Source organism: Larus michahellis, chromosome 1 (assembly GCF_964199755.1).
Source record: "Larus michahellis chromosome 1, bLarMic1.1, whole genome shotgun sequence".
NCBI lineage: Eukaryota > Metazoa > Chordata > Aves > Charadriiformes > Laridae > Larus > Larus michahellis.
This window is the reverse complement of record NC_133896.1, coordinates 4,853,750-5,122,914: the sequence shown is the minus strand read 5'-3', so window position 1 is coordinate 5,122,914 and position 269,165 is coordinate 4,853,750. Positions and strand designations below refer to the sequence as shown.

At 44.4% G+C, this 269,165-nt stretch overlaps 1 protein-coding gene across 1 annotated transcript; it reads left to right on the top strand.

The window, feature by feature from the left end:
- The first annotated feature begins 25,573 nt into the window (after positions 1-25,573).
- SFMBT2 (Scm like with four mbt domains 2) lies at positions 25,574-148,443 on the top strand. The gene is made up of 21 exons (XM_074573219.1): positions 25,574-25,731; positions 40,212-40,381; positions 46,734-46,828; positions 50,141-50,381; positions 81,629-81,717; positions 85,200-85,446; positions 91,465-91,562; positions 103,415-103,516; positions 104,174-104,321; positions 109,405-109,487; positions 112,985-113,111; positions 119,598-119,711; positions 121,017-121,059; positions 121,593-121,663; positions 122,777-122,916; positions 130,630-130,739; positions 139,211-139,386; positions 140,954-141,123; positions 142,924-143,172; positions 143,328-143,456; positions 145,517-148,443. The coding sequence occupies exons 2-21, from the start codon at positions 40,276-40,278 to the stop codon at positions 145,655-145,657; spliced, it is 2,679 nt and encodes an 892-aa protein (XP_074429320.1). The 5' UTR covers positions 25,574-25,731; positions 40,212-40,275; the 3' UTR covers positions 145,658-148,443.
- Positions 148,444-269,165: the final 120,722 nt, after the last annotated feature.

Here is a 269,165-nt window from a genome sequence, read left to right as displayed (position 1 = left end):
TTCTCATCTGATGGAGAAATTGCTTCTGAAAACAAAGTCTCTTGAGAAAACTTCTTTTAACTGATACTTGGAACAGACTTTATTCATGCTGCCAGCAGCAATGATCCCTGCTGATTAAATAGTAGATAGACCTTATTCTTGCTGAATTACCCATTTTTACAAGGCCTGGCATATTTAAGAATCAGTGCTAGGTTATATTCATAAGCAAGAGGCCAACAACAATTTTTATATCAGCCAAGACTTTGTATTACAGGATACTCCAAGGAGTAATTGTCGAGATAATTCTTTTGTATTTTCAATAAATGCTTTAGCTGCGTTATGATGAGAAGTTCAATGTTTTGCTCTGAATAAAAGGGAACAATTTCACGCCTTAGAGGGCCTGTGGTATCATTGGCATGCTGTGTTTGGCTTGGAGCTGAGTCTCTCAAACGTTGTTTGCCCAGCTCACCCCTGGCCATGTAAGCGAGAGGGACAGGTGACAGTGGCTTTCAGGTCTGTGCCAAGCTGTGTTGATATGCAGAAAGAGGCAGGTCTCAGCCTCCCTTTTTCTCTCCTCAGCTGTGCAAATCAGCCCTTTGAGCACATCCCATTCACCCTGCATAGTCATCCCTATGGTAGCAGGCAAAAGTGGAGGCTCCTACACCACTGCAAAGGAACCTCCTGCAGGTCCCACCATCCCTATGGGGATGATGGTCCTGCATCAGGGTTAACCCTCACAGGGTCATATTATCACCCTACATCCCTACAGATATGACGGTCCTACACCACCTCAGCAGCTACAGACTTCATTTTTACTGGTGCTAGGAACTAGAGGCCAGACTCCACTCCTCAGTCCTGCACAGAGCTCTCAACAGCTGAGAAATCATCTTTCTGCCTTGCTGGTCCCCTGGAGTGCAGAGCCCATCTTAGACTGACTGGTTCATGTACCATTGGTAAGACTCCAGGTTAATGGAAAGTGGACTGAAACTCCAGTTTCAGTGGCTGGCTTTGCTGCAGTACTTGTACACTACCATGAGCCAGTTAATAAATCATTCTGCAATTTCCTCTTCCTCTGAATAAACTGGAGGACAACTACAATTCTTCCAATTCTTCACATTTTGAGGACACCTTATAGGCCATGGATCCCAATTAGACCATTACAGTAGCAAGTGAGATGAACTTATTTGAACCACCAGAGCAGATGGTTTGCTTGGCCTTATTTTATTCTGTAATGCAGTAGCTTGGACCTAGCACAGAAGGGGCAGCAGCCCTGCAAGTAATTACCAATGTGATTTGGTGCAACTTTCACTCAGATCACTCTGCTGATCTTGGGTGTAGGGAAACTTCTAAAAAGTTTAACCTGGGCCGACTGATGAGAGTGGTAAACTGCAGAGCTGGGGCAAGAGGCAGGGATTTCTTAAATCAACTTTGCCACTGACATCATAGAATCATAGAATGGTTAGAGCTGCAAGGAACCTTAAAGATCATCTCGTTCCACCCCCCTGCCATGGGCAGGGACACCCCCCACTAGACCAGGCTGCTCAAAGCCCTGTCCAACCTGGCCTTGAACACCTCCAGGGATGGGGCAGCCACAGCTTCTCTGGGCAACCTGGGCCAGTGTCTCACCACCCTCAGAGTAAAGAATTTCTTCCTAGTATCTCATCTAAATATCCCCTCTTTCAGTTTAAAACCATTACCCCTCGAAGTGGAGGTATCCTCTATACCTGTGTCATAACAGATGACAGGAGAAAGCCAAATGGAGTGCCTAACTGAAGTACGAGTGCCCACCTGAGCATAACCAGAGGCAGCTCTAAATTTCCTGAGCCGTTTCATTTTGTCAGGACATTTAATTATTATTTGTCATACTGCAATGCCAGGAAACACCACCCGAGATCAGACTTCCCTCAAGGGTGCTGTGCAAGTGCATGGGGGACAGTCATCACAGCAGAATTTTAGACCTGCAGCGGGGTGTTTGTGGTGGTAAGATGATCCCTTGGTTTGTGACTATTCAGATAAGAACTGCTTGAAAAGCTCAAAATTTGCTTTTCAGATCAATTTCTTTCTTGAAAATTAAACTTTCTTCTCAAACCATAAAAGAAAAATTACAGTACAATTTCAGATTGGTCTCTGTATCTCCTGGCATGGGGCTGAACTTTGGCTGCATGCTACATTCAGGTTCATGGCTCAGGCTCATCTTTCGTAAGAATGGGATGGCCAGATACACGTTCCTTCAAGCCTGAGATGATGTTTGAATTTATGGCTGTTGTGGTCCAGGCAGAGCACCCTAGATCTGAACCGCAACAGAGTGTATTTAGGTTGGCATCAGGACACCTTTTTCAGGGGTAAGGCTAGTTAAGAGATGCAATAAGTTGTTGGGGGAAGAGGGAGGAACTCTGCCACTGGAGGGTTTTAAGAACATCCATCTTTGTATAGAATCATAGAATCGTTTAGGTTGGAAGGGACCTTTAAGATCATCGAGTCCAACTGTTAATGTAACACTGCTAAAACCACCACTAAACCATGTCCCTCCGCACCATATCTACCCATCTTTTAAATACCTCCAGGGATGGTGATTCCATCACCTCCCTGGGCAACCTGTTCCAATGCTTGATAACCCTTTTGGTGAAGAAATTTTTCCCCATATCCAATCTAAACCTCCCCTGGTGCAACTTGAGCCTGTTTCCTCTTGTCCTATCACCTGTTCCTTGGGAGCAGAGACTGACCCCCTCCTCGCTACACCCTCCTTTCAGGTAGCTGTAGAGAGCAATAAGGTCTCCCCTCAGCCTCCTTTTCTCCAGGCTGAACACCCCCAGCTCCTTCAGCCGCTCCTCACAAGACTTGTGCTCCAGACCCCTCACCAGCTCCGTTGTCCTTCTCTGGACACGCTTCACAGTAGCCTTCTCTCGGGGACGGCTAGGTAATTTCTGCTTAGGGTTTGAGGATGGATGAGTTGATCTCCTAAGTTCCCCATTAACTCCATTTTCTGGGCTGCCATGCTTTTTTTATCCAGCCTGTATCTCCAGCCTCTCGCTGTGATGCATCGTTATTTATTGGAAAGACAGGTAGTGTCCTAATCCTATGCTTTTGGAGATCTGTCTCCTAATCCTACTTGGAGGCACTACTGACAACATTTCAGCTTGTCAGTCAATCTCTGGTGGTCATTGAGACATGTGGTTACACCACTATCCTGTCACCCCCCTCTGAGGGCAGACCCCCGGGCTAATTTCAGGCAAGGGTCACATTGAGACAGCAGCACTTGCCCATCTGCCTGTCTCACACCTTTCCACTTCAGGGGGATCAGACTTCTCCTCAGGCAAAAAAAAAAAAAAAAAAGGGCAAAGAGAAAGAAAAATCAAATCAAATACGTTTTTGTTCTTCACAGCTCTTCTCTCTTTCCAGCAGACCCGAGGTTTCCCCAGGGAAAAGGAAGCCTTTTGCTCTGCATGGTCATGAGTTTGGATGAGTCCTTTCAGATCTTTTTGTGGATGTGGGAATCTGAGCGCCTGGGTAACTATTTATGCGAAAAGATCAGTTAGGAAATGGAGACCTACCCAATTGGCGAAATGTTAAATATTCACAAAATTCATGTAGCATGAACCAGAGAGGACCTTGATTATTTTCCCCTGAGTTCTATCACTCATCGTGAGTCTTGAAATAAAATGCTAATTTGCCAAATCCTGGTGAATATTCACCGCTCCCAAGCCTTTCTTCCATTAGCACTTGAAAATCACAGGTTCCCTCACAAGCCATCCTTGATGTTTTATAAATGTTATAGCTAAGGCATCATTTCTGCTTCCTTTGATGCATTTTTTACAGCTGCAGTAGAGATATTATTTCAATTCAGGCTGCAGACTGTCATCCTGAAAGAGACCTCAGTTACCTCTCCTGGGATGTTCCCAAAACTGCAAACGCTACCTGACTTTAAGCTAATAACCTGCTTGAGGACTCTGTTTCACATTTACAGTGCAATATCTCAGCTGGAGAACTACGGGTTAGGAGCACGATATAACCTCACAGGTACAGAAAAGCTTTCAGAAGAGGGCTTGATCCTCTGACGAAGTTTCACTCTTTGGATTAATGGGGATGTTTCCTTCCAGAAAAACACTTGGGTGTGCAGAAAAAGGGGTGTTAATGGTGTTGGGATTAGAAATGATGCAACAAATATTGCAGCGAATAAGCCTCTTTAGGATTTAGGAAGAAGCCTGACTTCAGCCTGGAAACCTCTGTAAAACTGGCCCCTGTGCTAGTCTACAGTGTTTCTTCCCAGGTATTGCTAAAAAATATCAACTGTCTTAAAACTGAGTCTGTTACTCACTCAGCTGGTCTCTGATGAGAGACACGCACAACCTTTCTTCAGGATAAAAGTCAAGCCAAGAGAGAACTGCCAAGTTCTTGGTAGCCTTATGAGAAGCACAAGAGAGTCCATAATGATCGTACTGGAAATTAAATGGGAGGGAGGAATGAAAGCAGTGAGACTTTATTTTTCTTAGGATCCTTAGGATCCTACCCAGGAAACCAGACAGTGTGAGGCACATCCCAGTACATCGACCAACATGCCAACATTGGTTTTTGTGCTGTAGAAGGCAAACGTTGCAAAAAGCAAAATAACTGATTATCCTGAGCCAGTTCTTCCTGGAGGACTGAGTGCTGGGATCTTGATTTTGGGTTAAATTCCCTGCTCAGTGACCTCCTCTGTTTAAGCAAGAAACAAAAAGTCACAAAGGAAATATCAAGAAGGGAATTTCTCATTTCTCCTATGACAGGTAACCCGAAATCTGATGGTGGGTAGTAAAGCAAGTTGCTCTAAAATATGCACTTTATTGAAAATAATAACTTTACTGTTATTATTTTCAATTCATTATGATATCCAGTGTCTTTCTAAAGCAAGGAACACAGTGATGAGGTTACTTAGGTTAGTCCTGTGTTTTTTGAATTCACGGGGAATCTTTTTCCTGGCTCCAGTTGTCGTTTGATCAGATCTGTAAATCACACCCTTAGATAAGATCTCGTACAAAGCAGTCTCACTTACTGAAGATGTGTTTTGACATTTTAGTTCCCAAACACTGGCCCCATGCCACAAACAGTCAACATACAACTTCTCTTAGTGCAGAAATATTATAGCGTAAGTATGTACGTGTGCTGAGCTCACTCTCTCCTTCAGTTCTGGAGGGGAGGCTGTGGCTGCAGGCCATTGGGTATATTTTTTAACAGCTTAAGGTTGTTGACATGTACACATGCAGTCAAAGCTGGCTTTCTAGGCTTTCTCAAATTGTGTCTCCTCATCCCGTGTCTGAATTCAGCGTCTGGAGTGGACAAAAGGATCCTTGAAGCCGTTTACAGGGGAGCCCCCATGCCCAGCCGGCTGAGCACGGCTTGCAGACCAGGCTGTATTTCTTTCTCTGATTCCCGAGCTCTGCAGCGTGCGGATGCAAAGCTATCCGAAATGCCTGGCAGCTGCCCAAAGAAGCTGTATCCCACAGGACTGAAGGTTTCTTACTGCATTTCCATCTTTAGCAGAACAGAAAAATATTTGAAGGAGCAGGACAGTGGCCGCTGCAGATGATGGTACAAATCTATCCCACCCTACAGTCCTGCTCTTGCTTTCCATAACTGCCTGAAATACTTTCCAGAGTTAGATACATATTTGATTATATTTTAAGGCCTTGTTTTCTTTTATTATGTATGATTATTTTTTTTTTTTAACAGTGTCTGTGAGGACCTTTCCTGCAAAGGTTTCCCGGAACAAACAAGACCAAGCTTGTTCCCTCATTGGGAAGGCAAAGACAGAAGGTACATTCATGACAATCTTGAACCTTAGTCAATGGTTCAGGCTGTAAAAATTGAAAACATAAACAGTGTCTTGATTAAAGCTAGGGCTTGGTTTACTTCTGAGCACTGTCCCACAGCAGTGGACAAGACACTCACAGTGACCCATCATTGGCCGTTTAAAAGTTGAATCTAATCCAAACTAATCCTTATCTAATCCAAGCAACTCACTTGATCTCCCTCCAGTCAATGGGAGGCCTCTTTGGGCAGCGGTTCATCACCCCTCTGCCCTCAGGGAAAGCCTGGGTGAATGTCTTAGGCAAGATGCCTCACCTGCGGATGGTATCATGTGCATGGCTGCTGGAGGTGACGTTGGTCCCAGAGCCATCACCACCAGGCAGCGAGAGCTATGAGAAATGCTAGTGTGAGTGGGATTGGCTTGCAAAGCCTTGGTGGTTGCAGCCAGGATGATCACTCAGAAAATCTAAGGATTTTCTCTTGGGAGCACAGCTGGGTCGCAACACTGCCTGCTTTTTACTCGCAACATATACAAACGTGGACCCGGACTGAGCTCATGGTGAAAAAACACAACACGGAGAGCAGAAATAAATTCAAAGATTGTTCTTTGCCCCAGGGAAAGCATCTTTGTGATGGAGCTGTACAAACTCATGTGTTTCTGTGAATGTTTTTTGAGGTGGTTGCTTATGGGTGCAGTGCCTACTCCCGAACTGCAGCTCTGTTACAGGCATCACAATGTTCATGGCAGCCTTTTGCATTTGGCCTTGCTGCTCAAGATTTTAAATGGAAGAGGCTCTTTCACATGCCGGGGCCAAATTTCAAACTGTGCTGCAGGGTTTGGCGCTTCTACAAGGAACGAAGTTTTGGAAAGTTGTCACATGCATCAGTGAATACTGAACCAGGGAGAAGGTTTAAGAAATGTGTGAAGAAAATGTGTTTTCCAAGTTAAAGGTGCAATTTCCGGGGACTTATGGAATCCCTCACTTGAGACGTAGCCATGAAGGAGAATGATCTCTCCAAAAAAACCCAGTCACTCTTGGAAGGATCTTATGAAAATACTTTGATTTAAACTTAGAAAAAATGATCAGAATTTTCTAGGCTGCAGAACACAGCTAGGGAAGACCACAGGTTTTGGATGGAAAACAACATAACTGTAGCTTAAGACCAAAAACTAGCACCGCTGAGGAGATGAGGAAGCAGGGGAGGTGGAAGCCCTGCAGGTAGTAGGATACCCATATTTGGGTCAACAATACACAGATATCAGAGGTAGGATCCATCTCACCTCACCTTACCTGTGGACAACCAGCTTAGAATTGCAAGGGGAGAAAGGAGCTCTCTCATCGTGCAGTCCACCTACCCTGGAGCAGAGGTGAGCTGAAGTCCCCTCTGTAAGTGTCCACCTCTCTCCACTGACTACTGAGGAAGCCTGGATGCCAGCCTTAAATTAGAGACATAATCCTTGCGTAGCTGAGTATGATCAACTGAATCCTACCTGAATTGATGGAGTTGAAACAACATATGGGCATCCCTGGAGGGATGCAGGTAACATCTACACAGAGAAAGTTAAACTTGAAGTATGGAAATAGCTGAAGAAAGATGAATTTCCCTGTGAAAAGAGGATTATCACTGAGAATACATCATGATTAAAAAATGTTAATTCTGCTGAAAAATTTGGTGGCAAAGCAAAGCTGAAAAAATGCAATTAAGAAAAAGGAGAGCTACAGTGGCGTCAGCTGTAACAGAGAAGGATGATGGTTATAAGCTCAGCACATTCACTTGTTGCCCCTAAGGAGGCTGCAGCACCTTCGGTCTGTTTATTTTATTTTTTTTTTTTTTTTTTGATGTCCAAGACCCTTAAGAACTGTTCTCTCATCCAGACCCCAGTATCAGTGGGGTGGGATTCGTCTCAGTCGATTTTAACTGTCCAAAGTTAGACCATTAGTCCAAGTTAGCTGTCTGAGCTCCCTCCAGAGCCCGCGGAGGGAAACAGATTTCTCTAAAGAAGATTCATCTCCTCTTAATAATGCTGTCTGAAACAGTGAGATGAATTGCTCTCAGTGTGATCTCCCTCCGCTGGATCTAGACGTCTTACTCCTGAACAGCTGCATTTAGTTGAGAAGAACCACAACCTTTGCCCTGATTTGTTTTTGGCTAGAAATCCCAATCTGTCCCCTTCCAGCAGCTGCCTATCCGATTGCATCGCAGACCCCGCCCCCCCGTCACCTTCCCCGCGATGTATTTTGCCAGGTTTGACCCGCTGCAAAACAAGAATTAAACTGCTTTGCAACTTCAGCTTGTATTGTTGCTCCAGCTCATATATCTGCATGTCTCATCTGCTTCCTCTTCCTTCAGCAGCTTTTCATTCTCTGCTACAATGAGGTGCCTAATATTAGATGGCCGTGATCTCTCCCGGTGTGGGAAAAAGCGGTGCTCCCAGGGCAAGGGTGGTGACCGCCTCGATGCTTTGGAGGGAGCCTTGGTCCATGTGGCTGGAGCTGTACATGTGTTGTGGTTTGAGAAACTCACAACAATTTATTGTCGTTTAGACAGTTATTCTCTCACCCGATGACCCCTCCCCACCTGGAATTGGGAAAAAACAAGGAAACCTGAGGGTTGAGATATAAACAGATTTAATAGAATAAGACTATATAATTAACATTAATAACACTGAAGAACCAATATTGATCCCAGTACCAATATAAAATACACAAGGATTACACTCAGCCCGTTCTATCCGCAGGAAGCCGTGCACTCCCCTCAGGGGACAGCAAATGTGGGACACTGCGAGCGCTATGGCTTTGGGAGGAAGGGAAGGGCTCAGGGCTCCGGCACCGGGGCAAGAAGTTCTCTGGACCACCACCATCAAAGGAGAGAGAGCACTTCTCAGCAAACTTTCTAATTTATATTGAATGTGACGTTCATGGTATGAAAAAACCCTTTTGTCCAGTTTGGGTCAAGTGCCCATGTCTCGCTCCTCCTCATCCCTGCACCTGGCAAGCTGGAAAACACTGAGACCTTGAATCCCGCATAGCATAGCTGGCTATAAAGTAAATATTTTCATGAATTCAGACACTAGAGTCTTCTAAAAGTGCAGTTTTCCCAATCATTAGAAGCGAAATTAGTCTTGTATCACTGAAACCATGACAATATGTCTTCTAGGAAAAGCTGAATTGTCCAAGGCCAGAAGAGATGGGTAAAACCCCGAGGCAGAGGGTTGTCTTTCCCGTCATTGTGAAAGGACAAAAATGAAGCCTCCCTCTAACAGAACGGAAACACTTATTTTATAAAGTGACACGACGTTTGTAATGGGAATTTCTTTTATTTGTTTATTTGCTTGTTATTTGGACAAGGCAGATGCAGTATTGTCTTCTTAATGTCCTATCTAAGCCACCCGGGACCTCTGCTTGAAGACAGCCGTGCGATAGGTAAGCGGTTCTGTACCCACACTCGCAGCCCCCCAGCAAGCGCTTCTGGGCTCTGCCAATTGGTGACAAATAGACATTGATTTTCCGATCCAGCGTTTGCTCCCTGGGGAAGCTGAGCAAAGGTTATTCTGTTTAGGGACTGATTTGACACAGGGCTCTTGGAAGCTGAAAAGTGTCTGTAGGTAAATCAGGGTTTACTGCCAGAGCGGTTCATTCAGGAAAGAAATTAGGTGAGCACGCACATGCAGACCCACCGAAAGATGCCCGTAGGTTTTTCGTAAACTACACCAGTAGCTTTCACAGGGTGGTTTTTCCTATAGTTGGTTCAGAAGGAAAAGCCCGAATATGCTTTTCAGAGCATAACATAGCAAAAAGTTCTTTTTATAACAAAAAGTGATAGCAAACTGATGTTTGTCAGAGTAATTTACAAACCCCCAGGCACTGTTTGTGTCTGAGACCAGGTCTGTTCCTCAAAAGTTTTTCTCATGGTGTTTCATCAGTGAAGGGGTGAAGTTTTACAACCGTTTTCCTGTGGTATGTGCAGTTGAAAACTAGGCTTTAACTGACCTCAATTTTACTCATTGCACCAGAATAGTAACTCTACAGGCTGGAAACCTAATTGTTTTTTTTTTTTTTTTTTTTTTTTTGCAAGGACATCTGTGCCTAGTGACTTTTGCCACCTGTTCAGACATGACCTCTGCTGAGATCTTAGCTTTGGGATCAAGGTGCTCCCAAAACTCAGATTTTTCCTCTTGGCTTGGGAGGAGTAGGTCTGTTATTATATACTATTCGATAAGTATTTATTCTTGAATTCAATGCTTATTTCAGACGCACCCTAAATGGTGTTTCTGGTTCTGTTTCCACTGCTTCTTCTACTTTTGTCCTTGCCCTAATAGAAGACTGCTGTTGCAGCAGGCGACCTGTTAGCTTAATGCTGACGTAGGATTTATGTTGTTGTCCTTCCGCCTCTTCACTTCTGGATGTTACAACTAAAACACAAACTTCCGAATGCCCAGGGATTTCCAAAGGGCAGAAAACATCTGCTTGCCATCCCAGATGTCTGCAAGTTAACACAGGGGAGGAATAATGTCGGCCAGTGAGATTCAGAACTGACTCGAATTCCTGAGATCAGACATAAAACTATGCTTTGATGAAGAACTAAACAGGGATGAAAGAACTGGAACATCGTCAACAGTAAGAAGAGGAATGTGTTCATCATGACGGAGCAGAAATAATGTTAGCTTTTCTTCTCCTGACCCAGCCATTTTGGCAACCTTGGGCTCACAGATACACCACGAAGGATTACAGCATGGGGATGGTGGGCTTGAGTCCGCCCCAAGACAAAACCCCACCATACATGTACTGCAAGGACACTGGGAGGCTCTCAATAAGAGTTAGCCAGGAGAATCTGGGCATCTAGCTTAAGCTTGTTCCGTAGACAGCTCTTCCAGGCAAAGACATACATACCTCCAGCATGTAATTCCTCCCCTGTGGGACAACTATCTAGAAGTGCATGGGATCCCTCTCTGGATGTTCCTGTTTATCCATAATGGCCATCTGGGCAGCCTAGATCAGGCATTTATATAGTAGTGGAAGGCTGCAGCAGTGAATTTAGGATGCAAGCTTGCTTGTGAAATGGTCCTAAATAATCAGGGAGTCTTTACATCACAGAGTGTCATTTCAGAAGACAACGGTTGCCAAAAATATCTCCGCCACCCAGCCTAGGGTGAAGACACCCAAGCTAGCTTGGTTACAGGAACCGGTCTTGGTGTAGCAGGAAGAAATGCCCGTGTGTGCTCATTTTACTCTATTTTCAACAGGGAATGTATTACAGCAGCTTTATGGTTTCTGGATAGGTGTGTCTTCATCAGGGTACAGCACGGATGCAAGCATGAATTGGGAACCTGTTCCAAACCTCACATGAAATGGAGAGTGGTGGCTCAGGGATGCAGTGCATGAAAAAGGAAGATGTGGCAGCAGAGACGAGTCCCAAAGGGACATCTGCCGAGTGGCACAAGTGTCACCTTTCCTGGGGAAGCCGGCACGACCACCTTCAAGAAACATGCAAAGTGAGTTTGTCTCTCCAATACAGTTGGCATTTTCTCTCTCCGTAAATAAAGAGCATGCTGGTCCCTTGCTGTGTCTATACTGAACTCCGCAAGAAAACATCCTGTTTTTTTCAGCAGGATCCTGTCGGCTAAAGCAAAAATCATTCCAAAAATCATTTATTTCTTTAGAAAGCGTGGGAGTGCTTGTCCCTGTTGCTGTCAGTTCTCATTCATCCCTTTTATTGGGCGATATCAACGCACATTCTTCCAGCACGGACTGCTCAACGGCACACAATAAAATTGATTCATTACTCGTTTTCTTCTTATTATCTTTCAATTGCTCCAGCTCTTGATACCACTTAAAGTGGACATTAGCTCTTCGTAACCAGTGTGTGCCGCTAATGCGATAACACTCCTAGGAGGGAATGCTTTTCCTCCAAGCTTTCATTACACATATTTTAATTTAGTCTCGTTACACCATGTGCCTTTCTCATGAACTTCTTAGAATGCCTTTGTACAAGTTTGCCTTACCTGGGGGTAGGCCACAGTGGTAAGGAGCGAGAACACAAGTGCGTTTCCTGGAAAAGCTGGCCCGGGGGCTCTGTGGGTGTAAATGAGAAGGATTTAGTGCTGGGAAGTGTTTTTTTTTTACAGGAGCTGGCTGTCCAGAAGGGAAAAGGCTGAAACCACTAAGAGTGAAACTCAGCTTTTGTGCTCCACTTCGGCATGAAAGCAAAACTGTTTAAATTCCACAAGAAGCAAGACTTTTTGTTTATAATCAGCCTTGCAAAATGGAGATGGGAGTTGATAGCTTTGTTTCGGGATAGGAGTGAGGATGGTTTGAACTTGTGTATGCTTCGGGAAGGATAACAGCGACAGGGAATTTAAAGTAGTTGTGCAGGCTCTAGTTTGTCTTCTGGGAGGAAAAGTCCTCCCAGTTATGTCACTCCTTTAGGGTTTGATTCAAAGAGGTTCAAAGCCATGTAGATCCAGGGCAGCAAAACTCAGAAGTCCATGCATAATGTTGTCATATGACTAGTGACCCCATGGGGAATCTCTGCTCCCTACTGGAGTCTGTGGGACCGGGACTTCTTCTTGGCTTTGGGTTGAATTTGGGACTCTTTTCACCTGAAGGTCCAGACCAAGGTGCCCCACAGACTGCTTTGGCCCCAGGGACCAGTTTTCCTTGCACTGAGACAGGGCATGACCAGAGTGAATCCTCAAACGTGGGAGTTAGGAAGTCTCAAGCATAGATAAAATATTTGGAATTAACCCTAGAGTGATATGAGTTTCCTATCCATGTCCCTACAGTGATTTTCTCCACCAATTACAAAGGGGATTAATACTTCAGATGCAGTTATCTCAATATATCCTAGTTCAGACAGATGAATACAACCTTAAACATTTTATGGGATCAGATTTCTTTTTAATTAAAGAAGCCTGCTGTTTCACAGTACCTTTAAAAGTCTTATTTATCATTACATTCTTTAGGAGTCTTTTAGGAAAATAATTCCCTGCCACTGTTTTTACTCAGCCTTTGGATCTCCCATCTCTTGTCACCTGTAACAAAGTGCTGTAGGAGGAAGCGCTGCTGTATTGCTTTCATGTTCTCCATCAGCTCTGATACGGAGGGTTGTTATAAAGCTTCATACATAATATATGCCGTGTCTTAAAGCAGCCCTGTAAACAACTGTACAACTGTAAAGGTTTCTTAACTCAACTAGCCTCCAGCTACCAGCTATAAAAAGGCATTTAAGCAGATTAGCATTAGAACTACCAGGTGAGATGAAAAATGGGGAGGCAGAATGGCCTAATGAGGGATCGTTGGGCTGTGACCAGTCATGTGGGAAAGCCATCTTTCTCTGCCTCCAGTCTGCAAGTGCTGGCGCTAACCTTTTTTTTTTTTTTTTTGGAAATTGTTCTGTAGGTGCGTGGTTTGCCCTCACAAGGGCCACCTTCCTGAGCACACGCAGGGAGGATTTTCCAGGTAGTTCAAAGTAAATGTTGCCCCTCTCCCATTGGGTCTGAATTTGCTCTGGCTTCTTTGAAAGTTCTGCCGATGCTGTGCAAACACCTTTGAATGACTTTACATGCTGCCTTTCCTGCCTTTTTTTGCTGTAGCAGAGCGCTCTGAAACAGCTGGAGAAATACCTTCGGAGCCTGTTCTGCCAGAAGGTGAGGTCCCATCCATGCCTGGGAAGCTATTTTTAGCGGCTCAATTTTTTGAAAATTTGAGCTGAAAATCAAGTCCATTTTAAAGCTTGGCATGAGGAAAATCAAATTCCTTCCCTGCTTTGGATCCCACTGTGACTCAGCAGAGGAGCAAAGTGAATTCTCTGCCCTATTCTGTCACATTGATCAGATGAGGATCTCTCTCTGTGGACACATCTCACCAGTCACAACCTATCCCTGGGTTGGACACAAGTAATTTTATAAGAATAGAAGAACATAAGGAGACCAAGACTGAAGGCCCCAGATACTTCAGCTTCCTGATTTTCCACAATGCTCACAATAAATTGCAACAATTATACATTGACATTTACCAGAACAGAATTCCATTTCCTGCTTCTGGGCTTCAGTCTAGGGTACCCCAGAAGCTCTCAGAGGTGTTATTGAAGTGTGTAATGGGTAAGATTAATCTGAAGAATCAACTTGAGATGTCTTCCTATGATCTGGATGCTTGAGTTCCCATTATACTTGGTAGATACCCAGTCAATGCAGCCAGTCAAGTCTAGAAAGCAGTTCAGCTCACCCCTAAGTCTGGTATCTGCATTTACTCAGCATTGCTGTTCTGCAGATTCCACTGACCAACTGGCTGCTGGATCTCCATTGACTTTGATCATGGATACGTGGTGTAGGTTTTGGTGACCTGAACTTTCTAGCAGATGTGGCAGAAAACACGTCAGAGATCCAACCTTTTCAGAGCAGGAGTTGGAGACTGGTTGGGACACCCTGAGACAAGTCAAACAGCTCTGGACATCTCCACTGAGGCATTTGAATCCATCTCCTGACCCACATGGAGATGCCTGCATTGGTGACACCTAGATTTAGGTGTGCTAATCCCAGGAAAGTGGTCAGACTAATTGTCTGTAGCCAGTCAATGGAGGTAGACAGGTAATGCGGAACAACCTCCTCCCAGCCAATATCACCCCCCTCCCTCACTGCCTGCTCTCCCTTGCTCTCCAGAAGGCTTTCCTAGGCCAATTGGAGCCAGTCATGGTAAGAGAAAAAACCTTCTTCCCCAGTTATAAATATGTGAAGCTTGTTTGCTGCTTATCACAGAATTGTGCTTGGAGAAACCTTGTTAAAAGGCATCATTACAAACACTGTCAGGGTTTATAGATACGTTTCTTGTAAAGCCAAATGGGGGTCAAAAGCGCTGGCTGTGAAGCCTGCGTTGTACTGATGGAGGGAGGTGCAACACACCAAATAAACCTTTCAAGCACATCCACTGACACATACTAATTCTGCAATGGTGACATTACACTTGCCAGTTTAAGAAGAGATTGTCACATGAGCTTTCACCCTTGACATTTCTAACAGCTTGCTTTTCAAACAGAAAACACTCACCCTGGCCCTGTCTTGGCATCTCTTCTGAAGTCCCCCTTTGCCATGGCTTGTGCTTTGCACTCTTTGTTTATGCTAATGTAATGAGCTGCCTTTTGTGGATCCTGGGTAAATAGGGTATTTCATGGACAGTAACCTAATCAATTAATAAAAGACTGTGAGCATGATTTGTTTACCTAAACACTACTTTAAACCCAATGCTTTTCAGCAAGCACTTCCTCTTGACAGCACTGGGCAACATCCTTTTGTTTGTAAGAAGGCAAATTAAAGGACATTGAGACAAGCACTAAGAAGATTTGTCAGGGTAAAACCTTCTCTCATTTTACAATGTGAAATTGTAGATGTGAACAAGAAAACAGAAGTTGTTTGCATTGAGCAAAGAAAAATGTGATTCCCCCTGTGTAGAGAGATGTGTTCCTTTAGATAAAAACTTTTCAGAGTACTAAAACCTATTATTTTCTCGAAATACCGTACCAAAAAGGTTTTACATTTATATAGCACCTTTATAACGTGAGATGGTCAAAATGTTGGGAGGGAAGAGAAATTTTTCATGTTAAAACATCATAGTTGTTGATCGCACACATTCCCCAATGAAGATCCCCAAAAATTTGTCCAGTGCCAGTGAAATATTAGCTGCATCTACCCTGCTTGTGTCGTTTGCTGTAAGGGGAGATCTCCCGCCTCCGGGCCAGGTCACGTCCATCCAACTCATGGCTGGCCTCTTCCCAAGGCCACTGACCGTGTTCACCTTGCATTGGCACTTGGCCATGGTCTCCTTTGGGGTTTACATGGCATCTCTCTGGTCCTAAGTAAGAGTTAATTTTCAGTGCAAAATGCCTGAAAATGCAGCCCACCGGAGTGTCATTTTTATGGCTCATCCCTCCCATGGGATCCTGGCAGACTGTCCTGAGGGTACTTGAGGTTGAGTCTTGCCAGGATAGTGTTGGAGAACCGTGTAGGACAGAGGGAGGAAAATTTGTCATGGGTCATACTGTCTACAGAAGAAAATCCTTCAAGCAACCCCTGAATGCACCCAGGTTTCATCTCACAGGGAACTGGTTGGTTCCATCCAAAAGAAAAACTGGGAGAGAATGAATATTTATGGTGTGTAGCTGGTCAATATTTGTGGTGTAAGAGCGGCAGGACCAAGCTGGGAAAGTAGCTTTTTTCACAGCACAGCTGAGCCCGTGGAAAAACAGGGCTAGCGTGAATGTCAGAAGCTGCTCCTTGGCTACGAAGCAGGGTTTAGGAGATGGACAGATGTGCACAATGGCCAACTGGAAAACAGCTGGACAAACAGCACTGTCCAGAGAACCTGCTGTTGTTCCTGGCTTCCAGCCATGCCAGTTAACGAAATCAAAAGGGAAGTTGCAATACTGTTGAACTGCGCAAAATCTACGTCTTATTAAATGTCACTTATTCTCACTGACTACATCCCGTGCTGTGTTTTAGAGTATTAGTGCCACTGTATAAATCAGAGTGGCTGACTCAGATGGAACGTCTGGGTGGCTGCTGGCATCTTCTTCTGCTGGCACCACGGGCTCTGGGTGAGGATGTTTGCACACAGCCAAAATCCAGCTTTCTTTTCATGGTCCTTCCAGGGTCTATGGGTGGGTTACGGAAGAGCACAGCCCAGTGAGGTCCAGCAAAACCCAAGCCACTTGTTACTGAGGGGTACACGGGAGGGAGTCCTGTGTTTGGGGGTGAAGAAGTGTCTCTAACAGCGGTTGTCCAGGGTGTGAGGTTGGTGTTCATCTCCTTTACAGGTATTTTTGGGCAGTGAAAATGTCGTAGACTTTCACTCCGCTCTGGATGCATGACTCTACACGTGGCAGCAGCTACAATTTTTTTTTTCAAGCTTTAATTTTTTGGGTTTGCCTGCAACTTTGTGCCAAGTGTAAGAGCTGAGTCTCTCTGCATGATTTCAGAGAGAATGCGAATTTCAAATAGACCAGATGCTGCTATCAAACCACATCTTACTAAGGCTCCATACAAGCCTGGATGTGCTTGAACGTAACCACATATGTCGTGGTTGGGCTTCTTCAGAGTCCAAGAGTGGAGAACAGGCTACCAATGTCATAATAAAAGTAGGGACTTTGAGGAACTGCCTCGAGCAAAGGTGCTTGCCTAGAAGGTGAAATCCTGAGGATTTTCACAGCTGGTTACAGCCTTTTGTGTTTCTTAAAAATGTTCCTACGTTCTTAAAACCTATTGTTTACAAAAGAAAATCAAAGAAAGGTTAAAATTCTTAAATACCTCTATGGACCTGTCTTTTAATTCACCTAGATTTCATCCTCCAACCTGTACAGTGCTTCCTTTCTAAAGGCAAGATTTTGGGGGAAGCAAGGATTATTCCTTCGTTTGGGTCCAAGCAGCACCGGAGCAGAATCGGGCTCTTGCTGCAAGTGTCTTTTCCTGTATTTGTCATTGGAACTAAATCTGTGTGGTCTGATTCCCTAACAGTCCCTAGGGAGCTGCAGGGCACAATGAAAGGGAAGGCCCAAACTGTGTAGGGACCTGCGATGGATGCCACCCATTCTGCTCTGTATCCTCTAGCTTCAAATGAGAATGAGAAAAGATCTCATTTAACAGGGATGTACTTCATCTCCTGTCAAAAAAATATCCATCTATGGGGCTGAAAGTTGATGTGGGTCATCATAACTGCTACCTTCCTCATCCTCACTGACCTCCCCAGCACTGCACACCTCAACGAACTGGCCAGTAGCAAGCCTTCGCCAAGAGTGAGGAAGAGGAAAAGGAGGAGAGCAGAAATCATAGGATCATAGGACTGGTTTGGGTTGGAAGGGACCTTTAAGAGCCATCTAATCCAACCCCCCTGCCATGAGCAGGGACATCTTCAACTAGACCAGGCTGCTCAGAGCCCCGTCCAACCTGACCTGGAATGTTTCCAGGGATGGGACATCTCCTACCTCTCCGGATAACCTGTTTCAGTGTTTCACCACCCTTAGCATAAAAAATTTCCTCCTTATATCTAGTCTAAATCTCCCCTCTTTTAGCTTAAAGCCATTACCCCTTGTCGTATCGCAACAGGCCCTGCGAAAAATTTTGTCGCCAAAATATAGTTTTTATAATATTTTTTTTTCTCTGACAAGAGTTTATTAGTGGATTCATCTTCACCTGCAAACCAAAGCAAAATCACTGCGCTGCAGCTGAGGCTTAGCTGCGCATGCAAGTTGGCCAGGAATATCAACTTTTAAAACCTTTCTTTTCAAAAAGCTGTATTTTTAAGGCTTGTGGGTTGTCAGAGGTGCAGGTAAGACATATGAGCACATGGTGTTTTTTAAAAAAGATGTGGCTTTAGGAATATTTCAGAGATTTTGCATAATCTCAGGAGGGAGTGGATCCTGCATAGCTGCATCTCTGGAGAGTGAAGAGAGATGTGACAGGAGAGGGACCACAAGATTTGCTTCAGAGTAAGAGGCTCACTGGGTTGGCACGACTCAATTATAAGGTACAGGACGCTGGCATTTTACGTCAGAGAGTTCTTCAAGCCGTTTACAAAGCCAGGGCATTGTTCCTCTCTCCATTTCAGAGATGGGGAAACCGAGGCACAGAGGCCATCACTTGTCAGAGGTCAGCCAGGGTCTGGTATCAGTCTAGAGTAAAACCAAGGTCACCTGTAGGGAGGACATGAGCTAAAGGCATATGGTGTGAAATGAGATCAAAAAACCTACTTCATGAGAAAAAGCTCCATTTCCTTCTTTATTTATTAACCCACAGCCGTGTCTTGCTCAACAGAGTCCTAGTAAGGAAAGTATTTATACACCTCCCCTCCTGATCCCTGGACTGAGATGCTCAGTCCCAACCTCATTATGACCCTAAATATGTTACCTATTACCTTTAATGGCATATCGTAGACTTCTCCACTCATACACACTCTTATTAAATGTGCTTAGCAACCTGGCAGGGAAGAAATAGAAGTGTCAGCTTCTTCAAATTAAAATAAAAAATCAATTATGCTCTTAGGGGCAGATGGAGATTAAGCTGAATACAATGTACATTTACACTATTGTGGAAGCTGAGGCCTTTATGTGCAATTACTGGCATTTCATTCTTAGTCTTCCTCCTTAATAGAGAAGGAGCCCTTAAAAGAGAAAAAGCCATCCACAAACCCGCTTCATAGTCGGCTTCAGAGAGACGCTTCCAAATGCAAAATGTTCACCTTTTTTTTTTTTTTGTCAATCCAAAAATTTACTTATATACCCCTTTAATTCTTCGCTGTTATTTTGGGGGTGTTGGTGAACGGAGGGCTGGAAGGAGGGAGGAGAAGGTGGAGATTAGTTTTCGTTGCAAGGGGAAATGTTGGCCAGAGCAGCTTGAGCACAAAACATGTCATGGATGGGCTTTCGGGCTGTCCTGGGAAAGTGCCAGGGCATTTCTGCCCACAACTGACCAGCTCATAAATCTGATTCGGTACCAAAACCATGGAAGCGCTTTGCCTGGCTTTTGTGTCCGCCGTGCAAGCAGGGCACATGGAGAGCCGGAACCGCTCAGTATTTTGCATCCTATGATACAGAATTCACTCAACGCGCAGCATCTGCTCTGATCCCCCGTCAGGGTGCTGCAGCGATGATGAGAAATGCAGACGTGAGGCACAATTTACATTCTTTAATAAGACGTGAGCTCCTGGTCATCCTTGTCAGTCGGAGGTTTTGGTCTTGTTCTACCGTTAGGGAGAGTCCTGTACGAAAGGGAAGGGAAATGGAGAAATGAGTTCTTTAGCATCACAGAGTTGGGCAGAAAAACTCCTGAAAGCTACAACTGTGCTGCTTCACATTTGAGGTCTACGTCCATTTCCCTACCACAGCCTTTCCCTGGGACTGCATGTCTGTGTGTGAGAGCTCAGCTCTTCCTGCCTCAGTTTCCCCAGCCTCCCTTCCCAACACCAGCTCGTAGGGGCTAAACAAACCAGGAGGTGTTTTCCTGCTGAGGAAAAGCCTGCAAATAATCAAAATAAATAAGGAAGCTGTTAATAAATGGTAAAAATGAGCTAGTTCTTGATATTGGAGTGGACCTCTTCCATAGTGCAGGCGTGATCAATAAGGCTCATAGCTATGAGCCTCAGTATTGAACCCCAGCGCTGTGATTTATTGGATATAACGTGTGCTTCCTTTTCATTTACTGCTAAGGTGGAGGAGCTATTGTTTAGCACTGAGACCACGCTTTCCAGGCATCCTTGAGCTGCAGCCGTGATGCATTGGCTCCAGTTAATGTTAAAGCCAGTCATTGCCCCTCTGCTGAGTAATCACAACTACGTAGCAATTTCTAGTCAACAGATAACAAAATTAAAATTTATTAAGTGAGCTGCAACGAAGGCTGTTTTTGCTTTGGGCCACTGAGTTGATGTGTAGATCCCCAGGTGCTGTGTGTGCCCCGGGCAGGGGTCTGGAGCTGCGGAGGCTGCAGGGATGCCTGGTCCTGAGACCTCCCACCTGAGAGGTGCTGATCCCTTTGCCATGGTACCCCTTGAGCTGCTGCAGGAGAAGGGGTACAGCAAGGGACCGGCTTTTCATAGAATCGTAGAATGGCTTAGGTTGGAAGGGACCTCAAAGATCATCTAGTTCCATCCCCCCTGCCCTGGGCAGGGACACCTCCCACTAGACCAGGCTGCTCAAAGCCCCATCCAGCCTGTCCTTGAACACCTCCAGAGATGGGGCAGCCACAGCTTCTCTGGGCAACCTGGGCCGGTGCCTCACCACCCTCAGAGGAAAGAATTTCTTCCTGATATCTAGTCTAAATCTCCCCTCTTCCAGTTTGAAGCCATTACTCCTTGTCCTATCACCTATTTTAACCTCTACAACCAGTGCACTCAGGGCTGCTGGTGTCAAGTAAGAGGCGCAAAGCGGTGCGAGACTATAACCTGGTGAAGGTTTTATGAATCCCAAACCAGTAATCTCACTGCTGTTCCCAGAGGAAAGTTTAAGAAGGTTGTTTAAGAAGCAAGACTTTTACTGCGAAGCGTAACGAGGGAGTTTAAATTTTGGATTAACTTCACTTACGCTAAGCTCTTCTTTAGATCATGCCTTAAACACCTGCCTTCGAAGTGGCTGGCACTCCATGGTAAATCGGATGAAAAAAGGTATCTGCAAAATGCAGCCTAAATGTGATATCCCTCTCCAGGAGATGGCACTGTGAAACTAGTCTTTCAGCTTCCAGGGAGCAACTTCTTTCTGAATTAGGGCTGACTAATAAAAAGAAGACAAAGGTATGAGTAAGTGATAGCCCTGGCCCACAGGAACATCAGCTGGCATGAAAGAAGGGCCTTACGGTGTCTTTTCCACTTGTGAAGACTGAGTATAAGGTGGGCTGAATACTGTAAGACTTGGAAGATGAAGGTTCGCTGCACGGAGGAGAGAAAATGCCGAGTGGCTTCACTATGAACCCAGGAGCAGTCCCACAGAGAGGAGATGTCTGTGGCAGAGGAACAATTCAAAGGAGCTGCACTTGGCAACAGAGATGGCCCCAGGTGATGTCTCATGGGTCTCCTCTCTGGCACCGAGCTCCTGTCAAACAGTTTCCCTTCTTCAGCTCACGCAGGTTGGATACCTCTATCCATCCCCAAATAAGTCCCCAGTGTCAGCTGCACAGCCGTGCCCCTTCTTGCAGTGAGTGCGGCTTGATGGCAGCATCCCAAAGCAGGCAAGTATCTCCCCAAAGTGGAGCTCCTAAGGATGTAAACCTGGCTGCTACCAAATAACTTCTGCCCGGTATGAGAGTGTTTATCACAGAGGGACCTTCAGAGCCTGATTTTGCCCTTTGACCTATAGAAAGGTTGTCTGAGATCCTACCATTTGCACTACCTGCAAGGCTAATGCCATTTACTCGTGTTTATGAACACGTCTAGACACTGTGTGCAGCTACAGACCTCATCTCGGGGCCGTGTCAAGCTGGTGGGATCCTCTGAGCCCTTTGGGCACCTGCCTAAATTGGGACCAGAGATGGATACCGAAATGCACATCCATCTACTAATCCTATAACGTCCCCCAGGGCATTTACCTTCCTGAGTCAGGAGAAAAAAGAGAAATTAGGAGTGTTAATGCTGTAACATTTTTGTGTGCGTACATGCCTGTGGCGCTTTGTGTAGGGGATCTTCTTACATCCCCACCTCTCCTCCGAAGACCTGAACCTGCTGAAGATGACAGCCTGGAAAATGGAAGAGGGTTTGTGTATTGATAATCTACTCCAGAGATCAGAAACTCCTGATATCTGATCTAAAGTAATGGGGCTGGCTGAATTTCACTGGGTTGGACACGTTTCTCTTGTTCATCTGTGAAAACCTGGGCTGGGAACAGTTACATCCTTTGGGGGTGATCACCCGAGGCAAGGGCAGATGGACGATCATTGCGACTTGGGTCTAAAGCTAAAACAACAACAACAAAAAACCCCCCAAAATTTCAAAGGTGAAACTTCTAATCCCAACACGAAATACAAGTTCAGATGTCACGCAGCTACCAGCAGATGTGGCATTAAACAGTATGGATAGCGGTGAAATTAATGGAGCCAAGTTGCTTTTGATCTGTTGAAGATCCATCCCTGAGAACACAGTGGCACCAAGGCTAAAACTGGAGCTAACCTCGGCGTGGCTTTTTCGCCAGGGACTAAATCCATTTATATCTTGGGATACTACGCTGGGAAAATTCAGTGTTTCTCAAAGCACTTTCTTTTTTACAGTGATGCTGTAAAAGGTAGCATTAAAAAGAAAATCTCTCTTTAAAATGAAATTATGTCCACTAAAATGTCCACTAAACTTGTTTGTATTCTCTGCTGTGAGCAAGATCCAAAGTCTTTGCTGCCAGCAGGAGCCATCATAGTCGTCTTCAGATCAGACCTAATATAAATCTGCACCTTTTCATTCATATCTGAAAGCCTTATTGTAGCAGCCACTTAGAAAAAATTCCGAGGGGATTTTCTTCCTCAGCCTTGTTTTTTTTTTTTTTTTTTTTTTTTTTTCTTTTTAATCCACCTCTTTGGACACTTTCCACAGAGCTAATTTAGATGACAGACTCTTTGGACGAGGATAATGCTTTCTTCTATATCTCTATGTCCAGGGCTAAATGCACTGTCAGTGCTTCAGAAATACTCTCTAAATAAAAATAAAAGAGGGCAGGGCAGAGAAAACCATGGCCAAGAGGGAAGAAGAAGCTCCAGAGAGGTCAGTGGAACCAAAGCTCCTGCAGAGAGCACTTAAGTTTGAATGGGAATAAAGCACAAAGGCATCTGGTGTTAATGGACAGGAGATGGAGAAACATCTGAAATGCTGGGAGAGCTGCTCTGGCTGCATCCCTGAGCTGGATGATGGGATGGTGGTGTCACCTGCCACCAGCTCTAGATAGAAATCCGCTGCCGTGAGAGGTATCTCGGTGTGACCTAATTTAGAGCAGGTTAAAAGGAGCGAGAACACAGACATTGTGTTTGCAGAGCATCTTCCTTTCAAAAGTGCGTTGAAAGTCTGAAATGTCACCGTGCTGAAAATGTCAACCCCTTCCACGATCATCTGGAGAAATGGGACTTCAACACTTTCCTGGCAGCTGTTGGGTTTTTGGTCTTATTTTGAAGTTCTGACAGTGTTCCCTTGCTGTTTTGAAATCCCATCCATCCTCAAGCCTGGAAAATATGAACTGCTCGATTTGTATGTTTTACAGGAACTCTGCTGGAACAGGAGGGGCTGAAACCATCTCCGTGACCTTTCAGAGATTGACCGTGAATGGCAAGAAAGTGGATTGTGGTGAAGAAATGCATCATCTGCGATATATTCTGAGCAACCTGATCTAGTGGGAGATGTCCCTGCCCATGGCAGGGGGGTTGGAACTAGATGATCTTTGAGGTCCCTTCCAACCCTAACAATTCTATGATTCTGTATTTGCTCTTTTCTCCAGCCTTCGTTATCTTGTCCACAAATGTATCCCAGAAAAAAAAATATTTAAAAAACCACACTTTTCTTCATCTCTGTTGCATTCCTCACTTGTCTTCTGGCACAAAACCCCTGTGGTGAGGTGATATGTCCAGGAGGCGCTGATGGAAAAGAAAGGGCAGGGGGAGAGTGGAAGAGAATGGGGATGGAGAGGCTCAGCGGTGAATCCCCAGCAAGAACCAGTGCAAAGGATGCTGGTGATTGCAATGGGACAGAGGAGAGCTGGGGCCACACGTGGGAAATCGGTGTCCCTGCAGCATTCCCCTGCTCCTGGGAGAAAGGATGCTCGCAAAATCATCTGGAAACTTCAAATCTTGGTTCAACAATGAGCAGAGAAAAGCAAGTGGAGACAAGCGATCGCATCTGAGCCTATGGGGTGAGATGCAAACTTGACAGCCCAGGTGTTGGGGGGACACATACCAGTGCTTAGGGTAAATTTCACGGGTGGAAAGGACAAAGCCCGGGACTGGTTGCTGCCCTGCGGCAACGATGCCCCTTCCCTCCGCTCTCCTCCAGACCTGTTGAATATGTGTGTGCTGTGCCAGCCCCTATCCCTGAGGATGCTCCAAAAGCATACACTTGCACCCTCAGCCCTGTCAGGGATGCGGCCCCCGCCTGCCTACAAGAAGAAGGGATTTGGGGCTCCAAAAATCCCCAGCGAGGAGCATTATGCAGCCCCTGCAAAGAGAGGAAGGGAAATTCCTGCAAAATACACCTACAGCCCCGCGGCTGAGCAAATCCCGGGAAGGGAAAGCTCCGGAGTCGGCCGGGTACCACCGGTCGGAGCATCCCGAGTAACCCCTGCTGCAGGGGGGGCTTTTATCCCCAATCCCGCCCCTGGGGATGTTTCTGGCACCGCTGGGAGCGGGAATAGTCGGCGTCGCGGGACACGGGCGATGGTGCCGGTCTTTCCAGCCCTGCATAAGGGACGGTTTTCTCGAAAGGAAAAATGAAAAAAATAACAAAAAAAAAGAACAAAAACCCCAGAAAAATCCCGCAGTGTGGCTGTACGTGCAAACACACCCCCCTCAACAAAGCACAGCCGCACACACCGCCGTTCAGCGCAATTCTGCCGTGAATCCCCTGCAACCGCTAAATAAAGAAAGAACCAAAGAAGGAAAAAAAAAAAAAAAAAAGGGCAAAAAAACCCCCACAACCCAAACCAACGAGCAAACGCCAGAAAGTTGTGCGGCTGCCTGCGCGGAGGGGTGCGCACCAGTTGATTTTGCACCTTGCCTCGTGCCTTCGTCTGCTTTCATTTTTATTTTTAATTTATTTTCTGCGAGAGGGAACAAACAGGTAACGCAGGAGCCTGGCGGTGCCGGGGGGGGGGACGCGGCGTATTTTTTTCTTTCCTTTCTTTCCCCATCTCCTTCCCTCGCCAAGTTTCTTCCCGAGACGAAATTAGGGGAAAAAAACGAAATAAAAGGTTGCGGGGAGCTGTGGGGAGGAGAAGATGGGGAGGCAGAGTCGGCGTTGTAAACTGCTTTTATGCTTATTTTAGCGCATTTTACGCGAGGCCGGCGAGACCCCGCTATCGCTGCGCGCTGCCCCGCACCGCGGAATCTCATTTCACGAGTGAATTTCAACCCTCCGCGCTGTTCTTTAGTCCCGTTTCCCCGGCTCGGGGCGCGGAGGCACCGCGGGCGCGCAGCGCGGCGGAGCCGGGGCGGTGGTGGTTGGGATGTGTATGAGATTTTTTTTTCTTTCTCTTTTTTTTTTTTTTTTTTTGAAACTGCTGAAAAAGGTCACTGAAGGAGTTGGCTGCTAAATCAGTAAAAAAAAAAAAAAAAAAAAGCCCTAAAAAGAGAGGCAGGCATGCGCACTGCGCGGATGCCATATTGGAATGAGTCTGCCGCGAGTGCGGGCGGAGGGACGGGTCGGCTCCGCGCCGCGCAGCTCCGCGCACCGCGGGGAGCTCGCCGCTGAGGCGCGGGGGAAAAAAAAAAAAAAAGGGAAAAACAGCCAGAAAAAAAAAAAAGCCAAACTTGCCCAGGTAAGGTACCGCACCCGGCAGCCTCCCCCCTAAACCCTCCCTGGCATTTCCCTTTATTTTATGTATTGGGTTTTGCACCGCTTGGGTGGAGAGAGTCGCTTTCCCCCTTCCAAGATATATTAAAAATATTTTTTAATTTTTTTTTTTTTTTTAAGTGGAGGAAGCTGGGTGTGCAATTTTTTTATTTTTTTTAATTTTTTTTCTTCCCCCCCCACCCCACCCCATTCCAAAGGGGGAAAGCCGCGGTGGAGTTGTTGGGAAGTGTTTGCGGGAGGGTGGCGGGGCAGATGCCGGTACCTGGGATGCTCCGTGGGTGCCCGGTGGGCTGGGCACGGCGGAGTTCCCACGGGCAGGGTGCGCGGTGCCCGGGCAATTAATCGCAGTATCGCATTTTAGATGTTCTCATTTCTTTCTTTCCTTTTTTTTCCCTTTTTTTTTTCTTTTTAAAGTAATGCCTATCGCTTTAGTGCTTTCCTGATAACCGCTTGTGCGAGCTCCTTTCAAATTTACTGATGCACATCTTGGAAAGAGTTATTTTGGGGCTGCGGGTGGGTTTCTTCTTTTTTTCTTCGGTGGGGGGGGGGGAAGCCGCTGCTAAAGGCGGGGAGGAAGAAAAGAAAAGAAAGCAATCAGCTGTGCCAAAATGTGCAGCCCTGATCTATACATATTTTCCCGTAGCGCTCCCGAACTGCGGTAAATGAATATTTATAAAGCTTGTCAGTTCAACATGGCGGGTTAAGGTGTCTTTAAAAACTGAAAATAAACATTTTTTTGAGAGGAGAAAAAGAGGAGAGCCGAGGTGGCACACGTTCGGTTCAACTCTCTTTTTGTTGCTCGGAGAGGTGCGCTGGTGAATTAAAGGCGAAGGGAAGGGGATGGGATCCGGTGTCCGTCCCCCCCCCCCGCCCCTCTCCTGCAGGACTCACTGGTAGGAAAAGTATGGGGCGTTTGTGTGTGCTGGGGGGAAACCAGGAGAAGGGGCATGCAGACTTCGGAGCCCGGCCGGTTTGCCTTTGAATGCTAAAATTACAGCCATGCCACGAGGAAAAAAAAAAAAAAAGAATAAAATAAAATGCCGAGAGACACAGCGGTGATTTATTTTGCATTAACAGTAGACGTGTCGTGGGATGAGATGTCCTGTTGGAGCTGTCAAGCCTTCCCTGCTCGCCTCGGCGCGGTCAGCTGGGGCTGTGGGTTGGTTGGGTGGTGTTGGGTTTTTTTTTTTTCTGTCGTTTAGCAAAAACGCTCTGAAATTGCTACGCACGGAAATTTGGGCTGCCAGACAAGCGACTTTGCGTGCCCCAAGGAGCGTCTCTTTTTGCAGAGAGACCCTAAAAAGCCCACGAGGAGGGAGGCGAATGGCAGCTTTTGCCCAGCAAGGGGACGAGAGTTTGCGAGGAGTTTGCAGGGAGCTGTTTGTGCCCTTCCCGGCTGCTTTTTTTTTGCAGATGTGTTTTCCAGGGTAGCGGAGGAGCGAGGCAGCCTCGGAGGCAGGCAAAACTTCCTTCTTCCCGTGCGGAGAGCGCTTCGTCGCTGCTGTTTCTGGGATTGTTTCGTTGTGGTTACAAGATGTTAACTTCGGAGCATCTGTGTTTCGTAGCCGTGGGAGGCGATGGGAAGCTCCGGCATCGCAGGCTGTCAGTGTCCCGGTGGGGACGGAGGAGCCAGGGAGCATCCTGGGGGGGGGGGGGGGGGGGGGGTTGGGGGGCGAGGGGGGGGGTCGGAAAGAGCTGGTCTGCCCTTGCCTGTTTCCCTGCACCTCTTGGAGATGCTCTCCACAAACCCACCGTGCTTTTATTCAGCAGGAGCGGTTGGAGATGCTGTTTGCACACCTTGTCACGCAGGCTGAGGTTTCCCCTTCCCAAAGGGCTCTGCTCCATCTTCCCACCCCATTTCCCACCCCCCCTCCTCCAGCCCCCAGACCCTGCCAGGACCAGGCTTTGCTGCTCAGGGGTGCAGCAAACTTCCATCCCAGGATACAGTGGTGCGGAGGGGGGCAGAGGCAGAGGAGAAGATGGGGGGACGGGGGGGTGGGGAGGATTGTGATCTCTCATCAAAACAGCAGAAAACAGCGGTAATTACAAGCAGAGCAGCTTGGAAGGCGGCTGATGAGCAATGGTGGGACTTGAGTGGCAAAATCCAAGAGCCGCAGTGGAGCGGTCTCAGCCTGTGGGGTTTTTTTTTTTTTTTTGTGGGGCGGGAAGGGATGGAGCCATTGCGAAATGGGAAGCTACCTCCCCCTTCCGCCCCCCTGAAGTTTGCTGCCTCTCAGACAGGGCAGTTTTTAAAATCTGATAGTGCCCCTGGTGCCCTGGGGAAGAAAATGTTGTAGCAGAGTGACCTGGTGCCTGAGCAGAGAAGCAGCTTTGGCTGGTTTTGTGCTGTGGATGTGAGGATGGAGGGGGGCTGCGAAGGTCTGTGCTGATCCTTCTGCATCTGGGCTCTCGCCCCTCTTCCCTTGCTTCACTTTATTTTTTTTTTTATTTTTTTTTTTCCCCCTTGGCCTTGGCAGGCATCCGCTTAAAAATGGGAAAAGCAGCCTAAAATGTCTCTTTCCTTGCAAACTGTGCTCTCTGATGGGGACACCTTGCTTTGTGTTGCCTGTTTTGGGCTCTGCAACGGACACCCCACCCAAGATGGGATGACACCCTGCCACCCCCCATCCACCCGAGGCCCTTTGCCCCCTCAGCCAAAAGGGGCTGTATTTATGGGACCACTTTGCTCACCCCCACCCCATCTTTGCTGCCGTTTCCCTCAGCGGGAGCCCGGAGCCCGCGCGTACCCCTCCATCGGCGCAGGTGAGGTTGCGTCAGGGTTAGCTTTGGTGGCACCAGCAAAACCTCCTCCGAGGACTTTTTTTTTTTTTCCTGCCGTGTCAGGATTTACTGCAATTTGCTTTTCCTCCCAAGAAGCCTCTAGGTACCAAAAAATTGTGATTTCCTTTGCTGGGGGCGAAGGGGGAGCAGGTGAGGCAGGTTTTCTCCCCGGGGTTGGGAGTGTTGCCTGGGTGAGCGGGGATGGAAGTGGCTTTTTTTATTCTTCTTTTCCCTCCCCAACAGATTATTTACGGAAGGGAAGAAAATACTCTCACAAGGCTAATAACTTTAGTGCTTATAAGGGATTAGGTCCTAATAACTCCTCTGATAAGATGGAGGCTCGGTGTAATCTGTTACTAAGTGAAAATCTAAAAGCCATTTAAATAGATACAGCAAAGAGCTATCAAGAGACTAGTGCATTGTAAACAACAAGGAGATACCTTTTTACTGATTTAAGGGGGTTACGTGGGGGTGGTGGGACAGTAGATGCATTATAAGCGAGACAGTATTTCATTTATGTATTAAGAAAGCATTTACAAATATTCAACAGATGTTATAAGGACGTTGCAGAGGTGAAGAGTGTTTTCGCACAGATGTAAGAACATCTGTAGAAGAGAGCATGTAGTTATATAGCTGTGATTATGAGTGATAATTGACTGGACAGACAGTTGACGCTTTAATGAAGCATTTGTTAAAAGTTTATGGTAGTGTTACTAGAAATAGTATAAACACTGCAACCGTCAACTCTTCAGACTGGGGTTCTTTTCCCCCCACCCTTGGCTTGTTCTGTGCTGAACGTGCCGCTGGCCTATGAAATAAGTACGTGTATTTTGAGTCGTCGTTTCTGGCCTTTTGCAGCCACGGGGATGTTGGCCTGATACAACGAGAGGATGGGACATTACCTTGCTGAAGGACAGGACGTGGTAGAGAAGGTGCTGGCTTGTTTCTTTAGGGACTTCTTGCTAATTCCTGTTGGTGTGGGGTAAAGAGAGGTACAGAGAGCGTCTGAGGAGGTTCTCAAGGGTGGTGGTGGTTGAAGGAGGCGGCTGGTCCCTGACCCTGTCCAAGTGACAGAGGAGTTGTGGAAAGCTCCAAAACCTGGGACAAGTAGCCAAAACTTGAAGCAGAGGAGCCAGAGGCATGTTTCTGAAGGTGCACAGAGGAAATTAATGTGGTGACCGCAGGGGCCATGTTTTAGATGACCTGAAGGCAATAGAGGTGTCAGAGGTCTTCTATTGCTAGTCAATATGGACACACACAGAGATGATCAGCTGGTGCAACAGGGTCCTCAGTGCCGAGAATGAAATGCTGCCGCTGTTGTTAATAGTGATGCTATTTGCAAATATTGGGTTTATTCTATCATTGTAATGTGCCGCTCTCAAGGAGCGTGTTTTTTTTAGGATTAGAGCAGCCAATGGTACCTTGTAAATATTTAAATCTCATCGTTTGAAAGTGTCGATCTTTGCACGGTAGTCATCTCTGATGAAACCAGTCAAATCCATCCATAGGTTTCTGCCAGAAGATTTCTCTTTACTGTGTGTTCTGTGTCTCGGGTATGACTCCTACAGTGATTAAAAATGTTTGGGTTGCAGAACAGGAGAATGCAGAAATATCAGCAAAGACTCATACACAGACACTGACATTTAAAAAAAAAAAACAAAACTTCTGAAAAAGTTTATTTTGAGATTGGCCTTTTGCAAGACCTAAACAAAGCATTCTGGAGAGGGGCGGTTTGGAAAATGTGTTCACAGTTATTCCGTTCTTATGAATCAGAAGCATTCGCTCTAAAATTAAATAGTAATAAAAAGAAAGGGGGGAAAAAAGAAACAACAACCCAAGCAGTTCTTGACAGCTGACCGAGAGATCATTTCTGAGTAGGTGTGAGGCTTAAAAAGGGGATGTGCAGAATCTGTGCTATTTTTACTCTCACTCACGATTCTCGCTTTCATGATTAATGCTGTTAACATCGCTGGGCGGTGTGTGCAAGGGAGTCCTGTTTTCTTGGGTATAGTCCTGAGACACAGTTTGAATGTAAGTTATTGGAAAGTTTTGCCTCTATTTGTTTGGCAAGGAAAATTACTTGCCGCCTCTAAAATCCAGGAGGTGACATTATCCTTGCCCCTGCAGTGTAGGACATCAGGCAAGATGACCGTGGGCTAAGGATCCTTAAAGTCTAAGGAACCATGAGTCCCTTGCCAGGACTTTTGGGTAGAAGGCAATAGCTTTCCTGGATGCATTAAAAATATCCCTTTAAGGAAAGGACAAGAAAAAATAGTATTTAACTGTTTGTTGGAAGGCGTTTTGAGCAAGGTGCAGGTGTAAGACCAGACTCAACGATGCACCATTGCGTGGGTGATAGTGGGGCTGGTTAAACCTGGATGTCGTGGAGCAGCTCACGTGTTCATCATGGCATCTCTTAGAGGCCACTTTGGAACAAAATGGAATCTAATTTGTCTTTTCTTAGGGAAGCGGGGTGGAATTGACACCACAAATATGACTTGCAGGACTCTGAATTAAAATGTCGTCTGGAATTTGGTTCTGGATGGACCTTGGCAGGAGTCTGCTGGCTGCCCTCACGTGCCCGTGGTGAAGGGAAGGGTCCTCCTCTTCCTGCTGTTGTACCAAGGGGTGGCAGGAGATGGCTGTGAGGGCTGGATTTTTTTTTGTTTTTGGCAGATCCTGCCAGTTGGTGAAGCTGCTTCTGGATGTAAAGTGCTGAGAGGGATGTACGTGTGTGTAGGACTGAGCCCAAATGCTGATCAGCTGTGCTGCTTAAATGAACCAAACGGTGCCAAGACCTAAAATGTCATTTTTCCTAAAAAGTGTTGGAATCAGATGGCAGATGTTTCCTGGATTCCGGTTTGCATCTTTTATTTTTTTTTTTTTTTTTTTTCTGGAAAACAGCTCCGACTGCTGCAAAGCACCACACCATAGAAGGCAGAACTGATTGCCCCAGGCGATGGGAGTTTTGGCTGATGAGGGACTTCTGAATTGGGCCTCAAATTAAGTCCATGAAAACAGTGTTTTGTGTTTGCCGCTGGGTGACTTCTATCTTGGCTGATCAGTCCCATTCAGGGGGTCTGACGGATTTTTTTTTTTTTGATCCACGTGGCTGGTGTTTGGCGATGATAAGCATCAACTGAGATGTTTCAGGATGATAAGCAGCTGTGCGTGTTCAAGTTATGCATCGAAAAGGCTTCCTCAGTTCGTCTCTGTTTCAAACACAGAGGCGGGAGAAGACAGGGCATTGCAGATGGTGGATATTGCTCCTGCGCTTCTTCCCTGCAGCTCTTTTGCCTGTTGCAAAGGGCATTGGGGATATTGATTCGTTCTTCTTCATGGCCCTGATTCAGATCAGAGCTTTAGAAGATGCCTAATGTTGAATGTGATGCATTCCCAAAGTAGTTGGTGTATGTTTGGTCCTTAGCATGGGCAGAAGCAAGGGCTACGAAGGTGATGAAGGGACTGGAGCATCTCTTGTACGAGGAAAGACTGAGAGTCCTGGGTCTGTTTAGCCAGGAGAAGAGAAGACTGAGAGGGGGATCTTATCAAATGCTGATCAGTATCTAAAGGGCAGGTGTGAAGAGGATGGGGCCACATTCTTTTCAGTGATGCCCAGTGACAGGACAAGGGGCAATGGGCACAAATTGGAACACAGGAAATTTTGTCTCAGCATGAGGAAGAACTTTCCTTTGAGGGTGGCAGAGCCCTGGCACAGGCTGCCCAGAGAGGTGGTGGAGTCTCCTTCTCTGGAGATCTTCCAAACCTGGTTGGATGCATTCTGGTCCAACCTGCTCTGGGTGACCCTGCTTTGGCAGGGGGTTGGACGGGATGGTCTCTGAAGGTCCCTTCCAGTCCCTGACGTTCTGTGAAGTGCTTTACCGAAGTGGGGCTACATCATGGAAGTTGCCTGTTGAGTCAGGGAGAAGGCGACAGACACCTAGTAGGTGACGGAACAGCTGGAAACGAGAAAGATTAGTACATGGAGACCTCCATCTCCCTGGCCTGGCACCTTGGGCTGACATTTATATCTACAGAAAGAGGATGTAAAATGTCAGTGCTGTGGCGGGGGGGGGGGGGGGCATTTTACAGCTGCTTGGAGTGAGCATCAGTAATGCCAATGCAGGGCAGGGGAGAGGCAGCTGCTCACCTTGCCTGGCTCTTCGTGGGGCCAGATCCTGCTGTTGGCGTCCAAATTTGGGAGCCTTCCCCGCCAGCTGACGTGGGAACCAGGGACAGGATCGTGCCATGCACATGTGCTGTGTGGGATGCTGAAGGCGTCCAGGGTTGGCAGGGACGGTGGCAGGGGTACAGGTGTGGCAGCAAAGCCGTATAACCCTTGGTTATGGAACATCCAGCTCATTTGGGAGAAGGGGAATTTAATGAAAAAGTGCTTTCAATTTTAGAGGTTTCATCTAGTCCTCAGTGAAGTCTGTGGCAGGCTTTTGCTTTAAGTCCAGCTCTGGGTCCTTATGCTATATTTACGCATAGGGCAGCTAAAAGTGGAATGTGTACCTCAGTCAGACATCTGTGTGCTTGCCTGTCATCTGTCTCTCTTTTTTTTTTTTTTTTTTTTTTTTCTTTTTCCTGCCTAATACTGCAGGGCTTTTCACTGTAAACAAGTTAGTTTCTCTAATTAGGTTTGTTTTACTTTCTGTTATCTTATCTTACTGCTATTTATCTCTGTGCGTATCCTGGACTCCGTGGTGTGCCAGGTAGGGAGGATGAGAAAATTGCTTTGCGAAACAGGTTTGTCTCTGTCCACATAAAAAGCGTGAGGCGTTAGGCACCAGTGCTAGAAGAGAGGAGAGCAAGGACCTGCTGAGTTACAGAGGACTGTCACCACCTCATATAATCCCTTCTCCACCATGTGTCTTCAGAGAAGTTTGGTTCCTGTCCTTCTTCCCTTTCAGGGTGGACAACTGGGACACTCCCCGCTCTGATGGTCCTTCTAATTTTCCATTTTTGCGTGGCTTCCCTTCAGGCTTAGTCATTTATTTTCTGTGCTGCTGCACAAAAGATACTGATGCTTGACCTCAAGAGCACAACAATCAGCCCTATTGAGCGGCTGGAGCAGGAGCGCTGGAAGGGACCTCCATGGCTTGTATAGACCATCTCTTACCCCAGGGCAGGATTAACTGTACCAAGATCTGTCTCTGTACAGATCAGCCATCCCAACCCCTCTAAAAGCTGAGTCTCTGTGCCTTTCCCACAGTCTGATCCACTTCAACAGATCCAGTATGTATTTCCTATTTTCTTTCTTGTGCCCAAATCAAGTGCCTCCTCCTGCAGTTTAAACCCAAGACTTCCCCTTCAATCCACCAAGAACATGGAAAACAGATTATACGCTTTCTCCATTCAGCTTTTTTTAATGTATTTGAATATTGTGAACATTCCTGCTTCTCCAGATTAGATGGGATTTGTTTCTTCCACCCCAGAGTACATCTGAAGTAATACAGCGCTGTTCAAAACAGTAATTTGCCCCTAATAAAATCCTGTGGGGCATTCGATATGAAGGAGAAATTGTCACTTGATATAAGTGAAAACATTTGGTGAGGGAAGCTCTCAAATAAATAATTAAAAAAAAAAAAAAAAAAAAGACAGGAATTTGGAGGAAGCGATCCTTAAAAGGTTTCCAACTGGTACTTTGTCTGAGAAGAGAGACAGGCTCTTTCTCTAGGAGGTGAAAGCTGTTCCTTGATGTGTTCAATAGCCCTTCCAAATGAGCCTCCATTTGCATTGTGTGGATGCTCAGGGGGTGTAAATATTGTGGCAGGCTGCCACTAGCAATCCTGCGTGAAGTATGGTTTTATTTAGGGACCTCTGCCTGGAGGAGCAGATTCCTTTCTCAGCCCCAGTGTTAGTCCTGTGCATCCTCCTGCTAAACGCAATGGGACGATTTGCAGCATTGGCCGTGAAGTAGCTTTTTGGGGAGCTGGAGACTGCATTTATTGCCTCGCATTGCCTGCACGCTCTTGGAGCTGGTCTCTGCGCGTTGAAAAAAGCTCACCTGCATTGCTCAAAACAAGGGATGGAGATCCAGACTTTTTGACTCGGAAGGGAACGCTGTTGACTTGGCTTGAGCTGTAAAATGGTTGTGTGTGTTGCGATTTGCAGCGTGACCGTTGAGAAGACTGTTTTCAGTGTTTACTGGGGCTGGGATCCACTGGGACATGGGTATCTCCAGGTTAGCAGGCAGTGGGGGCAACCAGAAGGGCCGCAGGAGCGCAGTGTTGGGTCAGACCCTCCTGATGAAGGTCAGAGTCCCAAAGTGGAAAGGAGATGCCATAGAGAAGAGTACTTGAAGGTGGGCAGGATATCAACTTGGTATTTTTTTTCCCCTGATTTTTGGGTGATGCCTGTTCTCGTATTGTGTCCCGTGGGTGAGAAGATGCCTTGGTGGGTCACCTGAGGAGGGGAGAGCATGATTCAAGATCAGTCTTGTGGTGGCCAACTCGTATGCTTCCTAGACCTAGTCCTAGGGGGCTGAATCCCCCTTTGCCCTGCTCCACATACGGGGCTAGTGTCGTATAGCATCCGAGAAACTCACTTCTGTTTGTTTTCTGGCAAACTTGGATGTCTAAAATCTTAAATGTAAAATCTTCACAGGTGCTGCACCAGGACAGCTACCCCCTAAGGTTTGTTCATCTCATCCGAGTTTTGGGTGTTTGACTTAAACCACACAAATCTCCCTTTGGAGATGGTTTCTCTCAGCTGCAAATTATTGACTAGGTGAGACATCCCACCTGAGACGGGCAGGATTGGTGGGCATCGTTTCTTGTAGTGCTATTTCATGGGGAGGTGCTGGAAAAACCCCAAGGTGAAGTCAACAATAGTGTCAGGACCTGGTCCTGTATCACTTGTGTCCTACCTAGGCTTTTGCTCCATCTGCTCAGGCCTAGGTGCCCTCATTTTACCTGGTGAGTATTAGGTGTCGGCTATATAATGTCCCCCACCCTTACCATTTGGCCAGGTGGGGGACATTAGCGGGGACATAAAAAAATAATGTGTTCTAGAAGTAGGATGGGAGAGGAGGTAACTGGGGTGACCATCTCATCTCTGGGATTGGGTTGAGGCAGGGCAGGTCTCAGCACAGTCCTGTCCTGCTTCCTGAGACCCTCAGCACTCATTGCTGCAGTTTCCTAATTGCTCAGGCAGGTGGATCTGGTCTCATTTTTTTCAAAATGGTTTCCTTGATCGCTTTGCAGTGGCTTTTTCACTCATGGTTCTTCAGAAGGCTTGAAGATCGTAAAGTCTACATGAGATTGGGGAAATCGGCTGAGGGGGGACCTTATCAACACTTATAAATACTTAAAGGGTGGATGTCAGGAGGATGGGGCCAGGCTCTTTTCAGTGGTGCCTGGGGACAGGACAAGAGGTAATGGGCACAAACTTGAACGTAGGAAGTTCCACCTAAACATGAGGAGGAACTTCTTTACTTTAAGGGTGGCAGAGCCCTGGCACAGGCTGCCCAGAGAGGTGGTGGAGTCTCCGTCTCTGGACACATTCCAAACCCACCTGGACGCGTTCCTGTGCAACCTGCTCTGGGTGACCCTGCTCTGGCAGGGGGTTGGACTAGATGATCTCCAGAGGTCCCTTCCAACCCTATGATTCTATGAAATCGCACGTGGTGGTGCCTGGCTTTGAGGAGACTGGGTGAAATCAGCAGATGCATTCACCAGGAAAGTCCGCTGGCAGCCCTTACTGCAGCCCTGCTGCACTCATCAAGCGGCTCCTTATTGAGAGGTGAGACCATCTCAAGTCAATGAATGTCACTGGATATTGGAGGCAGGGGCTGGATCTTTGGGAAAGCAGTGGGATTTGCACTTCTCCACCACCCAGGACTCAGCAATACATTGTCACAACTGATGCACTCTCCAAGCGGGAGGTTTCAAGGATTTAAGATCTTTTTTGCATCCTCTGTTCCAGCAGCCTGCCTTTTTTATGTCAATCCCAATTAAGAAAGCATGTATTGGAGGGAGAACGTAAGTTTTTCAGGGCTAACTCTGGGAGAGAGCCGTAGGGTGCTGGGTTTGTGTGTGTGGGTAGGGGACCTCTCCCTACAGGAGCTTGCTCCAGAGGGAGGAAAAACAGGGTGGAGTCGACAGGAGATGAGAAATACGAAATGGTGCGGGGAAGCCAAGGCCAGCGCTTCTACGAAGAGCCAATATTGATAGAGATGACAAGGCAGTGTGTTTGAGATAATTGTGTGGCTGAGACTGACAGCCGTGGGAAGAAGGAAATAAAAGAGACTTTTTTAATATTGGCTTTTTTTTTTTTCTTTTTTCTTTTTTTTTTTTTTCCTGCCTGTGAATTAAGAGTCCGGATCTGAATTAAATACCAGGGGAATGGGAGCTGCATGGGGGAAGAATCAGATCAGTCTGAACCACCGCTGTGCAGAAACAATGAACGAGGGATCTGAAACCAGGGAATATCCCCCCCCACCCCCCGCCCCGCTCTTTCAGATGCATTTTGTAATATTTGTGTCCCTGCCTGGTGTAGTGTCACCTTGAGCCACTTCTGCTGTTGTTTCCCATCCCCTGGTTTGCAGGCTGGCGATGTGGCTTGTGGTCCTTAATTTGGTTCCCAGTGGACACACATCTCTTCAGATTTACAGAGAAATGGGAATACAGCGGTGTGTGCTGCTTGTGTGATGTTGGTGATTGCAGGCCAGTCAGCATGCTACTGTTAACAGTATGGCTGGGGACTCTGTTTGAAGTGTTAATTAACAGCAATTAATAAGAAGTGAAAAATTAATACCCGATGTTAGCTTTCTTTGCTAGTTAGTTATATCAACACCAAGGCTCGGAGCTATCTGGAAGCTTATGTTTGCTTAAGAGTTTGGTCTTGTTGTCACATAGTATTGGGAAAACACTTAAATGTTCTCCTACCGTAAATGGTAAACTAGTTACTCCCAAAATAAGAAGATAATCTATAGCCTCTGACAGATCCAGTTTTCTCGGGATATGGATGCTTTTGACGTGACATTTCAAAACCAAGAAGTTGTCCGTAGCTTAAGCAAAAAAAAGACTTCCATTAAAATAGAATTAAATAAGCAAAAGTGTTGATGACATTGGTGAATCTGGCTAAGAGATTCTGCGTTGTCCCCTTTTAATTGAAGTGGGCTCAAGCCCAGCCCCAGATGTGGCCACCGGGGATGGATCCGAGCCACATGGCAAACACCTCAGGCGGATTCCTGCTGTTTTTCCCATCCGTTTTCCATTTCTGATGGGAAATTCCCCGACCCAGGGGAACGGGCCTTTCTCCTGGGTCTGGTGGCAGATTTGGGGCTTGACTGCATAAGAACCAGCAAATACCGTTGTCGTCTGATTGGACACCTTCAGGTTTTTATCAGCTCATAACTGTGTCTTATCAGCATCATAGGAGCATCACAAGATTTAACTACCAAGGAGCTTATCTTTCTTCTTGGTATTATATCGTTACCCCTGAGTTCTGTTTAAGATGATTGATTTGTCTCTGTTTCTCTCTGTTCTTTGCATTATTATTATTTTTTTTTAATAGACCAAGATTAGCTTCCATCATTGTCTGATCCTAAGCAAAAATGAAACCAGCTGAATCCACCCAAGGTTTAGCTTCTGCTGACACCTCCCGTCCTCTCACGTTTAATGAGCCTGATGTGAAAACCTGATACTTAACCAATTTATTATTAATGATATTTACGGAAGTATTCTCTACCAAAGGAGAAGTGTTTTTTTTTACTTTCAGTAGACTGATTGCTTCTAGTTTCATAGTTAATTGAAACTTAATATACACTGGGGATGAGTGATATATATGTTCTGAGGTTAGCTGCACTCAAATTACTCATAGTATATAATACACTTAATTCATTAGCAAGTCTCATGTCAACAAAGAATAAAGATGAAGTGCTGTAGTGTCCATCACGGTGGGGAAGTGATCGTTGTTATTTATGTAGTGCTCAAAGTATACTAAGCACTTTGCAAAGAGATCAACATGAATATTGCTCTGAATTCTTTTATAGTGTCCTTTTTTAAAAAAAAATATTTTTTTTTCCTTTTGTTAGCATGTCCCTTTGGGGTGGAGAACACAAATTGCTGATGAGGGTCTAACTTTGCCCAAACGACCTTCAGCTGGGAGTTGTATCACCTGCCTTGGTAATCTGCTTGTACCAGTGATGCTTTGTGAAACACCCATGGTTTTAGCATGGTTTAATTGCAGTTGCCACCATGGTTCAGTTCATGGGTATCACGCTTGCGCTTGACATGCTCCTCATCTTTTTCAGTTCCTGCTATAACTGCTCATGCACGGCCATTTCTTCCTCGCAATTTTCACTGGAACGAAAAATCTATGACAGAGCACTCTATCTCTTTCTATTTTATAACCACCATATCTGGTCTTCCTGAGTAGTAAAACTTTAACAATCTTATTACCTCCTGTTTTGACTGGCCTCTGGCAGTAAACTTTCTTCCTACTTTTAGTCATGCTTCTTGCATTTGGCGTCGGTGCTGCCAGTATAGTCCCCTCTGTCATGCAGGTCATGGAAGCATCCACTAATAAGCGGGACCAGTCCTCCACATCGTATATTCTAGACACGCGCCTTCCCTACTATCTGTCCTTGCTTCAGCATATCTTGTGTGAATAGCTGGTTCCCTCTGTGCCCGTAACCCAAGCTTAGGTTTCTCTTTTTCAGTCCTCCTTTGACACCTCATAATTCATCACCATCTCGGAGAGTTTTACGGAAAAGCTCACTTTGGAGCTCTTTTTAATCTACTCCTAATGGTGTATCTCTGGGTGTTGCTTGTCTGGTGGCTTACTGTAGCTAGAAATATAGTTCTCATTTAGTCTGGTGTCTGATTCAAGATCTACTCAGTCTCTATTCCCTTTCTCATATCACTTTTCATCTCTGCGTGTTTTTATTCCACTATGTGTTTACTATGGTCATTCCTTCTAGAAGAATCTCCTCTGCCAACATAACCCAATCTACACCTGAGTTGATGTTTGCTGCCTTGCATGGTACTAAGTGGTGCAGCTCCCTTTGGTCAGTCTTCATTGAAAAAAAATTAATATGATTGCAGCCACCACTATCTCATTAGGGTATTAATATGATTGCAGCCACCACTGTCTCATTAGGGTACCTGCATTTTGTAGGCTGAACTTTAATCTCTAGAGTTATTCCAGCCTCTCCCAAGTATTCTTCTTTCAGTGTTTCCTCTGTTTCTTTATCACAAATCTCCCCCTTTGGAAGTTTGAATATTTATGAATGAGAGATAGCTCATGCAGGGTTAGCCATTGATAAGTTGGATGTCAAGGGCTGGACTTGTTGGAGAAGGATTGAGTTGGCTGTAATTTTTTTTTTTTTTCAGGGGTTATGTTGCCTTATGGCAGCTGGACTGAACTTTTAGAGGTGCATCCTTTGTGTTGAATACTGTGGATGCTGTTGATTACCTCCTTATCTTGTCTGTTGTTATTATTGTTGTTATTACTATTTATGATATTATTGCCACTAAGGGGGAGATGTCCTTCATTGTGGTTCCTCATCCAACTCTAGCTTCACCTTGGAGGAGAGAGCAGAACTGAAGGGTTACGATCAACATGGGATAACTTGAAACCCATTAGGAAAATGGGGATGGGTTCCACCTATAGGTGTAACGAATCACTTATTGTTTCTTTTTATTTTTCGTTTAGTTTGTCCTCTAGGCGGTCCCTGCTGCAGGATGAATTAGGAAGGCAAGGACTCTTCCTCTGAGCCATGGAGACAAGGGCGTCTTTTATTACCACCATGCAAGAGACCCAGCATCTCTCCCCAGAGAAGGGTCAGAGCCCGGCCAACGGCAATGTGGAGCAGTTTGATTCAGGTGAGCTCTCCTTCACCCCCATGGGTTGTCTTCACTGGTACAGCCTTCTAGCTGATCACCGGTAGAGGTGGGGACAGCTGTGTTGCCAGGGGAGCATTGGGGATGGTTGTGCAGCTTGAAGGCCGTGTTTGAGTCTTGTGGATTGGACATGTCCCATATCATGGAGTACTGAAGTGGATCCCTAGTTGATGGGCTGGGAAGTTGGAGCTTTTTCTTTTCTGTATCTCTTCTACAGTATGTAGCAGCTCTTCAAAATTTATACAAAAAGCAATGGAAAACCTTTCCCAGGACATCGTATTGTGTTCTTTCTTTTAATTCGTCCCAAACCACGACACCCATCCTTTCTTATTTTGTTGGAGTTTCGTGGTCAAAAGAGGAAATGAACATTCAGAAATTACAGCATTCCTCCCTTGTTCTGACCCTTCACCTTCGTTTCCTTTAGAACATTTTTGAGTGCTTCAGGTGAGAGAGCCTCACAAACATTAGGCCAGCCAGCGGAGAGGTGGTTGCATGTTGTCCTTGTGCTCATGGGTATGACTGGATGCTCTGTAGTGTTCTGGGATGGGCACCTAAAGGTGAGGATTCACTTTACTAAATTTGGGCACTGTCATTGTAGATACAGAAAAATAAGTGCTAGCTTCTGGTGATTTCTGCTGAAATTAGGTGCTTTAACTTCCCATATCTAGCCTTAACAGGAGGAGACTGTACCTTAAGGTGAAGATGCATATTATGACTAGACCAAATATACTTTCTGATGCCAAAATGGGAGACCCCTCTTTATACCATCTCTTCTCTTGCACCACCTCTGCTGCCCATCACACCCTGGGCTGAGTAAATCAACTCACTAACCTGGCAGAAAGGTAATCCAGAAAAAAAGAAGTCAATAATTTTCTGCCAGCTGTGTGATTTGAACTGTGTGGAGGAAGAGGAGAGCACAAGAGCACGTGCTGGTGGGAATGGGACCTCTCCCAGTGGCACTGAGTTGTTAATTTGGCTCAGCTGTAACGTGCAACTTCATCCTTGCTCTGTGTTTGCGTGGGAGAGCTCAACTGATGAACTTGTGGAGAGCAACGCAAGGGTTCGTTCTTGCATTGTGGTACTTGTGTTGGTGCTCATGTGCTTGAATGCTTTTCCCAGACTCGCTTGCGTTTGCGTAAGAGCTATTTTTGACAAAAGGATCCTAAGATGTAAAGGGCAGATGAAAGTCTGGGGTTGCAGGTGGGTCTCCTAAAGGGATGCCTTAAATCTACTGCGGTGGAAATAGGTGTCCTTACCAGTGGTGAATCACTGATTCAACGCTCCTCAAGCGCAACAGTAGCAGCCTTGGGGTGACTGCTTTAAAGCTCTGCATGCTTTGCCTTCAGGGTCTTTTACATCTTTTCTCTCGGGTGGTGCTATCTGTGCTTCATTGGTCGGTGCTGTGCTGAAGTCGTTTGCAACGTTGTGTCTTTGGTCTGCTTTTCACCGCTTCTCCCTCAGCACTTCAGAAATTTGGCCACCCAGCCTTTAATTTCTTCACTTCTTGTAGTGACTCCGTGATTTTCTCTGATGCCACCAATTGGAAAGTTGTGATTGGTCTTTGAATCTTGGCCATGTTCACTAATGAGTTGGTTGGGGGGAAGACTCACAGCAATGTGAGACCTTCCCAGTTAAACTATGAGCCGTGGTCCTTGTCGTGACTTGGTAAGCCCAAAAAGCTTAACAGGTGAGGATGGGCTGTCTCGCACAGCCCCTTGTGCAACCATCTTCTGCAACATTTACCATGAAAATAATAAACAAGGGCACCACATTTGGCCTGCAGGTTGCCAGTGGCCACCTGGGCAACACTTAGCAAGCAAGTGCATTATGCTTGTGCAATTGAGATGGAAGTGAAGGTGGTCTTTCAAGAGGTCAGCAGGGCTAGAGAAAAGTGAGAAAGATGTCCTTTAAAAAATGCAAACTGGCTGTGTTGCACTGAAAATGTGTTTGAGATGTGGGGTAGTACCATTTGTCTTGCTGTTATGCTTATGGATTCCGCTGGGCTCTTAAACTCCGCATGTTAGGTGGGACACGGAGAGATGGAAACTTTTCTGTGCTGTGGGTTTGCTAGACCACACAAAGTTTTTGGTTTTTTTTCCATGGCGTATGCAGTGGTTCTGGTTATTTCAGGTGGCTTCAAAGGGAAATTGGACACAATTATGGAAGAAAGATGCATCGTACTGATTGCTTAGAAGCCATGTTTGTTGAAAGAAAACCGCTGAATCAGAAATAGTTGGATGACAGGAATTTACCTGGGGAGAGGGTCATACAAGGTTGTCTTCTTCTAACGGATGTCTGTTCATCCAGGAGGAGGCAAGGGATGTGCAGCCTGATCTAGTCCCCATTGGATCCATTTATATCCATGGGAGAGAGGTGCCTCGAGGATGAGATTCATTTGGCCAATGGTAGACATTGGTTTTGGAATGAGAAGAATTGGCCTGTGGTGCCTAAATTTCTTTGGGGATGTGGATCTCGGTGACTCTCCCAAGGCCATGCTGGAGCTTTGTTGTTGATCAGGTTCCCCCACTTTCCTCTCTTGGTGGTTAACTGCTAAAGCATTTCAGTTCTCTATTCACTCAAAAAGTCATGAATCTATCTATATGCTATAAACAAGATAGCTAAGCAATTTCCCACAAATACGTTCTCCTTCAGTGAAGCCTGGAAAAAATCTGTGTTTCTGGAACCACAGGTTTTGGGTCTTTTATCCCCTTTATATCCCATAGCCAAACATCCCAGGAGGCTGTTAACAACTGGAACAGTTGCATTTTTATAGTGTCAATGCATGAGAACTGTAAAGCCATTGGGAGGCTCACAGATAATGACTTGTTGATTTTATTTTCCATCCTGGGCTTGTTTATACGTCATCGTATTGTAGACTAGCCAGCCTTGACTCTTTCATTAAGAAAGAGCACTGGGGCTAAGTACCAGTAATTGGAAAGGGAGATGATATGTAAAATAGGCCTAATGCCGAATTTGTCGTCTTGCAGGGTGCTCTGTGAAATGCTGGCACCTGAGGTTTTGCGGCTCTCCAGGACTTTGTTCTTGGAGCATTGGACTTGAGGAGTGACGAACAGATCGGCTTTGTGATAACCACTTTTCAAGTGGGCACAATCTTTGTTGTCGTATATTAAGAGAGACTTTGCATTTATCTATCTGTGTTTCAATCGGGGGATCTCCAGGCAACTGAGAGAGACTGGGAAGAGGTGTCCCCTTTTCCTCGGCTGTAGGGCTTTTCTGATGGATGAGGAGATTTGTGTAGAGCCCTGTTACTGGCACGGATGGGGTTGGGTCCCTTGGGCTGGTCTCCTCCCTGGGCCATGCTGTCTCTGCTCTGGATGCCCCCCCACCGGATTTCTAGAAAGGAACAAAGTCCATTAAAAAAAAACACAACACTTTTGGAAACTTACAGTCCCTTCAAAATCCTTTGAGATAAATTGAAGCAAAATAAAACACTGATACTGTGGTAAATGAGTATACCCTGACATTATTTTTACAGACCTTGTAAAAGTAATTTCCTGATAAAGTCTGCAGATAAAACATGTTGGAGGAGTCAGACTTGTGATGTGGCGGAGGAAAATGAATTGGCAGGCTGCAGCTCTCACACTGCCTTCCCCCAGGGTCTTGAAGCCTCTCTATTTGGGTTTAGAAAGGAGAGATCCGGGTGATATTTCTTTAAACAGGTGCTGTTGTGAGTTTTGTTGGACTGCACGTGAACAAACCTGCTGGTGGGGCTGTGGGAGCAGGGGGGCCAGTGAGTCTCTCTGTGTTGGCACGTGGCAGAACAGATCATGGGGAGTAAGATTATGAAGTGCGGGAGGACTTCTTGCATCCATAACGAGGAGCTGTAATGCTGACACAATTAACGTGCTGTTGGCAAATTCTGGAGAAGATTTTGTCACCTTGGAGACGTTGCCCCCTGCAAGGGCTGGAGGTTGTGTGCTGAACTGCCTAAAAATCCCTGCTTCCACAGCTCTGTGGAGTGACTACTTCCCATAGGACTACTGAGGAAGGCTGGAGAAAGGGAGATGCTTGTCTGGACTCACCCAGCAGGTTAGAGCAAAAAGCAGTACTAAAATCTGAGAACGTACAGGGAGTGTCATGGGCTGAGGGAGATGCCTTGTGCTCTGAAGTAGAAGTATCTGAGCAGAAGAGAAGAGAACCCAGGGCTGACCTGGAAATGTCCTGTCCGTGTCAGATATCCTGAGGTGAAGATGTCCTTGGGGTTGTTGAGCAGCTCATCCCAACACCACAAATGCGGTCGGATGCAGAAGTGGGGAGCAACCAGGCAGAGGGATGCACTCCTAGCTTTTCGCCTTTTGCTTTTCATATCAGATGCTGCTGACTTTTAGTGGGTGGTTTTGCTCAGGGTAGAAAGTTGCTTAAGAATCGGAGTAATTTTAAGCCTGGGATGGATAACCGTGTCTGCCTATCTACTCATGGACTAACGTACTTTATTTTAGAGGCTCAGCTTTGAAATCTCTGGACCTGGCTCTTCTCTAAAACATTAACTCCACAGGGTTGTAGACATTAAGGCTAACAAATTTCCCTGATGATCAAAGTTGCCTGCCTGCATGATATAGATGAAGGAAACTCGTAGCAATTTTTGCACCAAGCGCTTACCTTGTGGTTAAGCTGTGACTTACCTTTTAGTCAAGAATGAGCAAACCCCTCATTTTGGGTCAAATATCTCAAACGGGGTCAGCTTCTCTGCCTGGAGCTCTTTGCAATGATTGCAAGCAAGACAACAAGGCCCGTCCCCTATTCTACATTGAATTTGTCTATTTTCAGGTTGTAATCGTGGAGGTGTGTTATTTCTTGTCTTGCTGAGTTGAAAAGTCATCCGGTAGCCACTTTGTCACGGGAGTAAATGTTGATTTACGTCTTCGTATTTAAGCAGGTTAATTGAGTTTAAGGCAAGGAGTGAGACCTTAGACTTGATGCAGCAATGTGCAAAGCATGTAACAGCGATGACAGCTCAGTGCTCCTCTCTGAACTCCCAGACAGATCTTTACCCTCCACCAGCTCTGTCTCAAAAACCCTCTTCTGATCCACTTTTTTCCCCTCACCTATGTATGTCTGGCTCCATAGGCAGCAAATAAAACCTGTATCTTCCCCTTTTAATAATGAGAGATTCCCATTGCACAACATAATTTTCTGGTCCTGAAAAGTGGAGACCTGTAGCAATGATTGCAATAAATTAACCCTGCCGTTTTCTTCATAAAACTGTCTGGGGAGGTTTCTTAATTCAGTTTGTCATGAGTCACTTTAATTACATCATGACCACGCTGATGAATGTTTGGGCAGGTAAGGGTCTTGCAGAGTTTGCCTGATAAATGCTTATTGCAAAGAGCTCATTGCTAGACTGTAAATATTTTTGCTCTGGGGATGAAACTGGGTTTGTGAGATTGCTTGGGAACAAAATGAAAACAATCAGATTTGGCTGATTTTCTGTAAGTGAAAGAAGATTTATTTTTAATTATTGCTGTGTGTGTTTCGGCGATGGTTTGAGGCCTCAGCTCTGCTCTACTGAGCGCAGTTATAAAGAAAAAAAAAAAAAAAGTAAAAACATCAAGTCCTTCACCGTGGGGAAGGATCGTGTGGGGCAGTGGTGCGGATGGGGGAGGTGTGATGCAGAGCCTGCACCTGAAATGGGTCAAGGACAAGCGCAGGGAAGAAGTTGTTAATAGTGGTCTGGTGAGGGGTGGTGGGGGGTTTGGGCAAAAGCAGCTGTAGTTTTGGGGGAAGAGGGAAGCGCGGGGGCATTGGCTGCGACTTCTGGGTGGAGGGATGCTGAGGAAGGAGGAGAAGGGTGGCAGGACTGAACCCGGGGCTCCCCAGCCCCAAGGGTTGGGGTGTTTGCTATACACTCTGCTCAGCCGACAGAAGCAATGTCTAGTATTATGGCCACTGCTGTAATTAACAGCGCTGGGTGACCCAATTTTGGGGCACGAGCAAGGCCATCGAACCCTTGTGATAGCGGGCAGGCAGCCACCTTCCTTGCAGCAAGAGAGTCATCAAATACAAAATAAAAGAGCACAAAGTGCCTGTTGCGGTATGACTGGTTTGTTCCCCCGCTGCTGTGAAAGCAGAGTCATTTCTGGTCTCCAGGTCTCAGCTGATGAAATCCCAAAGTCTGCTGAAAGCGTAATGAGAGTCGGTCAAACTAGATAAGCACAGATCTTTAAAACAAGCTTTCTGTTTTCCCTTGTGTTGGTGTTTATACTGGTTGCTATTCTCACCCTGAACTCTTCAACACAACTTTTGCCTTCTTTGGCTGTGTTTTAGGCTGCCTTTTTTTTTTTTTTTTTTTTTTTTTCTTTTCTCCTTTGACCAGATGAGGGCTCCAGCATTGAGGACGCAGACTTCAACTGGGATGAGTTCCTGGAGGAAACAGGAGCCAGCGCTGCTCCCCACACCTCCTTCAAACACGTACGTGCTTTGTCTGAGCTTTGCTGGTGTTGTGCGCGTTTCCTCTTCTGGTTTTCAGGGGGTCCCTGGAGAACTGAGGTGGGGTCTGACCATTTTGGGGAGAAATTGTCCCTCTGTGCATGCAGCAACCTGCGTAGGACTGGGCCCTAGCTGGCGTTAGGTGTTAGCTCAGAGCGCTGTGTCTATGCCACTGCCTTATCCTCTGCCTTGGGTTCAAATTTTCCATTTTTGAGGGCTTTTGCTCTCTTTTTGCTTATAATGCACTTTTTTTTTCTCTTCATCTGTTTTTTCTTCTCTGTTCATTGCTGTCCATCCCAACCTGTGGAGATTCATCTCACAAGAGTGCTGTGTTTCTCCAAAGCTGTGCTCTTAATGCAAGGTTTACTGATTAGCAGGGTCACTCAACACTATTGTCCATCATGGCCCATAGGAACCCATCTCTCAGCCTCCTGCTTGGAGATGCTGTCTCAGGAGCGTGAGAACCGAGTACTTGGCTAGGTGATGCTTTTCCTGGGTAAAAACGTGGCTCATATAGACATCCGCGGTAGTTACAGCATGGTCCGTGGTTCTGGTCCATGTTAGCACAAGTAGCATTCGAAGTCTCTGAAATTTTGACTGATGAAGAAGATCAGAGCATGCTTTGAAGAAAGGACTCTGTCTTCAGAGCCCATCACAGTCAAGGATATTGTTGTTTGGGACCAGTTTCTCCATCCACTACCATTTGTTTAACCTCTTCCATTCAGCTCCATGTGTGTGATGTCACATGGGGACATCGGACAGAAATTAAGGCGATCTTTGTCACAGTCAAGGGTGTGCATGTGTGGCCACGTTTGTAGATTTTTCCAGGACATCTTTGTCATTCAGCCACAAGGCTGTGCCATGAGAGATGTTGAGGCCTAGTGAGAAGGTGGTGTGGTGCCTTCATCTGAGTAAAGCCACGATAAGTCATGGTGGTTCTCTGTCCTCAACTGCAAATCCCATGAGGTGCTGCTCATCCTCCTACCTGACCCATTGGATGTGGATAGCAGCCAGTTCTCCTACCGGTGCTCGTCAGTTGTGCTGGCTCTTTTCCCAGCTTCACTTGGCTGGTCTGCACACTCTGGAGGATGCAGACATCTTCAGCGGGAAGAGAGTGGTTTTAGCTATGATGCTCTATGTTGCCTTACACCGAGTCTGTTTGCTGGCAGAGATGCCCTTTGGGAACAGTGCGGTTGTGCTGCAGCGAGAGTGAAGCTTCTCAAAGAACCTGTTGCTACTGTAACAGAAGTCTCTATTTGGATGACTGCATTCATGCTGTTAAACCTCCTTGGTCTCCAGGTGGTTCCTTGGCTTGTTTTGAAGGGGTAAGGAGAAGCAGCGATGGAAAGCCTCTCTGCCGTCTACATCTGAACAAATAATACGATCCTTCATCCCCTATTTTGCTTCCATTTTAAAAACAGTTGAGTATTGCAGGACAAAGGACCATAAGGAGAATTACAGGGCAATGCCACAGGTTTATTGTAGAGTTTATCCTTGGTCCAGCAGCTGTCTGGTGAGGGCATTTTGTTCCAGGTTTCTGCTTGGGGCCCTAACCCAAATACCAGATCCAAGTAAAAGTTTTATGCTTCCTGAAGCCCTTAAGGATGTCTTTAGGTGCATGGAGATGCCCACCTCACCCTGCTGTTCGTGCTCATTGTGGTGTCTTGCAGCACCTCAATCCTGGTGCTGGGAACAGGCCTTATTGACTATGCTTCACGATCTGAAACTTGATCCTCAGAAAACCCTGGGTTGGCCAGGAACCTGAAAGCCATCAGAGAAGATTATATTACCTGTTTCCCCTCTTTGTGTGATTTCCAGTTGCAAGTCCCTTGCCTCCAGAATGCCACTTTGGTCTTACGGTGAGCGCAAGGAGAAAAACTGCAAATGAACGTGTATCCTGGATTACTTATGAAGACGCTTGGCATCACAAGAGCTAGGATCCTATTTTTTGACTAAGTAATACATGTCACAGACCTTCAATCTTAGACGATCTCCAAAGGTCCCTTCCAACTTCAACTATTCTGTGGCTCCAGACATTGATGCTGATGGCAGTGCCCACACAAGTAAAGGCACATGGATTGTTGTTGAATGCAAGTAATAAATGGCTTTGTCTGGGCAGCACTTGTGTCATAAGCTGGAGTGAGATGATTGAGGGAGTACTGCTGACATCCCAGAGGAGTGCAGTGTTTTCTCTACGACTTGGCATCCTCAAGTCTGAGAAGCCCTTAGGTGGCCAAGTAGACCATATTATATTTATCTTTGTGACTAAAAGAGGCATTTTAACCTCTCATTTAAATGAGAAGTTATTCAGAGACAGTCTTAAACCAGACTTTATAATCTCTCTGGTTTCAGTAGGAGATAAGGTACTAAGAAACCTGTAAGAACTTGTCTTTAAGCATCTTGTAAGGAGTAACGGGCTACATTTTGGGTGATCTTCTGAAGACAAGGCTGTCATCGGAACTAGTGGACTGACACCAACATCCACCTCTTATTTATCAACAGCAGCTAGGGGCATCCCACTGGCCCTTGGAAGATAAGTTATGGTGTGCCTACAGCAGGCCCTAGTGTTTAACAGCAGTCCCTGCAGTGTCCTAGAAGAGATGCACTGGCATCTCCAGTGCCCTAAGGCAAGTGTCATTTCCACTTATCACTGGTGAGATAAATCACTAGATGATCTCTAGAGATCCCTTCCAACTCTGAAGTTTCTGTGAAATGGAAATGACTTCTCCATCAGATGGCAAGACAATGACCCAAACTGTTTGCGTCTTTCAGCCATGGGTCATACCTTATTTACCAGAGAACGAATTGAGGCTTGATCTGCTGGGGATATATTTAGTGGAAATGCTCTTCTTGAACTGCCTGCTACAGCATTCAGCCCTTGATGCTCGTCAAGCCTCAAGAGGTGCTTCAGTGTTGCTATATGACTAATTATACTTGGGTTTAACTCCTTGAGGTGTTTAGTACCTGCATTTCTAGCACGCATGTGTCCTGTGATTTGCCTGATGGAGCTGTGCAGTGGGAAACGCAACTTCAGTTACACCACCTTTCTCGCAGGCATTAGTGAGATTTATGATGGGACCATGTGGGACGATTGGCATGATGGGATATATGCCAATGAAGTAGGAATGGTCCTGCCTGGACAGAGTGTGGGGGAGGTGGTTGGATTAAGGAGCACAATCAACTCATGTTCTATCCCAGAGATGCTCTTTAAGGGCAGCATTATATTGCTTAGCTGGGGAGGGGGTCTCCCTGCAAAGAAGAAAAGGTAACACCATGCCTTTCTCATTTTGTAAGGTTGAAATCAGCCTTCAAAGCAGTTTCCAACCAGGGATGAAATTAGAAGTGGCCAACAAGAGCAATCCGGACACATATTGGGTGGCTACAATCATTACAACATGTGGACAACTCTTACTGCTTCGTTACTGTGGCTATGGAGATGACCGCAGGGCGGATTTCTGGTGTGACGTGATGACAGCAGATCTTCACCCCGTTGGCTGGTGTACACAGAATAACAAGGTCCTGATGCCTCCAGATGGTAAGTTCTGTGTGTTTTGTTAAGGTCATGCTCTAGTGTTGGGCTGGTGGTTAAACTCCAGACTTGCAGTCAATCTGGAATGGGTGCTCCAGATCCTCAACTGGTGTTGGGTGATGCAGTCAGGGTCAGGTCCCCACCGGTCAATGGGTGATTCAGTTTGCCAGTCGGTCTCTAGCAAAGGTGCTTTCGCTCTAGTTGGTAACAACAGAAGGCGTTTCTATAGGAAGCTGTCTCAACAAGAAAACTTACTGCTAAATTGCAAAGCTGTGATTTTCAGTCTGGGGAGAAAATTGTCCTGTTCTTACAGGAAGGAGGGATGAAATTCAGAGTGAGAATAAACTAAAATAAGCAAGATCAGTTTGGGTGTAACCAAAACCAGAAGGTGGCTGTGCACTCAAGTGTTTTTCCCTGAAAGTTTGAACCTTCCATTGACAGATTCTTGAAGCTTTTAATGCCATTGGTAGATACACACCATTAAAGGTAGCTAAATTGGGTGATCATAGGTTATGCCACGTTCTGATTATCAGCTCTTAAGTGCACAAAAGCTGAATGCAAGAACTGTAGGTTACTGAGTGGTTTGTTAATAGTACAGTTTTATCCCCAATGTTAAGAAAAACATGGTATTTTTTTGGCTGCGTACAGCAGAGGAACAGCCGTTCGTCTTTACCACTACATAGCTCCAAGCAGAGGCGTACTTGTCACTGCTACTCATACGTATTCCCGCCATATATCCCATTTGTTCTGGATCAGGGGAAGAAGAGATGAATATTTAGCCCCCAGCTTGTGTGTGTACTTAAGCAAAGTCCCATTTAGAGATTATACTGCTGAAGTTATTCTTTTACTTTCTGTTGCATGTGACCATTGAAAAAGTATGTGTAGCATGTGTGATTTCTCCTGGTGTAGGTGTCGCCTGACCTCCCACTGAAGTGAGCTGTAGGCACGGTCTTTGAATCAGAGCTGAAATGGGCTCATTCCTGCCTTTCGTGTGCTGAACTCTGAACTAAACTTGCCTTTTTGTTCCGGTCTGTGTCTTTGGAATAAATAGAAGGTTGAAGTCTTGAAGACAGGCATGGCTGCGAAATCTGTTGGCTTAGCGCTAGTAAATCAAACTGATGTGAGAAGGGTTAGATATTTTATTTTATTGGACTCTTAAACTACCTTGTATTACATGGATTATAATCAATGTTACCAGAAAGGTATACAGTGCCGTAAACTAAATCTCAAAATGCCAGGGTCAAGGGGTAAGAGATCTTATCGACTGTTGTAATAGAAAATAACGATTGTTTTATAACCGGAGGCAGCTGCTTTTCATGGAAATGTTGGAATCTGCTCTTTGGGTTGTCGCTACTTTTGTGTGAATTGTCTTGCTTGAATGACCGCAAACGTGCAGTGCGTCATACGCCCTCTCTCCTCTGGCTGGGTGATGTAACTGTATACCAGGGTCTTAAATTTGGGCAGATGCCCTGTTTTGTTCTACCCCCCTCACCCCGCTTCCCATTCTCAGTGAATTATCTCTATTGATTACGTCTCAGTATGGTTTTCAGAAAGAATAAATTAAATACGTAGGTTGTAATTTCAGAAGAGATTTAAGCGCTTAAGAGCTTGAGTCGTATTTTGGAATGTGGCATCGAAAAATGCCCAGGAGGATTTGAGCCTTCAGGACTTTTCTCCCTTGGAAAAGATGTGCTCATAAATGGCAGAGCTCCTCTGGGTGTTTGCCTGCAGGGATCAAAGGTGGGTTTTCAAAAGATCGTAGCTCCCGTTGGGACAGCACAGGGAAGAAGCCGAATTTTCAAGAGTGCCCCTTGCCTTTCCTAGGGAGAACTGAGCTCTGACCAGCTTTTAAAAGTAGCTTGTGAGCACTAAACTTACCGTATGCAGATGTCTGGAGTTTGTCCTGTGCGTAATTGCTTTGCTGATCAGTGAATATCTCTTACCGAGCCAAATTTCATTGCAGTTCTGAGAGTTTTACCTGGTGAAGCCTGCAGGATCAGACTTTGCATTGGTTATAGAGAAAGTGATGTTCTCTATGAGCTCCCGTGGAGGTTTTTTTTGCCTTTTTAGCATTGCACGCTATTTTGTGGCCAAACCTTTGGAAGAAACGAAAGCCAGCTTCAAATTGCATGGACTGTTTTCTAAGGGCCTGATTCTGCAGATTTTGATTACAATTGAGGATATCTGTTGGCGAGACCATGCAAACAATGTGGCCGGTTACCTGTCCTTTGGGTTTGATTTTAATCAGGAGCTGAAAGCTTTGGTTAAAAAGCAGATCTGCTAAGAAGGACTTGTTTAACGGGATAAATACCGGCACTGGGACAATGCTATGGTTCTGCTTACTGATCAGATCGGAACTGATCTGCGCTCGTCTTATAAATGTGATGCCAGACAAGAACGGTACTGAGCGATAGGACGAAGAATTTCATTAGGTGGGAGAAAGATGCGAAAAAATGGGCTGGTTCTGTTTAGCAAATCAATAGAGCTTGATTTAACGTTCAGCGCACACAGAGCTTTTAAGGGGCAGCTGCCAAATAATTGTTGTTTATGATCCCAATAGAAGGAAGTCATTTAATTTACAGACTGTTACATGATTATTTATTGGGTGACGTTAGTATTGCATCATGGTGCCTGCGAGTATAATGTCAAGTCATGTTATGTCCTCCCATGACATTATGGTGCAGTGGATCAGAATAGAACTGCTCGAGCCAAATACTTGAGTTTGCAATAAAATGTATTGGCTTATGAAAGGATGGTGTGAGCGCGCGCGTGCCTGCGAGCTTTGCCCTCTGCCCCCTCCTTCCCTGCAGGAAATCAAAGGAGTAAAATTGTAGTTACTTCAAGCTTTGCCATTAATTATATTTTTCTCATTACAAATCGGTGTGTAATTTGAATTGCAAACTCAACTATCCTGGCAGAATAGATCTGTTTACCATTCAAAGCAAAATGAAAATTATTTAAATTAGTTAATATAGAACTCATTTGAATGAATTGGATGTTTATTCATGAACTAGCTGAGGCAAGTGTGAAGCTGTCCTTATGGTCTGTAGCTTTGGCACTGATCAGCTGTAAAGTCACGTCCTGGGACAGAGATTTCTTTTTTTTTATTATTTTTTTTATTTTATTGCATATTAACTGTGGTGTAGACCAGTGGGTAGCTACTGCCTGATGTAGCTGAGTGCGAAATTTTCATCCTTTCTGACAAGGCCCCTCAGCAATTTTAATACATATGAGGAAGGACAACCTGCTTCAGAGTTTCTTGACAGTGGCAAGGCTGCGGTGGTATAATAGGCTTTGTTTTCTGGACTATAGGGGTGGGATGTAACATAGACTTTCCATCGGTTAGTTAAAATTTCCCCATTATCTTAGCCTACATGGAAACAGGGACAGAATTTATCCCCTCCTGTGTCTTACCCAAACACTGTTCTTGTCCTCAGCGCAGAGCTGATACGGTTGGTTTTCAACATCTTCCATCCCTTGGGATGTTTTACCCATTGAGCATTAAAAATTTAAGTCTAACTAAACTTTCCCTTACTAGCAATTTCTTTAACTGTGAAAGGAAAAGAGTTGTCTTTCCTCCTTTAGCCTGTTACTTCCATGTGCTGTTTTCCTTTGTTGATGACAGTTGGGTTGGTGAACGCATTTACCATCGGGTAGAAGAGCAGCGTGGAGAACCTGACAAGTGTAGTAGTTAAATTATGCATTGTGAACCACGCGGAGAGCAGGAACGTCTTTTGATTGACACTTGGGTGTTTTTGTGCAGATTGCAGATTTACAGCTGAGCCAACAGAGCTGAGTCTCTCCTGGCACTATCTTAATGCATTCTGGGATGCGCTAAAGACACTGGACGACAAGATTATTGTGTACACTTGTAATTGCCACGGTGGTTCTGCTTTAATGTTATTGACAGATGGAAATTCAAATAGGGCATTTCTGTGTGCAGATCCACGCGGTAAGCTTCAGTCTGCTCGCCGTGTAAACCAGGAGACGGGAGTTGTAAAGAAATACAGCAGGGAGAGAACCAGGTCTGTATTTTGACCAGTTCATTTTTACAATGAACTGGTGCAGATGAGAAAACCTCTGAACACCATCTAACCTTGGATTTGGTGATCAAGGTGGTCAGTCGTACTGCGACTATGTGTAGGGAAGCAGCCTTTACTTCTCTGTTACACCACTATAAGGAGGATTAAAGCTGAAAAGCCTGATCCTGGCATGAAGTGAGTCCCTCTCAAATGGTGCTGAGCTTCATCAAGTGAAATAAGGGCAATAAAGAGATGCACAGGCAGTGGAAGCAGGGACAGGTATCCTGGGAAGGCTATAGGGATACTGCCTGGTTGAGTAGGGATGGGGTTAGGAAGGCCAAGGCACAGCTGGAGCTGAATTTGTCAAGGGACGCAAAGAATAATAAGAAGGGCTTCTACAGGTATGTCGGCCAGAAAAGGAAAGTCAAAGAAAGTATACGTCCCCTGATGAGCAAGACTGGCAAACTGGTAACAACGGACGAGGAGAAGGCTGAGGGACTCCATGACTCTTCTGCTGCAGTCTTCACTGGCAGCCTCTCTCCCCCCACCTCTCGAGTGGATGGACCGCAAGGCAGGGGCGGGGGGAGAAAAGTCCTTCCCACTGTAAGAGAAGTTTAGGTTTGTGACCTCCGGAGGAACTTGAACATACAGAAGTCTTTGGGACCTGATGAGATGCATCCCAGAGTCCTGAGGGATTTGTCTGATGTAGTTGCCAAGCCACTCTCGATGATACTTGAAAAGTCATGGCAGTCAGGTGAAAGTCCCTCGTGACTGGAAAAAGGGAAACATTGCACCTATTTGTAAAAAGGGTAGAAAGGAGGACCCTGGGAACTACTGACCTGTCAGCATCACCTCTGTGCCTGAGAAGATCATGGAACAGATCCTCCTAGAAGCTATGCTAAAGGCACATGGAGGACAGGGAGGTGATTTGAGACAGCCAGCATGGCTTCACTGAGGACAAGTCTGCCTGACCAACCTAGTGGACTTGTATAATGGAGTGACTACATCAGTGGACAAGGGAAGAGCTACAAATGTCACCTATCTGGACTTCTGTAAGGCCTTTGGCATGGTCCACCACAGCATCCCTCTCTCTAAATTGGGGAGGTATGGATTTGATGGGTGGACTGTGTGGTGCATGAGAACTGGTTGGATGGTTGCATCCTGAGGGTAGTGCTCAATTGCTCAATGTCCAGAAGGAGATCAGTGACAAGTGGTGTCCCTCAGGGGTCTGAATTGGGACCAGTACTGTTTAATATCCTCATCAATGACATAGACAATGAGATTGAGGGCACCCTCAGTAAGTTTGTGGAGGACACCGAGCTGAGTGGTGCAGTTCACATGCCTGAGTTTACATGCCATCCAGAAGGACCTGGACAGGCTAGAGAAGTGAGCCCATGTGAACCTCATAAGGTTCAACAAGGCCAAGTGCAGGGTTCTGCACCTGGGTTGGGGCAATCCCTGGTATCAAGAAAGGCTGGGGAATGAAGGGATTGAGAGGAGCCCTGAGGAGAAGGACTTGGGGGTACTGGTGGATGAAAAGCTGGCCATGAACTGGCAATGTGCACTCACAACCCTGAAATCCTGGGTTGCCTCAAAAGCAGCGTGGCCAGCAGGGTAAGGGAGGTGACTCTGCCCCTCTACTCCACTCTGATGAGACCTCACCTGGAGTACTGCGTCCAGGTGTTGGGCCCTCAGTACAGGAAAGACATGGACATGTTGGAGCAGGTCCAGAGGAGGCCACGAAGATGATCAGAGGGCTGGAGCCCCTCTGCTGTGAGGACAGGCTGAGAGAGTTGGGGTTGTTCAGCCTGGAGAAGGGAAGGCTCTGGGGAGACCTTATAGCAGCATTCCAGTACCTAAAGGGGGCCTACAGGAAAGACAGGGACAAACGTTTTAGTAGGACCTGTTGCAACTGGACAAGGGGTAATGGCTTTAAACTAAAAGAGGGAAGATTTAGACTAGACAGAAGGAAGAAACTTTTTACAGTAAGGGTCATGCAACCCTGGCCCAGGTTGCCCAGAGAGGTGGTAGATGCCCCATCCCTGGAGGTGTTCATGGCCAGGTTGGATGGGGCTCTGAGCAACCGGATCTAGTTGAAGATGTCCCAGCTGATTGCATGTGGGTTGGACTAGATGACCCTTAAAGGTCCCTTCCAACCCAAACCATTCTATGAAATACGTCATTAAGAGGGGTGGACATAAAGCATTTTGCTTGCCCAGACTTTCTGTGAAGGTGAACATTATAATTTGGTCACTATTTGAAATAGTTTTTTGTGTTTCATTCAGGTCAGGTTAACTTTTAGCCTAGATCCAGGCCAAATTAGGGGAATTTCACTCAGATTCAAAGTGCTGGATCTGATTCTGGGCAGGGTATGGATAAAAGAGGAGGTAAAACTTGTTTTAAACCACAGCAAACCAGGTTGCCTTCAAATTAAAACTTGCTTTCTGCTTTTTTCTTTTAAACTATTGTCTGAATCTCTCCCTGAGTTTGAGGGAAGGGAGAAGTGGATCTAATTGGCCATGTCAAAACTTATGTTGTGAGGACTCACCGGATTCTGCGTAGTCAAAAGGTGGTTGGCTGTGTTGCTCAGCTGATTTGTGTGCAAGATATCAGATAGATTAATAGATAGATGGAAGAAATAAGTTAACTTTGAGCCAGGTTTTCCATTTCGTTAGTGCTCAAGTGAAATCATCGATGGATGTAGTGGTTATAACAGATGGTGGGGTTGGACTATAGCAGAAACTAGTGGGATTGAGAGAAAATGGGGCACACGGGTTGGGAACAGGAGCAGTATTGGGAGATGGTGAGACAGGAGCAAAGAGAAGACTGGGCCTTGAGCAGTCTCTTTCTGCTCGGCGTGTGGATTTGGTGACATTCAAGACTCCCTAGGTGCACAGGAAGCATTTTTGAGGGGCACAGCTTGGGGTGGTGGTGGTGATGTGGCCCATACACTTGCCTTTCAGCGTCATTCTTGGAAATCACTTGTGTCTGCAAAGCTTGTCCACAAGTTCTTCAGAAGGTGACACAGAGATAATGCTTCTGAAAATAGATGAGAGCCTCCAGAGCTTCTCTCTCAGAAAATGAGATCATGGATGTTGGTGGTTTTCTTTAACTGAAGCCAACTTTCCCCTGGTAATCTCATCCCAGAGGAAATAAAACTTAAAACTATGCCTGCAGGTTCTGTGATAATAGCGCAGGTAGAGGGATCAGATGGGCAGGGTGGGCTTCTCCTTTTATCTTTGTGAGGAGCTGGCTCGCCTCCACCGACTTATCTGAGGTGAGTTTGCTTTTCTACTGGTATAATTGAGAGCAGATCTGGCCCCAGTTTAGTTCTTTCACTGAAGGCTCACCTGAAATATTACTTCCTAAGAGCTTGAGGCTGGAGAAAATCAGTAGGCATTCACTGAGCTTACGCTGTTTTACATCAGCTAAGAGCTGGGCCCTCGAGCCAAGTAAAATGAAACTCAGAAATCTTCTTTGGCAGGTTGTACTGTCAAAGGCTGTGGATGTTTCTAAAGTAGTATGTAGATTTTTTTTTTTTTGTATCTTCTTTGCCCGATCCTTATCCTCTTATTCAGTCAAAGTTTAGACTAACCTGATGTAAATAGATTGCAGGATTTCTTTATTTTAGATACTGCAAATGGCTCCCAGTACAGTGTTTCATGTGTGCTTTTCAAGTCGACATTAGCAGACTATTAATTATGCAGGGGTGACGTTAGCATAAATAACTAGTCAGCAAATAAATGTCAATTAAATAGTCTATTAGCATAGTAGGCAGCTTTATGCATTGGCGTAGAACATTTAGCAGATTATACTTAACGAGCATATAAAAAATAGCGTTTTTTTTTCTCTTTGCTCTCCTAATGATGGCAGAGGGGAAGAGACGAAGGGAGGTAAAAATAATGCCAGCTTTGGCTCTAGAGCCGGGGGTGTTTGGGCTAAAATTTGCCCTGCAGCAGCCATGCCAGTTGACTCTGATGTCTCTTGGGAGCTGGCAGCAGCTGGAAATCGCTGGAGCATATTGTGGCTTGGCATCTCCCCGCCGGCCCCACGTAGCCCCTCGCAGACTTACTCCCAAGAAGTAAATATTTCCGTTAGAGCACCCATGGGAGTTTTTCCTTCCCTTCCTTGACGTGACTCAGTCATGGGATGTGAAAATGGGAGCCATGTGACGGCTCAGTCTGGGACGTGAAAATTCAAGAGTTAGCCCATTTCTCGTGCAGCATCAGGATAATGTTGCCTGAACGAGGAAAATGGTCTTCTCACTGCTGTGTGAAACTGCAAATCTTTTGGATTTACTGCTGGCTTTAGTTACTTTCAAAAGACTTAATATTGCCAAGTGAGGCCCTTTTGGGGTAAACTGAGTGTAACAGGCCCCCGCGTGTCTTTTGGGAATGTGAGTAATTGTTTGAGCGATTGTGTAAATGTGGCACAGCCTGGGCAGCGGGACAGGCTTCGCAAAAAGTTTGGGTTGTAGACTTTATCAAATGCAGAGTTTTCGAGCATCTCCAGGTCTGCTGGGCTGGAGGTCAACCTGTTCCATTTTGTTTTTCCTTTTAATATAATTTTTCAGGTCTGCAGGCACAGTTGCAGAGAACCTCATGGGGATGAGATGCTGGCAGGTTGTTAGGTGGACTCGGGAGTAAAAGATTTATCCTGGTGTTTCTGTTGGGGAAACTCAGACAAAGAAACACTGTGAGTGGGAAATGCGAGGTGTGCGCTGCTCTGGCTTTAGCCAGGACCGCCATGAGTGATGGAGGCTATCGAAGGGAAAAATCAATCCTTGGTTAAACAAAGGTCCTTTTGTTTCAAGTTTTTCGGGGAGTGCGGTGGAGGTGATCCTCAGAGAACGTACCTACCATGAGCTGCCCAGCCTCGGCTCTGCATTGACTTGGTGGTTTAGGTATGTGGCCATGGGCTCTCTGCTAAGGGGAAGATTTCCCCTGGGATGAAGCCTCATCAGTTGGGGTCACCTTTTGTGCTTCTCTGAGTTTTTGGTGGAACTGACTTAGAAAAGGTGTTTTTCCCCTTCACAAACCCCATAAATGTGAAGCCTATGCTTTGTTCTCATCAATATTTTCCTTTGGAAAAAAGTTGTTGTTTTTCCCCTCAAAAATGTCATGACAGTTGTTTCTGGGATTAAGTACCCAAAATGTTGTCTTGAGCTGCAGCAGTGCCTTATGGGATTCATACATGGGTGCAGATCCCTCCTTGCCCTTTAGCCTGGGTTAGACTTTCTCTGACGAGGGTCGGGTCTCTTCTTGTGGAGTCATCCTGAGATGTCTTCTCCTCGATGCCCCATGAGGTGCTGGCGAAGCCCTTGCTGAGGATCAGGCGTTTGAAAAACCAAAGCCATGCAAGATGGTTTAGGTTTACAGTAAAAAAAACAAAGCCAAACAATCCAAAGCTTGCACATGAAGTAGACTCTGTTTATTAAAAGCAAGAAAAGAACACACTTTAATCAAAACCTAATTTTCCAGTGAGAAGCCGTTTCAGCAGAAACATACCCACCAAACCTAGTTTCCAGGGACAACGACATCTGCTTATGCTGTATTTATATTTATTTATTCTCACAAACAAATGGAGAAAGGGAAACAGGAGCAGGCCTGACCAGACAGCTCGTGGTCCAGCGAGGCAGGATGCACATGGTGACTGTGGCCACCAAAACTGTGTGGGACCCTGGAGTGCACCTAAAGTACCTGCTCAGCATCCCTTTTGGGGTACTTTTTTATTGTTCAGGATTATTTGGGGAAATTAGATTTGGCCTGCACCCAGATTAGCTGTCAGTGCAACTTCTCAGAGAGTGGCAGTTTCACTAATGCAATTGTCCCTGCACGGTCTTAATGCAAACCCTGGATATTTTTGCACGCTTATGGGTGGAAAGTACTTTAATTTATCAGTGAAACCTATCCTCATTCCTGTGCTGGACTGAGCTATACAGTCAGTAAACCGAGTAAAACAATATTACATAGTTTTACAGCTAACACTGAGGAGAATATAGCACTGTTTACGCTAGTGTGTTATTAACTTGGAGCATGGGTTTAATCTGTAGGCTGGCTGACAGCCAAGGAAGGGTTCAAGAAGGGGTTTCACCGATGGAATGAGGTTTGATAATGAATGACTCGGACGTATGGATACTGAAATAAATGCATGTTCTGAGTGCTTTTCCCTTACTTGGGGATTGTTTGTCCTGACTTTTATTTCCATGGGTTGCTACCGGTGCATGGTGCCTTCCTCTGTAAATGAGTGATGTTGCCGTTCCCGTGGCAGGAACACGGTAAAGCAGCAGTGTGGTTTGCAGCACTGTAGGGGTCCCTTTTGGGTGGTAGGGGGAAGGCTGAACTATTTTAACTTCAACTAGCCTGTTATGATTAAGGAAGCAACACCTTGTGTACAAGCAACAGTGGAGCTGAGGATCAGGCTTATTGCAGTGAAAACTGAAAGCCTAATCCTTTTATAAACAGTCTGGAGGGGGATGGAGGTGGGGGAACGAAAAGCAGTGATTTTCGTGGACTTTGACAAGTTATAAATATATCCTGAGAGAAGCCAATAGTTTGGAGCTTTATGAAAGATTTAATGAATAAATATTTCATGCCCACATGGTGCTTCTTCAGTAACGTGCGCTGTCGGTAAAAAGCAATAAACAAAGAACCTCCTTCAGGGTTTGTTTGGGCTTTTAAATTAAACTAATTTAATCAACTTTTTCAGTCAAGCTTGATATTAGTTCATTTCTGTACACAGCACTGTACGTGGATCTGCTTGTTTTCTCCTGATACCTGTTCTCCTGTTTGGAAGATGCTTGAATATCAAAGAATGAGTCATTTCATCCTGCCCCTGTGGTGTGTATCTGGGTTTTCAAGGCAGAGAGCAGAGTCGGACTTTCTCCTTATCATAGAATTGTTCAGGTTGGAAGGGACCTTAAAGCTCACCTAGTTCCAACCCCCCTTCCCTGGGCAGGGACACCTCCCACCAGCCCAGGTTGCTCCAAGCCCCATCCAGCCTGGCCTTGAACACCTCCAGGGATGGGGCAGCCACGGCTTCTCTGGGCAGGCTGTTCCAGTGTCTCACCACCCTCACAGTAAAGAATTTCTTCCTAATATCCAATCTAAATCTCCCCTCTTTCAGTTTTATCCTACAGCTGGAGGAGCCATCCATCCTCTACCATCCCAGCTGTAGGTGTTATGGGTCCCCAGCTGAGGTTTTCATTATCCATCAGGGATTTTGCTTGAGAGCATTGGACATTCCTGAATGTAAGCAGGCAGGCATCTTTTGAGTTTTGGAGTTCTTCAGCACCCAGTTTCCTCCTGTGTAAAGGACCGGAACTGGCCAAAAGTGCTCTGGAGTCTGGCCCTAGGTGGGCAGTGAGGCTTGCGGGCTTCTGCACTGGTTTGCTGCACAAATTTGTGATGGGAGATTGAAATGCTCCTCTGGCTCAGGCTGTTGGCAAAGCTGTGGCTCGGATGTGCTAGTATCATTGCCTTATGGTTCACTGTCACAACAAATGGCCAGGAAGAGATCAGGATATGTATTAGCTCTGTGCTCTGTGGCTTTGTGATAGTTTAAAAAAAAAAAAAAAACAAAACAACAAACAACTCCTCAGAGACATGATTTTTCCTTGGGAACAGCAGGAGTGTAGCCAATTGATTCTTTCACAGCTGGACCATGCAAGTGAAGAGCAAATAAGACACAGTAGGGAGGTAAAAGCGAGGGTGACAGGAGGGGTAGAGCTACCTTTGGAAAGGGATGCTCAGTGAGTTGAGGATCTGCTCAAACTGGGGCACTGATTGCACCTTTGGACACAGGTGCATGGAATGGGGCATTTCTCAACTTCTTTTGCTGTGAAAAGTTCTTTTTCCACCCCCCCCCCCCCTTTTTTCTTCCCCCCCCCCCCAACCACTGATCTAAAAGCACTTATTTTTGTAGTGGCCAGCTTTGGGAACTGAAATTTATTCCTCTTGGCTGGATGGTGTGCGTCCCTATGATGTTTGTGCCACACTATGGGCAGTGACAAAAAAGAGGGGTTGTATTAGAAACTGAGTAAGCTTTGCTTGTCCAAACTCATATAAAGCTATATTTAATTTATTTCTTAGTGTTATTAGGCAACGTGTGAGATTGTGTCTGTACAGATCAAAACCCAAGCCCTTTGCCCAGCAAAAGGGTTCATCCTCGTCAAAGATTGATGGAGCAAAACTCCTTGCAGTAGTGCTGAGCTCCAATAGTTGCCTGACCCAGCCTGACGCATTGGCAGAACCTATTTCTGCTGCGGCTCCTGACCTCCTGCAAGGAAAGCACGTTTTGCTGGGACTCAAGCTCTGTTCAGGGTGCTCGAAGGGCTTAAGATGAGCAGTTGAGACCCCACGGCTTCGCCTTCTGCTGCTCGTAATTCTGGTCACAGTCGGCAGGGTAACACTGCAGCCGCTGCTGTGACTAAACCATTGGTTTTGGAGTTGACATTTAGTACAAGTTGTGCTGGAGGAACAAAGATACGGGAGGAAAGGAGTAATTGCAGCGCGAGGCAAAGACTGTGAATGAGAAGCTGCATTTCCAAGGAAACATTGCAGGAAAAGGCTGTGGGCAGGCATCAGGATTTTCTGTGAGTAGAAGTTTCCTGAGATTTCCTTGTTCTTTAGCAGCAGATGAAATGGGGTGGATTTTTGGAAGGTGCATTTGAGACCGTTTTAGGTAAAATCTTGCTTTGATGACTGTTGCAAAAACCCCTTCCTTCCATTACACAAACCAGAAAAATCCTCCTCTCAAGGCATTTAGGTGCCAAGGGATGGAAGGATGTAAATTATTTTACAGTTAAAGACCCTAGGAGGGTCCTAATAAAAATTTGGTTGAGAAGACAGTAAGTTTTAGAAGTATTGTCCCTGGGGCTCTGTGTTGAGCCACCATTTAACATCATCCAACTATTTGGTGCAAACCATGTGAATACAGAACAAAATGTATAATGGTTGAGATCTGTGGCTTGGTGAGTTGTCATTGAGGAGCAATGTCCTTGTTCAAGCAAAGACCCCTGAGCTGTGGGCCTCAGTCATGACTGTGGAGATCTCCACGCCTTGAATATCCGGCAGTGCCTGTTTTGAGTTCTTCTTCCACACTCTCACACCTTCTGGGGCACGTGCTCTGATGCTGTGGAGCTAGAAAGCCCAGAAACCATAGAAAAATGAGAAGATTGACCCTGAAAGCCTAGTAGTGGATGCAAACTGCTCTTTTTTTTTGACGTGGTCAACTTGACTGATGTCCAGCTGAGTGCGTTTTTTATAAAATGTTCTTTAAAAATAATAATCAAGAGATTGTAAGTAGCCATTGTTGGTAATTGCCTATAATTTCCCTTCCCCAGTCTCCTGTGATTTCCTCCAGAGGAGTTTTGGAATGGAAATGCTGTCTCAAGTGTAAGACTAGGCCTAGGTAGTTAATATGGTGATATAATAAGTAGAACATAATCAGACGTAAATAATCGCTATTGGAGACGTCTGTGGAGACTTAAAAAAAACCCTACTGTTCATACAGTTTTGGGTCTTTATGTCAGAGGAGGAGGTGACTTTTTGTGCGTTGCTGTAGGAGCAGGGAAGGGTCAATAGCACAGTGGACTTGATCCAGAGCATGCTGAATGCCGTACATGATGTACATGTTTCTTCAGTGGACCTTTTTTGATCAGGTTGAAGATTAAATTATGCCTATTAGAGCTGAGCAGACATGAGAGGCTTTTCTGTGCTCTTTTAGGCCAAGGACAAGCCAACGTGTCTAGTGTCATGTTTTCAGCGGAGCATTCCTTTAGATGCACCTAGGGGCACCTCAGATTTTGCTCAGGAGGAGCATGCATATAGGGAACTTGGGAAGCTGCTTGTGGCAGATGCAGGCGCCAGCATGATCCCGAGCCAGCTGTGACTTACACTTGATTTTTCCCTCATTACGCATGTTAATGTGGGCTCCCAGTCACCGTTGAAGGGGCTTGCTTCCTGAAGCAGACCATATGCTCCTGGAGCCCGTGGAGGTAGCTGTTACGCAGTGCAGAGATTTAAGTGATGCTCCTATAAAGCATTTTCCTTGTCACAATTAAAAATCAATTCCTCTCACCCATATTCCAAATTCTGGGTCAATTCTGGACTTTTTGCACGACATTGGAAAGCTCTTGCTCTGAATTCCCAAATGGTTTGTTTCTGTGTCTGGGTGCGTGTGCTCTTATTCCTATTTGATTTTGGTCACAAAAGAAAAACAAACAAACAAGCAAATAAGCTTAAGGACGTGCTGAAACCCTTCCTGATTGATGGTTCATTTTGCGTTGTGAGGCAGAGCATGTACCTCCTGCGTCTGTAGCAAGAAAAGCTTTTTCCCCACACTGTCATTGTTGGGAACAGATGAAGAAATGAGGGGAAAGTCAGCATTTTCAGGTCCTGGTGTAAAAATGCAGCTACTTCCTAAAGTGCTGGAGTTGATCTAGAAGGCGTATCCAGGGAAAACTTTGCCAAGCTCAGGAAACCATCCTGCTACATATTGTACTAAGTTTTACTGAAGAGGCCGTGCCACGATGAGTATAGAGCCTAAAGAGACAAGAAGTAAATCCTGTAATTTTCCCATATTAAGTAACTCTGGGAAGGTCACTAATGAGTCCCTGGCCATGTAAGGGATCTACACCCTGGGTATTTGACTACTGAAGCCAACTGTTCCATAGGGTCTTGCTTTGCTTTGAGCCATTCTGCTATTGTCCTTGGACTTGTCATCCTGGACATCAGGAGGTGGCTCCTATTTGGAAGCTCTTTTCCCTGTAGAACATCTACAAAATTTATTTAGAAACAAAGAAGCCAAAAAAACTTGGAGGAAACGTTGTGTGCTGAAGATGAGATTAAGAGCTCAGAAACCAGCTGAATGAACCATGGCTCTGCACTAAGATGTGGGAGCCTTCGATTTAGCATTTGGGTTCATCAGAGCATCATCACCTCCATTCAGCGCCTCCCAGAGTGATGGAGAAGTTGAAGTTTTAGAATTCAAATAAGGTTTGGAGCACTGTGGAAAAGCTGCTGGCATTTCAAATCCTGCAACACGTCGTTATTCTCATTTCAGATGATGCCTTGCATAATGTTCCACGTTGATCTCTGATTCAGATCTAAACTCTTCAAAGTTTGGGGGATGTTTTTGATCCTGGGATTTATAGTTCAAGCCCTTTTCTAGTTTCAAGTAGGAAAACACATGTTTAGCAAGCGCAAAATGAGCCTTGATGGAGTATTTCTTTGATGGTGTTGCGATGATGATTATGAATTTACATCTTGTGCATAGGATGTTAAGCACCTCATGGGGCCTGGCTGTGCTTAGACTGTACCATTAATTTTGGGAAGGATGCATGATGAATGCTCATAAGGCCCCCCCCTAGGTTCTGATTTGTGGCGCTTACGTCACGCAGCCGAGAGGCTCCGAAATGATTAAATGGGGTTCGATCATTAGAAGCTGGCAGTGCAATTCTGATTAATTACAGAACGCGCTGCAAAGTGCAAAATGAGTTTTTGCTTTTTTTATTATTTAAAAAAAAACCCCACATATGTTTCTGCTTCGTGGGGTGTCAGAAGGTGAAGTCATGGTAAATGAGGCTTGTTGGCTGTTTCCGTGATAATTTGACAGCGTGCTGGCTCGCTTGTGGGTCATGGGGATGGTTAGATTTCCAGTATCGTCTCATACTCTGGGCACGAGGAATGAGATTTGGGGAGAACCATGGGCAAATCCTTAAATTACAGGTAGTGTGTCCTGCTTTGCCACTTGTACTACACAGCACTGTTCCTCACCAACCCGAGCATTGTGGCACCAGCCTCCCACCTGAGTTCTGTCGGGGTTTTCCCCCAAGGTATCACTCTGCTTCTCATCTCTGAGATGCACCTTTGCCCTTGGGCTGGGGGTCCAGGCTGAAACTAGTGGTGGCTTGCTTTTTCTTTCAAATTGTTGCTCCTCTCTTCAAAATAAGACATGGTTTGAAACCGCAAGTCTGCGGCCATCCAGCCAGGGACGTATTTCACCTGCCTGTAGCCATAACACCTAATAATCTCAGATAAAGTGAGACTAGACGCTTAAATTTTAGATAGGTTGTGTAGGGTGAAGTGAATCTTGTAGTGTCTGTCTAAAGGCAGAAAAAGTAAAAAAAATGTGCTTTTGGCTGTTTTCTGAGGCTCATGCGTATGTGGTGAATTTGGTAACAGCAGAAAACCCTTTAACCATTAACCAAAACTTGCATCCTCTTTTTTTTTTTTAATTGATGTGTCCCACCAGAGCTAAGAAAGAGTTGTCTTAATGATTCTTCTGTAGTGTATTAAACAATACAGTGCATGCAATGAACTGCAAGCATCATCCCTACTAATTCTCATTTTTCTGTAGAAGATGGAAAATGAAAAAAAAAAAAAAAACAAAACCGAAACCCAGAATGGATTTCTTGGACATCAGGTTCCTTTATTTGTCTTCTATGTTTTGGTGCTTTTGTTCATAGTGGATATTTGCTGTAGACTGTTGGCATTGCCAGGGAAAAAAGGTAATTGTGCAGTGAACTGGTTTATGCTTTATGTAAGAACATTGTTCTGCTGCAAATTTGCTGCATTTTACAGAGCTGTCTCCAAAGAATAGCCTTCAGAAAGCGACCCCAGGATTTAGAAGTGCAAAAAGGCACTTAGTATGTGAGATAATGGGATAGGGTTTGGAGGCGTGAGGTCAGAGCCTTGGGCACAATGTTTATACTGCCATGACATCCCCTTACAGAATAGCCCATAACTTTTAGATGTTGCTATGCCACAGACTCCGTTTGGGGCTAGCCTGTGAGATCTCAAAGAGACAGGGCATAAAAGTGCCTCTGATGCCCGTTTGCAGAGGTGAGCCAAGGGGAGAGCGTTTGGCGTTTGGATCAGGATCAGGTAACCTCCAGACCTCCTTTCCTCCCCTTGCTCCACATTCTGGCATCAGAGAGATCTGGTGCAATGCAGTATTATGTGAAAGACCCCCAGACTAATTGATAACAACTATTGGCATGGTCCAGTGTGTGCCCAACGGTGGTCAGGGATACCAAGTCAGAGTACGAACTAAGCTGATGGCTACATTGCAATAGTTCTGGCTGTGTTTATTGGTGCTAAGTTGGATGGGGATTTATCCAGGAATTCCTGCATTGTGCTTTGCAGACATACCTTTTTCCTCTTTCTACGTTTCTCTTCTGGAACTAGTACACAGGGAGCATACGAAGTGCTATGCACAGGATTTACTAGGGCGATGATGGGCAAGCAGGGCACATACATCCTGTGCCCGCAAAGATGACTAAATGCTTTCTTGGTTTTCACCCAGAGGGGTTATAGTTTGGAAGCAAATAGCTGTGCAGGTACCTGCTAAGTCCAGTTTTGTGCAGGGAATCTGGTGTACGTACCTGCGTCTCATATAGGTGCGTGCATAACCCATCTCCTGCAGTCCCACCCTGAGGTCTGTAATCTGGGCTGCTTCTGAGCACTTTGGTTAAGGTGCTGATTTTGCCTGGAAGAAACAGCTCTTACAAGATCCTGTACCTGGGTCATGGCAATCCCAGGCACAAATACAGGTTGGGCAGAGAATGGCTTGAGAGCAGCCCTGAGGAGAAGGACTTTGGGGATGCTGGTGGATGAGAAGCTCGACACGAGCAGGCAATGCGCGCTTGCAGCCCAGAAAGCCAACCACATCCTGGGCTTCATCAAAGAAGTATGGCCAGCAGGTTGAGGGAGGTGATTCTGCCCCTCTACTCCACTCTGGTGAAACCTCACCTGGAGTACTGAGTCCAGCTCTGGAGCCCTCAGCAGAAGAAGGACATGGACCTGTTGGAGTGGGTCCAGCAGAGGGCCACAAAGATAATCAGAGGGCCAGAGCCCCTCTGCTATGAGGACAGGCTGAGGGAGACAGTTGGAGTTGTTCAGCCTGGAGAACAGAAGGCTCCGAGGAGACCTTATAGCAGCCGTCCAGTACCTGAAGGGGGCCTACAGGAAGGATGGGGAGGGACTCTTTATCAGGGAGTGTAATGATAGGATGAGGGGTAACAGTTTCAAACTGAAGGAGGGTAGATTTAGATTGGATATTAGAAAGAAATTCTTTACTGTGAGGGTGGTGAGGCACTGGAACAGGTTGCCCAGAGAAGCTGTGGCTGCCCCATCCCTGGAGGTGTTCAAGGCCAGGCTGGATGGGGCTTTGAGCAACCTGGTCTAGTGGGAGGTGTCCCTGCCCAGGACAGGGGGTTGGAACTAGGTGAGCTTTAAGGTCCCTTCCAACCTGAACCATTCTATGATTATTTTCTATTATCTCTATGGGATAAAAATGGATTTAGAAATTACAATCAAAATACCAGGTTCCCCCACCCCCACCTTCCCTGAATGCTCCCAAATTGCTGATTTGAACAAGGTGTTCATTAAGACTCTTGGGTCTGAAGATTGGGAGTTTGAGCTCTCATCACACATGATGCCTCTCTCCTGCTCACTGAACATGGCGCTTAATGCAGGCGGAGGAAAAAAATAATCAAGGAACGTACGTGGAGGCTCAGGGTTAAGTGGCGAGAACCGTGGAGTTTGGATGCTCATTTTCACAGTGAGCCGCCACCCTAATGGACATTGATACTAATGATGGAGGAACCCCTGTGGTTATATGGTTTGTTCAGAGCTTTCAAACGCTGGGCATTGCCTGGCTTTCTGAAATACCTTCCAGGAAATCTCTACCTGCGTGGGTACACGTCTGAGGCCATTTAAGGCAGACATTCGTGCTTCATTTCTAATACTGTTGTTGATAACAATGAGATTTAGTTACCTCGTACCCAGAATTGAATTGGGCAGGGAGCAATGCTATTGCTACATGTAAAGAGTGTGCAGGCTTACAGTCATACGGTCTTAGGTAAGAAATTTTGGAGAAGTAGAAATTTTCGCTTGCTCTCGGTGAGACACCGTGACCTTTGTAGTGATGCATCACGTTTCCTCCTAATTTATCGCATAGGTAGCCAAGAATAAAGTCATCCCTTTTTTACACTTTTTACAGTCATCCCATTCTTTGCATTGGATGCTATAGCAAAATCAGAATAATCAGCTTTCATTCACGCCTGCAGATAGAAGAGAACAGATAACTGACCCACGTGAAAATGTTTGTGTCTGGAGGATCCTTGGCGTTCCCGAGTAAGCTGCCAGGTGGCTGCTTGTCCCGGTTTGGGTCAGGGTAATGGGGTGTTTCTGTTGTTTGGTGACTAGTCTGGATGGCAAGATTTCAGAATTGTGCTCCAGGTGAAATTAACGTTAAAAAAAAAAAAAAAAGTAGGGTTATGCATGGTAAATGCTTTGAAAAGTTGAATGCGTCATCCTTGAATGCCACTCTGTCGAGGGTGGATGGCTGCAGGTGGCTTGCAGCTCTGTTGAGAGACGAGGCGAATGAATTGGTTGCACCCCCCCATGAGGCCGAGGGTTGGGACGAGATGAGCTTCCCTCACATCTCACCATCTCCCACTTGTGTCTTGCTATCCCTCCTCCCCAGTTCCACTGCTCCTGAGGGAAAGTGGTGCCGCATCTCGGTGGTCCCTGGCCGTGCTTGCGTGAAGTCTTTGTACAGCGAAGGGACGTGACAAGTGCAAATAGAGCTGATAAATTTGCTGCTGTTCTTTATCTACGTAATCTGATTGCAATTGATAGATAATGCCACCAAGATAGAGCAGAGCTGCTTCCCATTATCAACACACTTCTCCTTTTTATCCCTTTTTTTTTTTTTAAATTTTAAATAATCCAGTGCAAGTAGAATATTGACTTTAACTGAAGGGAAGTAATTAATCACAGTACTTATGAGTAGATCATTTACTGCAGCTTGCACACAGGATAGGTACCTGAGGCCGTTGTACTCAGTCAATCAAGGCAGGCTGATACGGGTTAATGGCGCACAGGTCACCATGCTGTTGGGATTAATTAGGCAAATTTCTCTTCTGGTCTTGGGCAGTTTAACTTGTAAGCAGAAAGCCATAGCAGTGGGCTCTCAGGAGGAGTGTGTTTGTGTCCATAGTGTTGTGTTTGGGGTGAAGACAGCTGAACCTACTGCATGGAGGTGCCCCAACAGTTGCTGGTGGTGACCCTCCTGCCATTTATTTCTTGCTTGGCGAAGTGTCTTGCCAGGCTTCCTGAGCTGCAGTGAGTTAATGGAGAGGATCGCTGCAGGATCTTGAATTGTACAAAAAGGGAACTTCTTTGTAATAAAACCATAGAATGGTTTCGATTGGAAGGGATCTTAAAGATCATGTCATTCCAACCCCCCTGCCCTGGGCAGGGACACCTCCCACCAGACCAGGTTGCTCAAAGCCCCGTTCAACCTGGCCTTGAACACCTCCAGGGATGGGGCAGCCACAGCTTCTCTGGGCAACCTGGGTCAGGGGATCACCACCCTCAGAGTGAAAAATTTCTTCCTAACATCTAATCTAAATCTCCCCTCTTCCAGTTTAAAACCGTTAGCCCTCGTCCTATCACGGTAGCATCCACTCCGCCTGGCTGCACGCACACACACGCTTTTCTCCCATAGCATCTCACATCCACATCCTTTCCTTCTTCCACATGTAGTTCCCACAGCTGGGTTGGAGACAGAGCACAGGCCAGAGCAAGCTTCAAGAAATGAAAAGCAACTCCCAAACCACCCGCTGCTTTTTTATTGTTAAAAAGATAACAGTTAATTAAGGACTAGAGAAACCCGGGGGGAATAGCGTGTGTGTCTGTGAAGGACTCGAAGGCTGTTGGGAAGTAAAGTCTCCTGTGGACAATGAGACAATTTTTTGCATGTGAACTTGCTCGTTTTGACTGAGGGGAATAGAAGTCGATCATTTCTAGAAACGCTGAATGGCAGCAGGCAGGGTAACAGTCACATTATACTGAAATTCAGTTTAATTGCATAGAAGAAACTGTAAGGGAATTCTTCAGGTGAAAACCTAAAGCATGTGTTCATGCCTTTCTTCGGTTTTACTTCTCTTTACTTTTTCGAATCAAGGGGTGCTCTCCCATGCAAAATTGAGTGTGCAAGGATCGAAGTTCACGCATCGGCCCTTTCTTGGGTCAAGACCATAAAAAGTGCAAAATGGGTAGTCTTCTTTCAGGAATGGGATCAGGATGTTTTGGATAGCCTGGAAAACCAGAGCTCATGAAGTATTTTAAAGACAATTAAAAAAATCATGCAGAGTATTCTTATTATATGAAGTAGCTCATGTGGGCTAAGCAAGTAAGATTAATTCAAAGTTTACACATTTTCAGTTTTATTTATTAAAAATTATTAGATAATTAACAGTTATAAGAGGTAGTAGATCAATCAGTAGTTCAAAGCAGCATCTTCTGACAGTATGCAAGAGCTACTCATTCTCCTACAGATATCACTCTTCCTTCTAACATCTGTTTTATTCGCCTGTTGTGAATTCGTATGAATGGGACCGCAGTGTGCTGCTGACCCCAGGAATGTTATTGAGCACATGTATTCTTTGATGGACAGTTGCTTATAACTTCTAGTTTCCATGAAAAACCCCTACATATAATTTTTTCTTTGAAGACTTTCCATATTTAAGACAGGTGTATAGGAGGTGATGCCTGAGCTCTGAAGTTGCTATCTTGTGATATTTGTGGCTGCATCATCAGGAAATCAGATCAACAGCTTTTGATGCACTTTTTTTTTTTTTCCTTTTTTGCACTGCATTTTCATTACTTTGTGATCCAGTTCAAGTCACAGAGCTCTGCTGGTGTGAGAACAGAAGATTGTTTGAAGTTTTAAGAAAGTAAGTTGTTTGAAGATTTCTCCAGCCCCATTTGGCTTTTTCCAGGCAGCCTACAAAAGAATCCAAAATGAGCAGTCATTTTTATAGTAAATGCCATTAAATCACTAAGTAGCTTTTTAAAAAAATATTTTTTTTATTTATTTTGTTTTGGAAGTTCCTAAATAATCCTGGGGGATCTTTGTAGGGTAAGCAAAGTTCCCTGCCCTGAAGGACTTGGGGATGGTTCCAAAGCGTTGTAGATGCAGCCTGAGCCCTTTGCTTCGGGGCAGAGAGGGGGATCCTGGAGCAGGGGCAGCACTCACTCCCCCATCCCATTGCCACATCCAGTCTGGTTAAGGACAGACATAGTTCAGCAAGCCAAGTGAGAATGTTTGGATTCAGTCATTTGCTGTCAAAATGCCGTTTGATCAAAATGGAAATATTTTGTGAGAACATGTCGCTTTTGACAAATTGTTTTGATGGGTGAAGTCTAAACAAATTTTTGTAGCGTTCTATGTTATTTTGATATAAAGACATCTCATTTTGACTCTATCATTTAGACCTCTATGACATAGTTATAAAATTTATAGGTTAAGACTTTCATATCATATAAATACTGCATCAAATGTGCAACAACTTTAAAAGGAAGGAAATATCAATTTTATAAGGTTTCTATATTTTCGCAACATGCTACTTACCTTTTCAAAAACTGCATATCTTAAATATATATAATTTCTGTATGTAAACTTTTGAACATTCTGAATTCATTGTTTAGAAAATATCCTGATATGTTAGTTTATTTCATAATGGCGTGACAAGAATTGCCCAGGTTCTGTCCAGCTATAATTCCTCTTCGTGAACAGTTTTTGTTCATTCCAATCCTAGGAAGGGGTTAAATTATTGATAATTAGAATATTTACCACAATGAGAGTGTTGTGACTTAGCAGCCTTATCCCAAAGATTTTAAACCATTTTATAAAGCTGTTTAAGATGCTGTTCTGCACTTCACATATGAGAAAATCGAACCTCTGTTGTTTAGAGGTTGATGGGGTCCAGTGGGGATTCTCTAGTAGAGGTGTCGACAGGTTGCTGGTGATCCTGGGTTATTAAAAAAAACCCAAACAACATGAAAACATTTTTTTTCTAACGATTTTTTTTTTCTAAAGTAAGGACAAAGATGAACATCAGTTGATGTTATTACTTGTCTTGGACCCTGTTACTGGTGGCAGCAGCTCACATCCTCTCAGGTGGGCTAGTGTTGTCCCCATGTCTTCAAGCTTGTGCTTCATGTGCTCAAATGCTAGCTATGTAGGTGGGCATGGATATTCAATCATGCATTATGTGTTGTTTTGTATTATCGTTATTGCTGACACCAAGCTGAGTGGTGCGGTTGACCCACCTGAGGGACAGGATGGCGTCCAGAGGGACCTGGACAGGTTTGAGAATTGCATCTGTGTGAACCTCATGAGGTTGAACAAGGCTAAGTGCAGGGTCCTGCACCTGGGTCGGGGCAATCCCTGATATCAATACAGGCTAGGGGATGAAGGGATTGAGAGGAGCCCTGAGGAGAAGGACTTGGGGGTGCTGGTGGGTGAAAAGCTGGACATGATGAGCTGGCAATGAGCGCTCGCAGCCCTGAAAGCCAACTGTATCCTGGGCCGCATCAAAAGAAGCGTGGCCAGCAGGGCAAGGGAGGGGATTCTGCCCCTCTGCTCTGCTCCGGTGATACCCCACCTGGAGCACTGAGTCCAGCTCTGGAGCGCTCAGCACAGGAAAGACATGGACCTGTTGGAGTGGGTCCAGTGGAGGGCCATGAAAGATGATCAAGGGGCTGGAGCCCCTCTGCTGTGAGGACAGGCTGAGAGAGTTGGGGCTGTTCAGCCTGAAGAGAAGGCTCCAGGGAGACCTTATAGTGGCCTTCAGTACCTAAGGGGGGCCTACAGGAAAGGTAGGGACAAACTTTTTAGCAGGGCCTGTTGCAATAGGACGAGGGTAATGGTTTTACACTAAAGAAGGAACTTTTCTATGGTGGAGGTGATGAAACACTGGCCCAGGCTGCCCCAAAACGTGGTGGATGCCCTGTCCAGGGAAAGATCCCAGGTCAGGTTGGATGGGGCTCTGAGCAACCTCATCTAGTTGAAGATGTCCCTGCTTATTGCAGGGGGGTTGGACTAGATGGCCTTTGAAAGCCCCTTCCAACCCAAACCATTACATGATTCTGTGATCACGCTTTATGTATTATTTTGAAGTAATGGCATGCTACTTGCTCCCTGGTCCCTGGTGGCTGGAAGCATGGTCTTGGGCTGCTCAGCTTCTGTTTGTGCTTCTTATGCCTTCCCTTGTCTCTGGGAAGGGCAAGTGTATCCCAGGGTATGTAAAGGTGTTTCTGAGGTGTAGCTTATTTAGGTGCTGTAACCCTTGTCAGTTGAGGGAGCGCTTTGGGAGAAAAATAAATCATAGAAAGGCAAAAAAAAGTGCATGTTCTTTCCATTGTCTTCTCAGTCTTTCAGATTTCTAGGTTTTTCCTGTGCTTTGCAGTGTACTGTTTGTGGGGAAAAAAAACCCAACAAAACAAACCAAAAAACAAACGAACAAACAAAATAAGGATTTTTGTATGAACTCATGACCCTGGGAGAAGTGGCTTTAAGAAAAAAAGCAACTACTAGGAGTCTAGATAAAATCCCAAGAGTTGGTAATGTGATAATAGTGTCTCATATTCACTGAATGAGCCTGTGACTCAGTGCTTTCATGGGACTGTAAATGTTCTTTTAATCTCTTATTTCTCTAGAGAGGCAGATAAATCTGAACCCATTATTCGCTGTGGCTGAGGCAGGGCTCAGAGATTTACAGGATCGTGGGGGCAGCCAGTTGTGCACCGGGAACGAAGCTGCCATCCTGGCCATCCACGGGGATTACAGGGATGCGGTGATGGAGGGGTTACAGTGCCCTGACCTTTTTCGACCATTATTTGCGTGGCTTTCATGGTCACAGCTTAAGGGGAAAGGGCTGGTTTTGGGCAGCTGATGGTGAAAACCTGGTGCGCGGTGGGGGGTGCTAATGGTACTCTGCACTTCAACCACTGGCCAGGCTGAAGCAGCCCCTGGTCTTCAGCTGCTGTTGTGGTGCCCAGGTTTGGAACAGTCAGCTCCAGCTAGAGCCGGAGTCTTTCGCTTGGGAAAATGAGAGGAATGAGGAAAAGTGGGAAAACGGCAGGGATTCGAAAGGAGAGAGGAATGGGAGTCAGAGAGGTTGGGGGCAGGGTGAATCAAGTAGAGAGAGAAGTGGGAAGAATTAGTATTATTTGGAGGGCTATTGAGTGTGACCCGTTTTTTGATGAGTTTCAGCCCTGTGGAAGGGGAGCTCAGTTTTATAACCTGTACCGTCACTTCTGTGGAAATAAATAGAGTCTTAATTTGGAGGAGTCCTTTTCCTTTCTAATTAAAGAATCTGCTGTAATGTCTGCTAAACTAGAAGCTGCTCTCTGAAATGAGTATTTTTCATTGAAGGAGGCAGGAGAGCTTTACGTTTTCCTGCAGGAGACGCAAAGGTAGTGTGCCGCAAAGACTGCAGCGAAGCAGGGATACTTGGTTTTCACTTTTGTGGGTGTGGATAATTTCACCCAGGTCAGTTAGGAGGAGGCAAAGCCTGGGCTCAACCAGCCCAGCCCAGCCCAGTGGTGAGTCTGGGAAGTGGTGCACCACCACAGCTGCTCTTCAGGAACTGGGGAGGGAGAAGTGGGATCTTTCTCAGGTTTTTCTGTAGTGGTCTAGATCCAGATGGATTTTCCTCTCGGAGCAGTTAGTCCCGCATGAGTGCAATCTGGAGCAGAGCTATTGGTACCACTGCGGATACACCTTGGCTCAGCAATGTGCGGATCTGGTCTCTCTTTTGGGCTGCTTTGCTCCAAGGCAGGTGGTTCTGTGGCATTTTTATGGTAGGAAGATTCTTTAAAGCCTTTGGCCTTGGAGCTGCAGGGATGTGAAAACAACCAACCCGTGCCAGCTCCAAGATGAACTGAACCCGATCCAAAGGAAACCGGCACATCTGCCTACACAAGCTCCAGCTCCGCACGGGGCTGTGGTGTCGCCTGCTAAACCTGGAAAGAAAAGTAGTTACAAAAGCACTGGAATTTCAGGAGCATCACTTTGTGATGCATGCCTTGCGTTTGGGCTGTACTGTGTCTAACATGGTGCAAGCTCTGACCGATGCTTTTTCCATGGTGAGAGTGTCGCTAATACCTGTCTCTCCTCTCTGGATTATCTCGTGTTTAATCGTTCGGTTCAGCTCGTGCTCTGGCTTTTGCCTCAGTGGGATCACTGAACTGAGTCTTCTTTTTCTGCTACCGTGTCTCTACTTCTCTTGAATAATTTCAGGATGGGGCCAGACTCTTTTCAGTGGTGCCCAGCGACAGGACAAGAGGTAATGGGCACAAACTTGAGCATAGGAAGTTCCATCCCAACGTGAGGAGGAACTTCTTTACTTTGAGGGTGGCAGAGCCCTGGCACAGGCTGCCCAGAGAGGTGGTGGAGTCTCCATCTCTGGAGACATTCCAAACCCACCTGGACGCGTTCCTGTGCCACCTGCTCTGGGTGACCCTGCTCTGGCAGGGGGTTGGACTGGATGATCTCCAGAGGTCCCTTCCAACCTCTATCATTCTGTGATTCTGTAATTTCGACACGCTATGATAAATTTGACGGCAGCTGGCCCCCGGGGTCTCAGACCATTGCACAATCTCATATTGGTCACTTCTCTGCACAGCAGACCCCATGCAGGGCCACGGGACTGGCACTAAGATGGGTCTGTTACTCACAGCAATAGTGGGATTCTCGGCCAAGCTGGGCCCTCGTAGAACACCAAAGCCTTATGCTCTAGAGGACTAAACGGTGTGATTATGTTACTGTTGTCTTGGTCAGGCAAGCTGTTGCTGCTTCAGATATGATTTCCAAAGTAGCTTCAATGTAACTAGAATATCTCAAATGCGTTCTTGGTGTTAGGCCTATTTGGAGCCCCATTGTGGGGTGGGTGACAGTCCCTTTACAAGGTGCCATCTTTGCAGATGAGCTGTGCCTGGTGAGGGAAGGGTGGGCATGCAAAGGGACGGGGAGCTCTCCGTGCTTACCCCTGCTTGGAGAGAATTTGTGGATTGCTAAAAGTCTTCCTCCTGGTTTTGTCAGCTCCCTGGATTGTGAAGAAGGAGGGATGTTTCCTCCTATGCCATCCAGGCAGAAGAACCAGGAACTTTCTTACTATGAAGATTTCTTACCACCTTTGAGTCTGTGCAACTCAGTAAAAGCTAGGGTGGCATGAATTAGGGTCACATTAATCGTGTGCTCTTAAATTACTGCTTGTGCCCATCACACTTCATGGTTGGAGGGGGCTTGTCAGAGTATTTCCATTTGAAGGTTTGAAGGACACGTTTTGTCCTCTGTGGCTTTTGGCTTTTGTACAAGGACCTACTTCCCTGCACAAAATGATTCTCTGAAAAAGATTAATGAGATTTCTTTTGTTTTATTTCTTGTGTGCATGTCTCCCCTGGCTCCCACAGCACCTCAGGTGTTTGCTGAGATCCTGGAGGTGCATTCAGCTTGACAAGTTCTGGGTGGGGGAGGTTCACAGAGGTCTTCTGGGAAGATGGATCCATTGAGAAGTAGAGAAAACATGGGTATCTGAACCCCATGGACCACTCCTGACTCACTGAAGTTATTTAAAGGAGGAAAAATTGTTTTGAAAGTAGCAATATTAGTGGAGCTTAGGTCCCCATGGAACAGAATCCTTTGTCCTGTCCACCTTCCTGTCCCATCGGTTGGCCAGCCGGCTGCAGATGGGCTCTAAAAGCAAAGTTCTTCCAGCCCGTCTGCAGTAGGAGAGGTTTAGTTGGGTCTTTTGCTGTAGCAAACAAGCAAAAATGTGAATTAGCCACTGAAATGTAGTGCTTTGGTTCGCAGGTGCTGAGCCTGATACACCAGAGAAGCACCAGGGTTGCTGGAGATGGATGCTGAGGTTGGGCACCCATGCATTACACTGCCAGCTATTCGCATTTACCCAGCGGATTTTCCTTTGTTTGAATATTCTTGTTTAACATTTTGCTTGGTCCTCGAAGGCTTTTGCAGATATCGTGGTGATTCAGATTCACTTCATTACTACTAAAAATTAATATTTGTGTTGTAATGACTTGAACTGTAGTACCGAGAAGGATGATTGCCCTCTATAGGCACAGGAAAAAGTGCAAATACCTGTTCCTAAAACTTCCAGTGCAATCTATTCTCTCTCAGACGTTTTCAGAGTCCTTTCATCTACACCACAATAGAAGAATAAAATGAAGTGAAACACCAGATATTAGATTTGTTTGTGGAGGATGGCTCTGAAACCACTCAGAAATGGCGAGTAGCTTGTTTTTTCAGCTCAGTCTGTTTAGTCTGAAAACAAATGTTACTTTGGCGCTACTGGACTTTGGAAGCCCGTAATCTGGATTTGAACGTGGAGAGGGGCCCCGTCTTATTTAGGTGTCAAAAAGCCGTGAGGTGCAAGTCTTTTAAAAAGGACAAGGGATTTTTTTTTTTTTTGAGAGGCATTAGAAGGAGAACTGACTGACAGCAAGATCTGTGAATCGGGCACCGTTGAGACATCTCAAATCAGGCATCTGGAAATGGAGGCCCCTGAAATCTGTTGTCAACTTTGAAAAAACTATTCCCCCCCTCGCCCCTCCCCCCCCCCACCTCCTGCCAGCTTTGAAAGTTCCAACCGTGTTCTTTTTATCACATTTGTCATTCCTTAGTAATGAAGCTCTGGCATTCAAAATCTGGCTGACAACTTTGTGGGTATGAGCCAAAATGAAGTTCAACTTGCACCTTTCTCCGATGCACCCAGTGCTGTTCGCAGCGAGAGGCAGAAGTCTCGACTAGAGGGACTCCAGTCTCATTCATTACGGCAACTACTGTCTTCTCGCTGATGCCAAACTTAAGCTTGTTTTCTTTATCCTAATGTAGGAGGACAGGAACTGATGAGGTATACGCAACAGAAATGCTGAGAAAGTGTCATATATAAACCATTTCTTCTCAGGCTATTCCTTCATCTTAAATAATGGAAAGGTCATAAATCTCCTGGAAATCATGCAAAATCAGTGCTGCAAAAGACTTAGAGTGGTTCCAGGCTACCTTCAGTGTTATTTTATAAAGGCTCAAGTCCAGCGCTTTAACTGTGCTAATTTTAAATACATTTAAATGGACTTTTAAAGTCATTTAGATCTATAAACTGAATGTGTAGTTCAGGTGACATTGAGAGAACTGGCTTTTGGGGGAGGAGCACAACTCAGAAATGAGGTCTGATGTACAGTCTGCTGGACACGGCTTCTGTCTTTGTCGTTGGCCAACTGTATGGAATACATAAGGTATTTAGGGTATAAACTGAGTATGGGCCAGAGTCCATGTGTGCCGAGCACCCACGCAGGAAGCAAGCCTGACCATGAGCATGTGCATCCGGCTCTGGAGCGCCCAACATAAAAAGGACATGGACCTGTTGGAGCGGGTCCAGCAGAGGGCCATGAAGATGATCAGAGGGCTGGAGCCCCTCTGCTGTGAGGACAGGCTGAGAGAGTTGGGGTTGTTCAGCCTGGAGAAGAGAAGGCTCCAGGGAGACCTTATACCCCCTTCCAGTACCTAAAGGCGGGGTGGGGAGGAACTCTGGATCCCTTTCCCCACTAGGAAAGGTGGGGAGGGACTCTGGATCAGAAAGTGTAGAGACAGGACAAGGGGTAACAGTTTTAAACTGAAAGAGGGGAGATTCAGGTTTGATATTAGGAAAGTAGTCTTTACTGTGAGGGTGTTGAGACACTCTCCCAGGTTGCCCAGAGAAGCTGTGGCTGCCCCATCCCTGGAGACATTCAAGGCCAGGTTGGACGGGGCTTGGAGCAACCTGGTCTAGTGGGAGGTGTCCCTGCCCATGGCAGGGGGGTTGGAACAAGATGATCCTTAAGGTCCCTTCCAACCCGAACCATTCTATGATTCAAACGGTCTTTGGGAAAACCCAGTGCTCCCTCTCTGAATTGCTTTAATGGAGTCTTTGGTAGCAAATGGCTTGAGGATGCATTTTGAGAAGCTTTTTTTTCTCCTTGTCTGGAGGTAATAGTGGCAATATTTGTGCTCACGTTACTGTTTGCATTTGCAGTCTGAAGTCCTCCTGCTCTAACCACTGAGATTGCACCTTCTCATAGGTCCCACAGCTCAGGTTCTGCATGGTCAAGGCATCGTGGTAGCTGACAGCCGTCTCTGGGAAAGGCTGTGAAGTCACAGTCAACGAGCTTTTAAAACATTTAGAAATTCCACCCTGATGTGTGTGAAAACGCAAAGTGCTTCAGACCGGTTTGCTCTTAGTTGACTAACGTGGTATTTCCCTAAAGCGTGGAGCAAAGGACTCTGCTTCCTTTGAGCAAAACATGAGGGCTGCTGTCATTTAATTATTTTGGAGCTACGCTGGTTAATTATAGCCGTTCCCAGCCTCCCCTGTGGGGTAATGGTCTTTTAAACCATGTATCCAGTTGTTTGTTCAGAGGAAACATTTTAATTTTGAAATGTTTGTGATTTTTCCCTTCTATAGGTGTTGCTGTGTTAGCAACGTAACTGTATTACTGTTGGTTGTCTAACATATAGGTAAGATTTTTGGGAGAGAAAAATGTTTCTGATGTAATTTAATTCCTATTTACAGGCAGGTGGAGTTAAAGTCTGGTTTCTGATTGCACAACGTGCTTGAAGAGGCGTCTGAATCTCTGAAGCTGCGCTTTGCTGAATTGCCTTTTGGTGCCCAACTTTTACTGATTTGAACAAGAATTGAACGAGACTTTGTTGCCCCTGGGATTCATTTATACATTTCAGATCAAATCTCATGAAACTATGTAGATACGGATCCCTGAAGTAACACAGGCTTACAGTGTTTTGCTCAAAAATTATTAATTTTGTTCAAAAATGAAATAGAAGTTTTTTGATAAATCCTTTAAGTCTTTCTTCTTGCAAGTGTATTGATTTGGTAGCTGCCAGAATGATGTTTTCAGGGTTGATTCTTGTGCTTTGTGGGGGCAAGCACCTGGAGTTTCTCTTGTCCTGTCAAGGAACTGAACGTTTGCACTGCTTTTTTTTTCCTCTGAGGTTGTTAGTGAACATACAAAGGGACTTTATAAATCATATCTGAGCCTATGTGGTAAGCAGGAAACGAGTGGTTACACAAGCAGTGGCCAGTTTTGAACGGGAGAGATGGAGATGATAAGCCATGCTGTTGTAAATCACCGTCAGTGGCTACAGTGGAAAAACACCTTCCCGTATTTTGGGATGTAGCCATGGGCATGGGTTCCCTAAGGAACTGAAAAACAAACAGCTTTTCTCCTGGTCTGGATTGCAATTCTATCCAAAACTTTAGAGCTGGTAAACCTCAAGGAAATGTCTTTAAAATACATGTGGGTAGTCCATTGCAGTCTGCTGTGCTAAGCATTTCTTTTCTTTCCTCGCCCTCCCCAGCAATCAAAGAGAAATACATGGACTGGACAGAGTTTCTCATCCATGATTTGACCGGCGCCCGGACTGCACCTGCAAATTTACTGGAAGGCGTATGTATTAGATTGCAGTTTCTATCCCATACGGCGTCGCGGTGTGCATGCTGCAGTGTTTGCGCTCCCGGCATGCAGGGCTGTGTGCTTGCAGCGTCTGTGTGCCGGCAACGGAGGCTGATCCAGCGCTGGCCAAAAGCTGGTCGCAGCGTTGCCTTGCCTCTGCTGGCTCTGCTTCTGACCCACTGATGGGTAGTTTGTTTTGCCATTAAGCTGGGAGATACTTAGAAAGTTGGGTACTCGAGTTGGGTCGTGGTTTAACCCCAACCAACGAGTAGGACCACGCAGCCGCTCGCTCACTCCCCTGATTGGGATGGGAAAGAGAATCAGAAGAGTAAAAGTGAGGAAAAACTTGTGCGTTGAGATAAAGACAATTTAATAAGTATAGCAAAAGCTGTGCACACAAGCAAAGCAAAATAGGAATTCATTCACCGCTTCCCAGCAGCACGCAGATCATAGAATCATAGAATGATTGGAGTTGGAAGGGACCTTAAAGATCATCTAGTTCCAACACCAGTGTTTTACTGACAGTATTCTCATCCCAAATCTAAAACATAGCACCATACCAGCTGCTAGTAAGAAAGTCAACTCTATCCCAGCTGAAACCATGACAGCGGTGAAGGAGAGCGTTGAGGAAGTCCGTAGGAAGGAGGACACAGCCCTGTAGTGCTCCATTAGATCCACCAAACTGATGACTTGAGCTTTCAAGTCAGGACACAGGATGAAGAGAAGGTTTAGGAGGTTGATGGGGAGCACTGTCAGGTTTAGGTGCACATGGAAGTAGCTCCCCCAAGGACATTCCCTCCACCTAAACACAGCAGTCAGATTTAGCAGGGAAATTGGGTGAGGTGGCCTCTGTTGTTGGTAGTCAGGAGAGAAGGGGCTGGTTTTTTTTTTTTTTAGATGAACCCATATGAGAGCCCAGTCTGTGCCGCAGATTCACAGGGCGACTTGCACCTGGGGCAGCCTCAGTTTGCCTTGAGATCTCGGACAACAATCCCAAAGAGTAACCTTGAAACCATGGGAGCAGGGCACCTTCTCCATCAGGACCTGCCCTGCTCTCCTGTGCAGGCATTTGGAGAGGAGACAGCCTGTCCTGCAGGAGATAATTCTCTGTACCCCTCTGTAGTTAGGCTGGGAGTAAAGGCATACAGGTGGTTTACCTTTGTGTAAGCACTTGTGTTGGCTTTTTGGAAGCAATTGTGCATCCAGGCACCATTTTTGATCACTTTTTCCCTGGTGACTCTCACCTGCCGCAGCTGCATCCATTTTTCCACATGCCCGTGTAGTACGAGCTGCCTGGCAGACAGAATTAATTAATTTTTCTCCGCAATCTGTTAGCCAAACAGCCCTTGCACGCCCGAAATAATGCCCGTCCTCAGTTCTGCTGCATCCCCGTTGCTGGACCACTCCCAGGTGGTGTATGCAAAAAGCTGGTGGTGTCCAACACCCATCTCTGGGGTATGCCAGCGCCCTTGCGGACCTCGCCATTCCCTTTCCACAGGCAGAGAAAAGAGGCAGCCCCGGGCAGAAATGCAGAGACAGAAAAGTGCGTTGGCCTGAAACAGTTTCTGACCCTTTTCTGGTGTTTTATGCAATATATATACGCTTAGCGCTGTCTGTGTCGTGCAATGAATGTAACCCCCTGTTGAGACTTGCTGTTCGTGAGCGCTGCAGATTGTTGTTATATTGTTAAATCAATATGTAGTGATACTTTTTTTTTTTTTTCCCCTTTTTACATGCTAGCTATGCATATAAAGAGTTCTTGCGTTATGGTAAATGTTAATATTTCATGTGAGCCAATTATTAATCTTAGCCATTCAGTTCTCAGGGGTAAGTGACAACCCATTGGCTTAAAATTTAGCACACAAATCAGAGGAGCAATATTCGCTGTTATACAGCCAGGGATTTATTATAATAAGTTAAATCATTACACCACCATTTCATATTAAAGAATGGTTTGTTGCAATGAAGCAGTTGTATGAGAGGAAAAAAGAACAACATTAAAGTAGATTTCTATTATATTATTAAATTCTGACACTGCATTTTGCCATGAAATTATATTTGAAGAGTTTATATAGGTGCTCGTATCTAACGCTATAGAGGAGTGGCTTATAATGGCAAATATATTGTTCTGAGTAATATCTATTATTCCCAGAGCTGGTGAAAATTGTACATGTGATAAGGTTTTAGTTAATTTTAATTACATTTTTTACCAAATTCTCATTCTGTTGCCTGCATTGTTGGGTTAAGAGAGATGTAGTGAAAATCAGTTGCATTTCAAATATTTGAATCTTTTCAAAATTCAATAGGAAAGGGAACTTTTTTGAAAAATAAGGCTTTCTCCTCTTTTTTTCTAGCTACTCCTAGAAAGAACCATCCTGGGCTGGCTCTGATTTACAGAATTAATATTTGAAAAAATACTGTGAAAGGTTTATATTATTTAAGTAGAAGTGGGACAAAAACACAGGAAAAAAGAAGTCCTTGCTTTTAATATATTTTGCCTGTGCTTAGCATCTCCTTTGGGGACCGGTGCTCCCCTTTTGGGGTGTTTTTTTAGTGCTGCTCTTAAAGCCTTGCAATTGAGAAGTTGCATAAGTATTGGAAGTTGCCTTTAATAAAAAAAAAGAAGAAATCTAACCGTTGTGTTAGTGGAGAAATGTTTGACAACACAGAGATGCTCACAATCACAACACAAAAACACTGAGCCCCAACGGTGTCGTTCTGCAAAGCATCTCATGGTTTTTTAATGTCTGCGGTTGGCAGCTTTGCAGGTGTAAAGTTAAGCACATGTGTAAATAGCTGCAAAACTGGGATCACCAAAAATGCATTGTGTAAGCAAATAACCTCAGTCACTGGCATTTCTTGGGCATGGTGGCTTGACCCAGCAACTCCTGTGTGCCTTGGGCTTTGATCCCAAGACCACTTAAGGTGGTGGGAACCTGCCATTGGTTTTGGGCTTTGGAATAACCACCATAGACTCCTGCATCCATGGCTGTGGGGAGTAGTTTGCTCTATGTGCCAGTAGGAATGAGGTAAAGCCTTTGGTGGGAAAGATCAGTGCACAGAGGGGTGACGCCCAAAGTGGTTGCCTCTTAGCTTAATGCCAGTGTCCAGTCCTATGATTGGTTCTTATCAGCTGCAATCAATGAGAATTTGGTTTGAAATCCTCCAATATAATTGGGCTTTGAGTTATTCAGCAGCATCCTAAGTGGATGTGCCTTATGAGCTGTTCCACCTTTTATTATTCTTTTTTGTTGTTGTTGATGATGTCGGTTGAGAAATTAGCACAACTGTTGTTTTCTGTTTTACTTCTGAATTTGCACTTGGAAGACATTGGGTAAAATAGAAGAAGAACAGACTGTTTGCTGATCGCTTGGATGATGGTGTGAAAAACAAAAATAATCTTCTGCTGTCATCTGTTTCCTTGAGAAGTCTTCAAATAAAGTTTAAAATAAGGAGTTTTGCTTCTATTCAAACAGCCTCTGCGAGGAAAAAACCCTGTAGACCTCATTACAGTTGATTCCTTAATAGAGCTGCAGGATTCCCAGAATCCCTTTCAGTACTGGATAGTTAGTGTGGTTGAAAATGTTGGAGGAAGATTACGCCTTCGCTATGTGGGATTGGAGGAGACTGAATCCTATGACCAGTGGTTGTTTTACTTGGATTGCAGACTTCGACCAGTCGGTTGGTGTCAAGAGAATAAATACAGAATGGACCCACCTGCAGGTAAAGAGCTTCCTAAAAATACTGTCTCGCTTTGTCGCATTTACTGATGTTTTGAAATACTCGTGCAACCCATTTCTTCTCCAGCATTCACATTGCTTTGACAGTAGTTTCTCGCTATAACACAGATGGGATGTGGGAGCCATCTAATTTGGGTTCAAAGCGGGTCAGGTAAACTGTATTAAATTTATTTAAGAAATTCAGTTTAGTTTAGCTCACTCCTGGAAGGAAGCAGTGTCCAATAAAAGTAGTTTTGTGCTGTTTTCCACCAAGAAGCAGAGCTGATGGGGATAATTCAAGGATGTGCCTGCTGGCCCAGCCCTTTTCAGTGGTGTTTTGGTGGCCAGGTCTTCCTGGTGGAGGCCTCACTAGAAACCATTCTTCTGCTGTCCCAAACAAGTCCTAGGTGACGCCTCTCAGCATTTTGGAGCAAATAGGCTCCATTTTCTTTTCCCTCAAGCAAAGACCTCTTGCCCCTTTATCTTTCCACGGCCACATACATTTCTCTTGGGTAGCAGTAGACCACCATGAAATTTCTTGAGGCTGAAAAAAGTGTTTTGGGACCTTCCTGGTGCCTCTAACGCAGGTCTTTCATATTCTGCTGTAACATCGCTGTACATCTGCCAAGTGAGACCTGCCTTTGTATGTAGCCAGTCAGAAGGTGCAGTGAAGGTGCTGGGTTTGTCTGCCTGTTCATGTCAACCTGCCCATCAAGGGGTTATGGAATGTATATTGCTAGAAGTAAAGAAAATACTCATTTGAGTAAGGGTAGATGGGGTCTTTCAGATTTAAAAGACCACAGATTTTGTCCTGCATTTTCTCCAAGGGAGGGAAGTGTCTGCAAGTCAGACCAGATTCAACATCAGGAGACTGCAACTTGGAGAAGCAGCTCTCTAGAGTTGAGTTTAGTGTTCAAACCAGCTTGGATGGAGAGAGATAGGGACTGCAGATAAGCCAATCTAACATCAGAAACTGGAAGTCAGAAATCCAGGGCTAGGAGAAGTTCAAGGGACAGGAGCCAGGCAGAAAAGTGAGGCTGGGCAAGAGCAGAGTTTAGGGGTCAGCTGGAATCAGACTCCAAACAGTGGGACTGGGTTTGGCAAAAGGAGCAGGATCAAACGAGCAGACCAAGAAGGAGTACAAAGCTGACTGTAGAGGAGAACTGAAGCCTTACTAAGGTTTAGCAAGCAAGATAAGGCTGAGGGACCACAGCACACGGCAGGGCTCAGGGCTTCCTGAAACCTCCTGGAGAAATGCTTGCAGAAGTGCTCACTGGCAGGGTTTGGGGCTGGCTTTGGAGACGTGCTTCCATCCAGGCTATACCCCATTACAGTGGGTAGTACTGAGAGGGTGAATTATCTCCACAACACCAATAATATTGATCAAAACTTTTGGGAAAGTTTCTGGGCTATTTGTTTTCTCTCTAGTCAGGGCATTTGTCTCTGCATTCATCTGACTTGAGTTAGCTGAGTTGGTTAAGTCAAGCTGGTTGACTTGACTTCTCTTGGAGTTAGGCATCTGGTTGAATCACATAATCACAGAATGATAGAGGTTGGAAGGGACCTCTGGAGATCATCTAGTCCAACCCCCTGCCAGAGCAGGGTCACCCAGAGCAGGTTGCACAGGAATTTGTCCAGGCGGGTTTGGAATGTGTCCAGAGTTGGAGACTCCACCACCTCTCTGGGCAGCCTGTGCCAGGGCTCTGCCACCCTCACAGGAAAGAAGTTCCTTCTCATATTGGGATGGAACTTCCAATGCTCAAGTTTGTGCCCGTTACCTCTTGTTCCATTGCCGGGCACCACTGAAAAGAGCCTGGCCCCATCCTCCTGACACCCACCCTTTAAGCATTTAGAAGTGTTGATAAGATTCCCCCTCAGCCGTCTTTTTTCCAGACTGAAGAGACCCAAGTCCCTCAGCCTTTCTTCATAAGATAGGTGTTCTAGTCCCCTAATCATCTTGGTAGCCCTTTGCTGTCCCCTCTCCAGCAGTTTCCTGTCCTTCTTGATCCAGGGAGCCCAGAATGTGACAGCTTAGACTGTTGCATGCAGTGTTTTCTCTGGGGCAGAAAGCGTGCAGCATCTATATTTTTCATAAAGCTCTGGCTTATACTTGGGGCCACAAAGGTGTTTGCCAAGTCCTGTGGATCACAGCCCCCATTTGCTAGCTGTCTGCACCTCCAAGCTGGATGCCCCAGGACTACTGTTTCCCTGGAGAGATGGGGCGCTTTCTTGGTTAATGCACAGTTTTTAGCCCACCTTTTCCTGTGCAGGTGTACAACTTGTCCAGGTCCATGTCCCATTTTCCTTGCGCATAGGTGAAGTTTTCCCATGGATGTCAAATGATAGGAGAGCGGTAGCCCTCCTTTTGGTAGATATTTCTGGTGTGATTTCTGTCCATCACACCTGACAGAGTGGTTACCCTAATACATGCAGTTGTGTTCACAAGTCTGTCTGGGTCTTGAATCTAACGTGGGGTCTTGAATGTTTTTTGGAAGCGTGTGTTTTTCTTCACTGGTAGGTAGGAATCAATGTTCCCCATCACTTCTAAATTAGGTACGGATGCTGGAGAGCATGAATATCACTCACTCAGTTATTTTACAGAGTATTTGCGTTCCAGAGAAACACTTTTTCATTGACCGTCTTTGAACCCTCTTGGCCTGTATAGGTTTGGTGAATCAATACAGAAATGGCCCAAACAAGATTTGTGCTTCCCCTTTGTTTATTCCTTTCTCTTTCTGTTCTTTTATCCAGTTATGCTTCCTTCTCTATGGATTCCCCACCCCCCAAGCCTTTCTTTTTCTTTTCATTTTCTCAGTTTTCTGGTCTCTAAACTCTTCATTTGCTGAAGTTGTTTATGTTCCTTCTCCCCTCTCCTTGATTTAACTGCTTTTAAAATTTCGTTCTCTTGTTCTTATCTGTCTTCATCTGATAATCTGTTTCCTCTCCTTGGCATTTCTCTGGTCATTCCCTTTTTAGTGACCATTGTTATTAATGAATTCAATGCCCAGCTCTTCTTCCTGACTTCCATTGACTTCAGTAGGCGGTTGTCACTTTACATCTCCTAAAGTTTGGGTCTTGTAGGAGTTTGCTGAGAAAAGACCTTTTGGGTCTGAACCCTTCCATTTTCTCACAAGTCCTGTGCTGAACACTGTCCCCAGGGATCTTTCTTTGGTCCCTCCTTCTGGTCTACCCAGTTGTCAGGCTCTGCACTTCGAGGAGGAGCCAGTCAGAAATGGGAATCTGATGAGTTTCTGGAGGCAGGAATGCTGGTTGTTCCACTTCTGACATAGTGGACTATATTAGCCATTTGATGTCCACCTAACATCGGCCGTTTGATGTCCACCTAACATTGTGATTAAATGGACGAATTTATTCAATTTAAATGGAATGGAATTTAAATGGAATATGCTTAGTATTGACTTGGGTGCTGCATATGCACCTTCAGCTTTGTTTCCCTTTGTGTCTGGGCTGTGATTTTTTTCTGTGTTGATCCACCTCTGGGACCTTGCCAGGTTGGGTTCCACCATGCAGAGCAGTTTGAGGTCAGTTGTTCAAGATGCAGAGCATCTCACATAAAGGAGATCCTGAGTATCTGAACATCTATAGCATTTTGTGTCTCTCTTCTGAGCCATCCACATCCAAACACCCACTTAATGTAGAAGAGTGCGCAAGAGGGTCCTTTGGAAATAACATCCTGACTGTCTTCTCCAAATGGCAACTTTCAGGGGCTTTGTATGTCTTGCGAGCCCTTTTAACTGAGGTAAAGGGGTCATAGCAAGTTTGTCCCCTCAAATGTGTATCTGAATCCAAAATAAGCCTCCTTGCTAGTGCAAATTAGCGCGGGCTACTTGACACAGAGACACTGATGGTCTTGCCTCGGCTGCTTATGCAGGAAGAGGTCTTCTCATTTTATGTTACTTTCTATTTAAAGACAAATTGGCAGTCATTTTAATTGCTCACTCCTTGTTAACCTAAATACAAATTGACACAGTACACTTGGTTCAATTACCTGCAACCCTGTCAGTTAAATGAAATGCTTTATGCTCTTTTAACTGTGCAATTTAGTGTCCGTACACTTGCCAGCGTAAGCTAGCTGCTGCTAATTAAATGCGCATATGATATTGCTTGCTGGTTATTGAAACCATTGGAGTTGTCTTTAGCTCTCGAAGTTTGTTGACGCTGCCCAAAGAAGTTGCTGCTTCTTTTCACTCATTTCGGGCAAAGTTGCCCAAAATGTCACTTTCTTCTTCTTTCCTGTGCTTCACTGCCATCACGGTAGAAAACGAGGGTCTGTTTTCAGCCTGCTCTGTCTGGGGAGCATCCAGCAGCGTTGTCCGAAACTCAGACTTTTTGTTAGTTGAAACAACAGGCTGGCTGCAGCTTGGGGAAAAATCATCTTGTGTTATTTCCCTGTTTGGCCTCATTTAAACCAAAAAAGAAGAAACAAGGTGAGTGGTTTTCCTCCCTGCGCTTCGAGCCGATCAGAGCTGCTGCAAGTGAGGGAGAACGGGAGCAGCAAGGCTACAAAATAATGAACAATTAGTTAAAGAGTGCACTCCTTAATACTTGTGACCGCTGCACATGCTGTAAACAAAGACTTGAAATGCATATTTCCATTAATAACCAGACGCTTGAGGAATTAAAAATACCGCCCTGAAAGGTTAACATTTCCCTTTAAGTGTGTTTAAATTCATATGTGTATCCTTGGTGTCGGTTCTGAAGTAGCGAGGTTTGATATAGTGGAAGTATAAATACATCCACTTCCAGTGAGCGATTCTGCAAATCCTATTTTGATAAGGTCTTAAATCTGTTGAGATCAGAGCATAAAATTCCCTTGTACTGTCAGTGCTGGGTGAAAACAGTGCTTGCCAATTCCTTTTTTTTATACATATTTTTTTATTCCCTCCTTCAGAATTGTAAGATACAGCGGTAAATCTTTGCTAGCTAGTAAATATATATGGTTATTAGATGTACAGAATTTAAATGCAAATTGGGCCAAATTGAACTGTGATCAAAGTGCTGGAAGCCAAACTGAGAAAAGAAAAGCTTTGCACTGTTCACGCCGTATCAAGGTTCAGGTTTATTATTGAGTAAATGTTCATTTCCATTTTAATAATTGTCGCAATCTATCTGCCTATCTTGTCTCTTTGAAACCTTGATATGAATGCTCTGGAATAACTTGTTATGTGCAGGATAACAATATGTTTTCTAGGGCAGAAGTAAATCCAATATAATGCTCTTCATCATGGTATTGTTTCCTACATTGTTTCCTTTGATAATTCATAGGCATTTCATTGCACTGAACCATAAAGGGCTTGTTAGTCTAATGATTTAATAATATTAAGCCTATTTGAAGAAACTCTATGAAAGCAATGTGAATCTGCAGAAAGATGTTGCCTAAAAGTATAATGATGAAAATTCGTAAGTGTAAGTCTTTGAACTGGTGTGATAATCTGGTTTGAGTGTGGTACCAACAAATGAGTCTGGGTAGAGATCTACTTGAAATATTCCTTCCCACACCTGCCCTCACCCACCGCAAAAAAAACCCACCAAAACAACCTTGCAATAAAAAATAATAATAATAAAAAAAAGACTTTCCAATGAACAGAAGCCTTGGTAAAGATATTTCTGCCTTTGTTCAAGTTTAACTAATATTGCCTGAAGACCTGAGGCTTCTCAGACTGGAAAACATCAGGTATTTTGAGAATTGAAAATCAAAGGAGAGTTTGTTATTTTCAAGGAATGAGATAGTACTATTCTCTTTTCTTCAGCAGAAAATGAAGGACGTGTATTTTTCTGGGTTTGACTCCAGGATATAAAACGCAATCTTCCTCGAATGTGCCCCTGCTAGTTGCTTTTGTGTTGAATTTATCCACGCTGTACAGTTTAGAATATACACGCTGTTCATTTCACTTGTACTATCCATTTTTGTAGCATTGGAACTTAAGTCTTACAAAAATGTTTGATCCCCAAACAGTCACCGCTTGGTTTTGTTGGTTTTTTTTGTGTCTTATCGCTTTAGATATCTATTCTCTGAAGACTATATCTGAGTGGAAATGCGCTCTGGAAAAATCCCTTAATGATGCAGCAAATTTTCCTCTTCCAATGGAAGTGTTCAAGGTAAAAGATACACATTTTTCCTTCGCTTACAGAACTCACAGTGAATAAATATCATGCAGTGTTTAGTGGCTTATGTTAAACTTTTGCAGGAAAGGCCGTTGCTCTAATACATTACCGTGAAAGGTCACAAGTGAGATGTTTGTACAAAATGCAGTTTTATGTGCGGACTTTCCATTCGGAGAACTGATTTCTTGCAGTCGGTGTTTGCTGGGGGCTGGGAGCGATCAGCACTGATTTCTCCAACATTATTTTTAATACGTCTTATTCTTTTAGACCCGTGCAAAGGCATCGTATACAACCGTGAAAACACAGGGCTACGAATATGAAAGTTGCCATCAACTAGCCAGCTTTCTGTGAGCCTTGCACCAAAACTTTCATTTGATCATGAGCCACAAGGCAGAAAAGCCTCCTTTAGGGACCTGTAGTGGAAGTGGGAGATAATTTTGCTCCCACATCCTTTTTCCCTTCTCGCTCTGGTTTTTAATAGTTAGAGATGTTCTTCAGCCCCGAGGCACCACCTTTAATTTCCCGTCCGAATCTGCACTGCTATTAATCATGATGGCTCCAGATAATCCTCGTTTCTAGCTGCGCCCGTCTGGTTTCTAACAGTTACATCCTGGCTGCGGTGCGATGGGCAGTGTGGCTGCGGGTGCGAGAGGGTGCTCAGGGAGGTGTGTGTCTTGTCTCCAGTGCCGTCTTTGGTGTCACCTCCTGCCTGGGGACCTGGTGGACCACGATGCCCTCTCCACCACGGTTCCTGGCTCATCCAGCTTGAGGACCCCCTGGGTTCCTTCCCTGCCCATAAGCAACATTGCACTGGGACACCCCAAAACACCCACACAATTGGAAGAAGGCACATACCATGCCCCATCCCTGGCTGCCACCTTCACCTTTTCTGATGCTGGCAGCTTCCCCTGAGGAATCCAGGCTCCTTGCCCAGCTGAGATGCACTTAAATTAGCAACATTAATTTGGGAGTGCTTTGCTAATGGCCCAGGCAGTGGCTCATTTGCTTGCAGTGCGAAAGCTCTGTGGGGCTGGGAGAAGTGGGGAGATCTGTGCGTTGGCTTTCGGCACAAACGTGGGTTTGAGAAGCCCCGTGTTGGGATGGGAGTGGCGTGCGAAGGGTTTTGATTCTCTGCCATTCATTTCATACAACGCTTCAACCCGCCAACTCTATTCAAGTTTGCATTTGCCGTTTCAAGATCAAAAATGCATTGTGTGGGGCAGGGATTAAATCACAATAGGGAATGCCTAATGTGTAAATTTTATTCCTGTCTATATGAAAGAGTGAAGAATGTCTCTGATGAGGCTCATAAAACATCCTTTCTTTTTAAAAGTTTATAACTAACAGCTGTTTTGCTGCCTCATCTCAGCATGCCAGACTTACACCCGCTTATTTTAATTATTGCATGAGGGTAATAAATTTAAATTCAGCAAATCCTACTTGCTGTGCCATGCGGTTGGAGCTTGGAAGGGTGTTCCTCTTAGAAGACAATGTAAAACATTGGAATGCTTGATTGGCCCAAGAGGAGAGTTACTTTGGGGCCAAATGTGACAAAAAGGCAGGATTAGGTCAACAGGGCTGCTTTATTTGTAATGTGGAAGCTGAGCACAAGGGGAGCTGAATTCAGTGCCTGCTGTTACCTAAGCCCCTGGTTCTGATGCTGGGAAAGGCAGGAGGCTGCATAAATGGTTTGTGTGTGGGCATCACCTTATTCTGCTCATTTAGGGGGAATCAACCCCATCTTGTGCCTTTTAATTAAGGAGGAAAATACGAGAGCCTGTAAGCATGTCGTCTTCTACGAATGACTTAAACACGACTTAAAGAAAGACTTTAGGAGACTATATGAGAATATGCTTGTCTGATCTTACAGGACAGGCCAATATTTGTTTGTGGGGCCTTCAAGGAGAATCCCAGATCCCAGCAAAAAGTGTTTGAATACAAAGGTGTCTCTTTTCACCACCCTCCACCCCCCCGCTCCAAACCAGCAAAAAAGTAATGCCTCTACATGGTGTCTGGGGCTCCGTGCTACTGTAACTGTCATGTGTTAGATGAGATATAAAACACAGGGTTTGACAGCTGGCAACTGTTAAAGATCTTCTGGAAAGCTGGAAGTGTTTACTTTGGCGGACATGGTAAACTGCACACCGAGCAATTATGTTCTGCTTTTTCCACGTTTCCCTACAGAAATCCATCAGTGAGGAGAGCGTTAAGTGTGTGCTTGCTCCACAGACGTGAGTGGTCCCCAGGGTGAACGCGGGCATGTTTGGCTGGATTACGACGTAAATCACTGCTGTCCCTTGAGCCATGTACGACTGTGGGCAGGGTCACCAATGCGCCATGAAACTGGTCTCAGGTGGTGGTGACAGGAAAGCAGATCCGCATTTGTGATGGGAGAAGTGGCTCCTCCGATGGGTCTATCAGCCCATCATTGCTGTTGGTGGTGATGCTCTTTGGGCTTGGTGTAATAGGGTTGGTTTCTGCCCGAGACCTCGTATGCCGTGGATTTGAGCCTGAATTATCAATGCTCACCAATGTGGCGGAGCTGAACTCATGTGTGGTGGCAGATCCGAAAATCCTTTGCAAAAGCAGCGTTCTGATCCCCTCCTGGCATCCAAGGAGAGGCCACCATACCACACGAGCTCGTGGCAAAAAATCAGCGAGAAGGCTGCAAACAGATCTTTTTTTTTTTTTTCTTTTTTTTTTTCCTGGTGCCATTTTACACTTGGCCATATGTTGAAAGTGTTTGTAAAATGCTTTAGGATCCTTTGAGAAGGAGCGTGATGTTCAACTGCCAGAAAATGCTGCTATTATATAGTTACTAAACATAGTGTTTTGCAAACTGCACCTCCTGGAATAAGTTTTTTCTTCACAAAAGCTTTTTGCAACGCTCCTGCTATTTTGTCATTCTGTTCTTTTCAGAAAACATGTTGATCCTTAAAGAAAACTAAATACAGACAGGATTTTCAAGGGTGTTTGAATAGTTTAGCATCACAGATTGTTCCAAAAGGCCACAACCCAAGGAGATGTGTCCTTTGCTGTTTCTGTTCTGATTTCAGGGTGCTGTAGGGATCCCCCATGCTTGGACAGGTATCGGTCATAAATGATGTCTCAGGCTTCAGAGGACATCTGAGGAAATGGCTAGGGCTTTGTGTATAAATAAGGGTGGTTGGACTGTTAGTGGGGCCTGATTCCAGGTTAAGTGTGACAATATCAGTGGTTTGCTTCAGTGATGGCATTGATGGTACTCTCTAAGAGAGAGCGTTGCATCAGGAAGCCAAACTCCAAACACAGCACCTTCTAGCCCTTATATTTATGAATCAATCCATTTTTTTAGAGTTAAATCCCTGTAGCGTGGGTAAGATGGGTGCTGGACACAGATCATGGGATTTAGTTTCCTAGAGAGAGGCAGATAGCATCCTGGGGATCTTCTCTGACATCCCATTGTGCTTCCTCTGGTCTCCTGTGCCATATCTGTGGGTCTCATGCCATGGAGACCCCAATGGATGTTGTGGATCCTCAGGTGTCGTTCAGCTCACCCCAGACAGCTCTGTTTGGGCAACTAAATCCTACCCAGGATTTGGGGTGCTCATCATCTTTCCATAGATGTTGCATATGAGCATCCTATTCCCAATTCCCTCCAATTGCTATAAAGTGGGTCCTGATGACTAGCTTGGATCGAGCTGTCACTAGCCACATCTCTAACCCAAACTGTTAAACTGTTTGAAGAGCACAGACGCTTAGAAGGGAGAGGTGTTATCTAAGACAGGTGGCAATTCCTAATTTATAGTCTTTGGTCCCATTCCTCTTGTCTCCACCCTCTAGTCCTTCTTTTCTAAAGTTGTCGTTGTTTTTTTCCAGCTCGAAATTGTTCTCTCTCTAGCAAAAAAAGCTCTGCGCTGTGTCCAGCCCAGTGTGCCCCTATTTCTAACTGGAGCTTTTGGATGTTTCCTGTGATTGGTAATGGTCTTAATTAATGGTAAGACTAATGACATGGAGGGAATCATTTGGGACAAATGTCTCCTAAGGAGAGTGATGGAGGGACCACCCATCATCCAGGCAAGAGCTGCCCCCAGAAATTCACGATGGAGTGGTGGTTCTAGTTCTACACTCAAAAGTGTGAAGACAAATATTAAACAGGACTCCTTCCACCCCTCTAAAATACAACTTTTCTGTTAGACAAATTGTGCATTTTAATTATAAGAGTAAGGTGGACTATTTCTTCAAGACTTTGATTATTTTTAAAAAGGAGGACAACATCTCTCAAAATTTAATAAACCCTTTGGGTGTTTTAGGGTGCTTTCTTCCATTATTTGGTATTCTGGAGGAGTGAAGTGTAAGATGTAGAAACCCAAGCGTTACTTTCTGCTCAGAGGCAATCCTGACCCGAGTGGATGAGTAGGCCTGAATTCCAGCAGGGTGTTTCTGTCTTCAGCCCCCTCTAGTAGATGGGCACGTGTTGATGCAGTAGCTTACAACAGACATGCTTTTGGTTTCACTTGGAAGCCAAATCCCAACATAAGCAGTCCCCAGCCCCTTCATGCGCTGATGGCTTGGCTGGCCCTCGTTGCGCACGCTGTGCTTTAATAACCCGCGAGTCGCCATGTTGTTTGCAGGCTGCCAGATTATTTATACTCCATCTGTTCTTCCCCGTCCGTAGCACTCGCCAGACCTTCTCTCTGACTGCTATTTGCTGGGCTGGGAGAACGTCCATGGTGTCATGATCCCTCTGTTGTTTGTCTGCCTTTTGACCCGCTCCTGTCTCAGCTCGTTAAAGCCATTTATCTTTCAAAGACCTAATAACCATCATTAGGAGTATACCGCTAAGGTCCTTACAAACGTAGCTACCTTCACCATCTTGGGCACAAGGATGTCTCCAATATCAAAGGTGCCACTCAGGTGAGATGGAGTCCGGTGGTACCTCTGTGGACCGGGGAACATTTTTAACCTCTCTACAGCTCCCTCCTGACTGTGGTCTTGGCAAGGAAGTGGGTGGGGAGAGCAATCCAAGGAGGTGAATGAAGCCAAGCCTTGTCTGAGGTGCCCTGAGGATCTGCTTGGCAGCACCGTATGAAAGTTAGGGTTGGAAGAGGAATGACGGAGACAGTTCAAGCAAAGCAGACGGGCTGAGTGGGAACCAGGTCCCTCAGCCTTCCTTGTCCCTCTGGCTGTATGTTTAGCACGTGTGGTTTTCTTTCTTCGTTACATGCCGGCGTGTCTCAGGATGATGACAGGTTAGCAAAAGGGCCTGATCCAGCTTACTTACTGCATCCAGGCTCAGTGTGGGGGAGTTTGTGCACGATGACATGAGCTTTTGCCTCCCGCATCCTTGGGCATGGCAATGTTTTCCCCTGAGAGGGGCTGATGTGCGCCTACAGCCAGAGTCTGCTCCCATGTAAGGGGTGGGTGATATCTAAAAGTCATGCGTCTGAAGGTGGATGAATTTTCCCAAAGAAAATGAAGGCCAGCTCTGGCCCATAGCTGTTTTTTAGTGTAGACTGAATTTGTTCTGATCCTCTAACAAATTCCCATTGATTTCTCAGTAGTGAGTACTGAGGGCAGGCTTGATCCAAACAAATGCCTATGAGGACTCAGTCCCTCGTCATGGCCAAGGTGCTTATTTAGGGGTATAAAAATGGAGACTGGTTGTTTCACTTTGAGCACCCAAGTTGGTGTTTTCATCTTTCCACTGGACTTTCCCACCCGTGAAACGGGACCCATGCGTGTGACACAACCAGGATTCGTTGGCAAATGCTCGTGGAGTGGTATGGCAGTCTTGAATGCTGTAAGACGTTAAAAAAAAAAAAAAATCCCACAACAAACAAACGCAAAAAACCCCTGTGTGGGTGCGTATCTGTCTCTTTTACCTCTGCCGCCCGTCCTTCCACCGCCCAGGCACGTCAAAGCAGGCGCTGCGTAGGAGGGGATCTTTGCCCTAATGCCATCTGCGGCGGGCCGAGCCATACGGAGAAGGTGTATTTGGATTTAGACTGGCTACTCTGCAACGTTGCTGTTTCTATGGTAACTATTTTTTATTCAACAAGAGGAGCTTAAAAAATCTGTAGGGCTAAATGCGATCCGAGGCAGAAGCATCTGCAGTTTTTAAGGGGCTCTTCGGTAGGTGCAGTTTGTAGCCGGCTCTCGTGCTCATTACTTCAGGGTCATGGTATCTCTAAAGCCTCCCTTCCCAGCACCCTTTCCCCTTCATCCCACCCTACACCTCTACATTTCGGTCTTCCCGTGTCTGCACTTGTCAAGCCAAGGGACAATTTGCTTGTGTTGTGTCTTACCGGAGGATTTTTGTCTCCCTGCGGAGAGTGTGTTTTTAGGGAAAATTGCTCCGTGTTTAGCAAAGGAAGTTGGTGAATCGCAAACAAGACTGATTCATCTGCAAATAATGCAGAGGATTGCATTTGGGAGGGTTTCTTTATTTATTTCTTTTTCTCAATTAAAAAACAAATGCCAGATTCCTGTAGAGGCAGTTTAACCACTGCTATTACTGTGTTTGTGACTGGTTACCACACATGAGCTTTGTGATTAAAATTAGGCTATTAGAAGCAGCCAGTTTCTTGGAGAATTAGAGAAAACAGTGGGGGAAGTGATTTCTTTGAAAACAAAAACTGAATCAAATAATATGTTTCCAATCATACCAGATGGGGCCCGCTTCTGTGTCTTTTAGTAGGGTAAACTGGGAGAGATGTGACTGAAGGCAGTAGCATTTCACACTGTTACAGTTGGTGGGGATTAAAGGAGGCTCAGGTCAATCATTTATTAAGCGCTCAGTGTTTCTAATCAGCCTCTCAACTTTGCAGCTTTTCAGCATTCAGACATAGTTCTGAATTTTGCACGAAGTTACAGTCTTATAATTGGTGTTAATCTGGCTGTCCTGGACCAAGAGAGCCCTGAGTTTTAGGGTATTCGACAATTAGAGTTCAAATTAGAGCTTTTTCCTTTTATCTATACACGGTGTAAGCTGCTGGGTTTAAAATGAGATTACTCCAGTGTTCTCTCTTGAGCAGAATGGGCTAAAAATGAGCATCTCGTAGTCTGAAGGCGATGCCCTTCCTCGGGTTTGTGGACACAGCTAGAACAACCAGCCTGTAGTACATAGTACGTCTTCCCTGAACGTCACGGACATAGCAGCTTAGCCAAGTCCCCCTGCTCTATCTGCGCTACCCGGTGCACTGTAAAAATTACCTGAGCTCCACCCTTCGGTGGTCAGAATGCTGCTGTGACATGGACAAATTTGAGTTTATGTACGCTTAAATTACATTTGTCAAGTGGAAATACTCAGAAACCAGATTTATCGAGGTTCCAGAAAGGGCAAATGACTTTGATGATTTTGAAGTATATCTTTTTGAGTTCAAGACCTAAAGCCAATACTTAGTGACTTGATTATTAGGACTTTAGCATGTCACCCACACAGGTGCTTCCCTAAAGCCTGTCCGCATCCTCAAGAGTCTGAATACTTTTGTAAATCTGTTTGTGGATCTCTTCTGGAATGACATTTATGCTCCCAACATTTTTGAAATGTGCACTGCGAGTGGCTCATTAGCTATGAAGGAGAAAATGACGCAACTCTCTTAGTACCTGAAGACGAGGTTTGGGAATTAGGAGCCTGGTTCTCCTCCCAGCGCCACTGATGGCTTGTTATTTGGCCTTCAGACATTCCAGCTTCCAGCCCTGCAGGTGATGCTAATTGCAGGGAGGTGTTGCAAAGGCCATCGGTATTTGTGCAGAAGGGTTGCAGAAATGGACGCCGTATGAAGATGGAGACGATGATGCAGATGCATATCAAAGTGGGGCCGGCTTTCAGGTGGCCCAGAGGGTTGCAGCCTGCGTGCACCGGCAAATTTGCAAGCGCATACTGCTCTAAAACTGTGAGCGTGGGGCTGAGTTTAATTGCTTCTTGGCGTCTGTAGCGAGAGCCGTGGCAGCCCTGGCTTTTGCCAGTGGGTTTGGGCTGTAAGTGACAGACATTCAGTGGAGGGTTGTGCAGTTTTCCGTTCATTACCCGTGAGTGCCATCGCAGGCTGTAATCCATCATGTGAGAGATTGTGACCGTTTGAATGAGCGACTGTGGTGCTTGTACCACATTAATTCATTGTAGTTTCCGTGGCGTGATTTTTCACTTTGCTGTAAGGGACACAGAATCACAGAATGGCAGGGGTTGGAAGAGGCCTTTGGAGATCATCTAGTCCGACCCCCTGACAAAGCAGGTCACCCAGAGCAGGTTGGACCAGAGCACATCCAGGCAGGTTTGGAATGTCTCCAGAGACGGAGACTTCACCACCTCTCTGGGCAGCCTGTGCCAGGGCTCTGCCACCCTCACAGCAAAGAAGTTCCTCCTCATGTTGAGATGAAATTTCCCGTGTTCCAGTTTGTGCCCGCTGCCCCTTGTCCTGTCCCTGGGCACCACTGAAAAGAACCTGGCCTCATCCTCCTGACACCCACCTTTTAGGTATTTATAAGCATTGATGAGATCCCCTCTCAGTCTTCTCTTCTGCATCCTCTGGGTTGTCTCTCCAGCTTACTTAACTGCTCTCCAGCAGTCAGAGGGTATTTCCATTGCCTGCTCAGGGATTGTGAACCCCAGGACAGGTGATCTGCTGGTGCAAATCCCTGTGGTCAGTGGGGCTGCTCCTGGGAAGCATTGACTGCCAGTAGGAGTAAAGCTTCACCACACACGAGGCTATAAAATGCTCCAGCTGGTCAAAAATATTGTGCCTATTCATCTCCATTTCAAAGAAAACTCACTCAGAGTAGCTGCTAGAAAATAATGGCTGGTGACATCCTCGTAGATGGCTTTGAATGCCGTGAAATAATGGTAAACGGTCGAATTCTGCCATCCATAATAATTTCAGGCATTTCTTTTGCTCGGCTGCAAAACCTGGTGGGGACCAGGGGAAAGTCTCACCCCTTCAGTCCTCTCCTTGTAGCTGCTTTTATTAAAGAGGCATCTTTCCTGTCAACGTGAATAAAGGGAGGAGAGAGCAGTTCATTATCCAGTGTATCACTTTGAGCCTAATACTAATTAAAAGCTTTGCGTTCACTTCTGTGGAACCTATTCTTAGAAATTATGTAAATTAATTGGAGTTTTGAAGAGGAGCATATGCCAAATCCTAAGTAATTCCCTGCTGGCTGAGGCAACTCCAGCACTGGAACCAGAGAAAGGCATCAGGGTCTTTTTTTTTTCCTTTTGTGGCTGTGAAATCCAAGGCTGCTTCGGTAAATTTTGATGCCTCTCTTTAGCAAATACACGAGAGAGATCAAATATCCAGACCCTGACCATTTGCCAGAGAGGTACAACACAAAGGCTTTTTCTCCATGAAAGCTTTTCCATCTCAAAAATGACATTTAACACAGACAAGCTTTTTACTTCCGTGGCCCTTCTCCAAACAAATGTACCTTTCTGCTTCAAAGAGGATTTTGACCCTCAAAAGGGAGATATGCTTGAGATCCCATGAACTCCCTTCGCGAGTTCACTTGCTGTTAATTTAATGGGGAAGATATTTACATGCTACGCTGAATGAGAAGGGAGATTTGATCCTAAGGTACATGGTGTGTGGAGAAAAGAAGATATGCTTTTGAAGTAAAATAGCTTTAAATATTGTTAGCTTTTTTTTTTCCTACCTGATTATTTTTTTCCCCCTTTGAAAGACACCAAAAGAAATAGAAGGAGAAGAACCAAAGAAAGTGATTCAAATAAAAATGAGAAGCAATATGGTTTGGTCTCGATATATTTTTGGTCTCAATCAATGAATCACTTAAAGTTGATGAAACTACTTGCATGTTTAAAGATAAACATGATTAAGTACTTGGTGGATCTTGGCTTATTATGTATTGAAGCTGGATGCGAGCGTGAATTGCATCTTGGAACTTTTGATGGGGAGATGCTGCAGTGTAAGCTTGCTTCCAGATGTACGTTTTGCAAAGCAGCCTTTTCTTTCCAACCTCACCCGAAGGATTAAGCGGCGCCGGGTGTGGATCCTCATGCAGGAGGAGGCAGCCCTCCAGTCCAGATGCTTTTTGTTTGCTTTTAGAGATTTGAAGTTCAGTGCTGTCGAGGTCTGATTTTTGCGGCCGTCCTCTTTTCCCAGTTGAAGCCTTTCCAGTAGTAAAGATGGCAGTTTTGAGAACCTGTCCATCTGATGCATCTCTGTCCCGTGCAACCTCTGTGTACGAGGAGCCAGATTCTCCTCCCTGGTTCAGACTTCTATTCAATGAAAAATTTTAGCAGCAGAGCTGCTAAAAATGGGTCTCCTGTCTCTCTGGGGCTTTAGTGATATGGAAGTGACTTTCAGCAAGCACAAGTATGGCTGATGGTTACGCTACACTGCAGGACGCCCAAACTCCTGAATGTCTGCTCCTTCCTCAGCCATTAATTCACTGGGCTTTGGGCCATTATTGCTAGATCTTCCTCAGTTTCCCCATCAGTATATACGTCTCTTGCTGTGAGACTAAACCCATTATGATTATTTTTTTTTTTTTCACTACTTTTTGGTTCTCGCATAAAAGGCTCCATAACATTGCAGGTTGGCAAGATGAAAACAGCAATTTGTTTAGCTGTGTTTGGAGCTTGTAAAAATCCTTATCTCTAGTGGCAGCAGGAATGTAAGATCCCAAAATAGAAGTTGTTAGGTCTACAAGTGAAGACAGTTCTTGGGAAAAGAAAGCACAATGACACACAGCTTCGGATCAATAGAAAATCATTTTAGAACAAGAATACAACGTGTAGCAATGAATGCAGATGGGAATTACATTGCTATCCACTTATTAGATAGCAAGCTTTCTTCATGTATTTTGGAGTCATCTGTATGTGTGTGTTAAATATAACATCATCTCTTTTTATGCTTGTGTTGGCTAATGCACAGCTGGTTTAGAAATAGTGTGGTTTTTTTTTTCTTTAATGAGCGCAAAATATGATCGTTACTCTGGAATTAGAGTGCCAACTCGTGCAACTATTAGATAGAGATCATGAGAGATGGGGTAATTTGATAGATGTTAAGCACTAAACTGCTGGCAAATGAAGGAGTTGAACCTGGGTCGCTTCTGAGTTTTGGGACTGCCTCTTGCTGCCATCCCCAAAGCTGCTGTGTGCAACCCTCTGGGTGCAGCCACGTTTGATCCTGGTGAAAGCGTTGTGGTGGGCACGTGCTTGAACACAGTTGCATGTTTTCCCACCAACGTGTTCTCTCATTGCCCTCATTTTGGGTCCAAGCTCATTGGAGGGGGTACACTTTGAGTCTCCTGGCTGGAGAAAAGACCTTCCCATCTTTCAGGACATGAAAAACAGCCCAGGTCCTTGTTTTGGTGCCCTGCAGGACCTGGACATCCATTAGGGTATATCAGGGCCTTCCTGGGCTGCTTCCACCTGTGTCGTGCATTACCCTGGGAGACCTCAGGTTGAGTCCTGATACATCTGGACCTCTGTTTGCTCTCAGATGGTAGTAGCTGCCAGAAGTGAAGAGGCTTTGCCCAGGGGAGATTTTCAAGTAGCCATTTCTCAGACAGATCCTCATTTTGGTAAGGGTGATCTCCTTGTTGACTATGTTCAAGTTAGACAATGGTGATGAGATGGACACACATGGTGCTTTAGATATGATTGGCTTGGTCCTGCAGATCTGTCCTCTAGGAGTGAAGCTGTCTCCTCTCTTTCTGTGATTGTATTGGCACGAAAAGAACATAGGACCAGGAGTGTCCAGTTGGAGCTGGAAGTCAGTCTGGTAATCAGCTAAATGACAAAAGCCACATGGACACATTTCAAATAGATTTTCAAATGTATCAACCCCTCCTTGATGGACAGCGCTGACACACTGTGTATTCCTTTTCCCCGTTTCTTCCTGCAGGACCATGCTGACTTGCGAAACCACTTCTTCACTGTGGGAATGAAGCTGGAGGCCGTGAATATGAGGGAGCCGTTTCATATCTGTCCTGCATCAGTGACCAAGGTGAGCTTCCAGAAAGGAGGGATGAGAAGAGCTTGAGTAGGACCCTCTTACTGATTGCCACCACATTTAGGAAAACTCAAGAGTGTTACTTCACTGGCTGGAAAACACATTAAGAAATAAGTTTAAAATCCATGGGTGTTCCTAATTAATGGATCGTTTCTGTCCAACAAGCATGACCAGTATGTAATATGCACTTAGATCCGATGGGGATGAGCATGTCTATCCACTTCCATGCAGAAAAAGGGGATCCCTCTTTTATCCCTGTCTCCCCTCCATGTATACGTGTTTTCCCAGCACATCTGCGAAACTTTTGAAATAAAACAACTGGATGGAGGGGATAACTGGGGATATTTAATGCACACTCTCAAAGGCAAGAGAGCGGAAGGCTGTGGGGTCTCTAGGATCTCCTCCAGTCCCTGCTCGGCTGCGGGAACACTGAGTGATCCTGAAGCCCAGCACTTTCCCTCAGTTTACCCATCTCTAAAACTCGGGCTTTGATCTCTTTGGTAGTAACGCTTTGATGAAAAGTATTAGGTGAGAGTGGGTTATTTTCAGGAGCAGTTTGATTCCAGAGCCTGACTGCTTCAGCTTTCCATGTTTCCTAACGTTACAGCAAATTTAACTTCTGATTTTGTTTTCTTCTGTTTCACCCCTTAGGTTTTTAACAATCATTATTTACAAGTGACCATTGATGACTTGAGACCTGAACCCAGCAAAATCTCAATGCTTTGCCATGCGGATTCCTTAGGGATCTTGCCAATACAGTGGTGCCTTAAAAATGGAGTCAATCTCACACCTCCCAAGGGTTCGTATTCCTTTTCGGTGATTTGCGGGTGTCCTCTGAAGGAAGTTTGCTTGTTACTATTGCCTTTAAAACCGTGACGCTGTTCGCTGCAGAGCATCAGCTCTCCTGAGTCACTGGGGCTGTTCTGGCTCACACCGCCCCACGAAGATCTCTGCAAATGCCTCTGGCTGGTGGATTGATGTCCATGTGCTTTGTAGTCTGAAGCAGCCTGCACCAAAGCTTAATGAATTCCTGTAAAATGAATCTTACCGATGCTTTGTGTGTGGAGAGGGCGAAAGGAGCATTAAAAGTCATATCATATTAGCGGCAAACCAGGCATCTCTCCGTAGCATCCACCTTGGCGCAACACCAAGGCCAAGCAAAGCTCCTAAATCTAAATGTCTAAACTAAACTCACAGCCCGGAAGCATGTAGGCATTTCCTTAGCTGTCTCAAAAAATCCCAGGCCGAGGGCAAATTGCGAGCAGTGTTCAGGTCAGAGCCAGGAGAAACAGCCTCCAACCGTGCTATTTCCCAACTTCGTAGCAGTGCAGTTAATTACTTGCAATTTCAGACAGCCACCTGCGGTGCCCTAGGAATATTTCTTCACTTGCAAAATGTGTTGGCTCTCTGGAATTTTAGATTTTTGAAGCTGGACGGGATGTTGATCCTTTGCCAAAAATTGGTGTTGCTTGGGAGAAAACAGAAATGCTTCCAAGAAAAAAAAAAAAAAAAAATCCCACAAAGTTGTTTGCACGCAGATTTGTCTTAATTTTGGAAAAAGTATGCTGCTGCCAAACCCAGGGAAGTGAAGGATTGTTCCCTACCAGATTCAGAGTCCTCTTATGTATATCCAGAGTGTCTCTTCAGCACATCTAATCTGAAATTCCCACCAAAGTCCTGGAGTCCTCTGCGTGCAGCTGCATACGGTGCATCCGTGATTACTCCGTTGCTTTTACTGAAATAAATGTGCTGTCTGAATGCTTTAGCTCCCTCCTGCTTAAACCCAGGTGTAATGATAATGCCTGTGTAAGTACTCACTGATGTTGGCCGGAAAAGTTGCTAAAAAGGAAAGTAAATAGAATGTTGTGGTTTTTTTCCACCCCAAATTCACATGCAGCTTCCCCCACGCCAGCTAATTAACTGAAGTAGACCATAGGCCAGACATTTCTCTTACAGGGTCATGGCCTAATAATTTCCAATCCACGCTGGTACAAAGCCTGTCTGAGATGGTGTTTTATGGGCCAAGTGCATGTGAACTCTCTTTTAGATGCCAACATTTTTACAAGTGTCTGTAGCATCCATCATATGGATATTTCTCATCTTGGCCGGTAAAGTCTAAGGGGCAAGTAGGTATCTGTGGGATGCCTGGTGATTGGGGTCCTCCTGGGCTCCTGAGAAGGTGTAGGAAGTCTGCCCTCGTTCCCCTGATGAAAATAAAGTTTGCTTTCTGCTGTCAGATCAGAAATCCTGGAGGGAAGCTATTAAAAAAAGGCATAAGGCAAGTGGCAGATAGATGCATGCTATGTATTGCTGTATTTCTTATACTGTGTACGAGGGCTGCATGCCCAAACTGCCTTGTAGCACCTTTGGTGTCAAAAGCCTCTTCCGCTGGTAGGCACGCTCTTTGAGTCACTAAAACATAATCAGATATTGAAATCATTTGTTTTAAAAAACAAACAAACAAACAAACAACAAAAAAAACCCCCAAAACAACAAAAAAACACAAACCACTGAAAAAGAAAGCAGAGGGAAAGTGAAAATCATCCAAATTCCTCTGCTGAGGGACCCAGTCTTCTCTGAGCAGAATAATACCAGCTTTGGATAAAGAAATAACAGGACTGATAGGAGAGGGCCACGGCGCTGTGAAAGTGCGGAAGGCTGTGGTGTGAGCTGGCTGCTGATGAGCAGTTCTGCAGGAGGAGGAGGTGTAAATCCCACCATTTCCCACCCAAATCCCTGGACAGCACTGCCTGCCCTGGGGTGTCCAGAATAGACCCTTCTCACACGCAGATTTGACCAGCCTCCTGCTTCCCCAGTGCTCAATCGTTCCCAACCAATGTCACCCTTAACAGGGAGTGTGTTGGCAATACTTAGTGTTGCCCAAATGGCTCTGTCTGTTGAAAGGCAAGAAGTTACCGTGGAGTAAAAGAAGGAGCATGAAGCAAAAAAAGGAAGTCCTTTTTCTGAAGAGGATTTCTTTGCTGTACTCTGGGCTTGGGTTTTTTTTGGTTAATTTATGGTTGACAAGGAGGTTTTCTGATTTTAAAACTGACTGACTTTATTTCATCAGAACAGTGCGCCAGGCTGGGGTATTTGGGTTCAGAGTCCTTTGTTTGTCTGATATCCATTCTCTTGCCTTTTTGCCTATCAGGCCTTTGTTGAAGCTAAACATACAGTAAATGAGTCATGAACAGGAGGTTCAAACATTTGCTACTAGAAATAGAGAGCGGTATTTCCCTGTACAGTGCCAAAAATGAATACCCATTTACTGCTGCTGTATAAACATTGAACGAGCGCTGTTTATATTTATTAGAGCTGGATTTATAGACCACTTCCCTTTAGACTAACAACCGTTGTTCCTTTTTATGAGCTATTAAGGAGGGGGGGAACATTTCAGTAGCATTCCTAGTTGTAAGGCTTACTAAGGAAATGCCACTTCCAAAACCTCTGATACATTTGTATTGTGATATTTGCTTCCGATTGAACTGCTGGGCTCTTCCATGCTGAGAGTCGAGGTAGAAAACACAATGAGTCTTTACACTTTTGGGGAGCAGCAGGTGAATCACGCAAGCAAAGCTTTGAACGTTATTACTTGGCCTGAGCCTTAAAGGATAACAGTATATGAATGCCAGGTGCTAATGGAGGTTCACGTTTAGCTCATATCATGGTGCTCCGTGAAGAGGCCATATACAGGTCCAGCCTTGTTTGAAGCCAGTTCCTGAGCGTGCTCCTCTTGGAGTCGTCCTCGTTGGGCTGCTGAAGTGAGTTCTGGCGAAGTCTACAGCAAAAGGCCTTCCTGCAATTTCAGTGGTGCAGGGCCAAGCCAACAGGTGGTTGTGTTATGACAACTCAGTCGAGTTTTTATACTTTTTCCATTCACTCTGCCAAGATTTTGTGTAGCTTGCAATTAAGATTCAAAACCTGTCCACGAAGGGTTTAAATTGGAGATGAGAGAACATGCAGGGTGTTGGGCGGGTTTTTGGCTCCCTGAAGGCAACGTAGACAGCTATGCCATGGTTGTCCCCACCTGAGCTCATCACCTATCTTCTTCTGGAGTCAATGGAGAATGAGAAGGACTTTCACAGGGAGATTATGCTGCTTCTGCAGGAGGACGGACAGGTCACCTCTAGATCTGCCTGTTTCTCCGTTGACTCCTCAGGGAACCCAGGGTGATAGGCACAGCTGTAGGCACCTCCACCGCAGACATCTGTATGTGATCAGATGAATCCCCTTCTGACATGATGTGCGCTTTACTCCTGTTTTCCATTTACTTCTATGAAGCTGAAAAGTATCTGGCAGACAAATAACTGGAGAGCACAAAGGACATGGACGAGAAGCAGAAAGACAATACTGTTGCAGAAACTGGTTGTTAAAAAAACAGGTCAAGGATTTATTTTTTTTTTTTGTTATGAAAAATGAACATTCTCTATAAGTATTTACATATCTCTATAAGTCACTTCTCTGTGCGTGGTTTTTTTCTAGCTTTCTGATTATTATGCACTTCGATGCCCCACAGAGGCAGGCATCTTTTAGGACCCTCTCTGCTCAAGGCTTTATCTCATTAATTTGTTTGTCATGTGTGCAGCCACTAGAATTAGAAGTCCATCTTATCCCAGATACTTGCATCTTAGCAGGATGATTGGGACTTTATTTTTCTTTCTTGGATCTGGGTGACTGATAGGTGACTTCACTCAGTATGCCAGTGTTTTCTTGCCTACAAAAATTTCACAGTTTTCATTGTCATAAATGATTCATTCCAATCTAATCTTGAGTGTCCCTTTTTCACTGTCAATGAAAAAAGCATGAAGGGGTGTTCTGTGAAATGAGGCCAGGCTGAGATGTCAAGCAGGGGGATTGAGGGAAGAATTTGGCTTTTAGGTGACTCCTGAAACTTTCCAGTGAGAGTAGTTCTGCAATAATGTTATTACATTACAGTATCATCACAAAGCCCTGGACAGGATTAGTGCTCGTTGGTTTCAAGCACTGTAAAAACGCAAACTAAGAAGCAGGCAAAAAAAAACCCAAAACAAAAGCAAATGCAAACCCTTCTCTCTATCTCAAGAGTTTATTGCCTAAATAACCAGGTAAGAAGAACGGATGAGCAGAGGTCTGTTTTGTCTCTCTGTGATGGGACTGTTTGAGAGATGCTCATATAAATTAGTGTTGCTTCCCCTTTTTTTCCTGGAAGCAGAGGCTGAAGTTGCTGAGACTTTAGTCTGTGAGCTGGGAAATCTGCGTTCATTTTCCTGCTCTGCTCCAGATTTCCATACAAAATCGGGTAACAAGTTTGCTGTGATGGGATTCAGCTCACATATACTGAGCTGCCGGAAAGTTAGTCATGTAGGGTATGCCTATATCAATGAAGGGAGAGGAGAATTTATCTCATGCTTTGAGGGAGAGGATGGATCAGCTTCTGGTTGTGCGTGCCCTCTCCCTGTCCACTGCTGAGGGACATTTGATGTTTGGTCCCATAACCCCATCTTCTAGATAGCTAAAGGAAAAAGAAAGAAGTCCATGACTAGCCCCACTGGGAAAATGGGGACAGTAGCACCTCTTGGTAGTTATGGGTTTATTAAAGCCTGGGAGATGCTCACAAGAAAGGGAAAATAAGAAAAATAAATATGTTTTACTACTTTTTAACAAATGTGCAGTTTTCAAAGCAAAATCCAGAAGGTGTATGAGTGCGGGCCGGAGAAGCGTTGGCGTTGGCTCTCACAGTGTATAAACAGGCATCCAGAGAACTTGCCTGCTGATACTGCATGGTTCACTGAGGTGGGATGGGATGCTGAAACACAAATGGTCGTCCCCATGGGGCCCATTTCGTGCTCTGTCTCTGGTGTGACATGGAGGCTGATGGCACTTTCTGTTTTGTCATCCTGCAGGTTACTCTGGCCAGGACTTTGACTGGGCAGACTACCAGAAGCAGTGTGGAGCGGAGGCAGCGCCTCACCTGTGCTTTAGAAATGTAAGCTTTCTTTTTGCCTTTGCATTGCTCCTATCGATCCATGTGAGACACAGTTGCTTGCATGGAAAAGCTGCAGAAAGCCTTTGAGAGTTTCCCAGTTTCCCTTAGACCAGCACGAGTCTGTCTTCTGAAAGAAGCTGCAGAAGTGTTTCAGGTCTCCATCCCTGTAAAAGAAAAAAATACTATATTACTTTTGTCTTTACCTGATTAATTTAGATTTCCTGCTTTTCATCTCCTCTCTGGTTTTGTATAGCACCTAGCACAAGAAAGATCTCAACTGACTGCTACTAAAAAAACATAAATGGGTTTAAAAAAATTGCATGTCATCTGGCCCATCACACGCCGGGTGTTTTCTCTGGCTTCCAAAGAGATACATTTAACCAAAGCAAATGGATTTAAAAGCTAAGGTTGAAACTGTTGAGCTCAGAGTGTGAGAAGAGTGATTAACCCGCATGGATGCTCTGGTCTTCAGGACAGTTCATGTGCGTCCTTGCTACAGCAACAGTGAGGTGCGAGTGAGCTTGAGGCCATCATTACGCTGGAGGCTATCAATATTCAGAGCTTTGGAAATAGTCTTTTGCAGGCTGTTTTGTGGCAGTGAGAGTCTGGCATGGCTTGATCCAACAGGTATTCATCATGCGGTGAAAGGCAGATGTAGCCTTCTGACTTTTCCAATAACCTGGGGCTCTTCTTCGTGCTCCCATCAACTGATGGAAGTTGAGATCCCATCAATAACTGAAAGAAAATGTGTTGGTACCTAAAATGAGCGCAGAAGGCTTTGCGAAATGAAGCGGTGTGGTGAACGGTGGACAAGCAGGTTCCTCTGGAGGTTACATAGCCTTCCACCGTACTTGGCGGTCATGAGACCGTGGCACGGGGTGTTTATAAAAAGCAGAATTGAGACAGTCTCACAAGACACTAGCCATGTTTTTGCACGGCATGGTGGAGCCTGTGAAATCGTCCTCCTCGTCTGTGGTGGCCCAAGGGCAGCCTGGCTTGGAACAGACCTGTGATGGTGAATTGATGAATTTGAACACTTTTTGTTGATGAATTCAGAAGACCTGTATCATCGGCAGAGTTTGACCTGGAAATCAAGTCAGAGTTAGGATTTATTTGCCCCATTTATTGTGCCATCCTGTGCAAAACCCTCTGCCTCAAGGGACTCTAAGCTAAGGTTTCTGAAAGCGCGGAGGGAAGCTGGACAATGCTGCATCGCACCAACAGAGCAGGACAACTGCTGCATTTCTTCTCTTCTGCAAGCACCCCTCCCTTTTCTTTATACCTCTCTTCATTTTGTCAAGTAATGGATCCATGCTCTCAACGCTGGCAGCCTTGAGAATAGCCTCTGCGTAATATCCTCTGGAGATTAAATCAGTTCGAAGTACTCTTTTTTTTTCTTTCTTTTTTTTTTTTAAGGAAACATTCATCAGATGAACATGTGTCTGTTAGTCTTTCACTCTCGATAACACAGTTCTCTGCAGAGAGATGTAATCTCACTGTTGTCGCTTGTGCAACCTCCCCGGCAGGTCGCTCCATTTGTTTCGTGGCTGTGAGCGGCTCTTTGATAGAAGCTGTATTACAAGCACATCTTCCACTAGTGCAGCCAGACGTGATGCTGGAAGTGGATATGCTGTAACTATTTCCCCAGGGGGGATTTTTAACAAGGAGAGGCAGTTATGAATTGGATTGACATGACCAAATGCTTAGTAAAATAAACTCCCAGCTAACTGTTTTGCCATTGATTCTGTATAAATTAGCCTCCAGCCACCAAATTGCAATGAAAGGAACCGGTGTGATGATAAATGACGTTTCCTTGTTAGGCAACATAAAAGGCATTTAAACAAACTCACCCTGCTTTTCTGCAGTCCTGGCCATTGGCAGCTTTTGCAGGGTGAGGCTGATCTGTGTGCTGAGCGAGGCTTGTGACGGTCCAAGCAACGTTTGAGACTAGCAGCGCTTTCTTGGAAAGCCTCTTGGTGAAAATAAAAGACCAAATTCAGAAGCTTTTAGTCTCACAAAGGGCTCCTGGTGATTGTTTAAGGTGAAGAGCCCATGGTCCTAAGTGCTGTACAAATAGCAGAAGGGTTGAATTCTAGTCCGTCTTTCTGTTGCTGGCTAAGAGATTGGTGTCATTTTAAGTCAGCGACAATTATTACCCATCTGAATTAGTCAAAATTAGCCGAGAGGGGGAACCTTTTTGTGCTGTTGCATGCAAACAGAGAGATGCAAGCACTTGGAGCTGATGTGTTGCAGAATGGGTAGGACAGAGGGGAGGACAATGCAAGGAAAGGAAGCTATGGCATGGCCACAGGTGTTGCATTAGTGTGTTTTCAGGGATGGTGGTGGGATATTGAGAAGGGACTGACCTTGAGTGAAGGGAGAGAGAACACTGGAAGTTACAGAGGGTAAGGATGAAAGTAGGTGAAGAGTAGCTTGAGGCTTGGCTTGTGGGGAAGGTTTTGGAGGGGGTTCTAGGGTCTTGGGATCCCTCTTTACTTGGGATCATCTGCAATGGTGACAAACAGGAGCTGTGGTTTGTTACGGTGGGGCTGAGCCATCCTGGCTCTGGCAAGAGCCGGAGAGACTGGTCAGCAGGCCAACCTCAGACTGAAGCAGTTTGCCAAGGCATATGTCAGCCTACAGCACTGGTACCTGAATGATTTGAACTGCTGCTCCCAAACTCGTAGTACAATGAGGGGTGCTGCATTCTCGCAAGCTCATGACCCCACGTTTTGGTCCTGAGTTTCTTATTTGGGCTGGTGACCGCTCATTTGGGGATCATCGCTGTAATATCTGGCCTGGCTTTGCCTTCACTGGAGAAGAGTGGGAGGGCCGCAGATAACCTGTGAAAGACCTGTTTTTTTGGTGCTGTATTTAAGTGTACAGAGGTACTGCTATAGCAGTAAACACAACTGGCTACATCTACACCCACCTGCAGCCCATGAACTTATGTACCTGAAGTCTACAGAGAAGGACCTTGTACATTGAGCTTAAAGTAGTCCCTGAGGAAAAACATACTTGAATAAGTACTCAAATTTCTCCAGCCTCAGTCCATCTGGGCGACTAAATGTGTGAAGAAGTTTCTCTGGTCTCAGGCAAGATGGGTTATTTGCTTTACGAGGTTTCTCCTGGCAAGGTGAGAGATGCTCAAGCACAGCAGATCTGGGAGCCCTCTCTCTAGTATTTCGTCACCGACAGTGGCAAGCATTCAAATATACTTGGAGCTGGTGTGGTCTAACCTCCTCCCAGTCTCTGAGAGTTAGGGATTGAAGTAAACCATGAAATGCATTGCTTCCTGATTTGTTGCCATCATTGGTTTTTTTATATGAGTGTCCAGGGTGGACATTTTGAATCTGGATGTCTTTGTGTTCTTCAGTGTATCCTGCACTTCCAGTGAGAAGCAAACCATGCAAAATTTATGCTTCCCAGTGGACATCTAATTAAAGTCATACAGTGCTGCAGTGCCATGCTTCAGTGTTGGTCCTTGACTCTTTCAGACATCCTTCAGCCGTGGCTTTACGAAGAACATGAAGCTGGAGGCAGTGAACCCCAGGAACCCTGCAGAGATCTGTGTTGCTTCTATCACCTCCGTTAAAGGACGATTAATGTGGCTTCACCTTGAAGGTATGTGCTGTAAGGCTTCCTGTGTTTGTGTGGTTCACTCAAATGCTATCTGAATTTTGTGCTTCATCCTCTGCATAATACTGCTTTCTCCAGCCTTTCTTTTTTATACACATTGACCAATAATATGTTATTAAGAATTATCTTCCCCTGCTCTTTCCATGAGGGAGCCACAAGACCTTCCACCCTCCCATCCACGGTGGACTCTATGAGTATGATCTCTATTGATGATAGAAACCCCCTCACTGCCATCGTGATAGACCTCCGTCCTGGGAATGGACTTGTGTGGCTGGGACTTCTACTGTGATTTCCAACAGGCTCTCATGGGATCTCCTGTCCCCCTGCAACCTCATTCCTTCCTTCCTCTCCCTTTCACTCCTTTTTTTCCACCTACACCATAAGACTTCTGCAATATATGCTGTTCCTTACCATGGCCATCACATGCTCACATCCCTCCTCTTCGTGATTCTACAATTTCTTTCGTTGATCTAAGAGAGCTCTTGCAGGCAATAACTCTGTAGTACAGATTTTAGAAAGCAATCATCCCATGGAGAACACCACCACCGTACAAGCAGTATTAGGAGAGTGCTGAAAAACTCACAGAGCATAATACCGTGACAAAACCTTTCTTGGAACGAGGTAGAGAAGAGCTCGTTTTTAATGTGGTTTTGCTCTTGGGACTTTCTCAATTCATCTTGGCAAGGAATTCTTAAGTAAGTATAATTTAGAACAACACAGGGATTCTTCTTATTATTATAACTTTAAAAGCAGTGTTATTTTTAAAGTCACCAAGAGCAGAAAGCCATGCTCATTTAAGCGTTTTGATGGGTCCTACGACAAACCATGAAGTTGTTGTAACATGCATCATTGTTACAACATAGTTTAATTTTTACCCAGCAAGGTAACACACTGTTGTTTGAAGCTACTGGTTTCATCTGCAATGAATGTAAGAGCTTCAGTTTCCCTCTGAAATCAATAGTAATTGGGTCTGCATCAACTGCAAATGTAATATGCTTCTTTGCTTTCTTCTGGAGAACCATGAAAATATCAAAGGCACTTCTGGTGGCCCATAGTCCTGCTCATCACCAGTCTCTGTAAGATCTGTATTTCTGCCTCTTGATGAATGCATAAGGCGGTCCCTTGTGCTGCCAGCCCTGACACAGTCAAAAATCAACATCTTACTGGAACCCTCCCATTTGCAAAATAAAATGTATTTGGTTAAACTACCATGATGGTTCAGGGAGACCTGATGTCAGTCACATGCTGGTAGATACTGTGCAGCTCTGCTTATGCATTTCTGATCAATGCCACCAGATGTTTCAAGGCATCCCTGAGAGATTGGGCTGATGAAGGAGCAGCATTTCTTGAACAGTTGCTACATACAGGCCCAGGAAATACAGAGGTATGTTGTCTCGATGAGCTGGGTGGAAAGCAAGGCGTAATCATATTCTGCAGCTCAAGGAGTAGTGCATGTTGTTGGTTTCCCAGTCTCCTAACTGGAAGAAGGGATGGGGACAAACGAAGCTTGTGCTGGGCTCCAAGTTTGCAGAGCTGCCCTGCAGAGAGCAGAATCAAGAGGAAACAGAGCAAGTCCTTCCTTTGCTAAAGTCGGTGACACCTGCTTGTTCTGTGGGAACTCTGTAGCAGGAGGTGGGAGGGAGGAAAGAAGTCTCCTGTGTCTTCTCTGGTAGCCCATGTGTGGGTCAGTATGGTGGCTCATGAGTAATTCTCCTGAAGTGCATTAAATCCAGGCTGCTGTCAAGATCGTTTCTGCAAAAGCAGTGTGAACCCTCATTCTCAGAGATTAATGCAAGTTTGCTTTGGCCCTTCCAGCGTGAAACAGCTAGGAAGGAGTAAACGGGAATATGATTTCAGGAAAGGACAGAGGAACAGGGCTCACAACGAGGGCTTCTTGCAAAGATCCCATATGAGATGAAGTCTCAAGCCTGATCTGTACAAAAAGTCACTTTCCCTCCTCTGCAAGATGCTCAACTCTCAGTGTTTTGGGGCTGGAAGACAGTGGAAGCCAGATTGATACTGACTGTATGGCTTCTTCATCACCTGGCAGATCATCTTCAGCATCGTGCTGCATTGATTATAATAACCCAAGAAGCGTTTCAGCATCTCACAATGTGCGGTGCAATTTGTACAAGAGGAAAGGTCTCTAATCAAAGCCCTTAAAGTTAGCAAAAACATTGTCAGGTAACCCATAGTACCTCATCTATGCTAGCAGCTTGCTCTAAAATATAAGAAAGGCAGATATTCTGTGGTGTTTAGCTCTGTGAAAGTAGCATTATATGGTAGATGATGTCTCCGTGATAAATCCGATTCTCAGAGATTTGTAACTCAATTGCTACCTAAAGAGCTAAAGCTTATCAGGCCAAACCATTCGGGCTTCTTGTGTCTTTGCTGCTAAGCCTCGTGGTTTGGTCCATCTCAGATCTGAGGAGAGCAGAACTGCAGTTTGTGCCAAGACGCAGCAGAGGTGGGGGATGTGGGAGAGCTGGGTTGTCATCCTTCTCCATCCCTGACGTAGAGCTGTCACCCCGGGCACTTTGTCTCCTCTGGGATTATCTCCAGAGCAGGTACGACTTTGCATCTTTGCTTTTGGTAGAGCTGCGTGCAGTGGCGGGTTTTGGGGTGTTTTCATCTGAGATAACTGGTTACCTTCTGACTCGAGGTAGCTGAAGCTCATCTACAGCCTGGCCTGGACACGGCAAATATTTTTGTTAAAGAGCTGGAATCAAGAGCTGGAATCAACACTTATTTGAAATTCAGTTCTCCCTAAGGCTGTTGTCGAATTCACACCCATCTGGTCAAGGAATCTGACCCATTTTGGCAACTCCCCTTCTTAAATGGCCAGGTGCCTTCACTTTCATATGCAGATTTTATGGGATGTGCTGTGATACTTTCAAAGGGACTCCATGCTCACTAAACTCTTGTCCATTATAGTGGATAGGAAGTGCTGTTTCTTGGGTCTTTAAATCAACTAGTCCTGAAAAACCCCGGATAGAGGCAGGGAGAGAGCCACACACTCCCACCTTGCTCCCCTCCCTCATCTCTTTTTCCCTGCCTCTTACTCTTTTGATTTCTTAAAGGATGTTTTTTACATCTTGTTGTAAAAAAACCAAACCCTGTCTGCATCTCCTTGTCTTTTGGATTCTGATATATAGATGCTTTACACTTGTTTTATATCTCAATACCAGGAACAGAATGATCTGTAGTAAAAGGAAAAGATGCAAAAGACTGCAAAAATAAAAAGAAGTCTTTGCTGCTGTTGAAATACGTGATTACAGTATGCACAGCGTTATGCTAAAACTAGGCATTAAAAAAACCCACACAAAACCCTGCTTGCAGAGTTGTAAAATAAATGTGGCTTGAACTGTGGCATGTTTTTTTGGACTCCATTAATACACTATTGTTTCTAACTGATTATTTATATTCTGGTAGCAGCAAGACTCCCCAACTACCATGGGAGCCCATCGCCGAAGACCTCGGGTCCCACCATTTATCACGGGCGCGTCTGAAGCTTTCATTGTTGCCCTCCCAGTTTCGCTGTTTGACAGCCCAAACTGCAGCCGTAAAACAGGACGCAGTAGTTAAGCAGCGTCGAGTTAGACATGAGGGAACATTGCTTAATAAATCATGCTTTGTACAGTAGCAAAACTCTGTAAACTTGAGGGCGAGCGTTTAATGAGCAGCAGTATAGTTCCCCCGTGGTGGAAGAGGAGCGCAGGGATGATCCGCGGCTGTGCGCATCCCATCACTTTCTGCTACTTTATTACTCATCATCTGCATTGTTAATTTTTACTCGTTCATTTTAGATTTTAAAGCTGAAGCTTTCTGGTGTGAATTTATACAAGTAATAAACGCACACTCTCTGCACAGCCAAGGAATTTGAGGAAAACCCTTTTGTTAATCACTTCGCCAGGGAGGTTTTCCATAATTTTCCCTTTGAGTGTTTTGCGGAGTTGCTGCTCTACTGTGCCCCAGATTTGTGGTAGGAGAGTTTTTCTCACCCTATTCCCAATCTCCCTGTTCCCTTCTTTTCCTTTAACCTCTCAAGTCTCGTGGACACTTCTTAGTCTGAGAAGACGGCAGCATAAAATGCAGCAAATGAAACTAATGAGTCTTGAACAAGCTGTTTTCCACTTATATGAGTGAGGCCAGATGGAACAGCAAGGTGTCGGAAGTGGAAGGCAGGGTTATCAATTGCCAGCGGGAAGAAGCAGTGCCTGGGAGGACAGAGTAGCTGTGAATATGTCTTACAAGAGGAACAGCGGTGTTGCAGGAGAACAGACATCATGGTGCTCCCTTGCTCATCAGGGCAGCTGCAGCTGTGAACTTTGAAACCAAAATTTTTGTGTCCCATCTACCATTGTTTGCAAGCAGGAAAGCACATCTGATCTGTTTATTGGGTCAAATAACACTGTAGAACAGTTACAGTAGTGAAAATAATGGATTTTCCCAGATCTGGTGAAATTTCAGTGGGGATTGTGTTTATCTCTTGCTCGATCCATGACTTGCTCACTTCGTGCCGGTCTTGCCACTGATTTCAGCAGCTCTCACATCAGTTGCTTTGCTGGATTTGTGGCATTAGACAAAAATGTTTTGCCCACTGGAGAGCACAGCTTTCATCGGGTTCAAACTGAGCAGTGACCCCTTGGTATGTTTCTCATGGAGGGAAATGCTTTTGCAGGGGATGCCAGCTCCTGGGCCCTCGCATTGAGGCTCAGCCGCTCATATGAGCAGGTTGTGTCCTGTATCGCGTGCCTTCATCCCATTCTCTTCCCTTCCCCATGTCCCAGTGAAATAGAGACCTTCTTCAATGTGTAATATGTGAACAAATGCAGGGCTCAGAGGAATACCATGAAGACATCCATGAATCTATGCAGACATCATGATTTCATTTTTCTAATTATTTCCTCCAGCAGTGTGAGCACCAGCACCTATTTTCCTGCTTCCTTTGGGTTTTCATACAGCCACGCACTCTTAAAGTGCAGCAAGTTTATTACTAGAGACAAGATTGATCCAAATGCCGCGTCGCAGCCTCGATACCATTCCCATCGCAAAGTTCAATTACTGTTTCAATTACACTGCAAGCCCTTGATGAACATTCATTAGTGGGAAGTTCCCCGTAGTCATCTGGCTGTGCACAGTCAAACGCTGCTGCATTAAGCAGGAGGCAAAGATGCTGTAACAGATGCAAAGGCGAGGATGCTGCAGGGGAAGCTGCTGATCCTTTGGTCTCTTATTAGGAGATCATCTCATGCTGGTGCTGGAGATATAGGTTCTAGGGTAGAAATGGCAGAGGGAGGTGAAGTTGTTGACCAGGCTGTGCCAGCGCAGATGGACTTCAATTGGAGTAATTAAATGGTGTCTTGACTCAGGACCCAGGGTTGTTTTCAAAAGAGCTCAAAGCCAGCAGGAGCATTTCCATTTGCTGCAATGGGCTTTGAGTGTGACCCACATAAACCAAAGACAGGAGAGTGTCTTCTAAAGGAGACGTAATAACCGAACTGAAGAGATTTGCTTTAAGCAGAGATTTTCAGTGGGGTTTTGGAGTCAGTATTATGTCAGAGATCTTAGTGCATCTGTCCCACTTGGCGTTTGAACGGAATGGAATGGAATGGAATGTGTTGGGTTGGAAGGGGCCTTTAAAGGTCATCTAGTCCAACCCCCCTGCAGTAAGCAGGGACTTCTTCAGCTATATCAGGTTGCTCAGAGCCTCATCAAGCCTGGCCTTGAATGTCTCTAGGGATGGGGCCTCCCCCACCTCTCTGGGCAACCTGTGCCAGTGTCTCACCACCCTCATTGTAAAGAACTTCTTCCTAACGTCTAATCTAAACCTGCCTTGCTCTAGTTTAAAACCATTGCACTTTTTTTTTTCTTTTACTTTTTTTTACTGCCTCTCCCTTGTTGGGTGATCAGGTGGTGTCGTAATGTAGGAGAATTTGTGGCACCTCTAGACAGAAGAGTGGTCATCTCTCACCCTTAAAAACAGTGACTCAGGGGCAGAACTACATGAAAAAGCTTCAGGGAGGCATTGGAGCATGAAGGTCTATCACATTAGCTATCATCCTGTTACAGCCCATGTGCACACTCTGGCCAGTAAGAGCAAGCACCCAACTGGCCTTCTGCTGACTTGCTTGTGCAACTCTACAAAAAAAACCAAAGGGGCAATCAGGGCGTCTTGTTGGGGAGAGTCATGCATGTTTAACCTTACTGGCTTCTGCCTGCCTCACTGTGTGCTCAGTGTGCTCTCAATAGGGATTTTTCTCTGGAATCACATTGCACTGTAAATGCAACAGCCTTATCATTGCTGTCTGTGCAAAATTGAAGATGAAATGATGCCTGATTTTGATGCAGGGAAGCAGATTTATTTTTACGCGTTCCATCATTTGCTTCCCCTGGTTCATGATGAATGCTCGAATGGCTCTGAGCTTGGTATTCCCATGTCTAAATTACATTATAAATTTGTGTTTATAGGTTTACAGATGCCCTCTCCAGAGTACATAGTTGATGTAGAGTCTATGGACATTTTCCCAGTTGGCTGGTGTGAAGCGAATGCTTATAACCTAACTCCACCACACAAAGCTGTTTGTAAGTACATGGAAACCTCAAGCAGCGTAGCTATTACATCAAGGTATTTATCAGGGAGTTTGTTTTACGTCTATAATCCAATTTTTGAAACTACCAGCCTGACTAGTGTGCTGGTAACCAGGCTGTAAGTGTACTGTAATAAATAATAATAGATCTAATTAATGTTCAGACTCTGCAGCACTGGTATTATGCAATTTGCATTTGTCTGTGTGACCAGTCCATCTAAAAATGGGATTGTTAGCTCTGGGAAAGGGTCTTACGTGGTTTGGGGTTGCACGGCGTGGGTTGTTGGTTTGCGATGGGGTTGTCGGAGTAAAACCAGGTTTCGTTGCGCTGAGCCAAGTTCACTCGGGCAGCTGAGTGAATTCAGGACACAGGACCTCAAATTGGAAAAAAACCCCAACATAAAATATAGAGCGAAACGGACATAAAGAGGCCATCCAGGTGCTCCCTCTCCAAAACAGGATCTGCTCCATCTAAATTGAGAAATGTTTGCTGGCCTCCTGTGATGGAGATTCTGCCCCTTCCCAGGGTATCTATCCAGTTATTTCACTTCCCTGACCAGCTCGGAGATTTCCCTGGTGTTTAATTTAAATCTCTCCTGGCACAGTTAAGCCCGTAGTGTTTTGTCCTCCCTCCAGTGCGTAATAAGACCAATTTCTTTCCTTTCCATTTGCATTTGAAGGCAGTTCCTGAGTGCTCAGTGGCTGGGTGTCATTCTCCTGTTCCTCGCAGAAACTATCCAACCCCGAGCTCAAGCCACCAGACGAAAAATTAGCCTCGCTGTTTATATTAATTAACATCTGAAAGGCAAATTTTAAAATGTGTCAACCCTTTTGAAGAGTTAAATATGCTTAAGTTAAAAATCAGGCAGCCGGGGCCTAATTTGGGAGAATACTGCTATGGCAACATTATGCTGCCTTATCGCAATTTATAGCAAGGGATAAATTATGCTGGAGGTAATCATGCTTGTAAAATGTAATCCTATCCATATGTGTTTCTGTATGGAAAAATATTTGTGTTTTTATTTTAATTTTTTTTTATACTGATCCCATAAAACACAGTGTTAGCATTCCAGAGGAAAGATTAAATGTATTATTACGTGTTTAAAGTAGGTTTTAATGATGTAGTGACTTACTTAAAAAACACCCAGAAAAGATGGTGATAGTAATTAAGTACCATTTCATTGTGTTAGGAGTCATTTTATAGTCAGTGCATTTATACAGCTTTTTATGCGTTATGAATATACTTTATAGGACAGAAGGGTAAAAAACTATTTTTTTCTTCCTTGCTTCCTTTTTGCAGTGCGAAGGAAGAGAAGAATTGCAGTTGTGCAGCCAGAAAAGCAGTAAGTTTTTGTTACTTATGGTAATGCTTTTACAGAGATGCATCAGGTCTTCCAGAGGGATAATGCCCAGCAACTGAGTGACTTTGCTAACTACTGCCTCGATGCTGCAGCAGAGTTGGCAAGGGGGTTCCTTTAAATCTAAAATGTTTGCGAACATGTAAGAAAGCTTTTGCAATAGAAAAATTTTACCAGCTGGGGCTGTGTAGCCAGTGACTGATGGCCAGTAAGGGATGCTTATGGAAGACGGATGTGTACCAGGAGGGCATTTCCCTGTCTAGTCCTTGCGGTTTCTAGAAACTAGAATTTAAGGGACCTAAGCATGAATATTTGCAGCCTGAAGGACTAAAGACTGTTTCTGGAGGAGTGATGGATCTGGCTCCTTCTTGTGCAATATGCAGGCCCTGGGCTATGATAAACTGTGTGAAAACAGGGTGGCATTTGAGGTATCTCTACCTCTTGATCCATCCTGAAGGCTAGTTCTGCCCCTTTGCCCCATCTGACACTATTAAATAGACCAAATTGCTGTTTAACAGGTTGCCATCCACAGTGCCTGTTGAGAAAATACCTCATGACCTCTGCCCGGTTCCTCAGCCAGACACAACAGGTAAAGCTGCTCGGCGCCAGCAGGATCCTTATTTCAAGGACCTGTTGCCTGTATGGAGGGGGATGACCCCAAAAAGGGAATGAGGATGTCATATGGTTGGGGAGATGGGACCACATCCTCAGGGGGTGTGAGGTGGCGTGGACCCACCAACAGTGCGAGGAGTCTCTGATGTACAGCACGTGAGGGTCTGGTTTCCCATGTGCGAACGTCGTGTCTTGCTGGGGTTATTGGAGTTCCCCTGCAGCTTGCCCATTTCAGCTAATGATGTTAGGGCCAGGCTAATGAAACCCTGGTGGAGATGGATGCGGCTTTTTAATTGGCATCCATGAAATTGCTTACACCAGGGCTTAATGGGTCCCTGTGTTGGCATCAAGTCTGTGTGGCACGGCTGCTACTTCTGCTAACGGCAAATGTTTGTCCCCTTTAGCAATGGCAGGAGGCTCTGAGAGTGCAATATTCATCCAGTTAATTGCGTAGACTCTGCAGGAGGGGCAGGATTTAACTCCCTTTATTTCAGCAGGCTGCAGGACACACAGTGGCATCTGAGCCAGCATCCCAGGGCCCCGTTACAATCAAACAGGGAGAAACAGACTCTTTTTGGGTACGATAACCAAAAAATGGATAACCACTTGGATGGCACGTGAACCACATTTAATAGTACCCAGTTCTGTCCATACGTTATAAGGGATCCAGAGTAATCAGCCCGGACAAAGAGAGCTGCTCTGTAGATCCATGTTGGTCAGGGGGATGGCACCGCAGTGCTTACTGGGTTGGACAGTAGCTGAACAGGGGTTTGTAGAGCTCTCCACCTGAATTTTCTCCCTGAGCGTATTCCATATTTGCGAGAGGCAGCTAATATGTTCCCTTTCTGGCAAGTTGCACCTAAGTCACTCGTGTCCATTTGCTAAATCAGTTGCTATTAAAAGCACTTGCTTTTCTCATGTTGGAGGGATTCGAGTAGCAGAGGCTTCTCTATCTCCTGCCCCAGGGAAGGCTTCTTCGTGCCTCCTTTGCTCTTCTCCCCTCCTTCCCACACCCAGGAGGAAGAAGAAGGGTCCTTGATTTATTGTACGAAAGTGCTACACGCACATCAACACTACTTTCTCCTTGCAGGCACCATCAATGGGAGATACTGCTGCCCCCAGCTCTACATCAACCACCGCTGCTTCTCAGGTCCATATTTAAACAAAGGCAGAATAGCAGAGCTACCTCAGTCTGTCGGGCCTGGCAAGTGCGTGCTGGTCCTCAAAGAGGTACGGCTCAGCTATCTTTTGGGGGGACTTCAGGGGAAGACATGGGTCGTGGGTTGCTAGGCCTAGAATTTGAAAAGAAGGCACCCAAAATTGTCCTGGAGCTCTGCAGTGGTTTCCATAAGTTAAAACTGCAAGCTGGGAAGAGAGGGTAGGTATGTGCATTGCAAGTTTTGATGGGAGAGGTGACATTTTTGAAACATGGGACGTTCTGTTAGTTGGGAGCAAGTTTCATCTAACTGTGGCTACTGTGCAAGCGAATTAATGTTCTGACCAGAACCATCACCAAAGAGGATCTCTCTAGTTGTTGCTATGAACCTGTTTCTCAGCATCCATGGTGCCAGTGGGACAGCAGATTCAGTGCGGATGACACCTTTGTATGTGTGACCATGGTCCGATGGGGCCCAAACCATCGGGATCCAAAGTGAACAGGACAAAAGGCCAAGAAGCGGGGTGTGTGATGTCCTGAGTGGAAGCTGTGGTGTGCCCAGCTCTTGCTGAATGTGTATGTGGCAGAGTACAACCATGTGTTCAATTCATCCTGACCAAATCAGTGCTTGCTTTGGGCCAAATTCAGAGTGTTGAGGGCTTGCTGTTGACCTCAGAGAAAAGCTAGCTTGTCTGAAAACAATGCATAAATATTTTCCACACATTACAGTCCATATGCAGATGAGAAGTAACATGGGTCCAGGTGCCAGGGGACAGCAAAATGGTACTGTTGGATAAGTAACGTGCCATTGTTGTCTTAGACACCATTTCAGTTTGACCTGGGTCTTCTAGAAATCCAGATCTTCCAGCTTTCAGATCTCTACCGCTATGAACCCCTCTTGATGTGGATGCAGGGGCATATCTGAGGTCCCTTTGCCCTTGGTGGAAAGGCATGGGAACTTCTAGGTCTCCATTTGTCTGATGTATTTGCAAGATGCTCAGTGCCCAGCTCAGGGTGCTTGCAGTTGTCTGAAATGAGGTGAATCCCAGCCCTGAACAGAAACACCCGAAAGGTGAGATTCCTCCCAAATCACGCGTCACTTTTGAAGATACCTCTGTACTGTACTGTAGAGTGACTCCCGTGTCCCCATTCAGTTCCTCATCACCTACATGCCCTGCTTTATACACAACAGCACTGCTGTTTGTCTTGCATGGTTGAAGGCAGGGCTGTGAAGAGCGCCCAGTAATCCAGCTGCCTGTGCAGGTGGGACATTTGCGTCTCAAAGAAGCAAGTCAAAAATAGCCCTCAGCAGAAAGCAGGATAAAGTGGTTGCAGAGCAAAAGTTGACAGCTGCCAAGTTTGAAAGCAAGTCCATAGCGGTTTGCTGGTGGGGAGCATTAGCAATCTGCTGCTACTTGAAAAACAGGCAATGAAAAGCAACATGGGGGAAACATGAGGCATACACAGTCAATACTTATGCTAATGTTTGTTCCTCTTTTCCTGCTGGAATTTGGATTTTGAAAACATAAGCAGTGCAAAGCTTCTGCCAGGTCCTCCCCTAGTATCTTAGGGCTTTGCTGCACAGACTAACACTGGCTTCTCCAAATTCCTCAAGAATGGGACCAATTATCAACTGTGGAAAGCAACCCGAGTCTCCTGCAGAAAGGCTGTTTTCTCTTGCTGTGCCTCCTTACAGAATTACTTGCTGAACAAGCAAATAGCAGTGTCAATGAGACATGGGCATCTTGCTTTTGGAGACATGAATGACATCCCAAGGAGCAGGACAATGGCAACGGCCGGGCATTGGTCAGTGTTTAAGTTGTAGATAAATTCAAGCTCATTCTGTCCACGGGGACCAGGTCCAAATTCTGGTAAAGAGTGAAGAGAAGACATTCAGGGTGTTGCTGTAGGGGAGATACACCTGGTTTCTATCAGCTGCTGCTGAGACGAGAAAGGTGTTCAACAGCTCAGAGAACCATGGGCAGGGGCAGGACAGGGGTACCCAGCACGCAGAGGAGGCGAGCAGAGGCAAAGAAGACATCCCTGCATCAAGTTGAAGATCGGTAGCAGCTGCCAGAGCACCCAAAAGGACTGCAGAGCTGAGTGGTGAGAACAGTGCAGGACATATCTCCTCTAGCCCAAGACCACGACCACAAGGCTTTGCAGAGCTGCAGAGCTCACAAGGGTCCCCATCCCTCCGAACCCAGTCTTGGTGCTGAGCTTGAGGCCTTTGTCTCGCTTTACACTCACTGATGATGTGGCCCCGAGAATGCAAATGCATTGTAATTATCTCTCTCTCACTATATAGGAAAATTGCAGGCCGTTGTAAATTATGCATCAGCATAACTTGTCTGGAATAGATAAATTATACATGGGCTTTACATCGGCAACACACAGGGGAGGGTGGGAAAGACAACTCAAAGCAACAGCTATGAAGGAAAAGTGGAGTCAGTAGCAGTCTGGCGAGAGCTTTTTAAATCACCCCGGTCTCCAGCCATAACTCACTGCCTTTAGATGCGCTCTAGTTAAAAATCTGTGCTGGTTGCCAGCCAGTTCACAGTGGGCATGTCCATGATGGAGATGCTGCTGTGTTTGGCACTTGATGGAAACCCCAGACTAAAAACAGCTGAACAACCAAGTCCTGCCCCATTCCTCAGCCTGGATTACCTAAAGCAAGAGAGCAGATGTCCTCTCCCTGCTAGCACCAGGTGATGGGAGACCTTGCTCCTGGCTGGGTGCTGAGGGAGTAGCTCCCCATCCTCTGCTTTCCTCCACGCTCAACCGTGAGGGTCGTATCAAGAAATGCAGCACAACTGTAGTTCATGATCGTAGAAGCATAGAATGGTTCGGGTTGGAAGGGACCTTAAAGATCTAGATGTAGTTCCAACCCCTCTGCCATGGGCAGGGACATCTCCAGACACCTAGACCAGGCTAGTGATGCTCCCCAGCCCTCTTTTTCACCAAGGCCTTGTCCTTCTGTACCTCCATCACTGATGCAGTGAAGCATCATCCGGGATGCAGCTCCAAACAACCTGGTGCTACCAGCCTGGATGCGAATATTGAGACAGCTGTGGGTCAGTACTGCTTGGCTCTGGATCAAACAATGTTAGGAGATACCCTTATAGTGTGGAGTAGGAGCATCTCCTTCCATTTGAGTGGTCTGGGCTCTTCTCACCTGAGGTGTCGAGAGAGGAGCAGCATGGGTAGGTTTGCTTTTGTGCAGCGCCTCTTTTCCAGCAGAACAGGCATTTCTGCCGAGTTCTGCGTTCTTGCTGCATCCCCCTGATTTCTGCCCAGTGGCTTTGTCCTGGTGTTGGATTCAGAGGTTGTGAGCTCTGCAGGGGGGAAGCTGCTTAGATGCCTTCTAGAATGGCAGCCCTTGAACGAGATGAGATCTCCCAGCAAACTCTTGAGAGCGAGTGCAACTTATTTGGTAGTATGACCAAATTTCAATTTTGTGCATGTTTGTGTGCGTGTATCCCTGCGTCCGTGCAAAGCCTCAGGTGACTGACGGGTAACTCTTGTGGTGCCTGTTGCCAAACTGATTTTTAAAGCCTAGCGGTTTGTTATTCCTGGTGCCAGCACAAGCCTCGGCTGAGACCAGTGGTTTATTGTGATTTATTTCACTCCAAGAGGCCAGTGAGGTGGTAATGCCTGTTGTTTAACATCAGCTGCGAAGCTTATCTCATTCCTGAGATACTTGTTTGGAAAAGAAGTCGAAACTTGGAGCCAAATGCAGTATCAACTATTGCTATCCAGCAACTGCATCTGGGCTGAAAAATAGTGACTGTATAGTAGCTAAGATATGCAATGAATGCTAACTTTAAATTAAATTAAAATAAACACGTTGTCAGCTTTAGATTCAGTTCTTGGGTCAGAATATCTAAAAACGTACTTCTGAATAGCTCTTCCATCTGTGCCAACAACTTACCACGGCAACATTGTAAACCAAAATGAGGTGTCTTTTTAAGACTTCAGGTGATCTATGACCCACCATATCTTAGGGAAATATGCTGTAAAGATTAATTAGCCTCAGTGCTCTTTTTCTCTCTTTAAAAAGAAAATGGACTTAATGTGACTGTCCAACTGATGCAAACAGGAGAAATCAGGCAGCATTTGTGAAAGAAGGCTATTGCACTCGCAACTTGGATTTTTTTGGAGCACAGCATGAGTTCTTAGGAGAAATTTGCATAATTAAATCATGGTGCTCAGAAAATTAAGTAGCTTCTACTGAGCCTTATGTGTATGATTGAGCCGGGCTGATAGCATTACCATTAGTGATTGGGTATGGTGTTGGAATGGCAGAAACCTCTGTAGTCTGGAAAGATATAAATGCATTTCTGCAAGAGGGTCCACTAACATCCTCCTCAAGACTGCTCTGTGGACTTAAGCTCATCAGTGTAGTTACTCCAGCTTAGGGTCTGGACATCTGTGTTTTTGAAATGTCACAAACTCATAAGCATGTCAACACTTCAGTGCTACAATCTTGACTGTGACGAAAGTGCACTTTTAGATGCTTGATCATCTAATGAAAGAATCCCAAAGAACTCTCCTTTCCCTTCTGTCTCTGTCCCACAGACACATCGTTATTCCAAAGAAAAGAAAATAACTTTTTATTGTCCTGCCTGAGGCTAGCCTGGGAGTTAGGGTCTCTCCTGTTAGGTAGGAGGTGTGGGCTCACATCTCAGGTGGAGGAGGGAAATTTAATTTCTCCTCACAAGGATTCTAATCTTGAACAGCAGAAGAGGTAACAGTGTTTTGAACTTTACCTCATCACTGATACCTCCTGAGAAGGCTTCATCCAGGGTTGGGACCATTAATGAAGAGGGGTGGAGAGATGGGAAATGTGTGAATACCAAAAAAGCTATGAGGGGAAGAAAGGTGCTGGACTGCCCAGTGGCATCAGGAACATCTAGATATGCTCAGAAAAGGGCCCTTGTGCACTTGAAAATCTGTGACATGGAAGACTTTATAGCTAAGATGTCAGGTGCTTATAAGGTTGGGTGGAAGCCTGTGGTGGTGCTGTGTGCTCATGCTCACTGATGTGGCTCCAGCCGACTTGACTCTGAAAATCCAAAGTTCAGCAGTATCAAAATCAAACCTCGTAGATGCGTAAATCCCTCTGCTCCTCTCTCCAGGGGAGGTTTAGATTGGATATTAGGAAAAATTTCTTCACAGAAAAGGTTATCAAACATTGGAAGAGGCTGCCCAGGGAAGGGGTGGAATCGCCATCCCTGGAGGTATTTAAAAGACAGGTAGACGTGGTGCTGAGGAACGTGGTTTAGTGGTGGTTTTAGCAGTGTTGGGTTGATGGTTGGGCTTGATGATCTGAAAGGTCCCTTCCAACCTAGACAATTCTATGATCCTGAGGCATAGCTGGCTGCACCCAAACCATTCCTGCTGGAGAGGGCTGAAAATAAACTACCAAAATCTCAGACGGGTCACAGTCCAGCCAAAGGGAGTTTAGTCAATCAGAGCAAAATTTGACCAGTCTGATACGGGTGCAGTAACTTTCCATCTCCAGAGAAAGTTGGAAACTGGCAAGTTGGAAACTGGTCCAGGTTTCTTCACTGTTTTTGCTTTAATCACAGCTAATTCTTCCACAGGAAACAAAGTGTTCTTTTTTCTCCCTAGTGTTTAATGGTGTGTAATATGAAGTGATAATGTTGTTAGAAGGTAACACTGGTAACGTGGTGATGGACTCCTGCTGTAGGGTATAATGCCAAACTTAGTGACTTTTTTGAGATACAAGAAGAGTAAAATCCAAAGCTTTTTTTTTTTTTAAAAAAAAATAATTATTCCCTTAAAGGGAAATGATTACTCTTACAAAACGCTCTTTTTTTTAAACTGAGTTTAGATGTTTACAGAGTCCTGCTGATGACAAGCCAGCTTTGAGAAAAGTCCTGGTACTGTGAGTGTCTTTGCAGGGCTGGAGTTGATTAGGAGTCTGGGATAACACCCAAGCATGGCCAAACTGTTATTTGCGGGGTTGGGTTTTCTTTTCTTGCTTGTTTCCTAACTGTTCTGACAACCCATACAAACACCATCACCCTGATAAAGGAGCAGGACAGCACTGTTTGTGGGAATTGCTCAGCAAGAGACGCTTGCTTTCTGCTTCCAGCTTTCCCAGCAGCAAGCAGGGTGAGTGTAGAAGTGTGCTGAAGGAGAACTTTCCCAACCAGCTCCTGTGTAGACATTAAATAACTCCCTGGATGTGCTCAAGAGGGGAGAACATCTGAGCTGTGAATGACCATGGGAGCTATCCAAGCACTTGATGTTTTTTGAAAACCCACCTTTGGTTTGCCTGCATTGAGTGTCTGTGCCAGAGACCAGTGGCCTATCAGACTGTATGGTGAGAAGCAGGCAAGAAAAGATGCGGACGAGCAACTGGATGCGCTCCCTCAGAAGGTTTCTTTTGTTCTCTTGTGAATTCAGTATGGCTTAGTAACTAGTGTGGCGGGTTGTGTGATGGTATGAGAGAGCTGTGGGTAAACCTGTGTTGTAGTTTCCCCTTGTGTGAGATAGGGAATGTGCTCCTCCCCTTCCTCATAGAGTGCTTTGAGATGCACAGATGATCACAGCTAAACCGGACGTTAGTGCTAATATTAGGAGTTGCTTTAGATGTCTCTAATCACACTTTTTTGAAAAGCAGCTCGAGTAACATTTCCAAAGGCCCAATGATAAATCAGGTTTTGCTTCTAGTAAATAACCGAGCGAGACAACTCAAATCACTGCAACTTTACATGGTACTATGCAGCATTAAGTAAAGCCCTTGCCTGAAGGGCTTCATTCATCCTATGAGGTTTTCAAAGGACTAGAAAATCCTCAGGTTGCTGGATTAAAAAAAAAAACAGGAAAAAAAAAAACCAACCCAAAACATAAACACATTGCTCTTTGCAATATGACCTAGTCAGTTTTTAATTTCTGGTGAAGCATGTTCATGGGTGCTGGGGAAACTTAAAGCTCCTCGTACTGAAATCATTTGCAGTCCCCCGAAGAATTAAGAACAGGCATTAGGTAAAGAGCTAAATTATATCAAAACCAGTCCAGACTCACTGTGGGGTCATTCATGTACGTACAATGCAGAGTGTTCAAACACATGGTCTGGTGCTGTTAAGAGATGTGTTTTTCTTATATTTAGCTCCTTAGGCCAAGTGCAGACTATTAAAGCTTGGATTCCCTGAGCCAATAGTAGGAATCATTTTTATTCTCAGAGGCATTGGATTAAATGGACTGGCAGATGTGTTTTGAACAGAGTGGACACACACTGGGTTTCAGGCACACCTCCTGCAAACTCTTTTTGTGTAGACTTCGTTAATATTCTGTTAATACAGTCAAGGCACGCAGCACTCAGATGCTTAAGCATATTGCTGACCTCAAGTATGTGGATTTCCCCTTTAGTGTGTAAAAGTACACACAACTGTACCTCGTTGAACCATCAGAAGTATTTTAATTTTTTATTAAATTAAGCCACTATGAATGGAATCAGCTTTGGGTGAGAGGGTCTGTCTCAAAGAAAAATACTGATTAACAGGAGATCTTTGGGGTTAGCTAGCAGCCTTTAATTCAGTCACCGTATCAGATCGATGTGTCATCTCCAATATGTTTGGCACATTGATCTAATCTGGGAGCCCTTCTCGTTGCATCTGGCACTTAACTCGGTGTGGCCTTGAACCTAACTTGACACCTGTAAGCTGCTCCTGCCTATACAGCACCTGGGCTTATATTCAGTGTGGTCAAGGACTACTTTTAAACCCATCAGTGTTGTCGGTTTTGTCTCTCAATAGGTTCTCAGCATGGTGATCAATGCAGCCTACAAGCCAGGGAGTGTTTTACGAGAACTGCAGCTAGTGGAAGACCCTCAGTGGAATTTCCAAGAGGAAACGCTTAAAGCAAAGTAAGTCTTCAGGGTGTGCTCTTTTATTTGTGAGGCTTCAAAAATGGAACTGGCTGGGGGAAGGAAAAAAAAAAAAAAGAGAACAAAAGATTTCTTCTACTGTGAGAGTTTTACTTTTCTAATTGTCGTTTTGCTTCATTGAATTATTTAACTCATTCCATAGCAACTTAAGAAATGAAATATTCACCTGAACAGTTCATTTCTATTGTCTTTCTCCAAGCAGCCATCCAGATTTTGATGAAAAATGCCATGTTTATTCAGTGAAGTCCTGAGTTTTATGATAAGCTGTTCCTATAAGCTTGGCTATTATTGAATTAACTCAATTCCTGACTTTCTAAATGTAGGAGTATTACTGCTTTTAATATAGAGCCTGTCACTCTAATGCAGAAAAACCTGTCGAGAATGAACGGATGGCACAAAGAAAAAGTGCAAACAAACTAGCAGGAACACATTTTAAGTAGGGAATATGGAATTAAGATCAAGATTTGAGGCCTTTCTAAAATATATGCTTCCATTGTCATCTAAACAACACTTACAAAAACGGTGTATCTAGAAGATACTCAATTTCCCCTTCCAACTTGAAAATGTACCTGTTTATGTCTTCTTTATGTAATGGGCACTGCATTTAGGATGTGTTTCAACAGCCATTGTCTCTCTGATGGAGGGGAGTCTCACCTAAGGTCTCTCCAGAGTCCCTCCAAAGAGCAATTCTTCCCACTTCAAGACGGATGTCAATAGTTCTTTGAAGACAGGTCTCTCCATTGATTAACTTGGTCACCTTGACTTTTTGAGTACTGAAGTTAAATGCAGTGAATCTCACCCTTTATACTGAACTCTGTTACTCCTTTTCAAATAAAAGCAAATTTCTCTTGGTTATTTGAAACGATTGTCTGTTAAACATGGCACTATTGATTGCTATTGTATTTGATCTTTGGCCATGCAGATATTGCAGAAAGCTGATGTGTGCTCTGGTTGAGGGACAGAATTGAGAACCTTTTATTCTGCATACTCAGAAACTGCTTTTCTAAAGGAGGATTGCAATTAGAAATGAATAGCTACTAGAAAATCCTATTTTTAATTTGCTTCTTTCACCCATGTGGAAAGTCATGTTTTTGTGTTTGTCAATGGAAATTTTGTGGATGGAAATCTAAAAGTCATCCTTGCGCATGCAGATTTTCATTAAAAGCAAGTTATCATCCATGACCTGGTTTTCATTGATTCCAGGCTCCCTCACCTTGTAGTGGCAAATATTGTATAATGCACTTCTACAGGTACTTAGCAATTGTGAAATCAAGCTGTAATGCCCCAGCTTAATGTCCTGTCCCTCAAAGGCTTGAGCTTACAGGCAGTTTTCCTATTAGCAGTATCCAAATAGGACTTTGTTGGCCTTTCTCATTTGAGTGTGGGGATCCGCCTTGTGCAAAAGCAGCAGTATCTAGTTCTTAAGGCTGCTGCAATCCTTATTTCTTATGGAAGGCAGCCTGGAAAACATTTACCTGACCATCAAGTGCAGGGATGTCTTGTCCTTGATAGCTCTGTCTGCAGCCCAATCCACTGAGACCCCAGGCAGCTGGCTGACTCCAGGTGTGCTTACACCAGGAAAGCCAACTCAGTTATAAGTACATGGGCTGCTAGAGATGATCACTCATCCGTATCACATCAACCACTTATCCTTCCTCACTGTTGCCTGATGTGCTAATCATACTCTAATGAGCGCTTCCATCTCCGTTACCTTCCTCCGAGATGCTTCTGCACATTCGTTCCTGTATCTGTTTCCTTCTCCCATCTATTTAGCAGGGCAGCCAGGATATATATCTGGGATGTATCTTGTATCCACATAGCCTGCCAGATAAAAGTATACCAGCACTTTCCAACAAGGAGTATTTGTATTTTATGCTGGTCAGCCAGTCACAAGCTGTGTGCGTGTTCCTATATGATGGCTACCCTGGGGTAGGCAGCAATCTCAGCTCTTTAGCGAGTCGAGCAGCATCTTTCAACTTTGTCAAGCTACAGAATGGGTCATTACAGGCTCAGAGCTGGGACAGCAAGTTTTGGAGTGACTTCCAAGCGTACAAATGTATTCTCAATCAGTGTGGCATTGTCCTCTGAGGAGACAGAGCTCATGGAGCTGGACAGCATTGGATATTAGGAAAAATTTCTTCACAGAAAGGGTTATCAAACATTGGAAGAGGCTGCCCAGGGAAGGGGTGGAATCACCATCCCTGGAGGTATTTAAAAGACAGGTAGACGGGGTGCTGAGGGACATGGTTTAATGATGGTTTTGTCAGAGTTAGGTTGATGGTTGGACTTAATGACCTTAAAAGTCCCTTCCAACCTAGACGATTCTATGATTCCATGATTCCATCTGGCTTTTGAGGCTGGAGCTCTCTTCACAGAGTGGTGCTGTCTGGTCATACCAACTTGCCTGCGGGTAGTTTGAGTACTTCTAAGAGTGGATTGACAGAGGGTAGACATGCCCTAAGACTGTCTGGCTACCGTAGGACTTCCTTCTTTTTTCCTTCCTGACATTGGTTAATCCGCTTCATCAAGAAGCGTATCAGGGTTTTAATTGCATGTGGTTGGAAAAGAAAACATGCTCATGAAATCAGTTACCCTGGGATGCACAAACAGCACATGACACATTACATCAGGTGTGACAGTCAGTTGTGCTCCAGAATCTTAAACAGAGACCTGTTACGAGCAAATGCCTGTCTACACCGACTTCCAGCTACACCATCTCCCAGTGGTGTCGTGCTGCTAATGATGACAGCTCTACAGCCAGCTGGAGCGTCTGTGCTGTAATGTGACATGTCGTGTCACCGCCTTCCTTCTGATGTAAACTGACAACTCCTTGGATCTTGACAACGTTGTTGTTTGTTTGTGGCGGCAGCTGCAGTGGGGTAGAGCAAAGAGGAGGGAGGAGGATGGTGAGGAGAAGGCTGTTTTTTACACTGGCCCAAATGCCCAAACGTGCACGGCCAGGAATGCCTTATCTCAGTCCTAGGGCAACCTGCATTTACTTTACTCTGCTGTCATGAGTGACCAGCTCAGAATCAATTACAGTAGCCTCGCAAAGAAGGTAAACAATTTAGATTGTCTGGAGAGATGTGTCTGCAATGTGTGATGGTAGTCGCTTCCCATCAGCGCTTCTGGCTCCCTGTGAAAACAGTCAAACCCGGTTTATTGGTGATCATGACTTAGAAACGTCAGGCCCGATCTTCTGAACGCCCGTGAGGGCCAGCCAAGGCTGTGGGCATCCACTCTTAGAGATACTTTAAATTCAGTGCCTCCATCTAGATTTGCCTTCCCAATTTTACATAAAATGCTTGAGGGACTTTATGCTTTTTTAAGGGCTTTAATTTCTAAGGGCTGTAAGAGAAGCTGTTTGGACTTACCCGTTTTTGCAGGACTTTGGACATAAACAGTACCTGCATGTGCAGAGAGTTATCTCCTGGGTCTTGTATGAAGCCCAGTTAATCAAAATAAGAAAGGTGAGTATTCCTGGACTCCTTCATTAAATGCAATTTTGAGAGCTGCCCAAATCCAGTAGCTGAACTCTAGGAATGTTAACCCCCCCCATCACAGACACCATGGCTTGTTTATGAGGCTGCATTTCAAAGAAAGTCCGTTCACTGGGATGGTTTAGAAGACTGCCTTTCACTTGTGGTAGATGATGCTGAGGTGTTCGAAGTCTTCTTTGCCTCAGCCTTTGCTAGCAAGGGTTGCTCTCAGGCCTCCCACGTCCCTGTTACCGTTTGAGGGAGGGAAGTATCACCCACAGTAGATGGAAAAGAAGCTAGAGACGCTATAAGCAAACTGGATGTCCACAAGGGCATGGAACCAGATGGGATGCAGCCAGCTCAGCTTGAGGGAACCGGTCAATGTCATTGCAAGGCCACTCTGTCATGTTTGAAAGCTGATGATGATCAGGGAAGTTTCCTGATGTCTGGAAAAAGACAAACATCACACCCTTCCTCAAGAATGGCAAGAAGGAGAATCTAAGTAACTACAGGCCGTCAGCCTATCGTTCCTGGGAAGGTGATTAGGCATATCTTCTCGGAAACCATTTCCGAGAACATGCAGGACAAATAGGTGACTGGGAAGAACCAGCATGGATTTATGAAGGACGAGTTGTGCCTGATGTGATGAGGAACTGGATTGGTGGTTGAGGGAAAGCAGGGGAAGTTATTTACATAAATTTTAGCAAGGCTTTCAGTGCAGTCTCCCATAGCATCCTTATAGCCAAGCGGTGGAGATGTGGAGTGGATGTGTGCGTGATGAGTGGAAAGTTGGCTGAACAACTGAACCGAAAGGATCATGGTCACTGGTATAAAGACCAAGTGGCAGCCAGTTATTAACAGTGCTCCTCAAACTGCAAAGCTACAGCTCATATGATCTGGTTTGTCTTCCAGATCAGCTCTGCCACATACTTCTTGAGGTGCTACCAGGGTGAACTGGTGTGATCAGGTGGCCTTCTGTGCCAAATATTGGAGGCAGTGGAATGACTTAAACTCCTTTTTTTCCATAACCAGGAGAAGAATTAACCAAACTCAGAGGTAGAACAATTCCAGGGCCCTTTCTGAATCCTGTCTTCAAGAGTACAAAATATCACTGGATTATTAAATAGCTTTAGAGGAAGGTAACTAAAATATTTTTACTGATTTTAGCTAGACTTAGTTTATTTGCAAAATCCTTGGTATTCAAGATACACTGAGTAGCTTCGAGGGTATCAGGGTTTTGATGAAAACTTCAGGGTTTTCTGTCATTGGCGGTTGCAGTCGCCCATACAGGTAGGGTCTGATTCAAACATAATGAAGTGAATGTTAGACAATTTCTGCTGCTGAACTGCTAAATTGCTTCTGGTAGATCCAATGCGGAGAGACTTTGGTTGTGTGCTGTGGGTAGCTAGTGTTTCCGGGAGATTTCTTGTGTTTGGCAGACTTTAAGCTAGTAAGGCAAATTGGAATATTTTTTTTTTTGCAAAAGAACAGATAGGGAGTTTTTGAAAGGAAATTTAGGCTTTTAGCCACTGAATTCTTCAAAATAGTCTCAATGGGTGTCAGAACTGTGGACGAGACCTTTGAAAATGAGGGTAATCTTAATGCTTTTGCTGTTTGAAGTGTCTTCGGCATGTGGCTTTTCACGTCATCACACAACGGTCCGTGGCTGGAGCTCATAGAAGACATTTTGTTCTCGTGAAGCTGTGATCTATTTTATCACCAAAGGAAGCTTCAACAAAAGAATGATATTTCCAGCAAAGTGCTCTTGGCTTAATATTGTTGCTCATGGATCAGCAAAGATCCTGAGTGTGTTTTTCATGGAAATAGTTTCAGCCATGAGAGTTTCTCCAGTTTTTGGGATCTGAGGGCAGTGAAGGGTGGAGAGGAAAGGAATTTTTCTTTGTCTTTAGCTGAAAAATCTTCTTTAAAATAATGGTGATTTCTAAGAAAACTGAAAACGTTATGCTTGACATGGGTGTTTTTCAAGTCTCCAGGGCTGCCGTGCTGTGCATGCAGGTTACTTACTTACTGCTTAAAAATGGTCGGGAAGATAGAATTCCTAGTATAAAAACACCAATAGGAATATCAGTACTTGTTAATTTTTTGAGTGATGCTAATAGAAAGGCATTTTCTGATTTTATATATATATATATAAAGGAGCTCTTTCCACATGGCTGTCCTAGAACAGCTCAGGTTACATTTGGTGGTGTTTGTGTTAAAAATCTTTAGTGTGTGAGGAATATGGAAAATATTAGGAGAACCTGGTTTATAGTTGAAAGAGGTGCTGCCAAAGCAGAAATCATGTAAAAAATATTACCGCGGCCAGTACTAACACCTTGGGTTATTGAGACTGATTGCTGCAGTTATGTTGATCTCCATTTTGCCATCCGTTCTGTTAATTACTTGTGTAATTAACACAAATGCAATGTGTATTGCATTCAAACCAGACTGTGAAATCAGTCAGTTGTTCATTTTCCTGGTTTCATCTTTTTCTTTCACCAGGCACATTAGTACAATGGGTCCTTTCTGGGCAGCCAAACACAATAGGAAGCACACAGTTAGAAGAAGTCAGCCATCCTTGAATAATACCCATCAGGCAGCTTTCTTAGCTTGTAAGAAAGAAGATCAAGAGGCAATTTGATTACAGTGCTTTTGCAGGGAAACAAAACCAGATACAGTCTTTTCATCCTAGCGGTGAAAGTCAGAACAAGGACAAATAAATGCGAGTTAAATCCAGACACATTCAGACATAAAATGAGACATAGACTCATGAGGTGCTTCTGCTGCCAGGATTCTTCCAGTGTGGAGACCCTCGAGGGGAGGCTGATGCTTTTTCTGGAAGTGATGCTTTAGTCCAACCAAAGTTGTTGGGGTTCAGGTGAAGGTAATGCAATGACATTCTGCAGCCTGTCACTGGAGTCAGACTTATCAGCCTAATATTCTAGGCCATCATTAAACTTAATGGCTCCTGGAGAACGCATAAGGGCAGCAGTCTTTTCAAACAACACTGAAAAGAAATATAAACCATTTATAAGCAGATATATTTAGATGCCTGTGGAATTTGTTCATTTGATATTAGGTATTGTGGGAGGTGTCCCTGCCCATGGCAGGGATTTGGAACTAGATGATCTTTAAGGTCCCTTTCAACCCGAACCATTCTATGATTCTATTGCCAAACCCTCTTTAGCCAGCCTGCCTGTGCAACTGTTCCATAGGGAAGCTGGGATAACAGTGCTCTGTATCTGGAGGGAACACTTTTTTCATTTTACATCATCTGTCTGGGTCTGTCGGGGTGCATGAAGAGTGGCTAATTAAGTCAGTCATTCATTCATTCGGGTGCATGAATCCAGGATTGTCACCATGACCTGGTGTCCTTGGTCGGGCACTGAGTGGGGTATCAGAGCATGGTGTCTTGCTCAGTTAGGCTCTGGACAAGTTTTGTTTTGAGGTGATATTTTGGATCAAGTCTTTTGTGACCTGAGGATGGTTGGACTGGGCTGTTCTCAGACCCAAGTTTCATTTGGGTACCCTTCTGTAATGCTTCCTGTACCACAGTTTCAAACCCTTTTCCCATACCCCAGTGTTTTCAGAAAGAGCTTTTGGGAGGGAGAACCGCAAAAGGTGGTTTCTCAGTTGTTTTGCGCAACTCAGTAAAACCTTCGGGGCAAGGGAATTGGGTCTGGGCACATGCTGTGTATTTTAACTCTCTGGCCACGTCTCCTTTGTTTCACCTTCTCCTCCTCTTCCGCGTCTGACTATCAGCAGCTGATTCCCTGCAAGGGAACTGTGGGTCTTAATACACTCGCGAATGATTTGTCTCATTTTTCCTGATGACTGTATCTTTGTCTTTCATTGCCTCCCATCCAGTAATCTTTCTTTCACTGTCTCTCCCTCTTTTTCTTTTGTGTGTGTGACTTTTCTCTCCTCTAAGCACATTTATAATGCCTTAACACCAGGTGCTCGCATGATTGTCTCGTGTTGCATTGCTCAGGATGTGCAAGAGATGTTTTAAAAACCTTATCTCACTGTTTACAATAGCTTGGTGCTGCTGTTTAATAAATTACGGGGATAATTGGTTTTTCAGAGTTCACATCTACAATGTATTACGGCAGGGATGTAACTGTATCTTTCTTAGCCTTTTATCGCTCAGAAACACTTCATCTAAAACACTGAAATAAGTGTTTTAGTAGCACATGGATAACAAATTTAAGACAAACCTTTCATTACATCTGCTCGAAGCATTCCTGGTAGGAATTACTGTTTTTAGGGCCTGTTCTCGCAGCCCTGTTAACCGACTCAAGCGATTCCTGGTTAGTTCCTCAGGTCTTGCACTGCCCACCTCTCATAGCGGTGAAGTCATCTGGTCCCTGCATGGCAGACAATCCAGTTTCACCCAGATACAATCGCAAATGGCAGAACGAAACTGTGGGCTTCTTGTGAGTTGGAACATGATGTGAGAGCTGCCTCAAGAAAGAAGGCAAAGAAGACCACGGGTGTACTGGGGGCTTATAGAGAGAGTCTGCGGTGCAGCCTGCATACAGGGTGGTGACCGGAAAGCTCTGCAAGGCATATAAGCTTCTCATCACAGATCAGTTTATGAGGAGAGACTACAAACTTCTCCTCAAAACTTTGGGTCAGTTCGTAGTACGGGCATGTGTAATATCCTCGCCAAGCCTACTGTGATTTTGTTCTGTCTCTTGCCTTATCTACAGTTATATCCAGTCTACACATGCATTCCTCCCCAAATCATGTCCACACCTGATTCCAGGATCATTTCACCTTATCTTTCCTTCCTCAAGTCCATCTGAAATGGAGCCACTAAAACAAGTAGACCTCTTCTGCCTGCCTTCCCAGGAGAGACACTCTCCAAAAAGTCATTAGGGAAGGTATTGCCCTAACAGAGTTTGGTCTGTAGCAATGAAGGACATCACTTGATTGGTGACATTGGGGTCTTGTCGTACTCTTTTCTAGGTACAGAGGGAAGACATACAGGGCGACTGTTAAGATTGTGCGGACGTCGGATCAGGTAGCGGATTTCTGCAGAAGAGTCTGTGCAAAGTTGGAGTGCTGCCCCAACTTGTTCAGTCCTGTTCTGGTGGCCGAAGTCTGCCCAGAAAACTGCTCCATTCATACTAAAACCAAGTACAGTGAGTATTGGCCAAAATGCTTCTTGTTGCTAGCTGGGAATCAGAACAGTGGGAGACTGCGCATGAGCTGTGATGGAGAACAGGAGTTGTGTAATACATTAATATTGAGTAGGATTCATCTCATCTAAGGGTAGTTATTTAATCCTCACCAGGCCATCATTGGCTCCCTCAGTGTTCTGTACAGAGAAAAAGATATCTCCAGAAAAATGTCCGTCTCCCTCCATCCTAATATATCTGTTTGGAAGTAATTACATTTTGGAAGTCTTGACTTCTCTTCATATGTAAAGTTAACATAAGGAGCACATAAAAGGAACCTGCAGCAGCCAGCTGAGATTTAAACTGCTACATCTGAGACAGCTTTGTTAGGTGAGATGAGCGGTGTCCTTAGTGAAGAGTTTCTGGCATATGCACCAGCACAGGCCAGTGTCATGATGCTGAGGTGCTGGAAGGAGTTTCAGAGCATTGACTCTCTCTACTCAGGGTGTTTAATATTTAAACATGTTCCTACCTATTCAGGAAGACTGAAGTTAGACCTGTGTTCAACACTTTTTGTTGTCAATGTTACTGATAATGCCTCTTAAACAGGTCAGGAAAGTGGAAGTGAGTGCTATCCTTCTTCCACAAAGGTTGCAAGAAACCAATACGATTGATTTAAACCAATTAGCTTCTCTTTGGCACCAGAGTAGGAGAAATGGGTTCAGGGAGATACTCAGATCACTGAATATGGGCTTCTGTAGAAGTCTACACCTGAGCTAGACTCCTGGCTCCCACTGGTAGCAAATGGAGAGCTGGAGGAGTACAGCTAGGGGAGCTCCAAGTGAGATTGTCTCATCTCAGAGTTGATGGTTGTATGTGGCTGGATGAATTGTTCCTCAAAGCTCCATTGGTTCGATGAAAGGCTCAGTTCAGTTATGAGCTTTGACATGGACGCCAAGTGCCATTTACGTTGCCCCGGGATACCCTACCCGGTGAAGGGCAGAGTATCTGTCAACCCCAGAGGATGCGGTAGAGCACATCAAAAGGCACCTAACACAAGCCCCTAATGTAAGGTCAGAGGACTTTCACATCCTTAATTTCAGCTTGGGCCATGAAATAGTCGAAGGTAATAAAAACCCGTTCATTTGCGCATAGAACAAACATACATAATTCAGGGTTGCTGGCCCTCGCCGCTCTCTGCTGAAAACCTTCTCAACTGAAAGTGTATCTAAGATAGTTAACCTGTGCAGAAGGGCGTTGGATCAAATCAGAAACATGCTAGCCCCTCTCCCTCCAAATCACTGCATGGAAGCTTACTGGAAGCTTTTCCTACGTACATATTGTAGGGTTAAATTCTGAACTCCTCTCTCATCACCAATAAATGTGTATACATAGGAGCTGTAACACTCTGCACTAGTCCAAGATGACATCTTATATTTACACTAGGCATTTTTTCCAAGTCAATGTATTTTAAAGTTCCTCATAAAAGTGCACCTAGAGTGCAGTACTGAATCAGTAGCAAGAAACAAGCCAAAGTTTCCTTCTCTTGGTGGTTGAAGTTTTTAATGGGTATTTTGCTTCATTTCTCCAGCCTATTATTATGGGAAGAGGAAAAAAATCATTAAGCCGCCAATTGGGGAAAATAACAACATGAAAAGTCATGTCAAGCCAGCCAGACGCAGAAAAAGGCGGAAATCCATCTTTGTGCAGAAGAAAAGGAGGTCATCGGCTGTCGATTTGAATGCTGCAGGCTCTGCAGAGGTACATGTTGCTCTGGGATAAATCAGCAAAAGCCCCCTGGTGCTTTTCTGTCCCTCCGTCTGCATCTTCCTTTTGAGGGACTTGCCGGCAAATGTCAGCACTGCCATTTCCATTTCAAATCCCTCCTTGCTACTCTGTCTAAGATCAGACTGGTTTTATTGGGACGCTTTGGGGATTTTTACCCTTGTCCATTCTAGAGTTAGCAAATAGAGTTACTGCTTCCACCTTTGTAACGCTCACTAGCTAATGTGCTGTCTAATATTATATATTTGTTTTCTTTTCTTCCTTATAAGCCTGTAGGCAGGCAGATGAGCCTGTTAGATGCTTTGTGGAGCATCTGGCAGAGTGAAGGAGGTCTGTGATCCATGTCTAAGATCTCTAAATATTATAATAAATAAAAATACCTCTCGGGCAATTATGGTTTCAAGGGCTTTTATGTTTTCCTTAATCATTCATAATATTTTTTTGGTTCACAACATCAAGCAATAGATGTTCGAGAAGCTTTGGAAAGCAAGAAAATGGTTTGTGTCTGAAATATATGGTATTTGAGGCCTCAGTCTTTCAGTATGCTGGGTGATGGGATGGGATCCCAGCTTCAGCAATTATTTGTGACCAAATGCAACCTGGACCAGACTCAGTTCTGTGTGGACCATTCCCAGGTGGTTTTCCCATGATAGTAATGACAAAGTTCATGTGTGATTACTCTTCTTCCGCTGAGTGCCAGTGATTGCTGCTTTGTGCAACGTGAAATAAAACTGATTTACTTAAATTCCCTCTACTTCAGCCGGAGGGGGATATTTTAGTCAGCTTGCAGTTGATTGCTTGCGTCTTCATGACTTGGGCCTCATTTAGGTATAGTTCTGCTTCATTTCCTTAGATTATACCTGCTTCAAAGGAATTTAAACTGAAATAAACTCATCTTAAGCCTAAATCAACCATTAGCCAATTTTTTCAACCTTTCAACCAACATAACTAACTTCATCTAAAATTGCTCTTTCACTGAGCGTATGGCTTGGATGCACACTCACTCTTTGATCAGAGCAAAGCTGTCGAAGCCATTTGGGCCGCTTATGTATATATAAAGTTCAAAAACATACAGTTTCCATCAGTTGGTGTGTGCTTGCAAGCTCTGTGTGACAGAAATAACAAGAATCTGGTACAATATCCTTTAAATGGAAATTTGTGCTTCATCTTCAGCAGTTAGGTGTTGGGCTGAAAACAGGGCAATCTGGGTGAAATCATCTGTCTTGGGTTTTACAGAAATGCCAGCTAAAAAATCAAGCACAAGTATACACTTGTACATCTAGATGTTTTTAAAAGGCAACAGAATTTCCATTCTTTCAATACCAGTGACACCCATGACAATTTGAAGCAAGCTGAAGGTTTAAATTCAAGCCTAGTTGTGGTTTTATTTCATCTCAAACAACCTGAGTTTCTTTTCATCCTTTTAGTGTTTTCCGTTTCCCCTTCTGGTGCACATCTGCAGTGCCACAAGCTTTGAGTTGCCAGCCCTGCAGAGGAACATTTCATGCCAGATGAGTTATTGCTGTTGACCTTTTGTTGGATACAGAAAAAGGAATTGTCCATCATGTATTTTTTCCCTCCTTCTACATTTTGTAACAAATCTAAATTGAGGGCTAATCCAGTTAGCACTGTAATGAAAATGGGATAATTTGGTTAAAATAAATGTTACCCTGGACTGGCATGGGCATGGGCATGCAGTTTGACCCAGTGCCTTTCAATTTGCTGCTGTATTAATCTCCGAGCTCGGATGCTGTTTCTCTGATGGTCCTTCTGCAGGAGAGTGAAGATGATGAGCCGGACGCGATGGAGGATGAGACGGGAAGCGAGGAAACCAGCTCGGAGCTCCGGGATGACCAGACGGATACCTCTTCTGCTGAGGTCCCCTCCACCAGGCCCCGGCGAGCGGTCACCTTGAGGAGCAGCACTGAGTCAGACAGACCTCCTCCCACTGAGAGAGCCCGACGGAGCCGGAGACCACAGCCCCACTCCTACAGTGAGGCGGAGAAATGCACACAAGTCAAGGAAGTGAGTATGCCCATAGGCTTTTACTCCCAATTAACAGCAACATTCTTCCTAAATTAACCTTCAGTGCCAAGCCTTCCTCATCTGAGGAGGGCATTCCTGCCCTGATTCTCCACACAAGGTAGTTTTCTTTATGAGAGCTTTTGGGTTTTTTGTAGGAAATTAAGCAAGAAGAGGAAGAGAAGCTCGTCCTGGACAGTAATCCATTGGAGTGGACTGTGACTGATGTTGTGAGGTTTATTAAACTGACCGACTGTGCACCGCTTGCCAAAATATTTCAGGAGCAGGTAGATGTCTTCACGTAACTCTTCTCTTTGTGTCTGTGGTGCTTATTCACATCACACAAAAAAGGGCAGTACATGCCACCTTGCTAACTGGGCCTGGGGCTTTGACAAAAAGAATATGATCAGACCTTAGATCCCCTCAGGCCAAGCTATAGCACAAATTTTGGCAAACCATGGAAATCCCTGAAAACTTGAATCAGAATCTTGCCAGATCCTCAGAAACTGGAAACACCCCAGCCAGAGCGCTTGTGAAAAGCAGGAGGTTTAGATCTTTCTTGTTCATACCAAGGTCTACAGCACCATCCTGGTGTCACACAGTGTACCAACAGACAGTGGTTATTTGGTACCTAGCAAGCTGTCTCTCCTGGCCAGACAGGTTCTACCCTGTTTTAAAATATCACCCTGGGAAGCAGAAAACTGCTACTTGAACCCAAAACTGGCTGGCTGAATTTCGGCACCAACACCTAGATGCTCCAAGTATGTAGGCACTTACTTCCCATCTTCATTCCTGTGAAGATCTGGCAGTCAGGCCTTTGGATGACCTGATTTTAGGAGGTGCCAAGCATCTCTCAATTAAGCAGATAGGTTTGCAGGAGCAGCAGCCAATGCTCTTCATCTCAAGTCAGTGTGGGTGGGTAAAATTTATATAGAAACAGCCATTCCTCGGCTAATGAGCAACAGCCACTGGTGAAATTAGCGCTAAGAAATCATAGTTAGAAAGAAGCAAGCGTGGTTAATTCAGCCGTAGCCGATGGCAGTCAGTGATATGGCCAGCTGCACATCGGACTGCCTCTGATTCTTCACCATGAATAACTCTGTATCCAAATACAGCTGCTTTGGCTGGGAGAGGTTGAAGCGTGAGTCTAGAGCAAGGCTGAAACGCTCCACAGCAAGATGCTGTAGTCACTGTGTCGCAGCATGCTCCGACCGTTTGTTAATCAGCCTGGAATAACGCCAGGGCTTGAAAGCCAACCCCGTCTCTCCTTTGCCAAAGAGTTTTATGGGGACTTTAATCGAACACAGATGACTGGAGCTTTTTCCTTGTGATTTGCAAGGAAGCTCTGGTGCGATGGGCCATGCCATCAAGCTTCAGTGGAGGAAGAGCCTGAGCCATGGACAGTCCTGATCAAAGCAGTGCTTAAGGTGCTCCTTGTGTTTAATGCTACCTAATCAGGGCCGTCCTGGGGAGTTTATGTTGCCTGTGAGTTACAGTGCTTTTTCTACACCCAGACTCTGATCCTCCCTGAGGGGAAAAAAGCAGTTTTGTAGCCTGCTCGTCTGCTTCTCAGTCCATTAAAGAATAAAGAGGACTTGAGCTCTTAATTAAGAGGAGGATCATAAAGCCAGAAGAAATCCCCAGTAAAATGGCTTTTGTCTGGGATGCTAGTTCATGGAGTTCGGTGCATAAATATGCCTGAGGGAGGGGTGTGACCTCCAGAGGTCCCTTCCAGCCTACACCATTCTGTGATTCTGGGACAGTAGAGATTGTGAGGGCTCCAGGTGGTCCGTGCACCTCTGTCTTGGTTGTTCATTAGCTGATTTGGAGCAAGGCAAGTCCTGGGTGGACCAGGGGACACAGCATGGAACGAGGCAGACATAAACCTGTGCTGAGCAAATCACGGGCCAAAAGGGGTGGGGAAAGGGCACCCCTTGGCAGTGAGACCAGCGTTAGTTTCTCCGTTCCACGCGTCCTCAGTCTTCTCGTGTGCTCTCTGCAGCTTCCCCATTGCCTCAGTTCCTCACTCATAAAAATGTGACTGCTCAGATCTCCATGGGTCCTGCAGAGTTTCTGTAGGTTACCCAGCATTTCAGCAGCTGGGAGGCTTTTCCCAAACTGAGAGCAAGGTGAGAGCCTATGAAGACACACTAGACAAATTTCTAAAAAGCATCAGGTATCCCAGAGTAAGGAGATGGGCAGCGTCAAAGTGGGAGAAACAGCAGAGGACAAAACCACCTTTAATTTCTGGGGCAAATTGCTCTTCTTGCTTCTCCAGAACTAGTTGTTCTTTCTGCCCTCCAGAATCCACAAACAAAAACATTTCCCTGTCTTTTTTCTTCACCAGGACATCGATGGCCAAGCCCTTCTGTTGCTGACGCTGCCAACAGTGCAAGAATGCATGGAGCTGAAGCTTGGTCCCGCCATCAAACTGTGTCACCAGATTGAGCGAGTAAAAGTTGCTTTCTATGCACAATACGCCAACTGACTGCACTTCTCCATTTCTTTCTGTTCTCCTTCTTGTTCCCTCTCTTTTTTAACATTTCAACTCGTTCAAGGTTTTTTTTCTCCCCTCTCCCTTTTCTTTTCCAAGAACACGTGGAATTGGAAGCACTGGAAGAAAAAAAGAAACCCACAACAAAAAACTAGCAACAAATTGAACTCATTTTCTGTACTTGTAAAGCACAGTGAAAGACTGCTGGCGTCTCTCCTTGCGAGCCTCACCAACTCGTTACGCAGTGGTGCAAGGCCAGCACAGATCAGATGGTTTGTTGTTCATTAAAACAAAACTATCGATGGCAGACACGTTCCCAAGGAGAAGGGTCGGACATTTCTGGATGGTGATGGTTTGTCTAGGTCAGTTTCTGGACATGAACACTTCTTTTAGCCATCTCTGCCACGCTTCTTTCATATTGAAATGTTAAGTGATCCTTTGCAGCATCACTTGGGGTTTACTGCAAATTTGATCTTGGTGATCGATGGGCTTTTTTTCTCCCACCTCTCCAGTCTTACAAAAGGAAAAAGTGTTATACCAGTCATATACAGTTTGTTATTCCTGAGTGATTTGTAAAAGAGGACTCAACCCACGGTATCAGACAAAGCTACAGCAAACTGACAGGGCTGCAAGAAGACCGAGTGCGCAGTAACGCGTCCTGAGCCATGCTGGCTGTGCACAATAAGCTGAACGTCTCTGTGATGGGGTCTGTACAGTGCTGTGTTCTTGTAAAGGAACATGCATGAAAGCTTTCATGGTCAAGCCCATCCTCTTAAATCCAAGTCACTTTAAAGGCCTGGCTTTGAGCCCCATGGGGTGGGAAAAAAAAAAAAATAGGGTTATTCAGATTTAATGATGAGTGAATCACTGTTGAGTGAATGCTGGTTTCATTTGCACCTTCATGAATCTGGTTGCTAGGTGGGAATAAAAAGCATCAGTGTTTTCAGGCTGTGTATGCCAGGGTGCTTTAGACCAGACCTGGCCCAACGCAGTCTATATAAAGGCCACAGATTGTCCCAGTGCCACCCTTACCAGTGAAACTGGGGGCTTGCTTCGTGCCAAGCAGAGTGAGCATCGGGGAGGGTGAAGAAATGGGTCAGACACCTTGGGTTTGCCTCAGTTGTATTTATAGAAGTATTTCCCCTTTACTTAGCAGGGATATATGACTCCATTAGTCCCACGTGTTGAGCCTGAATTTGCTGTAACTTTGCAGAGGTTGGTGGCATCACAGTGATGTAAAATTCCCCCAAGAGCAAGAACCAGACTGGGACCAAGTCTGAATTTCGCTCTGACTTTAAGGTGCAAGTGAATCCCTCCCTCAAAAAGTAGACTGGGGGGTTCGTGCTGAGTTTTAACCTGATTTCATAGGAAACAGCTGACTTCGGCAGGCTTTTGTTCTCAAACCATAAACAGGCCCCTGGTTCCTGGCCTCAGGGAACCCAGCTTGGAAACTGTACACAGCTCTGTTACAACACTGTGATGCCAAAGCCCACTCAGTGACGACGTCTTGAAAAAGAAATGTCATTTCTAGCCCTAAATCTGAAGGCAACGCTTATGGCCAGATAACCCCCACCTCAGGAACTTACCATATGGTGACAGCAAACTTGGATCAGATAATCCCACTGACCACAGTGTGCTCAGAAAAACCTACTGACCAACACCAGGCTCTAGCTGCTGCTTTCTCCCTCATCAGTTTCCTCGTTAAATTCTTTGGATGAAAGAAGGAAAGCCTCAGAAATAAATATTCTGGACTATATCTGAACCTGCCCTAGAGCATGTGTTAGGGAGGAAGTATTGACTCTGTTTGCCATGTGTCACTGGGGACTTTCTAGTCTCTCTTGCAGTGAGTTTCCTGATTTGCCACTGAGGGTTGTGATGGGAGCAACCGCTGCAGGCTGGGCCAGATCCTGCCAACTCCTGGGACTGTCAGAAATTTTCCTGTGTGGGAGATCAGCAGGACTGGATCTGTTCTCAGCTGTTGTCTTGTACTGAAGATCTTGTTGTTCGAGTTTTAATCAACTGAAGGGAAAAGTGGTGCCATCAAATGGTTTTCTTCTTTTTCCTCAGAAATCCAGGAATGGGGTGCTGTAGTGGTGCAGACATTCAAAAACTGGGTTTTAAACTGAATTTCCTACTGGCGGTAGCAGTGGACTGTGTCAATGCAACTGGTTTGATAACAACTTTGGATCCCTCTGAGGGTCCCCAGAAATGTTGCTCCTTGTCCTATATCTGAAGACAAAAGGATTGTGCCCAGCAACATGAGACCACAGCTGAGAAAAACAGGGAGTTCCTCCTTGCTTCAGCCCAGTCCCTCCAATGGCTGGTGTGACGTCTGTCAGCAGGAGATAGCTCCCAAAAGACTGCTCTCAGGAGAACTGGTGTATTGAGAACATTTCAAGGAAGGGACGCAGAATGACTATTTGCTTAACAGCATCCCAGCACTGATCCCTCACTTACTACATCCACCACCTTCTGAGCATCCTTTGCTGCTCTGATGTTCTTGGAGTTTCTGGCCACTGGAATTTGTCACAGACATTTAACGCTTTTTGGGACACATTGCAAAAACGTCATTGTTTTCTCCATCAACCTTATAACTGTAGATATTCCTATGGCAGCTAACTACTCATGGAGGCACGGTCGGGGAGCAGGCAGCCGCAGACTCTGAGAGCAACAAGCTCTGACGTTGGCTACGCAGGGGATGGGTGAAGCATTGAGCCCAGCACATGGGAGTCTTTACTGATTGTTCAGGGAAGTTAAATCGTATTTAAAACTCGCCTATTAAACAAAACAAAAAAAAAGGTTTTTGATTTTAGCTCGCGCCGGCTCTTTTATTTCCTCAGGTTTCTCTCTCCTCACCATTTGTCTTTCAATTTATTGTTTTTCAGTGTCATGCCATTTATCACTCTCTGTCCTTTCAGAGAAGATGATAACCTGAAATCTTTAGTCTAAAATTACCTTGGGTGGTAAATGCTTTATTATTTCTTTTAGCCTGCAGGTTGGGAAGAAACAGGGGGTTGGGCTACTGTTGACTGTTGCACTGATTGCCCTCCAGAAAAGCTGGAGCTGAACTTCTTAGACAATTCCTTAAGCAAGTGGAAAATGGACTGTGCATAGTTTAACTGGACGGTACGTTTGGATTTTCGCTAACAGAGATCAGAGGGAACTACTTACTCTTGCCTGGATTTCATTTCAATTCTGGAACATTAGCAAAGGTTTGGAGTAATGTACTTCAAAGGAGATGTTCTAAACCCGATCTTGTTGGGCTCAAACATCACTTTGCAGTGTAGAAGTAAAAGCCACTGGAAGTGTTTTTTGGTCCAGCCACAATTCTGAGTTAAATTCAGAGACGGTGCAACTTCACAGATACACAGATGACACTGGTGAAGCCACGTTTTCTCCCCTCCCTGTTCTGAATTTGTCATCCAGGTCTGAAGTTTATTGTGTTATCAGCTACAAAAGGCCACCGCTGTGAAATGCTGAACTAATGATTACCCAAGATCATTAGCAAGGGCTGAGAAGCAACCGTGCTGTTGCTCTTGGGCTGTTGGATGTTGAACTTCAGCACATTCACACAGACCACTTTGCTCCCACAAGAAGGGTGTGCAGGCACCTGTTCTGGCCTTTCTTCAGGCATAGAACCAAAGATGGGTATTTCTGGAGCAAAAGTAGGGGGATTGAAGAGTGTGTGGTACCTGCCCATCTTCATCTGCACTGGCTTCTTTTGATCTTGCACTCAATCAGGTTGAACAGATGCATGGGCAGGTCCCTGCTCCCTTCCCAGTCCCCTGACAGAATCAGCCAATTCCCAGTCTGCAGCCCAAAAGCACCAGTCTCTGAGATCGGATTAAATCATTAATTTATGGGAACGTCCATGGTTGTCCTGCCTTCCTGCTGCTGTCATGGATGCTCCTCTCCCACCTTGTAGAAAAATGCTCTCTTTGGTTTGAGTTCTTCTTCCCTTTCCAGCTCAAACACACAGCTCCCATCCACACTCATGGTTTTTTTCTCAACACCAGGATGACCAAACCCTGTCTTTTCTACCTCTCAGAGGCGTGATGGCCTCTCAGCTCTGAGAAGGATTTCAGGGACTCCAGCTCCACCGTGTTAACCATATGCAATAGCCCTTGATAGTTCGGTCCTGCAGGGTTCAGAAAACCTCTTAGAAATGCTGTGTGCCCTCAGTAACGACTGAAATCAGGGCAAATGGTTACACACCCTGTCCTTAGTGAAGCATCCAGCAGATGCGTGTCCTAGCTGAGATGGCCTGACCCACACTGTCAGAGGTATTTGAATGTCTGCTAGGATTTACAGAGTTTCTCAGTAAGTTAGACACCCCATTAATATTTCACTATGGGTTAACAGCTAATTTGCCTTAAACTGGAAAGTCACCATTCCTTGGCTTTCACCTTCAACCTTTCACAGGCCCCCGTCATGTGGTGTAGAGCAAACACTATCTCAGCTCTTTGAAGGCAATCCAGACACTGTTGGGCTGCCATAATCGACATTTGGTCACCTGAAAAGCCTGCCTTGGTCTTTGAAGGGCACAAAATTGATTTTGGCAGAGCTGCAGTGCCATCTCAGTGTTTTAGAAGCTCAGTACCGTCAGGGCACTTCAAATACTTTTTGCTTTTCTGGTGCAGCATGTCTGGAAAATGATGAACTCAGACTGTTCCTCCCATTTCCAAATTCAAGTGCCAAAAGAGAAGAACATGCTGCAACTGAACACCATTAAAACCAGCTTTATTACATGTGGGTAAATATAGTCTCAAGGGCTCCATTTTGGTGCTAAGATATGTCACGCTGTATTTTCCATTGCTTGGGATTACAAAGCTGATTCCCTGCTCCAGGAAATATTTTCTGTAATCAGCAATGTCTTAAGCATTAGGATTTTTTTTTTTTCTTGTGGCTGTAGATTTTCAACTTGGATACATTCAGCAAATACACCCCTCCCACACCACCACCACCCCCATCATGTGAGTTTTGGAGAAGTTTTATACAGTATATTTATGTAAAAAGTCTTTCAAAATGTGGGTGCATGCATATTTTTCCCTCAATAATACTCTTCATCACAACAGCTGACCCAGAACTAAGGGAATCTGTTGCTCAGGATTTGGTCCAGAAGTAACTGAGGTTAGTGAACGGGCCCCCACAGATGTGTGGGCTGTGGGACCAGATCTTCACCAAATTATTTCACTTAGAAGTCAAAAAGTGTGCAGTTAATTAACATAAAATGTAACCACCTCCTTCTAGCAGGCAGAAATCCAGCTGAAATCTGCCAGACTTAACAAGAGAGGGCTCGTGTCCCGAGGTGCTCGTGAAATCCCAATAAAGGAGCAGAAGCATTTAATATTCTCATTTATTCTTTGGTACAATACTCCATCAAGAAGTGCAAATGATCTTAATGGCTGGATTTAGAATATGAGCCAGTCATCAAAGATGAGAGTTTTACAGCCCAGTAGTCCTTTAAATGTCATCCGTCCTGCAGAAGAGGAGTGTTTTTGCAATGGCTTAGTGCCATGCACTGGAATTCTCGTTCAGAAGAAGACACATGAACTGTACAAAAACTACATGGGACAGTTTTAAATACTCATGGCCTTTCTCTTGTTTTAGTCTTTCATGTGAATTCTTACCTTGAAAAAGGTCTCGTTCTCATGATTTAAAACTCCAGCCTCTGTAATGGCCCCTGGCACAGCATACCAGCAAAATACATTTTTATCCGTCATCACACTATGGATGAGCACAGAGGTGTTTTGTTGACAAGCACTTTGGTCAGGTGAGACAAGGAGATCTCAACACCTTGTTGAAGGAGTTATCCGTGCAACCTGGAGGGCAGATCCTCCCTGCAGTTCACTGTGGAGGGACAGATGCTGTTGCTAGGTAGGTCACATAGCCCAAGTAGCCTAATGCAGGAGATATGTGTGCTGCCTACTCACAGATGTTCCTGGCCTCCATGTCTGTCAAGGGCGTGGGAGAGGGAAAAGAGGGTTTCGGGGAAGGAGAGAGGTTGGAGTTCTGGCCTTGAGGTATCTTTGTGGAGAGGGACCTCTGAGAACAGGGAATCATAGGATCATTTAGGTTGGAAAAGACCTTTCAGATCTTTGAGTCCAACTGTAAACCCAACACTGCCAAGTCCACCACTAAACCATATCCCTAAGTGCCAGCTATGGTCCATGAGCATCATTCCTGAAGGTTTCTTTGAGTCTTGTTCATAGCAAAGATGCTTTGAGTCCTAACAGCGGCCAGGTGAGAGGGAGGAAAAAAGCTGGCAATACACTCGGAGCTACAATTCTTGCAGGTTCATATTTTGTTTCCCTGGTGGAGATACAGGGGTTTGGCTCAGGTGGCTCTAGGCTCCTTGGCCAGATACTAGGGAAAAATCAGTTTTTCTTCCCTGGACCTTTTTTCTACCTTGTACACTTTGTTTTCTGAGCTTGGGGGCTGAAGAACCTCCTCTTTCACCTTTCAGACCTCCATAGGAAATGTCAGGGGATAAAACTTGAGCTCTGTCCCATAGAAATAGGTGACATTGCCCTGAGTTGAGGTTGTTGGTCTACAAAACACTCTGCTTTGTGTTATGATGTGACAGGGTGAAAATGATCATTCCCAAGTCAGGCCACCCACTCGTTGCTGTTCTGGTCTCACTGAAGATCATGGACATTATATCTGCTTGTAAATGTACGCGTTATATTTCCCAATCCCTATTCCACCCGAGCCGGTCAGGTTGTGCTGACACGTTTAGTTATTGCAGCAGCCTTCACCTTCAGGGACCTGCTTGCTAGAAAACACTCACCTGCGGAATGGTGTCATGACACGTTCATGTACAGAGGCAGGGGTGCCAAGTACAGCCAGGCAGTCACTGCAGCATGGTCCAAGAGAGGCGAAAGTCTCAATTACAGGCTTTGAAGGGAGTTGAGTCTTCTCATGTACCATGGTAGGACAAGGCAAGCACTTAAGCCACCTTCTCACTTATGGAACAGCAGACATTAGCTCCACAACCAGCAGTTATGGTCCACTCATGGTGACGCACATTGGAAGCCTTTGAATTGTTTTGCATTCCAGTTTGTACTGAAGGTTTGATTCAAACTTTGTGTATATAATCCCTTTGGTGTGTTACAAATATATGTGTATGTGTGTGTGTGTGTATATATATATATATATGTATATATGTGTGTGTGTATAAGTATATGTATATATATACATATAAATCAATCAATGCTGGTGTTTTTACTTTTTAAAGTTCACAGGGCAAAGGGCATGTTGTTAGTTTGCTGTAAGATTCTATTCTGTATATATGTTTTCATGTAAATAAGTGAAAATCTATATTCAGAGTTATATTTTAATTTTTATTCAAAATGAAATAAATCCCCTTTTTACTTGAAACAATTGTAAGCCACGTTGTTAATAAAGTAACAATTAATCATATCTCTCTCCAGGGTAATTTTTTGTTTGACTGGGCAGTAGGAGTTGCATTTTGATGTATTTGTTTGTCCCTGAGGAGGTAAGGTGAGAAAGCCATCTGCTTGGCTTCACTGCTAATACTAATTTAGCTCCATCTTGAGTGACCTCATGCATCTTCTAGGACAGGCCAATTTGGATTTGTCCCTTTTGGTGTTAGACACTTGCAGAGGCACCTCTGGAGACTCCCTTTTTGTCCCTAGAAAGAAGCACCTGCAATGAGATTTACGTTGGCCAAGTTGAATCACCCTAGGGAGCTGCCTTTCTTCAGTGCCTTTGGAGGACATCTGGAAAAGGTCAACTATTTCATTTAGGTTAATACTAAGAGAGGGTGAAGCTGAGCCAGTAGCCTGTCTGCATGGACGGGCATAGATAGACATCAGCTGTGGTGGCATCCCTCAGAGCACCTTGTGCACACAATGGCATGCCTTCCAGGCAGTGCAGGCTCCTGTCTAAGCAGAGGTGTGTCCCCCCATCTATGCGCTCTGCATGCTCCACACCCCAGCCCTAATGAATGTGCCAGAGCTGCCCTGACCATGCTCCTGTCCTTGCTGAGCCCCATAACCTCTAGGGAGGGGCAACACAGTCTCCCCGGTTCAACTCTCCACAGATGCCAAGCTGCAGCCTCTGTAGGGTTTGGGTTTATGTGACTGCAAGTTCTTCCCAGGAGCAGTATGGCAGAACATGAAACAAGAAAGGTGGTGGGTGAGTGAAGAGACACATGAACATCTGAGGACCTTCTAGGAGAGTGACCAGAGCAGGGGTGAAAGACGGGAATGAAGGTAATGCAATGATCAACAGGTAAGGAAGGGTGTAGCGATGCAGAAGGATCAAACCACTGGAAAGTTGGTTTGGTTTCTTTTACAATGTCAACAAAGTCTTGAGATGGAAATCCTTCTGTGTTAGTCATTATGACACAGTAGCGACAGCCCGTGCTTTGGGAAGGACAAAAGTGTAGGTAGTCAGAGAAGTGACCTGTCCAAACAGCCTTAAAAATAAAGCGTGAGGCCAACGGATCGTGATGTGTTGACGTATGGCTTGGTGGACCACAGAATTCCTCACTGAAAGGTGATGTAGAGAATGGGAAGGATTTATGCAGGGAAATAATTCTGAGCTAAGTCTGATGGCGACATAAAACTAAAAGAGCAAAAGCTTGAATGGTTTATGATATTCTTCAGAATTCAGAGGTGAAAATAAATCCATGTATCTCCCTGCAGCTTATTACATAGTCATTTAAAAGTAATGCAAAGGTCAGACACTGTTTTTTAAATTTCTGCCCCAGCTCAGGGAAGACATGCTCAGAGCTCTGCAAAGAGCTAATTCTTGAAGAATGTAGTGCAAAGTGATTTTAGTAAGACGCGGGCAAGATATTCCAACTGAGCTCCTTGAAATTAATGACCAACACATGAAATATAGTTGCCGTATATAATTTCCTTAGGGAAAAAAGATCTACCAGCCTTGTTTCTGACACCACAGGCCAAGATTTTGAAGATGCCTCCATTTTTAACGTTGCAGTTTTTCATGCACAATTAACTTGGGAAAGATTTTAGGTATTTCAGCTGATTAGTGGACACAATGAAGCATTCACTTAAGCAGCAGTATGTCACGTAGCCAACTACCCCATAAAAAATCACCTACAAAAATAAAGTTGGATTTTCAGGTTTATGAGGAAACACCACCTTTCTTTTCTGCATACAGAATGAACAAAAAAAGTAGGTAGTTATATTTAATTCCTAAGGTTTTTAGACTTTCAAGACAAATAATTGCTTTTAATAACCATATTGTTGCTGTTACTTCTACTTTTGTTAGCATTGTTATTGCTTTTTTAATTTCAAGATTCATGCCTTTCAGTGAAATTCAACAATTCTCGAAGTCCCTCTACTGCTACAACATTTACTTAAGAATGATACACCTCTTCCTATAGTGTCTGTACTCAATTACCATAAGTTGATTTTATAACTGCATCTCAGGTGAAGTTGTAATTACACTGTCTTCTCTAATAAGTCATAAAATCTTCAACCCAGAGAAAAACAGTGCTGCAGGACACCTTGAGGTGTCAGCTTGGCTCTTTCCCCTCTACAAGGCAGGACCAATTAGACAAATCTTAAGTCTTATTTGGCATTTGTTTAACCTGACCTTCGAATGGGTGTCAAAATAAGACCTCCAACAACAAGCGATTCCCCAGCACTTGTACAGCATATAAAAAAAAATTGACGGCATTTGGATGATGAAGCATAATATTCCCAGGCAAAGCCACAGAGCTGATGTTGCCATTGAATATCCATTTCGTTTTGAAAAGCTCAATATGACTAGTGATTAATGTAGCAATTAATAAAAGTAAAAGTAGAACATTCACAGTTAAGATGGATTAGCTTTCAAGTGAGAAACTGTGATAATAATTTCCATCATGAGTCCTTAGTTGGGGAAGTAGAGCATGTGATCCGGAGGTTACAGCAGATGATGGTACTACCGTCAACTTCCCTGCAATACCTAGTGCTGTCATCGTTGTGCCTGTGTCTCTGGATAAGTCATGTCGGGAAACAAAGCTTTGTAATGTAGAGCTCCCAGCTTGTGCCCAGGCAACTCACAGCCACGCTGTCTAAAGCAGAAGGTCAGAATACAAAGCTGCAAGGGCTAAACAGTAGGGTTTGCCTCGCCATGCCTAAAGGTGAGTTGAGGAAGAGCTGTTAGCCATGAAGAGGAGTAGATGGGCTTCATTGGCATTCAAGCTCAAATGCTTCTGAATCAGTTGGACACTCTCCCATGCCATTTTAGGGAATGCAATACCTATGATGGGCATGAGATGGGAATGCTTGAGCATGCATCCCTTCCAGACATGACAGTATAGTCTCCTTGAGTGGACAAGTCCCACCAGCTACAGAGAGAGCTAGGAGGAGCCCTTAGCTCTACATTATCTCTTGGTGATTCTGCTCTAGGTGGAATTTCCAAGGTGATGGCTCTCTGGAACCTGCCGTTTGTTCCCAGGAGAAGACATAAACCACTTTCCTGACTCAGCCCAGGATTAACCCCAATCTTTTATTCTCTGCTCCAAACAGAGCTTTTAAGACCGCTCTTCTGTTAACAGATGTAAGCCTAAAAAACTTCCATAAGAGTCAATGTAAGTTTTTCATGCATATGTGGAGTCTGCACAGAGCAAAAGGGAGAGAACTAGAAGAAAAGAAGAAAGAAAGGAAAGCAAGCAGATCCAAACCCAACACCAGGGACCTTGACTGCACTCACCACAAAACTTAAGAATAGATACAAATCTCCTAACCTTACTTCTATGAAAAAGTGAAGCTTTCTCATATTTGAATGTTTAGGTACCATTTGAACCGATTTCCCCAAATCAGCTTCATTTTTGCACTCTTTATGAGTCTTCTTACTGACATTAACTACACAGCATCCACCCGTTTCTATGAAATTTTCCAGCTAATTGACATAACTAGGCTAAACTTGGAACAACTGCTGTTGGTGTGTGCTTAGTCTGAGGTTTGCTGCTGCTATTTCAGATGTGAACTATGCCCACTTGTTGGAGAGCCCATGCTATCTTTCCATGCGTATCAGCTGGATGTATAGAAGGAACAACTTGTTTCTGTAAACTTTCCTCACACACGTGCAGAGCACTCGGGAGATATTCCCTGCCAAGGCAATTTGCAGTCTCTCGTGATGAGACATAGCAAAAGGCGAGGACTTTTTCAGGGCAGGAAAGTGTTATTATACTTTCATGGACTTGTCACCAAGACCTGGAGACCTTGCAGCAGTCAGGAACCTTGTTCCCACTGATTTAAGGTGAGATCACATATGTCTCTAGGGAAGAGTGTGTCAGGGGAGATCACCACATCAAAATGCAACCGTTACTCTGAAGTTCACTTTTGTTTATAGTTGGAAGGATCCTCCAAGATCCAAACTGTAAATCTTTAAGCTTGAGTTTGCACAAGAAATCTGCAAGATCTCCTGAGCTCCTGGGTGGATGTTTGACCTGAATTGCATTGTACCAGTGCAGCTTTCTACTTTACAGCCTCCACAGCAGGAATTTACCTAGCCAAGGAGCGTCCCCAGCAGGTCCCCAACTACAATCGCTCAATGCCCTGATTCTGAGTGACAGGCCTTTGGTATCTCATTTTCATGCCAAGAAAATCATCTGATTTCATGAGGATATTAAGAGACAAGCACAAAAGGAGAGAAGAGCTGGGAATCTGCTTACCATCTGAGGACTGCTCTGCCTCTAGTATAGATGCCAAAAGGGACCTATGTTAAGCTGAATTAAAGCCCTAAAATATCACCTCTTTGAGGGAAAAATCCCTCATTTTGTTTTTTGCTTCTCAAGTATCTACAACTGCTGGTGCCTTGGAGCTTGACTTAACTTTTTAGCCCGTGTTATTATAAGTAATATATAAAGTAATATCTTCCACTTGGAAGATATTGGAAGAATGTGGAATAAACTCATGTACCTCTTTCCAGTAGGAAAGTCCTGTTGTCCTCTCTCAGCACATTAACCATTGATGACCAGGATGTTCTTGTCCTTACACAGCATAGCAGTGCAAAATTGGGAATCCATTTGCCCTGCTTAGGGGTCTCCAGTGCACCTCAAAAGCCAATTTAAAACCTTCCCTCTCCTTCAGGTGGCTTGGAACACTGTGCCCCTAAGAGGGCAGTTGAGATGGTACATTGGTCATGGTGTTTCTGGGTGAAATCTGAATTACTGTAAGAAGACACTGGTGCTGTGGGAAGGCAGGGCAGAAAGGAACTGGTACAGGCCCAAATATTTGTTGGCAATGAGGCAGGTGGGAAAAAAAGTTTGCGTCCACAGATCTCAAAAAGGGTCCTCACCAAGAATCATAAAAGTTTGTGTCCACAGATCTCAAAAAGGGTCCTCACCAAGAGGTACAGATGCAGCAATGACCAAAGCTTGGGATGTATATGTGTAGGAGTCTGGTCCTTATAGAGTGAAGACAGTCTTTCCTTTCACTTTAAAAGGAGCTGGGGCCATCCAGGATGCCTAGTGCCTGATGGGGTGGGCAACAGGATGGGAAGGAGAAGAGATGGAGAGTGGTGAAGAGGCTGGAAATAACCTGCAGACTGCTGGATGATGCACCCAATATTAGGGGATATTGTTTTCTCACGTGATTCCTCTGAAATCCAATACAACATGTTCAGAAATATGTTTCAAAGCTTTATTTCTCTTCTGGGAATGGAGCTGCTATTGCACAGGCATTTTGAAGTTGCTTTTTAGGGGCTTTTTCTTTCCCTTTTTTTTTCTTTTTCTATTTAATTCCTTTAATAAGAAACAGCTTTTTGTTTCCATTTACAATTGTTAAGCTGCAGCGTCGATGTGCGTGCGTGTGTCTCTGTGTGTGAAAGTCTCCAGCCCATTGTGAAACACACGCCAGAATATCAAGTCTTTGCATTTCCTTAGATCGTTTTTTTATCTGATAGTGAATTAAGTAAAGGGCTTAATGTTCAAAGTGGTGTTTGGGGAGTTACTCACACAAATTCTGTTATTGTTGTTAATAGGATTTTGTGCAGATTGCTTTGAAGATGAGTCCCTTAATGTAGAATAGGAAAAGACATTCTGAATTGTAACTTATTTCAGATAAATTCTATCTTTAATTGTTACTGATAGTGCATTAGACAAGGAAGAATTTGTTGCACCTTTTTGTATATTAGTATTCTTGACAGGCACGTGAAGACAGGTTTGGTTTAGATAATCCAGTGAATAATTTGCTGAATTTTTAGAAGTGGAAAGAAAGGGACTTTAAATTTTGAAATAATGGTGAAATTTAGTGACATTTCTGAGAATGCAGAGCTGGAAAGAAAAGGTGGAAAAACATTTCCTAGACACTATCTTACACTGCAGACACAATACTGGTGGAAATCTTAGTTTGCAAAGCGGACACCTCAGCCTGCAACTTGGTGGTACTTTCCTTAGTTATTGCACTAAGTGATGACCACCCTGGTTTTAAGATGTGACTAGGAGCAGAAAAGAGCAGGCAAAAGGAAGTCTGGCTGATCAGAGTATAGAGAAAAGGGCTTGAGGATACAGCATTGTGCATTTTCTTGAGAAATCTCATCCTTTCTGACTCCAGAGAAGAGTCAGATCAGGCTTGCCTTATATGAGCTGAGAACAAGGACGTCTGGGCTAACCAGGAAACCTGCAGCCATTAAGGACTGTGCTAGGATGAGTGGTATTTAATTTTCAGGTGCCTGGGCAGAGGGCGTCTCACCTGACTCCAGCCATGGCTGGAGCTAGTGATCACCCCAGGGCGTCCAAGACATGAATGGGATGACAAATCCAAGGAAAACTCATGCCTTCTTGGAGCAGCAACTGGAGGTGGCATTTTAGGGTCTCTCAGATAGTGTTATACACCTATGGAGAGGCATCTCGTTCAAGCTGCATCCTGATATCTGCTTGTACATCTCCACTGACTGTACCAGAAGCGATGATAGACACCGACATGCTTGTAGACAGCCACATGTAGGCTTCCTTTAGCCGCAGTGAGACAACCAAGGTCCACACCTCTTTTGTTGTCTGTGTCTCTGGAGGAATGTGTGGGGTGATAACCACACTGGTCCAGGCAGCTCCCCTAAGATTGATGAGCAGTTTAATGTGAGCTTTCCCACTGCTGAGCTTGCAGTGAAGATTTGTGGGCTGTTTCCTTCTCAGATCCTTGCAACCCCTATCTTTTATCCTCTGATCTGGATGATAAAGTTGACAGAAGCTCTATAAATTATAGTCTTTGGAGTATTAATTGCCTGTTTCTAAAAGATTAATTACAGGATATCTCTTACATTCACAGATCAGTATTAGTGAGACACGCAGTATTATTCAACAATATCTCTTCCTGAGTCACCCAGTCTGTTCTGGATGTAAATAGCATGGTAGTTTCTAAGCATAGGGGTGTGAAGAAGTTATAGGAGAGAAAGAGTTAGTATGAACATTTGTACTTTATCTATTGGTCATAACTGCCTACGTATAGGCTCCATAGTAAACACAGAGCAATTTAATGCACCTAACCCACAAGTCAAGGTTATACTGTCACCTTAGTGCTAGCACTCTCTCTGCTTCAGTGAGTGCTCCCTGCGCCATTTCTTCCTCAGTGTGTGCTGGCATCAGTATTTTGGCAGTTGGGAAATTCATCTGGCTAAAGACTAACCCACATTAAAAAGCCATCTTATCTCTCAGCTGGCTCTTTTTCCCAATCTATCTATACGCCTGGATGCACAAGCTCTTCCACCAATATTTTGGGAATGGTAGGAATAAGCACTTGGGAAGGAAAGGAGAAAAGGATCATCTTTTTCAGTTGCACATGGATTTACACTGAATTCAGGTACGGGAGTTGCCGTAGTCCCAGAGACAAGGGCAGACACTTCCTCATGTCTCGGACAGAGCAAGCGAAATGCTGTGTTTCACACAGCTCACCTTGCACTCAAGCATGCATAACCCAAGCAAAGCACCACAAGACCAAATCCAGAAGATCCCCATCTTAGATATATGATTTCGCTGCATATTTGAAAGCAATACCTCAAAGACATGCAGAAGCAATGGGAAGAAACCACACGGAGGTGATGCACTGAGAGGCTGACCTAATGAATTTGCGTGCAGACCCATGCAAAGACGTTTCTGAGACCTAAACGAGTAACTCTGTGGTTGATCAGGTTGGTTTAGACCTCTCTGATTTGAGGCATTTTGCTGACCTGCTCATATTTCCTCCGTAACAGCTAACCAGCCTTTCTCTACTGGCCTCACTTCGGTTTTGTCACCAGTTATCCACTCTTTTGTGCTGGATGAAAGCTTGAAATGTGATATTTTGCTCCTTTAAAGTATTCTTTATAATTTTTAAATGCCATTTCCCTCTCCTCATCCCCAGAAACCTGAAAAGCAGGGCTCTGTAACAATCTAGTTACATAAACACATAGTTAAATTTGAGCACCCAAATAGTTCTGAACTCTGAAGTTTTGGAAGGAGTTTTGAGGTGTTTTCTGCAGGGTGGTAGGAAATGGCTTCAGATATATCTGATATTACCAATTGTGTTAAAAAGCTGCTTTGCTAGCGGCTGTTGTTTCTGGTGATATATGTATTTTAAAAATTTTTCCAAAGTTACCACTCGAAATATAGCCATTCTTACTCAGTTCTCATAAGAGCTCATAGTCTTGAGGGGTTGTTTTCGTTGCTAATTAATGCTTTACTTCCTTACCACCACACAACCCCAACCCACCCTACCCCCCCATAGGTTTCTCATTTCCTCCCACCATAGTCTATCAACATCACTTAGTTTTAGCTTTTCAAACATATGCACCACATCTAAATTAATTCTGTAGCCAAGGAAGAAAACAAGCACCTCCAGAGGGCAGTTTCTTTCATCTATTTAAGATCATTACCTGAGACAGGATGAATTGTCTTCTGTAGCAAAGGGAGACAGATGTCTCCAGAGGACAACTAACTTAGTCAATGTATCTAAATTTTTGGAAACTTGACATCAGAGAAATCTCACCACAAAATTCCTTTGGGGATAAAAATTGATTTAGTTGACTTTGGAGTCCTAATATTTTTTCCCTACTTCCATTCCAAGTAGTTTTCACATTAACTGACATTAAAAAAAAAACAACTTTTGTCTCTCTGAAATCAAGAACCTTCATTGCAGGCCAGTTGTGATGTACCCTTCTGCTTAACAGAAAACACCTTAATGAAGATTGTTTTTAACACAAGCTCTTGTAAAATTTGCTCTCCCATCATAGAGCCTCACCACTTTCTGCCCAGGTGGCCAACACATCAAAGATACTTGGAACCAACTCTTAAAAATAGCATTTTGTCTCCCAGGGAAGTTTTTTCCTTTAACAAAAACTTCTGCCCACATGCAAATCCAGACATGGAAATCACCACAGTCTTAGCACCATCTCTAGAGAATCTGTCCTACCATCCAGTCCAAAAGGACTTCAGTTCAAGTTGGTACCCTGCCAGTCATGCTACATTATCTTATTTCTTCTCTGTATATCCTAAGCACGTAGCTCTCTCTTCTCCATTCAGTTCATTCTTGGACAGCTGTGAACATTTCTGTCTGCATCACAAATTTATGCCTAGCAGAGACAGATTTCCTTTATTGTCCCATCAGGGATGTGTTGCCTTTTTTATTTATTTTTTTTTTTACCCAGCCAGTGCCTTAGACTCCTTATGTTAAACTCTACAAATTGTTTTCTTAGCTCACGTCCATATGGTCAAGATTCACAGGCAGATGCATCCTAGGTCTCCAACAGGAGCTGTAGAGACAAGAGCTGTTTCAAGGGTGTGTTCAACCAACCTCAGAAGCCTTGCTGCAAGGTGGGGTTCATCTCCCAGAGTAGCACATTGCTCTAGCACTGATAGACAGCTTGAGGAACAGAGCCACATTCCAGAAACACACCTGGGATCTCCAACTGTAAAAGACTGGATGGACTTAGGCTTAACAGTAAAACCTGTTTTTTGGGATATTGTTCATAAATTAAATCCACACCTTCCCTCTTTCTTTGACACTCACTGTCTTCTTTTCCCTATGACTAGCCTTAATCCATTACTCTGCCCTGGTTTCTCTGATCATTCCTATTGTCTCATACACCAAGACCAACTATTTGCACATTTACATACACAGAAAAGCACCTTGTGGGTTTTCAGAAGGAAATACTCAGCTGTATCTTCAGGCATCTCGAAAAAAAAACAACTGGCCCTAAGGCAGTAACTATTTACTGCAAGCAAAAGCAGGTACTTTGCTAAATAAAATGATTTCCTGAAAATATAATTCCCAAGGTAGAGAGGGAGGAGAGCTGGGACATGATAAGAGACTTTAATTGTCTCCCTTTTCCAGCAGGAAGCAAGCAGAAGGAATAATTGTTAATTGCTGTTAATTGCTGTTAATTGTTAATTGCTGCCTCCTCCATCTGCAAAGCTTTCATTAGGAACTAATGAAAACTTAAAAGAGCTTGAATGGGTATATTGCTTTCTGGCTCTACAACTTTTTTTCCCCTATAGCAGAAAAGGAGTAAATTTTCCACTGACATTTATTTAGAAGGATGCTCAGAGCCTCTAGACCTGCTACATGGTTTCAACCATGCCAGAGGAACACATCGCTGTGAAGAGCTCAATGGCTTCCAAAATGAGATGAGTATTTTGCTATTAGTTTGTCTCCCATCCTTACTGCTTATCTCATGAGAGAGACACTTGTCCCTGAGAAGTGCATACTTTGTGGTTTTCTTTGATGAAAAGTCTTTTGGCAGCAGCACTAGAGCATGATTCAAGAAATGCGGCTCAAGACCCATTTCTGCTATGGCCCTTCTAGATAGCCCCTGCTCCCAGGAGACTGGCTTTGTCAGGTTATCTGGGGATCATCTGATCTGCAGAAAGCCTCTGCATCTTGCACGGTAGATAATGAAAGCGATTGGCTTTGTTGCCCCTCAAAAGCCCACCCCACACTGAAGAGATTTGCTCAAATTTGTAGAGAACTGGAGGGTGATGACCTGTGGGCAATCCCTGCCACAACAGGTGTTTCAGGACACTCCTTGCTGTTCTGTCTCCAGAATAACAGTTCCTTGTGTAAATAAATCTAAGGGCGCTTCATTTGGAGTAAGTATTAACACTGAGGCTTAAAAAAGGAACTAACAAATCTACTTTTAATTCCTACCGTTAATTATTGTAGGAAAATAAGCTGGATGGGGTTTTGAGCAGCCTGGTCTAGTGGGAGGTGTCCCTGCCCATGGCAGGGGGGGTGGAACTAGATGATCTTTAAGGTCCTTTCCAACCTGAACTGTTCTATGATTCTATGAAAATGCTCATGTGTTTCGTCGCTGACAAGCTTTGCTTTCCTCTTATCAAGCCTTTTACCTCATCCAGGCCTTATTAATTCATTCTCATTTTAATAAAATCTGAAGGCACTGGGCTGTATGTGGAAGACGGCAGATGAGTATGGAGAGTTGTACATGAGGAGCTGCTTTACCTCCTGCCAGCCACTGCATCTATTTTGTGTATCTTTCCATCTCCCCGTCTGTAAAATGTGCAAAGTACTGCTTACTGCACTTCAACAATCTTGTGAGTTCCTTAGTTGTGGATAACTAAATATTATGACACATAAAAGCACAGGGTATAGATATATCATAGACTTCACACTTGTATTTCACACTCTCTATTAATGTGGCACTCCATGGTGACATGAAAGACTTCCTGGGAGCAGATTTGAAATTTTATTTGTTTTTTTTTTCTAGGCTAAAAACTGTTAAACTCAGTGTTTATCTGCAATGGCAAGAGAAGGTGCTCAATGAATGGTAATGATGGGTTTCTAGTCGTAAAAATAGCCTTTCCTATGCTGAGGGAAAAAAAAAAAGAAAATAACCTAGGAGATTTTTCTGGCATTAAGGCAATCAAATTGTCTTTTTAAATAGTGTGGAAATTGACAGATCGTAAAAAATAGAGAGAACAATCATTGGAGAGCGTACGATAATCTGGTAATATGGAAATTGCAAATTTTAATATTTCCCCCCGAGTCAATGAAATATGCAAAGGAACAAGTGCATAATACAGCAGGCTCTGTGTAATCCCTAGGTAGCTAGAGTTAGAATGATACTCTATCCCGGTTGGCTTTTCTTGGTTAATAACAAATCCACCAAATTACTTGAATGGTGAAGGACAGAAAAATCCTCTCTGAAGTTCAATTGTTGCACGAAGCTGCTCCATCAAATATCCAAATTTAATGATGCTTTGGTAGTTTCTGATCTTTCTGAATTCTTATTGCAACAAGAAAAGTCAGTTGGTCTAAATTTGTGCAGCTGCCATCAGCATTCATTTGCCATAATAGATTTTCTTGGTGATCCATCAAACCCAGCTTTTTCTCCAGCAGAAACCAGCAAGCCATCTGAACCAGTGGGGAGGGCTGTTCCCTGGACCACGCTCACCAGTTTGGGACTGGTTTCCTTCTTAAAACAAAACATTTTTCTTGCAAACTTGGAAGAAATCTGAACAGATATCAGATTCAGGATTCTTCCCGCTTTGGTAATAAAGCTGCAGACCTAAAAGATCAATTCCTTCTTTAAAGAGTGCAAAATATTTTGTTAATTAGTGTCATCCACCAAATGTTATGCTCCTGCAGCGTGCAAACCTTTGCTAGACAAAACCAGCAGCATCTGACTCCCCGAGCAGACAGCTGGCGGTAAAACGTGACTGAATAAAGGTGTGCCTTTTGCTTAAGAGCTTCTTTTTCCAAGAGGTTTTGTTCAGTTTCAGCGCCCAAGCTACGTGTGGAATAATGGTTTCCGACAATTTCAAAATACAGGAGAAAACAGTCCGAGCTTGCTCTGGCTCCCGATTCAGAAGAGCACTTCAGCATGTGCTTAATTTAAGCATATACTTAAGGGTCTGAAGGGCTGAACAACACACTTATGTCCGTCTAATTAGACATTACTCAAATCATGCTGCAGTACAGACCAGCAATGGAAGATGACTCAACCCATCTTCCCCTAATGCAGGGCCAGGAGCAACTCCAATGGGTGGAAAACTTACTTCTAACAAGAAGATGAGGAATTTCTCTGTACCTAGAGTTACACGGGCATGTTCTGGGCTAAACTAGAGAGGGTGACACTGGCAGGAGTGTCCAGAGAGTCCTGAAGGAAGAAGTAATGCTCCATAGAGACAACGTTGAAATCAGACCATTTTATTCAATCCCTCTCCGGTTAACGTGGAAGGAAGTTGCCCTGTGAACGGTGCCTGCGTTGCCTGGAGAGATGATGTTGACAGCTCAAGGCTGACCCACCTGAAATTAAAGTGGCTCCAAACACGAGTGAAGGATTTTATAGTGTGTTGGAACTTGAGACAGGGGCAACACCTCGGTTATTGCAGAGGGGAAGGCAAGCTTCAAGCAACAGCATGGACAGATGGGGTCGCACTGCAGCTAGCTGAGTTCCGATGAGGTTTTCCACGAGAGGATCTAATCCTTTTGGCTATGATCCATGTTTGCTAAGCTCAAGGGAGCTTGTAACGAGACTTAGTGTTGTGCTAGTCCTGGACAGGCAGTTTTCATTGGAAGCAGGGTTCAAGCACGCCTGTCCGATTTTTTCATTCAAAACTTTCTGTCCCCGATAGATCTGTCTGTAATTCTCCCAAATATAGGTGCTTCAGGCAGAAAATCCTCGTCACGTGTCTTCCCTTTTAACAGCAAACCCAACCTGCCTTGCGCTGCTTGGTTTTAGAAAGTTTCAATAATGGCTTTGAAGCAAGTTTGTCATCTTCCTCCCCTCTCTCTACAAGCTCTACTTTCTTGTTAAATGTGACAGAGTTACCCCTGGATCAACAAGCTAGAACAAATATAATCCCCCAGTAACAAGAGCAGCAGCCCTTTTTCAGGGGGAGCAATCAATCCCTTGCAGTGGCACGTGCCTAATGGATCTGTCTCTTTCATTAGCTCTGGGCTCCTAATAACCACTGTCTTTGCCAAATGAGGGATGTGTTATGTCGGCCTCCTCTCCCTTCCTCTCCTCCCTTCCCTGCCTTGTCAGCGGCATGCTAATTTATGTAATCAATTCATAGTACTGCTTAATGAATAGCTTTGAAGTTGTTAGATTCATCTGCTGGTAAAGGGGCTGATTGGTCAGCCTCTGAATCGTTTCCATTTTCTGAAGCTCGACAGTGTCAGCCAACATAATTGCTTTAGAAACACCCTTGGGAGACACTTGGGAAGTAGCTGTACACTCCCCCTTTATATTTAAGTGGAAGACAAAGTGGAACAATAATAATACTTAGCATTTTTACCACACTTTATATCTTTAAAATGCTCCCCAAACATTAGCTAATTTTTGCAGTATGCCCCAAAGGTGAATCATTGCTTCACTTACAGAGAAAAGAGTCAGTAATAAAGACAGTAGGTTTTAAGCTCCTTAGATGTCGTGGTTGATGGGTACCTTTGTGCTCAGGAAGGCCACCGGTAAACCCAGATTCACAATGTCCTTTCAGTACCTAACTCCTATGGAAATCCCTGGGGAATGTGAGCTCTAGGGTCTTGATTTTAAACCACACAAAAATCAGAAATCGCTGTTGGCTTGTAAATACTGGGAACACATTCAGAGATGTTATGAGTCTTTTCTTCTCAGGAACATGGTTCTGATGGAGGCACACAGGCAGCCACGGAAAAATTACAATTACCATGCTTTGGAATGACAAGATTTTTGATCTTGAATGACAGCTCTGTGGACGCCTCTCTTCTTGCCATCCAAGCACTCTTCTGTCTTCGCATCTGAGTCCTGACCTGCTGGTGGTGGACATGGTGGTGTACAGCTGAGCTCAGCTGTCCCTCATGATCTGTAGCTGGCATAAGGAAAGGAACTGTGGAAAGGGGATAAATGCTTGTTGAATTCCCACCCCAATGCAAAGCATGGATCCTAGCAGTGTGCTCCAAGGGACCCCGTGTGGATGCAATTCGATACTTGGATCAGATACTGAAATGTATGCTCAGCCAACCCTACCAAAGCCTGCATAGATGCAGGCTGCCACAACAACTGCAGCACACTGATTTAGCTAGGAGACGGTAAGGAGAAGGTGAGCTTTCCTTTCAGCTTGACTGTCTGCTACCAACAGAGCTGTGTGCTCCTTTAATTACTCGAAAACTTTCAAATACAAACAATTTTGCTGTGCGTTATAATGTTTATTCAAGGGTTTCAGACTCCGCAGTGAGCTGTGATGCAGGGTGCCCTCTGGCCACACCATTTCAGTAATGGCTCTGGCATTTCTGACAGAGACTAATAGCAGAAATTGTTATCAATGTTTTGACAAAATACTGCAAGCTAGAAATTGGATTTCTCCCCCTCTTGCATCTTCCTTCACTCCTTAATGAGCTACTTCTTCAAGATGCCGATGGTAAAGCTGTAAAGTGAGATGGGCGATTTATTTTCTGGGTTTGAGACCCTTAGACACAGTAGCATACAGTAATTTATTTTAATGCAGCATTCATATAAAATTACATGATGCTTTACAGGTATAGCAGGAAGACAAGTTTCCTTGTCCTGGGGACCTGTTAGATGACATATTGATGAGATGCTAGAGCAAGATGGACTTGAGATGAAGGAATCTCACACTCCAGGGGTAGGTGAGGGTCGTGGGGTTTTTGCCTCCTCTTAGACTTCAAGAATTTAGGAGTGGACCAGGCATTTCTTTCTAAATAGAGCTATTTGGACTCCTTTAGCATCTCTGGAGAGATGCAGCCTTTGCAATAGAATGATTTATCCTGCTCTAGTTTGAATGTTTAAAATCAGTGAGAAGTTTGAAATGCTTAAAGGTATCTTGTTTGTCCTCCAGTTGCTGTACCAACAGGGTGCAGGTTTTTCGATGGTAGCCCACCTATCAACCATGTGTGGATTGCCCATGTATTTCAAGGACTGTCTACTGGTGCACAGGACATCTCCCATCTGTCCTGTGCCACAGCAGCACCATCGGGTCATCTCAGGTACCCCAGGAGGGCTCATGCAATGCTAGAGGTCTGTGTATGAGCAGCAGCACTGTGCCTAGACTTGTTTGTGGAGCACAGTGAAGAGAAACAGGCACAGAAGGTAGGTAAGGAGTTGGGAGAGGTTAACCAAGAGGTTTGATAGAGGATGAGCTTAGCCAGAAGTTATGAAGCATCTGGGAGAGTAAATATCGGTGTTTAAAAGGAACTGCTCTTTGAGCCTTTAGGAAACAGTCACTCTAATCTGTTGGATTCTGCACGTTGACAGGTGGTATCAGGGAAGGGCTGTGACAAGACCTTGATTCTTTACTGCATGTAGTCAGGGATGGAGGCAAATATGTTCCAGAGTGGGGAGAACTCAGATGTGGGCTTTCAGCAGGCAGGAGCAGTGATTCTAAGTCTAAGTGGCTTTTTTTTTTTTTTTCTACTTTTTTTCTTTTAGTGTTTTCCTTTTGTTTGCTGCAAAGGCTCTGTGCTTCTCTCCGCGTTTTTGCTTCCAGGGGAACAGAGACAAAAAAAGGGAGATGTGACCTTCCCATGGTGCTTGCATACAGGGCTTTGCAAGCAGACCACACAGGGGCAACATCTGTTTTTCCAGGGAAAGGATGCAATGCCAGCCTACAGGTGGGGGATGCACCTTCTCCCAGGGACCCTCACTGTTACGTGTATCCCAACAGAGACTCGTGCTAGTCAGACGCCCAAGGTCACCATGAGTGGTTGTGCAAGGAAGAGGTAGTGACACGGTGTGACCTTCCCTCTGCAAGGGACCACAAGGTGAAACCAGAAGGGACAAGTGTCAGGTTCACCACAGCAGGGACAGCCTGTGTGGGTCCTGGCCACCACTTTGTTCCTTCTGCCTCCAGGGAAGTCAAACCTTTCTTGTTTTGTCGTGGTCTCCAGCCCATGCTACCATAAGTACTCAACAGGTTAACATTTTGCCATCCCTTCTCTTTTGTTCGTCCAGCCCTCATTTTAATTTTGAGAGAATTTCAAACAAGAAAACCACCACCAGCAACCAAAAAGCTCTGACTTCACCATGAAAGCATTTTAATTTCTTGATGGAGTACCAAAACAATCCCTTCACCTGCAATATCTCATGTAATTACTGACAGCACTGAGAGGAAAAACCTTGTGTTAACTTCTTGTCCTTGCTGCTCCAGAATGTCCAAGGGACCCTAATGCACTGTTATTATTTTGCAAGAAGCTCCTTTCCTGCATAGTTTATTTGATTTGATTTATAAAGGGAGGCAGCAAGGCAGTTGTCACTTCTGCTTCCCATGCAGGCATTGGGTCTGAGCAGAGACAAGAGGTGAGTGGCGCTTGGTGACAGGTTATTGCCAAGGTTGAGATATAGGGCCTTTTTGTTTTATTCTCCATCTAAATTAGTTACTGCAAAGAGATTTCCCCGGTGGAAAATTAGTTTCAATATTTATTTCCTACCTGACACTTTATTATTCTTTTATTGAGTGGAATGTGCGCTTTCCCTTTCAGAGCTCGCTATAACCTGCCTCCACTGTTTAGGTTTATAAACTCATGCCAAGCGCCTGTCGCGGTTGGCCATGCAGAATGAATAACTGTTTGGGGGCTGACCCCTTGTCCACCCTCAAAAATAAGCATCCAGTTCAACTTAACCCAAGATGGAAATAATCTTTTATTTCTTTCATAGCCAACAAAAATAAGAGGGGCAGGGGGACCTAACATAACATTCCCCTGAATTGTCAGAAGTGCTTCATTCATAATTTGGTCATTTGTAACAATAGGAGAGCTAGACTGAAGTGTCCTTTATAAACTGGGAAAGGAACCTTGGTGGGAATACCCTCAGGTTCTAGAGATTACAAAGTGCCTCTGAGGCGTCATCCACCGCCCCTCCCTGCCTGGGAGAATGCAAATGCTTGGCAATGTTCTGCATCTGCTTTTTTTTCTCTCTCTCCTGCTTACACCTCTCTGCTTTGAATAAAATAGTCAAAGGTGCATTGGAGAGGGGTGGAAACATGGCCTTGAGGGCAGTGACTCCTGATCATCAAGGGACAGTACGTTCTCCAGTAGCTCACAGGTTTTTCCGTGATCTGGCTTTGCCTGGTAGGGGCAGAGACGTATTGCTGAAGCACAAGACTTACTTTGTGTGGTGGGCCAAGGTCCATGGCTCTGCAAAATTGCTTAGCAACCTGTGTCATTTTTACATTTTCTTCCCTTGAGCAAATTTAAAGTGAAGCAGTTCACATCTATGGTGTGACTCCAAGAGGAGAGAGCAACACTCTTTCCCGTGTTACTTGTCAGCCTTTCTGTAAGAGAGGATGAATGTGATTTCAGTTCTCTGCAGGTCAAGGAAATTGAATCCTGGTCCCCCAGTCTACCACCTCATTGCTGGATTACAAGAAAATAGGTGCCACCATGTTGGCTTTGCAAAGGTGAAACCATGTTTCACCTTTCTTAGATGAAACCACATTTCAGCTGAAATGGTTCAGCAATTTCTGTTGCCACAAACAGTATCAGTTTGTAGCTCACACCTTGCTTTGTTCCTCCTGTAGCTCTTGGAGTCTCCTGTGGGCGGTGCTTCCCTCCTGGTGAAATGAACCCTGGACTGCCAGAGACCTGTTGTCTACTTCTGCTGCTGTTTTGCACTTTTGGGCAAACCATTTCATATGTACATGTTCACTTTCCCCACTTTTCAATAGTTACAGCATTAAAGTCTTCATAGAATACTTAAAATCTAAGTACAAAAAGTATGACTAATAATTTGATAGTGCTACAGCCTCACTGTTAGGATTCAAGTGGTTTAAGTATCATGGTAAGCCAAAAGCACTCCACTTTCTGAACACTGTGGCTTCAGCAGTTCCTTTGGATTTCAGTAATTCAGCTGTCACTGGGGTCCCCATTATCAAAATGTGTCGTGAACAGTTAAAGGTCACCCCTCAGATATGATGGAGAATGACCAACTCTTACGGTGCTTCGCCTCAAAATGCATCGGAGTGCTAGCCAAAGGTACGCTGAGTCGCATATAGATTTCAGGCATTTATAGGGTTATAGTAGAAAAGATTTAGTGAAAGAATGTTTATAATAGAGCTTTCTCACAAAATAACTATATGCAGGACAATGGAATATTACAGAGCATATCAGAGAGGCCTTTACATCAAGAATGTCATCTATTTTCATAATGGAGATATAAGAGTTTCTGCTGATGTTTTGGAGACTGAAATGTGTTTTCCTTCTCCCTGAGCTGATTATTTTTTCTCAGTCTGGCATCTTATTTTTATCGTTTCTTCTTACACAATTTTATTGTGACATCTGGCTGCAAAATAAAAATGTGGCCTACAGGAAATTTTAGAATTGTGTTCCCTACAGTGCATCAGTTAGACAATAGAATAGCCATCACTGGAAAAGTGTGTTTACAAAAGCTATTATTTGTAAATAGAAAGTGTTCTTCTGGCTTTACATTCAAATGAATGCATAGGGACAACTTTTCAGCTGGTGGAAGCTGGCTTCAGGATATCAATTTTTGTGAGCTGGAGATCTGTTCAGGAGGTCTGCTTTCCTTTCTACTGCCTGTTCTGTGAGTATCTAAAAATGCACCTCTATTGGGTGTGTACAGGGTTGTTTTTTTTGGTTGGTCATTTCTTGTACATGTGTGAGGGTTCATCTTTCACAGTGTTCATCCCACTGTGTCTCCTCATCCTGTGACCAACTCTACTGGCTGTCTCACAGTCTTAGTGATGTGCCTGTCTGGATTTAGGCAGCCATTTCTGAAAGTAATAGTAATTTGGGTTTCAGTATACTCCTTTGAAAACTATGTATAATACTACTAAGAGGTCAGTGGGAGAGTTAATATTGGATTAGAAGCAGTTTCAAGATTGCTGTCACAAAGCATAAATACATTGGTCTACTATAGGCTTAGGAAAAGAACGAAAGCAGCATGATTGCCTTCTTACAAATTGGTTACTTCCATACAGACCGTACAGAGGAAAATGCAGGCAGATCAAAGCACAGTTTTGACAGCTGACTTCCTAAACAAGTTATTTTAGCAACTTTTACTGAGGCATAAGAAGGAAAGGCTTGCCTGAAGGCCCCATTGCATGAAGAAGACCTTGCAGAAATTTACAGACCAAGAGGAATTGGTTTGAGAAGAGGTTGTTTGCAGATGGTAACCCTGCCCTATTCGTTCACCTGATGGTGCTAGAAATGGATTATATCGTAGTACTGTCAAGCACTGAAATAGAACATGAACATACAGATGAAATGGCACCTACCTCTGAGCTTGCCGTTATACTCAATGGAAGGGAACAAATACTTCTCAGGCATGACTTTGTTTTGAATGGTCAGTTTAGGATTAAAGGAGGTGTGCACTACATCTGTTTACCTCTACTGACTCAGAAAAGAGGATAGGTGACTAGTCCAGATGGAGATATGTCCTTTATTGTTCTCTCAGTGTAAATGAATCTGGTCAGGATTTCAGGAACGGCTGACACTGACCATTTTCAAGGAGAGATGATTAAATGGGACAAAAGCCTACCTCCCAAGTTCTTCTGGTAAAAATAAAGACAGAAGCGGTCAGTCCAGCTCACTTACTTTAGCAACAAGGTGTAGAAGTTGGATGCCTCAAAGGAAATGGGATGGGGTCAGCTTGAATTCCTGCACACAAGGCTGGATTCAACTGTTAAACATTGCTGTTGGGTACCAGCTGAGATGCCGTAGGTTGTAAGCATGGGCATGCCAGGCATGACCCGAGACTAGAGGGGACCTGTTCAGTTTCAGAGCAGCAACTAGAGGCTTGGCAGGAGATTCTGACTTGCCTCAAGTGGCACTTGCTATCTCTGTTTAGATAACTGGGTTGATTCCCTAACTTTAAGTAGCAATGATGATAGTCTTTACAAGTGGGCAGAGTATTTATGGTCCTGTCATAGCCAGAGGAGACCCCATCATTACAGTCCATGGAGTCATAAAAATTACTTATTTCACCAAACGAAGGTGTTAACCTTGCCGCTGCTATTCTCCTACTGACTCTGCTGAATGTAACGAGAATTTATATATTCAGCTCACATAGTGTTAGCTGCATTACAGTGTCCTCATCCTGCCCCTGCATCTCACAGGGCATATGTGATTGTTGGGACAGTAACTCTTGTGATCTTTACAGCTTAGGGAGAGTGTTGGGAGCTGGGTGGGACTTAGGCAAATGCAGTGTAACTCAACATGTATTTTTATGTCACTTAAATGTGTTCTTTTACTTACCAAGAGACTTCATGGGCTCATGACATTCATAGTGTCTGAGAGGGCACCATAAAGAAACTGCAGGTACTCTGCAGAGTGAGATCTGGGCAGAAGATCATTCCAACGATTTTATCTGCAGGCATCTGTAGCCCATCCCAATTCATCTTGTCAAGGTTATGTTTTTTTACATCATATGACATAGTAATGTTCATTATGACCACAGCTCAAATAAATCCATGTAATTCAATTTTCTGCTAGTAATCATATGCTCATCTGATTCTGATTGTGTATATCAGAGTAATTGCACTAATGTCATCAAAGTTTCACAAGCCTAATCAGAGTGTCTCTTGATCTGAGATAATCCACAGAAGATGTGTTTCTTGGCCTCTTTTATTCATTTCACCCGTATACAAAATGGAGATGATGGATCAACACTACTGGGTTGAATGCAAACTGACCTAAAAAGTTCTTTCCTTCCTAACTCATGATCTCGTTGAAGGTTTTAGTCAGGGACAATTTGTCTTCAGAGAGAAATATGACTGCAGGGCCCAAGCAACATTTTGTCCAGAAAGAGGAGCTGGAGACAAGAGATGAGGATGGCAGAAGCAAAGACGATCAATTATTCTGGAGGTATTAGACATTGGAGAATGATGCAGGTGTTTCCAGAAAGACCTGCATGGTTTCACCTGAGGTCTCAAGTCTGTTGCCTGTGTATGATGACACCAAGCTGAGTGGTGTGGTCCACATGCCAGAGGGACAGGATGTCATCCAGAGGGACCTGGACAAGCTAGAGAGGTGGGCTTGTGCAAACCTCAAGAAGTTCAACAAGGCCAAGTGCAAGGTCCTACACTTGGGTCGGGACAATCTTCTTTATCAATACAGGCTGGGGAATGATGTCATAGAGAGCAGCCCTGCGGAAAAGGACTTAGGGGTACTAATGGATGAAAAGCTGGACATGAGCCAATAATGTGCGCTTGCAGCCCAGAAGGCCAATTGCACCCTGGGTTTCATAAATAGAAGTGTGGCCAGAAAGGTGATTCTTCCCCTCTACTTTGCTCTCGTGAGACCCCACCTGGAGACTGTGTCCAGCTCTGGAACCCTCAGCACAAGAAAGACATGGACCTGTTGGAGCAGGTCTATGGGGAAGGCCATGAGGATGATCTGAGGGCTGGAGCACCTCTCCTATAAAGACAGGCTGAGAGAGCTGGGGTTGTTCAGCCTGGAGAATAGAAGGCTCCAGGGAGACCTTATTGCGGCCTACCGGTACCTGAAGGGGGCCTATAAGAAAGCTGGGGAGGGGCTGTTTGCAAGGGCATGTAGCGATAGGATGAGGGGCAATGGCTTTAAACTAGAGCAGGGTAGGTTTAGATTAGACATTAGGAAGAAGTTCTTTACAATGAGGGTGGTGAGACACTGGCACAGGTTTCCCAGAGAGGTGGTGGAGGCCCCATCCCTGGGGACATTCAAGGCCAGGCTTGATGAGGCTCTGAACAACCTGATCTAGTTGAAGATGTCCCTGCTTACTGCAGGGGGGTTGGACTAGATGGCCTTTGGAGGTCCCTTCCTACCCAACACATTCTATGATTCTGTGATATAGACATGTCATGTCAGTTGAGAGGCCTGAGGTTACCTTGGCTAGAACTCCAGATAGTGTTATAGAAGGGCAGAGGTAGACAGCTGCCAGTCCCGTTTGGCTCCCTTTGATAACCAGAAGCTTGGACAACTATGTCTGCACAACTGAATCAAACCTTTAGTGTCTGGAATATCTAATGGTTCTTGGAATCATGATTCACAGATATTGGGAAAATCTTCTTAACAGATGTAACATATTACTGCATTCAGTCCAGCACGGTTTGCAGATTTCACCCAAGATATCAGCTCCTTAAGGCAGGTATTTTATTTTGCTAATTTTCATGCAACGCACCTATTTACCTCAGGTCCTTCTCATACTCCAGTAACTGTCATGGGTTCAGGACAATGATTCCTCTTTCACCAAGGGACCTACATGCTGGAAAACAGATACTTCATCAAGGTATCAACTAGTAAAGTATGCTTTAAAATTGCAAACAAACAGAAAAAGACTTCACAATGTGGGCTACTACGGACTCTGCTGTGCTGTTTTCATTGATTTTAATGGGTTTTATCTTCATGGCCTGTACAGGGAACAAACTTGGAAATGCACGTTACTCAGAAAAATTAGTTAATAACCTGCAAAGCCAGGTATTTTATTAGCTATTTATATATCTGCAGCTGAGGAATTTATCTAATCACAGAAAAACTTCACTAATGACAAATAAATAGGTTCATGGTTGTCTGCTTTCAACCATCCAGCTTCTTAAGCTTACATGAGTTGAACCTCAAAAGCTGTTGGTGATCCTGCCTGTACAGATGCAGGCATCAGTTGCGTAAGGGCCAGAGTATGCAAAAGAGACAAGCAATAAGATAACTCACCAGTTTCTTATGTTATTTTTCCTCTTCCAGATAGAAGCCTCCAAGGCAACAACCTGCAGTTGCATTAGCAGATGGTGACTTGATTGTCTGTGCAGTCCATTGTTTTTTAGCGGCTACAGATGGTATAGATTTGAATTTATTTGATCAGATATACAAGCCATGTGTGTTAGATGAATTCCACCTATACATGGTACTGCTTACCATTTGAGCTGTTAACCCTCAGCTCCCATTTAAGTCAATGGAGACAAATAGACATTTTTAGAATAGAATTCACGCGACCAATTTCAGACAATTTTTGTACAATGACATGAATCCTGTTCTAAAAGTGTTTATTTCCTCTGCTGACTGTAAAAGTAATCTAGACAAGTAGTTTGTTTGTAGATACTGGAAGCATCTTGATTGAGACAAAGGTGCCCGCTCCAGGCTAACTGCATATTCAACCTAACCTGCAAACCCTTCCAGATCAACAAACAGACATTTAACTCATTTAAAAAGCATTACAAAGGAGTAAATAAATACTGAAAGCTTTTCAAAGACAGGGCTTTGGGATTATACACTCTGATCAAATACTTGGGTTTCTTACTTTATAAAGTACTTGAACTTACGTTGCCAATATTTCAGCATCAAGAATTGGTAACTATCTGCAAGATGAGATACAGTTTAGCACAGCTTATTGAGCTGGCACAATGATAACACCATAAAAAATTATATATACCTAAAGTTAAATATGTATTTATATATGTATTTATAAATGATGCCTTCTTACTTTATCTATGGTACAGTCATAGCATTTAATTCAAAGATTAGTACCAAAGGAAAATCTTTTCCCAGTGAGTTAAACTAACACTGTATAATTTAATTAACCAGTAGATGTAAATATAGAGCAGCGTAGTCTCGGACTTTAGAATTTTTGATACTAGCAGAAATACACGGTGGATTTTTCAGTGTCGTATTTGCTGACATTTTTCTTAATAAGCTTATTGAGTGAAGCTTATTGAAATATACAATCTCCAGAGACTTTCCCATTTAGTTTTACTGTGGATTTGGGTTTTTCCATTTGAGGCCATTTGAAATCCCAAATGGTCTTCATCAAAGCGACTTTCACTTAGAAGTAAGTTGCTGCAGCTTCCTGAGCTCCCTTAGAAATCAACTTATCCAAATCATTGCATTAAGTGGGGCAACAGTATTTAATTTCAAACATTCGGGAAACTGACTGTTACACATCTTTGGTGATACGAAGTTTGCTGGTAATTTCTAATTTTAAAGGTCTTTCGGAGGATTCGCAAAGCCCTTGAGAATACTGTGAAGGAACACGATATTGTTTTCTGCTGCTAACTTAATAAAGTGCCTGAGAGATTAAGCATAGAGGGAAACCTTGCATTAGAATAGATTGACAAGATAGATGATACATTAACAATTCATCCAGCTCATCAACAAAGACAAACTCAAACAGCAGAAACCTCTATTGCAAACCACACTTTCATGTCTCTAAATCTGAATCTGATATACCAAACTCACATCATTCTTTTTCCCAACAAAGTAGTATACTAGCTTCATTGGACAGAAGAACTGAGAAACTGTATTTCCAAGAAGCATATAGTTAGATGATAAGATGCAAAAGTGGTATGCCAAACTCCTGTGTTTAAGACACAGGTAAATCAGAAGTATTTCTGTTTGATTGTAGAGCAAGCCAGGTTTTAAAATTAAGATATTCCTTCTCTATTGCTTTTATTATTTCCTGTAGGAAAACACTGAACTTGATCGCGCACTGGCAAATCAATTCCATTTCACTCCAGAGTTTTCTGTTCCACCATGACCATCATAGGAAAGGATCTGTCTTGAGTGTATATTCACTTGTCAAGTGCTCCAAGACACTCTTTATCTGATACAACTAGGGACTGATCACATCCCTTTGTGAAGAGTCACGGGGAAATGGCCACTGGCAACACCACAAACACAATGCAAGCTGATTCTGGAGTTCAAGATGACCAACCAAGTGATGCAGCAAGATACGATTAAAAGAGTTGCTCACTCTGCAAATCCCGCACCACCGCTTACCAGCCTCAGTCAAGCTGGAAAACACTTCAGATATTCCTACAGTTCAGGCAGTTCTTTTGACAAGAAAAGACGTTTTCTAACTATATGGGAAAGAAGAAATCAGAAGCTGAATGTCATACTTGGTCATCCTCTTACCTAAAACTCTCCTGCCTGCTTCAGTATGGGGAAGTCTAAGGGATGGTAAATCTACCTACTCACTCGTCAAATAGAAGAAGTCATTCCTAGTCTTAAAAAAGGAGCTCTAACCAAACAGGTATCAGTATATCTGTCCCCTTGTCTTCCCTCTCCCAGCATTTCCCTCCCTCCCCCTGAAAATACTACCCATCTCACTAAGAGGAATGACAAATGCCCACAGAAGAGGAAGGCAAATGCATCCCCGCTGCAAACTAACCACCCTGTAGATCATGCGAACCGAAGGTTTCGTGTCTTTGGAAGATAACGCAGCGCATCGCTCTGGACCGGGAGACTGTTTTGCTGCAGGACGCAGTGGGCTCAGCCGAGCGTATTAATGATTCATGCTTACTCTGCCAGCACATAATGTATCGTAATCATATGGAACCAGCGTACAGCGGTACTTGAGACACATTTGTCCAGCTAATAGTTTGACTTCGTCTGAAATGTTTCATTGGGTCACTGACCTATTAATTGTAGGCAGAGCGCAGGGGATAAAATATAGCCGATACACTCCCCAGCCAGACTCCCTTCTTCACAGTTACCAGGCAACCTCCTCCAGCTCTGCACAGCGCTGCTAATACTTTTCCTCTCTTCCCGCTGCAAACTTAGCGATGGAGAGCATGTGTTCACAAGAGCATCAGAGGGTAAGAGAGACAAGGCAGAGCATATTTAAGTTAGATGGCTTTTTACAAGCATTAAGCGATGCACTCCTGTAATAAACAACTATGCCAGAGCTAATACTCAATAAACAGTGTGCTTTATAAGCAATTAGGGACTCACATTGTGGAACAGCCATTTCAGTGGAACGTACACTACTACCCTAACAATGCTTAGCAAGATAAGTGGCTTGTTAAAAGCATCATAATTCTCCTTTAAAAATCAATTAACAGTTTGGTGCATTTTTTTGGTCTGTGGACTGCTGGATGTCTTATTCAAATGAGGATGAATCCAGGGAACTGCTTCTCATGTTCTATTCACTGGCTGTCGTTTAACCCCCAAAAGTGCAAACCTGCAAAATAAATAAGTAAAGTTATATAACCATATTCAAATTCGGCTGTTTTTCAGCCCAAGACTCAGCTGAAGATGCTTAGATGAGTCAGATAAACACATTTTCTCTGGGCAAAGGAGAAGCCAGAGAAGATTATAAAACCATTTCCTTTGTGTTTCTTGGTAATTTTTTTAAATTAAATTAATTAATAATCTTTTCCCCAAATCATGCTGGGCTAGGTAGGAGAGGTTTAGTTTAGAGAGGTTTGATTGTGATTTCTACACAAACAGGCATTATATAGTACTTTTCCTGGAGATACATAGTATGTTTTCTTTCTTTTTTAAAGAAACCTGCTTTATGGTATCAACACTCCTGCTCTTCTAAGCAGGAGTGTCGATCTACATGAGGATGGGGAGGCTCTACAGAGAGACTTGGATAGATTGGACTGATGGGCCAATGCTAACGGTATGTGCTTCAACAAGGCCAAGTGCCAGGTCCTGCACTTGGGCCACAACAACCCCATGCATCGCTACAGGCTTGGGGCAGTGTGGCTGGAGAGCTGCCTGGCAGAAAAGCACCTGAGGGTTCTAATTGACAAGCGGCTGAACATGAGCCAGCAGTGTGCCCAGGTGGCCAAGAGGGACAATGGCATCCTGGCTTGTATTAGAAATAGTGTGACCAGCAGAAGGAGGGAGGTGACTGTCCCCCTGTACTCAGCACTGGTGAGGCCACACCTTGAGTATTGTGTCCGGTTTTGGGCACCCCAATACGAGAGAGATCTCGAGGTGCTGGAGCGAGTGCAGAGGAGGGCAACGAAGCTGGTGAAGGGCCTGGAGAATAAATCTTATGAGGAGTGATTGAAGGAGCTGGGACTGTTTAGTTTGAGGAAGAGGAGGCTGAGGGGAGACCTCATTGCTCTCTACAACTACTTGAAAGGACATTGTAGAGAGGTTGGTGCTGGTCTCTTCTCACAGGTAATTAGTGATAGGACAAGAGGGAATGGCTTCAAGCTGCAGCAGGGTAGGTTTAGGCTGGACATTAGGAAAAAATTCTTCACAGAAAGAGTGGTCAGACACTGGAATAGGCTGCCCAGGGAGGTGGTGGAGTCACCATCCCTGGATGTGTTTAAGACTCGTTTAGATGTGGTGTTAAGGGATGTGGTGTTAAGGGATATGGTGTAAGGGAGAACTTTGTAGAATGGAGTTGATGGTTGGACTCGATGAACCCAAGGGTCTTTTCCAACCTAAATGATTCTGTGATTCTATGGGATCCCTGGGAAAGAACAGTCTATCAGGGCACCAAGCACAGAAAAGGGGGTGAGAAAGTCATGGCAGAGGAACATCCTGGCCATGTCTCCTCTCCATCACCAGCAGACAGGGCACTGAAGGACCAAGTGGTCTTCTCTTTTCACCTCAAAAAGCCAGAGATGTTTTCAGACACTCCTGTTTGCATCGCTAAAAAACCAGAGCCCTTTTCTAAGTGAGACTGAATACTTTCATCCTCTCTAAATATTCACAGGATTATTTTTCTTAGCCCAATGTGATGCAGTCCTCATTTCTCCCTGAGCAGCAACGTGCTCTCCCTGCTATCGATTTCCTATCAGCCCTTTGTGCATGCCTTCTTTCTTCCCTCCCTGATTAATTATTAAAATATTAAATCAAATGCTGCGTCCAAGAGTTTGTAAATCAAAACACAACCTCCACCTGCCTCTCCTCAAACACTGAGCTGCGGGAGCCGCAGGCTTTGTTGGAGGAAAGTCAGCCATTGTTATCTGGGAGCTTCCCCTTCACACTTCCACTTCCACACACAAGTCCACTCAGCAAACAAGTACAAGAAGAGGAAGCAGATTTTGGAAGGTGGTAAAGAAATATTACCGGACTTTTGTATGGGATTTCTGTTCATAATTACAGCACATATTAAGTAAGCACTGGGATTGCCTGGGATCAGTGATCTAGTTCATGTGTACTTTTTAAATGCGAGTAATTGCAAAAGAGTTTGTGCAGACTTTATAATCCCGCTGGACTGTGCTGTTCTCATGGGTGAACGTACACTTAGGCTGCAGAGCCTCAGAGGTGATATAAAAACATATTGTGCTGTTGTAGATGGGACACAAAAACACAAAGTGAAGGATTTCAAAACCAGCTTTCGTAGGGATTATGGTGTAACATGGGCTGTTTGGAGAAGTTTCCAGGTGTCATCCTTGGATTAAACTAGCTAGAAAATGCTTCAGCCTCATCTACCATGGAAAGGTTCATGCTTCTGGGAAATAGATGAAAAAAAAAAATGAATACTTTGGCTGCCTAAAAGTCAAATGGTTTAATTCCCCCCATTGCCAGGGCTGCAGAGCCAGCTGGCTTTTCCCTGCCTTCCTCTCCATCCCCCAGCCTGCCCCAGAGCAAGAGAAATGTGGCTGGCTACAGTGCTTTTGCTTTTACAAAGTCACTTCTCCCTAACTCCTATTTTAGTCTCTACACTCTAAACTCCGAGAGCAATTGAACAGACTGAAAACTGGGAGGTGGTGTGATCCAAACGGAGTGCCGCAGCTGCTTCAGCTAGAGGCATGTGTGTCTTGAGAGTGTGAGTACATGTCAAAGTATGTACTTTTCCAATCTAGAAAATGCCTCTTGTCTGTCTAAGGAATTTTTTCTTCTGAATAAAGAGCGCCTTCCACTTAAAACACAGAATGGGTGGCACTACTGAAGATAACCCTGCTCATACACACCCAAGCCCATATATAAAAATCATCCCAACAGCCAATATAAAAGTCAATAACCTACGCTGATATATATAACAATAAAAGGTTTGCAGATATCACCCCTCAAAAAAGCAAATTCGTCTCTCTTTCTCCTGATTACTTTTCCCCTCCTTTTCTTTTTTTTTTATTATTTTTTATTTAAATCACCTCTGAATGGGCTTATTGCTAGGCCAGAGAGGAACTCATAGCATTTCTTAGGCAAAGTCATCCTGAACATTCCAGTTATCCAAACTGGACCAAATATGTCCAGGCCACTACAAAACGAACTGAAGAGAGCTGGCTTCTTGCTATGTGCTGCCTGGCTCCACCGTGCCATGAATCTTTCATTGGTGCTTTTGTTTCAGCCAAGGAAGAGAGACACAGAGAGAGAGAAATGTCACAAAAGCAATATAAAATGGACAGATGAAATACTTCTTAGAATATTATCATTAGAAATATCAGCATGCATATATTATCTGTTCTAGAGAGCCTAAAAGAGGTTTTGGGATCACTGTATTTTTATTTCCGGCAGGCCAGATCTTGTTCAAGAGGAATAAAAAGGCTGTTTGGGACCTTGTGGGTGAAAAGGGAAGATTATCATTCGCTTCAGAGAGCTTTGAAACATGCTTTCTCCTTGTTGCTGAGATAGCAAAACAAGAATAAGGCATGTTAGTGTCTATAACCATATTTGTACTGATTGCCTATGAAAAATAGCATTTAAGTAACAAAAGTAAAGGGGTTTTAAAATTTTGCTGGTTTTCTACCTATAGCAAGAATTAAGCCATCAGGTCTCACAACTTCTTTCCTTACCAGGTTCTAGTGCCCTTTTAGCCCTGGTTTGTAAAAGAAAAGTACGTGACTCAAATCCTTGCATTTTTTCCCCATTCATGGACCTGCTGTATTTAAAGCAGCTGAATTCAGCAAGGTTTGAGGGTGGAAATGCTGTCCCTGGCCACCAGATCACTGCTGTCCTTGGCCCATTTTAACTGGAGAGCCTTGAAGGGAGCACTTCATCTGTCACTCAGGCGTTGCTCGGGGAAATGTCTTACCAACACTGAAGAGATTCCATCTCTTTCAAGGCCAGCCTCTTAGGGGTCAATGTTAGTAAGATTTTTTCTGTGGTTATGAATAGAACTGAATCTTTTTCCTTCCCTTCCCTTCCCTTCCCTTCCCCTGAAAAAAAGCATTTTTTTACAATTTTACCTATCATCTGACCTATTTCACCTCATCCAAGGAGCTTCTCCCAACCTTCTGCACACTCATTTTGTCTTCAAGATGACTTCTAAGACAGCTACTGCTGACAGACCTCTCTTCTCATCATTGAGATTGGAGCATCCCTCCGGCACCACTCATCTACACTTCTTGTTAATGGCATCATCATCTCAGGCATTCACAATTCAGCCTGGAAAACCTCTCCTTGGCTCCAGGCTTCCTGACTCCATAGAACATGGGAAGAAGCATTGGTGTTGAAGAGTACCCAAAAATGTGCAACCTTTCTTATATAAGGCCTCACTTGAAGTTGTCTTCTTCTTAAACAACCCTTTGCATATCAGAAAATCAAATACAGTGGTGTCATCACTGTGTGCATCTGTCATAAAGGACCTTTGATTCCATGGTTGGATTCACAAGATGAAAGTCGATTAACTCTAGAAGGCTAATGGAGAAGAATAGGCATTTCCACGGCAAGATGCAGCCGACTGCTTTTAGCTGTTTACTTAAAGATGAATTACACCCCAAAAAAATAACATTGGTGAGCTCCAGTGGAGGTTACAGATACCAAGTCCTTACTGAACGACACCCCTTCCAAGTGCTGGTAATGACAATGATGTGATGTGTAAACAAGGAAATAAGATAACACAAAATACTGTGAAGTATATATAAAGATGTCACTTGTATGTTTTAGGTTATGAGACCTATTCCTAGAACAGTTTGTTGACACTTTTCTGAGGATGAGTTTTTATATCTCATGGACATCCTGTTCTGCCAGAAGAGAGAAGCTGTGACCCTCTTCTGAATGGCAATGTGCTGCTCACGTTTAGCTTTGTAAAAAGACTTCCCTCATTTTAATAATGAAGGATGTTCATTCCAGTGTGAATGTGATTGGTCAGAGACGAATCTAACAAAGCCACTAAGTGTTAACATTGATCAGTCATTCAGACTGATCTCAGTCCAGTTTCATGACCTACCTTAGAAATTCAAACTAGTAAGAGACAAAGACAATAGTATAAAGCCAGGGTTCAAAATGATCTGCTAGTCAGAGTGAGCGTCTTTTGGGAGCAATCACATCTGGATTCATCCTAGATAACCCTGCAGCATTTAACAGAGGCATAACTAATTATCTTAGGCACCCTGTTGAGCAGGAGCTTGACACCTCTAAGGCACTCACCTCAAGTCAGCCCAAAAGATAACTAAGAAAAGCTAGCCTATAGTCAATAGATGGGAATTTGCTCTTCAGTGTCTTCATCTCTAATGTAAAGCATCTATAGGGTTTGAAAATTGAAGAAGGGTTTGAAAACCCTACTCTGAAATGACCAGAAACACGGTCCCTTGGGTTTGATTTGGATCTCAGAAGATTAAACTCTGCTCCGCAGAGACTCCCTTTCCCTCTGGTGTCTCTATGGGAGCAGATGGTGACTGTGTTTTTAATGTATCACCTCTGTTAACTGTCCAAATAATCCAATTTGCATGTATCTGGGCCCTCACAAAGATTCAACTTACTTTATAAATCGCTAATTACCGGGGAGGATGACAGCTAAAGCGCTCTGTTCTGCATGTCTGACATAATGTTGTCAACTCCCAGGGGTATATTGCAGTACCATAATATTTGGTGAGTTTTGTTTTTTTTTTTTGTAAGCCTCCAATTGCTGCAATCATATCAGAGTTGCCTTATTGCCTTCTCTTCCTCTCTTCTTTCTGTCTTCCTTGCCTTCCTTCTTGTTACAGGAGAAAGATGGAAAGTGGGAACCTAGGCCATCTTGCTGCAAAGGGACAGGAATAAAATCGTGCATTTCATTATTTTTAAATCACATAATTTCAGAGTCCCAATTTTATTCCAGGAACTGACTGATGTTTTTAAGCTTTTAGTCTTGTCTTAGTCTTAGAATCACAGAATGGTTAGACTTGGAAGGGACCTTAAAGATCACCTAGTTCCAACCCCCTGCCATGGGCAGGGACACCTCCCACTAGACCAGGCTGCTCAGCCAACACCCCTAGGCAAGGGATCTGAAACTCAGGTGCAAGCTCACATTATCTTTAACCTGTTTTTATAACATGTTGCATGGAAAATATACTGCTTTCTTAGGTGGCTAAGAAGCAGGCAAATAGGATCATATCTTTTTTCATTCTGTGAACAATCACCGCAACAGTAAAACACAGTAAACCCTGCTTTGTAACGCAGGCTGATAAAAGGTGCTGCCATGTGCCTCCCATTTTGAGCCAGCAATATATAGCACCCGCTCATGAAGTCTGTTATGATACCTGAGAAGCCTACGCTAGGCAAAACTGAAATGAATGATAAACAAAACAGAAGCCATTTTTCTCCGGTAGTGTTTAAGTGTATGGGGGCTGTCAAGGCAAGAAGCACATTAGTACTTAACTGAGAATGACTTCAGAGAGCAACTCGTAAACCTCCATTAATAACTCCCTGACAGCCTGGCAGTGCCTGTCTTGGCATTTATCTAACAGCAGGCCACTATTATACTGTGACAATTTTCGCTTCTCCAGAGACCTCTAAAATACCCGTAGGATCTGGAAACATTTGAGAAGGGAACAGTGTACCACTTCTCCCTTCTCTGCTCGAATTAAATTTATTATCATATTTAATCCAGCATGAATACTGCCTTATTTAGCATGACAGCTATAACTGCATATATGTTAGCTCAACCCAGTGTTGGCTCCAGTGTGAAATCATTCCTTTCCTGGTTGAAAGCGAATGACACAGACCAGAAAACAGCTCATGTTGGGATCCACATTTTAGGTACAGCGTGCACTCAAGTTGTGCAAGATCTTGCTTGTTCAGGCCATTTTTGTCTTCTGAGGCTATTCCAGCAATCCTCAAGCTTTTCCCAGTGGGTTGGGAACAGCTGCATGTTCTCTAGGCATGAAAAACAGCAGGAAGAGCTCTGAAAGTCTCCTGCAAGGACATACCTTGAGCTCCAAAGACTGCTGATACTTGAGCAGCGTAGATATAAAACAGCTTCCACCACATGGCCCAGGGACCATTGTCTGTTTCTTGGACAAACCCCAAACACGGTATAGACAAAGCCTATGTAATCCTGGCAACCACTTATCTCCCTGAGGACAGAGACCCCATCTGCAAAATATACGGAAGAAACGTACCAGCTTTGCAAAGCTTTAATTCAGCTCATGGCTGCAACTCTTCTAATAATGACATATGACAGCTCTGTAAAAATGTTTTTAGTTGCCAAGGCAAGCACCGGAAAAGGAAGGCCAGATTATGTTTGTGAATACAAGTTGAATTAGCTCCTCTTCCCCTGTACAGGTGGAATACATTTTGAGGCAAAGGGCATTTGTCTTGAGTTTGGGTTTGAATATCTCCTGTAATGGTGTGAATCCAGAAGACTAGAGGAGAGTGAAAAGTGCCTGGCTGTTAAAGAGAAACAGGGGGAGAAACAAGGAAATACTGGTAATTCAATTTGACTTCAACTTCCTTCCCAAAGCAGAACAAGTAAACAGTTATAAAATATAGGGAAAAAAGCTGAGCCTATATATGCTCGTGCTGCTTCAAACGTCATGGTCGTGTCAGCTGGAGGGTAGCTTGCAAGACAATGGAACTCATTCTCTTGCCTGTCCCGGGTGGCACCCCATGTCTGGTTTTGATATCACCCTTCAGGAAGGATGGTTGGGCCAGTGGGAGCGTTTCCAGGGGAAAGTAATGATAACGATCGTCAGACTGATGTACAAGGTTTGTGAGAGCTAGTGAAAGAGCTGGAGCTGCTTAGCCAAGGGAGAAAAGTTTTAAGGGGATAGCTTTAACAAGGCTGTGGCAAAGGAGAGGGTAAGCTTTTCTTTGTGCCCAAGAAATGACAGACTTAAATTTCATCGAGAAATGGTTAGTTTTTTTTGATTCTCCCACCATTAATTCTCCCCCCACCAAGGGATGGGGGGGAGGCTCAGAATACCTGCCATCCTGGTGACTTTTAACAGAGCTGCAGGCTGGAATATAGGAGCTGATGGCTACTAGATATGTCCTTGCAGTATCTTCTACCACAGCCAGTAAAACCCTTCAATTTGCCTATGAGAACATCAATGCATCTTAGAACGTTGCTAGCCTCTAAGTGGACTTGCCCCAAAGCAGGCAAGACACACATACAGCACACAGGTAATCAAATAGCAGCTGGCTGCCCCTCCTCCCTCAGGTTTTCTCCAACTTTTCTCAGTAGCACATATCTTTTTTCTCCCTTTGGATCTCCCTTAGTTGGGTCTTGAGTGCCACGCTGCTACACGTCACTCTAAAGTCCTCCAAAGCTCAGACATCTGCAAGAATCTGACTTCCAAATAACGTGGCTACTAACGCCTCCAAACATATTTCCCAAGAGAGTTTTACTAAAGCTTGGAAAGAAATTCAGGATCCTCATCCAGCCGTATACAAAGTAGTAATAAATTTCCATTGCTCCCAGGGAAGTGAAAATACAGAATAACATGAGTTAGACCCGTAGCTATATTTACAGCCCATTGAGGGGGAAGGGGCATTAGATCCCAGAGATTTAGCTTCAGGAGAAGTTCTGCCTGTATCAGGATTTGAGACAGTCTTTGATGTTAGTGAAATAAAAGAGAGAAATATTTCCCTGAGGGAGCAAGAAAAAAAATACCCAAAATCTTCATCCTGACTTTCTTTTGTATCGCTACTCCAGCTACTGTCTCCAGAATTCATTACAATAAGCAAATACTCATACATCATTGGTTTAATATGACAACTATGATGCTTAATAAGGCTGGAAAAAACATCGCTGTGACTCTATTAGAGCCTCCTAAACAATCAGTTATTGCTGAGAAGGTTACACCAATTTTTATAGCTGAGGAGCTGATTTGCAATTTGTATTCGTCTTTCATTTTGACTAGACCAATTGTGTGTTCTATCTGCATTATCAGCTCCATAAAAATTCATTCCCATCCATAAAAATATAAGGTTTCTAATAATGCCTCTCCTACTTTGTATGGGTGTATTTGTGGTTTTATTTAGAACAGAAAGGCAGTTAAGCTGGTAACTGGATTGTCTTTCTGTCCAGTTTCACTGCAGGACCTAATCCATCTTCTCTAAACCCTTCCAGTCAGATTTAAACTGAATTGTTTTTACAATGAGATGGGAGAAATTTGTCTTTGCAAAATTTATGAATCCTGAGTCCCTGCGAAATTATTGCATATCAAATGCCTTGCTGTACAGAGTCACTCTGGGCAGACAGGGCTCCTGACAGGTATGGCCCACGCAGTCTGAAAGATGGTAAAGAATGAAAATAGTTAACATAGTGTTCGCTGCCTGCTTGAGCAATAGGCATGCTATGCAGAGAGACATCTGTGCTGAAGATACCGGTTTAACCGAAGTTTATCTCCTGGAGCGCGGCAAGTCTCAGTGAAGGGGCAAAAACGACACTGTAGGGAATTAAAATGATTAAGAAGTTGTGGATAAGAGCAGTGAGAAATGTATTTAAGCAATGATGACACCTTGGGTGGCAAAACCAGCCCCAGGAGCCTCAGGCACTTCCGTGATCTCTACAATTTCCAGGTGAGTCTGTGCCTATAAGTATACCGGGAGACCGGAGCCAGCACTGTATTGCCGAGGGAAGGACAGGAAAATACTGACCTGTCATGAGGAGGTACAAATGCATCAGCCAGCTGAATGTCCAGAGTAACGGGTATCATTGGGCCTAATAATTTCTCATCATTGATTATCTTGGATATTTGACTGACACTCATTAAGCAAAGAGCCACGACACCGTCAGCTCCTCACAGATGCTTGCTTTCTCCTTCTCAGCACAGGTCACGCTCCTGTAGCAGAGGCAGCTGGAGGAAACATATGCTGGTGTCCCGGCAGCTCTTGTTCACAGCCCAGCATCCTGAGAGAAGCTCACCTTCATGAGAAGTTTGAGGTGATGCAGGAAATGGAGAGGCTGAGGCAGGGCAGGTGTTTGGTTGTGTCAGCTCAGCTGGAGGCAGAGACCATCAGCAAAGTGTGGGACAGGCAGGTAGGATCGTCCAAAAGTGGTAGAGGGAGACTGGCAAGAGCCCTGAGTATAGTAGGGAATGAGCATCCAGCTACTTAAGCACTAAGAGGATTTGTGTAATCCCTTCTTCGCTCCCTCCCTCCCTCCCCCCCCCTCACTATTCCTTCCTTCCCCTCCGTCGTTTTTTCTCTTCTTTCATCTTCCTTCCTCCTGTACCTTATTAAAATACCTGTGCCACGGATGGGTTTTTTTTTCATGATTCTTGCATATAGCAATAGTGGTCAGATTATGTGCAGCTAGTTGGAAAAAAAAAAGAAAAAAGGGTTTGTCGCTTTTCACAATGTGCTGGTTAAACTATGTTGCTGGTCCTGGCTACTAGTTCTCAACAAGCTGACTAAATATCCTTTTAAATTTTTTTTTCTAAACTAGATTGCTCTCGTTAACAGTGGTGATATGATAGATCCAGAGTCTGCGAGGTCTTTAACAGGTACCGAGCCGTATTTTGATTAAGAAATCAGAAGGGTGCAAACCCAGGCTGGCACGTTAAAGAGGCAGAGAAGCATCTCTCTGATCTCAGCGGGTGAAAAAGAAACAAGAATTTGTCTTCAGGCAAGAGCACTTCGAGGGGAGTCCCACAGAGATCTATCTGGCCTTGCATTCTTAGAATCACAGAATCATAGAATTATAGGATTGTCTAGGTTGGAAGGGACCTTTCAGATCATCGAGTCCAACCATCAACCTAACTCTGACAAAAAGCATCTTTTAATCATGTCCCTCAGCACCACGTCTACACGTCTTTTAAATACCTCCAGGGATGACACTTCCACCACTTCCCTGGGCAGCCTGTCCCAATGCTTGACAACCCTTTTGGTGTAGAAATTTTTCATAATATCCAATCTAAACCTCCCTTGGTGCAATTTGAGGCCATTTCCTCTTGTCCTATCGCCTGTTCATTGGGAGAAGAGACCGGCCCCGCCTCGCTACACCCTCCTTTCAAGTAGTTGTAGAGAGCGAGAAGGCCTCCCCTCAGTCTCCTTTTCTCCAGGCTGAACACCCCCAGCTCCCTCAAGAGCCGCTTCTCACAAGACTTGTGCTCCAAACCCCTCACCAGCTTCATTGCCCTTCTCTAGACTCAGTCCAGAATCTCAATGTCTTTCCTGTACTGAGGGGCCCAAAACTGGACACAGCACTCGAGGTGGAGCATCACCAGCACTGAGCACCAGGGGACAATCACTTCTCTAGTCCTACTCACTACACTATTGCTGACACAGACCAGGATGCCCTTTGCCTTCTCGGCCACCTGGGTACACTGCTGGCTCATATTCAGCCAGCTGTCAACCAACATTCCCAGGTCCTTTTCCACAAGGAAAACATTCTTCAATGTTCCTACAATCCCTGTGAAACCTACCGGGCTGTAGCCATACTACCTACAATACATAAGCAACAAGCTCTTATGTTGTGTCTACTTTTTCCTTCCCAGGGACCTAGGCTCTGGCAGCCCTCTGGAGGTGCAATCTCAGTAGCTCATTCCCATTTTGGTGTGCAGTCGTGAGGACTAACTTGGGTGTTTGCCACCTAAGGCATGAAATTTAGGCACTCGTGGCTTCTGCAGGGCTGGAAATAAATGACAGCAGTCCGAAGATAAGAAAGGGGACTGGGAGTTGGAGAAGGGACAGCTCTGGATCACTCGCTGCCCTGGAAAAGTGACAGGTAAGACCTAAATGACCTTCTTCCCACTTGGCCCCTTCCCATATGAAACTGGGAAGTAACCATTTCTGTCTCACCACTGTGATCAATTTATGTCATAGACTTTGTTGATCGTTTTAGTTGTGGGGTCCTGCCTTGGCTGAGCCCTTCTCCTTATTTCTTCCCCACCTGCCCCAGCATCCTCATCCCAATCCATTCCCCAGTGCTCCTCACTAAAATATGTCCCTCATCCCCACAAACATCCCACTGTGGCATGGCTGCCCATCTAAGAAGACAGTTCTCCAGCTGTGGAGGCAAAGTGGGATCTGTCATAGGGTGGAAACAAGGTAATCTAAGAGCTACTCTTAGAATCATAGAATTGTTTTGGTTGGAAGACACCTGTAGGATCATCAGGCCCAACCATTAACCTAACACTACCAAGTTACCACTAAACCATGTCCCTCAGCACCATGTCTACACATCTTTTAAATAATTCCAGGGATGGTGATTCCACCACTTCCCTGGGCAGCCTGTTCCAATGCTTGTTCTTGGAAGTCCTCCCAAAGGGCTGACATGGAGCCAAGAGATGGCAAGGAAAATAATCAAGCCAAAGCTTCAAAATGGCCTTTTCAGAATAATAAAGGCACCTTCAGAGTCTATAACTTGTGCTGAATTTTAACTTGCAAGATTCCCCAAACCGCCACTGCCCAAGTCTGAGATACTATGGTTTTACGTACCCAAATCTTAACGCACCCTGAAGAAATCTCTGACTACACCCTCCACTCTGAGTAAAGGAGTTTCTGAGGACCATTCAGTCCATTCCCTGCAGCTGCAATCTGGACAAAGTGGGACACTAAAAACAAGTTACCTCTTGACACTGCTGGTCACACTTCATTCACCACAAGCTGTAAAATAGCCTTAAACATTTGAAGCGGAAAATGTAAGCACTTTAGCAAATGGGACAGAAGATAAGGTTCTTCATCTGTCAGCTTCCAAGCAAAGATCTTTAATGTTAGAGCAAATAATATGAAAAAAATGGAAGCAGAGAAAGAGTTATTAAGGCCATAAGGCATGTCAGGACAGGATTACCCTGTCTCACTCCATCAGGAAACTGTGAGATAGCATAACTGAAAACAACCAATATTTAATCAGTCTGCAAAACCTGAAATGAGAGAATTTTAAAGGGGGAATTTTCCAAACAGCCCACTTTACCAGCTGAATGAGGGCAACGATCAAATGAACGTATTGCCACTGGATCAGAAGTGGTATATAGATGTTCTCCAAAGCAGCTTTGCACACATTCCTTACTACAACATATGCTGCCCTGAACGAATGGGACACTATGTCCCAGTGAGAAAAGGATTCACATTTTCCCTCCTTTTCACTTGTCCTTTACCTTATATCCTAAGCCAGTATAGACTGACACCTTGACTTAAACTGTAGCAGTTTTCCTAAGGAATGCATGTTTATAACTCAAAGGCACTGCCAAAGCCACCCAATTACAGACATTTCTCCAAAGGACATTATAGGAATTAGTGGATTCTAAATTTGCACCGATCTGCAAAGATCTGGAGTTTAGTTCTCTCACAGTACATCCAAGAAATTGTCGTTTACTGCCTCAGTTTACCCACACATGAAATGAAGACCACAATGCCTCTTTGAAAAGTAGTAGGGGAATCCGCTCATATAAAAACAATATAGAAAGTCATCAAATTATTATTATTATTGCTGTAATTAATAATGCAGTGACCATGCAGTGCATTAAACCGCAAACAACTGTGGAACAATGGGGACAGAATATTTGCCTGATGTTCCCAGTACTGTTAAATATTAAATTTGACACCAGAGGTAACAACCTCCTCCATGGTAGATGACAACATGTACCAAATGGATGAAGAAAAACAGCTTCCACCCCTGTGAAGCATCACGCCAGAACAAATTGTGACAACTGCTGAAAAATGCCTTTGGCTAGGAACAGCTGAGATGAGGCTTTGTCCGGTTCCCATCCTGAGGATAGTGTCCCTTTCTCTCCTCCACTCCCTCGCCTCCCCCGTAATACTCTTCTTAGTTTGAAAAAAGATCTTGTGCAATAAGCGTGGGGAGGAGGTGGAGGTGCGTCATGGGGAGGAGGGATATTCAGCATTTTTGTCTCAGCCTCAGCTGGAGAAATGGTGTTAACACATCTGGAATAGCAGAAAGAAAATCAGCATTATTAGGGAGGCTTTGCTGGTTAAGAAATAAGGAAGCAGCTCCGGAGAAGATATATGAAGTAATAAGAGATGATTTACTTCCACAGCATTTATTGTTTGAATACGTACACACACCCCATCTATTTTCGTTTGCCCCAGCATGCGTGGCAGTCCTCCCTGTCGGAGGATGACATTGTTGCATTTGTCGTCATTCCGTCCAATATATCATGAGGAATAGCTGCTCGAAGCGCAGTGCCAGGGCTCGGATTGAGCGGATGGGGAAAAGCAATCCGCTCCCAACGCTAGCCCTGATAATGGGAGCTCTCCATCACGCTGCCATTTCACGGCACGGGGTACAAGGCTTGCATGGCTCGCAGGAGCTCATCGGAAGCGGTCTTGCGATCATCATCATAAAGTCCAATAAAGTAAACACTTCCCAAATAACTCTTTTCACCTTGTGTTCTCTCACATTGTGGCACTTCCAATGAGCAGCCTTATTTCTGAGGAAAAGAAGGAGAGAAAGAAAAAGATACAGCATCTGTTATCAGCACTGTTGTTGTCAAGGTTTTAATACGATGTGGACTACTCAGAGTGGAAAATTGTGCAACCTGGGCACAGCTGGGGACGTGATGCTCATTTGCTGAGATGGGTCTTTCATTGACAAGTCTGGCTTGGTACTAGGTGAGCCAGGGGTTAACTTCAGCTTGCTCCTACTCAGGTTGGTGCCGGGGGGGAAAAAGGACCCACATGTGGCTGATGGCTTTGATGGAGAGAGCCTTAGATCATTATGTTTCAAGACACAAAGGGTGCCTTGAAATCCCTAAATGACTATTTCGGGATCCATTAACTTGACTCACAACACCGTCCTCCGGCCAAGCTTTATATTAGACAAGTGACAAGGCCTACACAGATCTCAGATCACAGGTGAGATGTCATACCTCCTGCGTTCTACGAGCGCCAGCACATCGCTCAAACCCGGTCAGTCACCTTCTGCAGCACACAGTAGCAGCTTGTAACCTCACTTTGCCCCACAGTGGGATCCAGACCATGCCAGAAGTCCTGGATGAAGTGGAGCCCTGCAGCTGGGGGTGGATGAGTAGGAAAGTGTTGGTATGCCTAAAGAGGAATCCAGTCTGGGGACAGTAAGATGAGATGCAGGGATACATGGAGTTAGTGTTGGACATGTGGGCTAGACGAAGCTGGGGGCCAGGCTGTCAGGTAAGGGTATAAATTAATTGCCTTAAAAACAAAAATACAAAACCCACAAGAGTTTCTTTATATTTTTCTTGGAGCTTTGCATTGTTTCAGGCTTGAACTCTTCCTAGGATCATAAAACTGAATTAAGCCCCACAAAGGGCCTTTGAATCTCATTTGAAGTCCATTACGATTGCTTTGGATTAGGATCTTCATGTTTTTGTTATTCAATTTAACTCCTTAGTACAAACTGGCTCTGGAAGAAGAAGGATAGCAGGCTATAATAGTCTAACTGTGATGGGTTTATTTTTTTTTCAGTCTTTTTGTTGCCTTCCCCTGGACACATATTTATATACATTAAATTCTGAAGGAAGTCCTAAGTTACATCTGTCTCTTTTAGAAAACTTCTCAGTAATTTGTCCATAATCACAAAGGCAAGTTATGTAAAGAGAGGAACTAGCTGAAGTTAGGAACATAATGTTCTCAGTGGAAGATAGGCTGCTAGGCAAGTTTTGCCTTTCCCTGCAATCCAAACCAACAAACACTCTTCACACCTTTGGGAGTCATTTAACTCAGTGCTGTACATGTGCAGAGGTTTCCTTCCTTTGGTCTGAAACTATTTAGCCCGTCCCATTGCTCTGATGGTGCACCACAAGGTGATCCGCTTTGAAAATGGTGAACCTCGTCTGCAGGAGTCTGCAGAGGGTCTCAAAGGCTAAGGAAATACCCTGAGGGATATTCAGATAAACATGATAAAGATTCTGACGGCAACATCATTCACTGCTTCATTGCTTAAAATATCCAGGAAAAAAAAATAATCCGTGCTGGAGATATACAGTAGTATTTTCTAGAAAGGAGACAAAGGACTTCCTAGAGGCAGAGAAGGTGTGACTGCTCTCCCTGGCATATTACCTCCTTCAAGGCACATTCCCTTCTAACAATTTGTTACCGACTCTGCTTTTTATCATTAGTTGTCCAACCCTGTGAACAGTCAAATATCTCTTTGGAGATACGCTTAGGTTTTTTTGTCATAGTGATAATTTGGTCACATAACCTTAACATCATAACGTTAACATCATATTTAAAACAAAACACTCTATCACACAAGACAGTAGCAGCACTGAATTCTTTCCCATCTGAGGTTGTGTCTCTGGTTTCGGTAAAGCTTCATGTGGCTGCAGCTGCATTCTCATAAAAAGCTCCGCAAACTTTCCAAACATTAAGCTTTCCAGGAGTCCTTCCAAGGACTAGTGTCTCAGATGTTTAAATTGTATATCTTGCAAGGACATGCCCCCAAAGCTGCAATCAACACAAAGTTCTCTGTCTGTCCTGGCCAAAAGCCTGAAGGAGTTGCCCTGGCTACGACCAGAGATCATCTTCTGGAGCATCCCAAGAGACACTTGACAAACTCTTCACAAACTGCCTTCATGGGTGTCTACATGAGATAAAGAAGCCCCAGAAAATGCCATCCTCATGGCACCTCTTGCAGCCACACTTTTGCACTTAGATGGCAGCAAAGCAAATATCTCTGCATGACTGTGGGTTGGATATAGCTGCCCACACATAGGCAATGAGTGCCAGCTGAGGTGCCTGAGGATGTTTAAGCCATCTGCATGGGGCTGGCCAGATGTCACAGGATCCAGGGGACACCTGCACCATCATGGACCAGCAGCTGGAGGCCAGGTAGGGTACTCGAGGACAGCTCAAACAGCCTTGGATAAGTAATTAGGATATGTGGCATCCCATGCAGATGTATTTTAAGATGTCTTAAGTCACTCTAGATGCCTGAATGTGGTGAAGCGAATCACAGAATAGTTGAGGTTGGAAGGAACCTCTGGAAGTCATCTGGTCCAACCTTCTTATTCAAGCAAGAATACCTGCCCAGGACCATGTCTAGATGACTTTTGAATATCTCCAAGGAGGGAGACTCCACAATCACTCTAGGCAACCTGTGCCAGGGCTCAGTCGCCCTCTTACGCTTCAGCTTGTGCCCATTGCCTCTTGTCCTGTCACTGGGCACCACTGAAAAGAGAATGACTTGTTTTTGCACCCTCTGTTCAGGTATTTATACACATTCATAAGATCCCCCTGAGCCCTCTCTTCTCCAGGCTGAACAGTCCCAGCTCCTTCAACTTTTTCTTATAGACCAGATGCTCCAGAGCCTTCATCACCTTCATGGCCCTTTGTTGGACCCTCTTTAGTAAGTCCATGTCTCCCTTGTGCTGGGGAGCCCAGAACTGGTCACAGTACTCCAGGTGTGGCCTCACCAGTGCTGAGTAGAGGGGAAGGATCACCTCCTTTGACCTGCCAACAATACTATGTCTAATGCAGCCAGGATACTATTTGCCTTCTTTGCTGCAAGGGCACATTGTTGGCTCATGTTCAACTTGGTGTCCACCAGAAGCCCTAGGCCCTTTTCCGCCACCTTTATTCCACAAAACTGCAATAGGAGCTCTGGCTCACACTTCACATGAACATACTTCTATTGCAGATGCTGAAATCAGCGTGGCTGAATAACAACACCTTCTGGCATGCTTATTCTATCCACCAGCAAATTAAATTGCTTTGCATTGAGTCATGTTAGACATGTGGTCACCATTGAAGGGATTGAGAGCAGCCCTACGGAGAAGGACTTGGGGGTACTGGTGGATAAAAAGGTGGACGTGAACCGACAAGACGTGCTTGCAGCCCAGAAAGCCATCTGCATGCCGGCCTGCATCTGAAGGAGAGTCGCCAGCAGGTGAAGGGAGGTGATTCTCCCCCTCTGCTCCACTCCTGGTAAGACCCTACCTGGAGTACTGCGTCCAGCTCTAGAGCCCTCAGCACAGGAAACAAGTGGACCTGTTGGAGCGCGTCCAAAGGAAGGCCACAAAGATGATCAGAGGGCTGGACCACCTCTGCTATGAGGACAGGCTGAGAGAGTTGGGGCTTTTCTGTCTGGAGAAGACAAGGCTCTGGGGAGACCTTATTGGAGCTTTTCAGTACTTTAAGGAGGCCTACAGGAAAGATGGGTACAGACTTTTTGGCAGAGTCTGTTGCGATAGAACAAGGGGTAATGGTTTTAAACTAAAAGACGGAAGATTTAGACTAGATATAATGAAGAATTTTTTTACAATGAGGGTGGTAAGACACTGGCCCAGGTTGCCCAGAGAGGTGGTAGATGCCCCATCCCTGGAAGCATTCAAGGTCATGTTGGATGGGGCTATGAGCAACCTGATCTAGTTGAAAATGTCCCTGCTCATTAAGGGGAGTTGTACAAGACGGCCTTTAAACTTCCCTTCCAAACCAAACTATTCTATGATTGTCAAGGTATGGATCTACCTGCGATCAGTTAAAGCATCTTGGCAATAATTATCACCCCCATTTTTGCAACAGGGGCCAGGAATGTCTGCATTGCTTGATCGCTTCCTATGTTGTTATCAACAAACACGATCAACTCTCATTGCAGGGACGTTTCAGTAATGAGGGTCTGTTCTTTACTCCTGAATTGAAAAAGTTTAGTTTGGTTCAGGCTTCTCAGATTGACAAAGAAAAGGATGATTCGTCAACAGTTCATTTTTCTACCCAATGTGTTCCTCGTTATTTTTAATGAGCTTTTGAAAGCAAGCAAAAATATCAAGAGAAGATGGGCTTCTGTATAAAACCAAAACAAAACAAAACCTCCAAGCACAACAGCTGAAAGTTAACAGCTTTTAGTAAGTAACAGAATAGATAGATTGAAGAAGGCTGAATCATCCTAAAACGCAGTGGAAGGAAATTCGTTTCGTGTTTCAGAAAAGAAACAGTGCACTTGAAACGGTTACAGCCAAGGCTCTGAAAGAATAAAATTACCTCACCTTTGCTCAGGGGTGTGCTAGCTAACACTCGTAAAGCCCCTACTTTGCCAGCAGACGCCTCGTGCTGTTCTGCACTAGTTTGTACTTGCAGCCCTTCTGCATGACAAGATGACAGCTCCAACTGCTGCACAGAATTTCTTAGAAGAGTTCTCAAAGGGAGAAAACCAACCTTTCCAGACTCCAGGAAAAAAGCCGCTCCTGGCTTCAGCAATTCCTTGATTTAGCCCAATAATCAAGAAGGCCACCTGGTTCCCCCAAAAGTCATATGATATTTTTGCACCAATTTCCAGGTTTTGGAAGGAATACCAGTGCTGGAAATATGGAGCGGGCATCAGCCTTGAGGATATGTTTGTTTTTTTCTGGACTTTGTCTATTATCGTAAAATTAGAGACATGTAGCCAGTAGAAAGTTTTCTGTGATACATGAGATATATTTCTCTTTCCTCTCCTCTATCCTACATCTTCCTTGGTGTTTCTAGCTTTCAGATATATATCTTCTAATCCCTTATGCTGCAATCATTTTTTCAGGGCACATGAAATATTCAAGTCATCTGAAAGTCAAGGCACCCCAAATTGATAATCGATAGCTGACTGTCAAAATGGAGACAGGGAAATCATGGCTATCCTGGTAGGATCTGAGTGACAAATTTGGGCCAGGTAGTTCCTCTGTAATGGTAGTATTATTCTTGTAAGTACACGCTTACAGGTACGCTTGTAGGCATACAAAACTCCACAGAATAAAAGAACAGGAGGAAAAATGGTGTTTGCCTACATTAAATACTAGTATTTGGTGTGTAATAGCATCTAGTACATACGAAAGCAAAATTAATGTTAGTAACATTAATAACGTTGTGCTGAGTGAACACAGGAGTCTGAGGGCACACTACAGTGCACCTAGTACAAAAACCTAAAAAGAAAAAAGCCATTCAATCAATCCAGCCCATAGGCAGCACGATGAAAAAAAAGTAGCTTTGATAAGCCGGCTCCAAATTTAGCCCAAACCACCATAGTTAACCACGGTTCAGAGTGGAATCCCCAATACCCAGAAACTGAGACATCCAACAAGGTTTTTCTCACCATGTCAGGATGCAGACAACAAAGTGTAATAGTGAGACTAGATGAGACTCGTGAGACTCGAAGGCTGCCCTGCTCACTCATGGAAGATGCACCGTAATAGTCATGTAATTACAGACAATTTTGCAGCGTCTTATTTCTCTGCTTATTAAAGTGAAATAAAAGCTGCTAGAAAAAGGGAATATATTTGTATTTATCTTTTCAGCGGGTGTCATCTCTTGTCTGCCTCCCTCCAGTCCTTTTCTTTCCAAGAAAAGAGTAATTTACAGGATCATAACCACACAGAAAATTACTGACTGAAAGGATTCTATTATAAATTAGTAGCTGAACCTTAGAAGGTGTGTGTGCTCACACCATCACATACTCACTCACTCAGCTGTCGTATTTTGTTACTGTTAGCCATTTATTCTACATATACCATTAATGCATCTATAAATAAACTCCATATATGTCCAGTGCCTTGTCATTTCCTTAGCTCTTATACAACCCTTTTCCCTTTCTGCTTAGTTTTAATATGGCCTCCCTTTTTAAATATTCTCCTGCCCTTTGGAGAGCACCAACCCAATCAAAATTATGACTGTTTTCTCCTTGTACAGCAGCCCTACTCCAGACATGATTTTATATTTCCTCTATGTCTCACAGTAGCTCACGCAGCCTCTTATTTTGCTGGCTTCACAGGTGGATTGAATTTTTTAACAGCACGTGGATTTTGGAAATGGGGGGAAAGGGGAGCAGAGCAGAGATGATGGTGGAGAGCAGGGAAAAGGGGGCTATCCCAAAGCAAGTTTCCCCTTTTGGCAGCAAGGTTAGCTCAGCTGCCCATGGGACCTTACCTCTGTCTTCAACCGCCAGTTTACCATTTGCCCTGGTTAAGTTCCCTGGAGGGATCATCTCTCTCATGCTGGGTCCAGAAGCACTTGGGTCCTTAGTGGCCAGAAGCACTGCAGTGTCCCCAGTGCTTCCAAACTTGGGACCTAAAATCTTGATGCTAACTGTATTTTCTATTACCCATTCACTGGAAAAAAAGAAAAGAAAATAGCAAATTTGATATCCCTCTAACTCATTTTCTTGTTGACCTCGAGGTCAAGAGGATCTGACCTTTCTATGCAAGAGGAATGGGTACCATCTTCCCCCTAGAAGACCTTAATGCAGGGAATGGATGTCCCCAGGAGAGGGGGGTAAATGGGGTTTTGGATCACTCCACTTTGCAAAGAGAATCAGTCTCCTGTTTCTTGGATAGGAACTCTACCTCCAAGTGGTGTTTGAAAATCGAGGGGCATTTTATAGGCATCTGAGTCTTGGTAATGGGGCTAAATGTTCTCAGGTCAATGCGCGAAATGGGGAATACCTGTTCACTGATCCATACTAGCTTTCTTTATCCTTTGTGTACCACCCTGCCTGGACAGTCCGGACATGTGAAAAGACACAGAATTAAGTACAGGAACTTTAAAATCACAGATGGAGACATCTCAAGGGTTCAGGTGTCTTCAAGGTCGTGTTGCAGCTCTGAGGATGTTTCCAGGCTAGGTTTCTAAGGTAGGTCAGTGTCAAAGCTGGGAGTCTGACCCCAAACCCTAGTTAGGGCCCCTAGACTCTAACTAAAGGGATTTGTCCCTGGATTATGTCCCTGTTGCTTGCCCCCTATTAAAATTGCCCCCTCTCAGCTGCAAAACCCATCCCAAAACATCCATTGGGCATCGTTGCTGATGCAGAATGGCTGTTACCTTCCACCCCAATGACTGCTGAAGGATCTCTTTATTTACAGTTTACAAAGCACCTGGGATTTTGTGAGAATGACTGACACCACACAAATGTACATTTTAATTATCGTCATTTAGACTGGAATCAGATTTGAAATGTTTTATAGTGTTTTTTTGTTTTTTTTAAAATTTTTCTGCATGGGAGGGTTGTTTAGTATGTTTAGTACTAGTAAAACATACTAAAAATTAATATTAAAAATTATTTAAATTATTTAAATTGTTTAAAAATAAATTATTTAATTATTTAAAATAGTAAAAAATTAGTAAAATAGTATGTTTCATCATGTGGCAATGTTAAAATTTTCTATTTTTTTCTTTTTATTATTTGTTTTCTGTCACTGGTAAGACACTTTTTCTCCTGTAGACACTAAGTTTTAGTCTGCATGCCATTTGTGAAGGCTGTGGCTCACCAGGACAGGGCCCACTGCTTCTAATTACAGAAAAACAGGACCTTTTCAGTCAAAAAACTTTCCTATATATGTAGGAATTTTTAAGGAAAAATTTTGGAAGTTTTGTGAAATACGTATCTTTTCCTTTTGAACTGCTCAGAATGTGCTTCTTTTGGAAACAGTTTAAGAAAGTATTAAAGTGCATTTTCCTGCTGGTGTCTGGCCTGATGGCACTGATAGTTTTAGCCCCATTTTCACCAATAAAATAATCTCCTCAAAGGACTGTGTGTTTCCACTAAGGAGCTGTGCTGCTTTCCCGCCAGCCAGGCAATGTGGTGTGACATGGACATTATATTACCTTGTAATTAGCATGTAATTATTACGAGCAGGAAATCTGGTGGAGGAGAGTGGGGGAAATGCGAGTATTTCTGTTTTAACTACAGTTCCCACAAGACCACGTGCTGCTGTGAGAAAACAAAGTTGAATGCTGACATGACTCAAAACAAAACCCTTCAGCAAACCAAACGGAAAGGTTTTGATTTCAGGCGTGTCGAAACATTTCTCTTCAGCTGAAAATGTCAAAAAGAGAATTTGACATCTGTTGTGTTTTGACCTTTCCAAATTGAATTTCTTTGTCGCTCCCTCATCCATTCTGTAAAAAGAAAAACACACATTTCTTTTGTACTGATGCAGGGGAAAACACAAAACAGAGAAATAGCTGGAGAATTTGCCATGGAGGGACATTTTTTCAGTTTTGCTTAGCTCTTTATAAGAAAGCTGAGTCTAAAATAAAATACCCCGTTCTCCTTCGGGTACCTGCAGCGGATTTGTGTTGAGCTGAGCCCTGCAGCCGGGCACAGGGATAAAGCAGGAGCAGAGGATAAAGCAGAGTGGGATCCCGGGGACTGCGCTTCTCCCCTGGGCGCCCCTGAGCTTCTGCGGCTCCCAGCCCATGACGCAGGGGGAAATAACTCTGCTCCTACCCTGTCTGCTCCTGCAGCACCTGTATAGACTACATATTTTCCTTCTTCTCAGTCCTTTCCTCGCTGCTATCTCCTGTGACACGTTGTCTAGTATATTCTTTGTATATCTTGTACTAAATCGAATAAATGTCCTTTAAGTTACTTTCATCTCAGCGTCTTCATTATTTTCGTGTCAGAAGTGTCTCAGCGAGGAAATTCAGGTTTGGGTGAGCACACAGGCGTTTCACTCATAAGACATGAACAAACCATCTGGCACAGTTAAGCCACTCAGCATGATCCTAAAACAAAGACAAATGCTGCTGATGTTGTTTCATTGTTTAAAATAGACATATTTGGAGCATGGATTACTTCAGTTCAAACCTCCCAGCTCTTTTCTGTTAAACCCATATATATTGATACATGCCCCTGTATGTTTCCATATAACCTTAAGAAACTCTCTTTATAAATAATACACAATGAATATACATAGCAACTATTTTTGTGAGGTGTACCTTAGTTCTCAAATCTATTTAAAACAGCAGTGAAGCTAAATGGAGATCTCACTGCCCAGTGGTTTTCCACTGTAGACTCAAATAAGGTAGTGCCACTATTCCTACAGCGTATCAGGCTGAGCATGGCTGTTTAAGACCTTGTTATGAGCCCTAAAGGTGCCCACGGAAGGACAGAGGTCTGAACAGTCCTGAGGAAGAAACAGTTGAAGCACTGATGGCTTGGGGAAAAGCTTGAGCTGAGTTTTCGCTTGGGATTTTCCAGCACAGGAATTGTCCAACAATACTTTGTGTTCTCCAGTCAAACTAAATCCCAGGAGGTGGGAGGTTTGGTGTGACGTGACTAATGTTCCTTCTTCAGAGCAGTCTGGGACAGTCTGGACTGTCCTTTATTTGAAACAGTGTGTTTCATTCAGCAAACTACTCTGTCCTTAGTGGGGACTTGCAAGAAGGGGTGATCCCTGGTAAACAAGGGACATGAAGCTGGAGCTGAAGTTGTGTGGATGTGCATTTTCTAGAGAAAAAACGTCTTATTTATAAGCCAAACCTGGATTTCAGAAGAGATGAAGCACACTACTTCAGGCTGTAACACCTCCCCCCCCCCCAGAACTGATCATGGAGAAAATAGGCTCTAATTACAGAAAGTCCATTTACTGACTGCACCTAGATTTCCTCCCTGTTTTTTTTAGAACGACTGGAACTGATCACTGGTTGGAAAAAAATTGCTTATCTAGACTGATAATCCCTTGTGCTATGCAGTCCCATTCATGCAATGGGCTGACTGATGCCAACAGAACAGTTCTTGTGAATCAGAGCTTTTACCATCAGGCCGTGACACCAGTTTCTAGTAACTGAAGGAGATGTTGCATTAAAATTCACATCCTTCCTCTCTACTGCTGGTAGATTTCTCTGACTAAGTCTAAGAAAATATATGGTGTCACTAAAAAGCACTGGCACCTTTTCACATGTGATCCACAATTGCATAACAATCACAGCAATTTCCTTCTTTTTTGATATCAAGTGTCACTAATATGGCTAGGAACACCCAAGGGACCATGCTGAGTTACTTGTTCCCATGAACCCATCACAGGCTCACCATTCAGTAGACTCTGCCTTTTAAATATGGTCACTGTACTTAATTAATAATATGAAAAAAACTCAATTCCATTTTCCCCATCCACTCTTGGAAAATATATTACATGAAAGGATTTTATAACATGCACTGTGCATAATATCACCTACTGGATGTGATTAAATATCCAGGTGGTTTCATGCCTACTACCAAACTATCTGATGTCTCCAACAATGCGTTATCACCCATAAAAGATCCATAAGGAGAAGGGATGTGTATTCAACACAAGAACATATTCCAAAGCTTTTATTAACTTTTATTGGCTTTGCAAAAGTCCAGGGAGCCTGGATGGAGGCAGTTATCGAAAAAGGACTCCGTTATTACAATGTGGCCTCTGCGAAGTCAAGGGTATCCTGTGGCTGTATAGGCAGAGAGATAGACGGGAGTCTGATGCTTTTTCTTCTGATGTCCCTCTGGGGAGATGATTTGTGCTCATACCTTTGCGGAGCAGATTTTTTCCTCCTTAGTGCCAAGCCTTGCCAGGCTTTGCAAGTGGAGCTGTGTCGGGACCAGACTGTGACTTCACACATGCAGGATGACGAGCAGAGATGGCACAAAGCCTTAATGGATGAACGAGGGGTTCCTGACAAAACTCAAACTTAAAGGAAGAATGCAAGAGGTGGAAACAGGGTCACATCAGGTCACCCAGGATAAATATAGGGATGTGGTCTAGCTTTCCAAACATCATCCCTACTTGCTCAGAATCCACCTGGAACTGAACCTAGGAAGGGATGTGAAGGTCAAGAAGAAGGGTTTCTACAGGTGCATCAGCAGCAAAAGGAAGGCTAAAGAAAATGTGGGCTCAGCACTAAAGGGTCAGAGGACATGGTGACAAAGGACATGGAGCAGGCCAGTGTACTCAATGACTTCTTTGCCTCAGTCTTTCCTGGTAAAACCATCTTTCAGGAATGCCAAGCGCTTAAGAAAACTCTGGAGCAGAGAAGGTTTACCTTCAGTAGAAGAGGACCATGTTAGGGAATACTTAACTGAACACACACAAGTCCATGAGACCTGATGGGGAGCACAAAGGGTGTCAAGGGAGCTGGCTCATTATCTTCGAAAGACTATGTCAACTGGGAGAGGTTCCTAAGGATGTAGAACAGCAAATGTCATTCCTGTTTTCAAGAAGGAGGCTCAGGGGTACTACAGACTGGTCAGCCTCACTTTTACCTGTGAGAAGACAATGGAGCAAGGCCTTCTAGAAGCCATTTCTGAATGTACAAAGGCAAGAAAGTACTTGGGAATTGTCAGCAAGGATTTGTGAAGGCGAAATTGAGTCTGACCAAAGCCTTCTATAAAGAAATGACTGTCTCAGCAGATGACATAAGAACAGTGAGTGTTTTTATCTATAACTTAACAAGGCTTTTGACACTATTTGCCACAACATCCTCATTTTCAAGCTGATGAAATGCGAACTAGGTAAGTGGACAGTGAGTTGGACTGAAAACCAGCATGGATTAAAAGCTAGCTGAATTGAGTTGTGACTGGCGATATGAGGTCCAGCTGGAGGTCAGTTACAAGTGATGAACACCAGAGGTCAGTACTGAGACCAACAAGGTAACATCGTTATTAATGACCTGGATAATAGGTCAGAGAACTCTTTCCGCAACTTTGCAGACAACGCAAAACTTTGCGGAGTGGCTGATACATCAAATGGCTGTGTCGCCTTTCAGAGGGATGTTGATAGGCTGGAGAAATCATCACAAGGGAACCTCATGAAGAGGGATAAATGGGAAGTTCTGCATCTAGGGAAGAACAACCATATAGACTGCTACAATCCGGGGGGGGACTGGAGGGAAAATAGCCTTGCAGGGAAGGAACTGGGGGACACCAAGCAAAAAAATTGGCAAGCAATATGCCCTCGCAGCAGGGAAGGCCAACAGCATCCTGGGTTGCATTGAGATGAGCATTGCAAGGGAGTTAATGGCGGTGATCCTTCCCTTCTGCTCAGCACTGTACAACCTGGAGGAAAGAAAGCTCAGGGGTATCTTAGCAGGTATGTATAAATATGCAAAGGGGGCAATAAAGAGGGAGCTAGGCTTTTCTCAGATTTGCCCAGTGACTGGATAAGAGACAAGAGGCACAAACTGAAGCACATGAAATTGTTTAAACAGAAGCAAAGTCTTTTACTGTGAGGGTGATTGAACACTGGAACAGGTTTTCCAGAGAAGTTGTGTTGTCTCCAGACTTGGACATATTCAAAGACCTACTGGACATGGCGTTGAGCAGACCTGTGATAGCTGACCCTGCTCTGAACAGGGGAGGTGGACTGGACATTCTCTAGAGATCCCTTCCAACCTCAACGATTCTGTGATTATGAGGGATGCAGAGCTTATCCCAAATGGACTGCACTGTTACCAAAACAAACCATTTTCTAGCACTGATAAAAGAGCCTTCCTGCAGCATGGAAAAGTTCTCTTGAAATATTATCTCTCAGGGGGATGCAGAAGAAAGTTTTGGCCATTTAAAATGTACTTACAGGAAATGGAGTGACGCTTAAGGATTCTGTTGCAACCAGCTTTGCTGTGCCTTGTAGTTCTACTTGCCTTCTTCGGGCATCTGCTCCTGTGTGATTGCATTTTTATTCTTTTTCAAAAGGGCAGATGGTATTTTTTTTCCCTGTGTGCATAATTAAATGAACACAAAACAAACTCATCTAAAGATACTAATTAATTCCTTTTCCTAATAGATTGCAGCCAGCCTATTAATATTATTCACTCCTGGGACTAAGAGTCTGTTAGCAAGAGCTTACTCCTCTTGCTGCTTTTCCTTCTCCCACGGTGACACTGGTGAAGTGATCCACAACATCCCTTCTCAACATAGTTATGCTGGAAGTAGTTGTAGCTAGTCCTGTATTAGGGCTGGTCTTGGTGATAGGCTGACCATCCTTTTCTTCATGTCTTAAATACTATTCAACTTGGGTCCCCTTATCATGCTTTCTAGCTTTGACAATCTGTATCTGAGCAGCCATGAGGCTGCTTGAGTTAAGTAATGGCTAAGGACTGCGTCGTTCCTGGGTCTACACACATTTATAACCAGTTTGGGCTCTCTGGTTTTCTTGGAAAGGATGTGACAAAGGAGAGGAAATTTAATTGTTCTGCTTTTTATACGTATATATATATATATATACACAGACATCTAAAAAGGGAGATAAAAAATGCCTTTGGATGGCACCAAGTGGTTGTCAGCTCTGTTATAATTACCCAATTAAAAAGGTGATAATGAACCCAGACTTGAAATGCTGGAGGGAGAAAAGGAGGGTGTCACTGGGAACTCAACTTTTGTTTTATCCTAAATCTTTATTGTAGAGGAATCACCTGTCAGGAAGTCTGCAGAGAAGCGAGCAGCTACTCACTGCAGTGCTGTGATCTCAGAAACACGGTGGGAACAAAAGCAGCAGTGACAGATTCAGGTAAGACAGTCTCCAGCCTGGGAAACCCAAGCAGCCCCGGAGCTTTTTGAGGAGCCCATCCATGCTGGGGGCAAGGAGGTGCAGCCGTAGCTGAAGACTTTAAATGGGAGCTGTGCTTTCTCCAGATATACAGTGATTTAAGTACTTAGAGGGTGGGTCATATTGTACAAAGTGCTGGACAGAAGTTAGTCTGTGAGCTGTATGTTCACATGTTTTGCCATAGCATCTCTGCTGAGAAGAACCTGGGATAGATAGGCATTAGTGACCATCTACCATTAGTTCTGAAAAAAGCCTGGGGTAGATGGCCACCCCAGCAGCTGTAAGAGTTGATAGGATACTAGTTTGTCTTGACATGAGTATAGCCACAAGGTCTTTTTACTTGGCATTTGTTAGAACACTTGGCATTTGGATTCTGTGATTCTGTTGGTTGGACTCGATGATCTTAAGGGTCCTTTCCAACCATGAAGATTCTGTGATTCTGTGACCAAATCTAGAATAGTGCCTCCAGTTTTGGACAAGAAAGGCATAGGTAAAACAGAAGTCAGTCCCGTGTCAGCAGTGGGGACTGGAGCACTTGCCCTGGTCAGAGAGGCTGAGGGAGATGAGCTTGTTCAGCCTGGAGAAGGGAAGGCTTCATGGGGGATCTCACTGCCACCTTCCAGTACCTACAGGGAAGTCATGAAGAAGACAGAGGAATGTTGTGGGTAAATGAGACCACAGTGTCTTCCTGCTCTGAGTTCAGCACGTTAGCATGTTTGTGACAGGCTGGCATGAGGGCTCGTGCTGCTGGGATCCTACAATGCAACTGGTGGGCTTAACTTCCTTTGGAACTTTATCACATGACTTGCAATGGCTGTTTTTCCATCCCATGACAAGGTATACTGGACATGTTCCCTGTTGTATGGGCTGATATGTGGTGCTTATCCTGTAGGATAATGTACATTTGTAAGATTTGCTGTGTAGACCAGAAGACAAAAGCTAGGCCACATGGAACCACATGATAAACCTAGCGTACATTCCTCTTTCACCTCTCAGGATCCCACAACGCAACTGGTGGGCTTAACTTCCTTTGGAACTTTATCACATGACTTGCAATGGCTGTTTTTCCATCCCATGACAAGGTATACTGGACATGTTCCCTGTTGTATGGGCTGATATGTGGTGCTTATCCTGTAGGATAATGTACATTTGTAAGATTTGCTGTGTAGACCAGAGGACAAAAGCTAGGCCACATGGAACCACATGATAAACCTAGCGTACATTCCTCTTTCCACCTCTCAGGATCCCACTACCCACTTCTGTATTCAATCAAGCCAAGTATTGCATCTCTAAAGTAGTCACTCCTTCATCTTCCCCCAGCTTGATCCTCCTGGAAGTCTACCTCCATGAGGCTGTCCACCTTTGGGACTACAAATCCTATCAGTCTGCAGTGCTGCCTCCATGAGGAGCATGGTTGTGGTGGACTTGAGAAGTCCACATGAACAGCCAGATAAATCAGACGAATGCTCCCTTCTGAGAGATAGAGAGGAAAGCATCTCATTAAATTCTTTCAGCTTTTAATGCACGCAAAAATGCATTTCTTTTCATATGATCCTCATTGCTGGATTTCAGTTGAGTTCAAAGATGACAAAATGAAAAAGATCAAATGGTAAATCAAAACAAGAGTAACACAAAAGCCTGAGGGATACAGAGCTGACAACAGATGATCACAGAAGAAAGTGATCAAATTCTTGCTTATTCCAGAAAAGGCAGCCTTAACTAAGAAATATTTCCCAGACGTGTGAGTAAATGACACAAAAATTTTAGATTGATTGTTTTTACTGGATATTGTATGACCAAAATTTCAGTTTATTAGAATTGTAACCAGCCTGTTCATCATTTTCAAGGCTTATTAGTGCTAATATACATAAGTAAATATTTAAAAATGTGTTGAACAAGGCGAAGACCCAGCAACTAGCAAATCAATTTCTTATTAGGTTACACCAGAAAACAGAGTGTCCAGAAGTGTGTGCCATTTGTAAACATTAGGTGCATCAATCTTGGTTCCTTCAAACGATCAATTTCCCTGTGAAAGGAAGACAAATGTTGAAAAGAAAAAAAAAAAAAAGCAGACAAAAAAAATATCCTGAAACCAGAAACAGCATATGAGGCTAAATGTAAATCATTGTTCTTCCACTGTAAAGAATATAGCTACCCCATTTTTTTCTGTATTTTTTTCTTTTTTTTTTGGTAGGAGCTGCTGTTGTAGCTCATTATAATGGCAACTGGCTTAAAAGTGTTAAAAGGAAAAGATAAATCACTTCTGAAACATGTTTTGAAGCAGGTTGGTTAATACAAGAAGCCTTGCAACACCCGCTGCAGTTATTTCCTGGATGACGGATTGATTTTCGCTTGCCTCTGATCTATTGAGGGACTTCTTCAGTTCTCATGAGGGCGGTAGAGGAATAGCCTGTGAGGGAAGGAGGTATCTGCTTTGGGCAGCTCTGGAAGGAGACAAAGCAGATATCATGGCGGATGGAGAGTCTCCATGGGAGCCCAGAGCATACTCCGGGCTTGCAGAGAGCATGCTGCCCTCTCCTCCTAAAATCAGTGTTTAATAAGAGTTGGAGCATAACAGAAAAATACCAATTTCTCTCTTATTCAAAAATGAAGCTGATGTCTGTAGCTGTGGCACAGCTGTCTATGGTAGATACGATACTATCTTATGTAGTTCTCTGGGTTGTGCAGCTTGAAGACATGTGGAAACACTGCAGTTAAACGTGTAGCAAGAGTACCTGAGCTGGCTGGTGTGTCCCCATGGCTAAGAAACGCTGGCTCAGGGCCATCCTGCAATCATCATCTTGGCATGGTGCTGCTCCGGGATCATTAAACCCCATCTTAGCCTCAGGACCAGCTGTGTGCTGGCTAACATGGGTGCATGGTCTCCAGCCATGGATCTAACTGAGCTGTTGTTACTTTGGGGATCTCTGCACCCAGCTGTTTTGTGGGCGCATAATGCCCTTGGGCCTGATTTCTCTTTTATATCTGTGCCACCTCATTAAAGAGAGCCAAAGACCAGTCTGAGGTCCTCAGGCCAACTGGTAATGGCTGGCTTGTGCCCTTGTGGCTGAGGGCTACCTAGAATGCTCAAGCTTGCTCCCTTTTATTTAGCAGGGTAGACATTCCCCACCAGTGGAGTCCCTCCTGGCCTAGGAGGGAAGATCTTTGTTTCCAGCCATTGAGGTCCATGAGGTCTTCAGGCACCACAGTAATGGTGCCATGAGAAAATACATGGAATTACAGGGAGTAGCCTAAAGGTGCCTCACAGCTCTCTCTATTTTGCTTTCACGAGGTTGGGTTATCATGTTTCTCCATTGCCACTCGGCTTTTATCCACTCCTTTTGCAACTGTGGTAAAGCAGGTCCTGTGTAGAGCACGGTAGCAACTCTAAGGTCTTCAAAATGCCCATTACGCATTGGGAGCTTGAGCCAGAAGAACAAGAAGAAGCCAAAGCAGGGAGGATTAAAAGGCAGAGAAAGGCAGGGCTGATGAATGCGGTGCTCCAAAGGGCTTCTTGCAATTGTCAGCTTGTGAGGCATTGGTACACTTTCACCGTGCTGCTTGGTTTCGTACCCACTTTTCCAAATGCCCACTTGAGCTAGTAGATGGGGCTGCTCAGCTTGACAAGCCCGAGGTGGTATATTCGTGTTGATGTTATATTTCCCCTCAGCTGCTGCAGCAAGCTGTCTCACAGGTGTGAATTTGGCAGAAAGGTCATTCTACAATGATCGGAGGTGGATTTAAATAGCCACAATGTGCTCGCTTCTCTCAGGGAAAAAAAGCTACTCTCAGCTTTAATGAAAACATACACTGGGTCTTCTTGAAGGATACTCAATAAGGGTGAAGGAAAACATGTGCCCAAAGCACAATGGCCACTGATGGGACATCTGTTCTATCCTCCGTTGTCCTCATTAAAAAGCCCTGATTTGATTTTATGATTTTACCGCTCAGCCGTTCAGTTAGGATTCTGATGTTCCTCCTGTCAGTGTGGTGGGAATCAGTCTCCTGGGTACTGGTAAAAAAAATGAGTTAAACCCAGATCTCCAGACAAATTTTGGCATGATGACTCAGAATTTGAAGGACTTTCAAGTACCCACTTCCTAGCACACAAACATGGCTCTAAGTGACGTCTACATTTTTTTAAACCCTGAAGAGGAACAATTGGGAACCCAAGGAGGGAATTCACAATGGACATGTGTCCACCTAAACACAAAAATATTCCTTATTTTAAATGTAAACCACCAGTGTATGTGTCCATCCACATGCACAAACACATCACTGTACATTTTATCCAATGCACTGCATAATTTATTGAAAGGGTCTATATTAAAGAGTTCTGATTTCAGTAAGGATTCAGGAAGGGACAAATGTTACTGCTTGTCTTTAGTGAAGTAAATTAAATTGTACATTACAGTTAATGAGGACCATCAGTTAAGAACAGGTATGTGCTGCTGCAGTGATGAATGACTTAATATAAATGACAGAGGTGTGCTAAACCAGGGATAAAACCTGAACAGTAGATCAGTGATCACATCTCTCTACTAAAGCTGAATTATCCCTCAGCTGCAGCTCCTACTGGTTTTGTCCAGTTGAGTCTTAAAATCCTCACTCTGGGACTCCCACAAACTAATGCAACTGCCACGGAAGGGTAATTGAATTATAGCACTGCTGTCCCAGCTGTGCTGAAGGTGCTGTACAGAAATGGCCAGAGCTCAGTGCACAGGGGCAGAAATTGAGAAGGAATGAGGAGGGATGTAACACTTCACGAGGGATAGGTGTGAGTCCAAGAGGGAGAGTGGTCCCAAAGTAGCTATGACCAAGAAGACCTTGGTCTTGGTGTCCCTCCAGGATACTTGCTGGAATTTAAACCTGCTTTGCTTTGTACTCTTCTCTTCTCTTGGCACAGCCTCTGAAACTGGCCTTTGTGAGAATGAATGAGTGAAAGCAGCAGTCCCCTGTAGCCTGAAGGATGAAATCTTGGCCCTGCATTTCACATCCTTTGGTTAAGCTGTGGTTGTCTCTTCTCCTCCTATTTCTTCTGTTCTCCACTTAGCTGAGCCAAGTGATACGTGCCTTTTCAAGTCTTTCTTTGTACACCAACCCAACCAGTTGCCAGATCGTTTCTACTCCTTCTTGGACCATCCCCATTTCATTAATGAATACTTGAAAGCTTAGCCCTCTTCAGTATTCAGTGGAAGTCTTTTAAGGGAAAACAACCTAAACCATCCAGGACCTGGAAAGCTGAGGCTACCGAGTGTATAAACTCCCTGTTGCCCTAACTGTAACCATGGGCTTCCCCAACTACTGTCCAGCATGGAGAACATGTCTCAGCCTTTAACTCTGCTCCTCTGGAGGCACCAGTCTTCTCACATTGTTTTCCCCAAACTCCACGTGCTCCCCTCCACCTCAAGATGGACCATACTGCTCTTCCATTCCTTACCCCTGCTTATTTCATACTGGTGTGCACTTGTCAGCTTTGGGATAGGAACTTTCCAGTAATCCAGCATTCAACCTGAAAATGATATACCAAACTCTTGGACAGCCCTGAGAAGGGTGGTGCGGCTGGAGTCCTGGCCATGAGGACATCCAGTGGGTGAATCTCTAAAAAGTCTGACTTGGTGTTTTGCCAACAGCCTTGCTCACCAAAGCAGCCGTCAGGCAGCAGGCGGGAGCTGGATGACTAGCTGAACGTTGGTGGAGATGGATGTGAGGTTTACAGCTGTTTCGGATTATTCACCACAGTACAGCGACTGGCAGCACAAGGATCACCACCCTAGAAAGGGCCGGTGTCCTTTCATTAGGCAGCTGTGAGTTTTCCAGCTTGGCTCCTTATAGCTGAACTACTTTTAATGCAGTAACGTTATGTTGGCTGGGCTTCGTCTGCCCCAGTAGGTGCCCAGGATCCCCACCACACCTGTGCCTCCTGTGGCACCACTCCGTTTTCCAAACTAATTTAGGCATCCTGAGCAAGCACCTGCTGCATCCCATTCATATGCCCCATTGCAGTGTAAACCTCACTTATTTGGCCCAGATTTCCTTCTCTGCCTTAAATGTTTCATATTCTTTTTCTTCAGATGAATCTCACTCATTATTTCCAGCTGATATTCCTAACTTCTTCCCTCTCCTCGTTGTTATGTCTCTGCCCTTACTGCTGCTCCTCTCAGTTTGGTTATTATCGGTACCTGTTATTTACTTTATTATTAACAGAGTAGAGACCACATCTGCTATTCTCCACGCCGCCGCCATCTCCAGGATATCTCCTTTTAGCTCCAGTCTTAAGTCACAAACATTGCCTTTTGTTTACAGCCCCAGAGCCGTGACAATGCCTCCCTCTGAGCTGATTTGAATGAGTTTTGCTTCAAGCAAGATTTCCCGAGAGATGTTAGAAAGTGCTTCTGTAACTGTGTCAATAGGAATAGATGCCTATTCATCCAGACGCACACCGCGCTGTAACAACTGTGGGCATTTTGTGCTGTCTTCGGGGGGAAAATGTGTCTGCTGCGGCGAAGCAAGAGGAACTTGAGCTGAGCTTCAGATGGAACTGGAAACCATGCACTAATTAGTTAATTGACTGAAGGACTCTGCATCGTATTGGCTGGATTTAGCATATAAATGACCCTCATTTTGTGAGAGGGGAAAAAAACAAAAAAAGCTTTGCAAAGCCATAGACCTTGTTAATCCCAATTTTGCCTTCACTTATCCCAGCATTATGTTGACAAGAGGCTGACTCATGTTGCTTTGTACTCAGGAGTATCGTTCAGGCATAAAATCGGGAGTGAAGTCTGAATCACGTCTTTCTTTCATTCTCTGCTATGACTTCAGTTTGCTTTGTTGTGAAAAGCCAGCGTGAGTCGCTGACTCAAACAGAGGAAGCATGAGTATCCCTTTTTTACACCGGAAAAGCACATGTTTCTGGAGAGAGACCGAGAAATCTACATACAACCAAGACACTTGTGACTGGCCTATATAACCTGAGGCCCAGACCATCCAGAAACAGCTTTTTATGTCACGTTGCAATGCAGTGACTCCTCCACTTTGTGGTGAGCTGTTCTGGTCAAGAACATCTTCTCTTCTCTTTTTGGTTGACTCCCTCTACCACACACATGCGGTTCTCATAATGAACATTTCAGAGTAATCAAGACATATTCAAGTTACTATTGTTTAGCTCTGAACTTTTTTGGTGAAAAAAAAACCACTCTTGGCATATGGGGAGAAAAACTTTGGGGCTTTCCTGGCATTTGGGGTTTTGAGATATTTTCTGATAACATGATGTGGAGGGGTGGGGGGGCCTTCTGTGGTGTGAAGCAGTATGAAGATCACAATAATAAGGGCATGAAATTAGCTTGGCAGTATGAACTCTGTGATACCATCTAGGATTTTCAAATAGGATGAATTAAATTGTTGCCAAAGTCAGAATTGAGTAGAGGAGGAGGGAGGAAAAAGGTGAGTCCTGAAGACACAGGAGATAATGGCTTAGTGAATTTTCAGTACTTAGGGAATAGCTCATTCAATCTGAAAAAGAGTAGAGAGAATCATGAAAATTACCTAGGAATTAAAATATGTGTATATAGAGTGAGGGTGAGAATCTAAACTGATGTCAGGGAAATCACAGCAGAAGAATAAGTGATGATTAGTGCCTCTCTCATTCTGCAGACCTGCCAATATTGCGTCTTCCAAAAGCACAGCGATAATTTACGCCATTGAAAAATATAAAGGACCAGATTTCTTCTGTGTGTAGTGCCAGGAAGGGTCAAACAAGACTAGGTACTAATGCTTTTCTGAATGGCCTAGTGTCTGTAATTCTGTACACAAAAGGCCTGTAGTATTTAATCAGAGTATAGGATCAAGCTTATTATGTCTCATTTTATTTATGGCACATTTCAATAATACCATTCAAACAGTAGTCTTCAAGACTGAGTTTTTGTGCACGATAAAAAAGCAACGATTTGCCCAGAACATTATTTCATTCACTAAGAGTCTGATTTTTGGAGATACAGTCTTTCAAGAGTGACAAAACATTGAGCACCTTCCAAAAACTGAGGTTCCAAGAGATCCCAGATTGAAAATCCCTGCCATCCATCTTTTTACATATCTTCAGATGTAAGACATGCAGAAGTGCTTGAAAAGCTTTGTGAAAAGAGCTTAGGCACCTGATTCCCACAGAAACACATTTGATGTTGAGTGCCACTCCCCTTTTGCGTTTGCCCACTTTATCCTCCCTAAATAGATTATAATGAGTGATTTTAATATTCCAATCATGCAAATCTTCCCCCAAGATTTCAATAATGCCAACAAGGTCTAATGTATACTCATAAATGAGCTATTCCAATTCCAATTCTTGTTTATTACTCAGGCTCCCAGCATTAGAGTATAGGCAATTAAAGAATTTCTTCTCTTCACATCCCTTGGTGCCTTGATTAATTTTGTTCTTGACATCTTAATTTCGTGCTAAATGAATGCTCATTCATTCCTGCCTTTCTGCCTTCCCCTTTTCTTAGTTTAACACTCTCCTGACTACTCAGCTTGACACCTTGAAGACTCTCCTGTGAAAATGGAGACCATTGAAACTCTGAGAAATATCTTCTCACCAAAGTAGGCCATTGCATTTCTTACAGCCACGAGTATCTGTCTCACTCTGGTTAAAGCTATCAGTGTTTCTTTAACTAGAGGTTTTTGCCTTTCTCTGCTTGTTGGAAATAAGACTTCTGGGTAGAAGATCCATCTGCACTATCCGGGAACTCTTCAGCCGCCTTCAATCTCTCATGCAGATCATAAAAAGTGTGCACCACCAGCAGTGGGAACCTTGGGCGCCATATGCCCGTTTGCCCTTGCAGTAATACATCATGATGAGTTTTGGAAGAAAACGGCAAATGACTTCTTTGTCTCTGGGAAATTTAATTTCGTTCTGTGTCTTTGCCACAGCTGATGGGATCCGTGTGATACAGTGTAGACACATCAGATGTAAATTTCTCCATCTCTACCTTTATAGTCAGAAGAGAGAAATAAGACCTTCTGGGGAGAAATTAATCTGAATTCGGGTAGATGAATCATGTCTGGGAAATGCCCATTGCTCTCCACGGACTAGGATGAATACTTCAGCTGTAGTTTTCTGTAATTGAGACCTATAAAGTACTCCTGGGGTCATTTCTACCCCATGACACGGTACCACAAACAGCATTTCAGGCCCTTGTGGTTTCATTTGGGGATCTCTGCTCTGAGATTTGTTCAGGCTTGTGGATGTGCATTCAGAGAGTGTATTATGTCAGGCGACATATAGAAACAGTCAAAGGCAGCCCATTCTCTAGGGAAACTGTAATCTAAATGAAATCTTCTATTCCTATCCCTTGCCTGGCCTGGCATAATGCAGAATAACTTTTAAAACACTTTAAACACTTTTTCTAGCTTTGCAGATAGTGACCGTTTCTCTGCCTGACCTTTTGAGATATTGAAAAACTGAAGATGTACCATATGCAAAGCATGCTAAGTTAAAAATAGACCATATTCCACCACTGGTGGGCCACAGCCACGTGCACGTACTTGTGCCAAACAGACTCTTGCTCTTGCAGCACGTCCATGCCAGGCATTTGAAGTTTCCCTGGTAGAAACCTGTTGTGGGATGTAGCTATTGAAACTAATAACCGTGCGGGGCACTAGGATGGCATAATGAGTGACCGAGGCAGAGAAGAAGCGCTCCCAGCAGCTCCACGGAGGAGAGCATTGGCGTGGGACGTGCCCTTGGTGCTGCCTGCCTGCCCTGGGTTATTAGCTCGGATGTGGAAAGAACCAGGTTAAGAAACGAGTTTGTGCGTGCGGCTGAGGAGATATATGTGAGCTGCTGGTGCCCTGTTGAAATGTGTGCTTGTGGGAGAGCCGCAGCAGATTAAGTTGCCGTCCTGCAGCTGTGATTTACTTTGACCTGATGTAATTTGTGCAGGTGCTGATTAGAAGTGCTCACAAAGTCTGCAGCCGTAGCTCAGCTGAAGGGACAGCCAGATCACCCTACATCTGCAGTACCTGGGAAACAGCCCCTTTTTCCACCTGGATGTTTTCTTTAAGATGGGATTTAAGGAATTTTTTTTTAAGTTTTTTGTTTGGAGCAAAGCAGATGTCCCTGGAACCATCTCACAGCTGGTAGAACCAGAGGTTTTAACCTGTTTCAGCTGTGCAAATACAAACACGTCAATGATCATTTGCTCTTTGGCCCTAACTTTTTCTATTTAATCCTAATTTAATGCTCAGACTTCTACAGGTGAAGTTCAAACTAGAATCTGTCCTTTTTGCTTCAAGGAGTACAGACTTACAGAGAAGTCTCTGGTGACTGACCCCAAGCACAGCTCATGATTTTTCTTGCTCATTTTTTCTGGTGTTGGAGATGTTAGAGCTTGTTTCAATGAGGTGGGATTCATCTGATTGAGCTTTCAGTGTGGATTTAGCTTGCAGATTAAGACATCTTAATTTCAGTGTCTCCATCTATGTGTTTGTGTGCAAACTGGGCTCTAAATTGCCATGATAGTCAATGTAACTTTGTGATGGCATCCATTTGTCTGAGCATGGTGTCCAGTGATGGTATTGGTGGTCTGGGATACCCTCCTGGCCTCCAGCAACACCCTAAGAGGGCTATCTCCCCTAAATCCCAGCTGCATCTCTCAGTCCCACATAGATACCTCTGATTCCCCATAGCATTTCAAATGGCACTTCATATCCATGGTTTGTGGTTGAACTAAGATTCAGCATTTATCTAGGAAAATAGCTCTTTTGCTAGCTTTTTTTTTTTTTGCAAAAAGGGCAGTGATATTTTTTTCCTGTTCCTTCCATGTCTTGCTCCTCTTGCCTGTGTGGGGCTCATTAGAGCACTGACGTTCCCAACGTACTCAGACCTCACTCCAGGTCTGATCCTGGCTGGATCTATAAAGCATGCAGTTATTAGCGAGTCCTGTTATATCTGCATCTGTGTTCATGGAGGAAAAAGCTCCTGGGACCACGCACAGAGCAGTACTGCCACAGACGTGGAGAGATTACAGTAAACACAGAGGAAAATCAATGTGGTCAAAGGGAGCACTTCAGCCTTTTCTAAACTGGTTCCTTCGTCTTCACAAGTTAGAAATGCTTTGGCAGTGTGACACTGGAAACCACAAGATTGTACCCTGGTAAACTCTTTTAAAAGCAATTAAGTCAAACTGTGCTACATGGTGTTAATTTAGAATTTCAATTAGTGCATACAATTTGCTATCAGCCTAGGCCAAGTCATTTTCTCAAACCAAACCTGCCCCTTGCTTGACTGTTTGCTTGAACAATATGAAGATGCAAGCAATTTGTTAACATAATCTGATTTAATATGATGACTAATGGTTTTCAGAAGAAAGTATGGATTGGGTTTGTCAGGCTGATTATATCTGAAGCACGACTGAGAAGGGGACTGGCGGTTTGGGCTAGCTTGATCAATGCAGATTTGCAGGACCTGAACTGGTCCGTGGCATTTCTAGGATAAATTCAAAGTAGCTTCACTTTCTTATAATCATAGAATGGTTTGGATTGGAAGGGACCTTAAAGATCACCCCGTTCTAACCCCCTGCCCTGGGCAGGGACACCTCCCACCAGAGCAGGTGGCTCAAAGCCCAGTCCAACCTGGCCTTGAACACCTCCAGGGATGGGGCAACCACAACTTCTCTGGGCAACCTAGGACAGTGTCTCACCACCCTCACAGTAAAGGATTTCTTCCTAATATCCAATGTAAATCTACCCTCTTTCAGTGTGAAGCCATTACCCCTCGTCCTATCACTACACTCCCTTGTAAAAAGTCCCTCTCCAGCTTTCTTGTAGACCCCCTTCAGATACTGGAAGGCTGCTCTAAGGTCTCCCCAGAGCCTTCTCTTCTCCAGGCTGAACAACCCCAACTGTCTCAGCCTGTCCTCATAGCAGAGGTGCTCCAGCCCTCTGATCATCTTCGTGGCCTCCTCTGGGCCCACTCCAACAGGTCCGTGTCCTTCTTATGTTGGGTCCTGCAGATCTGGACGCAATACTGCAAGTGGGGTCTCACCAGGATGGAGTAGAGGGGGATACTCACCTCCCTTGACCTGTTGTATAGGGCAGTTTGAGTTCCCCCCTCCCAGGGGTGAGTCCTGTTCCTATTTGTACGATGCAGTGATTGCCGCACAGTTCCCTCATTCAGATGGAGACTGCATTCCCCCAAACCCACCCTCTCACTTCTTTTGGTATTCACACACCGACTATGGAGACCCTGCACCCAATTTATCTTGCTTTCCTCTCCTAGGAGAACCGCTGGCTTTGCAAATCAATTCATCAAGAGACTGAGGCTTTTCAGTTGTGCGGGGTTTTTTTTGGTTCAGCTTTGCAGGATTGTCATTACATCAGTGGCTCTTGTCTCATTGTCCATGGCTGACCCTACATCCTGCAGTGGAAAAAGAAAGCTTGTGCATGGTGTCCAGAAGGTCACTCCTCTGAATACCCTTCTCTGCTCTCTCCCTTGGCCAGCAGTTTTACCACAACTCATGTAAATATTGACATTTGCCAGGACTTGCCTTTGTGCTTTCATTCCCCACTGAAAAGGCTTCATGTTTTTCTTCTGAGCTCGCCCCGACTTCTTCCTAGCTCTTTTCTTTTACTCAGTCTTTCTCTGTAAGAAAGAAAACCCCTTTTGTAAAGTCTTTTTTTTTTTTTTTTTTTCCCTGGAAATATTAACTCCCTGCACAGATATTCTGGGAACTTTTCACTGTTCTTTTGCTGCATGACACAAGAAACTAAAAGAGGAACATTATCTCTTCGAGGCAGCAAGACATAGTACTTGCTTCTAAAAGCTGATCTTGTTTTGTTTGACTCAGTAGCTCTTTTATTCTGGCAGCGATGCACTGGAATATCCTTGTGCTACCTCGGTTGCACTTGCTTACCTTCCTTTTAATGCCACTTCTCTTGCCGTCAGACTGTCCTCGCCATGAGCAAACCTATCAGCATCTGGCCCATTAATAATGACTTGCTATGAAATAAAAATTAATCAAGCGCTGAGATTATTGCACTGCATTTCCCAGGACTTATTATCGAGAGTGATTGTGCAGACATCTTGTTGCATGGGGGTAGATTGCTGCTTGGTTGGAATTAACTCACAACAGCTGCTTTATTACTGTGATGTATTATTATTTATGTAGGATGAAAGATGTGAATAGCACTTGAGCACACAGATCTGCGCACAGAGGAGTTTACAGGCTGAGGGAGAGATGACAATAAAAAAGGGACATGTGTGTTGCTGCAATTCACTCCATAAACTTTAGCAGAGACTTTGTTTCTCTTCGCCTCTTGTTCTTCCTTATTTAAGGAACAGCTATAAGCGGCATTAATCAAGTAGGTGAAGAGTCAAGAGCTTTGTCTTTAATAGCATTTAAGTGTTTCTTGTTTAACTTTTTCCCTGTGGACGCAGTACTCAGATATGGCCAAGTTTCACTCGGTTGAGGAGCCAAAGAAAGCAGATAAAAGAGGCAAAGAGGGATTTATGTCAGAGGAACAGCAAGAATATTTTCATCTCAGAGACACAATTATTTAGTACAAGACTGCATATTAAGCATCTTAAAATATAGTTAAACTGTGTGCTGATCTTTCCTCTGAAGCCACATTGCTCAGCTACTAGTACAAATCCTGCAAGATAACAGAAGGTGCTAAACCAGTAACCGGAAAAAAAAAGGTAGAAAAGATACATATCTTTTAAAAGATAAGTAAGAGCAAACTGATCTGCAAAGGGAGAATGCAACTGAAAAATACACAGAGCTTTGTCAGCTGTAACTGAGAAGGATATGTGGTGTCCCTGCCCAGAGAGATGCATGTGGGTTTCGGTTTGTTGCTTTCCAAAAGCACGGACAGGTCTTTGAAAGGATTGAATCACGCTGTGATAAGGTCCCGAGACCCTCTGTTTGCTGGCGGTGGGGATATGTGTGTATGTCGCCACTTGTTGTCACTGGAAAAAATGTTTGGAGAGGGAGACAGAAGCACAGGATGGGTGACATTTGGGAAGCTGCTTCCAAAGAGTCTGGGTGCCAAAGGCTTGAAAAATTTGGGAGCAAGAGTTATAACCCCCGACCGGAGAAGTGTTAGATGTCAGAAGTGATTCAGACCAAAGTGCATTTGTGCGAAATGCATCCTCTAATTCCCACAGTCCATTAAATATCCTTCTTTCTAGTGAAAAAACCCTTCCAGACCCTCTCACCCACTACCTCACACCCCAATATATTCACCGTACCCCTTTGCCAGGTTCAGTATGTACCCCGCTCCAACGCTTTTTTATTTGGTGGCTTTAGCCCAAAGAATTGCCAAGGGATCTGCTATCAGATGCACCTTGCCTTTCCTCAGCAGAGTTTTTAGCTTTGAAGAACACTTTAAACTGCCAGGGACAAAATGGGATATGAAGAACCAATTTCAATTACAGCATGTGAGTGGTTTCCCAGCAACAAGAGTATTTAAAAGCAACAAAAATTAACATACCTTAAAAAAAGCAGCAGCAACAGCCGCTGAGTTTCACGGTGTAATATTTTGTATTCATTAAAATGTAGTTTCTGAGCTCTGCTTCTGTCTCAAGGCGCAACCCCAACTTGTCTTCAAATCACGTTTCTTCTTTCTTCATTGGATAGTACTTAGAACTTTACAAAGACAGAGAGGAAAAGAAAGTAGAGGGAAAGAAAGAGATGGACTAGACTGGTAACATAATTGCTTGGAGCTAAGCTATTGCCTTCTCTCTTGCTGGAATAGCAAAACTCAATTGTTCTCTCAAGGAATAATACCATCTCCTTTAGGATCCAACTCCTGTTTTGAACTATAGAAAAAAATATTCCACCTTAAAATTGCCTTTTTTTTCCCCTTATGCCCCTTTTGTCACCTGCACTGTACATCCATCTCTCAATATTCTCTCTGGAAACTTTAGTTTCTCTCCAAAGCCGCTGGTTTGACAGATAAATCCAGGAGAATTTGTGCTCTGTGAAAGTGCTGTTTTAAAACACAGTTAATAAATCACAAATGTTGTGTCCCTGAGCAGGTAACACAGATCTTACCTGCAAGGGAGGCAAGGTTGGTAGCAGTAGAGACCAGTAAAACCCATAGCATCCCAGTAAGCTCCAGTGCAAGAAGAAACTGGGACAAGATGGTGATTTTTGTATGTTCCATTTACCCTGAAGGATTTATGGTATCTGAGCTGCTCATGTGCCTTAACACCTTATACCTGACAACAAATGTGTGTGGCAGAGGCATCCCCTTTGTACACGTCTAGGGAAGGGCCAAAGCAAGGAGACAGTGAGTTGTGTCCTACCCAACCATAGACATCTATAATGTAGACACATATATATAATGTAGTCCCATCTCAGAAATTGTACTGGGACTACAGGATACTGAAGTGACCACTTCTCTCAGGGCACAGGGACACAAAAGTGGCTGCATCAAGCCGGAAGGAAAGACTAAGCAAGCCTGGGAAAAGCAGATGCCTGTGGTGATACTTCACAGGTATAGATAAAAATGAAGTTTAATGCTGAACTTCTTAAAACAAAAAATTTCAGGCCATCTCAAAAATGAAAATCAAACTCTTCAACCTCTGAAATTTATTTCCCAGTCCTTTTTATTACTCCAAAGAATTTATCTTCCTCAGAAAACCATTTGCAGCCTAGGTTGGCCCAGAACAGCAGTCCCGTGCACTTGTATGGTCTCGGTTTATATTTTCCAAGAGGAGACATCAAAGGCATCAAAGGCACAAAATCAGCAGGACGCAGATCACTCGCACTGCAAGCACTGCCCTGACAACCTCAATCTTTGGCATTTTGGGATATGCAGAGATAATTTTGGTTAATCCACTTTGTCTGGGCTGCTAGACATCCAGAAATCCTGGCCAAATGCTCAAATTCCATTCTTTCCCCAGCTGCGTGAACAGTGTTTCCGAGTGAATAAGGGAAGATATATCAAGAAAAGCTGTTGGAAAACAAATGTAGTCAGAGGAGAAGGGACAATAAATATTTTGTTTCTTGAAAGGTTGCTGATCGACTGATGAAAAGCTAGGGGTAAGCAGATTTATTTCCCTGCATCAGTCCCAATAGTAGGACAAAATCACATGCCACGTGGTCCAGTGTTGAGGAAATGCACTGGCTTGTACCTCCTTAAACATGGATTTTTTTTTTAAGCAGTCACAGATTGCTCCAAGTATGAGGATCCAACAAAGGTTTGATCCACTTGCATGTATATAGGATCCTTATTGCAGGTGAAATGCTGCTTGAGACATCCTTGTAGGGTTGGCATGTGCAACTTGGGACCTACAGGAGCCCAGTACTGCCCAGAACAGTAGCTGGAGGCCAAGTGGGACCCCCCGAGTTTCACTATATACCTGTGCTTGGGCAACTGAATTGAATCCCCCAAGGTGAGAGTCTGAATCCTGCCCTGGGCTTCTGCGCTCATTATGGAGGTGACCTTGGAGAAGATGAAGTGGCAGCCAAAACAACTACAAAGCATAACGAAATTACAGAGATAAAAGTGGATGTAGACAGCTGCCTTTCCCCTTCCCTGCAAAGAGCAGAGAGGAGACCCCGGAGAGACCCGTGAGCTCAGATTCTCAACAGGCGAACCGTCAGGAGAAAGCCACTGGGAGTAAGATATTTGCAATTTAAATGGGTTGAAATCAAAGGCAAAGGGCATGAAGAACTGGTCAGCAAGAAACTAATTTTTTAAGTTTCTTCTTTAAGAAAAAAAAAAGTTACTTCATCTAACTGCTGCCATGCTTTAGTTCAACATGTCCTCCTCTTAATGATGCCCATTCCATGCAAAGCCACCATAATACCGATGTGTCCTTTACGCTGCTGAGTGGCAAAAATCCCTCTAAAACTTTCTACTTCCTTCATGTCACCTTCCTCACTTGCTCACAGCCCCTTCTGGTGTCTGTATCCCTTTGCAGCTGCAGTGGCAGTGAGATAGAGCAGCTTTCTCTCATAATCAGTGTTTATTCACCATTGCCTCCCAGGCCACCTCTGAAGTTGAATTTCTCCATAGTTCCAGCCATCAAACCCTGGAATTGGATTTTCGCTAGGATTTTCAGTCCAGAAGGGACAAAAAAGTGATATAAAGCAGGGGGGGTGAGTTTTCTCAGAGCCATGGCAGTTGTGTGAAGTAGAACTTGGTTGAGTGATGGGGAACTCTTGGCTCTTGGTACATCAAGGCCGCAGTGAGGGGCTGTCTCAAGGCTGATGCATCAAGTCCACGGGAACCAAGAACCGTGACCACCAAGAAACATGCAGCCACATTATCACCCCTTGTCCCATATGTTTTTTTCTGAAATAGGTCTAAAAAAGGTGGCTGCCATTTCCCACTATTTCCAATGAGGCAGTTGTTGTGCGTGGAGATAAAATTGTTTCTGAAACAGGTCAGGCCAATGGGCAGCTGAGATTTCTGGAGGAGGGGATGAGGAGAGCAGAGGGTGCAGAGGAAATTAGGAGAGTGGGGAAAGAAAAGCTTCTGGGATGCAGAGGAAGCAAATGGGGGAAGGACAGTCTGAAAGATTACATTTGCAGTTGGTTAAGTTATATATATACATGTGCAATGGGTGGAAATTTTACAAAGCACTGTCAATTCAGTTACTTCTGAGATGTTTTAAACACACGATACAGAATTACTTTATTAAGGAACGCTTTAAAAACCTTAAGATAACAACGGTGTGAGAAAGCCTTAATGTTTTCTTTTTAACTGTTAATCTGCCAGTCCATTAGGAAAAGGCACCCTTACATGTAAAGAACATTTCGGTTCTTGTGGATCTTCACAGAAAAATAACAGAAGAAATTAAAAGGCAGCAGAGCACAAACCAGTGTGCACAAGGGGCTGATTTCTCACACTGAAATTGTCTCATGGACATATTCATGGAGAAGGGGAGTCAGAGCCAGCTCTTGGCTGTGGAGGTGAGTGATGGGCTGCTGGAATTGGACCCAAACCCTTGTCTATGACACCCCAAGGGTGCAGAGCCACTTCTGCCCATGCCTTCTGGTGGGGAGGGTGTCCCCCAACCTTGCAGGGATGCATGGGGAGTGAGCAGAGGGAAAGCGCCAGCAGCTGGGAAAAGATTAATATTCCCACTCCCAGACCAGGACAGTATAAGTTATTTTAACCTCATCCTCCAAACAATAAAACTCCTTTTTACCTACAGTGCCAGGAAGGAGTTAAAAATATCGCAAAGATGGCTGAGAAAGGGCAAAACCCCAGGACTGATGTTACTGCTGTTTGATGTTGCTGTTTGGGTGGGGGATCGGGTGAGTTTTGATCTCTCAGTGTAACTGAGACAAACAATTCTTATCTGCGGAGGTTGGTGGTGCAGGGGAGCGAACTGCACATCAGCTGCCTCAGCTGACTGACTAGAAGATGTGGAGTTAAATACACTCACATTTACAGCCTCTAGCTTCATTAGTAAATTACTGTATAATGAACCAGTATATAGTAACTTTCCTATTTTCTGCCGTGGCTAACGGTCCTCTAGTATCTCGTCCACAGGCTTGTTTTACAGTGCAGCCAACCTATTCCTATGACAGGCAGCAGCCTGGTCCCTCTTGGGTTCAGTGTGGGCTGACCTGAACCCTAAAAGTGTAGCTGGAAAGAAGCACTCCACTGGTTATGCTGGAGAGAAGCGTTCGATGATTTCATTAACCCTCGTAACGTTTCAAACGAAGAGCCTAATGGTGCAATCAATAATTCAGCCTGTGATCAGTTTGTTAGTCGGTCTCAAATGCTTTTCTTTTAATAGGGGAATCCCAGAAGGATCATGAACTGTTACTCGCAAGCAGTAATTCGGGGTGCTTGCAAAGCATGACTTCTAGGTTTTATTTTGCATCTTGTCACTTCCCTGTCTCCTTAAACTGCTGCTGGATGAGTTACCCCAGGCACCCTGAAGTCCTCTCTCCTCCACCACTCCAGCATTTCTCAGCAAATTATTTGGATAGTCATTCCTGTCCTTAATGCTTTGCAGGAAAAGCGGGTCTCTGAGCTCTTCCATGCTAAAGGCAGAGCTGGTGGGACCCCACATTCAGCTCTGGTGTTTCTTTGCAGGCTCCCTAAATCTCTGCTTCAGCTCCGAATCAGATGGCATCAAGCGCAACCTTCAATAGCCTCCACGGAGCTCGCTAGCTCAGCTCAGCTACATGTTCCTTCAGCGCAGGTTCCCAACTGCCTGGAAAAGCCCACAAAGACACCTCTGAGACAGGCTCTGCCCCTTTGCCTGTGCCAGGGTCCCCTCTGCCCCTTTAGTCTTTCCCCCTCCTCTTCTCTTCAACGAAGGTTTCTTCCTAACTGATACCTAACCAGATACCCGCTCCGGTACTAAGGCACACTTGAAACAAAAATCCTTGAAAGAGGTCCAAATCCAGCAGGCGTGGAGCACCACTCTGCACTTTGAAGGCACTCCACCCAAGGGACGATGGGCAAGGGGAACCTATATGGCAGTATTCATATTTGAGGTGGATGCAAAACAGCAGAACAAATTCTTTGTGCAGTTTCAGTTGTAAGAAATAGGGATGCTCCCTTTCTGCTTTGCTGGGTAGAATTTTATCTTCTGATTTTGACACTTATTAATTTTCCACTTATTAGGCTGCCTGTGAGATTTTCATTGTTGGAGGTTTCTTTTTATTATTATTTAAAAGATCAGTGCGTGTGGAGTTTTCATTGTCACATTAAACACACTGAGTAAATATAGTCCCTGAAAGAGATTTTTATCTGGGAAACTCAGATGAAATTCCATGGCTGACAGTTGTTCAAATGAGCCCTCTCTGCTAGAGTACAATAGCAAAAGATATTCTTCATTCCTTTTACCTTCACTTCAATATGCATTGGAGGGAAGGGAGCAAGAGAAAAGCAGGGTCATCCTGACATTGCCTTTATTCCGTGGCGGTGACTTCACTGCACACAAGTAACAAAGCATTCACTTTGAGCACAACACTTAGCAGTGAGATTACACCTTGGGTATAATATGATATGTGACCTGTTCCAGGTTGCAATGACTTGCTAAGTCAGCTAATTTCTTTTCCTTATCCTCACACAGCAGAAGAGCGTATAAGAAGTGAATGGAGATTATACAGTTTCCTACCCAGAAGTCCTTACCCTCGCTGGCACCGTCTGAGATGGCCCGGAGTTAATGTACCTGAGCACCGGTGCAGCTTTCTAAAGGATGTGCTCTATTCTCCGTGGCATAAGTTAAATTGTAAGGGCAAAAGCAGGTTCAGCCTTGTCTCTTAGCCATAGTCTTCACGTGGTTCATCATGAAAGCAACCACATTACTTTTAGGAGGAGCTGAATTAAGGAGAACTGTGGGTGGTCGGGGCAGGGTGAGGGTAACACACTCAGCCCATCCTCTGGGCACAAAATGGAGTCTGGAATCTCATGAAGAGCATCAGGCTTTGGGCTAAAGGGATCAGCAGTGTCAGCCAGAGGGCTTGAAATATGGGGCGTGTCTGGGCTTGGGAATGGCTCAGGTTTGCACTTTCCAAGCAGGGTGGACATCCCCTTATAGCTGTTCTATCCAAACAGAGCATCCCCGTAACTGATGTGCTCAATCCAAGTCAGAAGTGGGGCTCAAGGTGCAATGGCAGAGTGAGAGTCTCTGTTAGGGTGGTAAAACTTAAGTGCTCAAAGTAGCTGCAGCCCTTCACATCCATCGGCCTGATTCTCATTTACAGACAGGTCTCTCATTCTTCGGAACATGTCAGGGCTTCAAAGCAAGGTACAGGGTATTGACGCCTCCCTCAAGGCCACCCTCCCCAACAGGGCTAAACCACTTTCACATGAAAGTGAGTAGGGCTTTGCCAGACTCCCAACCCTTTTCTTTTGTATTTCGCCAAAACCCACAACCACACAGCCAAGAGGACTGGAACTGAACTGGTTCCATGACCCCTACCTGAACGTAATAAAATGTGAAACAATTTGGATGAGAAATAATGTCTGTATGGTGGATCACAAACAATGTCATCAGAGAGATGAGATGGTGGTAGACACAGAGAAGAATATCAAACATTTTGCTTCCTTGTTCTCATCTCTCACAAAACACGCTTCACGCTTTGATTGTTTTCTTAACAAGAGCTGGCAAAGCTCAACACATTAATTAGGACTGTAATCCAAAACTAAAAGTATTAAGTGAGAGCGCTAGAAAACCTAGCTCTGGGTAACCTAGCTTGGTGGGCCCACAGGAGAAAACGCTGTAATCAAGATAATCAGATCTAAATTACTGAGCGCATCCCACAAAACAATGTGAAGAAAGGCCCAAGGCCAACAGAGCACTAAGACAGCACTTCCAGATGAAGCTTTCATGGCTGTTGTTTAATCTGCGGCAGGTTAATCTGTGTTTGTAGCATGGCAGGAGATGCCAGCACAGGTTCCCAATCCAAGATTGTACAATATCAGGCTTGGGCTAAGGGCTTCTTTGTCCATCTCCAGTGCTTTCACCAAAATACCAGTATGTCCTGCCCAGGAATCTACCCAGCTGTGTCTAAAGATTCCTTACACTGTTGTCAGTAATTTCACTTTCAGTTAACAGGTCAGGAAATTGAGGTATCAAGGGAGATTGACTTGCCTGGAATCATAGAATTGTAGAACCATAGAATTGTCTAGGTTGGAAGGGACCTTTAAGATCATCGAGTCCAACCATCAACTTAACACTACCCAAACCACCACTAAATCATGTCCCTAAGCACCATGTCTGCCCGTCTTTCAGGTAGTTGCAGAGAGCAGTAAGGTCTCCCCTCAGTCTCCTTTTCTCCAGGCTGAACAATCCCAGCTCCCTCAGCCGCTCCTCATAAGACACGTGCTCCAGACCCCTCACCAGCTTCGTTGCCCTTCATGTTAATACTTATCTTTGCTGTCCTAACTCAGATCGTGTTGGGACAATTCCTCTGAGGGTACAGTCTAAATTCTTCAAACTTCAGGCAATACAGGGCGCTGTGTGGCATTGGGAGATGGAAGCAGAAGCAGCAGGTGACACTCCATGAGGTGACACTCCATCTCCCCTCATTGCTGTTGATAGCTGCCCAGGGTTTACAGCCAGGGATGTCTTGGAAATGTCTGGGGAGACAGATTCAAATGGGGCACAGCTGCTCCTCCTTTCTTCCAGGCTGGCTGGTTACTAAATCATTGCTGCTCTGGAAGGTGTACGGTACAGCACGCTTGGGTCCTTTTGCCTGTTTTGCTTTCCTCACACGTTTTTTTTTTGCGAGGGGAAGATTTTTGGCACTGCTGGATGTTTGGCATCCAGGTCAGAACCACCACACATTAATCCCCCTGACCAAATGCTGCATGCCAGGAACTCCATCAGGGAGTGTAATGATAGGACGAGGGGTAATGGCCTCACACTGAAAGAGGGTAGATTTAGATTGGATATCCGGAAGAAATTCTTTACTGTAAGGGTGGTGAGACACTGGAACAGGTTGCCCAGAGAAGCTGTGGCTGCCCCATCCCTGGAAGTGTTCAAGGCCAGGCTGGATGAGGCTTTGAGCAACCTGGTCTAGTGGCAGGTGTCCCTGCCCATGGCAGGGGGGTTGGAACCAGATGGTCTTTAAGGTCCCTTCCAACCAGAACCATTCTGTGATTCTGTGTGATTCTGTGATTCTGTGAAAGGCACACTCAAAATCTCTAGCCTGGAGAAGACCTGTATAGGTCATACATTAAATGTCTCACATTCGGGAAGTCTCCATATTGTCCCATATGTCCCACACTACATATGTGCTCTGAAAAATTGCCCACCAAAGCCACACTAAGGTTTGGCATCAGGCTAAGGTGGCTCTTGGCTAGCCAATGGGGAGTGTGCGCAGGATCAGTCAGTGCCTCACTGCACTCTGCTGCATAGATATAGAATCATTTAGGTTGGATAAGAGCTTTAAGATCATCGAGTCCATGACATAGATATAGATATATTGAAACACATGAGGAAGCCAGCAGGATCTTTCCAAAAGAACTGAAGATCCTTCATCCCACTGTGCTTTCTGACTTTTGGAAAGCATCTCGCAGCCTTTGCCTTCTCCATCTTATTGCTTTGACCGTAGAATCAGGACATTTACTATTGACTTCCGAGGGTCCTCCTAATCAGGATCCTAGTTGTTGCCTCTTCTTTGGCATCTCACCTGCCTGCCAGCACTGGTTCAGAGATGAAGCCCACACACGTTCCTCACTTGATCTTTGTCCCATGGCCACCATTCAGCAAGGACACCCCTCACCAGCTGGGAAACGGACCTGCAAATCCTTCTGCAGGCTGCTCGGGGCAGTTTTGTCGCTTTTAAACCGCGCCAAACTTTTCACTGTTCCCCCATTCACTCTTGAATCCACACTGAAGGTATTTACATCAAATTTTGCTTTAATTCTGTCCCTGAGTGCTCAGATGGGAGTGCTCAGGATGGGAGACAGTTCTGAGAAAAAAAGCACTTTGTAACAATCCTATTATTATTTTACTTGTGTACGTTTTCCCCTTCTGGTAGATTGGTTTTTACTCCTGCTATATTTCTTTGAATGGGAAGGATTTTTCTTTCCTCCTTGATTTCCTTTTGGTCCTATCCTCTGTTTAAAAGCAAAGTCATCAATAATTTTAGATGAAATGTATTTGCTGTAACTCTCCAGTATAACATGGTTTGAATGTTTTGATTGATTTATGTCTATAAAAACAAACTGCATCAGCTGTTTGTCTGTAGAAACCTTTGTTTTCTTTAAAGGTATGAGCCCTGTGCCTCATTAGTCTCCCAAGCTTTCCTTTCGGTACCTGTTGTGTTTCACACATTTTTATAAGCTGTCTGCCTCTAATAAATGAAATTATACTTCAGCTGTAAAGTGTTCCCATAAGCAATCAAAGAAATGCTGCCTTGTAGTCTCTGAGAATAAGCACCATCAGTACCATTGTCACATCATCAAGATGTAATACAGCCTGGTTATTAGTTTTATGCTACTCTGACAGCTCGGGTGGTGCAACGTCTCTAAAAACCCAGAGCTGGAGGAATCAAAGGATGGAGGATCAGCATATACCGGTCTAAGATGCCTGGTGCTACTATATTACAGCTGATTATTAGACAGAAGGGTGGCTTGCTTCAGCATGAGCTCTTGAGTGATTTCACTCGAGGGTCAGAAGCTGAAATCAGATGAATTAAAAGTGGCAATCACACGCAGGTTTATTATCATGACTTGAAACTACCAGTACGAGTAGATCTGTGAGAGATCTGTGACAGCATCTTCAGGGAGCTCCAAAGAAGTTCAGCTAAACCTCCTTTGGGATCCACAGGCAAGTGGAAACTTGTTGTTTGCTTTTGCTCTCATTTCTTGTTTCAAAGAGAGAGAATTGAAAGGATTGTGTTTTTCCCCGGGCATCTTCAGGTCAAATGAGAAGATGAATGCAGCTATGCACGTGCTCTGGTGTGTTCTTGTCTCGCACCTACGATGCAATCCAGAGGAATAAGATGGGCTCGCTCATGACATACAACATTATTTAATTTCAGATGAAAGCAGGCTGCCAGCTCCCCATTTTTCTAGCACTGATCTGGCATCCACTGATGGCAGTTTTGAATTCCTGAAGTTTTTATGCATCTCTCCCAAGTTCACGGCAACATCCAGTAGCGCAGTTTGGGATCTGGCACCCTTTGCTTTCACCACCTTTCCCCGAGGTTGCACCATCCGAGGCCATATTTATACATAAAGCCTTTTGCTGTTAGCCATGTTGCGATCACCACAACTATGAGTGCTAGATACCCACGAGAGACACATGATATCTCAGAGAGCTTAGGGCACCAGTGGGTGTGAGTGGAAGCAGCCCCACGAGACCAGAAAAGCAGCACAACAGGTAAGTGACAGAGCACGGTTATTGCTCGGGGCAAGGCTGGGCACTGCACAAAGCCACCTTTAACATTTAAAAAACTTTTTTCTTAGCTTTAAACTCACTCCAGTTCGGTGGTCCTTGTTTATATACAGACCTTTTTTGCCTTTTTCTTTTCAAATGGGGGTGAGGCAGCAGGGAAGGCAGAGAGGAAATCAGCATTCAAAACCCCTCTCTACTTGCATGCACATGGCATTGCTAAAATTAACATTGCGTCTGGTTCAGTGGGATCAACTTTGTAGTCAGATTATTTAGTAATTAAAACATAGATATATCTTGGAGGCAAAAGAGAAAATCACACTGACTCTGATTTACCCTTTTATTACCCATCCTAGGAAACAGCAGAGCATCAGATGGCTCTGTTTATTTACAGGTACATATATATATATCTGTAGAGAACGAAAGCAGATAGCAATTCCTTTATTCCCCCCGTCCCTTCTGCTTGGAAGCCTACTTACAAACACACAGCCAAAATTCTATTCAGAAATTGGTGATTGTGTTCATTGTTCCAGAACACATAATAGCAAAGGCAAGCAGGAACGGCTTTAGTGAAGCAGTAATGGTTTAAGTTGCTCAAACAGGAGAGGAATAGGGAGAGCAGCAAATAGCTGTCACCATCTAAAGGCTGCAGAGATCCCTAAATCACCAAGTATTGTACTCTGAGAGTCTACCACCCTTGTTGAGCTACTGTAATGCCTTTGATATGTCATCAGGACCTGAGGTTTAGACACAGTTCCTAATACATGGGCTAGATCCTCCTAAATTCTGCACCAAAATTCACACTGATTTTGAGGTGTCTGAATTGGGTTTTCTGGGGCTGCATAGTGTCATAGAATCATTTTGGTTGGGAGAAACCTTTAAGATCATCAAGCCCAACTGTTAACCTAACACTACACTACCAAGTTACCACTAAACCATGTCCCTCAGCACCACGTTTACTTGTCTTTTAAATACCTCCAGGGATGGTGCCCTGGGCAGCCTGTTCCAATGCTTGACAGACCTTTTGGTGAAGAAATTTTTCCTAATATCCAATCTAAATCTCCCCTGGTGCAACTTGAGCCTGTTTCCTCTTGTCCTATCGCCTGTTACTTGGAAGAAGAGACTGACCCCCACCTCGCTACACCCTCCTTTCACGTAGTTGTGGAGAGCGATAAGGTCTCCCCTCAGCCTCCTTTTCTCCAGGCTGAACAACCCCAGCTCCCTCAGTCGCTCCTCATCAGACTTGTGCTCCAGACCCCTCACCAGCTCCATTGCCATTCTCTGACATTCAGATACAGAAGTCCCATCATGCTTGTGTGCAGTGGCCCAGCTAGAGACATCTGTTGGATTCCTTTAGGGGAAGAACATCCAAGGTTTAGTTAACTGGCTTCATTGAACACGTATCTATAATGTCCTTCCTGCATGGACTTCAACAAACTAGGATGGGGTGTAGAGGCCATGCAGAATGGTCAAAATACCAGTTCTTCCAGGGGTTTGGTCAGGATCAGAGTTATCACAGGATTAGATGGAACATAAGGGAAAGCTTCAGCTCACATCTAATGGGTAGTATCCTCACCCCACGCAAACCTCTAATGTAGTCTGTAGAGGACAAGAATTTAATACGGTTTCCTCAAGACAACTGTCCAGAGCCCTTCCTTACGGTGTCCAGCCTAGTTCCCAGAATGGCACAGTCTCCCATAGGTCTTCGCCGCACCAGGCCTGTGAGGGTGTCCCAGATGCCTCCAGGGCATCTCAAGTGGTGTTAGATGCCTGTGTCAAGACAAATGATTTGAGCCCTTTGTTTTTTTCCCTGTGCTGCCCCCATCTAATATCCCCTTTCACACTTCATTTTGTTTTCCTCAAATCAGTGGAAAGAGCTCCAGTCTCTAGGAGCTGCCCTGGATAAAGCCATTCACGTGTTTTTGTTCCCTGGAGTTATTCAGAGAGTTTCCTGCACAAAGAAGAAACATCAGGACATATACTTTGTGCTGACCCATCCCCCCAGCAGAGCAATTAGAATAAGAATCATGAGAGAGCAATATAATTTTAAAAACACAGTGCAACCTCTGATATAAAACAGCACTAGGAATGGACTTGTCAAGCACTATTAGTTTTTAATTTTATTTTTCAATAAAAACAGGGAAAGAAGGAGTGTTTACAAGCAAAGCAGTCTGTTCTCTAGTCAAAATACTCTGTCGGATTATGCTCTGGGACCAAGCAATTAACAGTGATCAAAGAGCATATTTGTCATTAAAAAGTTAATGGGGATAAAAATATCACTATATTGATATTTTTTGCTGGGTTGCTTTTTTTTTTTTTCCTCCAGAAATAAAACCATAATTTTCCAGTGTTTGACAATATAATCCTCATCACTGTTTGGTTGCTTTTCTTTGGGGGCAGGGGGCGTTTTTTGTCTAAAAGCAAAAAAAAAAGTGAAAAAAGGAAAATACTTTAATTAATCCCATTTTTGCCAAAACCCGTGTTTTTTTATTTTTTTTAAAAAAGGTTTAACATAATTTTTGGTCAGATTTACAGATTGCACAAGGTGGTTAGTTCAATTACAGCAGGAAAAGAGTAATTCTGAGAACTAATTAAATATGCTGGTATGCAGATGGTTAATTGGATTAATAATTACCTTGCATATGTAAAAAGAGGTTTTATGTTTGCACAGGCAATTTTTATCAGGATTCTCCTGGGATAAAGAAAAAATCAGGCTAATAAATTATTGTTTCAAATAGTAAGATAATTTTGCCTTGGTTGTGACTAAACTTTGGAGGAAGAAGCTTTCTGCTTCCATCAGAAGGTAATTTAAATAAAAAAAAAGATTTTTCTTTCTTTTTTTTTCTTTGTACGCTCACCTAGAGTCACTCTAGGGAAGAGAGAAAAGCAAAGCATGTAGTAATCTGCAGAAATCAGAAGACAATGGAAAAATCTGTTTTTAAGCATTTTTGGGGGGTGGGAACAAATTGCCATGGCAACTCTCTAAACGGATATGTCTTCAAGGAAATCATGCTGTTCTCTTGAAAAGTGAGATGCATAATACAACGAGCACTTGAAAGTTATCTTTGAAAGGCATGTGTACAGGAAAATCAGAAATATTTTATAAATTCAAACTTATGAAACATTCATGCTGATTCACTAATGTTTCACACGGCAATTATTTTACCCAAAGGCAGGAGCTGAATAACCTTGCCATGTATATGTGCATTTTTAAGCGCGCTCTGTGGTTGGACTGATCTGGTCTATCAGCCCCTTTCCTCTGCTTTGCAAGTACTCAGAGTCTCTTGCCTTCAATATCTAAGTTGCTACTAGCTCAGATGGTCATTAAATCAGAGCCTGAAATATTTAACCCATTTCTTACACCCTTTCTTTTTCTGACAGGTTGCATCAGTCAACATTTTCTTACCAGCAACATCAGTGATATCACAGTGCTGTAGAGAGCAGGATGACAGAGAGGAGAATTCAACCCAATAACTTTACTTGGAAAAGCTGTTCCTCTTGTTTTAAACCACTCAGGTGGTTTGAGGCATCTGGTCACAACTGAAGATTCGATTCTGCTCACAAAACTGAAGGATTCACATCTTGGCAGAACAAGTAAGGGTCTCAGCTCAGGATCCCCTATTAACAAGAGGAGTATTTTTTTGCTATAGGACATTTAGTTCCTCAGACTCTGGCCTGAAAAAGTAAATAAAATAAATTAGAGCTTCACCAGTACAAATACAGAGGGGAAAAAAAAATTATGAGCATTCATTTCATTTTCATCTCTGCCTCCGTGCTCTTTTCCTGACGACTTGGTTGCTTCTAACTGCTCCTGGGCTTTTCTTCCACAAGGCTGAACTGTTTTGATTAATAGAACCCAAAAGACTTGCTTTTATTTAAACCAGATTAAACACCAAAATGCAGCCTGACTGAAACCAAAATCAACATCTTCCCCATAGCCATGAGCACCAGTTTAACCACTTTAACAGTGGAAAATGTCACCTTAGACTGACACGTTACATAGAGAAGCCCTGAGGTGTGCATTCATGCTGTTGGCCCTGGGTGTTTAATTTAAGGTGTCAGAACTACTATCGCATCTAAGAAGGAGCAAATGGACAAGTAATTCACCAATGTCTCCTTGAGGGGCTTCTCCATAGGCCACCGTCACATACTTCAGAGAGCTGAGATGGTGGCCACTATGCCAAGCCGGGCAGTTAGTTATGATTTCAAGTACTAGAAGCAGTTTGTGAACCACTGACAGATTTGCTCTTCCAAGTGTATCTGTCTAGCACCTTTCTAAGAGCAGGTGATGAGTCAGTTGTCTGTTCAGAAGTTGTTCCTGGAAGGAGAATGATCACGGCAGTCAAAAGAAGGCATCACATTTGGCAGGTGGATCACTTGGTGGGAATGGCTGTGACTGAGAGTGCTGGCTGCAGAACATGGGCACATCTCATCTTGGCTAAGAAAGTGCTGTTGCATAATCTTTTTATTTTTTGGGGTAATAAGGAAGTATTTTGACAAAGTCTAGCACAAATGGGCCCTAGGGAGGTACTCAAGTAGAAGTAATTACTGCTGATGATAGACAAAAAGACCATAATGCTTGTTAGGGATAATAATTGCTGTATCTGAGGAAAGCCTAAAGCCAGAGCCACACTTCACAGCTTGAAGAAGGGCTCAGAAGGAATCTGGAGGTTTGAAAACCCATTAGCCTTGGGGGAAGGCTGGTCCTGACTCAGAGTTGACGGCTGGACCTCAGAGTAGATTTCACCATGCATGTCATTGTCTGGCCTCTTCTTCAAAAGCTCAGAGGGAGCGATGGTCATAACCTCTTCCGACCTTCAAATCTACAACGGTTGCTGAACTGGGTCATAGCAGACAAAGCACCTGAAATCCTTTCACGCAGTATTATAGTTAGACCAGCCAAAGTCTGAGTACCCCTCCCTCCCACTCCTTCCCTTGGATCAAGCTGTTACAGCTGCACATCAAACATCAGTACGACAGTTCAGACATCCAAACGGGAGCACACACAGTTCATCAGAACCAGTGCCAGGTCATAAAGGCAAATTAAACTGCTGCCCCAGTGTCAAGGTGTTGGGAGGCGCTGTAATGTCCAAGAGGTTTGGGATGGCACAAGCTGAGTGTGAGGAGCCAGAATAGATGCAGTGATGGCTGCTACCTGTGATGACCCCTTAGTGCTGGTGTTTGAATTTAGGACCTGATCCAACCTCACCTGGAATCAGGGGTAGGTCTACAAGGAAGTAAGCCCTTCACCTCTCCTTTTTCATAGGGATGGGGAGGTTAAGGGTGTTGTTTAATGCTACAGAATAACAAAGCCAAGGGTGCAGCCTGAGGGTATTTCACAGGCAGACACAGGACGATGCTTTCAAAGCAGCTTTCAGGTGCTGTGGCCATGCTCTGAGCTGGCCAGAAGCTGTGCAGCTGATCTGACACAGACTGCCTCACAGCGGAACATGTCACCTTTTGTCACCTCTCTCAGGCCGGGGCTGTCCAAGGCTGAAATGACCCTACACGAGATCATGACCCTGTGCAGTGATGCCATAGCCTCGGTGGGGTCCCTTGGCTCTGCAATGGAGAGTTACCCTGCGCATGTGTGTGAACAGCAAAAAAAATCTGAATGAGGGAGACAGCTGCTCTGAATGGAGGCTGAATGGATGCTTTGAATTGGAGACCTGTAACTAGTGGTGTTCCCCAGGGGTCAGTACTGCGTCCAGTCTTGTCCAACATATTCATCAACAACCTGGATGAGAGAACAGAGTGTACCCTCAGCAAGTTTGCTGATGACACAAAACTGGGAGGAGTGGCTGACACACCAGAAGCCTGTGCTACCATTTAGCGAGACCTGGACAGGCTGGAGGGTTGGGTGGAGAGGAACCTAATGAAGATCAACAAGGGCAAGTGTACGGTCCTGCACCAAGGGAGGAATAGCCCCATGCACTGGTACAGGTTAGGGGTTGACCTGCTGGAGAGCAGCTCTCCATGCTCAACAAGTTGACCATGAGCCAGCAATGTGCCCTTGCGGCCAAGAAATCCACTGGTCTCCAGAGGGCATTAAAAATAGCATGGCCAACAGGTCGAGGGAGGTCATCCTCCCCCTCTACTCTGCCCTGGTGAAGCCACATCTAGAGTACTGTGTCAAGTTCTGGGCTCCCCAGTTCAAGAAGGACAGGGAATTACTGGAGAGAGTCCAGCGGAGAGCTACAAAGATGTTTAAGGGACTGGAACATCTCTCTTATGAGGAAAGGCTGAGAGACCGGTGTCTGTTTAGCCTGGAGAAGAGAAGAATAAGGGGGGATCTTATCAATGCTTATCAATATCTAATGGGTGGGTGTCAAGAGGATGGGGCCAGACTCTTCTCAGTGGTGCCCAGGGATAGGACAAGGGGCATGGGGCACAAACACAGAAAATTCTGTCTGCACATATGGAAAAACTTCTTTACTTTGAGGGAGCCAGAGCACTGGAACAGGTTGCCCAGAGAGGTGGTGGAGTCTCCTTCTCTGGAGATATTCAAAACCCACCTGTATGCATTCCTGTGCAACCTGCTCTGGGTGAACATGCTTTCGCATGGGGTTGGACTAGATGATCTCTGGAGGTCCCTTCCAGCCCCTACCATTCTGTGATTCTGTGATTCTGTGAATACTGTGGCCCATTCAGATGTTGGTCCCATCTTGTTCTAGCTTACAATGACACCTCCATTGAGGTTAATGGTTTTATACTTGCTTTCAGCAAGAGGGTATCAGCTCCAAGGGACAACTTGCAGGTGCTAGAAATGGGTGCTATAAATGGCTTATTTATACCTGCACACGGATTTCCATGACCAAAACATAGCTTTTGTGTAAAGAAGTGTTAACAGAATTGCCTATGAAGTCCTCCGTTACATACACTTTAGGAGTTTTCTGGGAGAGTAAGGACAGGAGAAATCTGTGTCACTAATCCTGGCAGAGGCCAGACAGAGATAAAGGTGTTAAATGGCCAAAGAAGTTTTATAATTCAGTGGCATTTGTTCTGATAAAGCAGTGTTTAATCTGACAGCTACAGGAACTGGGGTGTGACATGAGCATGACGCCAGGAAATATAAAATGAAATAATCACCTTGAAGAAGGAAATGTTTTAAATTACACATGATGCTGGAAATGTTCAGTACAGCATCAAATCCTGTTGGTCAGTGCTTCATCCCAACCATTTGCCATTAATTTAAATGTTTGAGAGAATTTAGGGCAAAAATGTTTCAACGGTACCTGCAGCAGCAAGAATTCTTCTCTCTAGAGAATCTTGCCAGCAACCCCAGTATTTATGGGATCTGATGTTGACAGATGAAAATTTACATTTTTAGCAGTGATGATTTCAAAATGGTGGAGGAGGAAATTTGAGAGGAGGTCAAAAAATTATTGCAGGTTAATGTCATGAATGGGATCAAACCAGACTAAGGGTTTTTAGAAAACGGCCCTGGATTAATATGAGAGTCATTGGATGAAGGACACTGAGATGGCCAAAGGAAAGACAGTATCTTGTAATGTGGGGAGAGGAGATTTTGACCCTACAGATACTTGAAAATAAATTATTTCTTAATAACTTAAAGGGAGGAAAGTTCATAGGTGCAAGACTCAAATCTCAGGAATTTTGAGCTTAATTCCTGAGGGTGCACCGGGAATATGCAAACAACAACATCCCCCAGTTTTCCCACTGAAGGTGTCCCAGGAAGGCTTCTGGAGTCTGGGAGCTGAGCCCAAACGTGGGGAGGCTGGTTGCTCTTTGCTCAAGTTTTCTCTCTGCAAGAAGAGGGGGGAAAATCTGAAGTGGAAATATGTGCTGGAGCAGCACGTGGGGATTTGTAGCACACAGCTGCTAAGGGGGTCTTTTCATCGTCATCAGAGAGAAAAAGAACAGGGAGTCCTGGTGGGCAGCGAAGCAGAGACTTGTGCAACTGTTGCAGCAGGATTTTGTGGGTTTTGTATTTTCATCCTGGTTTGAGATTTTCCCATCCCCACCATCACCACTGCACCTTCCCCAAAGTATTGCCATCTTTCCCTTGCTTCTGGGTTATACTGTAAAGCTAATAAATAACCCAGCCCTTCCTTCCTTGGCACAACCTTTTACTGTGGATAAGAAAAGGTTTGAGACAGCAGGACGTCACATTAGCATTAACATATTGTTATCTTTATTCCTTGAGGACCAAATTGAGGCAGAGAGAAGACTGTAGTAAATAAAAATAATAAAGACAGGATGAAACTCCCTTTTGAGTTTAATTTCTTTTATCTAACATCAGCCATCTGAAAATGAGGCATCTGGCCTAGTGCTGACATCTGGACTCTCTCAATAGTTAGCAGAAAGAAGCAGTTTCAGAGGTGATTCATCACAGCTCTTTGCAGGGCATGAATTGCCCCGGGAAGCTCCACCAGCAGCAGAAGGAACCCAGATGACAAGCTTAGCATGGACACTCACCTGTTAACTGGCAGGAATCGGTCAAGAAAAATCCCATCCTTGCTTTCTATGATTTAAAAAAGGTCATGGGCAATATTGTTCCACTGCATGATCTGACCAAAGCTGGAATAAGATGGCTGTTGTTGACCACAGGGAAGGAGACATACAGAGTTATTATAGAATAGGTGAAAGTTGGAAAGGTGACTGCTAGTATAAAGTCACAGACAGTCCAGCTAGGAACTGGCATTGGTTACCTATGAATGCAGATACTTAACCAGGTGCTGGTACTTCCTTCAGTGGGTCAGTTAAATGCCACTGCAGTTGACAAAAACTGTCCCTATCCCACAGCTGAAGTGGCCAGGGAGTGGGCTGAGGACATCAAAACCCTCGCTTGTGCCTTGCCATCATCATTGCAGCCGTGCCCTGGGCTTCATGGTGGCCTCTGCAAATAGAGAAGGTCAGGAGATAGGTGATGATAGCAGTAGCTGTCCCAAGCTGAAGCCAGTCCTGCTGTGTCTTTGCAGTGCTTGGGCACTGAATTCAACTGTGTGTGGTCTAGTTGGACACTCTTCTGAGATGCTCACAGGAAGGGATGTCTTACTGATGTCCAGGATGCTGGTACAGACCATGACTTCAATGGCTCTGCTGTGAGCAGGTGTGGTGTGACCAGACAGCTCCATACAAAAGGTGTTCCGACCTTTTCATTCCTTACCAAGCTTCTCGACGTCCTTAGGAAGGCCAAAACTCCAGCACCTGGTGCCTAAGCCCCAACATAGATTCATAGAATGATATAACCTAGTGCCCCAGCTTAATTCCCTCTCCCAACTGAAGTCCTCGTCAAAACTCTGCATCCCTACTGTGCAGTTAGAGGGAGGAAGGAATGACTGTGAGTGTGCATATGTGCATGTAATCCCCTTCCAGGGCAAAATGTGTCCCTGTGGGCGTGACAACAGTGGAATACCTTCCCTGGGGGATGCAGGGCGAATGCAAACCCCCTTTCAGTGGAAGTCCCTCCCTAAAGCCATCAGGATTTTGATTAAGGCCGTCAGCCTCAGAAACGTCTCCTCCTTGCCTCTAAGTGAGCACACTTATCCTGGTTTCCAAGTGAGACAGATTACAATTTTTTTTTTCCATGGACAGATGCAATGGTGTCCCTCTAGGAGAAAGTGTGTTTCTCTTTATGACCCATTAAGACTCCAAACCTGCCAAGCTATTCAAAAGGAAGCAGAAAAAATAAATGCAGAGGTAGACTTTATACCACCGATGTCAGCTATTTTTCCTTGCAGAAGACCATCTTTGAGTACTATGTTATTGAACCTCCCTGTTTAATGACCCTTCTAATGCACTGCTATCAGGTAGTGCCATCTGTATTTGGGCAAATGTGCTCACTCGTCTGTTTACTCAGCATAAATTATCTTTATTTAAAGTTTAATGGAAGTTACATCTATTTGGACATCTGTACTTAACTGATTACTGGCCACGTTGGGCCGCCTGGTGGTTCTGCATGAACTTGCCAGCTGCTATGAAATGATAAGAGCCTGACATATGTTAAGAGCCAGCAACAATCACAGTCAGGGAGTGCAATTTTTATTTTTTTTTTTTAATATTTCTGAGCTGGCAGCTAATAGCAGCGTAAAGAAATCCACCCGCTTTCCCCAACTGCCTCCTCCACCCCCATGCATGTCTCTGCTGTCAATCCAAACCCTTTCAGAAGCACATAAAAAATCCCCCCCCCCCTCCCCTTTCCTTAGGAGTGAGTGAACTTCTTTGTACGTGCCATTAAATCCACATACAGTTTGCTACCTATTTCGTGCAGTGGAACACTTCTGTCCGCAGGAAGCCAGAGACCATCTCGGTTCATCAGCATCTGCAACTGATTTGGAAAGTTGCTGCCATCTATAGATAGGTATGAGGATTTACTAGCACAGTTAGAGACAAGGTTTGAGAGACAGCAACAGGGTGGAGGGAAAAGGGAAAATGCAGAAAGAGGGGTGCAGGTGTCTGAGGGACTGCCCCACTGTACCATGGGGTCCATCATCTCCTGTCTCTGCCAAACGCAAAGGGATGCATGAAAAAGTACCTGGAGACAAATTGGAGAGAAAGCTTCTTTCTAACACCAGGCTGCCAGAAGTTGGCTTATGCCCTACAAAGATGTATGAGAGAGTCTATACTCCTTTAATGGGATTGGTAGTCTTAAATAAAAAAAAAAAATAAAAATCCCAGCCATGGAACTAAATGCTCTTCACACACTTCTAGTTATATATTTCTTCCTGATGCTTTTACACCCTTTCTCCTGAAAGCTGAGCTGTGTGGAGACCTTCTCTGCAAAACGATCAGAAAAGGCTGCTGTTATTTGTCACTCACCTTCAGCACTACCTCCCACCCTGCTCTAGGCAGATGCCCAGTTGTACAAGACTTTGGTAGGTAGGACATAGGCCCAGCCTAACCTATTTGTCATCGCAATAGATGAGGTCTTCACAGGTCTGTAGTGCTAACAAGGAGAGTTAAGTGCCACAGCAGCCTGGGCATTAGGGAGCATAGGTCCAGATCCTTTCAGGGGAGACATTTCTGCCTTGTGTCTATGATGAAGTGGCCTGGGTTCTCAAGACAGATTTCTGCAAGCAGGTGGTGGTGATGAGCGGTTCTGAGTGGTTTTGCATGTGGGGGTAGATAAGTTTAACGGCACCAAACGTAACTATGGCACTGTTTGTTTAGACAATGAGAGAGAGAGAGAGAAAACATGCTATGTCTATCTGTGAGCAAGGTCTTGAACGGATGGGACAAAAGCACAGCTCGGACTGCCACTACATGTGATGCCCTGTGATTTCTGGTATGTAAGACGAAGGGTTACTTTTCCTTGAAGTCTTATGGTTAGAGTGTGCCTTAGGCACTGAAGCTGCCCACATAGGAAACAAGTACACTTGAGTTAGTCAGATCTCCACTACGGGTGCTCCTGAAGGCCTGTCTGCCAGTACAGTTGTGGAGCAGGACCTTGAGGAGCAGTAGATGTAGTCAAGTCACACTGGGAACACTCCCCGATCCTCTACTGTAACACACAAGATATACTGTAATGTTGTCACTGAGATTGCCCAAAATTTAATAAAATTTACCCGTATGCTAAAAATATTTTTGTCCATGATTTATCTGTCTTTCAAGGAGATTATCAGGCTGGAAAACACAGTCAATGATCTGTGGAACCAGTGTTTCTTTCTGGACTTGTTAGTGCATCAATTTCTATATGCATAAGATGTTCTCATATGCCTAATAAGTATTATACAGCCTCCTGAAAAAAATCAGCCAAAGCAATAATATTATTCAGGTTGCAAAGCCAGGCACTTAAAAGTAAGGAAACATATGGATGAAGAATCAGCAGAAAGTACTTGGGGCAAAGATCATTCTGACTTCAATCTGAGTTTGAAAAGAGCTCAGCACTAAAGTTAAAAGTTAGAAGCCTCTTCGATGACCTGTGCAGCATGCACAATGCTCAGACAGATCTTCATGTGTAGCATAAGCTGCCATGACATGCCAAAATGCTTTACAACCTGTAGCTTTACTGAATCTCAGCAGTGCACTCAGAGGCTGTCCCATTGTGTCATAGGGCTGACATCTCAACGTGTGGTGACGTCAAACCTAGGCTGATTGCAACCTGCTCCAACACCAATTCTGAAACCCCTTTGTCCAATATAAAGCCGCATCTCATGCTGGACAGACTGAGGTCAGAAAACAGGTCTTATTAGGTGCGAATGTTTGTGCAGGCACTTGGAGCCCAGGGGCGTGCAACAGAGGTGAGCATAGCTCCTACACGCAAGAAGGGTAATAAAGGAGACAAAAACTCATATCCCCTTCCCATTACCTCCTTCACATCACCAGGATGAGTTTACTTGCCATACTGCTTCTGTCATGTTGGCACTGGATATGCTTCTTTAACTTTATGCACAGTTATGCTGTAAAATGGGCTGAGATTGTATGTATTGGACAAGAAGTGTTAAGTGTTCCTTTCGCAGTAGCTCTATGAGCTGCTGAATAGTACCAGTTTTGCTTCAATTCCACTTAAGTCCATGGAAAAGCAAAATGAAATAACTCATTGTGTTACGAAATAACTCATTATGCAGCACTGTTAAGCTGCACCAACACCAACAATCTTGGACCTCTGCTTTAGATCTCTTCTTCCGTGCCTTTCCTCCCATTATCTAGTGTTTGCCACACTGTCAGCTGAATTATATCTTGGAAGATATAGTTTATCTGGGAAGAGCATGACCTGGAAATCCTAGTTTTTGACTAGTCCTTATTAAAAGCTTACTTGTAAGTGCAGATGCCAACCCGATATTGACTTCCACAGCTCTACTGAAGGCAGTGGAGCTACTCTTGTTCACACCCTATTGCAGATAGCCATGACTATTGTGTAATTTGGCCCTTGTGATCTATGAAATGCTACCTTTGGTTAGACTTCTATGCTAGGAAGGGTGCTGTAGACCTCTCAGTCCCCATACCCTACCACCCAATGGACTTGAGGTTAATATAATAATTTACTGCCCTAAATTTATCTCCCTGCACACAGAAGTGAGATATCATTATTCCTTGACGTGTTCCATCCCTGGTATTACATTTTGGCAGAGGTTACCCAAAAGAGAAAGGAGTTTTTTGTCTTTCCAAAACAGAAAAATAGGGTAAAAAGGATGACAATGCAGACTCTGCTGCTTCGAGGGCATTTTTGTGTCTCATCTTGCACTGAGGAAGACTAAATGCCAAGTATAATCTCAGCACTGGCCATGCTAAGTGAAGGAAAGTTGTATGAATCCGCCCAAATTTGCATTTGTTCCAGAGCAGCTTGTGAGATTTACCCTTCTTTACAGAGGAGGTGTGCTGCTGGCAGAACAGATAGTGACTTTAATATGACTGGACAACATTTCCTGCTGAAGAAAACTCATACTGAGTATCAAAATAGATGTTTTATGAAAAGCTTCTTTACTTTTCCTCTCAGTTTTCAGGGTTCCTTTAATCCTTTCATACTTAACTAATTTCTCTCAGGATGAGATCATTAGTTGCTTATGTTTGGTACTTTGGTACAAATTTAGCCCTAGAGAAAACAGCTGTCAGCTTGGATTTGTTGTGGGTATCTTCTGGCCTTGATGACTGTTTTTTATTTAGCCCCCAAAGCTGCTCCTGTTTAAATGATGATCCATAGCTCTCCCTGGAAGCAGAACCAGGCTTAGGCTGGGTTTCTGAAAATAAACTCCCAAAACCCCATTGTAAAGCTTCATAATTACTGACCCCTACCAAAGTGGATTGAGTCTTGTTGTGAACTAGCAGCAATCTACTTTCAAAAATCAGGACAGTCACATGTCTAGTTAGCATGGATTCAAAGAGTTTAGTATCAGACACACACTTCTGGAAATCTTAGTGTAGTGGAAAAGACATCAAAACAGACTATGTCTGCTGGAAGCAGAGGCCCATGGGTTTCAGTTGAAAAAGAGCCAAAGAGTGGAAACCTTTGTGCTTTTGGGGTCAAACCAACCTCTACCTTATGGGTGCTGATCTGTAGGATGTGGGCCACAAGTGAAGACCAGGTATGGCCTTTGGAGCTTCTGAAGAAACGATGGACCACCATAGATTGGCGGAAGAGGCATCATTGATTTTTCTCAGAGCTCAAGGTCTCTTCCTCTCTTGTGCAACCCCATGTGGAGTGGTGGGACTCAGGACAATTTCCACCACATGCCCCTACTCTGCCTTCAGAAATCCTCTTCCTTGGCTGCCTGGGGAGCTCATGAATTTGTCTCATCCTCAGCCACAGACTCTGGTCTGAGACAGAAAGGATCAGAAGAGCTGCCCACCCTTTTTCTACCTCTGAAATGGAAGAAGAAAATTTGTCATTGGAGTCTCTTAATCCATCATGGTCCATTGCATCTTTCCTTGTCTCATTTACCCTTTATGGCGTGAGACAAATAAAGATTATGTGTGGTGGCTCCTCTCCTCCTACTGACATAGAAAATTACTTTTATTTACTGCTATGATTAAGTTGCCATATGTTGTGTATTCATCATATGGTTGCGTGTAGTGATATGTTTGCATCCCGAGGACTGGATGTCTGTAAACATACCTTTTTATTCTATGTTTGTATATAGTAGTCTGTTGTCTATATTTTTTCTTTTCATCATCATATTAGATCTGGTGCAATACAAGCACAGCCAGCCTTGCTACACAGGAAAATAGGAAACAGGGCTAGAAAATGTGTATGTATACGTGTGTGTGAGAGAGGAGACAGAGAGGGAGATGGAGAAAATGATGGTGTATACACACGTGTACAGACAGGGACAGATTTCTACTATCATTTATGATGTTAGAAATCTGGGATAACCCAGCTGAAATCATGACAATGACATGAGAGTAAAATAAGTAAATTCATAACAGTGTTGTACTGTAATTACAGTTTCAATTACTTAAGTATACAGATGCACACACCTTCCCCTTCCTCCTCTGCATACACATCCCTGCTTAATTTCTGAGCAACATGGGAAGGAAACCTGCAACTTGCTCTTTATTATTCTTGGAGCATATTCTAGAGTTACAGGTGCTGGGTGGTGAACAGGCTTATTTTTATTGGGTTCTTGATGGAGAACAGACAATGCATAAGGAAAGATCTGCAGTTTCTGGAAGGAATAGAAAGTTTGTAGGTCCACACTGAAGTAGTTCAGAGCACCTGAAGATCTGGGCATTTGTTGGAGGCATTTTCAGGTCCTGTGCTTTGCATGGGCCAGACTGGTTAATTGCTGTCATCTTATTCATCAGTATTGATGAATATCAATATTGTATTGTACACTCATCAGTATTGGCCTGTTGGCAGCGATTCATTTGCATTACAGCAGGAAGAATTATATGCAAATCAAGCTGTTAGTGCTTTTTTCCATGAACTGAATATAGAGGATTAAATTAGCTGTGGACCCAAAATCCAAGCCATTTATACCTCTGCTTTAGTTTTAGTGTTTTATTTGAAATGACAACTCATTCTTAAAGAGCTCTGAATGAAGAATTTTTTTTGTCTCTATCAATTTAGCATTTTCTTATTTAAAAGATTAATTAAAATGTGATCTCTTCCCCCAGCACTAAATCACACTTAGCTTATAGACTTAAGAAGAAAAACCTTGTATTTTGGAGCTACTATGAAACCACTCTACAAATAAAGCTGTGCTTTAAGCCAGGGATATTTGCCAGGGAGAAAATATTTTTGCTATCAGAGAAAAGAATTTATTATTCTTAATGCATTCAGAAGTCATGAGCTCCTAAGTTACATTAGTAGCTTAAAAGTTATGTTTGCACTTTAAGTATTATTTTCTTTTTAATTACCCTCTGTTTTTTGCTTCTAATGTTCATGTTCTTTCACTTCTTTTGTCAAACTATAAACTCATCTGTTATAAAAAGTAACCCAGCTCTCTCACACGATCACATGTCTCCAGGGGACCTGAGATCCAAGACCGAATTACCCTTATATCACCATCAGAGTCACCCAACTATCTCTTGAGAATTGCAACAACATCGCAGGAAATGACATCCAGAGTTTCTGGGCCATGGATTACAAATAACCTGCTCTCTGAGACATGCTACAGAGTTCAGCACACTGACTTGCGTCGACTCTGACTCTCCCGTGTGAATGAGATGATTAGTCACTAACAGGTAATTTGGGTAACAGACTCGAAGGTGCCCTTTGATACACAGTGACTTTCTCCAGCCCTATTTCTGGTTGCGCGCTCATCACACCAACCTTTTCTGCTGTTGTCTTTATCGCTTCTACCAGACCTGTGTGACGGATAGGTGCCAGGACAGCGGAGTGGCCATCAGCCCCCTCCCTGGGGTGAGATGCCAGAGTCTGACTGCTGAAGGTGGGAAGACCACGGCCCTTGATAGGGATGGTCCCTCCCAGCCACCACAGCCCCAGGCAACCTTCGGCTACTTATCCTCCAAGGATACAAGCTGAAGTCCTGCTGAAACCACGTGGGTACAGATAACATGGTCATGGACGCGCCAGCCTTTGTGTCATGAAGAAGAAGTAAAGCAGCCCACAGGAAATGACTCCCCATTTTCTAGCATTAAATCTGAGATACACTCATTGCTGCTCTGCACAAAATCCTGCCCCTGAAAGCCAGCAGAAAACCTCCCTGGGCTGCAATGGTATTGCTGCTGCTTTTTCTTAGGGTTTAATCCAGTTGCCTAAGCAAAGTACGTAGGGGCATGTGCAGTGCCTTGGGCTGTACAATGGACCCGCATGAGGCTGAAACTGAGATGGGATGTATTGTGGGACATATACCCTTCCAGAGCAGCACCCAGGGGGAATTTAAAACTCCACCAGATGCCCGTGTTTTTCAGCTGAAATGCAGACGTGCATTATAAACCAAACTTTCCCATGTAAAACACTGAGGTTTACCAATATGTTTTAGATCAACTGTAAATATAAAAAACATCTGCCTCTTCCTGCCCGCCCTGTATGGAGTATTGGCACATATGGAGGTATTCTTGGATGATAAGAGTGTAGGCTCAAAGGGGGTTTGTAGACAGAAAAGAGTTATGAAAGCATCAGGGCTGCTGTTCCTGCAAAGACATCCTGCCATCTCCCAGCAGAGAGTGCATCCCATGGAGAGCTGCTTCATGCTCAGAGCACAGAACGCATGCAGCACTTTTTACTAGTTCAGAGATGAAGTTTCAAACATTTCCTGATCTCCAGTGCGCAGTTGTCAGCAGAGGTCAGTTCAACACCTGCTTCTGCCATGGGTCTTGTGCAAGCCTCTTGCCTTATGGTCTGCTCCTCTGTTTAATGGAGGGAAGGATATGAACCTTTTTGAGATCCAAGGAGTGAACTCCCAAGGTAAAAGCTGCCTGAGTGAGTAACCAAAAAATCAGAACTTACCCCATTCAGAGCCAATCCAAGAAAACCTCTTAAAAAAAAGTTAAAAAAATCTTAAATGGTAGATTTCCCAAGCTTTTATTCCCACATGACAAACCTCAGCTCTTTCTATTCAGTTCAGTTAAGTTCATCATGTAATAGTTCTTATTTTATTTGCTCACTGAATAATAAAAACCGGTTCATATGGCTGTAATTAAAAGGTAAATCCACAAAGGACTACATGAAGAGTGCTTAAGAATGCTTAAGAAAAGTTGTAAAGAAATCTCACAACATTTGAGTGCTTCACCTAGAAATTTTAATAAAGTTCTTTAACTGCTGCTTGTGGAGGTAAGTGTGGAGGTGGGTGTTTGTGTGTGCAGATGTGTAAGATATACGCGTGTTTGTGTGCACTGGTACTTTTCAAAACTCTTGAAATATCATCAAAGAAAATATATCACCTAACTTACTCTTTCCCTGCAGACAGTTGCTTTTTTTTGTTAAATCCATTTCTAAGACTGAAGGTGTGAGAGGTTCTTTTTGTAAAATCTGGAAAACAAAGGGAGAGTCCTGTGTTGAGAATATGGGCCTGGGCATCAGGACACCTAGTTTCCCTCCTTAGACCCTACTGTGGATCCGTGACAGACACGCTGGTCTAATCCGAAAAAACATTTATACATAAACTAGTCTTTTACCATAGAATAATAAATAGGTACGCTACTGCCTACATAAAAGTTATATGGAAAAGTTGAGGATAGTCACAACTTCTAAGAACATCTAAAACATCTAGAACATCATCTAAAAACATCTGGCAATTTTTTTTACATGATGTTTTGACCAACCTCAACTGTTGCTGACTTCACTGGCTGTTGAGAGCTCTGGATATTAGGAAAGTGCTTGGTATACTTCAGGGTCAGTCATGATGAGCTGAGGAAGCAAAGGGATTTTCCCTTCAGAAGCGTTCAGTCTAGAGGCCAAAATTTAATTCCCTTTAGGTAGATGTCTCTGATAAAATGTAGAAGCTAATGGAGGATTCTGGAGTGACATTGCTGTATGCTCTTACAGAGTTGCTTGAGAGCTACGCAGGCTAATGGACAAAGTTGGCAGAAAAACAATCGCCTATACACTGACCATGAGTAAATTTAGGCCCACAGTTAAGCAAAGGCTTCCAAGCATTGGAAAAAATGAAGATCTGGAATAACTACGGACAAAGGACTCAATGTCCCGAAAGAAGTTTGACAGTCGTAGTGTCCTTATGTTTGTATATCCGTATATCTGAAGTTGCTAAGTATGCAACTTCAACCAATTCTGGTTTCCTTGTTGTAGACAGTATACCAAGAAGAGGTTAAGAAACAGCCTTTAACCAACTGATCCTTCACTCTAAGCTAACAAGCACAGGATAACTCTGACCCGTTCTCAAGATGGGAAATAGAGTGCTGGAGGGGATTACACCTCTTTTTCCTCCATTCAGTGCCTCTCAGGCCTCTGTTGGAGACCTGTGCCCATTATGTGCTTCCCACTGCCAGTCTAGACCAACTTGAAAGGAGAAGCATGGTGAAAGATCATGTAGCTTTCAAGGAAAGAAGAAAAACAATGTTGTTTGACCTACGGAAGAGATGACTGAAGGGGAGACTCAATGACCATCTTTAAATATTTAAAAGAGTAGAATAAATTTTTTTTTTGACTATTCAGGTATAATAAGAAACCATTGGTTTAAATGCAGAAGGACTTCAGAAAACCCAGAAACACTGGAATGTACTGTGTCTGGGGAAAAATCCCTGTCTCTAGAGAATTTAAAACAGATCAGACCAATGCCTGCCAGGATTGGTTCACATGTGATGGATTTAAGTGGGAACGGACTAAATGACCTATTAAGGTCTTTCCCTGCCCTATTTGATACCTTCTTAACAAGACCGCTCACCCACAAAGGCCTGAGTTCACAGACACTTAATTGGGTAGATGATTTATTTTTTTTTTTACCTCAAATTCATCAACCTGAGTGCAGAGGACTCACCAGCACTTGGGAAAAATGCCTTAAGGTTCTAGCTTGACATTACAGTGCGAGTAATTACGGAGTTAATTAAAGTTTACAAAATATTTTCAGATCTTCAGAGAAGTGCCATATCCAGCAGAAAGGTATTATTATTGTGTCACACGAGGAGCAGCTGAACACTCCAGTAAAACATAGAATACACAGCAATAAAGAAAGAAAAGCACTAGAACCGTGACAGTGTAACAAATATTGAATTTGTTGACAATGAAAAGGGAGGGGGAAAGATTAGAAACATATAAAAATGTCTAAATCACTGAAAAGCACTAATTTATTTTCAGTAGCCTCTTTGAGAAGGAATATTGCCAAACAATCCAGCCGTAGTGTAAGTTATGCAGAGCGCAACTCTTTGGGAACGACAGGTGCTCACCTAGCTAATAGAAATACTGAATAAAAAGCAAACCTCTGTCTGACTATTTATTAGACTTTTTGAAGATTAGAAGAGCAAGTATCTGGCCCAGAATGTTAACTTGATAAGGAGTCTTTATACAGTTCACCTGTCATATAAATAATGGATTGCTTCCCTTTATGTGGCTTTTCAGTTTATTAGCTGCTTCCATTAGACAACAGCTATATCTGCAGAGATCTGCAGGGATTTGCCTTTAATAACAGCACAGCCTTCATCTTTTTCCTTTTTAAATTAGATTTTGATCCAGGTTCACTTTCTTCTGGTGACATGAAGGAGCCAGGATCTGTCCCTACGGGAACAGATATGTCTGCCATGGGAAAGTCACCTCGTAGCACTCAGCTATGCTCTGATTTAGCAACTCGTTGAGCAAATAAAGCTGTGAAACCACCAGCCCCAAGCAAACTGCAAGTGGTGGTGGGGTGGGGAGGGAAGTCGCACAGAGTGGGCAGGAGGAGGTATTTCCATACAAGCAGCGACTTTCTGTTCATATTCCTTTTCCTGGTCCCTCCCCATCCAAACATACTTCCAGAAGATCTTCAACCGCTTTGGAGGACGCTCCTATTGTCCCTGCTGAAATCTGGGCTTTGGGGAAATGTGAGCATAGAAAAGACAAACCTCAACCATTCAGTTAAAATAATCCAGTCGAACGGAATTGCTTTCAGTCATCTGCAAAGTGGTGTAGTGCGGTAAACCTGAGAGAAGTGATCTATGCATCCACTAAGAATGTTATTTTAATTAATTAGCCAATGCAGTTAAGAGATGCTTAGAAAATTACTGTGTAAAGTAAATAAACTATGATACAAAACATATGTTTAACAAGGTGATTATCTAGTAATTTCCCCAGGGTGAGGTTTTTGTGATCTTTTCATCCAACTTCTGCTAAGTACCATTGCAACAGGACAGTAAACAACACCTTTCACTATAATAACGAAGAATATTAACTCTATTTAATAAGACCTCTGTAACTTTTCCATAAACATTTAAGTCTGCCTCTTCAGTGAGAAACTTTGCAAGGCCTGTGTTAGCTGGGCCGTACTTCATCTTAGTCGAATATGGGACAGAGTCAGCAGTCCTTAACTAGGACAGAGCACTGAAAACACCACCATATAGAAGTTACACCACACCGGTTTACAAGTGAGAATCCATGCCTGGACTTGACTGCAGGCGTCTTCTGCTCCTGCCCATCTCTAATTAGAAGCCAACTTATTTGAAGACCTAGTCCAGGTTACAAACCTACACAGTAGTTATCAAATCACAGCTATAAACCTTGACACTGAAGCTTTCCAGGCTCATTCCTGAGCTTGCTGGAATAGGAAGAGCCCTGTCCATCACCAGCAAGTGGAGACCATAATCAGAGTCATTATACACAAATGATACGTTCCACTGGAAATGAACTTAAGTGCTGTCTTTTTTGTTAAATTAATGGCTGCAGCTACAGTTAAAAGCCCGTTGCTTACATGGCACACAGGAACAATCATCTCGCAATGGGGAAAATAGAGCCCTTGGCTGGGTGTCAAGGTTTTAAGTGTAAATCCACGCTTATTCTTTCAGCGTGCTTCATTGTGCCACCTCCTCCCGTCCTCACCTCTCTGATCCCCCAGCTGAAGCAAAGCTGCCAGCAGGGAGGGGAATCATGTACATCCTCCAAGACTGATAATTTTCTCCTCATCTCCCTGCATGGTTTGGGTGGTCCACCTCCCTGAGCCGCTCACCCTCTGGCAGGTCACTCTGACCTGCAATTTATTACATGTGAAACAGATGTTGCAGCTGTCACTGACAGTAGAACCAGAAATCTTCCTTTTCCAAGCCAGGAAGACCAGAAGGGAAAGAGCAGAGTCACATACACAGTCTTCCAGAGACAGGTCTCAGCAGGACTGGTTCAGCCATCTGATCCCATCATGACCAGGTGTTAAATGCAGCAAAGAGATGACCCTGAGGATGCTGCTGCTTATATTATGCCATTGGATTGACCATGCTTGGTCAGGAGACATGTCTTATTGCCTCGGTGTTCTTGCCACAGCTCCCCAACAGTTCTGCAGTAAGGATGGTCAGAGCAAGCTGCCCATGTTGGACCACCCATCTAATCTGTCCAAGTCTCTTTGCAACTGAATATTCCCAGGAGCTCTTTATCCCTCCTTCCCAGAGGACACAAAGCCAGGTGTGAATATTTAATAGCAGCTAAACCGAGACCACGGGTGGTCAGTATGAAGGCAGGGAAGGCAATGGATAAATGGAGCAAAGACAAAGACTTCCTCCTAAGTAGTTCTCTCTCATTACATTATCTGAGTACATTGCAACTGTTAATTCATCTTCCTCCATCACCCTGTTATTGTTGGGAAACGCTATAAACTGTGCCTGTTTTACAGACTGAGGACAAAGAACTAAATCCACAGAGATGCTTAAACCCCAAAATCGTACAGATTTCTACATGTGTGCAGATTGGGACTTAACTATCTGATCCAAGGTGAAAGTAAGAGACGTCTATGGCAGAGCCAGGACGGGGAAATCCAACAACTGTTTCCTGGCTGCTCCTTGGTCACTATAGCTTTAGCATCTGGGATGCTGTTTTTCCCACAAGGAGAAGACCTGGAGGAAGGATTGTGCCCAGCCTTGGACTAAGCCCCTATAACAAGAATGCTATCCTCTCGCTCAGAGATCTCGTCTTCCCTCCAGCTCCTCATCAGCCATGAAGCACGTCTGCTGGAGTGACTGCAGACATCTCCTGCTTAAAAGAACACCACCCTATAAATCATTTAGAAACATATTACTAAGCTTATTATAAGGCATTATAACAAATTAGAACTAATAGTGTTGCTTAATAACAAGATTTTTGTAACAAGATATTACCCCCACATTTATCACCATGACTCTAGTTAGCTGGCCACTGTAAGAATAGGTAAGGATGATTGATCGGATTGCTTTTTTCCCTCTTCTGCTTATAAAGCAAGGCAGCTTGTATTCAGAATATTAAACTGCACTATAAAATACATTATTAATAGGTACAGCAAACCTCTTTTTACAGCCTTATGCCAGTTTATTGCTACAGTATCCTTCTGAACGTGACATTAATAAAACTCGTGCAATAACACAGCCTCTAAATTGGTAGTTATTGGTAATGAGGGAGCGATTTAGGAGTGGGGTTTGTTGGCAAAACTGAAAGCCCATTATTAGTCTGATGGTTGATTAATTAGTAATTATTCACTATCTGGTTTGTGACCCAGCCCACTGTTTTTAGAGATATTCTCACAAATATGCTATTTTTAAGCTATTAGCCAAAACAGAAGTAAAATAACAATCTGCTGTGCAGTCTAAGCAAGGGGTTTAGGTTCAAAAACAAGTAGCAAGAATCCTCATCCTCCGTCCCATAATCTGATGCTATAAAATATCAGGGACCTCCATATTCCTGACAGTATAGGAAAAACCAAGGCTGGCACTTGCAAAATTGTCACTGTTCTCTCTGAACAGATGTGTCCTTCTGTCTCCAATCCTGCAACATCTGTGAGCAGCTTTCTGCACCTGAGAGGCAGATTTGCAGCACCCCACGCAGTACATGGAGAAGGCACAGCTGAGGTCCCCACATCCTTTGCCCTGGGAGGCTGCTGGCATCTCGGGCATCCTCCCTCCCAGCGCAGGATGCCATGTGCCAGGCCAGGCACAGCGGGTTCACACCTTCATCACTCCTCAGGGTTTCTCCGCTCCAACCCCAGCATGGCTCAATGGTGCCGCTCCTCTGCCCAAGCTCTCAGCAAATCAGGAGCTTCTTTAGCATGGAGAGATGCTCCATGGTGATGCAGAGGAATTGGCAAAAAAAAAAAGCATCACAGAATCATAGAATTGTCTAAGTTGGAAGGGACTTTTTCAGGTCATCTAGTCCAACCATCATCCCAGGAAGTTTATAATAAGTGGAAGAAGGGACTGACCCCTTGGGAGGATTACAAGAATGCCACCAGAGCGTGCAGGGATGAAACAAGGAAAGCCAAGGCCGCCTTGGAATTAGACCTGGCTAGGGACATCAAGCACAACAAAAAGAGCTTCTACAAGTATATTGGAAGCAAAAGGAAGACCAGAGAAGTTGTAGGCCCACTGCTGAATGAGGCAGGAGTCATGGTGACGGAGGATGTGGAGAAGGCAGAGTTACTGAATGCCTTCTTTGCTTTGGTCTTTTCTGCTCGGCCCAGCCCTCAGGAGTCCCAGGCATTGAATAAAGTAACAGGGAAAGAAGACGACTTCCCTTGGGTTGAGGAGGAGCGAGTGAGGGACCAATTAGATCATCTAGATATTCACAAGTCCATGGGCCCTGATGGGATGCACCCGAGAGTGCTGAGGGAGCTGGCAGAAGTCATTGCTGGGCCGCTCTCCATCATCTTTGAAAAGTCCTGGAGAACAGGCGAGGTGCCTGGGGACTGGAGGAAAGCCAATGTCACTCCAGTCTTCAAGAAAGGCAAGAAGGAGGAGCCGGGGAACTACAGGCCGGTCAGCCTCACCTCCATCCCTGGAAAGATGATGGAACAGCTCGTTCTGGGTGTCATCTCAAGGCACGTGGAGGAAAGGAAAGCTGTCAGAAGTACTCAGCATGGATTCACCAAGGGGAAATCATGTCTGACTAATCTGATAGCCTTCTACGATGGCATGACTAGATGGATAGATGAGGGGAGGGCGGTAGATGTGGTCTACCTTGACTTAAGCAAGGCGTTTGACACGGTCTCCCACAGCATCCTCATAGGGAAGCTTAGGAAGTGTGGGCTTGATGAATGGACGGTGGGGTGGATAGAAAACTGGTTGAAAGATAGAGCTCAGAGGGTTGTGATTAGGGGCACAGAGTCTAGTTGGAGACCAGTGACGAGTGGTGTTCCCCAGGGGTCAGTACTGGGTCCAGTCCTGTTCAATATATTCATCAATGACCTGGATGAGGGGATAGAGTGCACCCTCAGCAAGTTTGCTGATGACACCAAGCTGGGTGGGGTGGCTGACACACCAGAAGGCTGTGCCGCCATACAGAGAGACCTGGACAGGTTGGAGATCTGGGCAGAGAGAAACCTTATGAAGTTCAACAAGGGCAAGTGTAGGGTGCTGCACCTGGGGAGGAATAACCCCATGCACCAGGACAGGTTAGGGGCTGACCTGCTGGAGAGCAGCTCTGTGGAAAGAGACCTGGGAGTCCTGGTGGACAACAGGATGACCATGAGTCAGCAATGTGCCCTTGTGGCCAAGAAGGCCAATGGCATCCTGGGGTGCATCAAGAAGAGCGTGGCCAGCAGGTCAAGGGAGGTCATCCTCCCCCTCTACTCTGCCTTGGTGAGGCCGCACCTGGCGTCCTGTGTCCAGTTCTGGGCTCCCCGGTTCAAGAGGGACAGGGAACTGCTGGAAAGGGTGCAGCAGAGGGCTACCAAGATGATTAGGGGACTGGAACACCTCTCTTATGAGGAAAGGCTGAGGGATTTGGGTCTCTTCAGTCTGGAAAAAAGACGGCTGAGGGGGGACCTTATCAACACTTATAAATACTTAAAGGGTGGGTGTCAGGAGGATGGGGCCAGGCTCTTTTCAGTGGTGCCCGGGGACAGGACAAGAGGCAATGGGCACAAACTTGAACATAGGAAGTTCCACCTAAACATGAGGAGGAACTTCTTTACCCTGAGGGTGGCAGAGCACTGGAACAGGCTGCCCAGAGAGGTGGTGGAGTCTCCAACTCTGGAGACATTCAAAACCCACCTGGACATGTTCCTGTGTAACCTGCTCTAGGTGACCCTGCTCTGGCAGGGGGGTTGGACTAGATGATCTCCAGAGGTCCCTTCCAACCCTATGATTCTATGATTCTATGATTCTATGATTCTATGAACACTGACAAAAACCAACACTAAACTTAATCGTTATGTCTACTTGTCTTTTAAATACCTCCAGGGATGACAATTCCACAGCATCCCTGGGCAGCCTGTTCCAATGCTTGATAACCCTTTCAGTGTAAAAATTTTTCCTAATATCCAGTCTAAACCTCCCCTGGTGCAACTTGATGCCATTTCCTCTTGTCCTAAGATAAGGGAGAGCTGACAGCAAGAGGCAGTTGGTTTATTCAAGACCATTTTAAATAAAGATGAATTTTCTGGACACTCTGAAGTTGTGGGATGTGTAGATGAAGTTGCCTGAAGGAGCTGCTAACATGGGGAGAGTGCAGGACTTCAGTTTCCCCTGGGAATGTCCTCCTCATTGTTAATACCATTAGATCTGAAAAGTGCATCTTAAAAAAACAGGGCAAATATTTTTGTTTTTTTACATTAAATTTTCATCCCATGCAAAATCCATTGTCATAAATCAAAAGAATATAATTAATGCCTCAATAGTGTTTACATTGCATTTATGAACAGGCCTTATCATCTGTTGGGTTTTTTTTGGTTTTTTTTATATTTTCAGCAGTGTTCCTTGTCCACAGCAGCAGCAACAATGTTTTCTACGACATCTGGACATCTTCCCAGGCTATTTTATCCACTAAACCATGAAACATTCTCCTAAGTTACTAAATCCTATTCTCTTAATGTATTTTTTTTTTTTAAATGGGAAGGCCTGATCTTGTCAAGACTGCTATGAATAAAATAACAAACCGATGTTAATCTGAAAGCTTTTAAAATATTTTTTAATGCTTTGCTGAATAAAAAATACCAGTGTTCTTTCCTTGATATCCAGAGACATGATATCACCAAGGTTACTTGGATGATCTTTCATCTGAGGAGTTCTCCAAAAGATATTAAATCCCTAATATTATCTCTGCTCCCAGCTCTTGCCAAGGAATTCTAATGGTTCCAGTCCCACCAAGAAATGTGAAATGTGTAATACCTGGCAATCTCAGGTAAACAATTTTTTTTAAGAGTGATGACGACCTGGGGAGGGCAAGATCAAACCAGTTGAGAGGGGTTTTTTGTTGGGTTTGACTCTGACCGGTCAAGCTGAAATGAAGACAGAAAGCCACAGGCTGACCTCATCCTGTGGTCAAGAGGCCACGTGCATATGCCCTCGTGTGAGAATCAAAGACACATTCTTACAAAGCTCAGCTCCACTAGCAATTCATTGCTCCTTGCAAACCCATAACCCCTTTGGCATGACAGAACAAGATGAACAGCAAATTTTGAGAATTATCGTCTCATCAGAAGTTGCTCTTGATCATTTCTTTAAAGTTCCATATTTTATCTAATCTGCTGTTCACTTAATCATAGGCTGCTTGATAGCCTTGTTCACATTTTGAAAATGGGAAAAGTGGGATTCATGAAAAGTATTTTTCCCAGTATTACACACTGAAATACAACTGTTCTATCTTGAAAGTGGTGGAGTTGGGGCTGAAGAACAGGTTGAGTTTGACCGTGTCAACATCTTGTGTTGCTCATATACCCTACGATGCTTGTGCACCCCAGGGTGCATATAAACCTCCCTCAATCCTGCATTTAAAAATGAATTCATTTAAATTTACACTCTTTCCCCAAGGACTATACAAATATAGAGAGACAGAAGAGTCACAGTCCATTAACATCTTCTCACACTCATCATCTCATGCTCAGACATCCATCCCATTTGACAAAGGATTCGGGTCCAACAAAAGAACAGCTGCCAGACTTTGCTGCCTTATCAAACCGTTGAAAAACCCCTCACATTTTTTTTATAAAGGTAAGTCATTCCACGTAACAGACTACTTCCACTGCTGTTGCGTCTTCCAGCAAACCTTCTGACTGGCAAACCCAGTTCCTTTCTCCTCATGGGACCAAGATTGAGAGCAAGCCTTATCAAGGCCACAGAATTGAACAACCTTGTTCCAGAGGTGTGTAATTTTTCAATGAATCACAGGTATTGGAATTGCTCACAGCAGAGATTGTGAAATCTTAGGAAGCGAAAAACAGTTTCCTGGGTACAAGATTTTCAGTCCCATCTGTTGAAGTGATACCACATAGAAGACAATTCAATCAGGAGTTTTCTGCATGCTACACAAAGATGAGCTGCTGTTTCTTCTCTGTTCTGTAGCTAAAGCATCAGCTGCTTCTCCCAGTGCAAAATGTGTGTCAGACAGATACAGGAGGGAGGAGGCTTCCAGCCAGCGGCTGTGAAGGAAGGACATGACAAGGGTTAGAGCAAAATGCATGTTTACTGGCTTTCAAAGAGTTTCTGTGTTAGCTGCAGGCTCAGGAAAGGGTGTTACTAGTATTGTGCATTGCTGTCAAAGGCAAGAGTGCCTGTTTTCGGGCTGTTTTCCAAAAACATTAACGGTTGCTGAGTTGTCAAAAAGACCATGGTGTAACCTCATGGATTTTGAAATCTGAGATGAAAAAGACATAGAGATGAGTTCAAAGTGATAAGACCCCACCACTTATAACTTGCTATCTGGCAGAGGCATGGTGATACACCCTGGTAGGGACTGTTTGTTGTTCAACAAAACAAAGAAAGACTTGGCTGAAACTGATATAGGTTGTTTTAAATCCTTTTTCATCTCCTTCAAAGCTGTATTTTCCCCTTTCCTATTTCAACTCTCCTCATATCAGTCCTTGCAAACAGATTAGACAGGCATATGTCAGGAAGGAAGTAGGTAAAGCTCATCCAGACTTGGGGCAGAGAGTGGACCAGAAGACCTCGAGTGTCTCTCCAGCCCTGTGACTCCGTAAGCCAGCAAATTCCTTAACATGTATTTAACTTGAATGACATAACAAATTTGATGTTGATTTATTGAAATCAATGGGAGTTTTAACATCCATAGTCAGTGATGTCAAAGTCAAGACCAACGTCTGTGATAATCTCTGCTGTTGTAATGAGAGATCATTGCCTTGGAAACATGCAGAACAGCCCACAAGAAAATTTCAATTACACGTTAGTTAGGTTTGAAACTACACCAAGAATTTGCAAGCTCTAAAGAGTAGTTAGTTGGGTGATTTTATTGTGGTTGATTTTTTTTTTTAACCTTCCTTTGGCTATTTCATTTTGTCTTTCTCCTATTTTCTATGTCTGCATCTGTCAATTGCTTTTTGGCTTTGACTTTGATCGATTCCTTCTTTGACTGAACCAAGAGGCAATGTGCCACTTACAGGGCACTGGCTGCTCTACTTCTTATTTCTACTTCCTTTGTCTTTTCCCTCTCTCCTTCTTCACTCCACTTTGTCAGATGAAACTCTCATTTACCATGTCTTCCCATTTCTTCATGGAAATACCTATATGGACAGCAAGCTGAGTATTTTCTGGGAATGCATTGGCTTGATCTGACATAATTAGCAGAGTGTTATCAACGGGTGCCAGGCAAAATGCTGGGAGAAATCATAGAATCATAGAATCTTCATGGTTGGAAGGGACCTTTGAGATCATCAAGTCCAACCATACACACACACACAAAAAAACCCCCTACAATCTCTATCACTAGAGCATACCCTGAAGTGCCAAATTTACATGTTTCTTAAATACCTCTAGGGATGGTGACTCAACCACCTCCCTGGGCAGGCTGTTCCAGTGCCTGACCACTCTTTCAGTAAAGTAATTCTTCCTAATATCTAATCTAAACCTCCCCTGCCACAACTTCAGACCATTTCCTCTGGTCCTGTCATTATTCACCTGGGAGAAGAGGCCAACACCCACCTCTCTACACCCTCCTTTCAGGTAGCTGTAGAGGGCAATGAGGTCTCCCCTCAGCCTCCTCTTCTCCAAGCTAAACATGCCCAGCTCCCTCAGCCTCTCCTCATATGCCCTGGTCTCCAGACCCCTCACCAGCCTGGTAGCTCTCCTCTGGACACGCTCCAGCACCTCAATGTCCCTCTTGTACAGAGGGGCCCAGAACTGAACACAGCACTCGAGGTGAGGCCTCATCAGTGCCGAGTACAGAGGCACCATCACTTCCCTGCTCCTGCTGGCCACGCTATTCCTGATACAAGCCAGAATGCTGTTGGCCTTCTTGGCCACCTGAGCACACTGCTGGCTCATCTTAAGCTGGACGTCCACCAGCACCCCCGGGTCCTTTTCTGCCAGGCAGCTTTCCAGCCACTCTTCCCCAGACCTGTAGCGTTGCTTGGGGTTGTTGTGACCCAAGTGCAGGACCCGGCACTTGGCCTTATTAAACCTCATACAGTTGGCCTTGGCCCATCGATCCAGCCTGTCCAGCTCCCTCTGTAGAGCCTTCCTACCCTCAAGCAGATCAACACTCCCACCCAGTTTGGTGTCATCTGCAAATTTACTGAGGGTGCACTCAATCCCCTCATCCAGATCATTGATAAAGATATTGAACAAAAGTGGCCCCAAAACTGAGCCCTGAGGGACACCACTGGTGACCATCTGCCAAGAGGATTTCACCCCATTAATCACAACTCTCTGGGCACGGCCACCCAGACAGTTTTTAACCCAGTGAAGAGTACACTTGTCTATGCCATGATTCGCCAGCTTCTCCAGGAGAATGCTGTGGGGGACGGTGTCAAAGGCCTTACCAAAGTCCAGACAGACAACGTCCACAGCCTTCTCTGCATCCAGAAGGTGGGTCACATGGTCATAGAAAGAGCTCAGGTTGGTTAAGCAGGAAAATCTTGAGCTGCTGTCAACCAGTAATCTCTTTTGAAGTTCGTTGGACTGAAATTGTTTATATCAGCTGAGTATTGGCACCATTTAATTAATCAGCCTCAAATTTGTCAATCCTGGATGTTCAAATTTGCTGTTTATGCCTTCATCCCAATTGTATTTTTGCATCCATTGAGTAAGTGGCCTGATTTCCATCTCTCCAACTGAAATGACCAATAATAATCTTATTACTGGGACACTTCAGATTACAGATGAAAATTACAAGCACTGTCTTGTTGCTTTATCACTTTGCAGACTTTGATTTGCTGTCTTACAGTATCTCTTTCAGAGATCTCTTTTCCAGCTTCTTGCCTTGAACTGAGACCAACATCTTTCCAATCCAGACAGAATAGTTCGTATTTGTCTAAATAAAATTGATTTTCTAAGGAAAGTGAGGAAACAGGCTTCCAGCAGAACGAAACATGTCATACAACCAAATGACCTAGGTGCAGTCAATGTTGCCTTTAGAAAACTGCATGGTCTTTTGACTTCTCTTCCAGGTGCACTGCTTTCTGGTGTTTACAAAATTTGGGTAACTACGCCCTGGGCAAAAAAAGGAACCAGAGAACTGTAAAACAACAGATGGTGCACTGGATAAATAAGACAAAACCAATAAAGTCTAAAGAAATGACAGGAATCAGATCCAGTCACCATCAGACTAAAAGTCATTAGCTGCAAACTGCAAACTGCAAAATTTAAATCAAATTTGGTATTATTTTTTTTTTCCTGAAACGATCACCTTGCCTTTCTAATCAGTACCATTATCTCTTCCTTGCCCTTTACAATACATTGTAGAGGACCTGGATGACACCACTGTAAGACACTGCTTCATACCCACATCAGGAATGGGATTTCCAGGGAACCAACACTGGATATTTAAGAAAATTCCAGTGTCACTGGATAAGCCCAGTCTATTCTCCAAACCCTTCTAGTTCAGCCATGTCCCTCTCTGCAAGGTAAAGAAAACCTTAGAAGGCATAACCAGTAGTCATCTTAACATCTTCACACACCTAAGCTGTTCTGGTCTCTTAAGAGCTGGTTTTCCCTCCTGAAGCAAAATACCAGAACTAAATATCCTTCAAAAGTTAGTCAGTTTAGACCATAAGGACCAATGGAAGTTACTCTGATAGCAATGGTCTGGAGAACCCTCAAAAGGAGTGGTAAGCTCTTGTTTGGACTAAATAAATAAGTTTATTATTAATTCAAAAAGAGAGCATTGTGGAACTGGAGGATGGACCTTCCAAAAGGGCTGAATACTCTGACTTCTGAAGAGAAAAGGACCATCATTTTATACCTCAGGAGTTCAACTGGTTGTCAGATAAGGAACCAGTGATAATGCAACACCCTTTGACAGTGTCTGCAAAGTGGGCAACTCCGAGCGCCCACTGAGGCAATTTCTAACCAGGACAAAAGAGTGAGTCAGCCCACAGACCCACAGCAGCTTCTGAAAATGCAAGGACACCACATCTGTGGAGTAGGATATGTGAAGGAAAGGCTAACGTGCTCAGAAAACGCGCAGCTGTGAAGTGATCACACGCTGGAAGAAAAGAAAAACAAAAAGAGGTTGTATTCAGCAAATCACCAAAGAACAGCAAAACTCTAAAGGACAGTTCAGCATCTCCCAGAAAGGACCCCATTGCGTTCAAAAGATGCATCTCTGTGACAGGAACTACAATGCAGTCTTTGGAGTAGCTACAGACTGTGACATGAATAATGGAATAAACAGAAAAGATGAAAATGAAGCTTTGGGAAAGGAGCTAAAAATCAAAATTAGTTACTCTGGGCAGACTGCCTCCCCCTCCCATAGTACACCACTCTTAGAGTAATCTCACTGAAGTCAACTGGATGATTTAGGAGTAAAGGGGCATTAAAAACAAAAAAGGAAATCAGAATATGGCTTTTTGTTTAAGGGGAAAGATGCTAATATGAACTAAAGCAAATCTGAGAAGGTTAAGATCAATGAACAGTCATTCAGGGAGAAATGTATCATGCTAACATCCTTTATGCATCCCAAATTCACTTGTTTTATTTTTCTTCCCTGTAGTTTGGCGTATTTCCAGCGTAAGAATGGTTAATACACAGGAAACCTCAACAAATAGTAGAACTAACTTTTGGTGCTGTTTCAGTTATTGACGTTTTTATGCCATACGTGTGAATCCAGTTTTGGTGAGCCCAGCAGTTTAAGATGGCTGATGCAGATCTTTCAAACTAGCATGGCTAAAGTTTCAGAGGGTGCGACAGTGACATTTCAGTGAAGTCAATCAAAGTTGCTTTTCAGCATTCAAATTCTACCCGCAGACCACACTCCTGCATCTTGTGAGCTGAACCAAGGGACAGAAGTGTGGGGTTTGTCTTACATATCTTTAGGCGGTCACAGTGTTGACAGTCCCATCTGAGATAGTTGTCTAAGTTACGTTGTCAACCAAGAGAAGAAAATACTTCTATAAATGTGATTCATGTAATCTATCTAAACTTCTACATTAGGATGAGATGAATCACACCCTATAGATGACTACAAAGGGAGTCATGAGTTGTGTGGGTAGCGATATCTACCTTTTGGATAGTCAGCATTGGGTGAGATGAAGCTCACATTTAAAGTACAAAAACATGGGTACTTTTGTTTCCCAGACCACAATTTCTAAGCTTTTGGCTCAAAGGGCCTGGTTTCATGCTGCTGCTGCCTGTACACGGCAGCAAGACTGAGCTTAAGGACTGCAAGTCTTTGGAGTTTGTCAAGAAAGCTGTTGTAAATTTGGGGATCTGATATCTTTCCATCAGTCCTCACTCAGCTGGTCCCTGGCAATAATCAACACATGAAACCAACCCCACGGGGTACCAGCCATCTTTTCAGTCATGCCCAGCATCCTGCAGAATCAAGTCACAAGCTGATGGAGATGCATTTGCTCAAACAGAAGAATGTGTTTTCAGTGAAACTGCTCGTATGGTGTGAAACTGCTTTGTCTAGTGTGTGAATCACAGAAATGCCTCAAAGGTCTGTTCAGGTTTTAAATTAATCTTTATTTTCAGAAAAAAAAAAAAAAAGAAAAGGAGATTTGTGAGTTTCAAACCAATTCAAACCACAACCTTCTTCTGTTGGGAACAAGATCCATCCTACAGTAAGGAGAACTAGGGGTTAATTTGCATTGTGCTCTGATTCCCCACTGTTCAAAAGGGCATGTTGGCTACTGGATATGAAAGAAAGCCACTAACTCGAAGAGTTTAGTGAAATCCTCCAATTTGGCTAAAGGACATCCTTGGTTGGCTGGTAACTCTTCTAGTTCTTTGGTTTGGTAAACAGGCAGCCACTTCAACTGAACACGTATGACATGTTTGCCTTGTCAAAAACAAATTTTTCCTTCTCTTCTTCCCAATAGAAGAGGGGCTGAACCATCTGGGAATGGATCCTGGGCTGAGAATGGAGTGTCGTGACAGACAATCCTTTTATTATAGCTGCCTAAGAGGACCTTAAAGAGAGTAGCGCTATCCTTATGGGAACAAACCAGCATAGACATAGCCGGATCAGATAGCCTAGCCAAAGTACATTCTATGGTAACTGTTCTTGGCTTTTCTTTTAAGCCAGAAAAACTCAAAATTCTGTCAAAGTCTTGGTCTTTATTTTTCCTTTGCACTTCCTCTCAGCTGTGGGGAATTCTTGAAAGAAAAATGCCATGAAGAAAGCCTCTTTTTGGTCTTCCATCCCTACAGAGAAGTGTTCCCACAGACCTCACTAAAGTATTTCTAGCATTAAGATTTGTTGTCTTTGCTGTTATTACTTATGTTTATCAGCATAGTGCTTAGGAAACCTCGTCATGAGTGACCTCCTGGGTCAGGCACTGTACAGACATAAAACAGGCTGTCGTTCACCCAGGAGCTTACCCTGGTTTCAGCAGGACTAGTAACTGTCCACAGAAGTTTTAAGGGGAGGAATAACCTCCTTTTCACATTGCCCTAAGTTATTGCTAATGTCAAATCTGCCAACACAACTAGGTGAGTAAACACTCCTGAATCCACTGCTGCCAAGCAGGACATCCAGAGAGGCGGTGGAATCAGCATCCAAAGAGGATTTTTGTTGGCTAGACAAAGGTGCAGGTAACCTGGTACAGTTGGTGACAGTCCTGCTTGAGGAAGGAGACGGGTCTAGAGACTTCCAGAGCTTCTTTCCAACCAACATTTCTGTGACTGTTACCCTTTGCCCAAGACTAGGAACAAACCTTCTTATTTAAAGAGTAAAAGCAAACTTATGCTACTTCAGTAGATGATGGATAAAGAGAGAGTGGCCCAACACCGTGTGAGCAGATCGCAATGGGCAGTAGGCACAGAGCTCAGCTCAGAAAAGGTGTTTTGGTGACATCTGTTTTATCTCAGTCAGAGCAGCCCATCTCAGTGACTCTAATAAATCCTTTGAGGCTATACAGAAGTTGCCAGTTGACATTTTATCCAAAAGTAAAGCCATTTCATAGAATCATGGCATGGTTTGGGTTGGAAGGGACCTTAAAGACACCTGCCACTAGACCGAGTTGCTCAAAGCATCGAACCTGGCCTCGAACACCTCCAGCGATGGGGCAGCCACAGCTTCTCTTGGCAACCTGGGCCAGTGCCTCACCACCCTCAGAGTAAAGAATTTCTTCCTAATATCTAAAAAAAATTCCTAAAAGCTAAGAAATTTTGAGCATTTATTGCTCTGCATTGCTCACCTGTCGTTCTGATGAATTTAAAAGTTTTTTGGTGTCAATTTTTTTGGCCTGGGTAATGAAGCAGGAGCAGGAACACTTCTTTCTAACCCAGATAGGCACGTTCTTGCTCTCAGTGTGGATGTGCCCAACAGGGACAGGGAATCCACCGGCTTCACACCTCTCCCCAGCACACATACACAACATAGAGCTCATCCTGCTCTCTGTCGTAAGGTTGCTTTGCCAGCTGGGATTTTGTGAGCTCCCAGGAAAATCACAGGACCAGAAGAAAGGCCAGTAAGCTCTGGTTTTGCCTTCACTGCACAGAGGAAAATTGGCAAATGGCCCAGGCAATCTGAATAAGAAAAAAAAAGTGGCAATCCCTCAGAGAGAGTTGAAGATTCAGATTTTTTTCTGTATTTGCACTGCCCCATATGCAAGAGGGGTGAGGCAGGAGGGAACCAGCCTCCATGAACTGTTTGGTCAGTCCTCAGTATCCCCCATCTCCCTAGTCAGGAATTATTTGTCAGAAAGGTTTTAATTTTTCTCCTCTTAAGGAATAATTACTGCTTTTAGCAGGTAGTTCTGGATGTTTTAAATAATCATAGGTTTTCTAGGGGGAAATTCTCATGGCGACTTCCAGCTCGTAAAGGTCTCGTGCTTGTTCAGAGTCAGACCAGGAAAGCTTCAATTCTCACACTGAAGCAGTCTGTCCTGTGGGATGCTCCATCTCCTGGAGAGGACATTCACTCCCTTCCCTGCTGTCTGGAGCCTTTTCATTTGCCACAGTGTGAGACCAAAGGGAAAGAAGCAATTTTGATTTATTTTTTTATCTTTTGTAAGATGAGCAAAATGTGTCTCACTAGACTGCCGATGAATCCTGGGCCACAAAAGACTGTGTAACAGTCATTTACCAAAAGAAATATGTATTTTTTTTTCCTTTTTAATGTGTGTTTGAATAGTTCAGAGTACCTGAAGTTTAATTAAGCAGTTGCTGATTTTAATGTGACTGCCTGCCTCATAGCACCAGTGTGATGACTGAGATCAGAAGCCAGCAAGAGGGGAAAACACTCATGAAAAATGAAACCCACTTCCCCCTTATCACTGAGAAACCATCCAATTTTGCTCCAGGCATTGCAATTTTTTATTTCTTAGCTCGTGTCTGCTTGCTAAGGATAAATAGCACATATACGGTGTTGGTTCACTGGCTCAAAATTGTGAAATGTAAAGGATTTTTTCTGTGTAGGAATATATCTTGTGAATACCCAGCTGAAAATACTCCTTAATAACTCCTTTTTGATCTGGTTTGACCTGATGGGCTTTACACCTGTTATCTGGCTCATCAGATACACTCTTTGTTGGCTGACAGATGCATTGATATGATCTTAATCTCTCTGTTCCTCTCTCCTTTTCCCCATGGGATATAAAGAAAACCTCAACACTCTCATGAGACCCCACCTGGAGTACTGTGTCCAGCTCTGGAGCCACCAGCATCAGAAGGACTTGGACCTGTTGGAGCGTGTCCAGAAGAGGGCTATGAAGATGGTCAGAGGACTGGAGCACCTCTGCTGTGAGGACAGGCTGAGAGAGTTGGGGTTGTTCAGCCTGGAGAAGAGAAGGCTCCAGGGAGACCTTATAGCCCCTTCCAGTACCTAAAGGCACTATATGAAAGCTGGGGAGGGACTCTTGATCAGAGAGTGTAGAGATAGGACAAGGGGTAACAGTTTTAAACTGAAAGAGGGGAGAGTCAGATTTGATATTAGGAAAATAGTCTTCACTGTGAGGGTTTTGGGACACTCTCCCAGGTTGCCCAGAAAAGCTGTGGCTGCCCCATCC

Bases quoted from the DNA above. Each gene is read 5' to 3' on its own strand.
- SFMBT2 (XM_074573219.1), top strand. From the start codon at position 40,276: ATGGAGACAAGGGCGTCTTTTATTACCACCATGCAAGAGACCCAGCAT. The intron at 121,060-121,592 runs GTAAGTTTTTGT...GCTGTTTAACAG, and splicing joins GTTGTGCAGCCAGAAAAGCA to GTTGCCATCCACAGTGCCTG. The intron at 141,124-142,923 runs GTACATGTTGCT...GTCCTTCTGCAG, and splicing joins ATGCTGCAGGCTCTGCAGAG to GAGAGTGAAGATGATGAGCC.